The sequence below is a fragment of the Amphiura filiformis genome, chromosome 13 (genome assembly GCF_039555335.1).
Source record: "Amphiura filiformis chromosome 13, Afil_fr2py, whole genome shotgun sequence".
NCBI classification, from domain to species: domain Eukaryota; kingdom Metazoa; phylum Echinodermata; class Ophiuroidea; order Amphilepidida; family Amphiuridae; genus Amphiura; species Amphiura filiformis.
This window is the reverse complement of record NC_092640.1, coordinates 39,183,474-39,449,112: the sequence shown is the minus strand read 5'-3', so window position 1 is coordinate 39,449,112 and position 265,639 is coordinate 39,183,474. Positions and strand designations below refer to the sequence as shown.

Sequence of the window (265,639 nt, the reverse complement as noted above, 5' to 3'; positions counted from 1 at the left end):
GATCAATGTGTCAGTAAAACCTTGTACTTCTAAAGCTGCGTTTATACTCGACCGCCAAGCATTTTTAGAACGCCCATTACTGTCAATAATTATTGCTTTGAATTAATTCAGTACCGAAAATTAATAACCGAAAAAGGTAAATTAAGTAGCAAAATATTAGAGCCAGTTGATATGAAATGATTGGTTGATGCATTCAGGTGTCAGACGATATCGCTCGAAAGTTGAGATTTCTTCAACTCGCAAAAGCGATGTCGTTTTTGCTTCAGCGATTTGTATCGATTGATCGGCTTGACGCTCTGAAAACGGAAGTAAACATTGAGCGTGCGTGAGAATCGCTTGTCTGCAAAAGCGATGGAGTATAAAGTCATCTTAACTTACATAACAAATTTATGTACTTTTCCTCGCCTTACATAACATAAAGCAAACGATGCAAAAGCAATAAGGATTTATTCTGCTTAGTGCGTTACATGACAAGGACATATATTTCACCTTCATGCGTACGTCAGTTAAGTGTGCAAAATGTGTTGTCTTTGCTCAGACAAAGTCCAAATTCAGTAAAAAAAACCATAATCATTATCCTATGTGATTGGTTGGAGTACATGAAGCACATTTCCCTGGTTTAGATGACTGAAAAGAAATAATCAGCTTTACAAGTACATACTGGTTTATACTGTGCAGAAGAGCAGAGAAGGAAACAAGTTATCAAGGAAATCAAGCCCAATGTTCATTTGAAAGTCAACATGACAGCAGTAATCATCATTTCACTATTGCATAATACATGCAGATGATATGGTTTGCTGTTGAATTAATGTACTTTTCCTCGCCTTACATAACATAAAGCAAACGACGTAGAAGCAATAAGGATTTATTCGGCTTAGTATGTTACATGACAAGGACATGTATTTCACCTTTATGTGTACGTCACTTAAGTTAGTAAATGTGGTTCATACACATTGTTTTTGCTCAGGCAAAGTCCAAATTCAATAAAAAGATATTACATAATTATTGTCGTATGTGATTGGTTGGAGTGCATGAAGCACATTTCCTTGGCTTAGATGACTGAGTACATACTGGTTTATACTGTGCAGAAGAGCAGAGAAGGAAACAAGTTATCAAGGAAATCAAGCCCAATGTTCATTTGAAAGTCAACATGACAGCACTAATCATCATTTCACTATTGCATAATACATGTAGATGAAATGGTTTGCTGATGAAGCAGGTGGCTATCTCATGTTATATAAAGGTTAATGTACTTTAATCATTAATGATTTATGTATCATTTGATTTGATTATATTTTTGAAACATATTTTCGCTAAACTTATTGACCCAAATGGCTACTAGTGTACTTTTGTACACACTGATTACTTAAAGTACAATTGTCTTGTCATTTTTAACAAGTGGTCATGATATTTGCATCAGTTTGCGAAATTTCTTTGAGAAGAATTTTTGTTGAAAATGGGAGTGCAGCAAGTCAAATTTCGTCATTGTTTTGGTATGGTTTTGGGGAGGGAAAAAGACAATTTGCCCGGTGTGAATCAGTTTGACCTGGTATTATCGGTAGTGCATACGTATTTCTAAAGGGACATTTATATAGTTACAAAAATTGATGTTGATATCAGCTGAATAAAAACCACGTGAATCCAGTTTTCTTTTCTTAAAACTTGGATATGTATCAGAACAGAATACAGAACATGCCATACGAGTATAATCAATAACATTAGGAAACTCTGGATATTTTGATAACGTTCAAATCGGGACACTCTTGTGCAAAGACATTCAGCCGTATACCTGTGTGTATACATAAAGCAATTATTTTGACACGGTTGTTAAGCTTACACCGCAAGGTACCTTAAGCATTAATCTTATCAAGTTAGACACATCGTGAACAACCTAAGGCTTTTAAGCCTTAAAATATCTAATACAACAAAGTAGCATTTATAAAAAGTGCAATAACTCGACCTATTTAAACTAAAACCTTTTTTTATTAATGTCTGGGGCAAAACTGAGAAACTTAAATATGTAATGAACAATATGCCAATAAGTGAGGTACTCGAATATGAATATAGTATAACTGGTGTATTCATAGTGTATATTCTCATAGTATTTGGGGTGCAAGATCTTTGAGTCATTTTGAAAGCTGACCAGACATTAAAGTGTCATATGGGGTATAAGGGGCGAAGCTCCGGAAACTCTAAGCTTAAGGGTAGACTAGATATTGTTTGTCGAAGCAACCAAAAAAATCGATCTTCATTATCTTAATCAATATACTATTGAAAAAGAACACTTTGATGTTTTGCAAAAGTTCATTCTACAAATCATGTACTTTGAAAACTTGCTTGATTTATTGTCGTTAATGAGTTATGTACGTTTTACAAAAGTGTTGTTGTTTCAGCGCTCTTTACAACCAACATAACTCAAGAACCCACAAAAGTATGTCTGAGATATTTGAAAATTTCACTCGCTATGAAATGATAATTGCTAAAGCTCACTACTATTCGCGAGATGATGTGAACTACCAAATCACAACAGTTTAAAGGAGGATTCGTGATCCTAGCATCCTCTTTTTATGACATTTTCCAGTAGATATCCACGAAAAAAGCTTATTTCCAAAATTTCAATTGATTCCATTTTGTGTTTGCGAGTGATGCATGATTATGTGTATTACACTGCTCCATAGGCAACTGTTGTAATTTCGTTCTGGTATACCAGAACGAAATTAAAATTTGGCAATATATTTGCTAAACGAATTAATCTGCAAGAATATTTGGTACATAAACAATATGTATAGCCAGAGGTACCCAGTGGTATAAAAATCTCAACTTTTTTGGGGGAAAAGGGGGGGGGGATGAGGCTATGGATCACGAAATGCCCTTTTAAACTAGTTGTTATCCTTAAAGGAAATAAACGAAGAAGCAAATAACGCAGTTTAATTAGAAAATTTTAATAGTTAATAAACTGGGAAATGGTGGAAGGGTTATGACTGAGAATAATATACCCCATGCCATTTTTCCGTGACGCTGCCTCAGCATGGTTGTTTGGTTGTTTGATGTATACAGAATTGGCTTCATTATTAAGAAAATGCAAACTATAGATGGCGCTATTTATCATAAATCATATTTCTTAATTTGCAAGGGATAGATAATCAACACTGCCATTTAAACAGATGGAATAGGTGAAACAAGCAACAAAGAAATTTTATAAACATATTTCGTCAAAATATAAAAGGAATTATTTTTATTAAAAGCCTGAAAGAGTAATTTCCAGTATCTAAATAGCGCCACCAATCTTGTCATAAATAGATACATTTTATATCCGAAAAAGCTTTAAAAAATGCTATGAAAGTGAATAATGTTGTAAATAACGGGAAATCAAAGTTAAAAATGACTCAAAAGCATCTGTATATATTAGTATGATACCGCTTTTTAAAAGCTGTTTAAGCCTAAAAAATTGGGTTGTACACCGGGGTTGTACATGATGTTTTGTTTGAAAAACTAATAAATGGTCACATCAAACAACCGTGTCAGATGGGATGCTTGCTAGATTGCTTAAATGTAATCAACCAGTAATTCATATAAGGAACATAATGTATTACGTAGTTCTAGGCTACAAACATTATTCCTTATTGAAAGACTGAAGTATGTTGTAACCGCACGACGATGTCGACTTCAGCCATATAACGTCTTTATAAACAAATCAATTTGTGTCGTAAATAGCCCGATGTCTCCAGTTGGGCTTTCCGAGGAGTCCGTTGATCATCATGCTGCGTGACAATCCGAGACGTGTGTTAACGTAGTTATAATAATAATAAACAAATAGAATCATAATCATGCGGCATTTTTCATGATTAGAGTTATTGGTCCCGGATGGAGGATAGCCGCTTCCTAAACCTCTGAGAGCTCAAGTTCATCGAAAATGTCGATGTTCAACAAAAGTAATCGAATTGCATGTACCATTACAATCAATGGCAGACTATTGGCAGTTATATATGTGAAGTTCAACGACATGTACATTCATTAGTTTAATGACTTTCAACCCGTTCAATAATGTTTCAAATCATATCGAACCACTTTCGTAAGAAACCAGTTGTCGTTTCGCAATTTATTTATTTTTTAGATTTTTTTAAATGAAATGGTATAATTAAGGTTGGCATAGCTACAGCTAATGCATATTATGTCATACAGCATAATATTTAATGGTAGTGAAACTCGATATATTACATATTTCAACAAAGCACTTGTATATACAAACCCACATAACTTAAGCTAATCGTAGATCTAGCCCATCCTATGTTTCTACAGTAATATCCATGATGTGTACGTTTAATTTTCCTTTTGTGAAATAATATTCTAAGGGATATGGACTTTAAACTTTGGTAGTTAGGTTAAAATAAATATTTTCTTTCATATGTTGGCAGAAACTTTGATGACAATTGCATGTTCGTGAGATTTATTATATTGTACATAGTCAGCATTTCACAAATTTCGCGAGGGCGGGCTCGCATTATGACATCACTGACAGCGACATTACGTGGGGAATGTTATGTTTTGTACTAATATGTTGTTATGACTGGATAGACGAGACATTGATACCAGATAACAGTTTGTGCTTGTAAATATAACAATAATATGTGACTGTACACAACGAATGAGCCGTAAATTCCTCCCTCCGGTCAATTTTGTTTTATTTTGTGTTTATAAACTATTATGTCATAAGCTTTATAATGGTACATAATTTGACATCAAACGATGTCCAGCAGCGGAGTTATGGTTTGTTGAACTTTGCTCGTTCAACAAAATGCCGGGACAAAATGGTAGCTTTTTTCGTTTCTACATGTGTCTCTTTTTCCACATTGCTGGTAATAAATATCAAACAGTCATAATTGGCATTATCGTATCGCATAATGTCGATATTGTTGATATTTCTGTTTTTGACCTTGTGATTATTGAATGTGTTTCTAAATTGTTTATTTTAATTCTTTCATATAAAGTAAAATCATTCAGTTTAATACAAGGTGTCTCTGAAATTATAACATTTGAGTATTTTGAGTACAAAACAGGACTGAATAATGCATGCAAATTCTTTAATAAGATAATTATAATTATAATTATCCTCTTAACTTAGACCGCTTGGTCCCTGACAATATCAAAAATATACAGACAATACCGCAAATAACACATCATGCATTAAAACATTTTATTGAACATTTTAAAGCCTGATACAAGCAGAAATAAATAATTGAAGATGCGAAACTAAAATGTTATCACATATATTTTGTATATTGGATACATGTAAATATCACACAAACGTGTGTGTAATGGGTGAACACAAAGCACTAAAACGGCAATAAAGATAAAGAGGATACCTTCTTAAAAGCAGCAGAAAAGTATATAAATTTGATTTGGAGAAACAAGTAAAACACGGACATAATATAGTGGTATAAAAACGACAAAATGTAGGCACAGAATTAGTAAAGTTAGATGGCCAAAAGTTACATTTATGTTTCATTGTCGCCAGGGCCGGATTTACCTTTTTGGGTGCCCTGGACCAGGCCAAAATTTGGAGGCCCCAAACGCACCGTGCGGAAGGCATGTGCACTCATGTGGCCAAGTTTTTAGATTTTACTAGGATATTTGCGCGCGAAGCCAGTGAAAAATTTTTGCCTAAATTAAAGCTGAATTTTGCTATGTAACAGGCCTGTGCAAAATTGTGCAATTTTTGTTGGCTATTTTGGCCCAAAAATAGCGTTTTTCGGCTAAAATAGAAGATGCACATTGCACAGGGCAATTTTGAAGGCCCCCAAAATGTGGGGGCCCTGGACGTGGGCCCATCAGGCCATATGGTAAATCCGGCCCTGATTGTCGCCCTGACCATGTATCATAAATGTATAGCAACACACAAAGTATGTAATGGACTAATGGTGAGCCCAAACAGAGAAGAACATCACACAAAACAAAACCAGATGTCTCCGTTTTACTTGTGTGATATTTTTTTCTATCTCTTTGGTTTAGTTTGTGTGCTTCAATGTACACAATCTTTTTATCACTTGTTCTAGTGAACCTTTGTATTGTTTACTTGATTCCTATCGTTTTTGCAGGTTTTATACTTATGTGAACTTTGTAATTATTTGTAATTTCTGGCTTTCGAATTTTAATACTTCTTAGCCTACTTGTCCTCCTTCAGTCTTTCTGTGTTTTACTTGTTTCACCACACCAAGTTTGTATTACCTTGCTCCCAGAGGAAGCTTAAAGGAATTCCTACAAGGCACTATGATTGGGAAATTTGATCAATATAACCTAATCTTAAAGGCAAAGTCCCCATTACCATACACACAAAATGGAATTTTAAAATTGCAACCAACGAGCTAATAGTTGAGACTTCTTATAGAAAACAAGAAAACATTCTTAAAGTCCCACTGCATTAAGTTTATACATAAGTCTCAATGTTTTGAATGTTAAATAAAGGATGAAAACACCAGGTATTTGCACATAATCTCAATGCAAGGTATGATCAACTGTGCCACATGTGTACAAAAGCAATACATACCAAGGTCTGAAACCCCATTGGGTTATGGAAATGTCTTTATACATCCTCTGCCTTGCTCCTTCCTCTCAGTTTACAACATCACATTTGACGCCATTACAATCTTCTACGTTACGTTGCACTCTACAATGGTTAATTGATCAAGGAAGTACATAACTAACTGATTAAGAATTCAATAAAATGAATTATTGCCCTGATATGTGATACCTCATTTATCTCTATTATGCAGACAGGGGTTTCATAAGAGCAAAAAAAACACTTCCCATGAAAAACACTTGAATGTAACGATTAGCGTGGCAATTACTAAACCGATTTAGATATCATGATGATTATTTCCTCTGTTTTATGCTTACCTTTGGCGTAGTGTCAGTATAGAAATTGATATGCATTTGGCTAATGAATTGAATTCAACGCGGCTCCTGATTTCATTTGATAATGCTAATTAGGTGCTAAAAGTGTTCAATGCAGAACTTGTTAAGAAAACGTGTTTTTGAAATAGATACGTTCGTGATTGTTTAGGTTGAGACTTGAAGTAGCTATCAAGATATGAATATGTATAGTATAATTAACATGTGTTTGGCTTTGAAAACGGAAATACGCTGTAATGAATGCTTGTATTATATCTAAGATTCGATGGAGGTGTCATTTTAAAGGTGTTTAAGACGATTGAAAACCTCATTCCCCATCTTTATCTATAAACTGAGATTTTGGCATCTTATAATTTCATAACCGCAGTAAAGTTTTGAGCCTCGATATGCATCCTTTATGAACAAAATAGTAGCCTCATCCTCAATCACACCACGTCCCTGATAACATATTTAATCAATAATTAACAGGTAAACTATGATAATCCCTATTCAATCCTGTGTAAGGCAGGAAACTAATTGGCCCATTACTCAGAACAGCAATTTGGCAAAAAATATCAAGTATCATTTACAAAATAATCCATATCTTGAAACATATTAATGATATGTATATTTTGAAAGCTTATTGTTTGGTGATTATGTTTTTATTCAAATCATGAAATGTCAGATATTCGACTTGTTCCAAATTTGTTACGTCACTGTGTGAAACGGAAGATTTGAAAAAATCACTCTACGCAATATCAGATTATTTTGATAATCATTACGTTTTGTTACCTGGAGAGATTTATCATGTCTCACCTCCTTTTTCAACCAAATCGACGGTAATAACTCTTGTAGTGAGGGATCAACATTTAACAACAAATAGCCTCAGGTAAAACTCATTTCCTGGGAACTGAATACCACACAAGGTCATTTTTATGTAACGCATTAACCCGTTTGTGTTATATACTGCCTCTAACTATAATGACATCCTTGTGATCTGGTCAACTCAATAACAGATACCAACCTCAGGAGTGAATTCAATTTTTGATCAATTCTCTCCAGGTAGAGAAACGTAATGTGTAATACAACCGCATGAAGAAATGAGACCATCCACATTTGAATTTAAATTTGAAGGATTGCCATGTAGTAGTAAATTAGTTTCTTAACATTTGACTCAAATCGAGATATTTGCTTTAGGTATCCTGTGGACAATGCGTCGTGCATGTAAGTATGCTCGTTGTTGCACCCTTAAGTCCTGTCAAATATTAAGCATGTGGGCCATTTGTATTGATCAACTTGACATTGTACTCAGTAAAGCAGCTTTTGCCTAAAGAAGAACCTCTATCTTTAGCAAGCGTTTTTCATTTCATCTAAAAGGAGTAAAGAACCCGCGGGTTTCAATTGCGTTGAAAGCATATTCTGTCGCAATTGGGTACGGTGAAAAAAGGCAGTTTTACTTGTGTGTCCCTACATGAAAAGACTATGATTCAAGTTTTGTTTACCTGATGGAGTAAACGTAGAATCTGTCAAAATTTTACTACAGGCCGTTTTATTTATAGTTGGTGATGCGGAAAGCCGATTATTGAAACACTTAGTAATGAGGCTTCCATTAAGAGTATACGAGGTATTGTTGGTCGAAGCAGCCAAAAAGAAAAAAAAATCGATTTTCATTATCTGAATCAATATATTATTGAAAAATAACACTTTGGTGTTTTGCAAAAGTTCATTCTACAAATCATATACTTGAAAACTTGCTTAATTTATTGTTGTTAATGAGTTATGTACGTTTTACAAAAGTGGTGTTGTTTCATCCCTCTTTACAACATAACTACAGGAACCACAGGACCTACAAAAGTATATCTGTGATATTTGAATTCTTCTACACGCTCGCTATGAATTGAGCAATGCAATTTTTGCTAAAGCTCACTACCATTTGCAAGATGCTGTGAACTAATATTTTTTGCTGCTTCGACCAACAATACATCGTAATACCCTTAAAGTTCTATAGCTCTTTTGGCTAAAAAGGTCCGTCGATCAATGTGAAAATATTGAGGTTATGACGGGTATCCTATATTGTCTTTTTAGGTGTTCATTGCATAAGTGTACATTTTACGCAAAATATAATGTTATTCTCCTATCATCATGCATGATTCAGATATAATTGACAAAGATCAATATTACTATATTACACCTTGTGGCATTGCTATAAAAAATAACCCAATACTTTTTTCTTTGCAAAATGGAAAAGTACTACAACATCCCTTGTTTTACCACGATTTGGTAGTGACGTAAAGCTGCGTTATCCTAATTTCGTAGCGTATAAGGGCGTTTTATCGGCATGCTTGCAGCGGAACAGAGTAAAGGCACTGACGTTACTACCAAACTCAAGGCAAACCGAGGTAGCCCATAGGTTGTAAATAATAAACAAACTTTTCTCCTGTTTAAAAATATATCCTCTTAGCTTACATCCAAATAAGCTTCGTGCGTGTTTTGATTCAATTTCAGTTTCGATTAATTCATTCATCTTGTTTTCTTAACATCGGAATAACAAAACAAACAGAGCGTGCAGACTTCAATCACATGTATTGGTTATACATTTATTTTTAACTCCAGAAGATATTCCTGTATCATTATGATCGTGAAATGGAACACACGAACACTAGGTAGAATTTCTTTTTATTTATATGACAGCCAACCAATTATAAGGAGAACGCCCACTCCGCCCGATTTGCACGTCCCCCATGGAGGTGAATATGATGTAGCTCAAGATTGTTACATCATTATAAAAGTGTTACACTTTTATTTTTGCTGTGTGATTGTCAAAGAATTGAAATGTGCTATGTTATTGTGACATTTACAATTGACTTAACTTTTGTTTGTTTCCGTAGTAGTATCTTTTTGACAAAGTAGTAAACAACCTCTACGGATAACAGTCTAAAACAATATCCACAAACTTTTGAAATGTGTTATGCTGTCTAAAAATATCGCTCCCTCTCCGTACCTGTCGAAAAATAGATCAAAACTACTTGACAACGACAATCCAATACGGCGCAAAAGGCTATACAAAAATTCCGAAGTTGAAAATGTGCATCTTAAATTTCACCGAATAAGAATTTCAGCGCTACTATCGCGTTTTTCTGGGAAATCTTTAGTTGATTGCATTCATGTTCGTGAAACCCACACATTTAGAAACGTATTCAAAGCACTAAATGTCAAACTTGTATTCAACGGCACTTCTTCTCTGATTGTACTTCACATGCCTATGGTAAGTAACCCTGCGTACTATATATCCTTTCAAGGCAATACATTGCCTTCTACAAACCCGCAAGATATGTTTCTTTCCATACAAAACCTACTAGAGGTATTTTCTTTCCTTCAATATTCTGTGTGTTCCACTTGTTCATTCAGATATCTGTTTATAGTGAGGATGGAGATCATGTATGTAGATGGTGATGAATTATTAAGTTATACTTCTATTACATATCCCGATTCAAAGAATCGGTAGCCATGTAAAGCACTTAGAGGTTTGCATTGTTGCATTACATGCAGGAGTTGGGGGTTTCAGTTGCAGAGATACTGGTTTAAATATACATGAACAACACCTTTTTAAATTAGCTAGTCAAAAATTAACACAATTGGACGCAATGCAGTCCTTCAATTCCAAATTAGGGCAATTTGGCGAGACCTATTAACGCTATTTAAACCTGTCACCTGCGATAAAGTTTCTTTCTTATACCTGCCAAGACATTGTACTACGGTAAGATGTCCTGATTACAAACGCAAGATTAGTGGCAACAGCTCGTCTCATACTATTAAGGGTATTTGAGATTATCATTTCAAATTTGGTGGTCTCTTTTGAGATAATTATAAATACATCCCGTTATCATGTGACATCCATTTTTATTAGGTATCACATCGAAATAAAATAATTATAAATGTCCTGGTATATGAGGGTAATGCCTCTTTAAATAGTTAAAAGGAAAATTAAACTCCAGACACTTTTTCAGACATAAAGAAATTTCTTTTCTTTGATATTGCTGTAGGCATCATATTCTAAGATTAATATAGGTGTGATAGCCAACATGGCTAAGTTGATGACAAATCAATGCATAATTTACGGGTTCATTCTATAGAGTGTATGCAATAAGCCCAAGCGGAACGAGAGTTGCTAAGTAACCGCTACCCGAACCATAAACACATGCATGATCAGACAACAAGTAGTGTTCAATTTCCCCATAGCTTCCCACGTTGTACACATGTCAGTCGAATTTGGCGGTGTTGGTTTGTTTGTCCTCGAAGTTATAGCATTGTTCACTTTGTGTTGAACATTGTACGTGGGCCTCACTGTAATAACTCAAAGATAACTGTGATCATCATTTCAAGAGGTCACTCTCCCGATTAAGCTAAACAACCTATGTGGAGGAATTTTATGCATGAGCAATCACATCCATGACGTAGTAATGAATACCCTCTATACCGTCTATTGTGACCGCACACGACGAATGAGCCGTAAATTCCTCCCCCGATCAATTTTGTGTTTACAAAATATACATCATAAGCTTTAAAATGGTATACCATTTGACTTGAAACGATATCCAGAAGCGGGGTTATGGTTTGTTGAACTTTGCTCCTTCAACAAAATGGTAGCTTTTTTCGTTTCTACATGTGTTTCTTTTTCCACATTGCTGGCAATAAATATCAAACAGTCATAATTGGCGGTCATTTCAAATCATCCCCAAGTCAACGAGGTCAAGAAAGTTCTTTCATTGTTAATTGTTGGTTATACATACGTATACAAAATACAATGCCTGGTAACCCACCACTTGAACAGGATTTAGCCAAAGCAAACAAAGAGCAGAACTATTAAAAAGTATATAGCCATCTAAGGTAGAAGCTTAATATCTTCTTCAACAATAGGATTATTGATTGGTGTTTGACTATCAAATGAGATGAGATAGATGTCGCGCCAACTTGAGGTACCGATGAATACGACCTTCATGCACATTTTACACTGTAACTCAGAATACAATTTAGGACATTTACAGCTCAATCATGCTGTATGGTCACATAATTATGCACTTTAGCGTAGGGAGCATACTTTCTGGATTTATCAATTTAAATAGTTGTTCCTGCTATTAATTGCCTTCACAAAACTTGCTAGTTATTTGCTGTTATTGTCCGTATTAGGGAGAGACATAAAATTAATATATATGATTATTGTCCACTTTAATATAACACTTTTGGTTCAATATAATTAAACTGATAGAAAATTGCAACTTGTTGTTTTTCCTTTTTAATCCATGTATAAATTGAATTGCACATTCTCTCATTTTATTGTGGATTGGTTGCATGAACCAACCGAATAAAAAAATGAGATCAACTTTATGCCGTCACACAAATACGATATACCCTAGGCACAATACACATTTCTGACTTCGACCGAAGTTCTCCGAAATTACAGTCATAAATAGCGAAGTATTTTCTTTCAACTAATTTTTAAGTGGGATTTTCCCATGAGGCACTTATTGAAATAAAAGAATACCCATACAAACCCGTCTTGATGATGAGGCACATTTTAATTTTACAATAGAATAGGCAATGTGTCTGAGAATATGCACACGACGCGTTTTAAACTATACTAGAAACGGTTTAAAAGGGCATTTCGTGATCCACAGCCTCATCCCCCACTTTTCTCAAAAAAAGTTGAGATTTTTATACCACTGGAAACCTCTGGCTACATAATGTTTATGTACAACATATTTCTTGCAGATTAATTCGTTTAGCAAAGATATCGTGAAATTTAAATTTCGTTCTGGTGCACCAGAACGAGATTACAACGCATTGTCTATGGAGCAGTGTAATACACATAATCATGCATAACTCGGAAACGTAATATCGGAATCAACTGAAATTTTGGAAATAAGCTTTGTTCGTGGATATGTACTGAAAAATGTCATAAAAAGAGGATGCTAGGATCACGAAATACTCCTTTAAGGTACCATAAATATTTAAAAATTATTCTCTATGTTAATTAACTCAATAACAGTTTCGAGCCAGCCTTTTCTCACATCAAAATGGCCAATTCTCCCTCTCATCGGCACAGATGGGTCCGCATCCTACTAGCCTGTCATTTTGTAAGACAAGGTTGCTACATCGGCACGCAAAGTAAAAGTTAAAAGCAGTTTTCCAAGTAAAATGTATGTTTGACACGTGCCGTTAGACCATTAGTATAGTCTCTATACAAAATATAAATTATATAAATCATTTCTCATCTCCCAATCCGCCTCCTTCCATTTCAGGCTCTCAAACCCTTCGAGTGTATCCTGCTAGTGTCAGATTTCTCAGATTCAATAACTGGGTTGTTGCAATGGTATATCCCGCGGGAATAAGGGGGTGTTAAAAAGAGCTCATACACCATGCCACGTGGCACATTCGAGCGGAAAGATATCGTCTGATAATACTTCAAGGAGGTGAAGTTCTTTTGAGGTTGTCTGTTAGGTTGGGGCATGTATGGTTTTACGTACATCGAGACTATGGATAGGGATATGCTTAAATTTATCTCTGTAGTTATATGAAGCAGTTTAATGAGAGAGAGGGAAAATTCACTGGTATCTTTGGATGCAACTGAGCAGTATGCAATCATAGGATGAAAACTAATGTTCTTGTAAGTTTATAAAATACAGGATATAATATAATTTCAACACAATGTAGACATCTTTGGACTTAAAGCCATAATGTACGATTTATAATATGAAATTGGTTAATTTTTTTCAACCCTGATTTTTTTGCATAATTTTGTAATGTTTACACATGCCCCAACTTGCACCTAGATGGAATCGGCCAAATTTGTAGTGTGTTTGTAGGTCAACAGAGCAAAGTTCGACATATTATCATAATTTATAAATTATGATAATATGTCCTCCCATAGAACTGCATTTTAAATGGTCAAAATAACCTCTGGGGTTTCTTTCACTAATACCTTGTTATTTCAACTTAAAATAGACAGCAACCCTTCCCGGCAGTTATAACTTATTATTATTTCAACATTTTGAATAAAAAATAACAAAATTAAAATTTGACGGAAATCGTACATTAAGGCTTTAAAGGTGAATGTTTTAGATTCCATTATTTAATTAAAAACAGTGACTGATTTAATTCCTATGAGACAAGCCTTGAGACTTCATTGTCTTTGACTTGACCTGCTTTTTCGAGTAACAGACCGTATTTCTTTTATACTAAATGTCGGTTTTAATTACTTTTTAGTGTTTAATGCTCTCTCAATGGGTTGCTTATTCATATATTTGACACACTTTGATAAAAAAAGATATCAAGACAACATCTCACACTGCCATTTATTTAAAATAGAGTAAATCAATCTGACGATGTGGAATAATTGAATTTTCTACATTTTGCCTATTCTCGAGTCAATCAGAACATGAAGCACTGGAAACCTTATCAAACTCATATCCAAGTGACATAACTACAATTTCTGTTTCTAGCGCAGTTCAGTGAGCTATATGATTATGCCCCAGGATGATGTAAAGGTGTAAAGTACAAACAAATTGCGTCGGTTTCGATACGTTGGTTCACTAATTCACACAACAATACGAGCCATGAAATTTTGACATTGACACAGTGATGCGATAATCAAATTGTATGAATGTTATTTTCATGGATTACTTTATTGACATCCGTATTTTTGCTGTTATCATAAATCAGTGTCGATTTTCGTTGGGGAACCAAAGACTTAAGATATATCACGTTTAAGCATAATCAATGCGAAACAGACTGTGATCTACAACGACTCTCCGACGAAAATAACAATAATAATAAAAAATAAAATAAAATAAAAACAATAATTGAGAAATTCCAAATGTATAATATATACCTTAGAGAGAAGAAATCTTCTGCAATAAATCTATTTCTCATGAAATTGAGACAAAAGCAAAAATATTGAGTAATAAAACAATGAAATGCATAAAAAAATAGACATCACAAAACGTCATAACTTTAGAATCAAGTATACTAAACCTATGGGTTTTTCATTATATGATAACCTAATATATGTGTTAGGTAATGGATATAGTAACTCAATTTTCAAAAATGCCTCATTTGGCTTCCATGGACCAGATCGTGTCACATATTACTACTAAACCACGATGCACTCTCTTCAATAGCAAACTTCGAATACCGCAAAGCTTTAAAAAAATAAAAGAGAAATCTTTTACATTTGAGTAACGTATTAAATAAGGTATTGAATAACTAATTAAGAAGTTTGATAACTAAAGCCTTAAAATGCATGTAGGTGTTTGATTGCAAGTGTTATCGCTGTTAAATGTAGGTTAGTTGCGCTTACCTATTGATCACACGTTTTAATTGATCGAGGAATTAACACTGCTCTGCTTTTCAGACGTGTAAAGTAATCAACTAGAAGTGTGTCAAGCTAATCTTATTTTACTGTGTCTGTGTTACTGGTGCGGAAATGTCTTGCAATCAATTTGTAGGATTAAACAGCACACGGTTGCCTTCCTCGAGGATCCGCAAATCACTTTAGGTATCGAATACTGTAAAACAAACGTAGATTTATTTTTTAAATAGATAAGATAGTTATTGGGGAGCACGTGTGACCGAGTGGATAAGGCGCCCGACTCACAATCCATAGGTTGCGAGTTCGAGCCCTCTCGTGCCAACGTGTTGTGTCCTTGTGCAAGGCACTTTATCCTCATTGCCTACTGGGGGATTGGGTTAGGATGGATCGGATGTTTGTATAGTTGTTTGTTTCAATGTTGCAATATTGGCGCTGATTAAGCTGCTGCCTGCAAATTGCATTGTGTCTGTTTAGTTGCGTTTTATGTACAATATTCTAGCAATTTGACCTGCGGGTCACCATAAGAGTTTGAAATAAAACCTTTTTTTTTTTAATTGATCGTTATAGATCTATAGGGTGGTACTAGTCTAGTTTGAAGACATATCTGACCAATGTTACTTTACAATGTGGACAAAAGTATCAGATCTCGTGTCTTTACGAGCCTTACTTATTATTGGTGTTCTAGTAAGAGAGTAGCGTAGCATAGTGCTTAAGTCCCTGTATCCGGTGCAAAAGGTCCCATGTTCGATCACTAATGGAGGAAAATCATTCTCTATTCGCTTTCAATCTCTCTCTCGCTCTCTATCTCTATTTGTATTTAAATTCGATTGTTGATTGTAGATTTAGTACACTAGTGATGTGACAAAGATTATGTCATTATGCCTCCATAGAGTTTCGATCAGGGTAACGTCTTGTAGTTCATACACCCTGCCGTGGGCATCTTTCAAGGACAGTGCCTGCCACTGAACACTTCACACAGGTTAAATAAGAAATATAACAAAATATGATACCCAGTCACTTGATCTCGTGGTATCTTGTTTTGTCGCTAAAACATTTGTGTAATGGTACCTTTTAGAACCAGAAGTAGTAGACTAAGAGGATGAATATGGGAATTTGATTTGATCGATATGGTTCCATTCTAATCTAATAAAAATGGATAAGTTTACTTGTGTGATGATATTTATATCGCAAAGATCATCCTATTAATTTGTTGAATTCATATCTCTTAGCATTTCTCTGGGCATCAATATAACTTAATTACAACGTGATCTAAGTATATACATTTGTATTAATGAGAGATAAGGCTGGCATTTCCAGTTTTCCAGTCTTTAGATTACCGGGCATTCAACTACTTGCTATGTCCTTTTATAGTCCTTTACGATATGAATATGAAAGATAAGTACCCGGGGACAAATAACCACTGGAACGTGCTAAAATGGTTCGGCGCTGTTTTAACTTTTATCTTTCTTATAATGATGCAGGTGATTTGTTCTTGTCAGACGATGTCTCAATTGATCAAGGGTGATAATTTATCGCTGTTGGATTTCTGTACCAATTGCCGATATTATTTGCAATGAAAATGGACACTCATTCATTTGCATGCCTTTTAGTAAATACTCTCAATACAGTCGAGTAAAAGCACAGTAGAATTGTTTAGGAACCTGCACTGAAGAGTTATTGTAGTTGTATCTTCTTGGCTTTTATTGAATCCGTGACAATGACTGCAGCTGAGGACACTCCGGCATCAATTGAGCATTTTGACTAAAATAGCAGAAATATACTCGCAATTGAAAAAATTGGATTGTTTTAAACACATGCCCATTTCTGAAATTTAAGACACACCACTTCTCTAATCATCAAATGGTATGAAAACGCTTTAAGGAAATTCAAAAGTAATATGCAAGAACGTCGTAGGTACAGGTTTGTATTTCATCGACCGACGTTCTTGCACTTTCCAACTACAGTAAGCGAAATAGACTATGCCATAGTCAATTTTTGATAAATAAAACGTGTTATTATTCATGATGAAACCATTCAGTTGAACTCGAAATTATACTGATATTTATTAGTATAAAATTTTTATGAAATGAATAATTATATTAGTGACAGTAAAAGTAAAGTATACGTAGGCTTATATTATTGAATGCAACATCATAATGTCATTATATAAGCACTTCAATACTGAACAATTCAGATTTTAGAATCTACCAGTTTATTAATCGCATAAGTCCCAGTTAAAAATAGACTATGGACTTTCAATTTTAAATGGGATTTCGATCCCTAACACAAACACTGTCAATCATACTTGTTTATCATCCAATTTAACCGCACGCACAACGCCTGGAAATACAACCATGGTACAAGACCAGAGGATGATTTAAGGAAGCCCCATCATGCACTGTAAAAGTGTTATCACTAGAGTTTCAACTGCCACTTTACTTTTCAAATCCCAAAAGATGTTGTTTTAGAATTGCCCGTGTGTCATTATTACTTGGTCGATTTCAGATCTAAAGTGATGTATGCATGAAGGATAATTCACACCTTCTGTAGATAACATAAAATGTGAAATCGACTGGCATTTTGAATGTGTATTTATTGTAAATATATCAGTCCAAATTCAAATTTAACCATGCACGTGTGTATGCAGTGGGCGGGCAGTGGTGTCATGTTCACTCACACAGCTGTGCTAACCGCAAGACTTGCTGGGAAGTGCTTAAATCATCCTCTGGTACAAGACGCGCTCATGTTCCCGCCGACACAAAGGCCGCATGGTTATGTACCATGTAGTTATTTATGGTAATGGCAGGTGCCCAGAGTATTTAAACCATAACGAGATCTGTGCGACCAATCACAAGCCAGATCCATTTAAAGATGCATTACATCATGGCCAATTTTAGTAGGCCAGGAATCCGACAATCTCATCCATAGAAGCTCATAGACAGCCGTGTTAAGCATGTAAACTACAATCCAAAGTCAGTAGTCCACTTGGGAAGCTAACAAACAGAGGGAGTACGGTGACTGAAAAGATGATCAGTTGTGAAAATCCCCGTGAAAATCTATCAATTGTGCACACATTACTTAAATCGGAGTTTTAAGCTTAAATTCAATATCCAGAGTATGCACAATGGGCAAGTGGACTACCGGCAGCGCTCGAAATAAGGCGCGTCCTTGCGTCAAATACCCGTGAAAGTAGGCGCGGACCCGCAAATTTCCTACGGTACGGGTCCGCGTGACCCGTATAAATTGGCAAAGCAAAGAGCAGAAAATCCTAGTTTTGTTGTTCCACAGTTCCACTGGAACATTTGGTTCACATAATACGTCCAGCTCCCTGAGTTACACTTTCATTTTAGTTTTACATCAAGTTTTCAACCCGGGTTTTCAATTTTCTACAATCTACATACTGTGATCGCCGTAGTTAATTCTCTCTCTTGAAATTTCAAAGACAAGGGTCCGGGGTCGGACCCTGGAAAATTGGTGAGGACCCTTAAAATATCAAAGGTAAGGGTCCGGAGGACCCTTGGATTTGTCTTCTTATTTCGAGGCCTGACTACCGGGTAGTCTATAAGCGAAAGAATTAAGGTACCAGTTGGGTTTACCCCTGTATATCCTAAATAAAGACAGATATGTCAAAATTAAAACAAGCAGCCGATGCCTGTACTCTTTAGCTCTGCTTTAAGATCTTATTTGTTGAAATTGGTTGAGTATTAAAAAAACGGTGACCCAAAACCTAATGAAGATACGAAATAAAAAGTTGCACTTTTGTGTTTTAATCAATGAAAGCACAACGCTAGTTTTTCGTGCTAATCAATGAAAGCACGTCGCTACTTCTCTTGTTCGCGAACGCTTTGTGTACAAGTCAATAGGGCATGTAATGTGGCAAACTGCAACTTTTAAATTTGCATCTTCCTTGGGTTTGTAGATCGTCGTGTCTTTATTTCTTAAATTCGAGCTAAAAGATGCAGCTATGGGCTGTTAGTTCCTTTTTGTTTATTGCATATTACTGATCAGGCAACCCGTACATGGAAGTATGTCAAACTCATATTCAAAGGAACATCTTCTGTGATTGTACCTCACTTGCCCACGGTAACCTTACGAGCTAGATCTATTCTATAATAATGTTGTCCTTTTCGCAACCCACTATAATGTTAATGAAGACTTCCACAAAGCCGTGTGGGTTTCTTTCCATACCAAACCCACTAGAGATGTTTTCTTACCTTAAACTTTCTGAGTGCTCTACTTGTTCATTGAGATATTTGAGCCAATGTATATGATGTACAGACGCTGATGAATGATGAAGTTTTTACTTCAAACTATTTAGAGTTTCGATTGAAAGAAGAGGTAACCGTGCAAAGCACTTGCATTACATGGAGGCTGGGTGTGTCAATTGCACATATATCGGTTAAAATGTTTGTACATAAATAACATCTGTATAAATTACTTAGTAAAATATAGAGCAACTTGATTTAATTCAGTTATGAATTCTTAATTTTCCCGCGATTTATTAAAATAATCAGTAGATGTGTAGAGCACTTATAGATATATTCGCTTTGGTGCATTACACGGAGCCGTTGGTGTATCAATTGCTCGTATATCGGTCAAAATATATATAAATAAACAACACTTATTTAAATTAGCTAGTGAAATATAGCGCTACGTAATTCAGTCAGATACCATTTATGTACTAGTATATCATATCGAATTAAGCCCTATCATACTGCTATGCCGCTTGCCGCTGCGGCCAGTGGCATGGCGTATCAGCCAATGAGAAGCCTTGGGCAATGCGCGTGCGTCGCGCCGCTCAGCTGTAAGCGGCAAGGCAGTATGAAGACGTTGCTTTTTAGACAATTGTGAATACATCCTGTTATCATGTGAGATCCATATTGATTAAAAACGACATCGAAATCAAATGTTAATGTTAATGCCCGAAAGAGGTTAATACCTCTTTAAAGTTTATTGCCAGTAACATTAAACAAACAGGCACTTATTTTGTACACATAAAGTAATTTCTTTTCTTTGATATGTATTTGATATAGGCTTAACAGATGAATATAGATGTGTTAGCTAACATGGCTAAGTTGATGATAAAGCCAATATATAAAATACAGGTTTATTTTATACTGTCTAGATGCACTTAAGCGCAGTGAGCATATTTCAGGATTTGTCATTATTGTTAATAATTCCTAAAAGTTGCTGATACCATTGTTTGATTTTGCTTGTTCATTGCTGCTATTGTCCGCATTAGGGCGAAACGTAAAGACCATTGATATTTATTATTATTAAAATGGTATTCTGCATCTCATATGTTATGTGCTTAGCGATAGTTATTCAAATATTGCATTAATGCTGTTCTGTATGTCATACGGCAGCGCATTAAGGCCAATAAAAGTGACGATTTTGTTTTCTTCCATATTTTGAAAATCCTATTTGGTTTAAATATTGATTACTATTAATATCTCTTCAATACGCCTGGTGTGTTACTTTAGTTTAAACACTGACGATGTAAAATTTGAAAAAGATCCAATAACCCAGCAACATTCACATTACTACAATCTCTATCTCTAGTCCTTGAGCCATTGACATAAATACCTCAATCGTCATGCTAGAAATAGCGTTTCCGTTGCTTCTCTTCAAATATTTTGCTTTTACTTTTTAAAGTGTATAAAACTATGGCTTTTATATGAGTTGGATTAGGACACAGTGCAGAATCTACGTCGTCTCCGAGCAATTTGTTAGGGTATTGTTGTCAGGTGTTATAATCCGCTTGCGGAGCTGGGCTGATGCGCGGGTGACTGAACATGGCTTTGTATTTGGTAGACACACATTTTTTGTTATTGCATATCGCAATTATTTCTCAGTATAGTTGCATCGTCTTGGGCGGCGTGTCCTGGGTTCTGGACACGCCGACGAGTTAGTCGGCGGGATTTTGCACTAAATCCTTACTTTGCAATTAATGTGAAGTGCTATTGAAGATGGGCATTTACACATTGTTTATCTTAATGCCTTGTTAGGTTTGACATCTTAATAAACAACAAATCGAACCGTATATACAATTTAAAGACTTGCTTTATCATTGCAGTGTTTTTTATTTGCCAATAGAATATGCTGTGTTTGTTTTCTGAAATACCACTTGAATCCGCTTTCATTGAAATTGCTTTTCTACGTAATACAGCTGACACAATTCTGCTATTTATTTTATCATTTTCAACTAATAACTAAACGTAAATAAAACATATACAATTACTTAACAGATTTTTAAAACCCAAAAATGTTATTTATAATCAATCAATTTCATCAGAAATGTTGCTTTTCCTTTTTTAAAGTGTATAAAACTATGGTTTTTATATGAGTTGGATTAGGGCACAGTTCAGAATCTACGTCGTTTCGGAGCAATTTGTTAGGGCATTGTTGTCAAGTGTTATAATCCGGTTGCGGAGTTGGGCTGATGAACGGGGGACTGAACATGGCTTTGTATTGGTAGACACACAAGATTTGTTATTGCATATCGCAATACTATAATTATTTCTCAGCATAGTCGGCGGGATTTTGCAATAAATCCTTACTTTGCAATAAATGTGAAGTGCTATTGGAGACAGGAATGGACAGTGGACACACTGTTTATCTTAAGGTATTAAAATATATACTTGTTAGGAATCACTGTTTGACATCTTAAGAAACAACAAAGCGAACCATGATCATCATTATCATCGAGATACAATTTAAAGACTTGCTTTATCGTTGCAGTGTTTTTATTTGCCAATAGAATATGCTGTGTTTGTTTTCTGAAGTATCACTTGAATCAGCTGTCATTTAAATTGCTTTCCTGTGTAATACGGCTGATACAGTTCTGCCAATCACTGCTGTTTATTTTATTATTTTCAACCATTAACTATTTAAACGCAAATAAGATATACACAGATACGTAATAGCTTTTTAGATTTTAAAATTGTTATTTATAGCCAATCAATTTTAAAAGTTCACCATGTTTCAATGACCCGTTAATACGAGCGGATTTACTATTATTCAAATCAAATTCACACATAACAAGGTGCACTATGGAACCAATAATAAAAAGTATGCACAGCAGGGACAATGTTGAAAAATGGTTATGAAAGTAACCTACGTGATTAATGTGCTTCATCGTTTATGCTTCATGTCAATAGGTATATATCAATACCGACATGGTTCTAGTCTACTTCATAGCTCCTTTTGAAAATGTATACTTTAACATCAACTCATCTCACAATGATTACAAGTTCAGAACGAGGACCACTCTCATGCGAAAACCGCGACTCCCCGAGAGTGGCAAAGCGGTCACTGGTGATGTAATGTGTTAGTATGGAACAGCATAGCTTGTGTGAATTGTTTATCAAAAAAGGAACGCAGTCTATCAGGTTTCATACTAGAGGTACCGATCTTATAGTACACCATCTGTAAAAAACGTTTTATCATCAGAAAATGTCAGTACAGTGGATTTCCGTGGCCGCTGCTACTCGGGGGCGGCAGAAAAGGTCAATGTTGCCGCCCCCTTTATTAACAGATACAAATACGCGCATGCAGTCCGACACCAACATACCTCCGTCAAGCTGCAGACATCAAATAATTACTTTCATTTCATTACACTAAACTAAATAATTACTTTCATTTCATCACACTAAGCAATATTGGTGAAAACTTTAGATTGCAAAATGAGGGCGGGGCAGTCCAATAAATTGTAATGTGTTTTAGTGCATCCCGCAAGCACTAGACATTAGTCAATTACTTATGTCTAGTATGTTAGGACGTATATCAGAACCATACCCGGAGCATTCCCGTTGTTGCTAGCATGTATTCTCGCGGGTTTATGTTTTATATTCATAACCTCATTAATAAACGCGATGCGTGCGATCCAATCATATTTTATTATTTGTGAAAACGCGAACGCAAATCGAGGTCATTAATATCTCACAATTGACCGCAAAATGCGTAATTGTTCCAATGTCGCACACAATTGACTTCTGCGTGCGCCGTATTATGCGTCCAACGAACTGCGCGCGCGCTGGCTGCCATATTTGGATTGCGCGCTACCATATTTGCACAGATTCTGATACGCACTTTTGTTATTGGTCGTTTTGTTTTAGCCTAATCGATTTTGGGAAAGGGAAGATGTAAAATTGTTTATTTTACAAACCTTTGAGGAAAATTTTGTGTTATTTTGTAAAGATAAAAGATCAAAGTGACGGTTATGAATGAGGTTAATAACTTTGCATCGGTTATATGTCGGGCATTGTGAAAAATCTAAACATTTTGCTTTGGACCTCGGAATATCCTCGGGGCTGCGCCCTCGGGATATTCCTCGGTTCCAAAGGCAAAATGTTTAGATTTTTCACAATGCCCTCCAAATAACCGATGCGCAGTTATTAACCTCTAAATCACAGCCAGACAGAGTAATGAAATGGTATATTTTAGGGAGTCTACAAATACCCGAACAAATTAGAATTGGAGCAAAGGTTTATTTATAAAGTGTTTGCAATTGGACCTTGGAGAGGCATGAAGGTGGAAGAAAAATCTGTTCGAAATCGATTCAGAAATGTGTGAGTCAAGCAATACCTAACAATGTTCGCTTACTTTGAGTTCAATATTATTTAATAGGAAAATCGCAAGGAATATTTGTTATAAGACACATGAGATGGAACAGTGTAAGTTAATACTGCTCCTCTTGTTATGCTCCTTTTCTTTTTCTTTAGTGAGTTACATGGATCAAATCACAAAGTTATCAAATATATGCCGTCACCAACATAATACATACTCCGAATACTAACACATTTGTGACTTCCAGATCCACCGTAGTCCTCCGAAATTATAATGATAATTACCAAAGTAGTTTCTTTTCATGAATAATGCTTAATTTTAATCAGTGTTGTAGGTCGAATATCATTTTAGTGGAATTTCCCGTGAGGCGCTTAATGAAACCAAAGAATATCTATGTCGTACAAAACCCCCGTAATGCTGCGCCACATTTTAATTTTACGATAGAGGCAACGTATCTGAGAATAATGAAGCGTTTTACACTATACTATAATCACTTTTAATCCTCTGCTACCCAGAATGGACGACTGCAGATCCGTCGGATAACGCTTTTTCAATTGGAAATGAACTTTGCTGCTTGGATGATGTCACAACGAGGTTAGCATTTATTCCGTATTGAAAAGCGTGTTCCGACGGATCTGCACTCGACCGGCCTCTACCAGCCCCTAACGATTATCCTTTTGGTGCGCTATCACCTTATAATAGTGGGTAGGACTGACCGTTAAATTTCGAGTGTAAGGGGGTTGATGAAACGCACTGATATTTAATTTAGCTCTTACAAATCGATATTGAGTTTAAATTTGATTTCAGATTAGATTTGTTATTTCCTTTCATATCTAGCCACACGTTCGTCGGAAGTGTCACGTTTCTACGATATATTAGAAAAAAGAACAAATTAGCATAAAGACCTAATTTAAGACCGCACACTGCAAATCAGCCTTAAAGTCGGCCCGGTCAATTTTGTTTTATTTCGTGTTTAGAAAATATATATCATAAGCTTTAAAATGGTATGTCATTTGACTTCAAACGATATCCAGAAGCGGCGTTATGGTTTGATGAACCCTGCTCCTTCAACAAAATGGTACTTTTTTTCGGTTCTTCTACATGTGTCTCTGTTTCCACATTGCTAGTAATAAATATCAAGCAGTCATAATATGCGGTAATTTCAAATCATCCCCAAGTCAACGAGGTTGAAGAATGTCCTCTTATTGTTAATTGTTAGTTATACATACCTAGACAAAATACAATGCTTTGCAACCCACCACTTGAACAGCATTTAGCCAAAGCAAACAAAGACAAAGACAATTGTCCTCTTCAGCAATAGGATTATTGATTGCTTTAAGTGGTGTTTGACTCGCGCTATCAAATGAGAAACATGTCGCAACAAATTGAGATGCGACCTTCAGTCACATTTTACACTGTAACTCAGAATACAATTTGCCGACTTTACGGCTCATTCGTAGTGTACGGCCACATTTACACATAGCTAGGATTTCCCGACTATTTCCGTGCAACGTATGAGAACGTACGAAACATTCAGAGGGTTCTCTTCCTTCGATAAACGAGTTACTAAATTTTTTTTTAATAGACGAGGATTTTAAAGGTAACAAGACGCTAATTCTTGTGAATAAAATGTTACCCAACTCAATGAGAGTTTCGAGCTAATTTTTCTCACATGGCATGACCAATTCTTCCGCTCAGGCGACGAAAAAAGAAAACACTATTCTACGGGCCCGACCGACTCAGATTTTGAACAAATTGGGAAAACAATTTTCCTGTACAAATGAATGCCGACCCAAATTTTGGAAATTTCAGGAACTACATTTTTTTTTGTATTTTCTCAACAACAAAAAAGGCCGACCGACCGACCAACCCTACTTGAAAGGTCCGCCCGCCCGTAGAACATGGTTTCTTTTTTTCGACGCCTCGTCGACACCTGTTTCCTCCCTTAGCCTGTCGTTGATGGCTCTGTTTTGTTGTATGTGAGACGGTCATAGATAAGCGGTTAATAAATAGAGTCCTTCATCTCCGTTAAGTACTTTGGCATCCTAATCATACAGGTTTGGCCTTCCTGTTCTTTGTCTCTGTTTCTTTGAAATGATTTCCCGCTTGTTTATCTGCATAAAAGTCTGTCAGTAATCGCAATGTATACATTTACATGTACAATGAACATTCGGGTATATATGAATCCTCATTGGTTTCGAATTAAAACAGTCGTAATAGTACCCTAGAATATTCACTCTTTTTGGGGCCATTCCACTGCATTAAATTGCAAATCCAATTATTGTGTTGCATTATAGTACATCCCACGGGGGAAAGGTGATATTTTGGAGAAAAACTCTAGTAGATAGAATTATTCTTATATTGAATATTCGCGAATGTAGGTCTCTAAGGGACGGCGCACGGCGATGCGATGAGACACGTACCGGTGTATCTGACAGTGTAATATATTCACTACGAGGCACGATTGGAGGTTGGTATGAATTAAGAATAAAAATATAGTGCAAAATTACAGACCAGTATATGCAGTGAGAAACATTCATTTAATAAATGTTAAAGGAAAGTTAATACCAAAGGCAGTATTAATGAATAAAAATATTGACTGATATCACACTTCCATTGGTTGGTTTTATTTTGAAAGAGTTATTTTTATTTTACTCAAGCCAATAAGGAGAATAAGTCAAATAAGGAGAATATATACATTTTATGGACTGTTGTTTAACTTCCATCAAAATATATTCTTCGGTATCTTTTTATGTCGAGCATATCTAGGCATTAACAGTTGAAATCTAGGAGATAACGCTGACGAATCTTCGACCAGGCACAAGTGACCTGGTGAACGAAGAGGGTCGTCGTAGATAGCTGGTCGGGGTATTTTTTTTTACAGGACAGGCAAGTGTAGCCAACAATCGGGCTTGTTACACTGATCGGAACCGACTGTAACGATACCTTTTATCATGGGTCATCTATCCCAGATGAGCCATGGGGAGAGCGGATAAGATTTGTTTGGTCCTGCGGGGAATTGAACCCGGGACCTTTCGCACCAAAGGCAAAGACCTTAACCAGTGTGCCACGCTGCTCCCCATAACGTATACTGCAATGTGGTTGATAATTTAACTAAAAATATCTTTGGATTTGAATTTCAGTCATCCTTCTTCTAAATCATAAATTTGCCTCATCCATCTTTAGAAAGTCTATTGATAAACATTATTTTCTATTCATCCGTGTTGTATTATATACACCAAGATTGTCTCGATATAAGATATTAATATAATTTTTTTTAGTTTGAAATTTTTTTGCTCGGTAAACCTGTCGCTCGTTAACGCGCACTACCTCGCTCTCTGCATACTCCGCAAATCTTAATACCGATCTCGTTTGTATAGATATACAAAATATAAAGTACGTATTAGGCTTACGAATCATCTATGCTCCTAGCCATAGAATAGTTAAAAGAAACTGAACAAAAAGGTGTTGTTCAACGATGTTTTAATATAAAAATAATTCACTGACGTAGTAGGCCTACTTCCATTCTTTCCTTTTCTCTTTCCTTTCTTTATTTCTTTCTTCTCTTTTCTTTTTCCTTCCTTTCTTTTCCTTTCTTTCTTTCTTTCTTTCTTTCTTTCTCTTTTCTCTTTCTTTTTCATTCTTTACTTCCTTCATTTTCATCTCTCTCTCTTCCTCTTTCTTTGCATTTCATTTAATATCTAGAGTTTGTCTGTGATCGCTTATGCTCGCGCAGTCGCGCTGCTTTAATTTGCGTTTTGCGCCATTTCTAGTACGCACCTTTTAACATCGCGTTTCTCATTTTTGTTTTCCGCGCTCGCAGACATTCTCTATTTCATCACTTTGATAAAGTACTTTTGTACGAAACGTCAGTGAATTATTTTTATATTAAAACATCGTTGAACAACACCTTTTTGTTCAGTTTCTTTTAACTTTTTACCATGCGATGTAACGTGGGACTCTTAACGTTTTTTTAGCCATAGAATACATGCATTGTGTGTCAACGTAACATATAAATCATTTCTTTTTATAGCAACGTCTTGTCCTATGAAATAAAACCCACTCCGCCTCCTTCCATTTCACTCCTTCCAACCATTCATGTGTATTCTGCAAGTGTTAGATACTCAGATTCAATAACTGGGTTCTTGCAATTGTAGATCCCGCGGGAATAAGAGGTGTTAAAAAGAGCGCATACACCATCATCCCACGTGGCACAAAGAATCGTCTCATAATACAGTACCTCAAGAAGGTGAAGTTTGCCAAGTCTGGCTTAGATTGAGGTATATGGTTTACGTAAATCGGGACTATAGATAGCGATATACTTGAATTTGGTTTAGTGTTATAGCTTAGTTTAGTTTAGTTTAGTTCAAATTCTTACGTTTTTGTTTTTACTCGACAGCCATTTCTCTCATCGATAATTATTTTACTTCTTATAAGTGTATACTTTACAGAATATTGATTAGTAATATTCATCAAAATGCAGGCATCTTTGGACTAGTTTAGATTCCCTTAATCAGTCAGCTACCTGCACAACCGATTCTTTTGTTCTGCAAGGCTCACTCAGTCATTTAATGAGGCAATACAAACGATCGAAATTGGTGTTGAAATGAGCAAAATTTTTCAGTTAGCAAACTATGTTAGTTTGAGACGCTAAAACATGAATTCCGTAAAAAGCTCGCAGGCGAATTCAAGGCCTATAAAAATCAAAAATATCACACTAAAAGACACAATTTGATGCTTATTTTTAACACCAGGATTTAAAAAAAAATGTATATTCAAGCACCAAGTTTTTAACTGACATTACTGAAGAAAAAAAAAAATATTGCTTTATATTTGACCGAGAAAATTAATTTCATAGCAAAAAGGTGTATCTCTGAATTGTGCTGATTTTTACATGTATCGATCGACTTTTAGCGCGACTAAGCATTTCTAAAGAATTGGTTGTCCAGGCGGCAGACTGTAATTGGAAACAGTGACTGTGTCAATTCCTTTAAGCCTTCACAGCATTCGACTTAATGTTATTGACTTGACCTACTTTTTGACGTAAAATGATCGCATTTCTCTTATTCTAAAATGTCGTTTTTTAATTACTTTTCAGTATTTAAAGTTCTCTCAATGGGATGCTTTTTTCATATATTTTACACACTTTAATTACAAAAAGAAAATAAAGACATGCACAACATCTAAACACTCAGGCTACCATTTCTCTAAATAGAGTAAATCAATCTTACGTTGTTGAATAATTGAATTTTCTACTGTCTGCATGTTTATTCTAGATTCACTCAGAACATGTAGCACAAGACATCTGACAATACTAATGTGACAAAGATACAATTCCTGATACTTGACCCCATGAGTACTACTACTTGATTGGTTACAAGAAGACTATTGTGAACTATTAAGCCAATCAGCAGCATGGTAATAATAGTGGTAGGGCTGAAGAGGATTGAGCTTAAATATCAAGACACTGTATTGGTCACTCTGATGATCATGTATTTAACCAATCACAAATATTGTGACAAAGACTCTTGTTTTCAAAAGGTCCACATTGACATTAAAGGTGATGCGCCAATGTAATTAGAGGAATGTGATTTGCATGGGCTTTTTTATATAAACATACTAATTGAGCTTAAATATCAAGAAGCTGCATTTTAATTGGTCACTCTGAACATTATATCAAGTAATTAACCAATCACAAATACTGTGACACAGGCTCTTGTTCTCATTAAGGGTGATGCGCCAATGTAATTATAGGAATGTGATTTGTATGGGTTTTTTATATAAAAATAATAATTTATTGACCTATTTTTGCTGTAATCATTGGGGAACCTACGTCTTTGGTCAATTTGGCTTGATTATGGAAATGATCAGTGGCGGTGCCACGGGGCAGGGGGGGCATGGGGTGGGGCAAATGCCCCCAGTCAGAACTATTGCCCCCTGCTGCCCCCCCCCCCAGAAAAAATTACGAAAATGTCCACTTTTTGCGGTAATTTTGCGCAAAATGTGTTGATTTTGCTCCCCCCTGAAATTCACTTTGCCCCCTAATGCCCCCGAAAAAAATTCCTGGCGCCGCCACTGGAAATTTTGAAGTAGACTGTGAAGTATAACGACTCTCCGAAAAACTGTTCTATTATTGATAAATTCCAAGTACAATGTTTACAATAGATAGCAAAAGTCATCTGAATGAAATCTATTAGATGTTACCATTTTCAGATTCAGAGTACTCCTCCACACACACCCCCCCCACACACACCCCCACCCCGATTGGTTCGGCCAACTCATGCACCAGAAATGAATATTACAACTTTCAACCTCTCTTTAATCTCTATGCAAATTCCGTAAAGCTGCAAGAAGGAGAAGCAAACCGATAGTATTATTTGATAATTACTATTGAATAACTAGTTGAGTCGTTAAAAGGTAGGTAAGTGTTTGTTTGCATTTGCAATCGCTGCGACATGTAGGTTACCTACGAGAGTAAATTGACTACGCGTTTTAATTGATCGAGGAAATAAGCTTATTCTGCTTTGTTTTTTAAAGCGTGTAAAGTTGGTTGGTTTGAATAATTTTGAGAAGTGTGTCGAGCTTTTCTTATTTCAATTTGTCACTGGTGCAAAAAACAATCTGGCAATCAATTTGTAGAAGTTCTAAGAAACTGCGGGATAGGTTACAAGTTTTGTATAGCCAATTCAGCACACTGTTACTATGATGAACCACAAATCTATCGAAAATTGTATTAAAAAAATGTTGACTTAGAGTATTTATAAATAAACTGTGGTGATATTATTTATTTTGAAATATCTTGCTTGTGTAAGCAGAAATATCAAGTCTCGTGTCTTTAACCCTAACGCTCCTGAATACTACAAAATACTACTTGATATATGCGCTGTTCGTGCATGCATCCCACGTGGTGTGATGACGCAATCCCCTAAGTGATATATAGGCACGGTTTCGCTGGCCAGCGAAGCCCAAGACCTGTGGCAAAGTGTCGCCGACCGAGTGCTTGGCATGCGAGGGGTCTCGGGTTCGAATCCCACCCAGAGCAAACAACTTCTTTCCTTCTTTTCTCTCTTTATTCTTACCTTCTTTCCCTTCCCGTCGCCAAAAAGCCCCTAGGCGGTTAGGGTTAAGAGTATCACATATTGTTGGTATTCAAAAGAGTAGCACAGTGGTTAAATTCTCTGTTGTGCAGGAGGTCCCATGTTCGATCACAAATCGAAAGATATGTCATTATAGAAAAATTCCCCACTCTCTTTGTATTGCTGTATTTTATTTGATGGTAGATGAGGCACCTGATATGACAAAGATTGTGCCTCCATATAATTACGAGCAGGTACACGGTCATGGACATTACCCTGGGCATCATTGGAGGACTGTGTCATCCAACTGTCACTTGATTTCACTGTATCTTGTTTTCTTGTTAAAGTGTTAATGTAGTGGTACCTTTTAAAAGCAGTTGTTTGTGTGACTTAGGGGACTAAGACTTATGAAGATGGGAATTTGATTTGATCGTGATGGTTCCATTCTAATCTAATAAAAATGGATAAGTTGACCGTTGTAATGATATTTATATCATAAAGATGTTCGTATTTGTTCCATTCATATCTTTTAGCATTTCTCTAGGCATTCATATAACTTAATTACGATGTTATCTCATTAAGTATAAACTTGCAGTAATGAAAGATAAAGGCTTGCATTGCTAGTTCTCAAATTGGTGGGCATTCAACTATGTCATATGTTCTGTTATAGTCCGAATACGTTATAACCATGAAGTATAAATATCCGTGGACAAATAAGCATAATACGTGTTACAATGGTTCAGCTCTGGTTCAATTTTCATCTTTCAGAAAATGATGTTGATGTTTTCTTGTCAGTTGATGAAAAAGGATGAATTATTTTTTAGTGCTGAACCAATATAAAAATTAAGAACCTCTCGTAAACATTCTAATGTCATTTGTTGCCTGATATTTACTAGGAATAAATATATGATTTGTCTTGAAACAATACCGTATAATTCCATCTACAACAAGCATATATGTGATGCGATCAAGCAAAATCAGTCGAACTAGTAAATATTAAATTGTCAGTTTCTTATGAGATGTTAAAAAGCATTTACAAAGCTGAATTTTGCAGAAAACCCCATTGAAACTGAACAACCAGTTCCAAACATATGAGCAATTTAAGTGTTTCCAAAACAAGAGGAAACAAAAGGAAATATTTCCTTTGTTTGGCTATATCTCAAAATCAATATTTCCGAGTTCCGACTGATTTGGTTTGATCGCATCACATATGCCTCTAAATGAGATTTTTTTTGAAGAAAGAGACGAAAGGTAGACAAACTCAACAAAACATCATTTGCAGTTTGAGCAAACTGATGCAGACAGCTATACAAACATGTACTATTGTAAGACCGATATATTGTAATGTTTTTGTAGAGAGTATGTGCCTTTCGTCTCATTCGTAAAAACACACATATAGAGCCATATGATTTTAGATGGAATTCTATGATATTACAAGTAATTAGACTACATTATTATTTTATCAACTTTTGGGTCAACTTTAGCAACATTGAATAATAACTGATTTTGAAGTCAGATAAATATTTGGCCACGAGTGACTTTTCCTGTATTTTGCTCTTCACTGGTAATTATTTTGTTAATCAAAACAGATTGCTTTTTGGGCTATTCCAGTAGAAATCCACACACCCTCTATGGAAGACATGATCTTCATCTTCCACACCGGGAGTGTGAATTTCATTTCAATTAGGGTTATATGAACGAATGGCTCCATTTAATAGCTACAAAGCAAAAAGGTGATTTCAAGTGCTTGATATAAGGGGTGTCATTGCCGCCCATGTGCATGACAGTTTTCGGGAGTGGACAAATGCCCTCCCCTATTTGTTTTGACATATTATTGGCCTTGCGAATTGCCCTCCCACATCTTGTTTTGATATATTATTGACCTTGAGAAACGCCACATCTGGACCCTATCATTATTGGTGTTAATTGAGTAAATTGCTGTGAGATCAATGTATTATATAAAGAGGGGCACATCAGTTTTTTAGTTAAGACGGAAAAATGGGTCCTGCCAATCCACCAGCTTTATGAGTGTTTAATGATAATCTAGAAATGATTTGGTAGCTTCGAGGAAGTCCACAAATAGTGGATTAACAATTCGATTGACAGGAATTACTGTAGTGAAATGCATAAAAAAAATTATTGGGCTGAAATGGGATACCTCGTTTATCTCGATATGCAGACAAGAGCTTCACAAAGAAAAGCATTTTCCCTGAAAATACATTAGTGCGGAAATTAGGATGCCGATCTAGTAGCATTATGATTAATTCCTCTCTGTTTTGTGGTTTACATTTTGTTATTAGATTCTGAGCCTTTTGGCGCTTTATCATTTTCAGAAATGCATTTGGATAATGATTTTGTCTTCAACGCGGCTCCTGATCTCATTTCATTATTCTAATCTAGGTTATACAAGTGTGGAAAGTAGACTTTCTTCACAAAAAATAGTTTTGACATGGATATGTTTGGACTATTTTAGATTGAAACTTGTATTAGCAGATTATCAGCCAAACATTAGAATATCTCAGTATGATTAAAATACATATTTTGATGAATTAAGATCCGCATAAAACAAAAGAGGTTCTAAATAAACGTGGTGCCCGGTTGAGAGTTTCACATGACCACCACACCCACACATCCACACATATTGGTATCATTTGACTAATATAAGATCGACATATTTGTCAGGTATCTTGGGAAGAATGCAATTACATTGTTCTTGCACTTTTCAAATATGGCTATGCATTAAGTGCGCTCTTCCTTTTCCTCATCCTCACATTAGGTGCATACTACATCACTGACAAAGAAAAAAAAAAGAAAATTCCAAAGTTGGAAACGTGCAACCTCAATAGTCTATCAATACTGCTATCGTGTCAGCGCATTTTAGGGTCAATTTTCTGGGAAATTGTGCAATCTTGTTACCCATGCATAGAAACAATATATTCAGAGCAGTAAATGCCAAACTCGTATTCAACCACGCTTCTTCATTGTACCTTACTTTCCTATGGTGTCCTTTCAGGCAAGATAATATGTTAATGAAGACTTCTACGAATCTATGAGATATGTTTCTTTACATTGAAAACCAACGCAGTAGAGTTGTTTTCTTACCTTCTCCTTTGAGAGTGCTCTACGTTTTCATTCAGATATTTGAGCGTATGTTTAGAGTGAGAGTCAGTTGCCGTGCAAGTCACTTTTAAAACTATTTGCTTTCTTCTTGTGTCACTTGTACGCGTTGTGTGTGTCATTGCACATAACGTTAAAATGTACAGTGACTTATCAAACGCTATTTAAAACAGCCATTTGAGATAAAGATTCTTCCTTATACCTTCAAGGCATTATATTTTTGAGGCGAGTAGGAGGTGAGCATGATCTAACAGTCATCGCACTCAAATATTGAGAAAAATAAAGTAGACACGCAAGCAAAATGGTATAAGTTCTGTATGAAGATTTTCCATCCGTCATAAACAAATGCGCGTCTTTACGCCCAAACGGCTTATGCTAACCGTAGACCCATCCTTTGCGCTTATTTAAATGATACAATTTTACCCCAGCCCCGGGTAGGACCAACCATCAACGATGACTATAGAGGAGGGGTTGGTGAGGCCCACCATAAGTTTCTGGAGTAAACTCGACGATTTTCATTTCCCTCGTGTAAAATTATTTCAAGAGATATTGACTTCCTACTTGTTTATCTGTTTGACTTTTATTTATATCTAGGAGAAAATTTGGTCAAAATCGCACGTTCGTAGAATTTTGCCTATACTTTTGTACATAGCCAGGATTTCCTTATTTTGCAAGAGGGCGCTCATAATATGATATCATAGCCGGGTCATAGCGACATTATGTGGGGAATGTTTGTACTTATGTTGGTATCACTGGATAGAGGGGTCTCATACCTATAGATTAGTACCATTATAATATAATTGAAACAACCCACCCCTTCGTTTTCCATGTTACAAAATATGGCTCAGTAGTTCTAGTGTTAAAATGGCCTGATAATAGCAACACTAGTAGCAACAATCTGTCTGATAATATCAAAGGTGTTGGTTTTGAGATAATTATGAATACATCAGGTTATCATGAGAGATCCATTATTATTAAGGACGACTACGAAATCAAATGTAAATGCCCTGGTGTTTGAGGTTAATGACTCTTTATAGGTTATTGCAGGTATATTGAACAAACACCAGACACTTCATACATAAAGTAATTTATATTCTTTGATAGGTATTTGCTGTAGACTTCTTAAGATGAATATGGATGTGATCGTGATGATAGTCAAAATGGTCAAGTTGATAATAAAGCCGATATATACAATAAAGGTAAATTTTATCGACCGTCAAGATACACTTCTGCGTAGTGAGATTTCTGTTTCTGGATTTTCCGATTTAAGTAGATTTCCCTACCTTTGATTGCCTTAACAATATTTACTCATATCGTATGGATTTGCTACTTCTTCTTCTTCTTGGTAGTATTGATACCTATTCCAGAAAGATACAGCACCATTTCTTTTGGATTAAAAAAATCCAATCCTGTTTTGGCCAATGAAACATAGTTAAATCCTAATCCATTGGTTTATATAGTTTTAACTGTCAATGAAAATCCAATTTTAACATTTGGTCAATATTTTGGAATTAAGATCCAACAACGTGCGTTTTTGGCGTTTTTTCGTATGCTATGACACTCAAGCCCAAAGACTTTTGATTGAGCAACTATATTATCGATGAAGACGGCTATACAAACAATTTTGATTGCTGGAAAATACATTTTCAAATCTTTTTCAAAACCAATTATCAAAACTAACATAAAATATTATTCATAGCCTATACTCAAAATTTTAAATGCTCAGACTTGTGCCAAGTCTTGGAATCTTGTGACTACAATTGTAAGAAAACGTGCAAAAATGCATGATTTAGCCTATTTTTTTTACTTTAAAATTAGTTTTATTGCCAGTTAGAACTTACTAAAGGGTTCAGATTTTTTACCTATGTTTCATTTGGCAAAACAGGATAATAGGTTTGTAATAAAGGGCGAAACAAAAAGATGATTTTTATAATGATTTGTTTTGTGCATCTCATTATGTATTAAATGTATCTAGCAATTCAAGTATTGCATTTACAGGGTGTACATGCATCAAATTGGTAGTTGATTCTTTCATTACATTACACAAGGCCAGTTAAAATGTTAGATTGTAAACTGTTGGCGGGCGCGCAAGCGAGTCAATAAAGTGTAAATGTGTTTTTTAAATACATCCCAATCAACAATAGACATTAGTCAATTACATAATAGGCATTTGTGTTCATTTGTTGTTTCATTTTAACACTTTTGGTTGGTAAACTGTTCTTTCTTTTTATTAATTATATTTGTTTCATCTTGTGTTTATTTGTTCTTGTGCAGGATGTGTACCCCCCATTACCATCTTCATTTATATCTAGTATGTTAGGACATATAGCAGTGCCAAACGAGGAGCATTCACCTTGTGGCTAATATGTGATGCGATCAAGCAAAATCAGTCGGAACTCGGAAATATTGATTTTGAGATATAGCCAAACAAAGAATACATTTCCTTTTGTTTCCTATTGTTTTGAAAACTCTTTAATTGCTCATATCTTTGGAACTGGTTGTTCAATTTCAATGGGGCTTTCTGCAAAATCTAGCTTTGTAAATACGTTTTACTATTCTATAAGAAACTGAAAATTTAATATTTCCGAGTTCCGACTGATTTTGCTTGATCGCGTCACATATGTATAGACAGAGTAATGAAATTGTATATTCTAAGGAGTGTACAAATAGCGGCCCAAATTGTAGGCCAATGTTATTTATGTATTTATTCTGCTTGAATGAGGACGGTATGCTACTAGGTGTCTAGTTGTAGTAAAATATATAAATAATTTCCTTATTAACGCCTTTTACTATGAAATAAAATCCCATCCGCCCCTTCCAGTTTTCTCTTGCCAACCGTTAAAGTGCATCCTGGTGGTGTCAGATATTTAAATTCAATAACAGTTTATTGCAATTGTAGATCCCGCGGGAATAAAGGGTGTTTCATACAGCGCATACACCATCCCACCTGACACACATTGGAGCGGAAAAAAATCATCAAGAATACCTCAAGCAGGCGACGTTTTTAAACGTTGTATGTTATGTTGTGGCATAATGGGGTTTTTTGCAAATCCCGCATATAGGGACACACTAGAATTTAGATTTGTAGTTTGAGGAAGATATTTATTGGGAAAGAAGGACAAATCTAAATTATCTGGAATTCAAGGTTGCGCTGATTTCTGTGGATGACGGCAATAATGTATAAAGTATTATGGTATGTAGTAGAACTCGTTTCCCCAGTACAAATGTAAATGAAAACAAAACAGAAATAATCTTGGGATTATTGTACAAAATGACTTAAAATGAATGGTTACATTTGAGAACATTCCGGTTAATTTTTCTCTATACAAAATTGATCAGATAATGACATTTCTTGGCAACGATTTAACTGAAATGATTGTTCCGCCTTTTATAACATGACCAGTGCAATAATTAAGATCGCCAACGAATTCAGATTCTGCTGCCAGAGTGATCTTCCTATTACTAAGAAACATTACCACATTACTCCCAAGTTTCTGTGATTTTCATTGGCTGCCAGTTAAACTTCGTTTCATATATTCATATACAAAAGTTTCATATACACAAGTTTACTCTTGACATGGACTTGCTCTAATATACCTTCAAAAAAGTCACCTTACTCGCCAGTTCGTTCTTCCACTTAGTTTCGCTTTACCAGCGCAGTATGGTCATCGTTCATTATTTTTCTTTTCCATATCTGCTTTCTAAACGTTGGATCATCTTACCATTTGAAGAACTCCCTAATTGCTCTAATCATTTTTAAAATATCACTTAAAATGCATTTATTTTCTATTGCTTACAAATTTTGTTGTGATTGTGTGTCAATTCTTTGTTTCTTTTATCTGAATTGTTGTTCTTTGTAACCGCTTAGGGACTTCGGCGTAAAGCGCTATATAAGCATAGTTTGTTGTTGTTGTTATAGTGCTGTTATGAATAACAAGTTGAGTAATTTGATAACTAAAGCCTTAGAAAGTAGGTAGATGTTTGTTTGCATTTGCAATTGTTGTCAAATCGAGGGTTGAAATCAAGAGGCCATTACCCATATTCATAATGCACTTTGGGTGTGTCTGATGTGCTCTCAGGTCCACAAAAATATTATGCAAACGTTGCTATCAGATTCCTTAAGGGTCCTAACTATATCTGTGTTTGTGAAACGACTATAAAGAGAGCAGCGTAACACAATGGTTTTATTCTCTCATGCATCCTTTGTATGCCACCAATGGAGCCTTACGTCGTTAACAATTATTTTCCGCTCGCTCTACAACTGTATTTAATTTCGATGGCAGATGCAGTGATAAGACAAAGATTATACCTCCATGCAATTCCGATCAGGGCAACGTCTAGTAGTTCATACACCCTGCCGTGGGCATCTTTCAAGGACAGTATCTGCCACTGAACACTTCACACAGGTTAAATAAGAGGATAACCAAATATGATACCCAGTCACTTGATTTTGAGGTATCCTGTTTTGTCGCTAAAAACTTCTTGTAATGGTACCTTTTAAAAATCAGTTGTTTGTGTGAAGTATAGACTAAGAGAAATGAAGACGGGAATAAATTTGATTTGATCGTAATGGTTCCAATCTAATCTAATAAAATGGATAGGTTGGCCGTTGTAATGACATTGATATCATAAAGATGTTCGTATTTGTTCAACGTATGTCTCTTAGTGTTGCTCTTAGCATTAATATAACTTGATTTACGATGTTATCTCCTTAACTATGACTTAATGACGAAATTACATCACCAGACATCAAATTATCGGGCATTCAACTGCCTGTTATCATGGTTATGTTCTTCAAATAACCATTATAAAATGATAAAACGATTCGGCTCTGTTTCATTCATTTCTCTGTTACAAAATGGTTACTAAGCAATTATGAGCTATTAGAAAAAAAAAAAGCAACTTGTTTGCTTGCCCTCCACCGACCGACAAAAAATTGGCTAAAATAATCAGGGTTGGCCCTTTTTATTTTTTTTATTTTTTTCGTTTTTATTACTTTTTCTGTATCTACATTTCATTTCAAAGCTCAATTTGGCCAACAACATTTTTAAGAAGAAAATTATTTCTGTTTTAATTATAACATTTATGACTCTCAATTCCTGCATCAATGTTTCCAATAAACTTTGCGTATTATACTTGTAAGTATGCAGTTGTTCTAGTTGAATCCATTTCTATGGCGTATCTTGCATATTGACGGTCTGAAGTGAAGTATCAGTTTATTTTTCCGCACGACCAATGTTCATTGGCTACAGGCATATACAGTAAAACAAATTCCGACCGACCGACCCACCCAAAAATCTCACTGGAGGGCAAGCAAATAATAGTTTTTTGGCCTTATCATGATAATCAAAAACTACATGTAGCCAGGACATGTAATCTTGCATATTTTCCAATGGAGTAGCAGGTAATAGATTAGCAGTAAAGTGACCACCGTGGTTACAAAATGGACTTCGATCGATTTTCCTTCAGAGCGTGGCCATTAATATCGTTGTCCTGATTTCTTAATACATATATAATCCAGGAAACCGATTTGAAATATTAATGTTACCTGAGGCTTATCAAACTGACCTTTTTCCATACGTGTGAGGCAAAATCATTAGGAATAAGTATATAACCAAAACGTCAATGGGCTATTCCAGAAAATAGGTGCACACCCCTATAGAGGAGTAAATTTTCAATCAAAGAAATTGCCGGATTTCCAAGTCACTGGAAAAAGCTTGGAAATCCAATAAAATGAAGGGAAAATCACGGAAATGTTGAAAATGAGCTCTAAAATTGAGGATTTTTGATTTTAAACTATTTTTCTGTCGGATTTTTTTGCATTTGGGCACTTTAAAAGTCTGGATTTCCAACATTCACGACTGGACAAAAAGTCCGGATATCCGAACTCCTCTATAGGGGGTGTGCATCTATTTTCTGGAATAGCCCAATAGCACAGTGAAAGTATGTGTGACCGATGGGAAGGAATCTAATTCAAATTCAAACCCAAGCTTACTTACAAGCAACTGGAATTTCAGTTAAAGTGTTTTAAGTTTTAAGTGTTGAGCAAGTTAGGTCACCCAGACACTGTCTCTAATAATTTTAAGATGTTCCTAATTATCAAATATAAGTGTAATACTTTAAAAACTATACTTTGCTAAATAAATCTATCCACTATGAAGATGACTTTTGAGATTATACGCATCACATTTAAACATCTTCCTGACTTAGCTAGAATATGTACGTTAATTATTCTTTGCACGTGGTCAAAGGTGATATTAGACTAGCCACAGACTATCCGGTGGATACCTTAACAAGCAAGGATAAAATACAAAATGGCGAAATATAAATCTAAGGTTGAACAATGGCTTGACATGGGGTCCCGACATTGACCTTATGAACTCTCAACCTCCTGGTTCGGTGAAACAAGTCGTTCTTAAACAAGTGAATGAACACGAACAGAGTGTATCGCACGAGTATATCGTGCGGACAAAAATCGCAGGGAATGTAAAGCTTTCAAAACCTTGATTTACATTGCCAAACACGGAATGTAATCGTATGTTTATCGCACGTCATATATTTTATTTAGCGGTGTGAGTCACATTGGTTCTTTGTACCATAAACTCTGGCCACGCCTCCATACCAATTGATACCGCTGAATTATCTTCGCGATGAACTGTGCTCTTGCATTTGTGTTTTAAATATTTGATACACACATCATGACATGTGTAGTTACCTATATATTGCAAAATGCTGGGTAAATGTATTAAATTGTCAAAGTAAAGAGGTTTTATTGATATATTTAAATGTCACTGTATACTTAATCTAATAACATATACAATCATGTATGTATTCGTGTCTAATTTCGTAGGTAAAAGTGTTTTCTACATATATGATAGTTTGATAGGAAACGATGTTTGTAATCAGATCATAATGAAATTCAACCTACTTATTCCATTGCTTTGTAAACGCTCATATGAATGAATTCAAGCTAACCTAATTTGAAACTGTCTCAAATATCAGATTTGATGTCAAACAAATTGATAAGCGTACAGTTCAAATGAAATATTAGATAACGTTACCAGTCGTATTCTGTAGCTGACAACACAGCTTCCTATTCCAGAAAAATACAGCACTAACTTATTGGAATTAAAAAATATTATCTTGTTTTGCCAAATGAAACATAGCTAAATCCTAAAATAAGGGCCAAACATGTGCATTTTAGGATGTTTTCACATATTGTGACAATCAAGTCTAAAGGACTTGTACAAAGTCTAATAACCAATCATCTAATTAAAGTAACACAAAAAAGTGAAAATTAGAACAAAATTTCAGCATAAGATTTTGAATGCTTAGACTTGTTCCAAGTCTTTGATTTTTGTGACTCGATTGTCAGAAAACATGCCAAAAATGCATGTTTTTAGTAAAATAGTGATTTTTTTACCGCTAGTTAGTACTACATTAATTTAGGACTGAGTTATGTTTCATTTGGAAGAACTTGATAATATGTTTTATTCCCAAAAATTTAGTGCTGTATTTTTCTGGAATGGGGAGTACGTAGATGGTGACGACCAAGGTTTCTTTCTTATACTAGTCATCCTCTTCAAAGTCAGTAAAATGCAATTCTCAACGAAATAATAAAATAACAACGAGTATGCTGGGAGAGATGTACAAACTTGAAATGATACTAAATCAATGACCTTTTTACAAAAGAAACTACACATAAAATGGACATTTTAGATCACCTAATATTTTGCATAATTTAAGATTATAACCTGGCATTAACGTTCTCTGGTAACAATAAATGTGACCGTCCACGGCGAATGAGCCGTAAATTCCTCCCCCGGTCAATTTTGTTTTATTTCGTGTTTAAAAAATAAACATCATAAACTTAAAAATGGTATACCATTGGACTTCAAACGATATCCAGAAGCGGAGTTATGGTTAGTTAAACTTTGCTCCTTCAACAAAATTATAGCTTTTTTCGTTTCTATGTGTGTCTCTTTTTCCACATTGCTGGCAATAAATATCAAACAGTCATAATTGGCGGTCATTTTAAATCATCCCCAAGTCAACGAGGTTTAAGAAGGTTCTCTCATTGTTAATTGTTGGTTATGCATACCTATACAAATAACCCACCACTTGAAAAGGATTTAGCAAAAGCAAACAAAGACCAGAGCTATTAAAAGCTCTATAGCCACCTAAGGTAGAAGCTTATTATCCACTTCAATAATAGGATTATTGATTGGTGTTGTGACTATCAAAATAAGCCAGATGTCGCGCCAGCTTAAGTGACCGATGAATACGACCTTCGTACACATTTTACACCATAACTCAGAATACAATTTAGCGAATTTACGGCTCGTTTGTGCTGCCGGGTCACATATGCCCAGTTGAAAACAACATTGTCACTAATATATTGCAATATACGAGCAAGTATAAATGCATGAAGCCGCAAGGAAAATGTACCGAACGCGTCAGAAGGCACTGCGAGTAGTACGACGTAGAGTACGCGCACTACACGATTAAAACACTAGTATTTTCCTAGCATTTACTCTAATGGGTTGTCTTAGAGTGTATGTATGATTCATAAACGACGTTTTCATTTTTGTTAATAATTTCAGATGGAGCTCCCCGGTTATAATATTCATGGTTATTCTTCGCGGCTCAAAGGTAAGCTTTGTTGTTCCCCTTCAATATACAATTTTACCTTTATCACTACTATTATTTGGTTCATCTTAAAGGAGGATTTCGTGATCCTAGCATCCTCGTTTTATGACATTTTTCAGTAGATATCCACGAAAAGAGTTTATTTCCAAAATTTCAGTTGATTCCGATTTTGCGTTTGCGAGTTATGCATGATTATGTGTATTACACTGCTCCATAGACAATGCGTTGTAATTTCGTTCTGGTGCACCAGAACGAAATTCAAATTTAACGATATTTTTGCTAAACGAATTAATCTGCAAGAAATATTTGGTACATAAACATTATGTAGCCAGAGGTATCCAGTGGTGTAAAAATCTCAACTTTTTTGGGAAAAGTGGGGATGAGGCTGTGGATCACGAAATGCCCCTTTAAGTTCTGTAGTGACGTATGTGCGTATTTCACTGGCCGCAGTATCGAATCGCGCGCGTAAAGTTAATCTCGCAAAGCGAACATGCACGCGTACAAGGCACGCTTGCGGCGCAACCGCGAAAAAGCATTGACGTCACTATCGAACTTGAATCTAAGCAATGTATAGTTAAAATGCTAGGCTCACAAATTGTGTACAAAGGATTGAGAGTTTCCACACATGAAGTACATTGTCCAAAGTTTACTTTAATATGTGTAGGCATTTTAGATTGAACCCCATATGAAGCTTTATGACAGCTAGAGGTCACGAAAGGTCATAGAGGGGTAAAATTGTGAAAATACTTCGATCTTGTTCAAGAGATATACACAATATGTTTCCAAAAATATACAGTCTGTGCTATTTGGGACCTATTGTTATTATAGAAAACTCCCTTTTTGGGGTCAAAACAGCACATTTTTGGTTGTACAGAGGACAACATGTTCAACTTGCTTCAAATTTGACAAAAATGATGGCAAATTGTTTGTGTTGACATTTGTAAGAATGTAAGTTTTAGGGAAATTTCCTGGGTTTGTTTTGGTTTGGTTCTTTTTCGGGGCATTTTCATGCATTTCACATGTCGTGTGTCTTTTTCCACCACCAGTTCCAAGTACAGGGAATAATATAAAAAACAATAGTACATGTCATCTAAAACAATGCTCTTTATCGGCAATGAAAATCAAAGATCCAAAGTGGATCTATGGAAAGCCAACGACCTTTATCTCAAATTCCATCCACATAAATTTTACCACCACAATTTACCACCATTTTCGCCGTTACAACTGTACAACCAAATTATGTGTCATTTTGACAGGGGTCAAATTAAAAATGCCTCCACATCTAAATAAACTTTAGATCATGTGTTTCTTATGTGGAAACTCTCATGCTTCTATCAGAAAGTGTACATTCGGCTTAGCAGATCAAATGACAATGGAATGTTCGACATCTTTTTTTACAAATAGCAAAAACTTTGCGTATGTTATGCAATGAAACTCTGTATTATCATTTGCTAGATTCTTGTCTATGTATGTGACATGATCGGGTTATACTTAAATGTGTATATCCATTTTCAGAATTGCCTAGTTCACCAAATTTACAGATCTATACTCAACTGTAGTTTTTCCGCTTTTACCTATATATACCGATCCTAAATGCTATTGCCACAACTCTAATCTAACCCTACCATTTAATACATCATAAACTTTAATGGGAATCGCAAACCCCTTTGTAAAATGTGCCACAAGGTGTCACTGAAAGAACTGTGCCGTCTGAAAATTATTTTTTGTTAGTATTTTAATGCGACAATTTAACGAAGCACAACGGAATAGCGTATGTTATTGCGTTATGCGCTACTACCTATATAAATGGGGTTTTTTTGTTGAAATTATGTTCTCAAAATATTTCAAAATCACGCCTCACTGAACTATCATGACTATTTTAATAATACCATGCTTGATACTTCAGGAACAGCTCATGTACTGCTGTATTGAATCCATGGACAGGATTCACAATATATTGGCAGAATTAACAAACAGAGGGAACAAAATAGCCAATTTTTAAAATTCAAAAAGTGAAGTCTTTTTTACAGTTGCAATTTTCAATCTTGTTTAATTGATTCAGGAATCAAAATACTAAACAAATATCGGAAGATACAGTTCTTTCATAGACACCCGAAATATCCTCACATATGGACAAAATGACAAGGTACAAAAGGATGACTGGTGTTTGGCTTGGTTGCTCGGTTTATCAGTTACAGACAGTCTATATAGCTCAGTGGTTAGAGCAATGGATTGCACTATCCAAAAATCTGGGCTTCAAGTCCCGCACAGACAGGCTGTCCGGAGTTTTTCTCTGACTTATCTGCATATGCATAATATATATATTTCCAATGTAATTTCATGTTAAAATGTGCTAGTGTGTGAGGCGTGCTTTTTCTTTTCCCTGGATAGTACCTGTCGGGCAAGGTACGTTTAACGTAACATTTAAGACTTATCGATATCAAAACCAATATAGCTGCAGCAATAAGTCTTCCTCTTTTTTTTAAGTGATTCACTTCAAAAGGTTTTATATTGAGAACCAGAGAGCCTTAACTCACAATGGTTTTCATTGTGAGTTAAGTTAAGGCTCTCTGGTTTTCAACCCTCGATATTTTCTGTCACTATTGCACAGATATTTAACTTCCCCAGATATTTGCACTTCTTGATAAGCTTAATGTGTATTGCAACTAAAACACAAACGCACGAGAGAAATTAATGATGCTTACCCGCCATCGTAATATCATACAAACAAGAGAAGAGGCTTACCCATCGTACATTGTAGTCATATTAATGGTCGTTTTATGTCCATTATATTATACCGGGGCATTATACAAATCCGTTGATTGGGCTTATGCTTTCTAGAACACGTAGGCCAAATATAATAATTGACCTAATTACGTGTATACATTATGTGACTGTCTGCACATACAGATTAGCAATAATTATTCTCAGCTGTACTGCGAAAACAAATGTTTTATATTTGAATACGATGGTGTGTATTTAGACAACCTGGTTTTCTAACTAATCTGCCGTATTAAGTCATATTTACATATGGCTCTTAAAGTGGCATTTCGTGATCCACAGCCTCGTCCCCCCACTTTTCCCAAAAAAAGTTGAGATTTTTACACCACTGGATACCTCTGGCTACATAATGTTTATGTACCAAATATTTCTTGCAGATTAATTCGTTTAGCAAAAATATCGCCAAATTTAAATTTCGTTCTGGTGCACCAGAACGAAATTACAACACATTGTCTATGGAGCAGTGTAATACACATAATCATGCATAACTCGCAAACGCAAAATCGGAATCAACTGAAATTTTGGAAATAAGCTTTTTCGTGGATATCTACTGAAAAATGTCATAAAAAGAGGATGCTAGGATCACGAAATCCTCCTTTAACTGACTATAAATAACTAAAATGATAGAGCAGTTTAGGATGACTACAGTAAGCCAAAAAATAAAGGTACCAGTTGTGTTCACCCCTGTATATCCTAAATAAAGAAAAATGTGTCAAAATTAAAACAAGCAGCTAATACCTACACTCTTTAGCTCTGATTGAAGACCTCATTTGTTGAAATTGGTTGAAAGTTAAAGTAACAGTGGTCTAAAACCTAATAAAGAAACGAAATCAAAAGTTGCACTTTTGTGTTCTATAATCAATGAAAGCACAACACTAATTTTAAGGTAAGCAATGGAAGTACGGCACTGGTTCTCTTGTTCGTGAACGCATTGTGTGCAAATCAATGGAGCACGCAATGGAGCGAACTGCAACTTTTAAATTGGCATCTTCCTTGGCTTTTTGGTTCGTCATATCTTTATTTCTTAAACAATTTCAACAAATGAGGTCTTAAATTCGAGCTAAAAGATGCAGCTATTGGCTGCTGGTTCCCATTATGACATAGCTGTCTTTATTTAGGATATACAAGGGGTGAACATCTCTGTTGATTAACGTTACATTGTTTTGAACCTTAATTAGTTACACGTCCATCCTATCCGGCCTCAGTCCTGCCGGGCTTGCGGCCTTGATGTTTTTTAAGCCGTGACAGGCTGGGACCACAGTTCCAGGATCAGTGCTGGTGCCCAGTATCAACAAATAACAAGCCTGGTAGGGCTGAGACCGGGACAAACTTGAACAATATTGTTTTTGAACGTTACTGGTTTTTAAGGTCCCATTTATTTATTGGTTTACAACGCCTTATACTTCCCGCAACATCATATGGCTAAAAATAAAGCGGTGTCAAGGGTTAAATTTCCCGCCAAAAATTATTACAAGTCAACGGAGTCATGAAATCGTCTCAAAAAAGTTTGTAAATAAACACACACTTCAACCATTTTGGTAGATTTTGCAAACATGACGTACTTTAAATACTTATTGCATGTCTGGTGATTTAATTTTACATAAAAATGTTGATTCTGTTTACGATTTTTATTTATATAATTTTGTAGCTCAAAACGATAACAGGTTTATTTCCTGTTGTTATGTTGAGATAACGTTTATGAGTATGATGTTTTTAGAATTATACATCATATTACCTTTCTCTGGATTCTTATTGACAAACGAGTTCTCTCAACAAAAAGGATAAAGCATGTATATTATTGTTTATATGGCCCTCCTATGTGCCTCTGATATAGAAAGATAATTTAAAGTCAACACTGTAACTCTGCAATGTGTCAATTCCAATATATGGTTTGGCATCTTTCACGAGACAGTTGAGGCCATCTGTTATAAGCAAAATACTGCACATTAAAGTCGTAAAGTAGTTTAAAAGTTAAAACTTTTGACAATTTAAAAAACCTTGAAAAAATGTTGGTCATGAAAGTTTTTTTGGCCCCATTGTTTTCGTTTTCGTTAAGGTACTTACTATTAAATAGAATAGTAATGTGTTGACATTGTCTTTAAAATACTAGTTTTTATATGTTGTTATTAGTTTGCCTTGTCTTGAAATGAACAAATAAACTGCAAGTACGTGTTTTGAAAGTGCTGATTATCCGTTTCTAAATAAAGGTAATCGACAACAAGCGTAAACACCCGTTTAGCCCTCGTTACTTACACGAGATGCTATCCCCGTTTAGCCCCTGGTCTACAAACACCTTATCTTCTTCGCTGCTCATCAGACCTCCGCTGAATTTATGCGCAATCACTGAGCGATGGGCGACTGATTTGTTACCAATGAGGTGGTGCGCTTTCTGTTGCGTTGGTACATTAATAACGCCCTATTTTATTGGTCAAAAGTCAATGGTTTGTCGCTCATCCAGCGACTGAGCCGGTAAATTCCTATGACCGGTAAATAGTGTAAATGTAGTCATCCGTCCTAGAATACTTGAGGTTGTAATTGAAGAATAATGAAGTCAATATAAAATGAAGTCGTGAGGTGCATCACACGGTCACTTTGTTGAAATGGAAACACACATTAGAATTCTTCGTTCAATTCTTTCGTAACGTCGTGATTACGTTTAATATTAAAGTGTTTGTTTATGTGTGACTTAAATTTAAAACTCAATTGCTATTAGTATTTGAATATTTTGAAGAGGTTTGTTTACAGGGTCCGGCACAATTCGTTTGCACATGCCAGACGGAACCGGCCTGATTATCGCGAAAACATTTTCGACATCATTCGCTAAAGGTTAGACAAGGTTGTCAGAAAACGTTTTATGTGGGGTTATATAAAGGATATATGTTTTCATAACATTCAAAAACGTTTTGTGATAACTTACTGAAAATATTCTAACATACTGTTATTTAAGTGTTGACAAAATAATTTGGCAAAAAATGTTTGCAAAAAATGTTTTACAATAACATTTTGAAAACATTAAAAAAATATTTGTTTGTGTGTGTTTTCATACAAAACGTTTTAAAAATTTTATATAACCCGACAAAATATTACCTGTTAAAAACATTTTAAAAACGTTTTGTGTTTGCTGGGAATCTGCTGAGATTCAAATAGAACATTGTCTGATCAACAGCCTCCTTCCACATCATTCCCACTCTTTCCCCCATTAAATTGGAGATTTAGATATCTGTAGATTCCTGACAATGAGTAATATTAGGTCGGACAAATGTTTTAAATGGTTTTTGTAAGCCAAAATGAGCCTGAAATTATAACCTCATGTATTGTTCACACAGTATCCTAATGGATTCAAATGAGACATGAATATTTTGGGATGGCTGGTCATCAAAATCATTAACCGAAGCTGGAGATAGCATAAAGTGCTGGAATCGGACCATCCTGTATTAATGGTCAAAACAGCCCATTATCTTTCAGAAGACAGTATAGACTGCTAGAATCTGACCGCTGTCCGGAGAGTGATGGTGTATGCATATTCGTCCTGCTATTAGTGAAAAAAAAAGCGCAGTGCTTTATATTGCCCTACGCACAGGCACAATGCCTCGATGTTGATCCATGAGCCTCAGCACACTTTACAGGTTGTCGCTGAGCACTACGGCCCCACACCATTCCATAAACCATTTAACAACAACTCAGTGACTTTGCAGCTTCAAGATCGCACATCCTAGACATTCCAGAAATAAATTTCGCAAACAGGGTCAGCTCCCCGAGTTTCGTATGGGTTACAACGAGACAATTAGCAGTAAGTTACTTGTTCAGGGGAATTTCAAGCTTTTTTTTTTCAAGAGAGCGTACTAGGCACCTTCGGGTTTCGAACCTTAACCCGTAACCTCTCGCACCATAGTCGAACATCTTATCGATTGAGCTAACTTGACTACTATTGTAATATAACTGATTTTTATTTATTTTTTAAATACGAGAGAACTGTCGTTCTGATAAGCACACTACGGTTAGTGAAGGCTATCATTAGAAAATATAAAGAGAAAGTATATAATGAAAAAGTAGTTTTTAATATAATTAAGCAGCCTATTGACAAACTCCGTAATATCAGATACTTTGAACTTGTATAATTACAATCCGTAAACACATCCTACTTCCGCTAATGTTTATTATAAACTAAATTTAATGAAACCAAAACAACGAAGGTCACGATTTGCTCCACTTTCACGGACGTTAAATCGTGTGGAATAAAGGTGGGCGTTTGGTATATAGTTCTGTTTGTTTGTGCTTTAAAGAGAATAAATCACGAAGTAAGATAGGTAACTTGAAACCAAAACATGTCAAAATATTCCTCCTTTACATCCCCGATGGTATCGGACGCAACGTAGCAAAGTGAGTTGCAAATAACAGTTCCCATTTAGATTATGTAGTGTTTTAAACTACTGTATTAATAAATAATATACACCAACACATGTTTGTTTATCAAAACTTTTTATTTGACTCTATAGTCAGTTCACGGTCATGTCCTAGAATATATCAGCTTCCTGAACACTTTAGGCAGTCCTCATATTTACTGGAGTAGCCTTACTTTTGGCTTCCATTAATGTCAATATGTAGAAGGACAAGCCTACCCGTGGGACATAGGCTAGTGCCAGACAATATCTGTTCGATAAAAGGGGATAACCTCACAGATGATGCTGTGGCTTTTTGAAAGTATTAAAATTAATTAAAGCGTAATAGTAGGATGATGTTATTCAATGAAACTTTTCAAAGCATAAAGATATCCACGCTTTAAACTTGGTACGATACAGAAAACTGCGTTAGAGATCAAATCAAAACTCGACCGGTGGTTGACCACCGGTTCCGGGCGGTTCCGACAAGTTGTCAGAGATCATCGCTATATGAATATTCACAGAATGGTTGACTGCAGATCCGTCGGATAACGCTTTTTCAATGGGAAATGAACTTTGCTGCTGATGTCACGATGAGGTTAGCACTTATTCCGTATTGAAAAGCGTGTTCCGACGGATCTGCACTCGACCGGCCTCTTCAAGAATGCATGAGTTTCCAGAATGATAGCTACGGACATACATACCTCTGCGGAGACTTGAACCCCAGACCTTTCAACTATGCGGCGAACGCTCTAACTACTGAGCTGTACAGACTGTTCCTGATAAATAGGACTCAAGTCTGGTACTTTTGGATACGAGCAATCATCGAAGAAGAGGCACACAATCTTTCGCACACTGGGAGGGAAAAAAGTAATTTTTAGCACACCAGAAGGGGACAAGCAAGATTTGCCAAACCATAGCTAACAACCATGTTTATCAAAACTGTTATATATGACTCTATTAAATTATATCTAGACTTTCTCATGGTCATGTCCTAGAATATCAGCTGAGGATATGACATAGAGTTCTATAAGTATTCCTGAACACTTTAAGCAGTGTTCATCTTAACTGGAATAACCTTACTATAGGCTCCAATTAATGTCAATATGTAAGACGTACAAGACTTACCCGTGGGACATAAGCTAGCGCCAGACAATATGTGTTTGGTAAAAGAGGAATATTTCCCTCTAGTGACGATAATCTCACAGATGATCCTGTGGCTTTTTGAAAGTATTACAAAAATAACTTTTGAAGAAGTGAAATCAATATGTTGACTTTTAAGATACTAATGTTGTTGTTGTTATTACTGACTCAGGTAATAAAAACACAATATGACAACATATTGTCAAATGGAACATTGCAAAGCATAAAACTATCGAAGACTTTACCTTGGTGCTAGACAGAAAAAATATCGTTAAGGTGGTACTACACCCCCTGATAAATTTTGTGACTAATTTTGCATTTTTCTCACAAAATAACTACATACTGGTAACAAAAGTTATGTATATTATAGGGCAAGGAATCCAATTACTTCACTGAAATTTCAGTGATTCAAGACAAGTGGTTCATTATATATGTTAAGAAATTAGGCACATTCTAATGGTACCTCTTTTCTTATCATAAATAACGTACCGCTTGAGATACTGAAATTCCAGTGTAGTAACTGGATTCCTTACCCCTATAATATCCATAACTTACCAGTGTTTTATTATTTTTTTGAGAAAAATGCCAAAATAGTCAAAATGTATCAAGGGGTGTTGTACCACCTTAAGCAAAAAGTTTATGATAGTTTTGATTCAATTTAAAGGAGTGTGGAAACCAATGGTTTAAGTTTCAGTAAAATTAATAGTTTTTTAATTGATGCTTTACTGATATTAAACACAGAATGTTAAAGATGATTAGCACACTATTTAGGACAAAAGTTTAATTAAAAAAGCACTGAAAAGTTATACGAGTGGATATTCATACGTAGTGGTAGATAAAATGATTAAAGAGTTTAACTTCAACACTACACTATTTTTCGCTCACCTGGAAGGTTTTCACTAGTTCGACTAGCGTCTTCAGCAGATAAGACATAGACAAGATATCATCACAGCATCACCATCTGCTGAAGACGCTAGTCGAACTAGTGAAAACCTTCCAGGTGAGCGAAAAATAGTGTAGTGTTGAAGTTAAACTTTTTAATCACTGAAAAGATGCTGAGATTAAACTATATGTCTTCCTAGCTGAGTTTGCATCACATAATACAAATAGGACCACCTCTAGGGTGGAAAATTTAGTTCACATTTGCCATGTGCAAGGTAGAGCCAATGATGTATTTGCATCTGGAAAGCGGAGCAAGCAATTTTAGCATAACAAGAGAAAATTTTACTCCCACTGCACATAAGTAATAACCCCACAACCCCATTGTATTTGAACAATGAATCAAGGCTAATACGTGATGGAAAATGTGTTATTTATGACTCTGTTAAATCAGATTTAGATTACCCACGGTCAAGTCCTAGAATATCAGCGGAAAACGTGGCACATTGTTGTATTAGTCTTTCTGAACACTTTAGGCAGTGTTCATCTTCACTGGATTAGCCTTACTATAGGCTTCAATTAACGTCAAAATATGCGAAAGGACAAGACTTACCCGTGGGACATAGACTACTGCAGCCAGGCAATAATGTGTTTCTTAAAGAAAGAAGTTTCACCTTGTCAAGAATACATCAAGAACATCCTATCTGCAAAAGCTGCCTTATGGACAATTCACAATATTTACATTCTATATTGTACTCATATGACACCTGGCAGCTATTGCATATTGGACTTTCTTGACCTGAACCCCCGATGTCTCAGACGACACTGCGGTTTATTAGAAGTGTTAAAACATAGCCTCTGAAGACGTGAAATAAATATGTTAGTTTTGAAGGTGCTATTTTTATTTTTATTATTGACTCAGCTAAACCGTAATGCGATAACATTTGGTGCAGTGGCACATTTAATATTAAATCACATGAATGTGCTTTTAAATTTTAAAATTGAATATGAATATAATAGCAAATCTAATGATTTTATCTCTTATCTAGTGCGAGTCCGAGACTGAAAAGGTGACAAATCTTACTCAATATATTATGCCTTAAAAGAGAATGAGAAGAAAAATTGGGTTATTTATTATTTCATTTGAATTAATATTTTTGTTTTTATTGATTGTTTTATAGCAAACATATAGCAGAGATTCTGGATCTTCCTTTTTCTCTTACATTTGAAATCAGGTCACAGAGAGTGATTTTCAAAAGATCAATTAGGGAATGGCGTGAAGCGTAAAACATCGCTAAAATGAGTTATGAATCATTTACTTCTTGAGCTGGATAGAGATTACTTGACAGCATAACTGCTAAGGTTTGTTCGTCTTATATAAGGCGGAAAAAATGAGACTCATAAAACAATGTATGTATGTAAAAGCGTACACGCATTTGGGCGCAGTGCTTGCGCTAATCGTGCATTGCGTGATACGTGACTGGCGAACGATTATGCGAATTTACGCGAGGGTGCGTTGGGACTTTATTTACGCGCGCAGCAACAAAATCAGAATAATGTTCGCTTATTTTAAACCGAACAAACTTTAATGGGGCACGATGGCGCAGAGATCCTAGATTTCAACTATCGCGAGGTAGCCTGAGGTTGTGGGCTTGAGTGCCTGAGGCGTCAAAGTGTTATGCACTAATGCATGGTTCTTCATCCCTATTGGCTCTCTCCACCGAGGTGTACGAATGGGTGCCGAAGTCTAGGATCTCTGCGCCATCATGTCCCATTAAAGTTTGTTCGACTTACAATACACAATATTTAATCTAAATTATACATAGATACATTGGGTGATTTGTTAACCAAAATTCAAAAAATAACTATTAACATACGGAGGTTAAATATGCGTGCTTTAAAATATACAAAATTTAAAAACCATTCTTAATAGTCAGGTGTTTATAATGTGCATTTGCAAGAGGTTGTGAAGGTATTTTAATACCTTCGCAACTTCTTGTCAATGCACATAAATAAATATAAATATCAATGACGTCTAAGTAAAAAAAACCATTCCAGATCACTGTCTGTAATTCTTCATCTATTTTCTGATTATTTCTCATTGTACGTACTTTTGAACATCTGATTATGCGTTTTGAATAGTTTGCATTAACTGGTAACTAAAAAGCAAATTGAACGCTTTAGTCCCATATTTCTCCAAACGTATGCTCTCTTGTATTTTAGAAATTATTATTATAGAACTTATCAATGGATTCAAAGTCGCGAAAACATTCCAGATCACTCTACTTCTTCATCAATATGTTTAGATGAATACACACCTTTGGCCATGGATACCATGTATGTCCCAAGGCTTTCCAAATCAAAGCACTCACGAGGCTTCAACAAACCACTTTTCACTTTCTCTCCGCGTAAATCCACCACATCCCGGAGTGGAGGATGCAATTATCGCGTTCTGGTATACCTCATTCCTTCGGGACATAGACAAGAACAGGAGAAAACTTACAAATGGTTAAGATATCACGGCATAAGGGTACGTTTTAATGTTAGCTCAGGATGTATCATTACCTACCTAATATATTTGAGGTATTTGCATACGAAGGCATTGAACTTGAAATCATTATAAGGTTATAACGTCACTACTGATCCTGCAAATGTTGCATATCACGTATCTTTAACATATCTTGGATGGACTCTCACCGTGATGAAGTTGCCTTCGTTATTTGAAGAGTTCGTTTCCAAAAGGCTTCAAATCCAATAGCTGCCTTGTGTCACACTTTTTAGTTTAAGGGGGTACTACACCCTGCCCAATTTTGTGTCTATTTTTACGTTTTTCTCACAAATTAAGAGCACATTGGTGACAAGTAAGATATGTATATTATAGGGGCAAGGACTACAACTAATGCACTGGAAATTTTATTTCAGCACAGACAACAGTTGTGGAGTTACAGTCAAAAATGAGGGAAAACCAATATTTGATAAATAAACCAATAACTACTTGCCTCGAGTTGATGAATTTTCAGTGCAGTAGTTTTAGTCCTTGCCCCTATAATATACCTATCTTACTTGTCACCAATGCGCTATTATTTTTGAGAAAAATGCAAAAATAGGCACAAAATTGGCCAGGGGTGTAGTACCCCCTTAAATGACATTTGACGATTGGAATGGATATGTTTGTAGCTCTAGCTTATTTTCAACATCATTTCGTACCCTATAAACTCTCCAATGTAAAATTTTAAAAATGGCTTCCATTGGATTTAGCTCCTTTTGGAACAAAAATAATAATTTTCTTTTATATTATTATTTTCTTCTTCACACATGGGAGGTTGAAGAGATTTCCAATTATTTTTTAAAGATAATAACAAATTGTCATAAATTAGTCCAATGTTAGATTGGCACGGTTACTGCTACTCTTAAGAATAGCTTCAAATGAATCTTACACAAAGCAGCCTTTGGAGTTATCATTTATCTCATATATCTGACATGTGTTTTGAGTAGAGTATTAGGGATCTGGAATGAGCGTTTTGAGCGTTTCGATAGTATTTTTGTGGGACATGAGAGCACATCAGACATATCGAATTGCATTCTGAATACGAAGAATGTCTTTCTGATATCAAATAATTTTCATTTTTGAAATTCACGATATAATACAAATTTTATGACAAATTATTAAAATTTGAAATTTTTCACATTTTTTATATATAACAGTCCTCGAAGTAAATTTTATAAATCTAATGACATATACTTAAAGTGTATGTAGCTGGGAGGAAAAGCCGACGATCAATTGAAAATTTTGACGTTTCATATTGAAGATATGGATTTTTACCCAAAAAGACCTAATTTTTTGTTGGTGTTTTGGGAAAAAATCCATATCTTCAACACGAAAGGTCAAAATTTTCAATTGATCGTCGGCTTTTTATCCCACCTACATACACTTTAAGTATAAATCATCAGATTTATAAAGTTTACTTCGAGTACTGTTAAATATCAAAAATATCAATTTTAATGATTTGCCATAAAATGTGTATTACATTGCGAATTTCAAAAATCAAAATTATTTGATATCAGAAGGACATTCTTCGTATTCAGAATGTAATTCGATATGTCTGATGTGCTCCAATGTCCCACAATAAATACTGTCCAAACGTTCATACCCCACCCCTTAAGGTAATCCTGTGTGTAATTTTGGTTCATTTTGATTGACAGTATTTTAAGATATGACCTTGTGATTCACAAGTTGTAAAAAATTTTCTTTTTGAGCTCAGTGTAGCATTTCACAATAGCAAGGTGAAGAACTGTTTTTGTTATTATGAGATAATCTAGCAAAGTCATTATTGATTTTGATCTTAATATTCGACTGTTTAGTCTTAAGTAGATACTATTATGACGTTAAACGCCAAAAGAGGAAACCGAGATCTAACACAAAATAACTAGCTGAAACCAATAATTTAATTTCTTTGCAATATATTTAATTCTTATTTCAAGTTACTACAAATCAAATTGATTCTGAATAAAATGTACTCACTAAATAAAGACGTGATGTCGACCAGCCAGCTCGCAATCAACTGACTCAACAAGGGCGGGGCAGTCTTTGCCAAGCTGGCTTAGTCGTCAATGCGCCGACTCATAAATAGTTAAAAAGGTTAGGTTAACGAGGTCATGGTGTCTCCATCCGATTATAATGAAATCGGGAACGGGGCTCCATAACATCCGCCTCCCTTTTTTGAATCGTCTCATACGATTTGATTTTTTAAATTAATCAACACATTATTTTACACTACACTTACTTTTTAATTGACATCATTTATGAAACTTACTTAATTTAATAATTCCTATTGAGTTTGAATTGCCAAGACCTTATATTCCTACCAGCGGTACTCTTGCTTCCGGAGTACGGGCCTCTAGTAATTTTGATAACAAAATGCGCGCAACCAGAGTCGCCGTTCTCCTTCCACAGAGTCATTTAACTAAGAAGCATATGCATCCCGCGCGGATATGCATACTCCGCTAATCGAACAAGTAGCTGTCGTCAAGTCCAGTAAGATGAAAGAACTAGAAGATCCTAAGGTCATGGGGAGGGTACCTCTGAATTCCATTCTGTATAAAACTCAATAAAGAACAAAACAAACAATTGATTAGCAAGCTTGCAATAACATGATTTACAATACATAATACAATATAACATACATTTCAGAAACATACATTTTCTTGAGTCAAATATTTTCTTGATCTCATAATTTGTTTCTCCATTACTTTTATCTTCATAATGTCAACTTATTCTGAAATACTGACATAATTCAATCAACTTATCTGCGTATTTTGCCAATTTTATACTGAAAGTTGACATCACAAATTATTCTTAAATGTTCACACAAAATGCCTGAATAACATGTCCGATTCCGGTACCTCTTGCAGGCAATCATTTCATTTCATTAAATTTTCACGACATTACCAATACATATATACACACAATAAACATATTTTGGCATTTTTTAAATTATTTCACTTTTCCTGCTATCCTGACAGGATTTGTCTTCAAAAAGTCCAGAGTGGCATCAGTAAGATGGTCTTCAGGTTCCCATGAATTAGACTTGCTTGAAAAGTTCTGCCACTTAATCAGGTAATGCAGTTTACCGTTGACGAATTTTCCTCTGATGACTTTTTTTTTTTCTACTGCATACAGTTTGTCAGTTTGTTTCTTATGTGCAGGTAATCCCGGCACAGGTAAAATAACTGAATCTTTGACAGTTTGTTTAGCCAGTAAGGGCTCAAATGAGTCTTTTGGAAGATCTGTGTCATCCAATACTGCTACAGGTGCTTGAGCTTGAAGGTCTACAGGAAGTTCATTATTTGCAGGGCGAACATACCGGTTATATGCAAATTTCATTCTATTTGCATGTATAGGCGCCTTCAAGAGTTTATTGTTCTCAAGATTTCTAACCATGAAATTCACCGGACTTGATTGTTTTATAATCAAGTATGGGCCGCACCAATGTTTGCACAGTTTCTTGGACAATCCTGGTTGTGTTACTGGGAAATATATGAATACACTGTCTCCTACCTGATATTGGACATCAGTGGCGTGTTGATCATACCGCTTTTTCATGGTCTGTTGATTTTGCTGTAGATGATGCTTGGAGATTTCCCTAGTCGTTTCCAGCTGAGTTACCAGTTGCTTGATGTGTTCTCTCACGGTTCTATCTGTTAAACGTTCTGGCTCCAGTAAGGCAACATCCATTGGTAAGATTGCTTCTCTTCCGTAGAGTAAGAAAAACGGGCTGAATCCTACGCTGTTGTCAGTAGAACTGGTTCTGTACGCAAACTGGATTGATGGCAGGTAGTCATCCCAATCTGTTTGAAACTTATTGACATAATGAGAAATAGTGTCTAGTATAACAGCATTAAAACGTTCTTGTACTGCGTTACACTGAGGATGATATGAACTGGTGTTGAGTTTATTTGTTGTCATGATACGACAAACTTCGAGCATCAGCTTTGACAGGAAATTTGTGCCTCTGTCACTTAGAAGAAACCTTGGACAACCATGATTACATATCACCTCTTTGTAAAAACAGTGAGCTACAGTACTAGCATCCATATTTTTTATTGGGACCAAAATTGGCCACCTTGTGCAGTGATCCGTGAAACACAAGACGTATCTACTGCCTGAAGTAGATATAGGAAGTGGACCTAAAATATCGACACTTACTCTCTCAAATGGTCCAGGAACTTCCATGGTCATTAACGGAGCAATTACTTTATGCTTAGGTGTTTTTCTACTAGCACATGAAACGCATGATCTAATTCAATTATCAATATCTTTGTACATACCTCTCCAAAAATATCTTTTCCGAATACTGGCATAAGTTTTGTGAAATCCAAAATGAGCAGCAAGGGCTTGATCATGATGAGCATTCAAAATTGTATCAGTGTAACTATACGGTACATACAATTGTACAGTGGTCCTTTCAGGAAAATGACGTTTTGCTGGAGTGGACCAGATATGAAATAACCCACCTTCATGTAAGAAATAATGTTCAGACTCTAGCAGTATATTACGAGCTTCTTTGTTGTCATCTGGGAGGTCGCCTATCTCAAGGTATCTGATCATCTTGGCTGCAAAGGAGTCTTTTCTTTGTTCCTGCTTAAAATCAGACAAATTAACACTATCATGAATGTGGGGTATATAAGTTTCAAACTTGTCCTCATTTCTGTCACTTAACCTTTTACCTTGTTGAAACCTAAGATTACGAATTGTACTGACATTTGGTTTTGTATGGCAAGGAAAAATATCATCATCTAGTGAACCAAACCCAAATGGAATCCAATTTAAAGGAATCCAATCCTTACTTTGACCTGACTTGACATCTACTTTGCTATGATTACTTGGCAATTCAATAGGAATTTGGCTAGAACTTAATGATACATTTTGATGTATTCTACTTAAAGCATCGGCATTTTGAATAGTACTACCTGGCCTATGAATTATTTCAAAGTCATACGATTGCAGTAGCAAAGCCCAACGTGCTAACCGACCTGTGACAGGTTTTCTTCCAAATATCCAACACAAAGCTTGATGATCCGTGACAATTTTGAACTTTGGACCATGCAGAAGGTAAGAAGAGTACTTTTTAACACCTTCAACAACCGCTAATGCTTCTAATTCCGTGATGGAATAATTTTTTTCAGCACTAGTTAAGGATCTTCCACCATAAGCTATAACTTTCTCACTACCATCTTGAACTTGGGAAAGAATGAATGCTAAGCCTGTAATACTCGCATCCGTTTGGAGGATAAATTGAGAATCATCAAACCTAGGATAAACCAGGATGGGCGGTTCAAGGAGTTTCTGTTTGAGTGTTTCAAACGCGTTTTGACACTCACATGACCAAACAAATGGAACATCTTTCTTTGTTAGACAGATCAGTGGATATGCAATTTGACTAAATTTTGGAACAAAACGTCTATAATATCCTGTAAAACCGAGAAACGATTTAACCTCTGAGACTTTCTTTGGAACAGGATATTTCTGAACAATTTTGGTCTTTTCTGGATCTGTGGATACGCCTTCTTGTGATATAATGTGGCCAAGATACCGAACTTTGTTATGACCAAAACTCCACTTTTTTGGCTTAAGTTTTAGTCCAGCTGTTCTAAAACGATCTAAAACTTGAGACAAATGACTGAGATGTTCCTCAAAAGACTTTGAAAAGATGATGACGTCATCTAGATATATTAAGGCAATTTTCCACTGTAGGCCTCTAAGAATTTCCTGCATTGTGCGCTGAAACGTGCTTGGCGCATTTTGGAGGCCGAATGGCATGACATTAAATTCATATAGACCGTCCTGAGTTATGAAAGCAGTCTTACATTTGCTACTTTCCTCTAGGCCTATCTGCCAATACCCTGATGCCATATCTAAAGTTGAGAAAAATGCTGGATTTGCAGCACCTAAACTGTCTAACGAGTCCAGAATGTTCGGAATAAGAGAATTGGTACTAAAAGAACACAGATTCAAGGGCCTGAAATCCAAACAAAATCTCAAGTCTTTTGAGTCTTTCTTTTAATTAAGACTACATTGCTAGACCAACATGAAGTAGAAGGAGATATGACGCCGTCTTTTAACATTTGATCAACTTGCTCTCTAATAACTTTCTGTAAGTGAGGAGGATGTCTGTATGGACGAGCCCTCACAGGAGGATGATCACCAGTGTTGATGACATGCTTAATTTTGGAATAATGACCCAAAGGACTACCTGAAGTTTGAAACACATCAACATAATCAGCCAACAATGATTGAAGTTCATGTTGCTGAGACGAAGTCAAGTTGTCATTTGCTAAATCAACTTGACTAAGAACTTCATCAATTTTAGATTGCGCATCTGATTTCTCTTGCACAATTTCAGGTTTAACTTCTGAAAACATCACAACGGGATCATCCTCAATAGCAGAAAAAAATGGACTTCGCTATCGTTTACTACAGAAAATGTTCCCAACTTAGTCCGAGGGTAAATAACAGCAGTACTGTTTGAAGGATTTAACAACAGCACTGGCACCTCAGAATAATTACCATGCGATTTTGCTCTACACACAGTATGGGCTAATTGTAAACCCAAATTGTTTAACGCTCTACCAGGAGTACAAACTCCTGAAGTTCCACCAAACACTTGGTTTTTTATTCTTGCGGAAAACACAGATTGAGAACGTGGTGGAATTTCAATACGCGAAGAAGTTCTGAGGTGAACTTTAGAATTTAGTCTGAGTGTTTTAGACTTAAAATTCAAATTTGCATCCTGAGAATTCAGAAATTTTGCACCAAGTATGAGCTCACGGTCCAAATTGGAAGTAATATGCATAGGAACCGAAAATTTTGTGCCAGAAATTATCAAAGGAATGTACGCAAGACCTACTATATTCAAACAAGAACCATTTGCTGTAACTGCACGACTATAACGAGGATTGAATACGCGCAAGCTTTTGCATACAGAAGAGTTTTGATAGCAAGTTTCATTGATCAAATTAATGTCTGCGCCAGTATCAATTAAACATGACATTTGGTCACATCCCAAATTGACTTTAATACAACAATTGTGAAAGGAAGTGTCAATATAAGCTGTGTCCCCTTCACCTACATTCTGATATTTGACACCAGAATTACTATCTACAGATGATGCATGATAGGAAGTAGGCGGGGTTGTCAGTTTAAAGGATAACCTTCGACGTGAAATTTTGAATAACAATCGAACTTTTTGTGTCCAAGTTTTCCACAACGAAAGCACGTGGGTCTATTGAAACTTGGTCTCCTTTAGTCATGTTGGGATTTTGACCTATTGTTAGATTGATGATTCCCTCTAAATGACCCATATTGTTTGAATGAGGGTCTATTGGAGCTTGGCTTAGGCCTGGACGCTATTTCATGAACTTGCACTTTGATTTGCTCCACTTGTTCTGATAAGTTTTCAATAGCGGATACTGATGCAATTTTCTGATCCTGCATAGCATTGGGATTTTCACTTACCAAGTTCACTGATGGGGTGGATGGAAGATTCGTAACTGTCTGGGCAAGGCGTGCAAAATGCACTGCTTTGTCTATAGATTCAGGTTCCTTTGAAATAACAAAAGCACGTAAGTTAGGTTTTAAACCACATATGAAATGAGTCAACTTTTCTTGTTCAGATTTACCTAGTCTGTGACAAAGCGTCAAGATATCTGAGAAATAGTCATCCAGAGACTCAGCCTCGGTTTGAATACGGCTTGATAATTTCGATTCGTTAACCCATTTCATGTCATTACCCTGAAAATGCTCAATTAATGCTGCCTTTAAATGCTCATATGTGTCTTTCTGACCGTCTGGCAGAGTTGAAACCCAAATTGATGCATTTCCTTTTAATCTAAGATTAAGGGCCAAGTGTTTCTTTGCATCTGCGAAATCACGCAACTGAGAATTTAATTCAAATCGTGCCAAAAACAATTCTAAATTCTCTTCTGGTTTGCCAGAATACGATTCTTTAAAATGCCCTTCATATTTAGACATGGTGACTATCGGTGGTGACTCTTGTTCTGGCATTGGTTCAACAAGCGTAGCGTTATCCAAAATATCTGAACAAAAGACTGGGAAAGCGGCTAAAATAGCAATGAATACACTGCAATGAATTATTATTTCCATCTATATTTCATTTACGTGTGGCAACAGACGATGGAAATAATTATAACCAACATTCTTGTGGGCTATACTCATACCCAGTATAATAATTTCGATAAACAAGGCCTACAAGATAATGCCACGCCCGTATAACACAATATTTAAAATAAATAAAATTACATACCCAAATATGCCGAAATATGCTGAGTAGACTGCGAGCTGGCCGGTACTACACGACAAACATAGCCCATATTAATAATACTTCCAAGCAATGAATGAATAGTGCAGTTAACTGAATTGAATAATAATACTGAATGGATAGTACACGGAACAAAGCTCACTGCAAAAACGCGCGAAATTTAAACAAGCGGACAGGTGGTACTGTCGATTAAGAATTAATGAAAAGAAAACCACGGATAACTCCACCAATTTATTATGACGTTAAACGCCAAAAGAGGAAACCGAGATCTAACACAAAATAACTAGCTGAAACCAATAATTTAATTTCTTTGCAATATATTTAATTCTTATTTCAAGTTACTACAAATCAAATTGATTGTGAATAAAATGTACTCACTAAATTCAGTATCGAAGTTACGTAATGTTACTATGTCAACGGGATCACGCGCTAGAGTAATGAACCACGATCGAAATGATCACCACATAAAGTATATGGCACTCGAAGGCATACCAAAGTAGCGTGATCCGGTAACCAAGAGAATTACGTAACCACTTCGATGCTGAATAAAGACGTGATGTCGACCAGCCAGCTCGCAATCAACTGACTCAACAAGGGCGGGGCAGTCTTTGCCAAGCTGGCTTAGTCGTCAATGCGCCGACTCATAAATAGTTAAAAAGGTTAGGTTAACGAGGTCATGGTGTCTCCATCCGATTATAATGAAATCGGGAACGGGGCTCCATAACAATACTATAAATCTCATAAGCCACATAAACTCAAATCCCTATTGCTTACTCACCATTTTCGTCAGAAATGGTGATTTATTTAACAAGATGATTTGTTTTAAAAGCATGCACGTTATTGAATTATTAGTAAATGGTATTCCTGGAACACAACAAAATATTTTGATCATTTGAGTACTCCCAAATTTATGAGATTACTGCGTTCTTTACAAAATTTAAAAACCATTCTTAATGGTCAGGTGTTTATAATGTGCATTTGCAAGAGGTTGCAAAGGTATTAATACTATTATATCAGTGACGTCTAAGTAAAAAAAAAAACATTCCAGAGCACTGTCTGTAATTCTTAAATTTCTCATTTTCGTACTTTTGAACATCTGATTATGCGTTTTGAATAGTTTGCATTAACTGCTAACTAAAAAAACAAATTGAACGTTTTAGTCTCATATTTCTCCAAACGTATGCTCTCTTCTATTTTAGAAATGAACTTATCAATGGATTCAAAGTCGCAAAAATATTCCAGATCACTATACTTCTTCATCTATATGTTTAGATGAAAACCCACCTTTGGCCATGGATACTATGTATTTCCCAAGACTTTCCAAATCAAAGCACTCACTACACTCATAGAAATGACTTGTTCGACTTGTTGGCGCAATTCAAAAGGAGTAAGTTTTGACAACTCAAAAATAGTGTAAAAGTTGCCAAAACAAAATTCATTTTAGTTATCCGAACTTAAAAAATGCTGAAAAAGTTAAAAAAAATTCCGTCAACTAATCAACTTTGTTGGCATTACTTAAAAAGTTGATGTAAGTCGTTGCGTCAACTTTTTAAGTAATGCCAACTTCTGAATTCAAGTTCAGGGAACTTAGAAAAATAAACAAGGTTCAAAGAACCAATAAGTTGAGTTATTGTAACTCAACATGTAAGTTGATGTAACTCGTTCATATTAAGTTACTGGTACTTATTGTTTTGAGTTATTCCAATTTGGTACTTTGTTACTTAATTCACGTAATTGGATCATTTTCTGCACAATTAGCAGTATTCAAATATTTATTTTTGTAATCAGTGCAAAATTTTGTATACTATAGCACACCTCTAGAAAATTATGCTAACCTAGTTTCATTTTCTGAGTTGTAACAACTCAATAAAGTAAGTGCAAATGAGTGCGACGAACATAATGATATCGAGTCAGCGTTACTCAAAATTGTACGCGTTGGCATTACTCGGAAAGTTGACGCAACGACTTACATCAACTTACTGAGTAATGCCAGCGAACGATTTCGAGTAACGAACGAGTATAGGCTTCAACAAACCACATATAAACTCAAATCCCTATTGTTACTGTAAACTCACCATTTTCGTCAGAAATGGTGATTTGTTTAACAAGATGATTTGTTTTAAAAGCATGCACGTTATTGAATTACTAGTAAATGGTATTCCTGGAACACAACAAAATATTTTGATCATTTGAGCACTCTCAAATTGATAAGATTCATGCGTTCTTTTTATTTTATTACAATGGTAAAGCAGTAAACGTTTTATAATCTTAGTATTCTGAGTAGATCACGCAATCTTGTTATAAAATACCGTCGTTGATTTTTCTATTGCTTTAAAGCTAAACCCAGTCTCCTTTAAGTGGATTATTTAAATTTAGGATACAACCTCCAAAGAGCTTGTTTGTCTCATGCAGTTTGTTTACTATCGGATCCTCTGTAAAGATCTACGTCTCTGTTTCTTAATTTTAAAACCAGACTTAAATTCCCAAAGAATAGTAATGAGTACAGGAATACAAGAACTGTTTCTGTATTGGACAATACTTTGTTGCATTATTAAACTCAATTTAAATCGCCACTTGTCCTGTTGACTTTCATTTTATTTTCAACAATTTGTGCTTGCATATGCACCTATGAAAATGTATGGGATCTAGAGAATTACAAAATTTCGGTTAAATAAAAAAAGACGTAATGCAACTAAGAAGTATCGTAATTGTATCAAAAGCAAATATTGATTACGTATACTATTGGCTATGGTGCCTGTAAATTATATTCAAAAGGAGTATTTATTCATATTTTTCTTTTTATATTCGGTGTCAAAATTCTTGCTTTACTTTACAAGTGAAGACCTGAGCGCAAGAAGACCGTAAGTCCACTTGGCCCCTCAACATGTATACACTAAAGTTACGTATATTTTCTTAGGGTTTTATAATGTTTAATACAGGTTCCAGGGTGAAAACATCATGAAAGTTGTGAAAGATTTGTTTTGGCCCCTGAACATGTATTTCCAAACTATACGAAACTATACGCAACTTGAGTGTATACATGTTGAGGGGCCAAGTGGACTTACGGTCTTCGGTCTTCTTGCGCTCAGGTCTTCAAGTATCTTTCTCCCTTCAATGGCCATGCCTTGCTTTGGGAATAATTGCTCGATTACAGAACATGTATAGAGTGCGATCACAAAATAAAGGTTATTTAAAAAGTCCAAATGTTATGAAACTCAGCCGAGTTAATCAAACTCACGAATGCAAGTTTTGCCGCGAAATGCTACTCGTTTAAACACATTGTAACCATGCAAGTATGGAGAATAATGCGCCTTCATGCGCCTTCAAAATAAGCGAAGAAACTTGTCTTTGACTACAAAATACACCATAAGATGAATACGTTTTCTCAGACCCGTTCGGTAATAACTGTATTTTAACCTGTTTGAAGTAGTTTGTTCCAGTATATTTCGAGATCAGCAGAAGTATGTAAGTAGGTGGAAAGAAAGGATTGGATATTAAAAGTCTGAAATATTTATTGAAAGTCTACGTGTAGCCAACAATAATTTCCTACAAGATTAACTTTTTCGTGAATAAATTGGTAAAAGTTAACTTTACCATCATGTCACTGACGCACAATGTGGTTACAAGTGTCAGTAAGAATAAAAGAGCCAATTTAACAAAATATTTTGCGGTTTTGGGTCGTAGCATCTTTCTTAAAGTGACCGCGTTTTGAGTGTCTCCGGCAGTTCAGTAGTAACAAATAGGATTAGTTGCGACAAGTGAGGAGAAACTCTGTAACAATGAAGTCGATTTTTATTGCACAGAACGGCATACACAGACATACTTCCTGTACCATTTATATGCGAAAGGCATTCACAGACACGAGTTTAAATTACTGCATAAGTAGTTTTTAAAAAGTGATGTGAGGAAAATATTCAAAGTTTAATCGTTGCCTTTCTGGACCTTGACCATATACGGTAGTTGGCATTTGAACGAATTTGATTGGGGATCAAGCCATTGTAAAGCAAACATTCGAGAAGTCAAAATTTAGGTATATAATCTGTATGATTTACTTTGTGACAATATTAGTGGATAAAAACATAAGACTTGATGATTGCTTTGGACATACTGCGATATGTCCAAATATTAGCCTTCACCATTAGTTCACATACATCCTGCATTTAAATAAGTCATTATTTACAATTTTTTTTAAAGTTGGCTTTGATCAGAATTTTTCAGAAGTTCAGGGTTACGTTACATACTTTAAATTGTTACCAATTCGCAAAGATTTAGCAGACCGGCTCCTAAGCATACTATATCTTGAAATGCTACGACATGTTGCCCTAGGTACAACAAGATGCTCTACAAAATATGATCATGTAACAAAGTTAATCAAATTCTCACACGCATAAAAATGCTATTTCATGAGTGCTAAGTAACCATAAACGTGCACATGGGGATTAAAAACATTCTCTTATAAAGAGATTAACCAGATAAAGCTGTTTTGAAGATATTCGCGACGTAATCGCTCTTTACCTGAAGTAGGATAATGTATTGTGTTTATCATGTAGATTGGGAGGAAACTAAATCAAAGTCCTTCACTAACCAATTTTAACTTTCTCCCCGCGTAAATCCCGGAACAAAATGCTAAAATAGACAAGAGAGACAGAAAAACAACTACATACAAATGCTTACTAATCGCCGCTAAAGGATACGGCTTATTTTATTTTAGCTTAGGATGTTCATTACTTACATAGTAGTCTAGTATATTGGCCGCATTGCGGAGCGAGTGTTCTATTTTCTTGTTGTCCTATCATGTTTGTCCACAACAACGATGGCAAAGTACTGTTATCGTGAACCATATGATCAAAGTGGAGCTAGTGCCCTGCTTATATTGTTTTTGCCTCATGATGAATTTCCGATAGAATCATGCAAGTGAAGACCTGAGCGCAAGAAGACCGTAAGTCCACCACTTGGCCTCTCAACATGTATACACTAAAGTTGCGTATAGTTTCGTATAGTTTGGTAATGTTTTATACAAGTTCAGGGTCCAAAACAATCCTTTCACAACCTTTCATGATGTTTTCACCCTGGAACATGTATTAAACATTATAAAACCCTAAGAAACTATACGTAACATTAATGTATACATGTTGAGGGACCAAGTGGACTTACGGGCTTCTTGCGCTCAGGTTTTCAAGTATGGCCTATATATAGTGAGATATGAAGATACTTCCTGAGATAAAAATTGATACCGTGGAAAGATTTAGAAATACACTATTTCTTCTTGCCAATTTAGTTATCATTAAGCTCTCCTCAAATATATATACCTTATGCTGCATTTATTAAAATTCGTTTTAAGCAATACAAGATTGGGAAAGTTTGAAAGGTTGACTTTTACCATAGCACCTCATATATAGAGTAATGCATTTAGTTGTAATTCGACATATTAAAAATATAGCACGTAACGGGTTAGTATGACTGCCTCTTAAAGAATACAGTATCCTAAAATATGACGTGTTTATTATCAAAGGTAACATTATTAAAAGAAATGTCACAAACATGACCATGAACGAAGATCCACTACCACGAGTATTTCACGAGTTTAAGAAAATGACATAATATTTAAGGGACACTAATTTTGTAAAAGTTTATGACCGATACCCGTGGAAATATGATACGGAATTTTACACATGAAACAAAATGATAACAACTTAACCATCAAGTCACGGACGCAAAATGTGGTTACACGCGTCAGGAAGAAGTCAATTTGACATAAAATCTTGCGGTTTAGGGTCACATCATTTTGAAAGTGACCGCGTTTTAGTTGATCCAACAATTCAGAAGTTACAAACAAGATTAGTTTCGACAAGTGACGAACAATTCTGATACGATCTTATGATTGGCGCTAAGACTTTGATTGCATAATATTGGCATACACAGACGCACTTCCTTTTCCCTTTACGTGCGTAAAGCATTCACGCAAAAAAGTATCTTAAATATGGCAATCTTTTAACGATTGATGATAGGAATCAATCTAAATAGATTGAAAAATAGATTGAAATGTTTTTTGTTTTCACTCTAACTCTCTTTGTAGACTGATTTCACTACTTAATCAAATGTTACTCCCAATGTACTGCCAAATGACATGTGTTGCATATGATTGGAGTGATATTTCAAACTGTTTTAGAGTGAATATTTTCAATCTTTTTTTTTCAACTGAAAAGGACTTGTCCCTAATTTGGGACGGCAAAATATTAAAAACAATGAAAATCAATCCCTTCTACTAAAAATTCAATCGAAAAAGATTTTCCCCTAAATTTAATCGCTTAAAGATTGTAAAAGATTGAGAATAACTCATTTTGATTGAAAAAAGAAAGTTTGAAAATTCAAATCACCCGACTGAATATACAGTCGAAACAGTTTGTCCCTAAATCGGGATGGCGAGATTGGAAATTCAATCTTTTTTATTGAATATTCAACCGTGCAATTTAAGAGAGAAGGTCAAATTACTAGTAGTATCGAAATTTTAAGTAGTTTTTTTTTTTTTTTTTTTTTTTGCATTCCTGGAATTTACCCGGTTCAGGCTTTTATATTTTGTATTTTACGAATTTGATCGGGAATCAGGCCGCTATAGGAATAAATCAAAATTTCAGAATAAATCAATATTTGTATAATCTCTGTGATGTACTTTGTTACAAAATTAGACAGCAACATTATAAGATTTGATGATTGCTTTAGATATACCTTGAAAATGTTAGTGTTAGGCTTAACATTACTGTATTTAAATAAATTTACAAAATTGCTCATAAATTTGTTTGAAATTGACTTGTTCAGAAGCTAAGTTCACAATATTTCGTACTCAAAAGTAGAATTTAACCATGCATGGAAGCACCTTTAAGATTTAACTTACACACTACAACCAAATACAAAGATAATAATACTAAGTGTTTGAATGTACTTGATTCATGATAATACTGCGAGCTTGAAATAAAGACTAAAGCTATAGGCGTATTTATAACAGCTGCGTTATTTTTTGTGCAGTCTTTAGTCGACTTGATATTGACAAACGGTCGTCAACAAGAAAGAAAGAAAGAAAGAAAGAAAGAAAGAAAGAAAGAAACAAACAAAACCATCCACCCGACAGTGTACAAATGGTATACCGTATGTTTAAATAAATATGGTGGAAATGTTCCTCTATATATGAATCAATTTTTAACTGGAGCAATCTATCATATCAGCTAGTAAAAAATAAATATTAGTAAAACAGGCAAACCCCCTTTCATTATATTAAAACGGGTCAAACATTATAGAAACAAATGTCACAAACATTATCATGTGACAACGATGAGGAACCACTACCACGAGTATTTCACGAGTTTAAGACGATCGAGTTTAAGAAAATAACATAATATTAAAAGGATACTCACTCTGTAAAAGTTTATGTGCCCGTGGAAATATGATACGGGATTTTATACATGAAACAAAATGATAACAACTTAACCATCAAGTCACGGACGCAAAATGTGGATACACGCGTCAGCAAGAAGTCAATTTGCCACAAAGTCTTGCGGTTTGGGCTCATAACATTCTTCTGAAAGTGACCGCGTTTTGAGTTGATCCAACAATTCAGAAGTTACAAACAAGATTAGTTTCGACAAGTGACGAGAAATTCTGATACGATCTTATGATTGGCGCTAAGACTTTGATTGCATAATATTGGCATACACAGACGCACTTCCTGTTCCCTTTACGTGCGTAAAGCATTCACGGTCAAAAGGTCAAATTACTAGTAGTATCGAAATAATTAAGTAGGTTAAACAAAGATGGTGCATTTAGATGGTGTAAATCAGTTAAGTGATTACTCAATATAAAATTTTAGCGTCGTGTGTTTGCTTGAATTGTTGCATTCCTGGAATTGGCCATTATATTTTACATTTCACGAATTTGATTGGGAATCAGTCCGCTATATGAATAAATCAAAATTTCGAGAAGTCAATATTGAGTATAATCTCTCTGATAAACTTTGTTACAAAATTAGACGGCAACATTATAAGATTTGATGATTGCTTTAGATACACCTTGAAAATGTTAATATTAGCCTTAATCTTTGTTAAAATAAAGTTTACATACCTGCTGCATTTAAAGAACTTTACAAAATTGAATATATGAATACAAAAGCCACCTAAGTCCATACTTTGGCCAAATTGAGTTAAGCATGGGAAATTGTTGCTATACATAGGCCTGTCATATGCATGAAAGAACAACTCAAATTCATCCTTTGTGTCTATTGGGCATGTGAAAAATAGCATGTATGAAAGAATCACCCAATTCCATGATTTGAGTCTTGTAACACATTGATTGAAATCCAGTATGTATAAAAGTCCACTTGTAACACATTCATTGCTAGAGAATGACTTTTGAACAAAAAATGGGTTTAATAAAGGAAAGTGTGTGGTTTATATTACATGGCAGAATGCTTATCAACATTATACATACCTGTGTGCTTTATTTTGTATTATCTTACTAGTGGTAATCTCATTCTAACATTGTTGTCTTTGTATATGATTAAAAAAACCACCTAAGTCCAAAATTTAAAATGAACCCCACGAAGTCCCTGAAATGCTAATCGTCATACCTATATACAGGTTAATCCACTCATTTGCACGTAAAGCTTACCATATTGACCAGGTAAATCTAACTGAAGGAATTAAAATGATACACAGGTTTTTCTCTCAAAATAACTTCGCATGGACTTAGGTGGCTTTTGTATTCATGTATTCAATTGCTCATAGAACATTTTGAGATTGACTTGTGCAGAAGCTAAGTTCACAATATTTCGTACTTTAAAAGTAGAATTTAACCATGCATGGAAGTACCTCTATGATTTAACATACACACTACAACCAAAGATTTATAGTATGATGGAATCCTAAGTACATTATCCTGAAATGCTACGATTTTGTTGCCCTAGGTTAAATAAGAACCCACAAATATGACCATGTGGCAAAGGTAATCAAATACGTACACGAATTGAAATGTTATTTCACGATTTTTGAGAAAACATGAGATGCTACGTGAGGATAGAAAGCATTTTCTTATTAAGGGATTAAACCCCGACACTACACATTATTTTGATTGAAGGGGGATACGTTTCGTTAGCAACGTAAGATGTTTTGATGCTCGCATATTCGTGACGTATAGCTTTCTTTACCTCAAGGAAATTAATGTATTGCGTCGATTCAGAGGAGTAAAGGATGCTTTTCTGCCTTGCCTCAACATTTACATTCATTGACCGAAATACTAATGTGATCTATAGGTTTAGCACTTGTCTTGATTGGAATTCATCAACTGTTTGCTCCGATTCCTTTACATTCTTATATAGTACGTCTTTTTATGTTTTAAGAGTAATTCCATGTATTTTTGGCAAAGGTCGAAAAACAAATTCCGCTTATAGCTTGAGAGGTTGAAGCACTTTGGCACAGCGTGTTAGAATACCGAGCATTGTCGTCCATTTTTTGCTAGTTGCCATGGTAAGAGCCAATTCTTAGTATGGTGTAGATTTTAGTCAATTTTAAGGTAAAAATCGCAATACACGACGCAAATTTTCAAACCAATTAGCTATACTATATGCTATTTTACCCCATCTTTGCATTGAAAAATTATACATTCCAGCGCACTCAGGAAAAAGCTATTAATATCTGAGGAAATAGACGACGCAAATTTTCAAACCAATTAGCCATACTATATGATTTTGTGTCTTTTTGAACTGTCAAAATGAAACTTTACCCTATATTTACATAGAAAAATTCTACTTTCCAGGGCACTCAGGATATAGCTATTAATATCTGAGGAAATAGCTTGAGATTATTGTATGCATTAGAAGCAGCGTTTCCATAAAACGATGCATCTTGGCATATTACAAAAAAAAAAAAATAATAATAAAATGTTTTACATACTATGATATTGTTACACTGAACCAGGTTAATTATATTATACAAACGGTATCAAAAAACACAAGTGAATTTTTAATACTTGTCATTAAAAGTGTACATTATTCAATGTTAATATTTTATTAAAGATTTCAATATGATAGTCTTTATATGGCGAGCTTTACAGTTCTTTGAAACATTTCAAAGTTTTCAGAAAGGATATAACTTTTGCATTATACAAGAATAGATCAAAAAGTTGTTTTCGCATAGCTGAGATTGATTGATTTGTCTACATCTTGTTAGCAATTAATCAACATCACAGTTTATATCTGCGTTTTATTTACAATCTATGAATGAATGCATAGTTCTGTCACAACTTTTAAGTATTGCTTTTTGACCAATGAACTACGTTGTACTTTCCGACTGTAACAGTAACGACCCATGTGATTTGTCGGTGACCAGTGGTCATTATTAGCGATTGGTCCATAAATCTAGCTGGAAAGTAGGGCTGAGGTCACTTGTGTTGTGCAAGGTAAATAAGACTTTAATCTTAGCGAGAAGCAATAATGAATATTTTAATATCGGTAACAGAATTCTCCTATAACTGATCTCTTTTCATCAAAGCGATAACGATAGGGGATGTGGCGAGGAAAAAAAGATTATGGCTACACGACTTGACCTGTTTTGATATATTGAAAGGGGGTTTGCCTGTTTTACAAATACCTGTCAAAGAGATTTTGTAGTAGCTGATATGATAGATTGCTTCAATTAAAAATTGATTCATATATAGAGGAAACTTTCCAGCATCTTTATTTAAACAAATACCATTTGTACACGGTCGGGTCGATGGTTTTGTTTGTTTCTTTTTTGTTGACGACCGCTTGTCGATATCAAGTCGTCTAAAGACTGCACAAAAAATAACGCAGCTGTTATAAATACGCCTGTAGCTTCAGTCTTTATTTCAAGTTCGCAGCATTATTATGATTAAAGTATGTTCAAACACTTAGTATTATTATCTTTGTATTCAAATGAGATCAAAAGTTCTTCTAGAAAATGGTCAAGAATAAGCATGATGCAATCAATACCTTCGTTATTGCCCTTTGTTTTGAACACCAAGACTGACATGACATTGTTTGCATGTTTCTGATTATGGAAACTGAATACACAACATAATTCTCTTGCATAAATCAAGCATAATTATGAATAAAGGTAGGATTTAAGCTAATGCATGAATACAATAAACAATCCTGCTCACTCGTAAGCGTCTTGTATATTTTAATATTGCCGACGGCTATTGTCAATATCTGATATAAGTGCGTTCGTGCATTTTAAAATACACCAGAAAAACATTTGTCCTGTAGGACAATGATAGTTTTCAGATATCAGTCTAAGGACCCACACACGAAGGCTCTCCAGGATTATAAAAATTAATATAAAAGCAGTTTACTTTCTATTGTGGGTCAGTTACGGCGTGTTCAGCTCTGTAAACGAGATTTCTTGTAAAATAAAGTAATCACAATGACCTTTTCAAAGTCAGACAAAGATGCAGCCCACTACAAGTCAACCTTTGCAAAAAGATCAAAGCACCAAGGACATTAAAAAGCAAAACATGCATCTCACATCCTTTTGAGACGGATTGTCTCAGGAATTGCAACGAATCCTAAATTTTCCACCTCTTTCAAACCCATAATATCTTGCGCAAAATCCTTGTATCAGAAAAGGATCCTGCGCTATTGAAAAAAAAAGGTTGTCTATGAGATCCCTGTTAATAGTTTTCTGAGATTAATTGGACATATGTGACCGTACAGCACGAATGAGCCGTAAATGTCCTCAATTGTATTCCGAGTTACAGTGTATAATGGGCATGAAGGTCATATTCATAGGTATTTCAATTTGGTGCTACGTGTATCTCATTAAATGAGGTACACGTAGCACCAAATTGAGGTACCAATGAATACGACCTTCATGCCCATTTTACACTGTAACTCGGAATACAATTGAGGACATTTACGGCTCATTCGTGCTGTACGGTCACATATAGGAAGACAACTGGGTGAGCGGATAAAAGAACACAAATTCTCAGCTCCAAGCCGCAAACCATCACCACCTCATTGTCTGAGAGTAGACAAGAGTGTTGATACAAGAGAACGTATTCCCAGACTGATATGGGAGGCCATATCAGGACGGATGCTCCACAATTGAACCGTGATCAAGATATTATTAAATTGCCTAATTTGTATAAATCTCTTACCAGATCAAAGTTCAACAAAAGAGGATTTTATTAAAATTCCACCATTCCATCACAACACCAATGGAATCTTTCTGAGGTGGACATGGGTGCACTACCAACATTTCAAGGTAGTCAAAGTTCTTGTAAAAGCTTGCTTAAACCTAATCTTGGAGAAGTATATTGATAAATTTATGATTAGTTTTATTAAAAATATCGCTGAATGTGCCTTTAAATAAACACACGTTTACATAGCTAATGCAAGACATTTTCTTCATTTCTTCTATATTTTGTAGTGTTATTGAAAAATGAATAAACATTGTTTGCTTCATTTTGCAATGTAAAATGTAAGACCTTGATAAGTACACATTTCAAAGTCATAGAAACTCCTTTACATTATCATCCTAAAGGTGACACGCTAGCGATTCATATGAAACACGATATCAATCATTTAGTGTCTATGTTGTTTACTAATGTTTATACAAGAGTTGAGCACACACTTCCTGAGAATACCAGGGTTCATGTGCTGTAATGTATTTTAATTTTTAGGTATGATTAGTATGTGCTTCAATACAGGTACTTGTTCCACGAAAAGCATCCGTACATAATCCCACTTAATAATGCGTATGGTAATTTGAGCTTTGTGGACCAATTCAATCAAAATATATGTGTGTTTCACTGTTTGTTTATACTTGAATGCCCAAATTGCAAAGAAAGGAAGCTAATATTTTTTAATCTGTAGCATATATAGGAAGTTCCATGCCCATTTTTGAAAATATCTTACCGAAATTGACGAAAAAAATAAACTTTTTCAGTGACAATTAATGTAATAACAATGATGCATTCAGCAGAAAGAATTTGCCATTAACACATGGATGTAATAAACTATAGAAAATGAAAATTATTCATGTGGATAAAGCCATTAATTCATCATACCATGAATCATTGCTTTATAGCATTCGTGTTAGGATGTATATGATTATAGTCGACTCTAAACGATCTCAGTCCCATAATAACACCAAATATTGAATGTACGACCTTTAACCTTTGCTGCACAGCAGTATGTGGTGATATAATGGGAAAATGTACACATCAAGAGATCCTATTTTTTATCAGAAAGGCAACGGCCAATATATCCACATAAATGACTAGAATTTGTTCTTGTCTTGGATTAGGATAAACTTTTTTGAAATTTGAAATTAAACGAGCCAGAGGATATTATTATCTCCCGCAGTAAAGGATAGGGCCCATATATTGGCTTCATGTACATACCTTGGCTGACCTTGTGGATTTTCTGATCCATCCATGAGGAGGTAATCAGATTAAACATTAATCCAATGTGGCTATTGTCCTATGAGAGTATTACTATTATGCAATAATGCTAATCCATATTTGGTAATCTCCTGATCTTAAAATTGTGGTTAAAGGAAAGGCATTATACCTCGACTATTGGCTGCTATATTCAGTAGTGATGTAACGTGATTCATTACCTTAACAATTTTTTGAATGTATTACCCTGCACTAGACGTAAGATGTAACTCTGTATCGCATCAATGATTAACTCTATGGAAATTTCACATTATACCAAGTCCTTGTACGTTTCACTCACACCTGTAAGATTAGTGTATTTGAAAAGCGAGCACATTGTATTTAATTTATGATTGCACACATACACAGATATGACAGGTGATGAGTGCAGCCTACTTATAGTGCAGGGCAATACATATAAAAATTGGTTCCCCCTATCGCTATGGTAAAGTGATCCTGCGAATTGCCAGAAATAGGGTACAGAGATAAAGGGAGTCTCCGGCAATCATAACATTATGCCTTATATATTAGAAAAATAATTGTCAAGCACGAATCACAGGATTTTATTTAAAACAAACTCATATTGACCATAAAAACGAATAAAAACAGTCGGCTCTCAACACGCGATATTCAAAATGCCCGCGCCGAAATTGTCTAAGTTCAATGATGTAATGGTTATTTGTGCTCAATTGTCATCATCCTTCATTGCATTATCTGGACGTCATTGCACTCGACAATCTCGGCGCCCGGGAATTTTGAATATCGCGTGTTGAGAGACGGATGTTTTTATTCGTGTTGAGAGACGGATGATTTTATTCGTTTATATAGTCACTATGAGTTTGTTTTAAATAAAACCACGTGCCTCGTGCTTGATAATTATTTTTCTTACATATAAAGCACAATGTTGTGATTGCTGGAGACTTCCTTTAAGGACATTGTAATTGATATCTTTCAATCGAGATGGAATGTCTTTCCTTTGTCACTGTTTGCGACGGTGTGCTACTTCTGTACTGTATCTGACCACAGAAACTTGATTTATCAGCAGCGGCAAATCTTAAAATTTATCACTGCAGAAAGAAAGGTCATAAACGACGGAAAGTATTAACTAATGTCGTCGTTGTTCCAATAGCTGCCATGTGTTAAGAATGAACAATACAATTTCTTATATTGTACATATTTAACATCTAACAGCTATTGGAGCGACGATGGTTTTTGTGTAAAATCATTTGGAACTATTATAGAATGTTTTTATTCAAATTAGTTTGTTCGTTTTAATGTTGTCTGGTACAAAGGAAGGGAGCAAAGTAATAAATGTTTTTTACCTAGTAGCTGACTCGTGTTGTTACCATCTGTCAAAATTATCAATATAAATACGAACGTACTAGGTAGAATATTTTCCAAAAGTAACATATAAGTAGTATATTAAGCTCTGCAATCGGAATCCCTACTTTACCATTTTAATTAATTATCTGTGTCGAAAACTGGGATTGCGTACATCCTCCTGAACTGACCGGTCAATCAGTGTAATCAAATGTGCAATACTATTCCAATCGCACTCTTTCGCTCCCTACACTCGCTCATCATTTTAGACTCCAGTGACGTCTGCACAAACCGTGTTACGTTGATTACGATAAGGCAGTATACATGGTTTATTACGCTAGGTCCACGTGAACTGTGAATCTATTGCTCAATATAAGCTGGTGATGTGAGGACAGCACAATGTTTGTGGAGTTATCTGCAAAGCTAAGCAGATAGATACTCAAGTCAACTGCTGGTGTGTGTTTTCGTGGATAAATATATTGTGTTTAGCTTATAACGATATGGATTATTAATTGGAATATGTTACAAGTGGGGACATGGTATTTACTGTAAGTATTACAAAATAATACTCTGTATATTATATTTTTGAAAATTTAAGTACAACATGTGTATCGATAATTTATTTTTTTTTTAAATCGAAATTACGCACCATTGACGTAGAAGTGAGCTTGTAATACTGATAAGTATGATAATCTGGAAAATTAAATAGTTACTCAAGAGCATTAAACCTGATAAATTAAGTTAGGTTTCTAAATTGTCAAAAGAATATAGATTTCTGTCTGTCTGGTACATGGCGTAATTACTTTAATTCTGAAAAATGAACAAATTGGCATGTCCTTGTAAATAAATTCTAATCAAACGTTTACTACCTTAAACACAATCTGAGTTATGTAAATTTTGAGTCCTTCGAAAATACTATGAACTTGCTCGTTTGCAAACATAATGTAAAAAAAGCGAATACCGGGTATTCACAATATAGGAAAAGAACTTCGCATGAAATCTATCCCAGTGACTCGTCCCGATACAAAATGGGTTATATCTGCAAGATATTATTATACATGTCTATGTTTACCAACGCCCATGCCTCTACATGAACACATACCCTTGAGTAGAAACTGATATTATTGACGAATTAGATTGAATCCACCCGCATAGTCAAGATAGGAAGCTATATGCGCCTCGCATTGATGAAATCGTTCGGCTTTAAAAGAGGTTAGGAGGAAACTCAATCGATGTTGTATCTGTAGATTCTTGAAAAGTTTTTATTTAAATATCACATATCAAGACATTGCAATGTTAGTTGAATATATATATTAAAAAAATAGTACAAAAATACTTTCATCAATAAAAAAAATCTATGCCAAGGGGAGATAAGATCTTATTTGTTTTAGGAAGAAACACATTTTATCATTGAAATGTAATGTGGTTATCGAGTCAGACAATTAGATTGAATGATTTTTAGGAAAACGTTCAATGCTCTTTTCAAATCTAATTGAAGTTAATATAATCAGACATTTGATCATGGTGATTTGATATCAACGATATAAACGCCGGGGGATTCATTGCATGACATACAAATAAAAAAAAAAACCGGCAAATTATCTTTCAACATAATTGACGCTTCATAAGTACCAAGCCTAGTCTAGCCAAATCTATTCTTTTAAAGGTCAGATTATCGCCTTTCTGGTAGATTTATATGCATGATAATATATACATTCATATGCATCCTTGAATGTTACATCAAACAACCTAATGTCATCCCGAGTTCAAATTTAAGACTTTCATTTATTCAAATTCAATACACGTAACTTAAATACATGTTTAAAATGCGTACATAACTCCATGTATAATATATATCTAACTTAATGTCATTTTAAGGTCAACACCCTCCATATCCACAATTTATGTATATAGTTCTTGATGAATTTATTTTCTTAGTTCCCTCCCTGTAAGTGAAGAATATGTTATTGCATCGACGAGACCATTAAGATAAGATTTATAGTCTTTCGCTGTATTTAGTATTAATCAGTTTGTGACCAATAAATGTGCTTCTACAATCTGTAAAAAGATGTAACCATCCATATGATTGGTCGGCTATAATGGTTCGATTGAACTATGAATTGAGCTTCAGTTTGCCTATTAGTCAGGGCAATCATCTTCTTCTTGGCATTATCATCACATCTTACACGTTTTCCATAAATCTCCAACAGGGCTATCTATTTTTCTACCCTTTTTGTGACAACAAGGCTCACACGCTTACTCCCTAACCCACTATGAGTAATTTTGTAATCGACCATTGTGTGCGCGAGTAAGTAAGTCGAAGTAAGTAATTAACGTACGTTACTTATTTTCATGGAATGACACTTCGTGATTCTTATTTCTCGTGTCGTTACGCGCGTTTAACTTACACATTTTAAGCACATAATTACTGCGTTTGCGTGCTTAGGAATAATTTATAAAATAATTTATAGGGTACTGTATAATACTCGCGTTTAACTTTCTAAATGGTGAGTATATTATGGTTTTATGCTCTTTGCGTGCTTAGAATAATTTATAGTGTATTGCATAATTTATAAAGAGTAAACGTCTAATATGCCATGCACCATAATTATGTTTCATTTAACAAAACGTATTCGTAAATGTTAGTTTTTCATTTATTCTTTAAAATCAAAGGAATAAAATATGTACGAAATTAATTGGCAGCAGTTGACAACTGTGGTAGAATATTTATTTATGACATTCGACAAATATAAACTATTATGAAATCTATAAAGGTCATTTGACATCTCTATAAAATGTACTTTACTACAAAACACATAAAATATGTGACCATCCAGCACAACTGAGCCCTGAAGTCGCCAATCATCATTTTTGAGATATTCAACCAAAATTGTCTGCTTGAGATTAGCTTTAAAATGATGTATATCATGTCTATAGTACTTGACATTTAAGTCGTGAAAAATCAATAAAACAGTCAATAAATCCTTTGTTTTCAATTGTTTATTGTTAAGTTCAATGGAGCATATCTCAATAGTGGCACTGGAGACATCCGGGCTCAGTTGTGGTGGATGGTCACATATAGGAAATAAGTCATATCACATCACTGCCACCAATTTCCTCAGCAATGCAATGACATAGTAATTTAAGTAACATAACGGGTCAAATTTCGGGCAAACTATGAGGCAACATTAAACCAACATAACCAAGTATGTCCAATTAATTTTAAGGTGTATCGTAATATATGTGATGCGATCAAGCAAAATCAGTCGGAACTTGGAAATATTGATTTTGAGCCAAGCAGAGGAAATGTTTCCTGTTGTTTAAGAAAAACTTTAATTGCTTATATCTTTGGAACTGATGGTTCAATTATTTCAATGGGGTTTTCTTCAAAATGCTTTGTAAATGCATTTTACTATCCTATAAAAAAACTGAAAATATATATTACCACCATTATTTATAAACATGCACAGGTTACTATCTATATAACTGCTCAACCAAGTCCTAAATCGATGCTATGAATCTGCCTTGAAAGATATTGTCAATTATAATGTTATCCATGTCGCTTTCATATATATGCTCAGCGTGGACGATGCTTCCGCCCAGACATACTTCTCACCTCACGAGGAAGATTATTATTGTTAATTAACAATAGGTTACTATCTTTTGCCAAGTAAATAGCTACAGCATCATGAAGTCCAAAATCCATGCTATGAATCTGCATTGAAAATAAATTACTTGTCAATTATGATGTTATAAATAGCCATGTTCTTTTCATTTAACAATCAACCTGGACGAAGTTTCCGTCCAGACACGTACTTAAACCACATATAAATGACAAGCCGCCCGGCACTGTGTTTCATTTACCCCTCTCTCTGCTGACTGGCATAAAATGGGCATTTAAAAAAATCTTGGTATCTACACCGACTTATTTTTCCGGTACATTCTCTTCCACTGATTATCAAATTGTCTCAGAAAATAATATATTACAGTGTGTGTGTCTGAGCGAGCTTTACCGTTGAAATTGCAATTTTGTAGCATTTTAGTTCCTGAATCTAGTATGGAATATTAAATAAAATTGATTGTATAATAACACAGCTTTCATACAAATTTGGGAAATTGACTGCTTTGTTCAAGAAATAAAGGACTGTTTAATACCATTATAGTCACTTTGAATCTTCTTCACGGCGGAGTCGGCAGTGTGCTACGCATTCATACTAAATTGAATTTCCTCCCTGATGTTTACTTTTGATATTTGTGTTATGAATGATATCAGTGGGAAGCCAATCTTTTACTTGGATGGATCCGGTAATTCTGAAATTATCGCCCTTCATGATCAAAAATTGAATCAATCAATCAAAATTGCTTCAACCAATCACACAGAATATATATACTACCATGACTTATCAGGTCTAATAAAGCAGAAACTTCATTTACATGACGGGGTTTGTATTTTAACTACTTTAATATCATTATGTCCCTGGCATTTACCATTATTATTAGTCGACTGAGGAGCAGGCGACCACAAGTTTCCATCAACTGGTGCGGCCTTGGCCCCCTTGGCAATTGAAATGCCTCACTCACGTGTTTACTGATAAATGGCCCTGGACGTTTGAGTTGATTGGCCCTTATTAGGGTGACTATATGAGTATAGTGTTGAGCAGCTTGTAGAGATGGCGTTATTTGGGATATGGTTCACCTGCTTGATATTAAGGGACCGTTCACAAACACTTGTTCGGGGGGCCTGATGCCAAAAAAAATTATCGCGAAAATTGTTCGGTCCCCCCTTTGAGATCTCAAAATTTCAGCCCCCCCCTTTTTTTGACATGAAAATTATGGGTCAACCTCAGAGAAAAGCATATAAACTCAATTTTTTCAGCTCCCCCCCCTTAGGATGGTCAACAATTTTCATGGCCCCCTTTTTGCATCACCTAACAAGTATTTGTGAACGGTCCCTAAGCATGATCCTATAGCAAAATGCAGCAAAGGCATTGAATTTCCTTTTCATATCGTTGGTGACGTTCCATGATTCAGTTATAAAGGACAACTGTTAGTCAAGTAGTCGTAAGGAGCGTCACTTGATAGTGGTTATTAGTAGGAATGGACTGCATTATGTTACTGATTCTCTAATGTTAGATGGTGTTATTTTTGTTATCATATTTTTGTTATCAAAAATAAGGCAAAATATCTTAGCTAGCAAGTTAGGATCATGGAATTTCAAACAAAGGGAGCTTGTCTTTCTTGTTAAAAACATGAATATCGGTCAGATCATTCTTACGGTACTGAGAGACACAACAACTATTGTTAAAATGTACCGTATAGATTTTGCAAGTACCCCTTTTACGCTTACAGTATTGTTACCGGGATTGGTACTTGAATAGTATATAAAACCACTAACTGATGACCTGAGCGCAAGAAGACCGTAAATCCACTTGGCCCCTCAACATGTATATGCCGTATATGAGGGGCCAAGTGGACTTACGGTCCTCTTGCGCTCAGGTCTTCAACTATAGTTACTGGTGATCTGAATAAAATATCGGCCTGATTTTTCACAGGTACCGGTCTTCTAAAACTGCTGCTTTAAAATCACGAGTGTTCCACTGAAGATCCTACTGCTATTTCCACTTTTTGGTTATTCGGAATCTAGATTTAATTCGTATTGATATTTTTTTTTTTAAATTCTATGGGAGCTTGATTATGAACCCGAGAATATGATCAAATCTACTGATTTTCCCATTGCAAACTGTGTGCTACATGTACGGAATTGTGTAACGTGAATGTAATAAAGTTGGCCTTGGTACCTCCAAGCGTGTTCGATGTAGCATCTAATATATCTCTATTATCCATGATTATCACCTATCACATTCCAGCATGAGACACCTAATCATATCACTTAAGACATTCAATCAAATTGTGCATGCTGAGAATAGTAAACGGCTCAGGTTATCTTACTTGTCGCTCTTATGCAAATTATGCAGCTGTAACTGATGCTAGTCTTTCAGTTATCAATGGGGTGAAGGATGTGCCAGTTATCACTCACTATAGATTGACCTTACAGGATCTAAGAAAGAGGCCCGATTCTGTTTTTGTTCCTTGGGAACCTAGACCAGATCTGCTTTAAGAATCACTGAACCATAAACTACTATATTATTTCGAATGCATGCATACGTAGATCATGTTCATATTTTAAAGATTTTTGAAGGTTACATTTAAAAACAAAACTGGCAAGTAAGTGGTAAATGAATGTTATCTGTTTATAGCCTTGCAGTATCTTTGTTCAGCCTATTACCTGGGGAGATACTTCGACTTGGAATGATCAATATTTCTATGATGAAAAGCTGAAAAGAATTGGAAGAGAATTCCCATGAGAAGGCTCCCGTGAGAGGATATGTAGTAGCAATACTGTTGTTTTCAAAGCTTGGAAGTGAAATAATAAAGATATATCACAGTTGTTAATTGCTAAATGACTATTTTAAAGGCGGATGGTTCGATCTTTTTTATATTGTGTTTTACATCTTATGAGGCCTATCAGAAAAGCAATCTGTTACCACATTTTGAGCTGTAGTGGACATCAAAAGCAAAACCATGTATAATGGTTTCCTGTTCACACCGTATAACAGAAACACGGTTTGGTTCACACCGTATAACAGAAACATATTTCAGACATAAAATTTCACCAAGGTTATGAGAAAAGTATGAGCTTCCATCTGATACCACAATTAGCATTTTGGTAGGGTAAAGAGGGGAGATAATATACTGTCAATGTTTAAGACGCAAAGAATCTCGCACGACTACTTTCCAGGCACCACTGCTGACTGGAGCACCCTGACAGAAGACATCACATCAGCACCATCACTGCACAGCTTCAGAAGGTGTCTCATGAATTAATATTTCGCACACCTTCGCATAATACGCGCGCACATCTAACCAAGACCTTAATTATACCCACGTTGGCCATTGTACGACTGTAACCATATCCAGATCCAGATCCAGATCCAAATGAAAGGTATTAGTTTCAATGACCAATCTAGGTAGTAGAACATGTGGTGACATCCCGCTATCTCTAAGGTCCGCTATCTCTAAGGTTCGCTATCTCTAAGGTTCGCTATCACTAACGTGTAAAGTCTATGGAGATCAGAATCCCGCTATCTCTAATTGAGAAAAAGGTTCGCTATAAAAAAAAAAGGTCCGCTACTTCTAAGGTTCAATATCACTAATTTAGAATAAGGTTCGCTAGTTCTAAGGTTCGATATCACTAATTTAAAATAGGGTTCGCTATCACTAATTTAAAATAAGGTTCGCTATCACTAATTTTGAATAAGGTCCGCTATCACTAATTTTGAATAAGGTCCGCTATCACTAAATTATTGAAGGTTCGCTATCTCTAAGGTTCGTTATCACTAATTCCAATAAAGGTCCGCTATACCTAAGGTTCGCTATCACTAATTTTGTTTAAGGTTCGCTATCCCTAATTAATTAAGGTTCGCTATCTCTAAGGTTCGTTATCACTAATTTCGATTAAGGTTCGCTATACCTAAGGTTCGTTATCACTAATCTTAAATAAGGTCCACTATCTCAAATTTTAAATAAGGTCCGCTATCTCTAATTTCAAATAAGGTCCGCTATCTCTAATTTTAAATAAGGACTGCTATAGCGAACCTTATTTGAAATTAGAGATAGCGAACCTTATTTAAAATTAGAGATAGCGAACCTTATTTAAAATTAGAGATAGCGAACCTTATTTGAAATTAGTGATAGCGAACCTTAGAGATAGCGAACCATAGAGATAGCGAACCTTAGAGATAGCGGACCTTATTTGAAATTAGAGATAGCGAACCTTAGGGATACCGGGATTGTTAAAATTAGAGATAGCGGACCTTATTTTAAATTAGTGATAGCGAACCTTAGAGATAGCGAACCTTCAATAAATTAGTGATAGCGGACCTTATTTAAAATTAGAGATAGCGAACCTTATTTAAAATTAGTGATATCGAACCTTAGAAATACCGAACCTTTTTCAAAATTAGTGATATCGAACCTTAGGTATAGCGGACCTTTTTCGTAATTAGTGATAACGAACCTTAGAGATAGCGAACCTTAGAGATAGCGAACCTTAGAGATAGCGAACCGTAACCGAACATGTTACAGATGGCCGTATTTTACAATACAGTAAGCCAAATAATTAAGGTACCAGTTATGCTCACCTCTTGTATATCCTAAACAAAGACAGGTATGTCATTATTGGAACCAGCAGCCAATATCTACATCTACATCTTTTAACTCGAATGTAAGACCTCATTTGTTGAAATTGTTCAAGAAATAAACACACGACGATCCCAAAACCCAAGGAAGATGTCAATTTAAAAGTTGCAGTTTGCTCCATATAATGCCCTATTGTTCGCGAACAATCGAACTAGCGAGGTGCTTCCATTGATTAACACGTTAAAACTGCTTCATTGATTAGAACACAAAAGTGCAACTTTTGATTTCGTTTCTTCATTAGGTTTTATTCTCAACCAATTTCAACAAATAAGGTCTTAAATCAGCGCTAAAGAATACAAGTATTGGCCGCTTGTTTTAATCTTACATATTTACCCGCCCGTTGTTTCTTCGTTTTTAAAGCAAAACTTTTCTGTAAAAAACCCCAAAGTCTTTCTGGAAATCTGGAAAAAAACAGAAACATTGTGTATAAAATATAATCTGATTCTTATTGGTAACCTTTATTATTCCAAATTCCCTTTACAACTGCGCTTGGGTTATTCTGAACAGAATGGTACCAGGTGTTGTTTATTGCTACGTATGTGTCAAAATAATAATAATAATATCTTTCTTAATTAATGCTGTTGTGTCTAGTCTAGTTGGAACCTCGTTTTGATAGCACATATTTATTGGCAGTGGAAGCTCATTGCGTAAGTTAACACAATATGTTTCGTTCCATGGGTTCTTGTGACGAGTGAACACTTCCTAGAAAATATAGACAATAATAATTGTCGGCCTCTTTGAAGAGAGTATAAAGTGACATCACTACTGACAAGCAGGTGCTTTGTAAAACTTAAATGTCATTAATTACATCCTTTTGTTTTAATATAAGAGACATATTCCTGGTCAAAAACCCTTTCGTGGTCAATCATGTAAGATTAGTCATAGATTAATGACAGGGTAGATTGGAGATATAAATGAGATGACAACTTTGAATTTGGTAGTTTAAGTTAAGATTTAATGGTCTCGCCATTCAATAAATTACAACCTAATGGTCAACAACCTTTTAAGAGAATGTACATGCTTAGTGTGACGGCTGTTGTCTAGTCTGTGTATTAGACAGTACGTTGAACTTTAGAGTGTTCCAAGAGAAAAAAATTAGACGAAACCTATTTACTGTTATAATAATGATAATAATGGACAATACAGCATCACATAACGTACTCCCAATTTGAAAGAAACTGTGGCCAAAAAACCAAAAAAAAACCCTCAAAACAACATGCGACAGAATATCCTACGCGTCCTGTTTGTCCTGCGTTTTAGGAATAGATTAGTTTAAGTTTTGTTTAGGGTTAGGATTAGAGTTTAGATTTCAAGTTTGAATTTGGGGTTATGACTACGATTAATGCTTTTTGCTAGGATACAATGGGAATGCTTATATATAGTTATTACTCTTAATGTTAATTTTTTTCTATACCACAGGGTTTTGTTCAATGAAAAGAGATGTAGATCCGAAAATAGGTCTCCAAACAGTTGTAAAGTTTTGAGTTCTTATACATCAATTTTAATTTTGTCATGTTTCAAATTGGTTTGTTGACATATAAACATATTTATTTACCATCATGAGAGCCATTTTTGTCGCAGTGAAACTAATGAGGTATTTTTTCAACAAAAATTGAGGTGAGGTGAGTTGGGTGAGTTGTACTTGTATTCTTAAGGAGTTAGAGAAGAAAGGGACGCGTATCGATTCTATGCGTATTGGTGAGTACCACCATGCATCAGAACAAGTCAATTATCTTCCGGGCGGAAGTTTTCTGCATCATAAAGTAACTAAATCTTGTCTTTGTAATTGTCAAAAAATTATAATAGTTGCTGTATTTACACCGTATTCGTGGTATTGGTATTAGGTGACTCATAATGAGTTCAGATACCATCAACTGATATGCAGTGTTTATAGAATATACCAAGTTAAACTATATACTTATGATGAGCCACGTGTACTATTTATTCATCAATTTGCCCTGCTGACATAAATCTCAGTCAATTCCTGGATCAGAAGTTGCTATAGCAGGAACAGTGTGCTTTAGATTGCTATTTTCTTACGTCTTATTCATCATTGATACGACAGATGGGTGCAATGTTACAATGATGCTGCTGTTAAAACTGTATGTTAAATGTTTCCCAAAGAAACTTGAGGAAGAGACGTGTCGTCTTGGTGACGGTTATTAAACTTAAAATACGAGATAGTCACATTTGACATGTAATTAGGAAGGACCCTACACCCAAATTTAGAGTCACGTGATATTTAGGCACCACATTCAATTTGGTCCTATAGAACTATCGGTGTCCGGTTAGGTACCGATGACTCTTAACATCGCTCCCTGGGGATAATAAATTGTACCAAGCATAATAAAAAATTAACAGTTGCATAGTGTCATTGTTTTTCATTTAAATAAAAAACGAATACACTATACAAATATTCAGGGTACGATAAAAAGTGCCATCGGTACATCTTCGGGCACCGATAGCTCGCGCTATAGGACCAAAAAAAAGTTGTGCCTTAGCTTGAGTTTATACCTTTCAATAGATCATGAATCCCCCCTCCCCGACTTATTAAATGTAGAGTTAGTCAACGTCTCAATTGAAAATAACGCATGTATTATACACCACATATGATTAATAATTGGTGAGCACTGTCTGAATTGCTCTGTAGGCGTTCTTGATTCTCATGCATCCCGGCGTTCCCATCTCTTTAGTCTAAACGCAATCACTATAATGTCATGACTGCTCATCACAATATGATTAAGTCTACTTTTCTAAAGGTCAATCCCTTTATTTCAATCTTTAGAGGTGGTTTAGGAAATAAATTGGAAGAACGTATAGCTTTTTGGCTTTGTTACGTTTGAATTTAAGTAGTAGGATATTCTAAACTATAACCTTTTATTTTCTAAATTCAGTATTTCACTATAATTATACATGTACGGTTTCTTGTATAAATTTCAATGCGCCATTGTCAATACATGTAAGATTAACGACAAAAGTATCCATAATGACAGCATTTTTTAAGTGAAAAATCGAATTGTCACCCACATTCTTATTCATACATGTAGATATATATGGATACCAATTTACAGGACATACCAGTGCGCATATAAATAGGGTAGCACTCAATGCCATATGATATCAGTTGACAGCGATAACCATTTTAATGACCTTTGTTATGATATAGAATACTTATCTATATAAATACGGCATCTGCACTTTCCCTGCCCTAGATAAAGGTTTGTTCGTGACCCTGTTGATATAACTGTAGCTATATAAGTTGTTATTCATTCACTTTCAGTGGATCTAGTGGGAACAAATTCGCTGTATAGACAGGATGAAATACCATAGTAATAATAGTGAAAACAATGTTGATGTATTGCCCTCCACTATAAGTAGGCTGCATGCACTCATCACGTGTCATATATGTGTATGTGTGCAATCATAGATTCAATACAATACCGCTCTTTTCCAAGACACATATCGTACAGGTGCGAGTGAAACGTACATGTACATAATGTGAATTTTCAACGATAGAATTTAATACGACCAATGCCTATATTCTTTGATATTATAATCAATGGTACGATGCAAAGTTACAGCGTACGTGTAGTGTAGGGCAACATGTTTTTTTCTTTTTTTATGTATCACTGGTTAGAGGACACCTATAATTACCATGATTACACATTGGTACCAAATATAATTATGACATTTATTACAGAAAATTGGGGTTGCATGCCCCTTTGTAGTCCGTGTTACAAAATATGGCTCAGTGTAGGACGAGTGATAATACTGATAGATATCCCAATATTGTCACATGTAAGTTTGTTTAAACCTATGAGAACTACCTGCCTGTTGGTCAAAAAGAAGTTTTCATTATCAATTGTTCTAATCAGCAACAGTGTCAGAATAATTTCTCCACGCAAAAAAATTGGGGTGAATTATTTGCCAAGCTCCATTCTGATTGGTGATTAAAGTGAAGATATCACGTAATTGACCAACCAGAGGCAATGTTAGATCGGCATGTAGTGTGCAGGGAGTTAAGTAACAAGTTTAAATTCTGATAAGGCTAACAAAAAACATTGTTTCCCAGGCTGCGAGCATTTTGTTTTTGCAACAATATTACCGCATTTCGATTTTGTTCGGTTGTTTGTTGTTGTAGGATAGCACGTTTTATAAAGATTTTTAAATGATTCTTTCTCGTATATACATTTTTGTTATACAAGCAATATAAAACCAATCTATAATTATATTCAGACTTTTCGTTTAAGTATCTAACCGGCTCTGCATTTGACAATTAATATTTGAGGCAATCTGTTACCATATATCCTGACTCTAAACTGTAATTTAATAAGAAAAATAAGGTTATAATTATGATTGAGTAGTTTGGTTGGTTACAACGGAAAATAAATAAATTGATAATATTGATCCACAGAGCAAAAGATGTATTTAAAGGTCAGATGAATTGATTTATAGCAGCAAATTACACACATCTACCAATAATAATAAACCAATTTTCTTTGGTGAACTAATATTTTGACACCGTAATATTTTTGACGCTAAAGAATGCATGTTTATTATAGCAGAACATTGTTAAATTTTGTTTCCTACATGATGTTATTCACGTGTCGGAATACTTTGGTATCGACATAAAGTGGTTTATATTTAATGCTCTGTATGCTAGCCACGCGCTTCAACGGAAAATATTCAAGTTTTGAAATATTTTCTCAAAATATCAAGAGGTATCATAAGAACTATTGAATCAATACTAGGCTTGTTTGTACTCATTTTAATGAATTTTTCATGCTGATTCCAAATATGGTCATGAAAATTCACATTTCTGAAATTTTTAAATCTTTTAAAATTTGAAACTTGTCGTCTGCAGTCAACACCCGCGTGAAGAGTGTTAATAATGCAGATTTCGTACGTGGCAAAACTGTTGCTACAACAGAGAGCAGATCTAGGGCACGTCCAGTGAACAGGATGGATAGATGTGTCTTTATCTTATGAACGAAAAAGTCGATATTGGCTTGCGGAGAAGCATAATGCCATTGTTAAAAACACTGCGTAATTATTACCGGAAGCTATACCAACTAGTTCAACAGCAATCGAAATCTCATTAAATTAATGCAATCAAACAAGTGATCATGATGTTTTGTATCAACGTGTTACAACGCCGAGAGACACACACGGGGATATGCATCATGGAATGCTTTTTGTAATCAAGTGGGTTGGAATCGCAGCCGAAACAATAGTGAATGGAACAAAACCTGAGTGCTGCGAAAGCTTAGGAGGCTAAAGCTATATTTGACGAACACCCATGCGTTTAGTAATATGTATGTTAAACTTGGGTGACCCGATAGACAGCATCATCATCCACTTTACCCCCATCAAATGCTGATTTTGATATCGAATGAAAAACCAATTTTCTCATGAAATTTGGCTTTCCAATAACGGTTGAATTAGTCACCACGTTCGAGACTATTTCGACAGTTGCTTGATGATATCTTCGGAAAAACATTGTATATTACTATCAGACTGGTTAGGAAGTAATTCAACTGGTATTTGTTGGAATTGAAATGATTAAAAGCAATGACACATTTTAATTATTTCCTTTGGCAATTGAAACCTTGACCTTAGTGTGATGTTCATTTTATGATGTTAACAGCAGATATTCCCTGGATTTCATATAACAAAATAAAATCAGAATGGTGATTTTCATCACATACTCTCACTTCTCTTTTTAGATTAACCTCCTATATAGACGAATCCAACGAGCCAAGTCATGGTCAGGATTTGGTCGGCCATCTTTGGGTCCCCGTAACACCAAAAAGCCGCTTAAAAATCGATGTTAGATTCATTTGTGTTGTAAACTGTCATCATTCTTTTGTCTACGTGTAACACGGGTGATAAAATGTAGTTTAAAATACCCTCCAAGGCCGCAATTTTTCACATTTTAGGTGAGATTGAGCCGACGGGGACCCAACTTTGGCAGCCATTAAGGTATAGGAATGCATGAAATTGGATTCGTCTATATGAGAATCCACACCACTCTTCGCCATACATACATTCTCCCAGCCACATTTCCCTAACATAATATGAAATTTAAAAAAAGAACGAAATTTAATTTGGCAGAGGCGGGCTCGAACCCACGCTGTACTGCGCCGCTATCACGTATACCATATGACCAGCGCCTTAGACCGCTCGACCACGAATAGACCCTCCCTCGGGTCCATGGAGAACGACTGGTAATGTAGATTACATAGCATTAAAAATCAACCCAATACATGGACCCTCCCAGTCTGTAAGCAATTTGACTTCCAGTTCCCACAAAATGCTGGGAGTTCACTTTTACGGATTTGGAGTCACGCAATCTTTCTATATACCACGTCCATGTTTTCACTACATTAACGTTTGTGTAAGCGACTAAACAACGATATTGTATCCGACCAATCAACGCAGCTTGGCAGCGCGGGGATATTTGAAAAGGCTTCCCTAGCTAAATAATGTGCAAACATTTGCAAACCGCACGCGATAATATACGCAATATGGACAATAGGCCTAAGTCCGAGTCGAGTGGTTGCCTTTTATTATTGCGCGTACCATGGGTCTATCAGACGCGTGCCACTTGAGCTCAATACCTCTCAGTTGTTGACAAGTGTCCCATCCGATCTTGCGTCACATCCCGCGGCATAGCTTTGTGCTACCATATTTGAATTGAAACTGGGGCGGGGCTTTCGTAATTGACATCGGAATCACCGTGCTTCGTTGAACGAATATTTGGAAGTGAGATCTCTAACAGATTGGACCAGTCTCGGAATCAGCGCTCAATGGACTTTCGCGTTCACTTATAATACGAGTATATTTCTATATTGCTGCATGGTTGACTGTGGTGGGTGTAATTAGTGGCGTCGATTTGTGGATGAAGAGGAATGGGTTTTGGCATTGAAGAAAATAAGGGGGGGAGTTGGCATTTTTTTTCATAGGGCATTACGTAATTATTTATTGTTACATTATCCAGAGATGGAACCGAACCGAGACTGGGGGCCAGTCTAGACCACGAAGGACTTGATAGTGTCATCGTGAAAATTTAAACATATAATATTAATAAATCGCAACTTCATTACTACATCATATTTTGGAATTTTATCTGCTTAAAACATTAATGTGTATTATAATAAAGATACCATTATTTATATTGTTGAATTCTCAAGCGCATAGAGACAATTAATACGAGGGTCCTATGAATAGGCCTACATACACAATACATAAAATCGATTTTGATATCGGCCACGTGCTCTGCTGTGCATGTGGTTTCCCGCAGTGGCGGAAGTTGTATTACGAAGTGCATCCGAACTCCATTTTGAAGCAAATGCTTTTGACAAGGCATTGGATTGTTCCAGTTTGCATCCTAAATTCACATTAGACCCATAATTTTATTTACGAAATCAAAAGATTAGATTATCATAACAACAAAACGGTAATCTTTTCTCGGGTCTAATGTGAAAATTACATGAAAAAATTGCAGTTTTTACAGAATTAATTTTCACTTAATTCCAAAAAAAAATGGCGTATATAAGATTGAAATAAATTCTCTACCTTTTATACTAGATCAATTGTGACGCAAGTTGTTTTCAAAAATTGTTGTGATAGATGTACAGTTAATATTCATATATTCCATTACCTATTTGATGGTGCAGTTTTTACACAGAAAATATTTATTTGAAAAACCTGCCACTCGGCTTTTTCCGGAAAGGTCAGAGGGTCGCCGTGACCTGTGCAATAATTACAATTAAAATTTGTCTTATTCTAACAGCAAGCGTTTCTAAAATGCAGTATGGCGAAATGTGGTGTAATGAGAATCTATGAGATCTGTTTCACACCACATAAGTTTAAAGAATCAATATATTAGCATTTAAACTAGTACCCAACACAAATTACCATTTAAATGAGATCCTTTCATCACACCAGATAAGTTCACAGAATCAATATATTAACATTTAAACTAGAAACCAACACACATTGCCTTTAAGAATTACAAATACAATTTGGATTGGTAACCAATACACTTTTACTACAAGACCTTTAATTATTTTGTCGATTTAATTAATAGACACGTCGTCAGATTCATTTCTAACCAGATCTTTTGGTCATTATAGAAATTGTGTATTACTCGTATATAAATTAACGCATTATTCTAGTGAAATATTATGTAAAATGATTATGTAACTGTGTGCTAAAAAGTTTAGAAAATCATGTAAAACTTGCGTCATATATTAGCCTGCAGCAGTAATAAAGATGTTGTAAAAGTACCGAACTTGTGCTTGAATTAAAATTTGTGGTTTTATTCTTTAATATAGACGAATTCAATGAGCCAAGTGATGGTCAGAATTCAGCCGGCCATTACTGGGTCCCGTCTGCACCAAATTGGTGTTGTTACTGTCCAATTGGGTGGATTTAATCCGCTTAAAAATCGATGTTGAATTGTATTGTGTTGTAAACTTACATCATTCTTGTATCTACGTGTAACACGAGTGATGGAATGCAGTTTAATCATTTCACATTTTAGGTGAAATAGACCTAAGGGGGACCCAGTAATGGCTGCCATTGAGGTGTAGGAATACGTGAAAATAGATTCGTCTATACTATGCTTAATTATACCCTACATGTATTTCACAATAGTAAGTATGCCGTTGGGATTAAGTACTTTTGGAATTATTTCATGTGTTCCTTAAGGTTGTCTAGTATCAACTTACAAATACTATAGGACGCAACCTGACCTATATAATGTGTTATGTCTATCACTAGAAGACTTCATTCTTTGATAACCTTAAATACATCACCAGCAAGGAAGTCTGCGTGTTCCTTTCAAGTGCTTTATAAATAGCACGATCTCGATATTTCTTTTCACTTAATATATAAGAGTGTATCATTTTGGGTTTAGGTTGTCATTCTCGATTAGTGTCAATTATTTATCACATATATCGAGCACTCCTGCCGGATTGACCGATTTCCCTATCACTCACTGATAATATGCCTAATTGAAAAACATATTATCAACACTTTCCTGAAGTGGTTTGTACTTAATAATGCACATGTGTTACGTGACAAAACTGTTGCTACAACAGACAGCAGATCTAGCTAGGCACGTCCATTGATCAGGTTGGATAAGCGTGTCTTTATCTTATGAACGTAAATATGGATATTGGTTTGCGGAGAATCAGGTAGTACCTTTGTTAAGACACTGAGTAATTTTTACCGGAAGTTATACCAAGTAGTTCAACAGCAATTGAATTCTCAGACTTGGTGATTTATATCAACGTGCTACACTGATGTACGGGGCGATGCATCATGGACTGTATTTTTCAATCCATAGGGTTAGAATCGCAGCTAAAATATACCATCGTTTAGTCGTCTGACGATAAAGCAAGACATTCACGACCTTGGGCGTGATGAGCTAAATTTGGTCAACAGCAGACTACTTTACAAAGTACCCTTTTTGTTGAAGATTTTTTCATTGCAAGGATATGGTTGTTCTGAACATGTCGTCCTTTTATAGACGAATCCAACGAGCCAAGTGATGGTCAGAATTTAGTCGGCCATTACTGGGTCCCGTCTGCACCAAACTGGTGTTGTTACTGCCCAATTGGGTGGATTAAATCTGGTTAAAAATCAATGTTGAATTGTATTGTGTTGTAAACTTTCATCATTCTTTTGTCTATGTGTAACACGGGGAATGGAATGCAGTTTAATATCCCCGCCAAGGCCACATCATTTCACATTTTAGGTGGGATCGACCTAAGGCGGGACCCAGCTATGGCTGCCATTGATGTGTAGGAATGCGTGAAATTGGATTCGTCTATAGGATCAACCTATAAAATTGATGGGGTTTTATTAACAACTAGAGCACTGTGCAATTAATGCTGATCAAAGAAAAAACGTTTCTAAATGATGTCATTATTATAGCAGCTCATATTTATTTACAATTTTATTCAAGCCCGTGATTATCACCTATCACATTTCACTCTAAAACACATATCGTATTTAAACTGGCGTGTTCTAGATACGAGCAAATCTTTCTCAAAATATCCATTTCCCCGCTGAAGCTTTACCTAGTAAGGAACTGGTGGTGTGTAACGTAAATGTAATAGAGTTGGCCTTGGTATCTCTATGCGTGTTCGATCTAGCATCTTATATATCTTTATCACCTATCACATTCCAGTAAGAGATACTTAATCTTATCACTTAAGACATTCAACCAAATTATACATGCTGAGAATAGTAAATGTCTCAGGTTATGCTCTATTTGTCTCTCTTATGCAGCTGTAACAAATTAATGCTGCCATTACAAGGGTGAAGGATGCATCACCAGTTATCACTCACTAGCCGTTTTACGAAAAAGAGACCTTAATCTGTTTCTTCTTTTTTTATAACAAGACCGGACATATCTTGAGAATTGAACCAATATGTTGTAAATCTCTTTCGAATGAACAAATTATATAGATATTTTTCAAAATTAAAAAGTTAAAAATAAAGATTTTCAAAAGCTGACAAAACTGGCAAGTAAGTGGTAAATGAATGTTGTCTATTCACAGCCTCATCGTATCTTTGCTCAGCCTATTTACCTTAGGAGATGCTTCGACATGAAAAGATCAATATTTCTATGATGAAAAGTATTACGAGAGAAATCCCATGAGAAGGCTCATGTGAGAGGTTATATAGTTTTCAAAGCTTGCCAAGTGAAATGAAAAAATGACCAAGTCATGAATTGCTACATATTTTAAAGGCTGGTGGTCCGAGTTTTTCATGTTGTGTTTTCTGTCTTATATTGAGGTTAATCATTAAAACAATCTGTTTTTAAATTAAGAGTTGTACTGCTCCAACTTTTCACCTCAATAGAACAGTACGTACGTACGTACGTACGTACGTATGTACGTACGTACCTACGTACCTACGTAAGTATGTGATGACGGGGCATGTTTTTTCATCCAAATGGATGTTAAATACTAATTATCGTGTAAACAACCTGTCACATTGCATTGAATAAAAATATTAAACCAGATAATTAATAAACATCCTCCGATCCGTCCCACGGGTTTGAAGCCTTCGTAGAAATGAAAACAATGTCAATTCTCATCATTTTGTTCAATTTTTTCATCGCTTAAGATTTTGAAAGAATTCTCATTTTAAATTTCCAGTGATCAGGTGAATTTTAAAAAACAACATGAGAACCGAAAAATGCCGTACTAATAAATGATATCCTTCTTAATTAATGTTGTTCTAGTCAGGAACCTCATAAAGGAAACAGATTTTGAAATTCCTTGGTAGTCAGTGTTCATCGCGTATAAACCCAGCAAAGAAAACGTTCTTAAAGCATTTATTCAAAGCGTTTTAATCACATATAAATGTCGGGTTATATTAAGATCATGAATACATTTTGAAAACGTTATTGTAAAATATCTTGGGCAAACATTTTTGCTAAATACTTTATTAAAAGGTAAATAACATTCTGTTAGAATGTTTTGCGTCACGTTTTCAAAATGTTTTACCACCCTTTTAATATATAACCCGACATTTAAACCTTTTATGCAAAACGTTGTGTGTGTGCTGGGAAGTTAACACTGTATGTTTTGTTTCCATGGTTCTTTTAATGGGTGAATGTTCCCTAGACAATGTAGACAATAATGATGGGCAGCCTCATTGAAGAGAGTACCTATATGTATTGACAACGCAACTGACAAGCAGGTGCTTTGACTAACTTAAAATGTCATTAATTACATCCTTTGTTTATAAGAGACATATTCCTGGCCAAAAACCTTTCAAGAGAATGTATATGCTTAGTGTGACGGCTGTTGTCTAGTCGGTATAATAGACAGTACATTGAACCTCAGAGTATTCATTCCTAGTCTAGTGTTCCAAGAGATCAATTGGGACGAAATCTATAGAGTTCACAGTTAAATGAAGAGAATAAAGCATCAATCACACTAAATTCGACCCATTTCTCAAAGAAATTGTAGCAGAAAAAACACAGCTGCAGAATTCTCGACATCCTGCGTTTTTGGGAATATTTTAAAAGGTTTGAGGTTGTGGTTTGGTTTAGGATTAGAGTTAGAGTTAGGGTTTGTATTTGAGGCTATGAATATGGTTTGAGCTTATAGTACTGGGGTGCGAAGGGTATCTATCGGCCCTGATTTGGTAAAATGATCTAACTTGAAATTAAAATCGCTGTTTCGAGAAAAAGAGCTTTAAAGTTTGAACACTTGACGTTTTTCTTTTTGAATAAAATAAATTATTAAACAGATCTCATGTCTTAGAAAATATATAAATCTCATTATTTGGTGGCATGGTGGTGATTTGAGGATGTCACCAATGGAAAGAGCGCCCTCACATTACCCATGATATGGATTTAACTCAAAATGTCCAAATTTCAAGTTAGATCGTTTTACCAAATCAGGGCCGCTATAGTTATTACTCTTAATAATAATATAATATCTATAGTTATTACTCTTAATAATCATTACGTTTCACTACCTGGAAAGAACTGATCAAAAATTGAATTCCCTCCTGAGGTTCGTATCTGTCAATTAGTTGGCCAGATCACAAGGATGTCATTGTAGCTAGAGGCAGTATTTAACACAAATGGGTCAATGAGTTACATAGAAATGACCTTGTGTGGTATTTAGTTCCTAGTAAGTGAGTTTTGCCTGAGGCAATTTGTGGTTAAATGTTAATCCCTCACTACCAGAGTTATTACCGTCGATTTGGTTGAAAAAGGAGGTGAGACATGATCAAATCTCTCCCGTTAACAAAACGTAATGTGGTAATTTTTTCTATTCCACCAATTCTGATGGTAAAGATAGGTCATTGAAAAGAGAGGCAGATCTCAAATTAGTACTGCAAACAGTTGTGAAGGTTGGAATTCGTGTACATGTACATCAAGTAATACTATTCATGCAGTGAAAAGTTATGTTTAAAATTAGCTGACCTTGATGACATCTACATATTTGTTTACCATTTTGGCCATATTTTTTGGCTCATTGAAACAAATGAAGTTTCAATACTTACAAACATTTCAGATGCGCTTTTTTCTACTCAATGTGGGTCAGTTGTGGTATTCTAAAAGAATTCCTTTAGAGAAGAAGCGACGCGCACCGATACAAATTTTTACCTATTGATGAGTACCGTAATGCATCAGAGCAGGTCAATTGTCTTCCGGTAGGAAGTATTCCGCTTAACTAGACCACTAAACATTGTCGTCGCACTTGACATGAATTAGAATTGTTCCTGTATTTACACCGTATTCGTGGTATTGGTATTAGGTGACTCAAAATGAGTTCAAATACCATCAAATGATATGCAGTGTTAATATAGAATACCAAGTCAAACTAGCGACGCGGTATTAAACCAGATCAGCCTAACTACGAAGAGCCTCGTGCACTAACTATTTATCAATAGACAATTTGGCCTGAAATAAATCTCAGTCAATTCCTGGATCAGAAACTGCTGAAGCTTGAGCAGTGTGCTTTTAATTGCTATTACCTTACGTCTTATTCACCATTGATACGACAGATGGGTGCAATGTTACAATGATGGTGCTGTTATAACTGCATGTACAAGGTAAGAGAGAACTTGAGGAAGAGAAGCGTGGTCGTGGTGAGGGTACGAAAATGATGATATTTGTAAATGTATAGCGGGTGCAACAATAATTTTGTGAGGTTGAGTCTATGTTTATACTTTTCACTGGATCTGAAATCTCCGACACGTCCCTGATTAGGTGAAATGATCTAACTTGAAAATCGCTGTTTTGAGAAAAGGAGCTTTAAAGTTTGAACACTTAACGTTTTTTATATTTTCATCAAATAAGTTAATTGTTTATTAGTAAAAATGTTACTATATGTATTTGCCAAAAAAAAGAAGGTTAATTTTGTTGAGTCATTTTGAAAGAACATTTTTAGGAAGTTAAATTGAATGAATTTGAAATAGATTATAAAACAGTTTGCAACCACATACATATGGGACCTGCTACCATGATAGTTTCGATACATCCTGGCTGACTGTGTTGATGTTCTTTGTTTGCCGGGCACCTGCGTACACGCCAAGACTACGTATTTCGGGAATGGCCCACTGTACCCTAATTCATACATACATACATACTACTGACTTGAAGGTGGGGGGGGGTGTGTGAAGCAAAGAGCACCAACATCTCGAAACTACCAACTTGCGACTTTATGCTCATTTCATGGTAGCAGGTCACATATGATAAATGATCTGCGTGCACTCCATCCCCAGAAATACCCTGTATGTGTTCTTGATTGGGATCCCGGCGTTCCCAACTCTGCAGTCTAAAATGTAAAGTATTCATACAACGTAAACACAATTTTAATGTCATGTCTGCTCCTGGGGACTGCTCATCACGCTAAATGATTTTAATCACTATTTATTCTAAAGGTCAATCCATTTTATTTTAATCCTTGAAGGTGGTTTTTGCAAAGATATTGAAAGAACGTATAAATGCCATACACTTAGTAGCTTTTTGGCTTTGTTACGGTTCAATTATAATGGTAGGATATTCTAAAAATATATCTTTTTATTTTCTAAATGCAGTATTTCATCATAATTTTGTACGATTTTGAATTCGTGTTTAGCTTTTCAAGGAAAATTATGAGTTATTGTCAGTACAGGTAAGATTAGCAACAAAGTCAGCGGTTGTTTAATACAATTACAATTACCAGACATACTACATTTAGTATACATTTAAATAATATTACCGTACACGACGAATGTGCCGTAAATTCTTCCCCCGGTCAATTTAGTTTTATTTCATGTTTAGAAATATGTGACCGTACAGCACGAATGAGCCGTAAATGTCCTCAATTGTATTCTGAGTTACAGTGTAAAATGGGCATGAAGGTCGTATTCATAGGTACCTCAATTTGGTGCTACGTGTACCTCATTTAATGAGATACACGTAGCACCAAATTGAAATACCTATGAATATGACCTTCATGCCCATTTTACACTGTAACTCAGAATACAATTGAGGACATTTACGGCTCATTCGTGCTGTACGGTCACATATATACCATAAGCTTTAAAATGGTATACTATTTGACTTCAAATAGAACTTTGCTCCTTCAACAAAATAATTTTCCACATTGCTGGTAATAATCAATAATAATTTGCGGTCATTTCAAATCATCCCCAAGTCAACGAGGTCCTCTCTTGTTAATTGTTGGTTGTACATACCTAGACAAAATACAATGCTTTGAAATCCACCACTTGAACAGGACTTAGGCAAAGCAAACAAAGACCAGAGCTATTTGAAAATGCTATAGAAATAGGTAGAATCTTCAGCAATAGGATTATTGATTGGTTTAAAAGATTTTTGACTGGCGCTATTTTAATTTAAAAATTCATATACTTGTCGCACCAACTTGAGGTACCTATGAATACGACCTTCATGCACATTTCACGCTATAACAATTTAGGACATTTACGGCTCATTCGTCGTGTACATTCACATATGTGCCAAAATTTGCTAGGGGATTTTTGGTCCAGGAGAATATATGATATGAGTTGGTCAAATGTAGACGTAACTTAGGTAAAAATTTCATGTTAAACATGTTGTTAGTATTCGTGTGATATACCCGATTGAAATCAAATTCGACTTGTTGGTAGTTTTGAGACGTCCTGGCTGCTACGTTAGTGTTCTTTATTCCACACGCACCTGTTCAATGCAAAAGTACGTCTGCATGTCTTCTGGTTTGTTCATGTGCGCGGCAAGTAAAGAACATCAACTCAACAGCCAGGTTGTCTCGAAACTACCAACTTGCGACTTTATTTTCATTTCGTGGTAGCAGGTCACAATTATATATGAGGCTAGGGGACTGAGTGAATAATCTGTTTGGGAAACAAGAAGTTAATCTCATTATACAAACCTGAATCAATCATCTTTCTTCGTAATCGTGGGCACCATCGAAGTATTTCTATAAATAAACATAAAAATGAAAATGAAAGGATGCTTATCTCATTTTCCTGATCAATCCCGAATCCGTTAACGTAATCATTGCCCTATACTGAAACATATCTACCACATATCAAAATGGATGGCAGAAAATGTATTCAAACAAAATACATGTATAAAGAATCACAACAGTCTAGTTGACAACCAATCTGTTTCCAAAACAAAATATAGTTATCTCATTACTATCAGCATTCTTCCTAATCGGGGTCACTCTCGAGTTATGCGAACTTGTACTATAATATGAAGAGGATCCAATCGAAGCCATTTCATTATCTTGTCACGATAAGCTTCTGAAATTTGACATCAGGGATGTCACTTAATATTATCTTATACAAGAAAAAGTACCAAACACGCATTAAGTTTAAAATTACCATTTCAAGTTGGATTGGTAACCAATGCACATTAGATGACCTTTAATTTGTTCCAATAGATTTGATTAATAGACACTTCGTCGGGATAGATTGAATTATTATCAAATCTTCCACCATAATAGGCACTACCTCTTTTGTAACAAATATCTAATAATATTGTCCAATACAATAATAATGTTACCGATAAGAGTACAATTTAAAGTTGGATTGTAGGTAACCAATACTGATTGTACATGTATGACGTTTAATTATTTGTTCCAGTAGATTTGATTGATAGACACCTTGTCAGTTCACACAGAATGATTTGTCAACAACTGGTAATTTAGATAAACTGAATAGGCAGTGAGACGAGGAATTTGTATGACGCATCTTCATCATCAGCTCATCATGTGTATTGCAATTATTAATGATATTAATCAGTAAAAGTGATTGCAGAACGTATTCCCAATTCCCACCTGTTTTTATAATCTCTGCTCAGGTGTCTGGTTGAAAAGACATTGTTATGATGGTTGGAAAGGTTGTGGTCACTGAATCCCTTCAGTAGAGTACAAAAGAGCTTTTAGACTCTTTTATACACTAATTTAAGGATGACGTTGGTCTTGTGATATTAGTAATAATATATCTATTCTCTTAGGAGGAACAAGTTGCGGTACACAGAATTCCTTCAATAGAGTACAAACCTACTTTTATATATCTTTTAGTCGTTATAAAGTAAGACTTCGAAAATGAACGCGGTAATTTTAGTCAAATAATGTGCAAAATGATCACTGTAAATGTGTGGTTTTTAAAACTTGCGTCATGTATTAGCCGGCAGCAATAAAGAGGTTGTAAAGCAATCAAACTTATCCTTGGTTTAAAACTGTTTCTTTATTCTTTATACTGCATTCCGCAACTAGTAAGTATGTCGGTGCGATTAAATCAAGTGTTCCTTGGCATTAATGTAAAACTATCACAGATGATCAACATGTCCCACATATTATAATCATCCACTCTCATTTAGATACGTTTCACAAGACGTCACGTGTATATGGCGATCACAAGGTATCAAAGGATGCCTAATGTATTAAATATCAATAGGCCCTTCATCACTACTTGTAAATACTATAGAATGCTACCTGACCTATATAATGGGTTATGTTTTGTCACTTGAGGGACTTCATTCACTAATACCTTCAAATATTAATACTCTACATCACCAGGACGTCTGCAAGCTGCATTCAAGTGCTTTATAAATAGCACAAGGATGTTACTTTTCTTCATTCAAAAGAGGGTATCATTTTTGGTTCAGGTTGCCATTCTTGATTTTAAAAAAGTGTACAACTATTTTATAGAATACAACTGCACCTGTTGGATGGACAGGTTTCTTTTTTAAAATATTAAATCCTTATCTCTCACTAATAATAAGTCTAACGTAAAATAATATTACAAATACTTTCATGCAGTACAGTGGTTTGTATTGAATAATGCACATGGGTTACGTGACAAATTTGTTGCTACAACAGAAAGCAAAACTAGGGTATATCCTTTGAACAGGTTGGATAGATATCTCGTTACCTTATAAATGATAAGATGGATACATTGGCTTGAGGAGAAACAAGTGATACCATTATACACTGTTAAAACACTGCGTAATTTATACCGAAAGTTGGGTCAAGTATGAACCATTCAACTGGTTTGATAAATTCTGTTTATGTTCTTTTCAATGGAATATTTTGTACGTTTGGGTAAAAGATACCCACAGGTTTGTCATTGTATAAAGTGAAATCAGCAGTAATTTAACATTGTATGCGTAAAGAAAATTACTCATTGTTATTGTTCCTTATATTCGCTACTTGCATTGAAATAGTGTATTCAATGTCAGTTGCTTGTATAGATATGGTGTCTTTTATGTCAATATCAGAGCAAAAGGTGGATAATCATGATAATGGGTCCCGTTGAATCGTTTTGTTCAAAGTAATGCAATGAATCACACAATAGGTTTTTGTGAATCCTGCAGTGTATTGGCTTCTTAATGAGCAAATTGTCAAGTTTAATTTACAGACATCAACTGGCGAGGATAACATTACAACAGTGTAGTGACGTGACAACGCTCACGTATGAGACCCGATTAAATAGGTGATGGTGTTGAGTCAGTAACCTGACTGTGTCACACAGTATATCTTCCTTGACATGTATATTCCTTTCTTTATTTTCGTTCATGTCTGACTCTTGCTTAGATACTCGTGGGCGTCACCAATGATAACTGATAAATATATGTCCAGGCATGTACTTGTTCTACTTTCTTGATAAAGTTGCTTGGTAAAGATCCTTCTGCTTCATTGTCGTTCACTTCACTCATGGATAAAAGTTGTACTTCATATGCTTACCGCAACTTGTTCCCCTTACGCGAACAAATCCAGCAATACTTCCCGTAATGCCAAGGTCATCCTTGAATTAGTATGTAAAAGAGCTTAAAAGCAAGTGCGTGTGCATTTTTTGCGCGTTTTACCCACTTTGTTTGTTTAAGAACTGGCCTTTTGAAAGTTGCCAGTAAAATCCTTTAACTTTATATGAAGTTGAACTGTAATCCAGATATCAAAGGGTTTCTTTCAAGTCATTGACAAGCACATCACAGAATGTGTTTTAAGACCACAACCAAAATACGGCCAGAAAACGGGAAAGTTCAACCAAGTGCATACACATCAGTTCATACCTGACAAGCGCAATGGACACAGATGCCTGCAGTTAAAGTATGTCAAAACCTTAAGTGCCCTTCAAAACACACCGACAGGTACTGCAGGCATTCTTGTACATTGCAGCATGAATGAATACTTTTACTACTATACATAGACTAACAATGTGCTTGCGTACGAGGACATTTGCTTTGGGGTGTTTTTTTTCAAGACAAGCATATCCGAAACATTTTTACGTAGCATATGTTATATCTCTAATTTACGATCGGCTGGTAATAATAAGTGTTGTTATATTAACGGAAATCTTATCAAATAAAGAAAAAAACACACATTTCTAATTAAACTTTCATTCTGCGTATCTTAAACATAGAAAGTTGCTGTCAAACAAAACCGTGTGTAATACATGTACTCATCGACTAATGGAAGAAAAAATTGGTGTATCTAAGAATGATTTGATTTTGACAAAAAAAAATACTTGAAGAGATCGATGGTAACATCTGCCCTTCCAAGTAAAATCAGAGTATCGGTTAATAAATAACAAAACAAATACTATCTTTTCGCTTGTAAGACGCTAATAATTAATTTAACGCTCTTCCACATTTTTTAGAAAATTGTAATTATCAGAACTGTACATTTTTATAACCATATTTGGAATCAACACGAAAAATGCATTAAAATGAGTACAAACAAGGCTAATATTTTTTCAGCGGTTCTTGAGATAGCTCCTGATATTGAGCAAAATCTCACAACTTGACATTTTTATGTTGACGCTTATGGCTTAGGGGCTGTGCAATAATTATGAACCCCCCGGGTAATATTTCGGAACGGCCCGCCAAAAATCGCCCCCCCTCTCGGCCTGCAAAAATCGCTTGCCCCCCCTCTTCTCGGCCCGCAAAAAAATCTTTGCCTCCCCCTCTTTACACATGCCCAATTTTTGGGATCCCAATTTTACCCCCATGGGCTCATAATTATTGCACAGCCCTTTAGCACGCAAAGCATTAATCAGTTTGGCCCAAAGTCAAAAGGGTGTCTTCAAGTACACTACAAAGCAGGTACGATGTTCTTATTTAAAACTGTTGGGAGAAAATGTCTTGAATATTTGTGAACGAAAATACGGTATTCAGATACTGCTTTTTTATTTGTGGGTTGGGATTTCTGTTTGTCTAATTGTCTGTCAACCTCACACAATCTGCAACTGTTATTAGATAAAGGCGTCATAGAAATTAAATGGTCTATTTTCTCTGTAATGTGTAGTCTACCCATGAACGTAGCTCTCAAAATACTAGACTTCAAACTTGTAAACGTAAATGACAAGAATGCAGAATGCGTTATGACGTGATCTGACTGGAAATGAGTTACATGTCGGATATTCTGCTGTTCTAAAATACTTGATAATAGTCAAACCTGTGTTTAGTGTGGTGTTGCAATGACTGTTAATTGTGAAACAATCATATTCTTATTATGTTATATAAATGCCTTACTGGTAGAGCTCCTGACTATCTTTGTTCCAAATTTTCATTTACCAAATCCACTCATGATCATGACACAAGAGGTACTTCCTCCAATTCACTTGTTGTTACTCAATTTAACAATAACTCTGCAAATCTGTGGAATAGTTCTGTTGCTCTTGACACTCGCACTAATCATATTTCTTTGAGCCTAAGTGAATTCAAATCAAGAGCTGCCACAAACCCCACTGTTCATTGATTTTCACCTTTATATAATTTTTCATGATTGTTGTAATTTCTTGATAATGGTATTGTATACATGTATTTTCTTGTAATATTGTGATTATTTAAGTTAATTACACCCTGTATGTCACAGGGCCTCCAGGAATAACAGTGCTCTTACACTGAAGGAGCTACCCTGTATAAAGAACTTTCAAATAAATAAATAAATAAATAAACGTGGTCAAATACCCATATACTTAATTCCCATGATAGTGAAAGATAAGATACTGGTTATTGCGGCTTTTGGAGTACATCATGTATTGTTCCCAAAAGACTACTAGACGATACATTTCTGAACATGCTGAAAAAATGACGTACCCAGCAAACACAAAACGTTTTTGATATCATTTACAAAAGGTTAGAAAAGTTGCAATAAAACGTTTAAATGTCGGGTTATGTAAAGGGTATATAAAGGGTATAACATTCAAACATTCTAACATAATGTTATTTAAGTGTTGACAAAATATTTGGCAAAAAATGTTTGCAAAAAATGTGTTACAATAACATTTTAAAAACATTTTGCAAATATTTTTGTAGTGTTTTCATACAAAACGTTTTATAACGTTTTCATAACCTTTATATAACCCGACATTTAAACGTTTTTACCAAAACCAAAAACCCAAAATATAACATTGTGCCGAATTATCTAGTTAATTTAAAATGGTATTATCTGTATGGAAAGAGTAGAAGAGGCATTAAAGTCGAGTTTCGGCATTTTAAGCTGACGATTAAAAGAGCAAAATTGAATTGCTTTGGCGACATGTTTCTTATGTTCACACATCTGATGGCAGATTATCGCAAGTTTGCCTCCGCAGTTCAAAAAACATTCACAAACAAAAGGGTTTCCTGCGTAATTTTACGAATCAATCAGACCCAATTTAGAGTGCCATGCATCACAGATGTAAACACTAGATACCTTCAAGCGAACGTCTCATTTCACAAATGTCACAATCGAGCATATATCTTATGTTTCCTTTATAAATAAGACAGAAATCTTTCCTGCAAATTAATCAGCAGGTTCTATCATATTTTGGTTACATGCAAGAATTGAATTAACTTTCCTGGTTTTGATCACTCCGCCAGGCCCGTATGCAGGACGTGTTTTTACCATGTTTACAGGATGTGCTCATTTTTCTCAAGGACAATATTGTTCAAGGTTGCGCCGCAGGCTTACAAAGAGACAATATTGTTCAAGGTTGCGCCGCAGGCTTACAAACAAACAATAGCAATCAAGCTTAAACTTTAAATTAGCATCCGATAGAGGGCAGGGCCTGAAAAGAGGGAAATCATGGGGTAAATATTTAACGGAATAAACTTCCTAATCATATTATTTAGATTTATTCCGTTTAAAATCTTATTTTAACTTATCAAATTACTAGTTTTTATATTCTATGGTGTCAAATATTTATTCACAACGTTGTAAATACGCATTAAATACGATTAATAACAACAGAGGGCGCTTTTTCTCATTCACTACCCAGAGTACAAGGGTATACTCTCACATGATACTTAATATGTGATCCAAATACAGTATCTCATATTAGTTTTCATGTTCTCCTACCCACTATGGGTGGCTCAGCCTAGGCGAAACTAAATGTCTGCTTACATTAATGATCATAATCTTGTCATGACATTTTTCTTCCAGATAGTAAAAATAGGACATCATTTAAAGTGTTATTTTGCCTTTCTATTAAAATACATTAAACAACATTATGTAGCTAAAATTTATATAGTTTTAATCTATTTACATAGATTGATATTTGCACTGATAGACAAGACAGGTGCAGAGAGTACGTATGTGTTACATTTTGATAACACATGCATTTAATATCTCAGAGACTCACTTCTGTGATTCAACATACTCTATATTTGTAATGTTATCGTCTGTAAGGCGAGTGCGATTGCAGGAGCTATATTTTTTTTCCAGTTTTAGGCATTTGCAAAAAATAATTCGAGTGTACTTCTAAATATTAATACGTGGATGTTATAGGAAATGAATCAAATAAGTCGTACGTGTTACTTAGCTTTATTTGTCCAATATTCAAGTGCAAACACCGCAAAGTGTATGGCCCCCTCCCACCCGCATTTAGTTGAAATTGTATAAATTTTGATGAAAGTATTGACACATTCCTGAATAATGTTACGTCATATAAAACATTGTGACAATTCACTAACCTTAAAGGCCCATTCAGTGAGTTGCTCATCCGGACGATGGTAAAAATCATCAAAATTCAGATTTTGGTACCTTTGTCGTAGTCATAGATGTGCTAACATAGCCTGCGAGTGGTTCAGCCGAAAGCCGTGTATTTAAGACAAAATAAGACATTTTACATGAATCTGTAATTTATACTGACAGTATCTAAATTAGCTACATGTATTTGAATGGGGCTTCAACTTTGTCAGTACTGCTGTTTTCTTCGTTTTTTTGCCAAATTTGTAATTTCAAAAATACCAAATGACAATTTGAATGACTTCACTTTTAAGCAATTTATAAACAATTTTATTTTTTTCAAACTTGCGCTGGTATCACTGAATGGGTCTTTAATTCCCACACCCCCTCCTTTTACACACGGGCTGACGGAGTGATCAAAACTCCGTACGAAAAGTTTATTTAATTATTGCAGCTCAGCCAAATGTGAAATCTGCTGATTAATTTGCTAGAAAGATTGTTGTCTATTTATAAAGGAAACATAAGATCCTATGCTCGATTGTGACATTTGTGAAATGAAACGGTACCGAGTGTTTACATCTGTGACGCATGGCACTCTAAATTAAGTCTGATTGATCTGTAAAATACGCAATTTTAAGGGCTCGGTCACCCACCTCTGCACAATATTTTTTGTGGGACATGAGAGCACATCAGACATATGATAGTCGGATTTTCCTCCCAACTAAATATCATTATTAGGAACAAATACAAATTAGTTCGATATTTCGATCGACCTTGGTCGATCCGATTTATTTATGAAATCAATTAAATAACTATTCTTGTTTGTGATAACATATGAATCTTTGTCTATATTGAAATTAAGCAATATAAATTCGCCGTTCTGATTAATTACTTGACTTAACAAATTTGGTGCTGGTGCCTTAGATTTGTAAAGTTTACTTCAAGAATTGCTGAATGTAAATTGTTAATAATTTGCCATCATATTTTTACTATATCACGACTTTGTTTTTCAAAATCAATATTATTTGAACTTTGACAATTGACCACGCCGTTCTTGAAATACAAAAATATTACGAAACTCCCTCATTTTCAAACCTTTCCACGGATTCATAATTATATTAATCGATTCGGAGTGCTAATCACTGCGCATCATCGGCGCATGAGGCGTTATTGTCATTGGTAGATGACTCCGTGGAACGGATTGAAAATGAGTTAGTTTCGTAAAACTCTTTTCTTTCAAAAACGGTGCGATCAATTGTCAAAATTAAAAATTATTTATTTACTATTTTTATTTCTTATTTTTTGTGGATCTAAATACTTACTTATGAAGGCTAAGATAACATCAAAAGTAGCAATATCCAAATATATTTCACTTAAAATTTACAAAACCTATGACTTAATATCAAAATGTGTTCAATCAAGCCTACTACGTTTTCTTTTCTTTTTTTCTCAAAATAGTTAATCTTCAGATCTGTGCACTTTGAAACTAGCGATGTTGCCCGAGGCTTTAATAATGCAAATATGTATCGTGTCATCATATTTATAACCATACGCTATAAAATACGCATAATCCACACCACTAGTGATGCATGTAACACAGACCTTATAATAGTGTGCATTTCAATGTAAATACGCTGCAAATATTTTTATCACTGTATAATTCTTTGAATTGTACCCGAGAGAACGTGGGGTGTGTCATTAGCTACAGCTGCTTTAATGCAAGATTATGATACTGACACATCTGACATTACTGGAATATTTTGAAGAAGTACAATGTAATGTATATATGATTTTATTAGGATAGGGCTTACTTGGATTCAGTATGGTCGATATTGATGTTACCGATCAACGCTAATGAGACAAGTCATATGGGCTCAATTTGCTACGTAATGCGTCAGTTACCCAAGAGGGTCTCCTCTAACATGCTTTCTCAGCCCAATCGACGATAATGTCATTTTATAATGTGCCACATTGATTCCGCTCAAATTGAAAGAGCATTCTTGAAATGGTACATTCATCTAATATAACATGATACAATGTTCTGATATCGATGTTACTGATCAACGCTAACGAGATAAGTCATGGGCTCAATTGGGTAAGTGATGGGTTGGATACCCAAGAGGGTAGCCTCTAATGTGCTTTCATTCATTTCTGTTCAGTCGACGAGGAAGTGGCATTATGATGTGCCACATTAATTCCGCTAAAATTGGAAGAGCATGCTTCGGATGTTACATTAATCTAAGATGACATGATCCCACGTTCTTGGAACGTTGGATAAAAATATTCAACCTACCACGACTTTGAATCTCTTGAGACCTTTGTGCATATTTGAAGTACAGTTTTAGTTTATATCTTTTGACACTGATACGAAGTGTCGAGCAGTGATTCATGAATCTGCTTCATATAATAGATTTATGTTTTGTGTATCATGAGAAATTGTCTTCATGTCAGTGCGGACATGATTTAGCGATGAGGATATAATAGTTCTACCAAAGCTTTTTAATGGTGTCTATATAATGTCGCTGCTTACATGATGATGGCCAATAGTTTGATCTTTTTGGAACGAAATATCGTTGTCATGTTAAATCTATGTGAGGTATATAAACTGACCTCAAAAAGAAATTTATAATTTTGTACATATCAAAAATATTAAGTAAAAATACGAGTATAAGGTAGTAGGTTATCAACAAAAAATTGTTTATACCCTATGCGAATGATGTCGATATGCTCTAGCAAAATACTATTCTATTTATTTTGCCTCGATAGCCTACAATGTAAAAGTTACTGTTGCCAGCATTCTAGGGTACAAACGACGATTTTACAAGTATTTCACCGTATAGTTAGCATATATATATATATACGATAAATTGCTGTAAAGTACGGTAGAATGTCCATAATCCTGTATAAAATACGGTAGAAAGCAAGTATGTTTAACCGTAAAATACCTAAAATTACAGTTGTTGCCGTAACTATACTATGCATAGTATGCATACACCGTACATTATAGGAAATAACATTTTTTCAGGACAATACGGCTATTTATTATTTAACAAATTGGAAGATGTAACACTTTACACACAAAAATGAACAAATACAGTTTAACGGTACTAACATGCCTATTTATAGTGAAATAGTAATTCAATTTTCGGTAAATAACCGTAAATTTTACGGCAAAGTGCCGTAAAATAACGGTGATATTTTACAGTGTAAAATATACATTTTCAGGAAAGAAATGATGCCAGAAATCCAACAACCACAGCAGATAAGACGTGATATATCCAATACAGAACTTCTGTTAGGCACCAGAAACAGATTTGTTCGATCTTTGGATCGACCATCGATGCTGCTTCGATGCTTGTTGTTAATGAACTATCAACTAATTAATCAGAATTACCGCTAAATTTATATTCGTCAATATCACTTCAGGCACAAATTACTATTGTATCACAATTAACAATGGTAAATTAATTGATTTCATAAATAATAAGGAAGATCAAAAGATCGAACTAATTTGTTTTTATTGCCTTTGCAGCCTATTTTCTGATAAACGTATCTGTCGCGTATAGCACTGCTTTTATACACCTACTGTGCCTTTTTAATGTTAACTTCCCGGTGAAGTTACTACCAAACAGCCGAATATGTTATACTGTCGCAATGGGTAACGTCTGTAACGTAGGAACAAACGCGCCACTTTTATTTGTCTAAACCAGACGGTTATTTAGTACTATCCACTGCTACTCCATCACAGATGACTTATTCTGGAATGCTTTAATGTTGCTCGGAGATCTAAAGATGTCATGAGAGGGAGGCTACATATTTACCTCGGGTTTCGAATTGTGTGCTTATTTGAATTTTAGTGGTATAAGCTGCCGGTTGTACAATAATTTCACATGTACCTTAAAGATTCATCTTATCGCGATTTTCGGTAATTATTCGGTAATTCTATCGTGTCCGCTGTTGTGTCATGCACTATAAAAGATGTTATAGTGAAACTATTACATTACTGGAATATTTTGAAGAGGTAATACCAATTTTAAGTGATACTTAGATTTGTATGGTTGATATGATCGATGCGACCGATCAACGCTAACGAGATATGTCATGAGCTCAATTAGCTAAGTGATGGGATAGTTACCCAAGAGAGTCTCCTCTAATATATGCTATCATTTTCCTCAGCCCAATCCACGAGGATGTTGCGGTATGGTGTGCCACATTAATTCTGCTAAATTTAGAGGAGCATGCTTGAGATATTATATCTAAATGACATGGATTATATTTCCTTGGAACGATTATGAAGAGGAAATATTCTACCAATTTCAAAGAATATTATTTTGGATTTATTATGTTTGATATTGATGTTACCGATCCACCCTAACGAGATACGTCATGGGCTCAAGTGATGTTTTTTGCCCAAGAGGGTAACCGCTAATATTCAATAAAATTGGAAGGCATGCTTGAGGTGTTACATTAATATACAAGGACATGATTCATTGAACGATGGATAAACGTATTCTACCACAACAATTTAGCGATACCTTGAATCTTTCGAGACCATTTAAAGCACATTTCAAGCACAACAGTTTAAATCTATCTTTTGACATTGGTCCTTGGATTGCAACAGATGAGTATTAGGCTTTTTGTACAAAGTGTGAACAGTGATTTAAGAATGTACTTCACGTACAGATTAATGTTTTGTATAACATAAAAAAGTTTTCTTTAACCATAGAATATATTTTAGTGATGAGGATGTAGTTCTTCAAACGCTTTTTAATGGTGTCGTCACCTACATAATTTGGGATAAGAGCTTGGTATATTTTTCTTCCTCGAGGCAGTAATTTAGATATTGTTTTTATTGTATCTCAAAACATAGTGATGATATATAATATAAAAAAATTTCATAAAAGAAATGATGTAAGGAATCGAACATAACAGATTCCTGAAAATGAGCAATTTTGAGAAAATCACAAAATTCGATTTTACCTTACTGCCTCGAGGGATACATAATGTGTAATGTTCTTGGCGAAAGAAGGCACTACCCAACACAGATGGTCCTGATACGTCGCTCCATACAGTTTGTTTAATAGAAAGCGACAGTTTTTAATTATGTGATATTCGTCATTTTGTGAAAACTACAATGGATTATAAATCGGTGTTTTCGAAGAATGGGTGACAGATTTGCACCAAATAGGGTAATGGTACTTTGTCTGTAAAATATGAGTTAACCATCAGTTTGATATCGACAGCAATGAAATGGTGCACATATAATTATGATGTTGTATACATAACCAATCATCGATACACATATCGTTTTCAAAAGCGCTCGATAGTAAGCACATATGCTAACTATCGAGTTTTTACGGTATGCTTGCATGTGCTTGGGTAAATATGGTTCAAGCATATATGGATTTTTAGTGTGTAGTATTATGTGAAGACAGGATAAAATATTTCTACCAAAACATTTTAATGCTACCTAGTTAATAGAATGTTACATATTCATTGATAGTATGATCTATTTCAAATATTGACAACAATAATGTTGAAACATAGTATCTATAACGCATTCTAATATCTTACAAAGCCATGTCGTTTTAAGTGTATACGATTGTGCATCAGGCAGAATCAATTTCATATTATAAGCTAATTGCTACGGTCTAGTTTTTTGGCGCTATTTATTATTAGCACATGCTACAGACAACTCAATTTCCTATCCTAATATCTGCCTCGTGGTATTTAACTACCTGCCGATTGGCCAAAAAAAGTTTTCATTATCAATTGGACCAATCAGCAACATTGTTAGAATATGCAAAAAAACTGGGGTGAATTATTTGCAAAGCTCCATTCTGATTGGTGATTAAAGTGAAGATATCATGTAATTGACCAATCAGAGGCAAAGTTAGATCGGCAGGTAGTGCTCAGTGGGTTAATGTTATGCCAATCCAATATGTATGACTGGTTGGTAGGTTTATTTATATTGTAGTTTATATTAATATACTTATACCTTCTGTATTGTCATCTCGATATGATATAAAATACAAAAAAGATCGCCGTTTGTTCGTGTCATGTTCAAAAATAGTGACTACTTTATGGTTGAACGCAATTTTAGGAAGTTTAGTCAGAAATTACCAAAAACAAGACCAATTTTATAAATCAAGCGTATATGTAGTTTATATATTGGAGCTTATACCCTCAGCTATATATGGGCACTTGTTCAGACGACCTACATCTCATTTAAGCTCTCTACGGTACTGTAGATAAACGCGTAGGAACAACTTGGTTTACTTAGTGTCTGGCTCTATGTGTTTAAGAAGAATTAAATATTTAAAGGTTGAAAGTTTTCTTCGGTTACGTCGATGTTCACAAAGCATCGCGCCTTTAGTTTACATAGTGTCTGCCTCTCATATGTGTAAAGAAGAACACTTAAAAAGGATGAACGTTTTACTGAATAATACGCCTATTCTTCATCGAAATATTCACAAAGCATCGTGATTGTGTGTTATTTGAATGTCCGGCTAACACGTGTACCATTACCTACTGGAAGCTCATGTACTGAATGTGATACTGAAATCGTGATGTCTTGATGCTGTGGCGAACCTCTGTCGTCTGCAACGTGGAAAAATAATACGTGTCACTTTTATTTGCCTATAACACGGCTCTTTAATGCTCCATCACAGATGACTTCTTTTGGAATTCTTTAAATGTTGACGATTTGAAATGTATAAAATTCAGTTCACTACACTTTTGGCTATGAACGTATGCTCCTTCGATGTTCAAGCTGTCCGTTGTACAATAATTTCACATCTATTTCTGAATAGATAAGTGGTTATCATCAAGCCGATTTTAAATCTTCAGCTTATCGTGATAGATGTAGACAATAACACCCAGAATAAACACTGATTTGTTTAATGGTTTGTAGATGAATAAAGGTGTGACAAAGTCGTTCTAATAATATATGATATTCATGAGAGGGCGGGGTAGTGTATTGGTCTTCTCACACGCTTCTCACCGCTGCGCCCGCGTTCAATTCCCCGCGTTGCCGCATGTGAGTTTGGTTGCTTCTAAATTTGGACCTCTTCCCATATCCCTGCCCCGTCATATTTTATTTTGTCATTCCTTTATTTTAGTAGCCCCTGGGCATTATTGGGCTTTGTCTGGCTTCGGCTGAATGTTACAACAAATTCTAATAGTCTTTATGTTATGCAATACAAGATGATTAGCAATATTAATAAATTTTCCCCTTTGTTTTTTTCTTTTCTACAGATAACAATGGTAGCTTATCCACTGCAGCGTTAATTGTGATCATCTCCGCCAGTAATTATCATCTCGGAATAAATATTTTGCCGGTTTCCGGCTCAAGACACCTATCACCATGTATGGTCTACTTATAGAAAACGTCATTGAATTCATTAAATTCAAATATGGCGACTCTGCGTGGCTGCGAATTCGCGACAGATCCCAAATTACCGAATATACATTTGTCACGCATAAAATGTACAGTGAGAAGGTGATTCCCAGATTAGCAAGAGCAGTTCACGATGTCACTGGGGACAGTGAAGAAGAATTCATGAGGAGACCGGTTTTGATTTTGTACTCTTTCTTGGGAAATATGGGTACGACAAAATGCTGCGTGTCTTGGGCAGAAGCATGAGGATTTCTTAATGGCCTGGATAACCTTCACGAGTACCTTCGATTTAGTTATCCAAAATGAAGCCACCGAGCTTCTTTTGCACAGATGAAACTGCTGATGGGTTGACGCTCCATTACAGGACCAAACGGAAAGGATATACATATTATGTACAGGGACAACTCATGAGGGTTGGGAAGATGTTTTATAATCTCAATATCCAGGTACAAATAGTTGAGGAAAAGAGCACTGGTGACGGCAATTACATGGTGGTTTTCAGATTGCGGTTTGATAATCGAGAGTTTAGGGAAGCGCAAAACCATAAAGCACTAAATGACAATAAAAAGAACACCACAATGCCGTCTCAAATTGTCTTTGAGTTGTTTCCATTCCATATCCGATTTGATGCGACTATGCTTATAACAGGAATGGGTAAGTACAATATAAGCAGATTCAATTAATATTTACTGAGTATCATTACAGCAGTAAGATAACAATTGCCTCGATCAGGTGAAAGTCACTTTCTGGAAAACTGAACTTAACAAGATCATATGATGTAAGAAATTCTCCATCAGGATGATATACTCTAGGCACAAAAAGAAACGTGTTAGTTATAGTCATCCTTGCTGTTCAACAGCCTGCTACTTTTGGATTATTCTGATATATACATTTTGTTAATTGGACATTGCTGTCTCATTTGACATACTGTTCGTGAGAATCGAGCAAGAATTGGCCAAGATATGCGCCTCCAAACTGTCAAATCCCAAAATCAAAAGTTGCGATTTCAACTATTTTCAATCGGAACGCATCATTGTATTGCACACAATCACCACGGGCCAATCAATAAACCTTGCAATGTAACAGGCACAATTGAATGTTAAAATTGCAACTTTTAATTTCGGGGTTTGTGGGTTTGAAGGCGCATATCTTAGTCAATTCTTGCTTGATTTCACGAACAGGATGTCAAATGAGAAAACAAAGTCCAATTAACAAAATGTAGATTTATCAGGTTGTTGAACAGTGAGGATGATTATACCTGACGAGTTTCTTTTTTTGCATGGTGTATTGCCCTAATGCCTTTGGCTCTACGGCAAACTGGTAACTTATATTTACAACAACTTTGGAATCCTTTCGTACACTAATGCTGTCAAGAAATGTAGCGTATAATCCTTGGGATTTACAAACACAATATTTGCCTGAATTTCATACTAATATCAAGAGAGCATACCTCATGCAACATGGTCCATACAAATTCTTACGTCCTAGCATTAAAGGAGTATTTCGCGATTCTCGTAGTCTCTTCTTATGGTATAATATCCACGAAAAAAGTTTGCATTATGCTCACTACATAGGCTCCATAGACCAATGTGTTCTAATTTTGTTCTGATACACGGTTGTTTGATATGATCATTTATTAATGTTTCTAACAAAACATTTCATAAATTTCAATTCTAGACCTTTACAATACCAATCGCTATCACAATAATATACACATATATGTTTTGGCTATTTTAACTTAGATTTTCTTTTCCTTGTCAAATTTTATATCTTTTTCTGTCTTTTGTGCCATTTTTTATTCTATTAACTGTATATTTGTCAGCAAGTTGAGGGCGCTATTTACAAATATTTTAAATTTAATTTAGCGCAATAATGTGAGTTATTAATTTAATTTCACGATAAAAATTATTTGAAAATTTCTTTGCTATATGATACTCATTGTTATGCAGTTTTAATGCCATTGTACAAGCAAATATGCAAACAATATTTAAACAATAGCGCCATCAGTGTTCAACTTTGCTTTAAAATAACCGTGGATAACAGAAAACAAATACCAACTTCTGCAAGAAATGTAGCCGGAGGTTTCCAATATGGTATGAAAATCTCAACATTTTTAGAAAAGTATGGGTCGTTTAATATATTTACTTTATTGTTTGGTTAATATACCCGTCGTTGATAAAGCTCAATATCATAATCAAAATTCTGGTTTTTGTTACTTTCTGGTTTATGTTGCCGGGCATATGTTGTTTACATTTATAGTCCATAAACTCATTCATATTTATTTACTCTAATTTGTATTGAAATCAGTTTGTAGTAATATTGAATCCAATCATCCCATATTTACTATTTAGTTATGTCTTCATATGGCCCCTCAACATGTATACACTAAAGTTAAGTATCGTTTCTTAGGGTTTTATAATGTTTAATACATGTTCCAGGGTGAAAACATCATGACAGTTTGTGAAAGATTTGTTTTGGCCCCTGAACATGTATAAAATATTACCAAACTATACGAAACAATACGCAACTTGAGTGAATACATGTTAAGGGCCAAGTGGACTTACGGTCTTCTTGCGCTCAGGTCTTCATATTATATGCTTATTTTACTAACCCGTATTTGTCCTCTTTGCTTAACTTTTTTTCAATTCTCGTCGTTTATTATTATTATTCTCGTCGCCATTTTATTTCCATGAAAATTTCCGTCGATTTTATTTATACTTTATACAGACGTAAGATATAAATCCTGGTTTAAAATCATAAAGGTACTTTAAAACAACTTCATATCGGTGCCCAAAATCGTAAAAAGTAGTTTAAACCAACTTTATATCGGTGTTCGCCAAATAAATAAATATATCCTCTATTTGTATTACATATTGCTTCAATTGCATCAACCCATATAAAATAGCAAGCAACCTCTAAAGCATAGTCTAGGAGCAGAGGATTATTTTCATCAAAGAATTGGAATAGAGGCAGTATTCAGTGATTTTATATATGGCATCACAAATAATTTCAATTATTTAATGCTATTGTCTGGGTACCATATGTGTACAGGTGATTTTGTCAGAAAACATCTCATGTGTTCTGGTATCCCAGTAAGTTATGGAAAACAAAATTATATGGAAAGAGCAAATGGCAACTGCCCAGAAAGCTACAAAACAACCGATAAAATTAAATTTGTTACCGTCAATAATATTGATTTGTCCAGAGGAGGTAAAGAACCGCAGAGATACAGTTACAATTCGACTTGCTTCTTGTCCTATAGGACGATCTTCATACAGCTGCACCGAGACCAACATCAAAAATATTTATGGAAAACTAACAATCAAATGCATGTGGTACCAGAGCAGAGCCAGAACAGAGCTTTCAAGTTTTTTGTTTGTTTTTGTTTTTTGTTTTGAAAAAGTTAACCCAAATTTAAATTGAACCAATCCATGGATTAAAAGTACATAATCGTTTCGAAACTTTTCAAAATGTTTGAAACAAATTCTTTAATAACGTATCTGAATTTAAAACAAGACTAGACTATTGAATCAAGGCTATAGCAATAGCTTTTTGAACGATCTGAACCCAAAAAGGGACAGAGATTAGGTTTATGTTTTAGGGTCAAATTGGGCTTTGTCAAATCCTAGCTAAGACCCTGCCAACACCCTGCCAACTGGTTTAATGTAGCATTGATACATTTCTATATAACGCGAGGATAATTTGACGAGAAATTGGGTTACTAGGGTAGAAGAAATTATATCAATCGATACTTTAAACACGATCACAATAGCTGTCTGTCTAGACTATAACTTTTAACCACTTTTATTATTTTGAAACAAATTGGCCTATATTTTCTAACTGGTTCAGTTAATTTAATGTAAAGTTATGGCACCCAAAGGCCAAAGTATTTTTGAATTAATCAAACCTTATTTTTCTTATTTCAAAGAAATGTAAAAGAGATTTTGTTTGGGGCAGGTGGGATGAGAAAAATAAAATATCAAAATATGACATTTGTGACATTATTGATTTCTCACACCTGCGATATTATTGATTTGTTTTGGAGGCAACTTCTTTTGCATCCATTCAATAATTTGCCAATAGAGAAATATAAAAAACATTGAAGCCTACCGAATAATGGATGTTTGAAGTATTAGAAGTGTTATCATTAGTTTTATTATGAGTTTTATATTACTTTTAATTATTTGTATTGTTACTACTTAAATTATTAATATTATGTTGCAATTATTATTATTATTATTATTATTATTATTATTATTATTATTATTATTATTATTATTATTATTATTATTATTATTATTATTAATGCTGTTGTTGTTGCTGTTATTAAATGAATGAGTAATATGACATACCGATAGTAAATAATTATACCTTGACACACCAATAACAACAAGCGAAACTAAAATGATCTTTTCCGTCATCAAAACATTGACCATAATCAGCCACATTCTGTCAAACATGCGAGGGCTGAGCAGCATCATTTTAGGTTTACTTATAATCTTATACATGTACACGTGAAAAGTGGCCGATTGGAAAATCAGATTTCCATATCTTTTAAATAAGATTATTATGAATTGTTATATAGCTTGTTTTCTGGGATTTGGAATATCGTATTACATCATCTGCAGCTGTCTCATAAGCCAATCAAATCACAGCAAACTCAAACATGTTTTTAAGCGTTTAAAACGTGTTTTCTGTTTTGGTTAAAAGGTTTTAATAACATAAAAACTAAGATCAAAGGTCGTGAAAAACCGTTTGTATGGGGGAAAAACTACTACATTTTTAAAGCTGCTGTCAAAATTCATTATTTAACAAACGTTTAAAAATGTCAGCACTTAAAATAACATTTTATGTATGTTACAATATTTAGCAGCAACTTTAAAACTTTATTGTTAACTAGTAGTATACCCTTTATATATCCCGAAAAACGTTTTGTGTTGGATACTACTTATAGTAAAATCAAAATACCAGACAATTCTGTACGCTAATTGTAAGGGCTATACAGATTAAGACTGAATAGCCCATCTCTTCAGGTGTTGCATTATATAAATAAATAATGACCTTCTTCTCACCTCATTTTGTAAATTATGTACATTGTAATTTGGAAGTAAAGTTGAGTTGATTTGATTTTACAGGTGCGAGTTTGAAAGCGGTCATGCCTGATCTACTGGGAAAGAACTTGACAGAGGCATTTGAATTAAAGCGACCACTCATAGCTTTCAAATGGGAAACTGTAAGTGCACATCGTAAATATAGATGAAGCTGTGATGATGATTGCAGTTAATAGAACTTAACACGTTGTTTCATTCATTTGCTTGAATTAACACGTAAATCGGTGACGAGATACCTTCTGAAATTGGATTTTTAGTTCGTAGTTAATGTTACTAATGTGCCATTGTGAAGATCAAAATCGTCAATAATCACATTTATTTGCTTTTAATAAAGCTGTTGATACAAATGCTCTTTATAATTCACAACTGTATCATCCTCACCATGCTGTCACTATTGTGGCGAATTTGATTATATTTATTCAGTAAATTAAAGCCAGAATTTGTTGTCTTGATAACTTTTAGTTTTCGTGTTTATTTGATTTACGTTCTCAAGACAAGACCTTAAGATGAATGCAGATAAGCGAATTGCTCACATGTTCAGAGTGCAAAAGCGATGTCTTTTATTTCACACCGAGGACTCTTGCGATTCGGTTTAGATATTTTTCACAATGCCCTCCAAATAATCGATGCGCAGTTTATAACCTCAGTCTAAATATGAGCTCAATGTTGTTACTCAATTATTTACTCAATTTGAGTATTTTTTTACTTAATTTGTTGAGTTATGACCTTTTTACTCAATTTGAATAAAATATTTTTAAGAGTGGAACAAATAACAATCTAAGCCAAAATACGATAAAATATCAATTTTTGATGGTTAAACTATTAATTCAGCTAAAAAGTAAGTTTTAATTAACAAAAACACTTAATTAACAATGTAACTCATTGTTTTAGATACGTCATCACGAGAACTGCGTATTTGAAATGCAATCATCAGATCTGGTAATCCGCAATCTGCAAACATTCATTGGAATGAGTGAAGGCAAAACACCAGGAGAAACTAACGATGTTGTAAACGGCCAAACGGATGAAACACTTGACGTTGAGCACAAAACAGAAGGAGGTAAGAAATGTTGCATGGTTTGATGTAATGTTTCTAGTAAATAACATTGATTGTGTAGGTCTTTTGTGACACGTCCATAAAGTAGTTATAAATTTAGCTAAGATATGGAGCGGATGTCATGCGCAGAGCTCAGTTGTCGTAACGGTTAAATACGACAACTGCGCTTTACACATCGATTGACCCTTTCGGTAAATCCCATAAGCCTTTGCGAGTACACCCGAGAACTCGTTATTTGACGTCACGCCGATCTGCGCCGATGCGCACATCGTTTATCGAAAATCGTTACTGCGCATTGCAAGTCGGCGTGACGTTAAATGACGAGTTCTCATGTGTACTCGCAAAGGCTTATGGGATTACCAAAAAGGTCAATTACTTGGAGCACAAAAAAGGTCAACTGCATGTGCTGCTTTGTACACAAAAGAGTTAACTGTTAAACAAAAAATCTTTTGTAGTCCAGGCAGCTAATGCAATTAGCATTTTCGTGCTCCAAGTAGTCAAAACGACAGTCTCATAGAGTACCCACTCCAACCATGTGATGGTTGGTCATGCGCATTACAATTTGACCTTATTATCTAAATAATAAAATAGACATGTGTTGGATAAATTAATAATATATCATAAAACCATAGTTTTCTTAATCTTTTTGACGAGAGTTGTGGTTGCCAGTGTTAGCCAATTTCAAAAGCATTTATTTTGTTTAAAAGATTTTAATTTTTGTAAGGCCCTGATTGATCTCATTATTTGAGATCGTATTCTTGGAATTTCACACAGACTTACACCAGAGAAAGATCATTCCTTTACGACGGAACTGCACATGTAATGGTGAGAGAGACTACCCTTATCCCTTAAGAACAAAACACAAGAATTCCATGACGCTTAAGTTTGGTAGTGCGCAATGCTTGTGTGTTTTATTGATACAAATGACCTGCTTGGAAAGACGCATATATTTTATCTTGCCGCCAAACAGGATATTAACTTGAGGGCGTAGTCATAGAATAAGGTTCGCCATGCAATTACTTTTTAGTTGGATCCCCGTGTCTGCTACTCTGTCCCTGTCTATCAATTTGTTAATTGGTTGTACTTAGATAGAAGCAAGGGGAGGCGTGCCTTGTTCTAAAACTCGTCTTGAAATGAGTGATTATTATCTTTGTTTAACGTTCATTCTAATTCTGTTAATATGTAAAAATGGACTCAGAATTATAAGAATATATTATAAGTTTCGATCTTTTGCGAATCAATTTTAACAAAACAGATATTGCAGACAAGCCCCGTAAAATGTTAAGACAAAATTGTTTTATGTTTTATAATTGATGTTTTATAATTTAACTATTCATTTAAAACAATGAAATGTAACAAATTTCCCAAATTATCAAGGTGAACAGCATTTCATCCCTGAAATTATCCTTACTCATCATAAATAACATGATAGTATTGGTACACCGCTACCTGACTTAGTTAATAAATAATACGTAACATATTAATACCTACCCGATTCAGCGCGCATTTTCTGCAAGATGCGACTACTAAAAAGTATCTGAAAGGATATTGATATTACTTTCAATTTTCGGATATTAATTTGGAACATAATTATGCAATACGGTATAGCTATAGTATTTATGTTCCTTCTTGTAAATCACCTGTTAATTCTGGGTTCATAAGAAACTTGTCTGAACGTTTCAGCAGAGTCAAGAAGGTGGCTGCAGGACATAATATTGTGTTCAAACCAAATCATTAGATTAGAAATACAATAATAAGGGATAGTGACAAAACGTGAGAAATTATATAACAATTGAGTCATTGTGAACTGTGAGTTACGCTTCACACTTTTGCAAGCGTTGCTAACCGCTCCCTTAAGACATTCAGAGCAAATTAATGTTCCTAATAGCTTCATTTTGTTGACTGCTCTTAATAACAAAAACTCCACTAATATATGCCCACGTGTTGTCACTATTTCTTACCCCATATTAACCAATGCTATCATCTCAGGCATAATTCAAAGGTATAATTGTATACCTTTTTTAATTCGCCGCTTACATTCTGTCGAAACATTCTAATCACTACTCTAACTCATTCAGATTGTTGTGGCTAATACTAATCTGCTTAATCCATCCGGCTATTCCATTGAAATCCGCACTACCCCTGTGGAAGATGTTAGAAACATGTTCCACAGAGGGAGTATGACATTTAAATGGAATTATCACATTAGGCGCTCCATTTGAATTTTATACACCCTCTGAGAAAGCTTCAACCTGAATCTTTCACAGATGGAGCGTGAGTTTCAAAAGGGAGCCGAATAATGTGCTAATTCTGTTTGAAAGTCATACTCCCTCTGTGGAACATATTTCCAAAATCTTCCACAGGAGTAGTGTGGATTTTAAATGGAATAGCCCATTATGCCAAACATGTACTAACTCATTTACACGTTTTGTCTTTGTTTTGTCACTCACAAGTCAGTTGTATCGTATTTCAGCAGAATAATACTAAATATGAGTATACAAAATGAACATAGACACAAAGTATCTTCCTCCAATAAAGAAATATCCAATCTGGGTGATTCTTAGGACCGGTATTCGCTAACACTCATTAAACACGGTAACTTTGGTCATTCCCTGACACTTAGACAATGAAGAGGAGTTGAATCGATTTCAAGAAAGACAGAAAATGTTTTACGATGATCTATCTTGCTTCGTTATAAATATGTTTTCCTTTATGGTCAAAATTCGTGGTACTAAAATAATGCGCATTTTTAAATGCGCAATCAACAAATCCACGGGCTTGCTCGCGGTGATTACGCAGGCTTGTTTGCTTGTCAAAAAACAGATAACGCGCAGTTATTTTTTAGAAATAAAGGATGATGCATTGTCCTTTATTCCCAAATAATGTGTCCAAGGCAGTTAAAACGTAAATTAACCAAAGCGCAAGTGCCTGCGAGTATTATTATGTGAGAAGAACATAAAGTTCGTTGCCCTGGCCACTTTATTGTCAATTAAAGGTCTTGCACGTGATGCGTTCCAACAATTCAAAGTGCGCGATTTTGAATAATGGATCGTAGAGGTAATAGTCTAATAATTACCTCCATTTGCGTTCTAGGTTTTACTATTTTTTTTTAAATAAAACCTTCAAATCAGTCCTTCTCTCCATAATTTAAGTTTCAGGAAAATAACACCATTGTTGTATAATAATAAGGTTCATCTGGATTGTAAAAGAAAAGAAACAGAAACAGAAACCAGCATAACCAGTTTTCAAAAATTATTTGACCTTTTCGGTAAATCCCGTAAACCTTTGCGGTTGGAACCCTGATGACGTATTATATATAGGTAACGGAATACCTGAGATATGGTAAAATATTCTTTGTTTAAAATGTTATTAAAAAACATTTTTTCCTTTACTCCTGTGGACAATGGTGGAGACCGAAATTGAACATTTGACTTTTATCTCCTATAATTCAATAACTGTACTGTACATCGAATATTATAATCTTTCTGACTCGTAATAATGAGAGGAATAGAGTTAGATGGTTTTGATCCATATTCGCCCAATTTTGAAAATTGAGCTCTGCATTAGCGGCCATTTTGGATATATGCAAATAACCATTTCCCCCTATTTCATTTTCCTCCTTTTTGGATATGTTGTTCAGGAGTTGTTACTAGCATGCAAAAACATCGGTGTTCTATCTTTGCTTATGTGCACCCATGTTGGTACTTAAAATGATAAGTCTATAATACGAGTAGGGTCCAATCAAAAACGATTTTGGAATTTACCGAAAACCGAAAAGGTCAATTCCAAGAAATTTTAATTGTGTTTATTTCTTCCTTTTCTTTCTGTTTGCATTACCTAATAAGATGTTAAAACTCATTGGATTGAAACAGGTATACCTGACTTCCGAATTTATTTTTGTTGACATGGATAGGTGAAGACAGCAAGGGTTGAGATTGATTTTCAAATTAAAATTTAAAAATTAAACAAAAAATGAGACTAAAATGAGACAAACCAGGAAAAATTATGTGAATAATTAATACTGCAGTGTATAAGATTTCTGCTTTCTTCAAATATCTATGAGCATTTTTAACCGTTTTCCATCTACATTAAAAAGATTCGTTTAACCCTATGAGAACTACCTGCCGATTGGCCAAAATAAATATTGTGTCCAATTTTGAACCAATCAAGGAGGGTATTAATAATGCAAGTCTGACTATTAATAGTTATAAAACCCTAGTCATAATTGGCAATTGAAATGAGCATTTCCAGTTATCAACCAATCAGAAATGCTGTTAGATGACCAGTTGTATCCAGGGGTTAAGTAGATTCCAACCGATACTGTAACAGATAATAGTAAATATGTAAAAGAGTTTTTAAGTATTATAACCGATGTAAACCGTAAAAAGCGTAAAATCATCACTCTCGCACCGATTACCATAGGCTAAAGCTAAAAAGGGTAATGCGATGTATCCCCAAATTCATTTGCAGTGAAAAAAGGTGAGTTTCAAATCTCATGAAGATGAAAGGCGAAGTTTTGAACATGACGATCCGACAGGTGTTCCGTGAGTAAAAAAGGCCTAAAATGTGTTTACTCAAACTTCATTTTAAATTGATAAAGTTTGACAGGCTAAAATTATCGTAACCTTTTATTTAATTTTAAACTTATCAGCAAGCAATTTTACTTTGTCGTTTTGTCCTTTGGAGGCAATTTAAACATGCTAAGTGCGAAATGTTTGTCTAGAAAAGCCATCAAAATATTGGTTGTTCCAGTTAAATGAATGCATGTATCTATAATAAAGAAACGCTGGCAGGATCGTCATCGATCACTTATGGTTCCAATTATTTTTATGAGGGATGATACGCACAAGAGTTTTTGAGAGAATTGTAAGAGTAAATAAGAAACCGTCAATTTGGTAATTTACCTTATTAAATATTCAATATTTCTGATTTAAACCAGCGTCACCTTAAGTAACTTACTAATGTGCACATGATCGGTCAATCGTGTGATTCTGTCTTTGTCCTTCAGCTCTGGTATCGGGTGGAATCAAATCTTATTTCCTCTTTCTTCATTTAAAACGAACATTAACAGTTTTCTTTTACAATAGGTGTTTTGATACCTGAACTGAACACGTGACTTATTGCAGTTCCATTTTGACTTGGAAAATATTTAGCACGTTGAGAAATTCACACACAGATTCTTAGCTTACGTCATCTCGTCTGATAGCTTGATCACATATGGTGCGGACCACTGCTCTTCCTGCGAAACTTGACAGCTGTCGTATCATTGTTTCCCGGGACGAATGTGTTTTATTTATGTGATCCACTGCTAAAACCTACATAACTTCTGGGAAACAAGGATACGTCGGCTTTAATGATTCGCGGGAAGATAAGTGGATGTTACCATCTATCATCAAGCCATCAGACGAGATAGCGAAAGCTAAGAATTTGTGAGTAAATTATATATTGGATTGGCTTAACATAATCAAAAAATTATTTTCATACAATCAATCCTACAAAATAATGCATCACTTCACGGTATTTAACACGCTATTTTGGGGATTTCATCTGTGATAATCATTGGCTTCCATTTCTTTCACTGCACGCGCCAAGTCGTGTTTCTGAAGAAAAAACAAATCTTTTTCAATATTATTTTTCTGTTTTGGGTAATGCTTGTTTTTATTTTATTTCTATGTCTATTTTGTCTTTTAGTTTACGTGTTTTTGTTTGGCAATTATATTACATCAATGAAGAATTTATATTTTTATTATTTAACTTATTTATGTTTCTTTTCATTCATTTTGTTTTCTTTTTATTCAGTTATTTTCTTTTGCTTTATATTTTAAAGTGATATATTTTGCATAAAGAACTTCGTAAGTTAATTGACTTCTTTGCTCTATACACTGCAGATTATAACAGTCAATAGCCTTATTAATTATTCACGATCAAGTTCATTTGTATGTCCCAATTTTAGTCACAGTTTGCTGTTGATATAATCATCAATTTTGATCAAAAATTTTAAAGCAGATTGGTCAACTATGGATATTTTATACAACAGCATTAGTACACATACTGAATGGTACGATGAAAAATGAACAAACACAAGAAGACGTCGTCACATTTTAAAAGTCAATCATCCAGCAGCTATTGACGTTTCTGCTTTGGGCAATCAGCGATAAAGTTTTGAAGCCACTCTTTTTCGCAGCTAATTCCTCCTATCTTGTGTATTTCTGCTGAGAGCAATGCTATTAATTGCATCCGTATCCTATAGTTCTGTATTAGTCCTTACGAATCCCTGAATTTATGTACTTGAGATTGAAGTAGTAGCTTGTTCTCTTTCATCTATTTTCTGCTTTCGCGTTGTGTTGTTGCAAATTACAACATGATGTTACTCTCATGCGACGTGACGTCACCAAGTGTCACACATAAAACTATCGAGCCAGCGAGAGGCGCGTCATATTGTGGATAGCAGCATGACGTTCAATAAAAAAAAGAAAGGTAACCATTAAGTGAAAAGCACAATTACGCCACAGTCTGCCCCTGCCGTACCTTGAGCCTCGATCTTATTTATTAATATATTTTTTTTGGTGTTAGTAGAATACTTGAACCTTGTCTGTGAAACAAACTGAAACTTCTTCTGGATTATACGCTTTTTGCACAATTTATGCCATTCCATTCGTCATCATTCATCATCATGCACTAATCAATCACTCAACTGCCTTGATAATCACACAGATACATGTTTTGTTTTTGTGTCCATTCACCTAAAGGTCTTGAGGGTTTGGCTGTAGAAAGTAGTTTCACACGTCAAAGCACTTAATCTCATTATTCTAATTAATAGTAAATTTATCAGACATACCTTTAGTAAGATTTCTAGTTATTCAAAGACATTCATCGACTCGGTTCTTCTTCGGATCGAGAATTTCAGTCTTTAATAGGTCTAATAAATTCGATGAATTATTTCTATAGTAGGCTACTTCAATTACCTTCATTAGCGACTAATTTCGCTTGATACGATTAATTGTTTCTCCTTTTTAGTCTCGCTGAGAATTCGGTAAACATTGACTCGGAATGTTGGGTCCTTTGTTCACGGTTGTTTGATGTGATCAGTTATTAATTTTTCTAACAAAACATGTTAATGTTCAATTCTAGACCTGAATAATGCCAACAACTATCACACTAATAAACTGTGTGTACACATATATTTTGTAGCAATTCTTAACATTATTTTTTCGTTTCTATATCAAATTATTCATCTTTTTCTGCTTTTTTGTGATAATGTGGTAATTTTTATTCTATAAACTGTATATTTGTGTGCAAATTGAGGGCGCTATTTACATATATTTTACATTTATATTAGCCAAATAATACGGGTTATACCTTACATTTCACCCCATTTCATAATAAAAATTCATGATGAAAATTCCCTTGTGATTTGTTGGTCTGTTTGCTGATGTTCTAATACCATTTTACAAGTGTCTACACCTTAAGATGCAAACAAGATTTTAGATAAATAGCGTCATCATTGTTCAAATTTTCTTTTAAAATGACTCAGTTTTACATGCCATCAAACAACCGTGTGTTTACTGGGTCATTTCAAGCTGTCCGCCTTCGTACGTTCTTTACCGGTTTGTATTGACAATAAATAGTTGGAATATTTAATTTGGTTTGCTGAGAGGAGCGGGAACTACAGGAGAAAGAAAGCTTTTAATAACCTCTGATTTCGGCAATTATATTAGAAGTCTTTATAACTAGCATCACATAATAAACATGCGTATTTGGTAGACGATGAAGGATTAAGCCTACCCGCATTAACCAAATGTTACCGATACTATGTTCACATATGTTGTCTGTTTTGAACAGTGGCGTTTTCTCTCCACAAAATCTTTATATTTGTACATTACAAGCAAAAAAGAACCAAAACACTTTTTATTTCGTAATAACAAAGACGTGAGACGTGATTATGACAATACAACCACTAACATAGGACAATGGGACAAGAAGTGAATACAATTAACTTGAAATGTTAACCTATTCTGAAGTTATAACGCCCCGATATATCTCTCTACTAACTTGCATGTAAGGTTTATATGCTTATTGGTTTAATACCAATCACAAAGGTTTTTTCATTCATTGTCAATCCAAGAACAAAATTAAGACAGAGAAAATTAATAGTCTTCACGCTGCAGTCAAAGCATCAAAAGACATTTGTGTGGGATTTCAGCTATTTCTTACGTTTTTGAACTTATTATAGTTTCTCCAATATTTTAACTAAAGTGTAAAGTGTATTGTTTAACTTCGCTACGAAGTTTATATTATTTTAGAGTTTAAAACTTTTTAGAATACGTCCAACTTTTATATGTATTTCAGCAGAGTCTTCAGATGCAAATGCTACTTATAAGGAAGGTACAGAATTATTTCATTCAAAACAGCATCGTGCATTCTCCTTAAAGAAATAAAATTAATAAAGGACTAATTCTTGTTTTGCATTGAACAATTAGAATGCTAAAACTAACAACATATTAAACAGGATAGGAAGCACATATTTTCATCTTTGTTTCAGCACATGTATATGGGTGAATGATTGATCACCTGTTCGGCTTTGCCATTCCATTGCACCACAAACAATTGCTTTTGTTTTTGTTGACCACATTTGCACAATGTTACAATCCAGTACATGGGGCATGCACTATTAACGTAAACTTTAATGGTGTTTGACCAGCTTAACCCCCCCGTTTTACCTCATCCATATCTGAAGGAAGCTTCTCATTGCCCCAGTAACATATAATGCCCCAGATATGCTTCGTTTAGACGGTGTGAACAAAACCGTGATAAAAGTGGTAACCACCGGAAGTACGTATTATACTATGGGGCATTGTTATACACGTTTTTGTTTAGTTATATCATCCCAGTAACTAGAGCTGAAAATATCTTTCTTAAACTTGGGAAATGCTATTCCTTTATTCAATAAATGATATATGTTTTCAAGCTGCAAACAAAAGAGCGCGAGTGGGTGGATAATATATGTTATTGCTTTCCATTGCTTCTCACTCGTTTTCATAGAACCATGCTTGTTTCTTTATGAAAAGCAAAATAGAATGGTTATTCTCTATGTGAATGACAAATAAAGTATTAATCAGGTGCATATTCTAACATGTAGAATCCGCTTTTTTTTATTTATTTACATGACTTTTTAAAAATCATTTAATCATTCTTTTATTTGTCATATTTTCATCACTAATTTTGAAAGTTTTGAGTTCATTATGTCAATCCATTCGGTGATCCTTCAAACAACAAATCCATCAATTCATCTTAATGGATGTATCATTAAGTCTTAATTAAGTAGATAAGATTTAAGACTGTTTGCGGATCGTTGCAGTCGGCTTCTCATTTCTTGATAATTTCTTATTTGCTTTCTTTTGCCTAACTCTTGGCTGCAAATCATCGAATGATCTCACCGAAATTGCATTACGCATTCATTATTATCATAATCATCACGCTTGTTTAAATGTATTTTAAACCATACATACATACATAAAAAGCATGTGTACTTTTACTTTAAAATCTCACCCATTAAGTTAGCAACATCTTAAATTTTATACTTTTTTATCCCTTGATATCCCCAATAACTTATTCGATCAAACTTTTCCCCGGCATCATTATATTTCATTAGAAAACATACAGATGGGCATTTACTTCATACAGATGGGATTCACCATTACCCACTTATACAGATGGGCGTTTACTTCTCCTATGATACTAAAATAGGTACTGCCACCGACTTCTTCATTTGATTATAACAGATTATCATGGTTATACAAATATAAGAGGCTTGTTTAAAAAAATCCAAAATATCCCTTTTCCTTCAAAACTTGACATTTTGATATACCATAATCCATATACTGATAACCATTATCCGATTACTTAGGCCTTTATGTCTGTAGGTCTCAACTAGTGAAACAAGACTACACCATGAAGAGGATGAAATCTATACTTACCTTTCCAATAAGAAATGTTGATACTGTATATGATTGCATGCTTTGTTATTAGTTTGATGAACATCAATAAATCATGTGAATGAAAAAGTGTCATAATTCCATTTTCATCAAATGAGACAATGGCTAGCTGCTATCATTGCATTTGCGACTGTGCAGAGGCTCTAATGTTACGGTTTCTTGTTATTCAAACACTTTCCTTGAGAGCGTTAATTTGTGATATAAAGAGCTTTTCAAACACCCATTGTTTGTGATGCCCACTTTTTAAATGCTTGACTAATATATTAGCACAAAGCACGTCACAAACAACTGGTTGTAGGGACACTCCCTGTTAGTTAATGAGCATGCTTGAATTGAAAACTATATGCAAATCAGAAGTCTGAATCTGCATCTGATTGGATGGCATCTTGGTGACGTCACAAGTTTTGCATGTAATCTGTTTCTACACTTGTAACCATGACTAAGTCTGTTTGCAAGTTGCAAGTAAAATGCCTGACCTAATGGTGTAGAATTTTAGACGTAAAACATCCATGTTATGCTAATACTTGACCCTAAAAGGCACTCCCTCGTACAACTAACTACTGCGCATGCGTCTCGTATTGCATTATGGTAAAGTAAATTAACAAAATGAGTGTATCTCAGTTAAGGAAACACGGAATTGTTATGCTAGTCTGAAATTGTGGATTTTAGATAAGGCTTGAAGTTTATCGTACTTTCGGATGAAATAAAACGTGAGCACGAGGTTGTTTACTTAAAATCTATATTTGACAATAGGGGGCGTATTGTCGAAGTTCACGAATTGGTCTACGCGATATTTAAAAGCATCCTGCATGTAAGATTATGTTCAAAATAATAGAATACTAAGGATTAGTTTATTGTAAAGTCAAGGAATATTTAGCTCATAGTGATTTAAAAACTAATGTAAAAGTAAACAGTGCACAAACAAACACACAAAAGCAATGCACAAATCAAGGCATACATGTGCACTGCTTTTTGGTGAAAAACAATTACACGCACAAATTGTTTGTTCCACGACAGTGTCAATCATGGCCAGTAAAATATGATGTATTCTAAAGTATGGTATAATTTGTAATATCGGTTATATGAACCTTTTGTCGTTATAATGTTGTTGTATTGTTTGCATACAAAACCCACATAATTGGTGTGTCATTCTTAACTTACATATTTAGATGGTAATGCTAGAAATTTGGTTATTTGGAAATATGAAGCATACTTCACCAAAGTGCCTTGAAAAGTTTACTGGGTATAGACCAAAAAGCATGGTGACGAGTGTCTACGCATGTACGCATGTTTTAATAACGTTGTTAGTATATAAAGGTTGTTTGACTAGTACATATTTCTCTATTAAAACATTGTATATTGAAACACTAATATTCGATCTTTGCATTGTGACATAAATGTCCTATTTTTTAAATTTTTTTAAATATGGATGCATGTCAAGTCTTTCTTCTGCCCATCTTATGTTTGCAAATTAATTTGACAAATATATAGGATGAAAAAAAAAACATTTAAATTAGAATAATTTACGTTTTAAGCATTTTAATGCTTTAATTTGCTTTAATGCTTTACTATACTTTACTTTACTTTATTATTATTAATTTATCTTTTCATCACAATCAAAATAATATGCTTCCAAGAGTCAAACAAAAGCTATGTGCGCATGAAATTACATCCAAAACCTTTTTTGTTCGTTTGTAATACACTAAACAGATCAAACAGGCAATGTGGAAAAATTAATAAAAAGAATGACACGCTTTTCCTACGTCCCCCTGTTTATATTGTTCTGTCTTGGTTAACTCATGACATGAGAGGCTGTGCCCCATTGGTAAGTTTTCTTGTGTCCTACTACTTTTGACCAATTGTTGTGATCCTTATATGCTGTAATTTGTTGAAATATTGTTCCAATACCCCATTTACACGTCACGCATTGCGAATAAGTGTTTATTTTGTCCGAACATGTTAAACAGTGAGTATTTTGTGGCTCGTAAAAAGTACTGGAATTTTTTGCGTGCCGATTGCGAAATGTTTATATTGATAAATCATGTGTTTGCTAGATGGGCTTCTTCTTGTAATTGAAAATAAATGACAATGTAAAATTTGCGAATGTATTTTGAAACGCATGAAAAGTGTTTTCAACTTTTTACTTTATACATGCACGATTCTAGATCATAAAAAATGGGAAACTAAAGCTCATTTTTCAAAAACTTACGGGGTCGATATTTTTATTTACAGAAGAAATACTGTTTTCACTATGCACAACACTAAGCAAATCAATTTATTTCTGAATGATCATACTAGATAATAATAGATGCGCAACAATTTAATTCAGTAATCAAATCACACTAAACGACTCAAAGATCTACATATAATGGTTGCAAACTTATTTTGAGGTAATATAATAAGGGCACTTTTGTCTCTGATATAATTGTGCGTGCATGTTGGGAAGCTTTGCCAGTTGCAGTCGCTCATTAATGTCTCTGCGGGAAGGCTTAAAAACGTTGGCTCGGGTATCTTAATTATAACTTGGTAATCAAGTTAGTTCAATTAGTAAGCCACTCGAGTCTGGTGCGTCATGGCACACCAGTTCGAGCCCCGGCAATGTCAATTTTTTTCTCGTGAAAAATTGAGCTAGCTTGAAATTCCCCTGGATAAGAAACCTACTGCTTTTTGTCCCAGTATATACCCTCTCAAAACTAGGGCATCCTGGCTGCGATGGTATTTGTAGGTAGATTACGGCTAATGCTAATCTCAAACTGCGCATGCCCGGAATGGTTAATGGACTGTTATTAACTACTTTGATCAGCGACTCCAAATATTGTTGTTCTTTTGCATGTTTTCAAAGTATTTACCCATTTGATATGCAATATCCTACCCTGACTTTCTAATATGTTTACTCAACATACCAATCTGGTTTGATATAATCGAATTCTTTGTTCCTACCTGGGCATATCACCACAGACATCTTAGAAGATGTATTCCAACCACGACGGATGCGTCTAAAGGGACAGATGAGATATGTAGACTCGTGGGATTCATACATGTTTCTTGCCACGCCCACGTAAGTATTGGTGTGTTTTTTGTTTGGTTAAAGGTCCATTCAGTGATTTGCTCATCCGGACGACCATCCCAATTCAGATATTGGTACCTTTGTCGTTGTCATAGATGTGCTAACATAGCCTGCGAGTGGTTCAGCCGAAAACCGTGTATTTAGGGCAAAATAGGACATTTTACACGAATCTGTAATTTGGATACTGACAGTATCTAAATTAGCTGCATGTATATGAATGGGGCTTCAACTTCGTCTCAACTTCGTCAGTACTGCTGTTTTCTTCGCTTTTTGCCAAATTTGTCATTTCAAAAATATCAAATTTGAATAACTTGTCCTTCACTTTTAAGCAATTTATAAACGATATTAATTTTTTTTTTACACTTGCGCTGGGATCACTGAATGGGTCTTTAAAATACATTAACGTTTTGACTAGGGCCTGATTTAATTGGATTTACCAATTCGGAGGGCCTCGGAACTCACCTTGAGGAAGGCATATGTGCACTCAAGAGGCCAAGTTTTGGTTTACAAATAGGGGCCCACTCCCGGGGCCCACTACTATAAGATTTACCGTTTCTGCAGAAGCATTGCATTATTTAGAGGGAGACGATGTTGTTCCGATTTTAATAATGCATTTGCACGCGAAGCGCAAAATTTCAATTTAAAACTATTTTAAATGTAAAGGGTCAGTGCGATTTTGCAATTTTACCATATTTTGGTCCAAAGCATGGTGTTTACTGGCTAAAAAGGAACACGCACGGGGCGATTTCGGAGGCCCTGCGCTAGGGTATTGCTGGGCCAATGGTAAATGCGGCCATTGTTTTGAGGTTTGCTTCAAATGTTAACATTGTCGTGTACGTGATTGGTCATCGAAATGTTGAGAAAACTGATGATCGTGCAAAGCACGACATGCTATATATTGATATTTTGAGCATCAGAAAGTAATTATTGCACCATTAATCTAACGGGGTTTCCTGTTGCCATGTTTGTATTCCAACCTATTCTCTCTACTAATACAAAGCACTTTACAATTCTGTATTAAAGGTGCTAATATTTAGCACTTTAAAGAGAGCACCCTCTATTGTTATGTGGTTAATGCTCTAATCCAGAATGTCCAAAATAAGCGGGCCCAGCAAATGCATTGCTATCGCGATATCATAAAATATGTTTTTAACCAATCATAAAGTGTTTTTATCACGTAAATGTCACATCTTTTAGCTATCGTTTTGCAAAAAGAAAAGAAACCAGAAAATCTACATGGACACCACATTGTTATAATAATAAATAAATACCAGTAATAGCAATAACTGGGAGTTCATTTGATAAAACCGTTAAGATTGATATGATTACTATTACCTAAGATTTTTTTCTTTATACAATTGTAAACAGGCTCCCAAACTTGGATTCCATGTTTGAAACAGGTTTATTCATCAACGATCTAAGTATGCACGATTCAAGTCGAGATCTAGTACTTGCTGGAACACAACAATCGGCAGAACTCAAAATTGCTCTTGATCAGGTAAGTTTCGACAGGCACATCGAAGCTATAGACGGATCATAAACTGAAATATTCTTTTTCTACCAACTATTAATAACATTAAATGTCGGGTTATATAAAGGTGATGAATACGTTTTAAAACGTTTTGTCAATACACAACAATATTTGGGGAAAAAAATGTTATAAATATTTTACAATAACATTTTAAATATTTTACAACAACATTGTTTGCCAAATATCTTGTCAAAACTATATTAGAATATTTGCAGTAAGTTATCATAAAATGTTTTTGGATGTTATGAAAACGTTTTATACCCTTTATATACCCTTTATATAACCCGATATTTAAACGCATTCTGTCAACCTTTTCTAACCTGTTGCGAATGATGTTTGAAAACGTTTTGTGTTTGCTGGGATGATACAAATTTTATTGCAAATTATTACAAGTTTTTGATATTTAACGGTCCTCGATGTAAACTATGTAGACTATTTAAATCTAATGATATTACTTAAAATGTGTGTAGCTGGGATGAAAAGCCGACCATCATATAAAAATATTCCGTATTGCAGATAAACATAAAGTTTACCAAAACCCCTAAAATTGTTAGGTCTTTTTGGAAACTTCATGTATATCTTCAATACGAAAGGTGAAATTCTCATATGATGGTCGGTTTTCCTCCGTTTAAGTACATATAATTAGATTTAAAAAGTTTACTTCGAGGATTGTTAAAATGTAAATTTTTAATAATTTGCCATAAATGTTGTATTATATCGCGAATTAAAAAAAATAAAATGTATTTGATATCAGAAGGACATTCTATGTATTCAGAATGCAATTTGGTGTGTCTGATGTGCTCTTAGGTCCCACCAAAAAACACTGTGTAAAGGTTGGTGATCGAGCTCTTAACATGAAAGTATTATCCGACCCTTTTGATGTGACACTTGTTGAACTACAATTGATTTCTTCTTATACAGGAAATGCAAAAAAGTAAGCAATTGGAAACAAGTATGCGACAATTAGATTTGGAGATGAGGCGAACTGATTCCTTACTATACCAGATGATTCCGAGACAGGTTGCCGACAAGCTACGGCGAGGAGAACCTGCCACAAGCACGTGCGAGGTAAAATCAAAGCTAAATATTATAGATGAGTTGACTTATGACGTCATTACCTGGCAGTTTGTCGGCAATTCCCATTGTCCCTTGCCCGAAAGTATGCGCGCGCATCATAATTTTTCAGGACATGTGCTTTTAAAACTCCCGCCACATTACAATAAGGCTATTGAGTATTGTAATGGTTGAATGCAGTTTGCTCAAGCATATCGATATACCAGTCCCTTGCCTTTGTTGATAAACATTGAGGTTAGTAATTGTGCGTATTTTTGCGCAATTTTGCAAAGTCTGTTGCCAGTAAGCCCCTGTGGGCATTGGTAAGTTTTAAATCAAAATTATTTTATCATTAATTTTTTTGTTATTCTGCAGGTATTTCAGAACGTTACTGTTTTGTTCAGTGATGTAGTCGGCTTCACTAGTATATGTTCACGGATCACTCCAATGGCCGTTGTCTCCATGCTCAATGCCATGTACACACTATTCGACAGATTAAGTGAACAGTATGAAGTATACAAGGTAATGGACTATTCCAGTTGAAATCCCTACACCTCCTTTGGAAGACATGACATTGATCTCCAACATGAGGGTTGTAACTTTCAAATGGAGTCACCGATTTAGGTAACACCATTTGAAATTCATACTCCATGTGTGGAAGATTAAGGTCATGTCTTCTATTGTTGAATTTCAGTTGGAATAGTCAAATCTTCAATAAAATTCCAGGAATTTAATTAGCCTGGTCTGACAATTATTCTTTAGTTACTACATTATGTTTGTGAACTTGTGTATTGGACTTCATACATTCTATGTTTATAATAGATACGCAGCATCATTTCCCATCATTTCAGTTCCAATGTATAACTTGAACAACTAAAAAGCCGTAACTCACTATGATCAGCCAATAGCTCCTTGCCTTGATCTTCAAAAATCAATATTTCTTCCACCTGACCCCAACAACCACACCCCACCCTGTTCTAGATATATATTTATTATATTATTATTACAGTATTTCCCATCATTTCAGTTCCAATGTATAGCTTGAACAATATGTCAGTTTGCTTGTATTGGCAGCAACTGTATCGGTAAGAAGCGGCTGATATATCGAGGATTCAGAACTAGAAAGCCGTAACTCACTATGATAAGCCAATAGCTCCTTGCCTTGATCTTCAAAAATCAATATTTCTTCCACCTGACCCCAACAACCACACCCCACCCTGTTCTAGATATATATTCATTATATTATTATAAAAGTATTTGAAAAACTATCAACAAATAATAAATTGAACTGATAGAATATTGTTGTACTATTTGATCTGCCAAAATATTGTTCAAACTTTAAATTGTTTGGGAAAAATATTTTCTACATGATTTTTTTTACTATGTAATAAAGTCTTGCTGTAAATGAATATTTGTAAGTTTATTTATATTTTATTTGCATTGTGTATTTTGGTTTCGACATGTGATTTGAAGTTTCATTTGCATTTTATTCCGCTTAATATTATTCTTCAAACCATAAATTAACCTTGACCTAATGGCCTTTAACAATAGTTTAAACCTGATTTCAACAAGTCCGAAAACCCTAATGTACCCTTACACACCCGTAAGTTATTCATGCATGATTTCTATTTAAGCGGTAAACACAATTGGTGATACCCAAATGGAAAACGGTTGTTTGAGGGCATGTAAAACTGAGCAATTTAAAAACAAGTTGAACAAGGATGGCGCTATTTATCTAAAATCTTGTGTGCATCTTTATAAGGGGTAGACACTTGTAAAATGGTATTAGAACATCAGCAAACAGACTGACAAATGACAAGGGAATTTAAAAAAAATATCATAAAATGTAAGGTATAACTCTTATTATTTGGATAATTTAAATTTAAAATATATGTAAATAGCGTCCTCAATTTGCACACAAATGTACAGTTTATAGAATTTAAATTACCACAAAAAAGCAGAAAAAAGATGAAAAATTTGATATAGAAACGAAAAGCTATGCTAAAAATTGCTACAAAATACATGTGCATACACAGTTTATTAGTGTGATAGCTGTTGGTACTATTCAGGTCTAGATTTGAACATTATAATAATGTTTTGTTAGAAAAATTAATAAATGATCACATCAAACAACCGTGGGGACGATATGTCTTAAACTTTTCTGCTGACTGTATTCAACTACACTATTTTTATCCCTTTAGGTTGAGACCATAGGAGATGCCTATATGGTTGTAGGCGGTGCACCCGACAAGACCAAACTACATGCTGTCAGGGTCGCGGAAATGGCTCTGTCTATGGTCCAGAACATTGTAGAATTAACAGATCCGTCGTCAGGAGAAGCTTTGGCAATACGAGCTGGTAAACATAAGCAAACACAAAAAAATGGGTTATATAAAAGTCATATTTAAAATGTTTTATATGAAAAAACACTATAAAAATATTATTAAATGTGGTCAAAATGTTGTAAAAATGTTATCGCAAAATGTTTTTTGGCAAACAGCGCATTTTTTTTATTTTTTTAAAACACTTTCTGTTAAACGTTTTGTGTTTGTTGGGATATTATATAAAGAATAGCAATAATTAAAGTATGTAAATATTAATTCAGGGTGGATAACCCGTGGACCGCAGTGACCTCCAATACCGGCCTCCAATGCAGCCTGCGAAGCCCTTCCTAACATTGTTTTAAAGTAACCAGTATACTTCGATTATATTTATGAATACGTATTTATAAATACGCACGAGACCGCTGCCATAACAGCTTGTAGACAGTAAGTCTCGAGGTGACCTTCTACAGAGCGGGTGGTCTTCCTGTACATTTGAGTGCACAAGCGGTAAACAATATGTGCAACAAAATTGTCTATTTCAGGGTGGATAACCCGCGGACCGCAGTGACTCCAATATTTTGTCCTTATACTTCCATTTCGTTCCCGTCGATAAATATTTTATCCGTCGGTAAATACTTAAAATGTTGTTCTTGATAACATTACAAATTCGGAATAATATAATCATTTTGCTATTCAATAAATACTTAAATATTGGACTAATACCACAGCTATATAGATATCATCAAATTAAAAAAAATTGATGATAGCTGTGGTATTAGTCCAATATGTTTGGAAAATATTTTTGGTGATGACCCCATATTGATACTGGCTACTGTGTGCCAATCCACCCCCCCCCCCTCCTTGTGTGGTGTGTCCGGCGATAAGTGGAATTGCACATACAATCAGGGTTACAATCACAGAGGCTTTTGGGATTTTGCGAAAAGGTATATTGCTATGGACGATAACTTGATTTTCAATAATTGTTTTCAATAACTGTTTGTCCCAGGTATACATTCCGGAGTAGTAGTGGCAGGGGTGGTCGGCTTGAAGATGCCTCGATACTGCCTCTTTGGAGATACTGTCAACACAGCCTCGAGAATGGAATCTACAGGCAAAGCTCAAAAAATCCACATGAGCGAAGCGACCAAAGATTACCTTGACCCTTATGAGGGGTATATCTTGGAACAAAGAACTCAAATAGATGTTAAGGTAAATAGTATGTACATCTAAATGTACATTTCAAACGCCAGTGCATCTATTCAAAATCACTCTCATGTGACGTGATTCTGAATAGGATGTTAGAAACGTTGGTTTCGAAATCGCAAGCTCTTGTGTATAAATGTATACGCTGGCGAAGTAATAATCCATAGAAATAGGTGAAAACAATATTTGAATATACCGCGCTGCACTGGTACGTTCAAGCTGTACCTCTGCATTGAACAATATCATGCTGATCACTCGCACCTGTAACATTAGTATCTTTGAAAAAGACCGGTATTGTATTCAATCTATAATTGCAGACATACACAGGTGATGAGTGCAACCTGCTTGTGGTGCAGCGCGATATATTCAAAAGCGTAATATACTAACAATAACGATTTTGCTTCTCTTAATCTTACAGGGCAAAGGCAGTATGAAGACTTACTGGCTGAAAGGCAAGGAGCACGGTGCTCCAGATCATCTAGGGGCAGATGACAGATCCAATGAATCCTTTACTTTATCACGCTGTGATTCCTCAGATACGAACCTCACTAGAAGGTATGTTGAGAAAGACCATCATATATATATATATATATATATATAATTATTGAGCTAATTGCGTTTAACTTGCATTCTATAACGCCAACCGATGCAAAGGTAAAAACTTCTCTGATTCAGTTTTTTTTCTAATATTGAGTAAGAATACTGCATTCGTGTTTTAGTACACAGTTCACGACTTCCCCTATATTATTTATACCATGCATCTGTTATACCTACTCTCATTAAACTCGCGTTGGAGCTGTGCAATAATTATGAGTCCTCCAAATTGCTTGCCCCCTCCTCGGCCAAATTTGTTCGTCGAACTTTAAATGGTCTAGAAAGATTATATAGTGTGCAATGTTGCACATTTAAACGTTTCTGTACTGTTTTCCCCAAGATTTTAAGAGCGTTTTATTTTAAAGGTGACCATAAATGTGTGGAAAATTGCTTCCCCCTTCGGCTTGCCCATAAAATCCCCCCTCCCCCACCAAAGTTTACTCTCCCCAAGGGTCATAATTATTGTACAATCCCTAATAAGATTCAGCTCCGGCATTTTGAAAAATATAAAATGTTTACGCTCTATATGTCAACTGTGTATCGTTTACCTTCTATAATCATTATTGTTAAAGACAGGCATCAGTATAATGGCCGGACTCTGTGTTTAGCTCCGATGTTACATAATTATATAAGAGGTTGACAGCGTGACGTCATACATCGGCACCTGCTGCATCTGTACAACATTCCGTACATACCTGATCAATTTTAAACATGTGTACGAGGTGTATGGATTAGGATACTCATATTGCTTTGATGTCAACATCGGGACTAGAGTAGTGATGGTGATATAGACGACACAAACAAGAGAAATTATTCGCAGACGACGCAAACATTGAGTGTAGTATCTCATAAATATTGCATTATGGAGGGAAAATTAGCAAAATCAATTATGTAATTTTACTGTGAGGTGATTTCAGATGTCATAAAAGACTTGGATGCTATAGAGATCCTCCCGAAAAAAGTGCTAATTGTCCAAGCTTTGTAAAGGCCTACCTTGGAAAGTCTTAGAATTTTAATCACCAATCGGGACCTTTAATTAATAACGTACTATTTTTTATTATTTTTGCAATGATTTCATGCAATTTTACAGTTACCGTTCCTTGCGCGAGGCGCTCAGTTCGGCCGCTTCAGGCAAGTGTTTTTAAACATTTTTTGCGTTGTCCTTTTACTTCCATTTCGTTATATATTTTTCTCCTTTTTCCTTTCTTGATGGTTTTGTCTTAAGTCGGTTATTATAGTGGTGTTGGTTAAAGAGATTTAGTTATGGCTATTGGTTTTAATTCTATATAATTGTCTTCTCTAAAACATTGCATAAAAAGCTTCTAAATCAAATGAAATATGTTCTCATCGGATATTTGAAGCGTATGACAATTTTACTTTTTTACAACAATTATTTTAGTTACTGGATACAATTTGTTCAAACATTGCAAGCATTCTATTTTGATCTCTATCACATTTCGTAGTAGTTTGTGTTGTGGCTAAATAGGGTTTGTAGTTCATTCTAAATCATTTAGTATTTTGTCCATATGCCTAAACTTTATCAACCATTTTTTATTTGAATAATTCATAGTGTATTTTTCCTCCACAGTTAATCCACAGTGTAGGTCGTGTTTTTGTATTCCACTTAGGAAACGTGTAGGTTGTTTTTTTAAAAGGTACGGTATATCTTGGGACTGGATTATTGAAAAGACAGACAGCGAAATAAATAGGTACCAGTTGATGTCAGTGTGTTCCTTTATAGCAAATTGAAACTCATTGCTGCCTACATATTGGGCGCAATTGTAACATAGATATTTGTAAATTAATAGAAAAAAATGAACACTTTAAACAGACTTCCCTAAAAATTGCGGTTCTTGCCCGAGCAACTATTTAATAGGCACATATGCTTGTTATCGGCTTTTTACGGTATTGCTTATAACTGACGTTGTACGTTAATTAACAGTTATTCAATCAATGGACATTATTTCCCTACCCCAACTTTATAATCAGTATGGTACATATATCATTAGGAGTCTCGTGATCTAATGTTTATAGAGTCTATCCCCCAGACAAACAAGTACCTAGACAACCGACTTTGCTTCGCGTAGTGAAGTCAACACTGTATAGCAACAATTTTGACAAGGACGCAACCCGGACGCAAACTAGCAGACATGTTCGCGTCTACGGAACACGTTGCATTAACGCGTGCGATAAAGGCGCTGTATTCACGCAAACGAGCGCGTCAGACATGTGTGCGAAATTTTTCCTCGCCTAGTAAACCCGTCAATCCGTCAATATCACCGTGGCTTTACCTCCCGCTGTGGTACGGGATGGGCAGTCATAGGTCTAGGTGGTATGTCTATGGTCTATCCCATAACTACGATATCACCGTAGCAAAGGAACTCATCGAGACCACGTGTTTTCAAAATAGGAGGAGTGTAACTTTAGACTTTACTGACGTAAAACAGTATTTTACAAATCATTATAATAAAGTTGTCCTTTGTGTTTTTGCGACGCTTTTTATTTAACGCTTTTAAGGTTACTTACTGTATGATTCCCTGTGATTCAGTGCAAAGTGCATGCTTTAACGAGTACATGACTATGTGTAAAATCTCTTGCATATGACGCAAGTAATCACATCCTCAGAAGGCATCAAAATGACAGCTTATGGCAGAAACACAAAAGGACAAGTTTAGTAGCTGAGATGATGTCAGTAACGTCTAACGTTCTGGGTCAAAGACTAGAAAAACTTTCCCGGTTGCATCATTTTAACTTTAAACAAAGGGCTTTATTAGGACAATTAGTTCGCGTAGCGCGCAAACAGTTTGGTATTTTACACTATTTTGGCCAATGATCGGGGTGAATTTTGGTGGGAAATGGGTTCTAGTTTTCCTCTTCCTTCTCAATATTTTTTTGTCAGAGGGGCACTTTTCTCTTTCAATTTTTTTTCAGATAAGAAATATTTTTAATCTGTCTGTCTATAAAGTAAAACAGAGAATCTGCTGTTGACTTACAAAGCATATACAACGTTTCTTGTTATAGATGGCAGAGCAACACAACTGGTATCTTATTTATTATGCTCCATTATATTCTTTGGTGGAAGGTTTCTGAATGGTTGACTACTCAAGAGCAAAACCTTTGAGTGGAGGTATTTTCACCTTGCAATCTTTCTGATAAAAGGCTGTCACTCTATACTTTGTTTCCTCGAGTTTGTTAGTGACTGACGTAGGTGCATCGAATCGCACGCGCTAACCTAATGCCGATTTGTCTAACATCACTACCAAACTACCTTCATAAGGTACATGGTACATGTCATCAACACGAATCCAGGCCCGGGGTAATCCGGTCTTATGTCTCAACTCTCAGTCCACTATTCTCTCCCAAGTTTTAGATTGGTTACAGGTTTGAAAATTTGTGGTAATTCCTTTGTCTTTGTCATGTCCAATCACCTTAAATTAACTATTACCATGGGTAAAAAAGCGGGAAATATCTAGGGCTAATGGTTACACATCTTATTCCTCCTTTCAGTGACAAAATAAGGTGTCCGTATAGTGCAGTTTCTGCATGATTACATAGTAAGACGAGTAAGTTTTGACAATTATTCAACTGCGTGGCATGATCAGAATTAACATTGGTTTTAACTTGTTTACATTAATCATTCATCTAAGAAACATTGAAACTGGTAAATTCAATTATTCTTATCAACCACGTGTGCCTTTTATTGGACTGGTCGTTGCACTTTAAATCTGCTGACTGTTGACGGTTTCAGTCGCAACATTGGTTTCGTCAATAAAAAGGTACATCTTGGTCCAATTTTACAAAGACGTACGATCGAGCTCACTTTTGATTTACCACACGTAAAATCTTCAAGCAATATTGTAACATTGCCATAATATAATTGTATTTCTTTTCTACAAAATGTTAGTTTTCACATAATGTTCCCTTGTAATTTTGACAAGAACAGATGGGGCAAAACAAAGAAATAAAAACTATTAAATTTCAGCAAAAATGTCACCACTGCATATAAATATGTTGATCGTGACTATGGTCGGTCATTTTTATGTATTATGACCTTACCGCACACGCACTGTGTACGCTTTCTGCTAATATTTCGATGATAATAATTAAACGACGTACTCTGTCGTTTTATTCAAAATCTCAGATTTTGTCAAAACTATAACACCTAAAGTCTTGACTTTTGCAGGGTATATTAGTTGACTAAAGTACATTACAATTGTGTAAAATCCGATTGTAAAAAAAATATTAAGGTCGTCCCCCTCAGCCAATGTTACAATATGGCTTTAAGATAAATTGCAGATGAGGTCAATTTGGGCTTGTGAAATAATTGAGTTTATTAGTTTTAACATTGGGTTGATTTGGCAGTAGTAGACTAATGGATCAATAGGAACAGGTAGAGAGACGTATGTCCTTAAACTGCTGTTGGAATACTTCTGATATATATGAAATACACACACTGTACAAGGCATGTATCATGCATACCACAGTTAATCTAATATGGACATACGTCTTTGTGCCGCTGAGCTGTCGATATAATAATATAATTATGAAAAGCTTTGTTTCAAAACCCCTTACATCCACGTGCCCAATTTTGAGAACACGTCAAAAAATCATAAAAATTGTCACTGATATATAGTTGTTTGCAAAAAAGCAGTTTTTGGCGGGATGCTTGGGTAGGATGAGCATCCCGCCAAAAACTGCTTTTGTTGAAAACCCCCTTATATCAGTGACTTTTTTAATGTTTTTTTGATGTGTTCTCAAAATTGGCCAAGTGGATATAAGGGATTTTGAAACAAACCTCTTCATATACTGCACACAAAAAGTTGAACACTTAAAACAAAAGCAATTTCTTAACGACACAAAATCTGAACGACACTAAATCATTTGTTTTGAGTGTTCGGATACTTTTTGTGCGCGTATTGTTTACGTGTGCATGTTCAAGCTGAAATTGTAAAGCTTTCCCAAGAAAATGTGATTTATACCAATGGGATTTCACATTATGTACCTCAATGTTGGTAAAATTTCATTGGTATAAATGTTTCATCTTCGGCATGCTTCACACAATTTTATTTTCATAGACAAATCACCAAAAGTAACTACTCCTTTTTAGAAGGCTACAACTTAAATCTTTGCATGAAATTTTTGAGCTAAATAGCAAACAGAAGACCAATCATAATATTGACAGTGGAATGTTGGACGCGTTGGTCGCCTCTTCGAATGACATGCAGATTCCAAAGTTTCATTGAAATGCTACACCAATCTGTGCAAAATGACATATAGTGAGTGCGCAAAATAATAAAGGTACCAGTTATGTTAACCCCTCTATATCCTAAACAAAGACAAATATGTCAAAATCAATACAAGCATGCAATACATGTACTCTTTAGGTCTGATTTAAGACCTCATTTGCTGAAATTGTTTGAGAATCGGTGATCTAAAACTTAAGAAAGGAACGAATTCAAATTGCACCTTTATACGTTCTAATCAATGAATGCACGACGCTAGTTTTAATGTGCTAATCAATGGAAAGCACTGCGCTAGTTCTGTTGTTCGAAACGCGTTGTGTACAAAACAATAGGGCATGCAATAGAGCAAACTGCAACTATTGATGTTGCATTTTCTTCATTTTGGATCATTGTGTCTTTATCTCTTGAACGATTTCAAAGGATGAGGTCTTAAATACGAGCTAAAAGATGTAGCTATTTGGCTGCTGGTTCAACTTATAACAAATGTTAAGGAACATAACTAGTATCTTTATTCTTAAGCGCACTGTATTCTCTATATGACTTGTTTTAATATGGATGATTTAAATGGTATTCTTTTGGCACAAATGATGTATCAAAATGTGCCGCATACTGTGGACTTTCTTTTTGCTATTTCAGATTGAAATTAAATTAACTAAAGTTTTTTAGTTGTACTCTTCATAAAAGGCATATTGTACAGTAATTACTTTTGTGGTAGATTTAGAATAGGAATTGGAGTTTTTCGCTGCCACAAATCACGACATCTTGTATAAGTCAATTTCGTATGAAACGGGCCCGGGCTGGTCTAGGCTGGTTTTATAGCGCCACCATGGGTAAGTTGAGGGGATGGAACCCTCGGATTTATTACTGACACGCAAAGACGATTTATTTGACACAATTTTGATCAGTTATTCTTCTTTCTCTATATCAGGTTTATTTTTGACACACACTTGACACATATATAATCATAATCATTATTTTTGTCACACACTTGACACATATATAATCATAATCATTATTTTTGACACACACTTGACACATATGAGCCCGGAAATAAGCGAACGAGCGAACCAGCTCAGAGCTCAGAAATCAAATGAATCAGAGCGAGAGCTCAGAACTAGGAACTCAGAGCAGTCGAAAACTCTGCAATATAAACAAACCAAAAAAATAAACCTAATTAGCATGACTATTTTTAAGGAAACGGAGTCCCACTAGCAATTTAATTTAGATCAATAAAATTGTGACAGGACCTAACAAATTTTTGTACTGTACCAACAAGTATATTCTTAATACTTAGCTATCATTAGCAATTCGGTTCAGTTCAATTCAGTACAACATAGGCTTTTCATCATAACATTACGGTATTTCATCTCACACGCACGGTATACCAACTGTAGGCCTACGAATATCTTTTGCACACTTTAACAGTATTATTTTATCTTCTTACTCAGTTCTCTGCTGGTCAAATTGCACTATAACTTATCACCAATAATCACTTTGTCATCAACTCATCATTCACATGATCAGTTCACATGACTAACGAAGCATCAGGCTTCCTCTCTTTTCTGCACTATACCGTATACGGTAACACGTGCATACACAATGCACTCTTTATCCATTTCCATCCTTCTTCTTAGTACCATTTTCCACAATCACTTAGTGCAATTTCCACTTATCACTTGTTTCAACACATCAATAGCCACACAGGCTGTCTGTATCATCTCATTATATTCTCAGCAGAGAACATTAATTCATAACATATAGCGCCTATGACTCTCCTCATAAAAATAAGTTCTCATATCAATGTCACAAGTTAGGCCCATCACAAACATGCGATCACATAGAGCAAATAAAATAAAAGATTGTCACCTCCACAAAAGAAGTTAACAATCAAAAGTATAGTCATGCTAGTGAGTTACCGTATAATAAAACATAATAAAATACACAGATAAATACAAAAAAACAAGGTGATATTTTAGCATGGTTAAGCTGAATACTGTCATGGACGACATTTGTTTGAACACAAGTAGCACCTGATTAATTAGTGTTCAGTATAAAACAAATGCTTAAGTATAAAAATCATTATGTACACAAAATGCAAGTATCATGAGCGCTTTTCTTTCTGACAAAAACTTTATAAACGGATGGAAGTATTTTTTTCCCACTTGAAACAAGATTTTAATGAAATTGACCAGGCCAAAAGCATCTATTTCAACACGAAGATATGTTTGATCAACTTCCATCATTTTAGTATGAAACTCATTCAGGCTAAGATTTGGTTAACAAAACATAATTGTACATGGCCAAAATATTAAAAGGTAATATATGACGACGTTCATACAAATCAAAAATATCCTGAGTTTCACATAATTACTGAGTTGTAAAAGGTAAACAAGTTCCTGAATCGAACGTAAACGAAATCATGCAAAATAGTAAACAACCAAAAATGCGGGTGATTTTGGCATATAATCAATGAAACAACAATAGCACCCATCAACTAGAAAATCGATACGTAATGAGAGGTAGTTAACATGATCTTTGGCTCACAATAAACTTAGCACCCATGATTAATAAGTACTGAAATACTACTACTTCTTGTTCATCCAGATAAGCAAAGGAACTTAATGTTTACATTTTTAAGTCACTATACACATAAACATATTAAATATAAAACACTGTATATGGAACACCTTGGCATACTTCCCCATTAATTAACCTAACTTTAACGCGAAAGAACTAAGATAAATCCATCCCAACTAATTTTGGAAAAGCACTAAATTTCATCCCTCCCGTACAATCCCAAAACAAAAGTTAACAAAACAATAAAGCATATATGCCAAGATGTTTAAGCAAACCAAACGTTAGCGCAACCTATCATGACAATAAAAAAATTAATGAAAAGGGGACTCGTAAATTTTGATCAAAACAAAAAGATGCCGAATATTTACGAAAGTAATGGACAAAAGAATGCATTAAAGTTTACACTAGCCAAGATTATTAACGTGCAAACTCAGAATGGGCATAAAAAATCTATAAATGAAGACAACCGAAAACTATTTAACAATTCCTCAAAAGAAAACAAGATAAATTTTGTTTGACCGCACCGTCATCAAACCTCCCAGTTCCATCATCAACAAAGAGATCACGCGCCCATCACGCCAACATCCATCTTTCCCGGATGCGACGATCTTAATATGCAAATTTTATGCAAATTTGGTTACCCCCAGCGATGAAGAAGATCTAAACATGGCCATTGCCGTATCATCGTGCATTGAGCAATTAACAGGCCTGTGCACAACGCTTACGTAACAATCGAAACGACAACAACCTAATTTGCAAAACTTGAAAATGAATAACACGCTAAATTTCGGCCAATTTTCATCGCACGAGTGCCGGAATTGCATAAAACAAAAGCAAATATACTAAAGAACAACATAGAAACATTGAATTTTTGATAACGATGCGATCAAAAGAGGAATTATGAAGAAATATTTTTGGACCTTCACGGTGCAAAGTTCGCCTATACAAAAGCACAGTGAAAAGCCGACCTCCGGCCAAAAGTTTTGCAAAAACTTTCCAAAGTATTTTAAAACGGAATTTCGCAAAATAATGACAAAATTTTTACATAAAAAGATTCAGTAACTCACCAACTGCTCAATGGTACTATTTCCACAAGAAAAATCTAATCAATTCCGCAAAAAAATGTGCACAAATATCTCCAAAAATTGAGGCTCGCCTTTACCCCTTAAACAACGGCTGGATACTGGTGACGTAGGCCAGTCGTTGGTGGCGATCTGACAGGTTGCGCATGCGCGGTGATCCGAGGACCGTGACACAGCCCCCCTCCCAGAGTGTGACGTCCTCGGCACACAGACACACAACTGAGAGGTGACTCACAGGAATCGAATCACGCGCCGCCTGGTTTGCTTACTTAAACTACTTTTTTTTTTTAACTATTATTTTTATACTGTCCAATGTTCATTTATTGTGGTAGGGGTGCTCTGCTGCCAAACTCCCAAAGGACACCAGCGTGTTCTACCACATGTCCTGGCTTTACAAGTCTTGGTCGCATGTAGGTGTTCTCAATTCTTAACTGTTCATGTTCTACAGACGTCGTCGCTGGAGGCTTGATGGTTGTCTTGATCTTGTCTGCTCTTCGTTTCTTTACTCTCTCCGCTAATCCTTCATTCTCATTCCGATCTTCCATCATATTACGAACTCTCTGCAGTTGATTGTCGACGTCGCTGTCGTCATCCGATGATTCAATAATACGTTTCCATTTTCTCTTCTTTGGAGCTGCCTTCTCTTTATCTTCCTGCTGATCAGTTGTCACCTTTTCATCATATTGCTTACTCAGTCTCTCCAATAACTCCTCTTCAGTTTCTTCGGGTTGCTTACGTTCATATTGTTTACATGTATTCACTCTATTGTCCTGGACATCTACACGTGGCAGTTTCCTGTTTCTACCACTCCCAGAAAAACTACTGGGGCATGCCGCAGCCATATGTCCCTTGCCTTGACAATTGTAACATCTCACTCCAAACGGCCACGCCCCTCGACCTCCTCTTTGTCCACCTCTATGTCCATTTCCATGATAACTGACTCTGCCCCATGGCTCGTATCTGCCCCTATTGCTCATGTTTCTGAAAATAGATCAAAACACAGTAGACACATATTAAAAATCTGTAGGCCACGTCAATATATACATTCATAATTAAGGTACACTTCACATAAATACTAATAACATCTCATCTACAAATCGTACCTAATTGGCCTACGCCTGTCACGTGCAGGGTTACGCCTATTAAGAGGAGAGCTCAACTGTGGTGCTTCACTCACACCTTTAGTATCACTTGCACTTTGACACTCCTCCTCCCCTTCACCCTTGGGTACTTCACTTTCTCTGTCACCATTTTCACCCTTTGTCCCCTTTTCACCCTCAACACTTTCCGACTCCTGTTCTTTCATGTCAAACTCCTGTTCCTGTACATTATTCTTATTCTTGGGATTATTCTCATCTACTACACTACTCTTATCTACCACATTGGTGTCCAAGTCAGTTTCATCCACACTTTCTACCGCTACTGGGGCATCGTACTTCCATGGTTTTAACTTGGGACCTTCGTAAGGCTTTAACCGGTCCGCATGTACGATCTGGGGCTTACTTCTTATTGTCTTCTGAATGCGATATGTGACATCTGACATCACCTTCACTACCAAGAAAGGGCCTTCCCACGGGAGCATCAACTTTTTGGACAAACTTGCCCTCCTGCTCTTTCTATATAGCCATACAAATTGACCTTCCTTATACACCGGTCCATACGCTTTTCGATCATAGTACCGCTTTTGCCTTCGAGCACTTACATGCAATGCGTGTCTCGCTCTTTCGTGCATATCTCTGATCTTGTCTCTTAATTCTTCAGCGTAATCAGTCTCACACTCTACCTCTCTAGGGGGTGCCGAAAACATAAGATCTACTGGTGTCTTTACATCCCTTCCCATCATCATCATATTTGGGGTTTCGCCCGTTGAAGCTTGCACACTAGACCTGTAAGCCATGCCCACAAAGGGTACATAGTCATCCCAATCTTTCTGATTCTGATGGGGATGGATCATCAGGGAGACTGCATTTGCAATGGTACGATTATACCTCTCTACGAGACCGTCTGACTTTGGGTTGTAGGCAGTGGTGCGGGTTTTCCGGATATCAAGAATCTTGCACATTTCTTGGAATACAGCCGATTCAAAATTTCTACCCTGATCTGAATGTAACTCAGTGGGCACCCCAAACCTACATACAAACTCTTCGACTAACTTGGACGCAACAGTCTCTGCCTGCTGATCGGGAATGGGATAGGCTTCCATCCACTTCGTCCAATAATCGCCCACTACCAAAATGTACACATTACCTCTATGGGTTTCAGTCAAAGGACCTAAAACATCAATGGCTATCCTTTCAAGGGGGCCGCCAACACGACATTGTTGCAACGGTGCCCGATGCTTCTTTGGGGTACCTTTCTTTTGCGCACAACCCACACACTGTCTCAAATACGATCTTACATCGGCGCTCATTCCTACCCAGTAATACCTCTCTCTAACCTTAGGTAGAGTTTTCTCCCTCCCAAGATGACCTGCTGATTTGGATGAGTGTAACATATCCAAAACTTGTTTCCTGAGGGAACATGGAAGTAATATCAACCATTTATACTCTTTACCATCCTCACTCTCCCACCTTTTCACCAAAACACCCTCCTGCACAGCTAACATGGCCCACTGACTCCAATAAGTTTTCAGAGTTGGGGACTTATCGGATACTGTTTCCCAATCAGGACGACTTCCCTCCTCTTTCCAACGTAATACAGGGGCCATAGTTTCATCACCTAATTGAGCTTCTCGTAATGACTCTAATGAAACTTCAGGTATACATTGCACTCTCAGTGTCAAAATCTCGGCGTCAGAGTTTTCATCACTTAACTCACACTCATTCTCATTATTCAATAGCTCATTTGGATCAACCTGTACAGACTCGGTATCTATGGCCTCTACAGTTACTATTACAGGCGATTCAAGAGTTTGTACACCCATCTCTTTAGTCTCCCTCTTAGGCAACAAGGTGAACTCAGGCCCACTTTCAGCTTCCCTCAATTCTGCTTCTTCCTTAGCCTTCCATTCTTTCCACCGCCCACACTGTTTACATGGCCTTCTTGACAAACCGTCAGCATTTTGATGCCGTAAGCCCGGTCTGTGTTCTATCGTGAGGTCAAAGCTTGCACAAACTTCCAGCCACCTCGCAAGTTGCTGTTCAGGGTTCTTGAAGTTAAAGAGCCATCTCAATGAACCATGATCTGTACGCACGGTAACTGGACGACCCCCTAAATAATGTCTATACTTCTTGAGAAAGAATACTACAGCCAATAACTCACGCCGTGTTACACAATAATTCCTCTCCTCTTTACTCAGAGCTTTACTACCGTAAGCTATAACTTTCTCATCATCATTCTGAACTTGCGATAGTACACAACCTATAGCAAAATTGCTGGCGTCGGTGTCTAGCACGTACTGACCGTCGTCTATAGGGTACGCTAGGATTGGAGCAGATATGAGGGCCGCTTTAAGCCTATCAAATGCTTCTTGACATTCTAACGTCCATTCAAAATTTCCACTCTTCTCAGTTAACCTTGTCAATGGGTTAGCTACTTTGGCATAATCACGCACGAACCGCCTGTAATACCCTGTTGTGCCTAGAAAGCTTCGCACCTGGGTCTTAGTTACTGGCTCAGGCCAGTCTCTTATCGCTTCAATTTTGTTGGGATCCGTATGGATCCCATCCTCAGACACCACGTGACCCAAATAGTGAACCTTTTTCTGAAACAAATTGCACTTGGATGGCTTCAACTTCAAACCTGCACCCCTAAATCGTGACAAGACTTCCCTCAGACGATCAAGTGATTCTTGCACTGTTCGCCCAAAAACAATGACGTCATCTAAATAGACTAACAAAGTTTCCCACCTTAATCCTGCCAACACATAATCCATCAATCTTTCAAACGTAGAGGGCGCATTACATAATCCAAAAGGAAGGACATTCCATTCATACAACCCACTCGTTGTTACAAATGCGGACTTAGCTCTAGCATCGTCATCCATCTCAACTTGCCAGTAACCTGCGGCAAGATCTAAAGTTGAAAAGTACTTTGCACCACCTAACGCATCTAATGAATCATCTATACGAGGAAGCGGATACGCGTCCTTCACACTTACTTCATTTAAACGGCGGAAGTCAAGACATAATCTCTGAGTACCATCTTTCTTACCAACCAACACAACTGGACTTGCCCAGGCACTATCTGATGGACGGATTAAATTTCTCTCTAACAATTCATTCACTTGTCTTTCAACTTCCTTTCTTTGTTCAGAGGAAGAGCGTCGCAAAGGTTGTCTAACGGGGCGTGCACCTGGAGTATCGATTCTATGTTTAATTAGATTTGTACGCCCAATATCAAACTCCCCCTTTGAGAAAACATCCTCATACTCAGTCAATAATTTGACAACCTCCGTCACATCATCGTCCCCTAATCCCTCTGAACATCTCTCCATCACATCACACAAATGTTCCGGTAGTTCATTCTCCTCAACTTCTGATTGAGCAGAGAGTTTCGCAGCATTCATGACTTGAACATCGTCTGTACATACGGGAAACATCTTTGCTAATACAGTACCTCTCTTAATCAACCTCTCTTCTTCTTGCACATTCATTAATTTGACAGGGATAGTTGCATTTTCAGCATCTACCAGTCCACGTGCAACAAGAATACCACTTTGTATCAACATACCCTGTTCTAAAGGCTCCAATACACCCAGTTTTGAACTTCTCCAATCACCCGCTAAGTTACAAGGCACTATCATTTCATGATCACCAGGAACTGTAATATCACATCCTGTAACTATCCTAGCATACAAGGGCCTATCATCATGGGTCCGACAGTCTATTCTCTGATCTCTTATCACAAGTTGAAGTTTATCTAGATCAATTAGGGCACCAGCCTTTCGCAGGAAACTAAGTCCTAACAGATTATCACTTACAGGCGCTACATACACTTGTATGTGCAATTTACAATCACCAACTTGCACATTCATAAAAGCTACTCCATCTATTCTCACTTTCGTACCATCCGCCTGTTTTAACACAACATTCTTGGCTTTCAGTTTGGGTCGTCTATTCTCCGGGATGAGCCAATAATGTTCAGACTTCATCACTACTTTAGAAGCACCACTATCCAAACAGAACATTACTGGTTCCCCCTGGACTTTGGTTGGAACCCACAACTCATCAATCTCACCAAGATCATCATCGTCACTTCCCACTTCAAAATACTCGTGCCCAATTAACCTACTAAACTCAACATAATCACTATTAATCTCCGAATCTTTACTCTCATACTCATTTACTGACTCTGATTCACGGATTGTCCCTGTATTCCCTGACCCCTCACTGCATACTGTGGCCTCGCCTGGGGCCCCTGGCTTGGCCTCTCCCCGTTTCCCTGTGCATTCAGAGGACAATTCCTAGACATGTGATTGTCTTGATGGCACACAAAGCAAAGTGAGGGCAATGGACAATCTCGCCACTCGTGTCCGGGTTGAAGGCAGTTCAGGCAGTACCCCCTGTTGAAACTTCTACCTGGAGATGCTGAACTTCTACCAGGAGATACTGAACTCCTTTGTGTGGGTGGTCCTTGCAATTTGTGTGGACAATCAGGTCTTACATGACCAGGCTCACCACAGGCATAACACACAATATGGGTTGCACTCCTAAGCCTCGGGGGTGGGGTACCAGAATCATATGGTCGTCTCTGCACATTAGATATACTTTCACGCAGGTCACGCGTAATATCAACTAGCGTACGCACACTATATTCCAACTCATTATCATGGGACTGTGGTGACGCTTGTTCCACTGGCTTAAACTTTTGTACCAGCCTCTCGTACAACCTTTCTTCCATCTCACTTTCAGAGTCTGAAATTGGTTTTACACTCTTTTCTTCAGCAAGTTTCCTACTGAAAGCAACATGCTTATCTCGCTTCCTGTCACCGTCCCTACTAAGCTCATCGTCCCTTTTGTGATAAGACTCAAGATACTCAGCCTTATCAATCGCCTGCTTCAGGGTACCGAACTCCGCACCAAACACCGCGTCACGCACATCTTTTCTGCGAAGGGCTAAGGTGAAACAGTTAAGGGCCATTTCCTCCCTTGTAGCCCTGGTCCTCTCGTCTTTACCCCTAAATGCAAGTGCCGTCAGCCTCTTAATTCTATTCCCAAGATCACGGGCACTCTCCCCCTGATGCTGTCGCACTTGATTCAGTTCTAGAATGTAACTTGACTTGCATTCCCTGGGACCAAATTCTCTCTCTAAAACCTCTACCATATCCTCGTATGAGGATACCTTTGGAGTCAAACCATCATTGGTCAAACTACTCAGGGCATCGCCGTCACATAGGGAAAATAGTTGGAATGCTGCTTCTTTAGCCGACCAACCATTATAGTCTCTGCAAGCTTCAAACTGTGAAAGGAAGTCAGCAAACACAGTTTTCCCACTAAAACGCTGTGCTTTCATCTTCGACTTCCCAAAGCTAGGTTTCCCACCATTTTCACTTTCCGAACTACTCCCTGATCGTGATGTCACCCGATCTTTGGGTCGCCTACTACTCTTTTTCGGCTTAGTCAACCGTGACAATCGTTTAGGCCTACTAGTACTACGGGTTTGACTATGTCCTCTAAGACTTTTACCCGGATCACAGATATCGCTATCATCCTGTTCACTCACAGATCGTTCAGACTGAAATTTACGATATCTAAGTTTAGCCTTTTCCTGTAGACTTACTTCCCACTCTTGAGCAATTCTCTCTTCTTCTCTCTCATATTCCTCCCGCATTTTCTTTGCTTCTCCAATTCTCTCGCGACATTCTACCAATTCACTTTCTGCTCTTGTTCTGAAATTGACTGCCTCGTGAATTTCATGGTCTAATTTAGTGATAGATTCCACGATCTCTCTATTCTGTTCATCTTTAACTCTCCTCACACTCAAAAGTTCTTGACGCTCTTTTTCGCGTTGCTGCACGACTGTTTCAGCCTGCAAGCGCTCCCCTTCTATAGTGTCAGCCGCAACCCTCAATTCTTGAACCACATCTATCACTTGCTCTAATATTCCCCGTTTACGTTCTGCCTCATCCTTTTTGGAACTTATTTCCCTGGTTAATTGGGCAAGTTGCACATCTAACATTTCATTTCTCTTTCTTAAGATTCCTATTCTCCCCTCCAAATCCTCATTATAGCTCTCCAGAATTTTACTCTCTGTTTCCTCAGATTTACTCCTCTCGTACGTTACACCACTAGCTCCTCTTGCAACACGTGTATCCTTCCATTCATATTCCTCTGTTTCGGAACTCTCTTGGGTCTCTTTTTGGACACTTTTATCACTTTTTCCACGCTTTGCACTGACCCGACTTCTCGATCTCAAACTATATGTTCTTTTAGGCTCATCAATCTCAGCCCCTGACTCTTTCGCAGACTCATCATACCTCGGCCTTGCCGGACTACCACTCTCCTCTTTACTCATTGCGAATTAAATTCTATAATTATCTATTCTTTATATCAAAAAAAGTAATCAATTCTTTTTCAAACTATTCAATATTTCAGTGTCCAACTATCAATCCACATTCATGCGTTAATATCTATTAAAAACGTGTGTCAAATAACTGGTGTATCAACATAATCACTCTTTTGTGTCAAAATTATCACTCTTTTGTGTCAAAACAAATCCCTCTTATCCTTCCTTTGTGTCCAAAATAATCCCACCTTTGTGTCAAAACAAATCCCACCGCTGCCACCACTTGAAACGGGCCCGGGCTGGTCTAGGCTGGTTTTATAGCGCCACCATGGGTAAGTTGAGGGGATGGAACCCTCGGATTTATTACTGACACGCAAAGACGATTTATTTGACACAATTTTGATCAGTTATTCTTCTTTCTCTATATCAGGTTTATTTTTGACACACACTTGACACATATATAATCATAATCATTATTTTTGTCACACACTTGACACATATATAATCATAATCATTATTTTTGACACACACTTGACACATATGAGCCCGGAAATAAGCGAACGAGCGAACCAGCTCAGAGCTCAGAAATCAAATGAATCAGAGCGAGAGCTCAGAACTAGGAACTCAGAGCAGTCGAAAACTCTGCAATATAAACAAACCAAAAAAATAAACCTAATTAGCATGACTATTTTTAAGGAAACGGAGTCCCACTAGCAATTTAATTTAGATCAATAAAATTGTGACAGGACCTAACAAATTTTTGTACTGTACCAACAAGTATATTCTTAATACTTAGCTATCATTAGCAATTCGGTTCAGTTCAATTCAGTACAACATAGGCTTTTCATCATAACATTACGGTATTTCATCTCACACGCACGGTATACCAACTGTAGGCCTACGAATATCTTTGCACACTTTAACAGTATTATTTTATCTTCTTACTCAGTTCTCTGCTGGTCAAATTGCACTATAACTTATCACCAATAATCACTTTGTCATCAACTCATCATTCACATGATCAGTTCACATGACTAACGAAGCATCAGGCTTCCTCTCTTTTCTGCACTATACCGTATACGGTAACACGTGCATACACAATGCACTCTTTATCCATTTCCATCCTTCTTCTTAGTACCATTTTCCACAATCACTTAGTGCAATTTCCACTTATCACTTGTTTCAACACATCAATAGCCACACAGGCTGTCTGTATCATCTCATTATATTCTCAGCAGAGAACATTAATTCATAACATATAGCGCCTATGACTCTCCTCATAAAAATAAGTTCTCATATCAATGTCACAAGTTAGGCCCATCACAAACATGCGATCACATAGAGCAAATAAAATAAAAGATTGTCACCTCCACAAAAGAAGTTAACAATCAAAAGTATAGTCATGCTAGTGAGTTACCGTATAATAAAACATAATAAAATACACAGATAAATACAAAAAAACAAGGTGATATTTTAGCATGGTTAAGCTGAATACTGTCATGGACGACATTTGTTTGAACACAAGTAGCACCTGATTAATTAGTGTTCAGTATAAAACAAATGCTTAAGTATAAAATCATTATGTACACAAAATGCAAGTATCATGAGCGCTTTTCTTTCTGACAAAAACTTTATAAACGGATGGAAGTATTTTTTTCCCACTTGAAACAAGATTTTAATGAAATTGACCAGGCCAAAAGCATCTATTTCAACACGAAGATATGTTTGATCAACTTCCATCATTTTAGTATGAAACTCATTCAGGCTAAGATTTGGTTAACAAAACATAATTGTACATGGCCAAAATATTAAAAGGTAATATATGACGACGTTCATACAAATCAAAAATATCCTGAGTTTCACATAATTACTGAGTTGTAAAAGGTAAACAAGTTCCTGAATCGAACGTAAACGAAATCATGCAAAATAGTAAACAACCAAAATGCGGGTGATTTTGGCATATAATCAATGAAACAACAATAGCACCCATCAACTAGAAAATCGATACGTAATGAGAGGTAGTTAACATGATCTTTGGCTCACAATAAACTTAGCACCCATGATTAATAAGTACTGAAATACTACTACTTCTTGTTCATCCAGATAAGCAAAGGAACTTAATGTTTACATTTTAAGTCACTATACACATAAACATATTAAATATAAAACACTGTATATGGAACACCTTGGCATACTTCCCCATTAATTAACCTAACTTTAACGCGAAAGAACTAAGATAAATCCATCCCAACTAATTTTGGAAAAGCACTAAATTTCATCCCTCCCGTACAATCCCAAAACAAAAGTTAACAAAACAATAAAGCATATATGCCAAGATGTTTAAGCAAACCAAACGTTAGCGCAACCTATCATGACAATAAAAAAAATTAATGAAAAGGGGACTCGTAAATTTTGATCAAAACAAAAAGATGCCGAATATTTACGAAAGTAATGGACAAAAAGAATGCATTAAAGTTTACACTAGCCAAAATTATTAACGTGCAAACTCAGAATGGGCATAAAAAATCTATAAATGAAGACAACCGAAAACTATTTAACAATTCCTCAAAAGAAAACAAGATAAATTTTGTTTGACCGCACCGTCATCAAACCTCCCAGTTCCATCATCAACAAAGAGATCACGCGCCCATCACGCCAACATCCATCTTTCCCGGATGCGACGATCTTAATATGCAAATTTTATGCAAATTTGGTTACCCCCAGCGATGAAGAAGATCTAAACATGGCCATTGCCGTATCATCGTGCATTGAGCAATTAACAGGCCTGTGCACAACGCTTACGTAACAATCGAAACGACAACAACCTAATTTGCAAAACTTGAAAATGAATAACACGCTAAATTTCGGCCAATTTTCATCGCACGAGTGCCGGAATTGCATAAAACAAAAGCAAATATACTAAAGAACAACATAGAAACATTGAATTTTTGATAACGATGCGATCAAAAGAGGAATTATGAAGAAATATTTTTGTACCTTCACGGTGCAAAGTTCGCCTATACAAAAGCACAGTGAAAAGCCGACCTCCGGCCAAAAGTTTTGCAAAAACTTTCCAAAGTATTTTAAAACGGAATTTCGCAAAATAATGACAAAATTTTTACATAAAAAGATTCAGTAACTCACCAACTGCTCAATGGTACTATTTCCACAAGAAAAATCTAATCAATTCCGCAAAAAATGTGCACAAATATCTCCAAAATTGAGGCTCGCCTTTACCCTTAAACAACGGCTGGATACTGGTGACGTAGGCCAGTCGTTGGTGGCGATCTGACAGGTTGCGCATGCGCGGTGATCCGAGGACCGTGACACGTACATAGTTTTGAAATTTGTCTCATAAAAACTTTACCTATTTGATGCACATGGATAACTTGACTACGAACGCAATATATTTTGATGAGTGCGTTAGAGTTTTGCGATCTCATTTTAAGTTGAAATAACATGGTAAAGTGAAAGAAACCCCACTGGTTATTTTGGCCATTTAACATGCAGTTCTATGGAAGGACATATTATCATAATTTTTAAATTATGATAATATGTCGAACTTTGCTCTGTTGACCTACAAAGACAATAAATTTGGCCGATTCCATTTAGGTGCAAGTTGGGACATGTGTAAACATTAACAAATAAAAAAAAATCAAGTTTGAAGAAAAAAAATAACCAATTTCATATTATAAGATCGTACATTATGGCTTTAAGAGAGCAATTTATTTTCTTGCATATTCTGTTTAAAATTAATCAAATGAAATGGCAAATTAAACTCGTTTTGATTACTAATATTTTTGCCGTGCTAACATTCTAGTTTCGTGCCACAATAACACATTTATACATAGCCAATCAACAAGAAGTCCACCATCTTCTAATGGCCTTGACTTTCATTAACGAACTAATTATAGAGATTCTTCATGTTTATTATGTAGAGGGGATAATGGGGACAAATTCTACCAACTAGAACATCCTGCTTTAGGATAGCGTCGACTAACTCTTATTTTTAACCAACATTACTTAGAGAATTAACGATAAGATTTTTTTGTTTTTACTAACCTCTACCGTGTAATGGAGGACAAGAAGGTCTAATATTTTGAGTAGTGGATTCCGGCGCACTTACGATAAAACAATCTTGAACCTACCTGTCGTCTATCACACCGTAGAGGATAGTAATAACACAAAATCACATCGTTTGTCGTTTATTCTCTTTCTTTACTTTTAAAACCATCAGCTATTTTGTTTTGTTTTAAATAATTATGCTACCGTCATAAAAAAAACTCCCCTTATTCTAAAATGAAGGAAACTTGTTTACAACTTCACGTCTTCAAATTCGCGTATACAAGTGCGTGCGAGTATTGCGCACTTGGTCTACGCATACATACACGAAACTTTACATGCGTGTTAAACGCGTAACATGATGCCATCGTCTACGGCCTCAGGTAACACCCAGAATCATGCGATTGTCCAATCAGATTATGCCCAATCAGATATACGAGCTATCACTCTCACTGGTTGATAATGTACATTAGCGTTCACACCCTTACGCGCTGTAAGACACCTTATACGTGGGTCCCTCAGAAGCACTCAAACTTTGAATAAGTAGTCGAGTAGGATTTTTTTTGTACCCGAGACATCCAACGATCATTCTGTGAATGTGCAAGCGTATTGGTTTTAAGACATTTGTCGTGATAGATTGATATTTAATATTCTAGTGTTTCAACTCCTGATTCCAGAGAGAAACATCACTAATTATTTGGAATTAACTTGTTTTGCCAAATGAAACATAATTAGTTCTAACTGCCAATAAAAGTAAATTTAAATATTTAGCTAAAAGCATGCAAATGTGGAGTCACTAGTTTCTAAGACTTCGGACGAGTCTAAGCATTCAAAATCTTGAGTATAGGCTAAAGTTGGCTCAAAGTTTTAATATTTTGATAATTGTTTATAGAAAAGATTAGAAAACGTGTATTCCAAAAATTACAAATTAAAATTTGTCTATATAAAAGTCTTTGGGCTTGATTGTCACAGCATACAAAAAACGCGCGTTTTAGCCCTTATTTCCAATAATTGACCAAACATTAAAATTTGACTTTCGTTGCCGGTTAGAGCTAAATAAAGGATTAGGATTTACCTATGTTTCATATGACAAAGCATGATATAGTTCTTTTTAAAGTCAAAATAACTAGCGCTGTATTTTTTCTGGAATAGGGAGTAGGCAGTTGACTCTCATTGAATCATTGGACAACATTCAGTTATTAACATAGAAAGTAGTGTTCACTTAAATCATATTGCTGCTGTGACATCAGAGACATTGCAATCATTTAACACATGCCATAAGAATGACATCAAATGTTTTAATCGGAAGACAAATAATTAACGTCGCCGCTGATATAATTCCTTGTTTATCGCATCATGTTCAGTTACTAGCAAGACGATAGTGGTCTTAATAAAGCTCCTTAATTCTAGTTACATTTGACTATTTACCATAATTATTATTGGTCCATTTCCCTGTTGTTAATATCAATCGTTACCTACCAACTACAACTCTAAAACGAAACGCACCTGCAAGAAAGGAACCACTCGTATTAACACCCAATCTAACCAGGTCACTTTTTTGTTTTCTTTTTGCATTATAGGGGTGGGAGTTCAATGAGACACATAGACTCACGACGTGGTTCCCTGATCTCATCTGTCTACACACCAGTAAGCTTCGAGGAAATGTCTCGTGCTGGAACACCAGCTCTACAAGACGATGATAAACCACCAGGGTGCCCATTGAGTCCAATAAGAATGGCATTGGACAAGATAAAGAATGAAGAAAAACATATCGGGACACATCGCGATTCACGAGATGAACAACGACCTTCAACACCGCGGAATTCACCAGCAAATAACAACAACGCATCCAACGACTCAAGCAAGACAGGCACATTAAATTTTGGTCAAGTCAATTACAGTCACGGCAACATGCAGTCTTTTATGGACCCCGGGTATGCTCATGGAAAGTTAGAGGGTGCTATAACACCGCCATATCAAATGGAAAAGAAGCAACTGCACCGTTTGCAGCAACAAAATAATGTGGAAAACTCATCACCTCCTAGTCCCCCTCTCTATGACTCTCCTACAACCTCCCCTGTTCCTCCACCTCCGCCCCAACAGCCTCGCCCACACGATTTAGGGAGTAACGGATCGATACCAAAACGCCCTCAAAGTCCTCCAAACCAGCTCTCTCCAGTCCGCGAGGCACCACGTGAAAAACGGATCATACATGACCATAGGTCGCCTCCAAGAAGAGTTCAGACGACAGATAGCAGTACCAATACATCAAACGATCACGTACCACATAGCTCTGCATGTCAAATTTTGTAGCATTAACATATATTTGACTACCGAGTGCCTGTTAATGCAATATCATCACACAAAATGTGTGAAACAAATGAAAACTGATTACTGTATTGAGGCTGCTGCTAAATTAATTGCATTATGCTGATGATTTTTTATTACTTGGCGATCGCCTGCATACGCATAAAACGTTTACTTTGTTAGCATCCAACCGTCATCTGTACAAATAAATTATAGTTAGCATGGGAAAGAGGTTGCTTTTATTCTATAGCTATACATCCTGCCCGCATTTTTATGAACTATATGTACTCAGGATCCTTCCCCACCAAGCATTAATGCCCATAGGAAGTAGTATATAGAACTATTTTTCTTTACTAACTGTCGATTAACTTGGTTATTTATTATGAGTACGGTACCTGTTTCTTGAGTTGTGTTGGCACTAGATTATAATAGGGTAAAAGCACATCGAATACTTCAGAATTTAAATGATAAGTTAGATATTTTGAACTTCATAACTGTTTTGCTACATTTAAAGATTACAAATATTTTAAAATATGTAGTACAACCCCGGCGAAGTACGAGTTTTATCATTTCAGTAACAAGTCTCTCGGATAAAAGTAATGATTGGAACCAATATGTTGGTTTGGCTCGCATGCATGTTCCCAGTGTGTCGACATCAATGGATTTCCGACTTTGTTTATAGTTTTGGATTAGCAGGAATCTCACTCCTTTGTTACTCACCTACAGTCAGTCGTTACGACATTATGCAGACATGAACTTGTTAGTGAGGATCGAGTCTATACACGATCATGGGCTATAATATAATTATTTAAACACATTATAGGACAGCATAGAAAAAATCATTGTTTTCATAAAGTAATTTTGTAAGCGATCAATAATTCTGTTGGTGAGAACAAATTAAAGCAATATTATAACATTTGCTAAGGAAGACGCCCTGAATGTTTTTCAAAAATCTGATTGTTACAATATTATGCAATGTACTCAAGGCTTCAGGTGCTCAAAACGATTGAGTGTATTTCGTTTAATTATTACGATCAGAATGAGCCGAACGCGATGCTCATTACACTGTACGTACATTGCGTGCACATCAAAAGGACCACTCTCAGTCACGATCGATATAGTGACAACCGTTGACGACAGATGCGAATGCGGAATGAAGTAGCGATTTTCTTTATTTTGCCTCATCTGTTCGGGTCAAAATTAAAAGGGCACATACCTGACAGCCTAAAAACCAACATTTTGAGGAAAATATATACAATTCTATTTCTTTAAATGTTAAAATATTGCTGTAAGTATACCGGGTGAGTATTATGTTGCAACATTTGACGCATCCTTGAGAAAATTCAAGTTTTCACAACGATAGGGGAAGGGACATGCCCCCCCCCCTTTTTTTTCCCCAGTGGCACAAGTGGACAGGTTCATAATTATCAAGTATCTGGATAAACAGATTTATTGTGTTTGAATTATTACACTATTCGACAAGGTCCTTCAACAGTGTCTCGCTGCTCTTACTGATTATTGCGTAAAAGGCAAATGGGTGTCAATGCGATGATAACATTGATTCAATTAGCCAATCAGAACCCCACTTCCGTATTTACGTTGTAAACAGCGCCAAATTGGCAGACCGCTGAAGAACCTTGCTGAAAACTGTAAGTATAATATTGAGAAGTATAGGGCAGATTGTTTTCATTAAAGCCTCCTAGCAGAGTTGGTATATTTTCAGCCGTTTTGTGTGTACATGAAAGGTTCATGTCTCGCGCCTCCAGGAGATAAGCTTTACCTCCCACGTGACTTACTTTTGTAAAAAAAAATAAACACAACTATTTTAAGAGAGAGAGAGAGGTAATCAGTCCTAGTTTGAGACTGCGAACAAAATGGCCGCTGACTGTTGAGCATTAAGGCAATGATTTATGCAGCGTACCTTTTTACCAGCATGATATGTATTTGCATCTCATTAATTCGAGAAACATACAAATAGTCCATTATTTGGAATGTCACAAAAGTTATCAGCCCTGTTGTAATAAACTTGAAGGTATATATCAAAATTGATTATTAAAATCTAGTCAACTGGACTTACTATTTTTGACTGGCGACGTTTCACATTATATCCTGGATGCTTCTAGAATGAAACGTCGCCAGTCAAAAATAGTAAGTCCAGTTGACTAAATTTTAATTATCAATTTTGATATTTTATATACCTGGATGACTGAGAATATACACAAATATATTGAATTGAAGCTATATATAAAGTTGCGTTTTTAGATTGGTGTAAGCTGATTTTCCCAGAAACTTGATTTTTAAAGGTTAGTAACATTTGAGACATCCATCAAATGGGCCATTCCAATTGAAATACACAGCGGACTATATTTCAACTAGAATACCATGACGGTAGCCCAATGTGTCGGACTGAATTGATGAAGGTAGGCTTATACGAGTTGATTTTGGCAGACAGTAGATCGCATCAAAACGGCTGACTTTATATGATAGAATTTACCAGATGCATCTAGGCGCTGACTGAGCGCCCATTACGGCAGGAAATTTCCGACTGGAAATATTCATAGTCTATGCATAAGTATTTTCGGCATTATCAAGCCATAGTAATATCATTATATCTTTAAGGGTTATTATAAAAAAAAACTGAAAATCGATTTTATATAAAATATTTGAAGATAAGTTGTTTGTTTTAAGAATTAAGAATATTTCTTTAGCTCTCTTCCCAATAATATTCTTATTGGATGTGTTATACACATTGCTTTCTAGTTACAAATTCAAGCAATGACTTGATATATTAATCGGTCCTGAATTATGTTTTTGTACAAAAAATAAAAGTTACAAATAGAAGATGTTGCATCATTCATGTTTTGTATAGAATTTGGAATTACCATATAACGTTAATACAACAGCCTCATAATAGTCCATTGCTGTATGCAATTACACTCTCGTATAATTATCTTTAAAGTTGGTGTCAATTTGGTATGCTAAATAATCCACATCTTTGAGCGTTTTTGAAAGAGCAGACATAATTAACAGAGTTGGGTAGTAAAATGTACCTTTTTGTGTGGTTATCAAACTTTGGAATGTCCGAATTCAGTCCGATCTACTGGATCTTTTGTGTGTGTTATTGGAGTGGCTATATTCAGTCCAAGAGAACGCCAAATATGGATCAGGAGTATTACATAATAATACCCTGCTATGACAATAGCTGCACTAGGTTAATCGTATAATCTCCTTATGTGGTTAGCATGGCTGGGCCAGGAAATCCACAAGGTCAGCCAATGTATGTACATGTATTCGGTACATGTGTCATATCTTTTACAATGGGTGATAAATTTCTGGTTTGTTTTATTTCAAAACGCAACATTCGATATTCTAAAGCTTGGTCCAAATCCAAGAGAAGAACCAACTCTAGTAATTTATGTGGTTTCAAATTATATCAGACGTTGCCTTTTTGATAGAAATGGTGTTTGTTGATGTGCACAGTTTCCAATTAGATCATAACATGCTGTTGTACATCCAAGGTCAAAGGTCTTTTAATCCATATTTGGCGTTGTTCTGGGACTGATATTAGATTTGTATCCTGTCCCGCGTAATTATTTTCTGCAACCATAACGGGACGCAAAATTTTATTAAGCCCTAACCCTAACCCTAACCCTGACACTTACCCTAAACCTAACACTTACCCTAACCCTAACCCTAACCCTAACACTTACCCTAACCCTAACCCTAATCCTATGTGTTCCTATGGGTTATAAAAATTTTGCGTGCCGTTATGGTTGCAGAAAAAAATAAACATCCCGGATGCGTGATCAGGCTGACTGATCTTCTAGCGTAGCGTCAAATTGTTACGTTAAAAGAAGTTCAGGTATTGCAGGTCAAAGTTCTGTAAAAATGTTGAATACTCTTCATTTTTGGGGTTTTTCCCAATCTTTACCAACGTTTAACAAATCTCAATAACACAGTTGATACGACACATGCTTCAAAACACTGATTGTTACGTCGTGTTATGCTATTGCTATTCTTCCTCAACTGTTTGCCATAATTTTTTTCTGACAAGGGGGAGGAGCCGAACCTACAGATAACAAATCACATTTCGATAGTCAATTCCCTAGTGATTTATACTCGCTTCGTCAGAACGTTTATAAAGTATAAAGAAATTATGGCACTCTCTTTAATTCACCTCTTCGGAAAATCCAGAAACTATTGGACCCCTGACGACGTTTTATCGATGCGTATATTTTCACTGCGCGCACGTCAAATTTTGCGGAGTGAATATTTGCGATCGGTGTCCAATTGCAAAGGTTTTTTGGGATTTTCAAAAACGGTCAAGGTTCATCGCTAGCCTTCCAACACCTGATAATGTAATAAAGAAATAAAAAGACTAGTATGCGTCTGACGTCAACTGTCAATCAAACTTAGGGACGATTTATTGTCTTGAAAGTTGAGTTTCTTAACGCGGCGGTAAAACAGCGTGCCTTATGGTTAATTTTGCACATTCAAACATACACGCCGTCTCAAAAGTTAGATCTTAGTAATATGAATTTTCTTTCCTGAAGGCATCATCTCAACAATGCCTAGAAACGTTGCTTTTTGCCTTATTGCCTTATAAAAGTACTGTAATTTTCCGAGAAAGGCACCAGATGAATCAAGATTCCTTTTACGCTCTACTAGCCAATCAAGGGTCGTAGGAAGTTTGATTGACAGTGATATCAGACGCAAACTATTCTTTATATTCTGTCTCAGATTATGAAGTACAACTTGTAAGTTGTAAATAGGAATGCTGGTGGTTAAAAAATGTATCTACGTATTAATCTCTTTAATATGGGTCAACTCTGATGTAATCGTATTTTTAAAATATGATGAAAAATAAGATATATAAATTGAATGTGTTTTTATTTTTATAATAATACGAATTATCTATTGTTATCATGTCAATATTGTAATCTGTAGTAAAGTAGAAAATATTCCCAAAGAATAATTATATTAGTTGATATAAAGCGCTGAGAAGCTTAGTTTGCAATGATTCTGTCTACTTCAGGTTGTTTTATAATAAGAACAAATTCCATATTTCAACTTTCTCGAATTATTATATAAGTATACTTTAGCCTTATATTCAAGCACTGATAATCCAATTGTCAAAATTAAATTAAATTTGATATTGTTGTCAAAAAGGCCATAGAATACTTTTAAAATTTAGAAATGTCAGATATATTGCAACCAAAAATCAATTTGTCATTTGGAGCTGTGATCAAACTTGTAATTTTTGTTATAGTGCACTCTTGTTTGAACGTCCTTTGTTTACCTTCCGAATTTTCAAAGCAATAATAATGGTCTTTGTAATATTTGAAAAAGCGACACTGCGACTTTTTGAATAATTTGTTCTTAGTCATAAAATATTAAGTTTTTGGCGATTGCAGAAGTTATTTAGAATATAAATAGATCATTTCGGTAAATTGCGAAAGTAATCCTAAGTAGGTCACTGCGATGTGCAGCATCGTTTATAATAGGTCATCATTAGTACTGCGGTTGTGATTGCTATAAGCGATACTACGCATGTCAGTTCTCAGTGACGATTACTAAAGGATTCTGGGATTGATTTACCGAAAGGTTTATTCCGAGCGTTTATTCATTGGTCTTCCTTTATTGCTGACAAAATCTGTAACATCGTCGCTGGACGGGAAAAACCTCATATTTATGTGCATTTCATTATTACCTATTTAGCAAATAGGTAAAACTGACAAATCGTACAAACGTCAATGTCAACTTGCAGGGCTCACAAAAACATTTTTTTTTATCAATTAAGAGTGTTTTATGACCTGTGCAAAATAACAATTTCATCAAATTTGATATTGTGTTACTCTTATGGGTAACAGTAAAAATGCAAAAAAAGTGGGTAATGGTGAATCCAACGGACGAGGACACAAAACACATCAAGGATCAATAAATGATACAAGAGGATACCTTGAATATGAACAACAGAAAAGAAAACGAGCAAGGTACACCAACTTGATGTGGGGAAACATGTTAAATACAGACTAGACAATATGCAGGGGGGGGCAAAACCAGCAAATGTAGGCATAGGAAGTAGGCAAAGTTCGATAGCCAAAAATTGCCAATTTCAGAGCCCACAGAAGTGTCAGCAAAACAGTACAAAATAACCTGGAGCAGACAAACAAAACCAAACAGACAAAAAACAACCGACGTTTCGAGCAGATAAACTGCTCTTCTTCAGCTTTTATATTTTGTTGTCTGTCCCTGAAGAAGAGCAGTTTATATCATTGATCCTTGTTGTTTTTGCAGGTTTAGCACTTTTGTGAGCATTGGAACTAGCCATTTTTGGCTATCGAACTTTGCCTACTTCCTATGCCTACATTTGCTGGTTTTGCCCCCCGCACATTGTCTAGTCTGTATTTTACATGTTTCCCCACATCAAGTTGGTGTACCTTGCTCGTTTTCTTTTCAGTAAAAATGCACATTATGAGTTTTTTCTGCCCATCGAAAACATGAAAATAAAGATTGAAAGTCACTATGTCCATTGGCACAAACTATAAATTCAGATTGTTTATAACGGAGAAGAAGGTTTTTAAAAAATAAAAATATTTAGTCTATAAGTCGGTAAAGGTAAAGTTATACATTTCACGTATATGTATTCTACTATTGTTATTGTACTGCTTCATTGGGTAAACATCCGGGACAGATGGGGTCAGCCAGGGGTTAACATCCGTTTTTTCTTGAACTGACTGGGATTCCCGGATTTCATGTATATGTATGGCTCTCAATACACGGAACCAACGGAGTGTTCTCATGATTTTTTTTTTCTATACGTACCATAGGATAAGTGGAAGTCCGAGTTTAAGTATGCCAAGTACGTGGACTAGGTGAATATAGTTACCATTTAGTTACCAAGAGTTCGAGATGTTATCAGTTAACTTCGGATTATCTTCAAGCCAATACACCTGCAACTTTCCGCCACCAGGGACCGAACCTGGGACCTCGTGCGTAAGATGCGAGTACCTTAACTGCAGGTAATCCCAACCTAGAAGCTTTGATAATCTAGTATCCTGAATATAGCCCCTGATAAGGTCTTTTTAATTGCAGAGCTTACATTAGCTCTTTTATGTCCAGCTCTTAATAGCTAAGTGGTCTGGTGGTCTAATCTAGTCCACGAACCAATCTGTGGAGAGGAAATCCCTTGCTACTTACTACGACTAAATACAAAAGAAATCAGAAGCTCTTGACTGCTAAATCACCCAACATGCATCACTTATATGGTTGGAAAAATAATTTTGTATTGTGATAGTGATATTTCTTCCGGGTTTTTAACAATTCCTACTTTGACCATTTCAAATATTGACTTGTTATATAGTTTTGGTAAGCTGACAAAAATGTTGGATTTGCTCACCTTTCCAATTCCATCGTGAGCAATTTTTCATTTATACAATTGAATCAAGCACTACTTAACTTTGTAAGGTCATTTTATTTTGAAAAGTTATTGATGCTGTTCTGCATAAAAAGAACTGATTAAATAAAATTACTATTTAATAATGAAACCGATGACTAGAATGGGTAATATGCAACCCCGCCAATACGATGATTACCTCTTCGGTAATGCTAGACAAAAACCAAAACTATGACATAACTACGTAATCGTTTTTTTCGAAAAGGCTTTTGGGAATAAGCCAAATCGGCATTGAAATCGCCAATGCACCGTCGGACAGTTTTTGCAGTTTTGAGACACCTTGCATTCTGACCTATCCGTAATTGAGCAAAAAAGCAAACTAAAACAGTACCAACTGACCAGCAGGGAAACTTTTAATGGATCTTAAAAAGATTCTTCAACTATCCGTAATTGTTTTACTAGAATAAAAACGTGGTTATTTCACATATTAATTATTCAAAATGTTCTTAATATTATTGCAATAACAAATTAATGAATAATAATTAATTAGCAATAGTAATTTCCCCGATAGGTCATAGTTCAATGTGTTCCAAAACTGCCAATACCGTCCCACATTGCTTTAGGAATTTGTAATGCCGATGTCGATATTAACGAAATGTTTCGTTACAAAACCAATACCAATGGTGTAACAGAGTTTCCGATCCCTTTTGCTTATTGGTCCCAGTAATATTAATTCTTCTCGAATAAAAATAAAAATCCGACATATCTATCTATATCGATGTATCAATACATGAAATCTAGAATAGTTTTACTTTCTGTGAATCAATGACGCTTGCTAGCGTACACACGCATTTGTAGGCGAGAAACAGCTGAGTCAACGCGTTGACGTCACGGACTCGCCGCGAGTTACAGGGGTGCATATGGTAATTATTATGTTTTATTTGTACTATAGAAAGATTTAGTACTTTGACCAAAATATCATGTAATAATATATGAAATAATTATTGTGTTGACCCCCAACTGATTTATTATAACCTTTTGTAAAGGTGTTTTTAATTTACTTTTGTTATTATTCTTTTATGGAAACAACAAGATTGTTAATAATTTTGTCATGTGCATTTCTATTTAAATGTTATTTGTATCAACTATTTTGTCAGTTTATTTGCACTCAATGATTAAATAAATATCACATTTTTGTAAAACATTGGAATGAATGTTATTATTATTTTGATGTCGTTGTCTTAATTCAAAATAATCAAAGAGACTGTCAGAGATCAATTTCATCTTTGCTTGAATTGGTTTATATCACGGATCACCAGGCATTTTTTTAAAAATCAGTCCGGTCCTGCTGCCTTGCCACAAAACATTGCCCGAGCAAGCAACATGTTTCCTGCGCAGGCAACATAGGTCTTGGAAACGCTTCCGAATTCCGAAATTATTCATGGTCACTTTATAACTAATCAGGGGAAATTTTAATTTGTACTCTTGAGTTATATCTAATTTGAATTTTTTTAAGAAGGCGAAAAATATTCACCTGAAGGATTTTTTTAAATAAAAAAAATTTCCTAACGGTATGAGAAAGGTTTTTAACACAAGTCTCCACATACATAAATGTTCCTAACGGTGTTTTGAATATTATTAGATTAAATAAGCAAATTTCGATTTAATTAAAATTAATGGAAAATACCACGGATTGTATATCCATTGATAATAGTGATCTTACTTCTTCTTTACTGTAAACCAAGAAAGAACATTTATTTCATTTCAATTAGAGCATTTCATTGTGGGATACCATGTTGCTTGGGCAGGAAATATCCCTTTTCCTGGGCATGAAACCTGCTGCCTGGTTAGGTAGCGTTGCCTGGCCAGGCAGTTGGACCGGACTGGTAATGTAACCCATTCATGAAAGTCCGAACCAACAAGAATAGCAGCAAGACCAATTGTTTGTGAACCCATGTCATTCATACCATCAATTCTTTATCTTCTTCATTTCATTTATCATTCATCATTATAAAATAAAACGCTTTGATCATTATAGCATTATGACGTCTTTCTTAAAAAATGTCGTAAATAGAGTCGTCCGACGGAAGAAAAGGAGGAACAAGTCAAATATTTTTTACTACTTAATATTCATTATTTACAAGGTTCTTAAACAAATCAAATAGAGTAGGTGGTGTTGACATACCTCAATGACGTTTCGTCAGCACTTTCTCAAATTGAATGCATGACCAGATTTGACCTTTCTCGTCTGTTGCTTTCTGTTGGCAGCTGACGTAGATGGCGCTGTTAGTAACTAACAGAGCCATCAACGTCAGCTACCTACAGGAAGCAACAGACGAAGAAGGTAAAATCTGGTCGTTCAATTTGAGAAAGTGCTGTGTTACAGTACGAAACGTCATTGAGGTATGTCAACATCACCTACTCTATTGTATTTTTTAAGAACCTTGTAAATAATGTTAATTGGACAATCCTGATTAACCTATTTGCGTACTTAATATTCACATCGAGTAATTTTATATTGTTTGTATTACATAACAATGTGATATTCCAGTTGAAATCCATACACCACCATGGAGACATGATCTTGATCTTCCATGTCATCCACACAGGGAGTGTAGATTTTAAATGTAGCCAGTCATTCATGATTATGATGATACCCCATTTAAAATTCATACTCCCTGTGTAGGAGAATAAGATCATGTCTTCCATAAAGGTTGTGCATGTTGTGTGGAATTCAACTGGAATAGTCTTAAACTTAGCCCGGTCTTTATATCATTATCTTTTGATGAATCCAAGTGTGTGAAAATATTGGATCCAAAACATGATAATGATAAAATTTATATATTGGTCTCGCACTGAATTTTAAGAAAATATATATTTTAAAGCTAATAGCTCGACTAATAAATATGGGCTCAATTGATCCCATTTTGGCAAAAGATTTTAATGAGTAGATGGGAAAAAGAGAATACGACCCATTGAGCATTTTCAAGTTTCTGTTTTTGGTTTCACTATTGTAAGTTCCAAAATATGATGGATAGGGTGTTGCCCGATAAAGGTGCCACAACCTAATGGGCATTAGGAAACAACAAATCATAGGTGTTATTCAAAACGTAATAACAACATTTAATTGTCGGGTTAAAAGGTCTTGAAAACGTTTTTAAAACGTTATTTTAAAATATTTTGTCAACACTTAAATAACAATGTGTTTAGAATATTTTGCACCAAGTTTTCAAAAATGTATCTTGAGTGTTATTAAAACGTTTTATACCCTTTATATAAACCGACATTTAAACTTTTACTCTCTAACGTTTGGTGTTTGCTGGGCTAAGCTATTTAATAAATTTAATAGAATTATTGAAATTCTTACGAGATTATTGGATCTTTTTGACGTTTTTATCTTCTTGTTAAATCTCAGAGTTGATTGACATGTCCAACGAATGGGTCGAAGAAGTCGATAAGATTGACTCATCCCCCCCCTAAATAAAGAAGAAAAAGGCCATTGCTAGTTACAATATCTATGAAAAAATTATAACATATTCTCTACATACAAGCAATACCAATGAACTAGAATCCTCACAAAATGTTAGGTGCTGACTGTGCAATGAGCCCGGGGAAAATTTCCAAACGGCCCGCCAATTTAAAACTTTAATTTATAATACCTGACGCAGTAACAGAGTCTTTTTACGGTCAGGAATGTCTCCAATCTGTACAAGAATTAGTACATCAGCATTGTCCATTACCATTCGCATTCGTGCAAAATGTAGCTGGAAATGACACCATCCATCATCGATAAAATTCTCTGATAAAACTGCGATTGTTTTGCGGCTTTGCTTAATACCGTGACATAGGCCAATTGCATTGAGAATAATATTATGTCCAGCTGGAATGTCACGTCTTTCTTTAAGACATAGTCGGAATTGTTCTGGTCCATCTTCAATGTTTGGAATGAGTTGATCATTTATCCATTGTCTTTGTGATAGACATTAAGGATGATATCGACGTCGCATGATTGGTGCTTCCCTGATATCAACATTTTCTTTATTCATTATCACGGTCGGCATATCCCTAATATCTTCTCTGATAAAATCAAATCCATACTTATTTGTAATATATGCGCCATCTATATCTAAAGTCTGCATAAAAAGAAACTCAGCTGTTATAAATACACCTATAGCTTCAGAACTAATAATTGTTTTCACAATATTTCAACATAGAGAGAATGATGGGTTATTTACGCGCATTTTGATACCCCATTTGTCCAATGCCGTTCAATATTGACAACACAGCAGAGCTTTTAAAGAAAAATACCCGAATTTAAAAGTTGCAGTTTTCAGCCATCAGTGGTTATTACACAAGCATTGTGGCACGTAAAACCCACCATTTACTTCGCGCTGACTTCAAATCAATACAAATAGCTGCAACCTTTAAATTCGGGTATTTTTCTTTCAAAACACTACTGTGTTGTTAATATTGAACCAAATTGAACAAATGGGGTATCAAAATGCGCGTAAATAAATCCTCCTCTTTTTATGTTGAAATATTGTGAAAACAATTATTAGTTCTGAAGCTATAGGCGTATTTATAACAGCTGAGTTTCTTTTTGTGCAGACTTTATAAATGATACACACTGTTAAGGTGGTGCTACACCCCTTGATAAATTTGTGACTATTTTTGCATTTTTCTCAAAAACTAATAAAACAGTGGTAACAAAAGTTGTGTATATTTTATAGGGGCAAGGAATCCAGTTACTACACTGGAATTTCAGTGAATCAAGACAAGTAGTTATTGATTTATTGATCAAATATTGGGTTTCCCTCATTTTTGACTATAACTTCGCAACTGTGCTGAAATAAAATTTTCAGTGCAGTAGTGAGAAAACTGCAAAAAAAGGGGTGTAGTACCACCTTAAAGAAATAAAAAGCAGACTTGAAAAGCTCGAAGTATTGTAGACTTCAAGTTTAAACTAAATTCTGTGATACTAAGATTATCTCTTTATGCAGGAAACTTGGATATTCCTTCTCAGATTTAGATATTGTACTATGGCTCTCAAGAAGAATATTTTTAATTGATGGTCATTTGTTAAAGATAGCTTTTCAATGCGAGGAAATGTGTCAACCCCTACCGTTTGAGGGGTACTACACCCCTGTGGTAAATTTGTGACTATTTTTGCATTTTTCTCAAAAAATAATAACACACTGGGAACAAAAGTTATGTATATTATTGGGTCAAGGAATCCAATTACTCTACTAAAATTTCAGTGACTCAAGGCAAGCGGTTCAGTATATATGATTGGAAATAAGGTAGATCTTAGCGGTACCTCTTTTCTTATCATAAATAATGAACCGCTTGTCATGGGTCACTGAAATTCAGTGTAGTAATTGGATTCCTTGCCCCTATAATATACGTAACTTTTGTTACCGCTGTGTTATTAGTTTTTGAGAAAAATGCAAAAATAGACACAAATTATCGATGGGTGTAGTACCCCCTTTAATAAGTACCATTGACTCCTTCAGAGTCAGATATGGATAGTGATTTGAGACGTGAGCAGTTACCCCCAAATGACACATCTGTACTTCCCCATTCTAGAAATATACAGCATTAATTTTTTTTTTGATTAAAAATATTATCCTGTTTTGCCAAATGAAACATAGCTAAATACTAATCCTTTAATTTGGCAGCAAACGTCAAATTTTAATATGTTTGCAATTTGAGGGAAAATTGTCCAAAAACATGCCATCTTGTATGTTTTGTTACCATTTTAATCGCAAAATTGTAAGACTTGGCACAAGTCTAAGCATTCAAAATCTTGAGTATAGGGTAAGCCCATAATGTTAATATTATTTTTGCTAATTGGTTATGAAAAAGATTGGAAAATGTATTTTCCAAAAAATTAGAATGCATAGCTTGAAATTAGCCTTTCTTTAGGCTTGATTGTCACAGAATACGAAAAAGGTCGAAAACGCCCTAAAAATGTATATTGTTGGCCCTTATTTCCAAATATTGACCACATATTAAAATTTTACTTCCATTGCCAGTTAGGACTATTTAGCTATGTTTCCTTTGGCAAAACAGGATCATATTTTTTGAATCCAAAAAATTAGTGCTGTATTTTTCTGGAATGGGGAGTAGTGAATATACGAAAGGTAATTGTCTCACATACCGGGGAAAAGAAACACAATGAAAACTTTAATAAAAAGAAGCAGGAACAAAAATTACAACATCAATAACATGTTCAGCTGAAATGTAAATAGATCTCAGAAGGGGCAAATAGGTGATAAACTGGATCGTAATGGTCACGTGTAAGTAATGATCAGTCTAATGCGTCAGATTCGTTATCTTCAAAATACAAATATCTGATGGGATTAAATGAGGTATTTATGGATTTCAAATTCAATCCAAACTAATAGTCCCAAAGTAATATTTGCTCATCAGGACAGTATCCCCGGTATACTATTATTTCTCAAATCCAAGTGTTCCAGCGAGTATGCAAATCCTGGGGGGAGCACTCAACTTTGGAAGTGACGGTATGACCCCTTTTTTTAAAGTCATACCCGATGACCCCCCCTTTTTTTAGTTGCGGCTACCCAATGACCCCCTTTTTTTTTGTTGCGGCTACCCAATGACCCCCTTTTTTCTAGATTTTCTAGAAGAGCATCATCAAAATGCAACAAAATAATGCCGAAACTTTCAAATTTTGCTCCATTTTTTCAAAATTATGCCGAAACTTTCAAAATGTTGCTCCATTTTTTCAAAATTTTCTACCCGATGACCCTTTTTTGAAATCTTATACTCTGACCCCCTTTTTCAAAATCTTATACCCAATGACCCCCTTTTTTATTTTGTTTGTACCCAATGACCCCCTTTTTTAAAATAACGCTTTGTTACCGATAGGCCCCTCCTTCGCGACACCAGTAGGCACATACCCGTCACTTCTAAAGTTGAGTGCCCCCCCCCGATGCAAATACTCCCACTGCTTGATACGGAACTTCACTGAGACTAGTTTCAACAAGACTCAGTGTCTTCAGGTTGGATAAACCACGCAAGGCATATTGGGATAGATGTGTGGACTTTGTACTACGAGGGTCGATCAGTATGTATTAAGAGTTGACTTGTGACGTCATATGTGGATTGTTTTCATGGCATTTCTCAATGATTACATTAACACTGTACCTTTGTCTTTCAAACAACACATGTAAAAAAAATATATATCACACATATGATTACGTAACAGCATTAGCATAAAATCAATGGCTAATATTCACCTGCTGAAAATGAGTCGTTTTTGTTAAGGGAAATAAGAGGCTGAAATGAGGTATTGTTGTATATTTTATATTTTCTCGGAAATTAAACTATGGAGAATGCTGCCTTTGGGAACAGTCATAGAACACAAACTTCTAAACTCTTCAAAAAAAGTTTGGAAACTTTCCAAAACGGTTTTATATCAGAAATTTTTGAAATCTATATCCATATTGTTTCATATCAATACAAACATTGTTCTTTCTTGTCAAAAATGACACCAAATTTGTGACGATAACTTTAATAGTTGAGTAATTGTCTTTGAAAGACAAGGAGGTCTCAAACAAAATGTGCCAAATCTGCCATTGTCTGCGCCATTTGCATCAGTAAACATGAATGAGGAATATCACACTGTTACATTAAAAACGGTTTTAAAGTGCTGCCAATCTGATGTACCGATCTTCCGCAGCCGTTGTTTTTCTTGGGCGGCCACTTGTGGGTCTGTCTTTGACATCTCCGCAGGCTGATCTCCGGTCTGACGAAACTTTGCTTTTAGCTTGGAGATCATACTGCTGGAAACTCAAAAAGTTGTCTCACTTTGATTCTGAGGTATGCCAGCGTCAAGCTGACCAAAAGCTCGAGCCTTATCCAGATCTGATAATCGAATCATGGTTGATTAGAATTTTCTTGCAAATGACCACTATGAAGAAGTGACCATCAAGAGAGATTGACGTGCGTTGATCCATGTGTATCCACATGTAGAACCATCCTAGCACTTTTTTATTCATCGTGATGTACGGCAAACAACTTTTCATTCAGTCTTTTATTCAAAGCAATAAGATGAGCGCAGACAATAGTCAGTTTGGCACATTTTCGTTGAGACCTCTCTGTCTTTCAAAGAAAGTTACTCAGCCGTGGAATAAGTTATCGTCACAAAGGAGGTGTCATTGTTGACAGGAAAGAACAATGGTTTCATTGATATGCAACAATGTGGAGATAGATTTCAACAATTTCTGATATACAGCCGTTTTTGAAACTTTTTTGAGGAATTTAGTTCATTAAACCATGTTTGTTGGGCTGTAAAGGTTTTTGTTTATTTAAAATGCGTGGTCAAATATTTTTTTATTTTTGACAGAAACAGGGCTTTTCTTTCTATAAACATTTTGAAGCTAAACTGATGAAATATGGTGTAAAAATAGATTAAATGCGCGCGAGGAGCGCGAAAATTTGCACTTTTGGGGCTAAAATGGGCAAATATGAGGTTAATTTGGTCAGAAACCCATTATCAGGGGTCAACATTGGGGGATCCCCCCGACAAAATATTGGGGGGGATAAATCCCCCCCAGCCCCCCCCCCCCGGATCTACGCCTATGACTACAGGGGTTAATTTAAGCAGAAACAAAGCTTGTAATCACTGTTAAAGTCAATCTTGAGAAGTGGACTGATCATGGAAATCATCTCCTCTGAGCTCTTGGTGCATTTTTGTGTCATCCTAAAGATGTTTATTTTGAACTATATCATTTGTTCATTTTATACGATAGGGTTTTGGCCGAATTTTTTACACTTTTCACATCCAGGGGTGAGTTTAACAAACTTTCATTCACTTTCTTAGAAAACCATTACATAACATTACTCAAAATCAAAAACTTCATTCACAAAAAATAGATCCTTACACAACTTAATCTTTGCCTTTGGGACATTGCTTATAGTCTTAGCTTTTCTGTGATACCCTATTTGTTAGGAATTATCTTCAAATTCTCTTAGAAAATTCAAAATAAGTGAGGCTACATGAGCTTGGTTGTTACGCATTACAGGCCAATATGAGTGCCTCGTTAAGAAATTAAGTGCTAATTAAGCAGTTAATGAAGAAATTTATTTTTATTTTTTGGCTGAAATATATACCTTAATATCTTATTCAAAAAAAGAATCAATTAGATTGATGTTAATAATAGTTTAGACTGAATTCTACCAATGCAATTGGTAGGTCTAATCTTGCTTATGACCGGGAGTCTCCCTAGGAAATATTTGAATCCATGATTAAAATATAACTGTTATTCTACTATTGTTACATTTATACAAAATGTAGTGGTACAGAGAGAGAAGCCATCGTTTGAATGAGAAATTTATTTTTTAAACTTTTCTGTTCATTTGAGTTTGAGATCATTCATAAAAATTCATATGAATGTTAAAACAAAATTTTTTGTAGCATTTTGTAGTATTTTAGGACCTATTTACATGGAATTTACAATTTTGTGCATTTCCAGCATGTTGTATCGGTCATCCCACCTACGCATGCGCAGATTGTTATTTGATTTGCACCAGTTATCATAGTACTGAGTACCAGCTCTTACACGTGACCAATCATTAGATTTTAATCTGTTTCATTTTGGAGATACGCAATGTCATTTGTAATAACTGCTTTTTCATTTTTCGTCATTGCTTCCATTCAAGCCCTAAAGTTGTTAAAGTTCCCAGACGTCCCATTTCCACCCAAGTTGAATGGCAAGGCTCATATTTTTTTTACCAAAAGCAAACTGAAGACCTAGTGTTTATTCCTGCCTAAAACTAGCCGTATGCATCTCGGACATTTTAAACACGTGCCTTTGCTGTAATTTAAAAGGCCCGCCTTTTTGCGTGATTTGGCAGTGTCCATAGTCTATTGACTTTATGCTAATGATGTTACGTAATCATGTGTGTGATGTAATTTTTACATGTGTTGTTTAAAAGACAAAGGTATAGTGTTCACGTGAGAGAAATGCCATGAAAACAATCCATATATGGCGTCACAAGTCAACTCTTATTACATACTGACCAACCCTCGTACATTTGTTGACTATACTCAGATTGGTCAGATATTGGACCATTCTAAATGCACCATCTGTATTAAATGAGAATCAGAGGTACAATACATGTTTACAGTTGTCAAGAAAGATATTTTCAACACTATCAACCATCACATCTCAATAATAATTATATTTTATTTACAAAATACAATATTTCTCATTGCTAATTAGTAACTCGCCTATAGCAACAGTTTAAATTTCTACCACTTCAGTTCTTCTTTAGATTACACCTTTCGTATCCTCACCCAGTCTATGGTGCAAAATACATTATTCCAAATAGGTCAAGAATTCTAATTGAAACTTGACAGCACGTACATATCATTACAAAAGTTTTGATTTAATTGAATTTAATTCAAATATTCAAAAGTCATTAAATATTTAGTGACCCCGCTATTTTGGTTCCAAAATCGTGACTCCCATATATGCATGTGAAGCAAATTACAGCCTCCAAGTTTTTCAATTTGATCAAAAATGGACTACAAAGTAAATGTAGTCTTTTACAAGATATTTATTCGCATAATCACAAGTTTATGATTCATGTTTGCATAGTACGAGCGCACCCTGATGATGTTCATACATGTGACTTAGATGCAAACATCTTTGATTACTTTATAGTAAGTATGTTGATAATGTCACAAGTAAATGTATTTACTCGTGCATTACCGTATATCATTTGCATGGATTAGCAATTGTTTACATCAGTGATGTAACTTGTTAATCATTTGGTTAACTATTAACTCGGTTAATGTGCATATTTGAGTTGTCGTCAACGCATCGCGCTCCAAGAACACGAGTATAATGTTGATATCATATCGAGGGCTTAGAGCCAGAAGCAGCTATGTCCATTTGTTTTCTCAATAACATGTTACTCATTTCGAGTTTCCAGTGGTATAAAAATCTCAACTTTTTTTGAGAAAAGTGGGGGAGAGGCTGTGGATCACGAAATGCCCTTTTAAACAATGCAGCTTTATTGCAACCGACACAGAACCGAGCTAGCGGGCAACGGCAATGTATTTATTTTGTTTTTATATAGAGGTGCTAGCCTGTGATACTACTTGTTGTAGTGTTGATGTTCTCGAAATAAATGTAATATATTGTAGAATGAATAAAAATTCATCTTACAATACCATTTCCACACGATGATGGCCTACGTCATTTCAATTAGGCAACAGCCAATATCGCAAGCAAAATCATGAAAACATATAATGAGACGACAACACTGCCTGGACGTTGAACGCAAAATTATTTCTCCGAGAGTATGTTTTTGGCTGTTACCGTTCTAGAAACAAATGGCACAAATATATATTTTCCACAGTAATTCATATACATTTTCATGTAGAAAAAAAAAGATTCCCCTACTAGGATTCAAACCCGAAATTCCCGCATGGCAGGCGGAGACCTTAACCACTAAACCATCGCCCAACGATACATGGTACTGAAATTTTAAGTCTATATCTGACCCAGATTTGATCCAATCAGGCAAAAGTCGGCAATAATGAAACTGAGATATAGTCAAAACTGAGGAGAAAAAAAAACAATTAAAAAAAAAGAGAGATAAAAGGTTCATAACTTTGCAACTAAGAGACCCGAGGATTCAACATCAGTAAGTGTAGATACTGAGCATGTTTAATGATAGTAACTCAATTTTTAAAATTTCGACTTTAACCTGAGTGGATCAGATCGGGTCAAGTATCATAAAATATAGTTTGCGCGCGCGAAAAAGAGTTACAACTACACTTTAACTTGGTGTACTATCAGGGAACAATACCAAACCACAACGGATATAATAATGTACGATTTGATAACATAAAATATGTAGGCCCTACTGCTGGAATTATTTGTCGTAAGTTTGTGCTCACCTGCTAAACCAATGACGACGTCAAAATTCAGTCAATCTTGGCCGCCTCCCTGAACATTTCGTAATGAATATCACAAACACGCTCCTTATATGGGCTCCAAGAACGCTTGGTGTTGACGATATCGCAAATATGCTTATCAATTATACAGATAAGGTGCAGCTTTATTTTGATTACCTGCCGCGGCCACCATGGCCACAAGTGATTATTCATAGCAACAAGTGACTATGCTTCTCATATATGCTGATGTTGGCCCGGCTTCTATGATCTGAGCAAGGTAATTACTATTTCATTATATTTTAATAATATTAGATACGTTACGTTGAGAAACAGAAACGACAAATTCATCATTTTGGTGTGATCGTGTGAAACTGATTATTGTTATTCACAGTATTGAATGTGTCGATCTCGTGGTATATAAATGGACACATCAACATGATGGGTGTGTTCGCATTGCATTTGTATTGTAGCAAAATTATCGTTTGTTGATATCTAATTTCAAGTATTAACATACTTAAAAGTGGCAACTTTGGGGAAAATTTCTGACGGAGCAAGACTAATATTAACGGACTCCATGTATGAAGGCAAATTTGGGTGAATTGTTTCCGATAATGGAGGCTATCCTAATACAGGGTGTCCCAGAAAAAATTACCGAGTGAATTGGACGTAAGTCGAGAAATAGACATCAGAATCAAACAATTTAAAATGTAGCGCATTGCCTATTTTATTGTGCATCACATACGAAAATTTTATTTTATTCGGTTGACTGGTTGCAAAGAAATTAAAGGAAATCTGTACCATAAACTAATCATCTGTACCATAAACTAATCAATGGCTAATATAGTTATATTCGCCACTTGCAATTCCGCCATTATGCACTATGTGCGGGAGAGCCTCGAACTGGCAGCATACATGAATGGGAATTGAACCAGTCATATAACATTCTGTGTAAGGTTACGTAATTCTTCCTTTCATGTATGCTGCCAGTTCGAGGCTCTCCCGCATATAGTGCATAATGGCGGAACTGTGTAAGTGGCGAATACCCTAAATTAAACATACCAGACGGTCTATATGAATTTCGGAATATTCCTAACAAAGAAAAAGCACTTTTAATCCTTCGTTTCTGCGATTCATGGAAGCCGCCATGATAGCTGCTTGCGAATCCTTTCTGCCACAAGCGGTAGTGTATCCTTTCACACAGACCCTCGGCTACCTTCGGCGAGCGTGTGTTGCAGTATGGCATTCGCGACCCTCACAGCGAATTTTGGTTTTAGTGCTGTTTTTACACTTTTCGTTCTCAAAAGACATTGTTGATCATAAATATTACTTAAAATACATTTTTTTATGTTCTTCTGTAGTTTTATGGGTAAAAATTGTCGCGTTTTCTTTTGAACGAATGTTGAATCTGAACTTTGGTAGTATTCGCTTCGTGTCACCAAAGTTCACGAGGGACGAGGCTTGTGGCACGGATTTCGCTGGTTTCAAAATCGGGGTGCCGTTACAGCGTAATAAAAATATCGGGTATCAATATGGCAGCCACCATGGATTGCAAACTTACCGCTGATCGTCGTAAGCAATTTAGAATTTCTCCTTTATTTGGACGTATATAAGCTTGGGACTTTTACTGTTTGTTGTTTTTATTATTATTGCAACTACACTACGCAAAAAAAGTTTCTTTATGGTTAGGAAATTTAACCACTATTAAAATCTAGCAACTAATTGTGTATGTTTGCTAAATAATCGCATGCGGGTGATTGTCCTGCGCATTTTGACACCTCAATCACTACCCTACGACACTCCTGTGAAAAGATATGAATGTTTAAGTAACACGAGGTCGAAAAATAGAAATTGCAGAAAGGCCTATTCAAGTTTTTAGCATAAAAGAACACACACAAAAAAAACCATGCATATAACTTTTTTGTTTACTTGCTGAGCACATTTCAGGCATCATACTGCCGCTTTCAACATCACTTGAGATTAATCTCTTTTTCTTTCAGTACTTTGTGTGTCCACCGTTGTCTTCCCTTACAGCAGCCACGCGGCGTCTCATGCTCCTAATGAGGCGTCGAATGTTAACTTGCTCAACCCCGTTCCACTCATTGATCACGATGCGACGCAATCCCACCAGAGTTGTATCTGCCTTTATCTTCTTGTTGACTCGTCTCTTGAGCTGATCCCAAAGGTTCTCCAAGGGGTTAAGATCAGGGCTTCTGGAGGGCCACTCAAGTGTCGCAATTCCTTCTGTTTTGGTAACATATTGAACATACAGTATCTTCCAAACTGCTGTAATCATGACCTGTATTGAATCCCTTTTCCAAACCCATCTCTCAAAACGTAAATGTCTTAGTACCCACTCACCTTTTTTTGATCATTCATCTGCACAATAAGCAAAGGGATTATCCAACATGCATCAAGGAAAATGCTTTAAATTCAAATTGAAAAGGCGGGAATAATGAAACCGTCTTCGATCAGTGAATCAGCTCTAAAACCATTGAATAGGTTTCTTTGCAATTTTATTTTCGACCTCGTGTTACTTAAACATTCATATCTTTTCTCAGGAGTGTCGTAGGGTAGTGATTGAGGTGTCAAAATGCGCAGGACAAACCCCGCATGCGATTATTTAGCAAACGTACAAAATTAGTTGCTAGATTTTAATAGTGGGTAAAGTTCCTAACCATAAAGAAACTTTTTTTGCGTAGTTTATATAGCCATTGATTAGTTTATGGTACAGATTTCACGATTACATAATGCGCACATCAATCCAGTTCATTCCAAGTTTGATCAACAGGCGCTTTTTTCATACTCGCTCACCGCTTCCATGCATCTCGTTAAATTTAGTCCACATTATCTATTTCATAATCCGACGGTGTTATGTTATTCATGGTTTCACTCGAGATGAATAACAGTTTGTCCGAGAAAAATTTGATTTCTGCAATTAGAAGCTTTCCAACTTTAATTTAGGTTGGGCAAATATGCTATATTTTAACTTTCCAAGGAACATTTGAGCCAAGAATGACAATGATCAAGTGCTTACAGCTTTACGTGTGACTTTTGATTCCATTCAACATTAATGTTGAAGTTTTAACAGATTTAAACTTTCCATTTAATACAAATTTTTGGAAATATTCCAAAAACATTAATGTGTGTGAGAAATGTTTTAAGCCAGCTAGAATTATTTATCCAATAATTATTCATGCAACATTTATATCAACATTAACGAAAAACGATATTTACAAGTAACGAGCATCATCTTACTTCCAAGCTTTCAGTTTCAATATCGTGCCGGTTTTCAAATTTGAACAAAACCTAATCAAATGTTTTGCAAGAAACAGATCGTTTAAAACGAACGAAAAGGATTTCACAGAACAAAATATGAAGCCCATAAACAGTTAACCACTAGTGCGCATTGTGTTGAATGATCTTTCTTTCAAACTTGGAATGAAGTAAATTGACGCATGCGTTATGTAATTGCTCATTTCTTCGCAATCAGTCAACCGATTCCAGTAAAATTAACGTACGCCGATGTTTAGAATATTGGTTTCTGATGTATATTTCTCTACTTATGTCCCAATTCATTCGCACGGTAATTTTTTCTGGGACACCCTGTATATGTAGCCGGTTACGCAATGAATATCGTGAGTACATACACTGTATTATGAAAACCGTTGAAATAATGCACGAGGTATTCAATTTCTAGTTCGATCCAACAATGATGTGGATCTAGAACTGGCTCGGCTCCTTAAATTCATTCCGGAGTTCGAAGTTCCCTAGTGATGAGTGCAACCTGCTTGTTGTGCAGGGCGATATATTCAAAAAAATTGAACCAATTGCTCTTGTAGATCCTGTTACATCATCAATTCTACGGCGAATCGTAGCTGCTATATAAAATATTATATAAAAAGTATTTGTCGCTTACTTAAGATATAGAAACACCACCGAAATGATTATGAACATGATCAAAACTCACTCACTCTGCTCAGTCAGTTTGACACCAGTGCAAACTTTCCACGTTCAGCATGTCCAATAATAAAAGTATCATAATAGGTCAATCTTCAAAATAATGTGATGATTTATGTTCGTTCTTAATAGGCATAACTATAATTAAAGACAGAGAATTGATCGCGTCTGACGTCATCTGTTAATCAAATTCGAGCACGGTTTGTTTACAAGTGTCGTGATGATGACTTGCTGAGCGCGGCCCATGACCGGTCGCCTTATTATTTATTTTGCACTTTCAAACATGCAAACCATCTCAAAAGTTAGGTCTTTATAGTAGGAAACTTTCTTTGGCGAAGGCACCATGTCAACAATGCCTAGAAAAGCTGCTTTTTGCCTTGTAAAAGTACGTAATTTTCGCCATTTGCTGCTGTTCCTTTTCTCCGATCAGCACCAGATAGATCGGTCTTCCTTTTACGCGCTATTAACCAGTGTTAACCAATCAAGGATCGTAATTGACAGTGACATCAGACGCGATAAATTCGTTTTATCTCTGTCTTTAATTATATTCATGCATTTTTTTTTGCGTTACAGGCAATTACATTGGCACAAGGAAAAGAAATAACAAGCATGGTAAGAAAGTATTCCTTCTCTTTTGCTATAAAAATCTAAAAAAATTAACACGATTGTATTTTCATAAAACGTGAAGACGACTACACTCTAAATTTTGCAACGGATAATGTAGTTGTGACAAATGGATGAACCGATTGTTGCACTGTCTTGATGCTATGTACTTTGAATAAACCTGTGTACATATAGTGCCTATACTGTAAAACCTCGTCTACAAGCATATAGAGTGCTTATGATGAAAGCTGAATTAATCCAGGCGGCATTTTGGAATTTGAGCAAATAAATTACAGATCCATGCATATTCAACCAGGTATTATTGTAAGACCAATCTATTGTCTTGGCATATTTACGCATGTATCGTATTAATTTAGCTTTCATCAAAAACACTATATATGCTTGTAGACGAGGTTTTACGGTATTACAATATAAACATAAAGCAGCCATAGGTGTCAATTGTCTTTTGAAAAAAGACTCGGTTATTGGTAAAAGTAATTTCTTGGCTATTTATACTGCACTAACACATACTTGTCCCGAAAATATAAACGCATACTTTCGGGACAACTATATGTATTAGTGCACTTTGTCCCGAAAATACATGATATAATTTGTATAAATTGTCTTCTAACAATCACGAGCCCTTTACCAAAAGACTAATTTTGACACATGTGGCCATTTAATGGTAATTATATCATAAGCACTGCATGTACACATGTTTATTCAAAGTACGCAGCATCAAGAGAGTGCCACAAATTGTTCAACTATTTGTTCACAGATACATTAACCGTTGCAAAATTTAGAGTGTAGCTAATTGAACAGTTTCAATGAAAATATGAAAAAATGAAAACATAACTTTTTCATCAATTCACAATGTCAAAATGTATTGTGCCCGATCTTTTCCACACATGTAATTGTTTAACCTGTTATTCAGCAAAAAAAACACTTAGGTCTTGATGGGACCACACTTTTAAAAGCAAAGATGTGCCAAAGTTACATTTTTATTAAGTACTGTACTGTTTTACTAATCTTTGTTATTAACATCGTTATTTAAGGCGGAATATCAGGAAACGGAACTTAAGATGCCCAAACCGACAGGGGTACAAAATTGTCCTCCTGGCTTAGAATACCTCACTCAACTGGACCAGTTATTAGTACACCAACAGGTGGAACTTATGGAAGGTACGTAAAATTCAACCACATGAACGCTACATGCTGATTAACTTGACACTCTGCTTTTCCTCATAATCAATATTTCTTTTTGGTACTTAAGGGTGCCCACTCTTTTTAATTATACAAGAAGCAAATTTTTTGACAAAATAAAAGGCCCGTCTTTCAATGAAAATAGATCAGCAGGCCACATAGCCAAAAGTGCTCTATTTAACGATTTCGTAGGACAGATGTTTCAAATGGACAACTTATATATCAAAATGTTCAGAAGAGTCTGAAGAATCTTTTCTGTCATGTTGCAAATTGCAAAATCGGTAATCCGCGCGTTCTATTCCGTTTCCATGGCAACGGTCATGCTATTTAAGGATTTATATTAAATTTTACCTAAAAATGGCATATTTAAACCAGCTATTTCTTAGAAAAAGTAGAAACTTCATATTTTGTTTGCAGAACACAATCATGTTACAAGGATATTTAAAATATGTGAACAAAATCGTCGCTTAGTTCAATACATTTAATTTCAGTGTGGGTAAAAATGCCATTGTTTTTGGTGATTTTTGTTCAGTTTTGGCCAAAAAATGTAATTTTTACATGGGAAATTTTATTTTAATAAACAAGGTTTTTCGATCTAAAAACCAGGTTTATCGATTTGAAAAGTAAAGTTTTTGATAAATTCCTCATCGCTCGAAAAAACAGGGTTTTCAGCCAGTTGTTCTGTTCTATAGTGTCTTATACCTGCCATACATACATCATCACTTAATACAGTTACTGTTTTATAATCAAAGAAAAAGGTACAATTAGACGTCAAATTTTGTATTTTCCCCATTAATTTTGTTGTTTTGTTTTGTTATACAGTACTCACAGGATTAGATTTTCAAAACCGTTATGTCATAAAGAACTCGATGGGACAGCAGGTTTACTTTGCTGGAGAACGTAAGTTGAAGGTTTTGTTTATAATCATTTTCATCATTAAACTTTGACATTGTTATTATGTCCCCCCCTTTGACAAAAAAGCTATTATAGTTGAGAGATATATATATATACCACTTATATATGGTAGACTTGATCTTAATCTCCCACACAGGGTGTGTATATTTCAAATGGAGTCATCCATTCAGGTAACCCCTTTTGAAATTAACACTCCCTGTGTGGAAGATTAAGTTAAGGTCATGTCTTCCATAGGATTCCATGAATTTCAACTGTAATAGCCTATTTCATGAAAACAAATAGTCGTAAGTAGTCAAGGTTTAAGATAATAATAATAATAATAATAATAATAATAATAATAATGATAATAATAATAATATTATTATTATTATTATTATTATTACTATTATTATTATTATTATTAGTGTTATTATTACTATTTTTTTTATTATTAGTGTTATTATTATTATTATTATTATTATTATCATTATTATTATCATTATTATTAACAAACGAACTTGCTTTTATTGTTTGACAGAATCAACGTTTTGCATGCGCTGTTTTTGTCAATCACAACGGACATTCAATATGACAATAACGGATAACAATGGGCAGGTAAACTACTTCTTCTGGTATAAATAATAACTTAATTTAACACGCCTTAAATCATTCTATTCCAGCAGTGACGGCACCTGCATTCCGGGTGGCAAAGGGAGAGAAAAAAACTGTTTTACGGGTATAAATAAACAAAATTAACTCAAATTGTGCAATCGTGGCATAAAATTTAAATTGTTCACATTTTAAATTTTAACGGGGGAAAGGGGAGCAAAGCTCAAGATGACAGGGAAATGAATGCCCTCACGCCTTCCTAGGCCTTGGCGCCGCCACTGACCTCTGGGCATCAGTCATCCTCGGGATAATTGACCACTTTCTGTTAATTTGTAAAACCTGTAATGTCTGACAGATTTATCTGAAGCTATACTCTCTTAGAAAAAGCTTTATTGGTTATATATTCAGGACAGCTAAAGCGAAAATGATCTAAAGTAAATTGCAATAATCCAAAATGGACCTATTTGGTCTTTACAGAAACATTTTCTTGTTTAAAATACACTGTTATTTGATGGCATGTAAAACTACATTTTTAAGTAAAGGTCAACAATGAAGGCGCTATTTATCCTAATCGAGAGCATATTAGGCACCACCAGGGTTCGAACCCGCAACCTCTCGCACCATAGTCGAACGCCTTATCGATTGAGCTAACTTGACTGCAATGTATTCTATTTCATTTTGCCGACTTGTCGGGCTATGCTATTTTATTTTATTTTTTACGAATTCCTGCTTCAGGAAGTGATGAAACTATATAGACCATGGAAGTGTTGTTCGGGATGTGGGAGCTGCTGGTGTGCCGGTACTTGTGATTGTTGTACTGATGAAATTACTGTGGAATGTCCCCCTGGAGAAGTCATTGGAAAAATAAAACACTCGTAAGAAATGGAAGGGGACATGGGAGGTGTATACTTTGGTAAAGATTGGTCAGCACGTAATCGGCGGGTGTTATAACATCGCGAATTGATATAAACATATTCTATTTCGATCATTGTACTTGTGACACTTCGCCAAAAAATATCACAAATTATTAATTCAAGACTATACTTAGTCTACTTTATTTAACACGCACAACATAGACCAGAGAGGTCAACTATATCCCTTAACGTGTGTCTACTTTCGGCGTAGTGGTAAAAGCCTAACAATTCCCACCGATTGTAAGCTGGTCAAACTACTGTTAACATGCACTAATTCGGATAAACAAAACCCGTACCATATACTTGCACAACAGTCTCCCTATTAAAGAGCTTAAAACTGTAATAATGTAACGACGCCCTCAATTTTCCTCCAATTTCTACTTTTTGCACGATTGTAATGCCATTTGGGGTACTGAAATACCATTTCAATGACTAAATCTGAAGTACTTTCCTTACAGTAACATTTCAGAGTTTCACTGTGTTCACCGATCAATAATGACTGAAATATATCTTGCATGCGTCAGTCACTGACGTATTAACTGTACGTATATCGTTGTTCGTTTTTAATTATACGTCTTAATTATACGTCACTGCGCGAAGCTCCACTCAATAAGGATCTGCGAGCTAATAATAGTACTTTAGTAGAGGGGACTAGGTTGCCTTGCACGACACACAGTATGATTCATCCAGTATAAATCAAAAACCACACTGATATAATGTATGTTTTATTTTTGCATTGTTTGTAATTTCAGAGGGAGCAAATGGTATCCTCATTTAGCAGTGAAAGATACAGACGACAATACTATGTTTGATATCTGGGGTCCGTGTTGTCTATGTCAGTGCATTTGCTATCATCCCGATCTCAATTTTAAGGTATATTAATTATTTAATGATCAGTGGATCGATCAGTGGCTTAATCAATGATCGATTGACTAACTGAGTAGCCAGTTCGATACCCTAGAATTTAATATGGAAATTTTTGGGCCTCATAACTGCTAATTTGTTGGTCTAAAGTATATAAAAGTATACATATTGAGAATGGGAAAGACTTGTTAAATTCATCGATGAGGTCAAATGTTGGGAAATTGGCACCAAAAATGCTGAATTAAAAAAAATCATAAAAAGCCTGATTCTTGCCCAAATTTAGGCAAAATCAGGCTTTTAATTTCAAATATTTTTCTTGAAGTTGGTCAAAATTCAAACAAAAAAAAAATGTTTTCTTGATCATGAATAAATATTGGCATTTATATATCGTGTATCAAAGCGTTTTACATTTATTCCACTGGCGTTAGAATAATGTCAGCTACCATATAATGCACAAGTCATGCTGATACCTTTTGGCGGCGTTCAATGGACAATATTCATAAACAGCTCCCCATTTCACCACTAGGTTGAGCGGTAAAGCGCCTTGCCTAATTATTGCACAACTTTTACTTAAGTTAAATTTATACTTCAAATCGTGCGGATACTGAGTATGCAAAAATAATGCTTAAAGTGTGCAAGCTGCGCATCGTTTTTGCATACTGAGCATTCGTGCCATTCGCTTTTCTGCAAAATGCGATCGAGTATAAATTCAGCTTTAAATTAAGTGTAGTGACATTGCAATTATCATTATGTGAATACGTAGACAAGTGAGAGTTTTGTTGGTTAGTTTCACTTTTTTTAAACATAGGTATACCATGGTGATAACGAGATCGCTAGCATCGGTAAACAGTGGGCCGGAGCAGTCAAAGAATGTTTCACGAAAGTCTCCAACTTTGGAATTCAATGTGAGTTTTTTAAAAATCGCAAGTAACTAAATAAATAAAAAAAATATTTTGTAAAACAATGGATTTTTTTATCGCCGTGCTTAGATTAACCTCAGAGCGAAGATCTTTATAATGTTTTTTTTTAAATCTTGTTTTTATATTTATTTATTTATTTATTTATTTATGAGCATATAGCTCGATTTGAGCTATTTATTCGTGTGTGTAGTAAATAAATTAAACTTGTTTGTTTGTATGACAGTTCCTATAGATTTGGAGGTGAGAATGAAGGCCATGCTCATTGCTGCGACAATGCTTATTGTAAGTAATATACTATAATACCGTAAAACCTCGTCTACAAGCATATAGAGTGCTTCTGATGAAAGCAAAACTAATCCCGGTGCCATTATGGAGTTTGAGCAAATAAATGACAGATCCAAGCATATACGAACAAGTATTATTGTACATGTAAGACCAATATTTTATATTGGCATATTTACGCTAGTTTCGTATGAACTTAGCTTTCATCAATAACACTATATATGCTTGTAGACGAGGTTTTACGGTAGTCCTACTACTCCCAATTCCAGAAAAATACAGCGTCATTTTTGGATAAAAAAATGTTATACACTTTTGCCAAATCATAGCTTAATCATAATCCTTTAGTTTGAATTACCTAGTAATACAGGTCTTGAGATATAGGCATAAAGGTCAAATGTCAAATCCTGGTCTCCATAATTGTCCACAGAGGTAAAAAAAAAATAAAAGAAAATGCTCCGATTTTATCAAAGTAGTCTCAAATTGTTCCAATTGGAAAATTTTAACCAAAGAATAGGTTGCCATATATCATTATGTTTCGTTACCTGGGTAACAGGGCAAAAAGGTAAAAGCCCATTGAACCATGTTAACCTTGACCTATTTGTGATTTTACCCAGGTAACAAAACATCTAAGATATAGCAAACTATTCTTGATTTTAGATTTTGTTCCAAGCGGAACAATTTAAGACCACGTTGATCAAAGTCAGAGCATTTTTTTATTTCTACCCCAGCGGACAGTGTAGACCAAAATTGTACATTTTACGCTTTTATGCTTTTATGCTTATAACTCAAGAACTGTACATCGAAAATGGGTCAAACCAAACTGTGCTTCTTCTGAATCCTAATAATGAGAGAAATACAATTAGATGTTTTGTTTTTTTTTGGGTTTTTTTGGGGGGGTTTTGTTATCCAAATTCGGCCAATTTTAGAATTTGAGCCCAGCATTACCGACTATTTTGGATAATTATATGCAAATAACCATTTCCCCTGTGTCCCTTTTTGTCCTCATTTGATATGTTGTTCATGAGGGTGTTTAGAGTCACTACCAAGCAAAAACATTGGTTTTCCAATTTTGTCCACCTTAAACGCTAAATTAACTCATCTATTAATCAATGCCGTTTAACATAGAATATTTCGTGTTAAGCTCCGTGGTAAGGGACATGGTGAGCAGAAGTTGTTTAAAAATAGTTCAGCAGGTTGTTTAACGTTTCTTAAACAACTGGTTTAAATATTTTAAGCAACTGCTTGTTCTGTATGCCATTGTTTAAAATTTTAAACAGCGTTTTAACAATTCATATCCTCGCTTTATTATTTCCTACAAATTAAAATGCTTTCATAATTTTTCAATTTCTCTTCTTTGTTCATCAGGAATATTTGTATATTGAATCTCAAAAAGATGGCGGTGGTGGTGGTGGCGGCGGCGGCGGTGGCTGAGACTAGTAGATGGGGCTTTATTCGGGTGCATTAAGTGATATAGTTTAGACTCGGGTGTATTTTGAGCCATTTTTGTTTATTAATTGTCCTCAATTTCATAAAATTGTTGTTTAAAAAAGGGTAATTTTTCACAAATTCTTCAAAAGTACAAATGTTTTATCGTTTTTTTAGCAAAATTTGTACAAAAATATTGGTATAATTTAGAGTCTGCTTTTCGCAACGTTGAGGCCCCCTCCCGTAGCTTCTCTCTTTCATGATTTCTAATTTGAAAAGGGCTTCCAAATCTTCATTTAATGGTATATAATAATCCGATACACACACAAGAAATATATAGTACTTAGTATGATTAGCAAAGTAATGTGTAATGAATGTGATTAGGCAACGAAAATATTTTCCCTGTTCCATGGGCTCGACCGATTATTATTATTATTACTGGTTTTGACCAAAGGAACACGAGCGAAGTGATTTTTTCTTACAAATTGTTATGATTTGCCCAACCGACCGCCCTACTTCAAAGGTCCGTAAACCCGTAAAACAGGTGTTTATTTTCGTCGCCGCATTGATTGATCTTGGCACATAAATTTGGAGTCGTTTTGCCACTTAAATTAGTTTCTGATTGTATACGCCGTAGAAGAGACGTAGTTAATCGGATTAACTACCATAGCAATAGATGAATACAATTTTGACTATTTCGCCTTGCGCTACAACGTTTACGGCCACTGGACAAGCGGTACCGATGCATTGAACCATAGATATCAAAGAAAGGCTGATCACTCGCACCTATAAGATAAGTATCTTTCAAAAGAGCGGTATTGTATTCAATCTATGTTTGCTGACATACACATGTGATTAGTGCAATCTGCTTGTAGTGCAGGGCGGTCTATTAAAAAATGAATTCATCTTTTGCTATGGTAGTTAATCCGATTATGACGTCACTTCTACGGCGTATAGGGAGATGTATTTTCGTAATTCGTAGAGCAGATTAGTCTATAAAAGTTAACATCCTGTGATAATAAAAACATTTGTTTACTTGCTCTGTTGCTCTGTTGGGTACTATAGACCACAAAACTGCCTGGTGAAATTTTCAGATGTAAGCGTGACTCCAAATATGGTCAAATTAAAAATGGCCGCCATTCCAGTAGTATCAGAACTACTTTGATAAATAATCAAGTCATGTATGATCATATAACTTTGTACGCCCATTTGAAAATAATTATTAGTTTTTGTGTTTCCTGTGGGGGCCGGATTTGCACCATTACTCGTGGTTTTACAGATCTGTTAAATATTATAGAAAGGGGCCAGTGTTCGTAACAATATTTATAACAAAAAATATATTCGCTGCATGCAATAGCAAATAAACTAGAATCTTTATAAAATAAAAGCGTTTCAAATAAACTTGCTCCTTTATGTATGTTTCAAATTTGAAATCTACGACCAACCCTTTCTGGTTGACGTAGTTCCATCTTTAATTGATTCCAGACAAATCATGTCCAACTGGATCTCCAGGCCAATTCAAAACGTCCTTGCAACATAATACCTGACGAAGCAACAGCGTCTTTTTACGATCAGGAATGTATCCAATCTGTACAAGAATGAGTACATCATAAGCATTTGCGTTCGTGCCAAATGTAGCTGATAATGACACTCTCCATCATCCATGAAATCCTCTGATAAAACTGCGATAGTTTTACGACTTTGTTTAATACCGTGACATATGGCATTGGGAATATTCCGGGGGTCACTCCCATTGTGGCCTGTACACCATCCGCGATGATAACAACGCGTAAAAAGGGTAGTTTTTCGTAGGTAGGCGCGATACGGGGTGTTTAAGGTGTCAAAAACATGAAAAATTGGAAAAAAGGGTAGCAAAATTGCATTATTGCTAATGGCGCGGAAATTTGATACAAGGAATAAAATCCCTGTTTAGTGTGGGAAAAGGGTACCGTTTTAGCCAAGGGTTAAATCCTTGTTTAGGGTGCTTTTCAAAAGTTGATTATCGCGGATGGTGTACAGGCCACAATGGGAGTGACCCCAGGGAATATTATGTCCAGCTGGAATGTAAAACTGTGTTCTTTCCTGTCAACAATGACACCTCATGATATTTATTCCACGGCTGAATAACTGTCTTTGAAAGACAGAGAGGTTTCAACGAAATTGAGCCAAATTGACCATTGTCTGCGCTCATCTCTTGCTTTGAATGAATGAATGAATGAATGAATGAATGAATGAATGAATGAATGAATGAATGAATGAATGAATGAGTGAATGAATGAATGGGTTAATGCATGAATAAAAGAATGAATGAAAAGTTGCTTGCAGTATCAAGCTTGCAGTATTTTGAATGAAAAGTGCTAGGATGGGATTAACAGTTCTACAGGTGGATCGAAATGGATCAACGTAAGTCAATCTGTCTTGCTGGTCACTTCTTCATATCAGATTTGGATAAGGTTCGAGCTATATGTTAGATGGAGGCTGGCATACCTCAGAATGGGTTACGGCAACTTTTGGAGTTTCCCGCAGTATGATCTCCAAGCTAAAAGCCAAGTTTCGTCAGACCGAACATGTCAAAGCCAGACCCAGAAGTGGCCGCACAAGAAATAAAACGGCTGCTGAAGACCAGTACATTGGGCTAGCAGCACTTCGAAACCGTAGACTAAGTGCCAAAACTTTGCAAGTGTGATATTCCTTACTCATGTTTACTGATGCAAATTGCGCAGACAATGGCAGATTTGGCACATTTTGTTTGAGACCTTTTTGTCTTTCAAAGACAGTTACTCAACCACGGAATAAGTTATGGTCACAAATTTGGTGTCATTTTTGACAGGAAAGAGCAATGTTGTTTGTATTGATATGAAAAACTTTGGAAATAGATTTCAAATATTTCTGATTATAGTCGTTTTGGAAAGTTTCCAAACTTTTTTTGAGGAGTTTAGTTAGTTCATTGCTAGATACAGTCAGTATTTATGGGAACTTTCAAATAATTCAAATTGTCTATTATAGTATGACTTAAATCCAGGTACTTGAGGTTTACTAGAGAAGAAAAGTAATCTCCTTTTATTTGTTTGATGTTGTTCTTAGGTTTTACTCAAAGTTGTCGATTGAAACAAGATTTTTCCAAAACACGAGTTTTTGGAACAATCTCGTTCCAATCGGCAACTTTGCGTAAAAGCTGGCACAAGTCTGCCAAGCAGTATTTAGAGACCGTAACCCTCAAAAGACCCCCTACAACCCAACCCCAATTATATAACAACAGACAAACAAAAACATAAACAAACCAATTGCCGAACAAGAAATTATAGGGGGAAAATTAATTTTATATCCAACACTTTCAAATTATGTCAAATTATTCGTCTGGGTCTACGGATCCCAAAAATGTGAAGTAACATGGGTATCACAGCAAAGAGTTAAAAAATCTGTAGGCTTCAATGGGATTCAATGACCTTTGTATTTATTTATCTTTTATCTTCTGAATTTCACAATCTCAGATAGTGTTTGGAGGATGTTATTTTGCACTTGAAGCAAATCCGGTTATTATAATGAGCCAAATAATTTCAGACGTTATTTTTTTCCAAGCCAATACCCCCGCCAGGATTTGAACCAGGAACCTCATGCACTATAGGTGAGCTTTCTATTATGCTCTGCCTAACTAATACAAGGCCACACGCGCCATTCAATTATTATGGCTGATCAAGGGAAATTCGCTCAATCCTCTTCCTGAAATAACCGATGTTGAAAATCGGTATGAAGCCTACATTCATATGTAGTAAGTGTAGTAAGCCGGCCCAGATAGTTACATCGTCGCCGTCGGTTTTTTTCAGCCGATGAGACACTGTGGCATATTTGAGACTTATTGGAAGCCATTACGACACCGGTTCACAATGATAGTCCGTAAAGACAGAAGCTCAACCGTATTTCTTGTAAAATCGATATGGGACATGGATCATGACGCCATAAGATGATGTTGCATTTGGTATTGCTTTCAGCAAACAGTTAATTCTAGCTCAACCAAAAATGTTTACAAGTTTATAAGTAGCCTATATACATAACGTGTGCAACGAGTCTTTTAAATATACCGGTGTCTTATTTTTGAGTACTGTGATCCAGACATGAGAAATGGCATGGGTTGTACTACGTCTGGGTCAAAGTTTGTTATAGATAGTTAAATAACATTTTTTGATCCCACTGAAAGCTATCTCTTTCAAGGTCATCGGATTCGGGGGCGATTTTCATTTCGTAATCTTTTAAACTGTTAAATATATTGAAGAAGTCGTCACCAAATGCCCCCATGATCACCTCATCAGCTTTGAAAGCTTTCATTGCTTCCGATAAAGTCGGTAAGCTGTTTTGAGCATACGCTTTGTTTCTCATCCTGAAGGGGTCGCCGGTCTCTTCTTCCGGAAGAGGCAGTTTTTCTCTATTCCATCAATACCAGCAGCTACTACGGCAGCGAGAGTGAGGTAAGGATTGCTTCCACCTCCGCTGCTTCTGTTCTCTATGTAAGTACCTTCCATACCGTTGATCTTTAGTCGGAGCATGCAGCTACGGTTGTCTATACCCCAGTTGGGGATCGAGCTTACATGTGATTGTACCCCGAAGCGTTTGTAGCAGTTTACAGTAGGCGCCATTAGCATGGTGGTCGCTTGCGAGTGCTTCAAAAGTCCCGCCATCCAGTATCCACATAATTCGGAAAGCTTGTTAGGAGCATTGACGTCATAGAGTAAATTCGTTTTTCCGTCTTTGTCCCAAAGAGAATGATTGATGTGCGCAGAGCATCCTCTGTGATCAGCGGATGGCTTGGACATAAAGCTCGCAATGTAACCATTTTGTTGAGCTATCTCCTTCACCGAAGTCTTGAACACGTGCGCGTTGTCCGCAGCTTGAATTCCAAAGGCTGGCTTATACGTGATTTCCAATGACCTTGACCAGCTTCCATTTCACAATCTTCGACATCTATACCAACCTTATACAAATTCGTCATGAGCTGATCCAACAGATTTGGATCCGTGTAGGTTCCGACGGTTGAGCGAAGACGCTTATCCGATGTTAACGGTTTCTGCGTTTGACGGTCGACAACATGAAATTCGTGTTCATGCGCCGCTAAAAGAGAAATCCCCAACTTCTCGAGACGTTCGAGTTGTTTCCTTGCGATGTATCGAGGATAGCATGACACTGGTTCACCCATGTAGTATTTTGGCTCCAGCAGGATAGAAGCAGTTTTGCGATACCAAGGTAGAATACGAAATGTGTTAAACTCAGGGAACCATTTTCCGTCCCCGATCATGCCCACTTCAACATTACTGTATGGTGTATCCAAATGAAGTTCTGCTCCGTCGATCGAAATGGAAAGGTGACAAAATGGGATGGCGATACCATTTGATGCTTTATCAATGAAATGCCGAGCTGGGATGATCTTACATCTCGATATGCCATAAAAATCTGAGAATTCAAATCGAACAAATTCTATCTCTTCTTCCTCTATTGTACTTGTAACGCTTTCTATCGACATCTTTTACACGCGATCTCACTCTGCCTGGGGAAATAGAACAAATTGAGACCTCTGTTAAATTAACAATTCCATTTGAATAGAGTTGTAACATTTTTCTTTAAAATCACAACCTTTAAATTCGGTCAGCGACCAATATCAATAAAATGTAACAATTGTTTTTTTAAAGCAATAGCAATGATTTGAAATCCGAGCATTTTGCGACTCTACCCTTGTGTGGTAAAATAAACTTCGGCCTTGACCTTTTTGTATGTCACAGATAAGTCAAACTATACTAATCGGGGTGTTTTTTAAATATTTTTACACGTTTTCCTGTGTGGCAAAACAAAACAAAACTTAACACTATATTGAAATTATTGCTTGCATCTCAAGAACGGTAGGCCGATATATTGCAGGTTGGTCTTGACTTGTTGAGACGATGAGATGAGAAAAATGCTTGGCGCAAATTTGTTTTGACCTTTACATGACCCTTACCCGGCTTCGATTGAGCCACTTTTTAATTTTGGGAGCTAATTACTTGAAATCATGCTTAGCACTTCAAACAATAGTTGTCATTAATTCCCGGAAAGGGGTGTGTGTGGGGGGAGGGGGTAAATTAGGCCCTCTAAGATCCCCAACTAGTGGCTGCGTTTTCTGCTATGCGTGTCACAGTTGATCACTTTGTATGAGCGTATTATAACGCGCGTATACGCAGCTGGTACACGTTGCCTGGTTTTCCAAACATTTCCGATGTCGATTTGAAAAGGTCAAATTGGTGCTGTGTAATAATTATCTGTTCTGGGTGTGCAAAAAGAAGGTGCAATCAATTAGCAGTTTTGGCGGCTGCGGGGTAGTTTTCGGAAAGCAAAAAGCTTAAAGGGAATGAGAGTTTAGATTTATGTGTGGACACTATTTAAATAAATTAATGTCCAAAAGGCTTCGGAAAACAGTTATGTTCAAAGTATACAAAATTTCCTGTTTGCTACATATATACGCACACATTATACAGGGCATCTAATTTTAAGGTTTGCAAATTGGGTTTCAAATATTTGGCCTATATAAGAATTTAACTTAAATGACAGATCGAGACGGGATGAGCCAATTTTGGTAGGCCGAGAATTGAAGAGGAGGATTTCCGACAGGGGGCCAAGCATTTTGGCAGGCAATTTTGTCCGCCCCACGGAAGCAGACTAATTACTGCATAGGTGCACAAACCAGATAGAGCAATGTACATTTTACATTTGCATCCCAGGTTTGTATTCAGTGTCGTACTTTGGTAGTCGCTTTTCGAGACCGGAGGCAAATGTGCTGACGACACAACCCGGACGGCATATAAAGATTGAGACACTCTTTGAAAGGGAGGCGTGTCCTCCAAAAATTCCAAGCGGTCGCTCCTATTTTACGTTACCACCGGTAAATTATATAGTTATATTAGTCCAATTTAAATATAATTGTGCAATTTAAATGCTTAAGGGGGTACTACACCCCTCGATAAATTTGTGACTATTTTGCATTTTCTCAAAAATAATAACACACTGGTAACAAAAGTTATGTATATTATTGGGGCAAGGAATCCAATTACTACACTGGAATTTCAGTGACCCAAGACAAGCGGTTTGTTATTTATAATAAGAAATAAGGTACCGCTAGGATGTACCTCGTTTCTATCATACATACTGAACCGCTTGTCTTGAGTCACTGAAATTTCAGTGTAGTAATTGGATTCCTTGCCCCAATAATATACATAACTTTTGTTACCAGTGTGTTATTATTTTTGAGAAAAATGCAAAAATAGTCACAATTTACTACAGGGTGTAGTACCCCTTAAGGAAGACAAATTTAAGGCTAAGTTTGTTATAAGCAAGCATTTTGTTTAATGTTGGTAGAATAACATTGTTACAAATAACTGAGATTGTCAACTTACCTTGAAAATGTCCGTGAAAACGTAACAAGCTCAGTTTGTTTTTCAGCTTTAATAATAACACGTCTTTGGTAGTAGTAGAACCCTACAGTATATATTATTATCAGGCCTATATCATGATATCGAAGTAAAAGATAGTTGGCAAAATATAACAAAGGGCTCTGGCTGACCAAATACAATACCATTGACTCCGACCCACAAAGTCGTCCAACCGTGAGTGGATGCCTTTCAAATATACTGATCCCGAGTTTTTCAGGTACAATTTTAGTATCTCACAACAGTTTTATGACCAACTTTGTTCAAAATCAAACAAAGCAAAACAGGCCCTTTGGAAATGATGCGCACTGGATAATGGAAGAAAACAATTTGTATATTTTTTTCGCCCAATTAAAATTTCATGTTTTGTGTTTGCTAGGTCGGAGTTGGGTTTCGATACCAATCTCCTTCTTAAAATAAAAAAGTCAATTTGTGAAACAACTTTTATATAGGCCTATACCGGTACTTATTATATCGTCGGCCGTATCACATACTGACCATGCTGACGTATTCGACATTTTTAACATTTTTGAGAAAATTAGTATATGAATTTGTTATGTTCTGCTCTATAATATTCACCAAAAACCATGCCTCAAAGTGGCTTAATTAGTAAGATATTAATTAATTTAATTATGTCGTTTTTACAAAACCTTGAAATGTCTGCATCACATAACGACGTATTTGCCGATCACCCATACTGCGCAAGCCCAGTATATCGTATCTGCAATTTGACACATTTGTCGTTTCACATACTGTATTTGCGCTACGTATTTGCGCGACTCTGTCATTGCACGGCAAAATTGCTGTTTTGTCCTTTTCACATACTGACGTATTTGCGCAACTGTTTCACATACTGACGTATTTGCGCGACGTATTTGTCATTTGAACGGCGAAATTGACATTAGTCCTTTTCACATAGTGACGTATTTTATTTAATATTGATTTTTTGCAGAATAAGTTATGCTCTGATAGTGATAAGTGAATTATAATGAAAAAATGGTATATTTGCATTACTGTTAACCTAGTTTTAATCGACAATAATATTTTAATCAAGATTATGCAGCAAATGAAACCGCTACATTTTCAAGTTCGATTTTCTCGAAATGCGTACTTTGCAAATACGTCAGTATGTGATACGGCCGACGATATGTTGCATGTATACGTAGCTATTACCATTATACAGTACTATAGACATGCGGATATGGCAGCCTTAATACATTCTGATGTGTATCGATCAGCAAGCGCATTCAATTTATTTAAATGAAGCACCTAAATCCAGTGGGTGACAACGAACTGTGCATCTGCGGCTAATGTGTGACTTTTGTGCTTACGGCTACTCAATCACACCCTTGGGTTGTTTGGTAACAAAGGGTACTTTTCGTTCCAGTAGGCGCTTTCACGCGACTTTCGTTTGATCACTTATTGACAGTGGCCTGCTAGGTAAAGCGTTAATACACTGTCAGGTCAGCTTACCGATTTAATGACGGAAGCCCTTTGTCCCGAACAATAGGTACCTTTCGATGAATAGCTTGTCGGAAATCAAATCGGCACAAGGGAACAATGCGTTACATAATATATTGCTTCTCCATCTTTAATAGCTCCATGGGTACGAGTGATTTCTTTGACATCTCTGGTTCAATTTATCGGTACCGCATGAACGTTGTAGTGTGGGGCGATATAGACAGAATTGTATTCAACCACTGCTATGGTAGATAATCCGATTAACTATATTCGTCACTTCTACGGCGTATAGGCCGAATAAGTATACAGCTAGCTTTGAAAGATCTGGACATCATGCAGTTATTGTTACCTACATGTATGCACACAACACAGGGACACTCACAATAGGCAATTGACCCCTACTGGTAGCGCTGTGTACAGTAAGATAGGAATCGTTAAAAATGATGGAGATCACAGTACGAGTATTTCGCTTCCGCTGGTTATGAGCATTGTAGCTCTTGTAGTGGCTGTTATTGGACTTATTCTTGCTGTTGCTAGCTTTGCTCAGAATGCAAACAATATTTTTTTCATTGGTGAGTTGATTAAGTTTTAACGCCTATCGGTCTTGATACTACATCCCTAAATCATGATAAATGTTAAATGGGCGTCCAAGATAATCTTAGGTGTCTAAATCTCAGGTGCCTAAGACTAGTAAAATTTCATTGGTTAAGAACTGATCGACAGTTTGTAATTCTGGCCTTATGATTCGTCGATTTAATTCTACCACTATATTCTTGGACGTCCAAGATTTCATCTTCAACGTTGAATTATTTAGGATAATGATAATTAGGCTCAAAAGCTAAATGCAATAACCCCAGCAAACACAAAAATGTTTTTAAACCGTTTTAAACATGTTATATTTTTGGGGTTTGGTTCAGATAAAAACGTTTTACATTAAAATGTCGGGTTATCTAAAGGTTATGGAAACGTTTTTAAAAAAAACACTTAAATGATATTATGTAAGAATATTTGCATTAGGATATCAACAAACGTTTTATACCCTTTGTATGTCCTTTATATAACCCGACATTTAAACGTTTTCTGGCAACCTTTTCTAACCTTTTGCGAATGATGTCGAAAACGTTTTGTGTTTGCTGGGAACCCAACAGTCATGTGCGATTATCTTGACGGATGCACAATCTGCGAAGCTATTATCCGCCATAAACTTACCGAGTGCATCAGATATAATGACACAATAGGTAATTAATTGCTGCATTAATATTTTAGTTTGAAAATCTAGGAAATGAATATCCTGAACAAATAATAATTGTCTAGGCAAACATATCAAGTGACAATTCGGTCTTAAATAGACTCTCGCTTAAATTATAGTGAACGAGCCAGAAAATTTCAATTTGTACAATATTTTGATCATCGTGACAACGAGTAATTTTGTTCTTAAAGCTCGATGGTCCGATTTCGTCACATTTCCATGCTACTTCCACATTGAATAAATGACATTCCCTCATTTCAAATATATAGTTTTGGTTTCTCTTTTGTTCAGAAACCAAAAATCAAGGGATTAAAAAGTAGAGCTGATCTGATCTGCAATCATAACACTATTATGCTGGGAGGACACAGTATAGGGTATATAACCAGAAGTATACAATAGCCTATTGTGCTAACATAATTATTATCATGATTGATATCGGAAATCTATCCGCGGACGACAGTTGATGCTCTCTGTCGAAGGTATAGGTGGCATATTACACTCACGAGTTCTAGGCCTAGAAATCATATACATGCGCGTATACTGAAGGATGGGGTGGGGTGGGGAATTTGTTTGTTTGTATGAAACATAAACGATGCATGGAGATGATTTGATTATGAATTAGTTTATTATCCCAGGAAGCACAACCCATACCTCTTTAAGAGGGGGCTCCCTCCCTATATAACCACCTCTTTCCTAAATTACCCCTTTCCCCTCCTCCTCCCCTACATTCGATATCTTCATCTCGAGCTCTCCTCCCCTTCTCTTTCACTTCCAATGCTCTCTCTCATATGTTTCTCTCTCCCGGCCCATATCCCCTTGCCATCCAACCCCCCCCCTCACACACACACACACACACACCCCAATCTTCTCCCTCTATCTTCTACTTTTGCAGTAAAATTGCTTCAGTAAAGTCATTAGGTTATTAGAGGTCATATAATGGCCTTCCATCGATTCTGGTACATGGGATTAAGGACATGAATCGATTTTGTTTATAGCACCTATACAATTACAGTAGTGGCCCCTTTTGTAATGTCGAATGCAAATATTTCGATGGTCTATATATTTTCACAGTGAAATCAGCTTAGGCTATTTCGTAGTCTCAAGCCAATGCTTTCAAACTAAATCAATGCTTTCAAATGTAGACTGTTTTGTTCGACTTCTCTGCTCGTGAATATTGCACTGCGAAATTTAAACATTTCTTTTGTATACTTAGATCAGGTAACTCGAAAATCCTGTAATTTTATTCGTCACACCACTTATAAGAAACTGAAACCAAAACCGAAACTACCTGTCACAAATGTTTAGTTTTAAACAAAAGGTAGAAACAAAGAGTTCGATATCTTGTGATTCAAGTGGTTAGGCAGGACAATAGGAAACCACGTGACCAAAACCAAAACCAAAACTAAAACTATATATTTGAAATGAGGCATTGAATCACTCTCCCAATAAATGACCTTGAATCCCTCTCGCAGCATAATACCATTATTTCGATCATTTTGAGACATGTACATCATGGCCCCAAAGAGTTGCAAGTTGTCTAGTCAATGGCTACTAGAGTTGAAAGAATTTTACTTTATTTTTCGGATCAAATTAAACATGGAAAGGTTAGATCGGAGAATTTAAGAATATATTACTATTAGTCAGCAAAGTGTATTATTAACAAATCTAACCAGGCACATAAATTACGTTACCCTGGATGAAATTTGCTTGCATGTATTACAAAGGAATAAGTGGCCTGTGACTTTCAACATTGGTATGACCCGACTATAGGTTTAGTTATCTAACTTGTACATGCAATAGAAGTGTGTTAAAAAGGTGTTCGGCTCGGAACTAATTTTCTTCATACGCTGCGCACGAAACAGACTCAAAATGTCTAATGGCAGTTTACCGACGATTGTAAGCGTCTTGGCGTTAGTGATTGGGATAATTGCCGTTATTCTGGGTATAGTTAGCTTGTCACAGAAGGGAACCAACAACTATATTATTGGGGGTGAAGATGGAGGTAGGTTTGCTGATTTTATCATTGTACATGCACACATACATACTGTAGTTGTTTTAAATGGATATAAATTGAAATAATCACATTGTGCTTTTGTGGCAAGAAGGTATAACAATGCGCTGAACAAAATCCATCTATAAAATGTAATATATAGTTTTTAGTAAGTGTTAATTTACTTACAAAAATGCCTTCTAAAGTGTAGCGAAACTTTACGTTCGCGCGCATTGAATAATTGCATCTGTAGGATAGGTTTGGTTATGAGAAAATTATTAAGTAGACAAATCCAGAATATTACTCGCATCTTTTTCGCCATCTTGGATGATAGCTTTCTCAAAAGTGACTTGGTTCACTACTTCTCCCGCAGAAACTGACTGTGACCTCATTCACTTCTCCTGATCTGATCAATATGACCTTCCTAACATTTCTTTACGACTGGAATGGTTTGCTTCCTTGACTAGAATGATAGCTCCATCGCAATCTATGACATGGTTTTCTGTGGCGACATGCATGGTCCGTAATTGCTGAATAATATTATTGATATTATTCTGTAGTAGATTCGATTCGTCTTGTACTTCTTGGTTTTTGCTTTCTCGGTATCTTTCTGGTGTTCTTTCAGCAGCGTGCCAAGCTCTCTCCCTGTCTCACTTAGGGTGTTTTTTTACCACCTTTACAATCGGTGTTGTAGACCATCTCGCACATCTGGTTTGTTCCTTTTTTTGTCTTAAAGATGCACTAACAAACTTTGAATAGTATTGTGAGGTTTCATGGCTGTTGCGATTTATGTTTTCAAAATATACGCTTTTAAGCGTATATTTTGAAAACATAAAAGCTTCTCGGAGGGTCCTGCAAAGTACGGTAAGACAATTATATATACTATTTTAAGGGTTGTCATCATTACTATTCTTTAACTGTTGCTCTTGCTCTGATTTGCTGACATTTATTGTGTTACGCGGTCCATTGTTCACTTTGGATAGCCACCGTTTTTAAGAGTGGTTCTGATCTTCTCTTCTTTTTCCCTCTTATCTTCCTCCTCCGTCACTATACTATTCATTCTGTCAAACAATGTTGTGGTGTAGGGGATGTTGCGAGTCAAATATTGATCCGTGTGGGGTTTTTTTTCTGTAGATAAGGAGCTTTATGCTGCCATTTTGCTTACGAACCACTAGGATATCAAGGAAAGGTATGCTACCATCTTTCTCCCAGTAGCGTAGCGAGGGGGGTAGAGGGGCACGTGCCCTGGGCGCCACTCTTGAATTGACCGATTCAGCATCGATTCTGGTTTCAAAAATTGAGGAGAGGCGCCATTATGTATCCTTATTCCTTAGCCCTGGGCGCCACATCCCCTAGCTACGCCAAGGCAGTTTCTCCTTCTCGTGTGTGAAGTTGATGTTCCCCTTTTCGTCCACCTGGTTGAGATGTTACGTTAGTGTTTCTGTGGTGTCCTTTTTGATGACCGCCATCTACATATCGGCGTATTTTGTTGCACAATCTAGCGGTGCCGTAGTAATGGTTTTCCGTTCTAGCCATTTTCATGTATAAATTCGCCACAATAGCACTGACTGGGTAGGCCATGGATGCTCCAAACTTTTGGCGGTAGATATTACCTCTGAAGGAGAAGTATAAAATGCATTCACACAAATTTCTATGAGACATGTCGGGTGACCCCTATTCATGCTATTGACAAAATGTCCAACTTAGTAAAATTTTGTTAATCAGGCTGCTGATTGTGGCTACTTTGGGCTAAAAGTGGGCATTTTTAAAGACTACATCTGATCATGATGTAGATAATATATAATATGTTAATTTGACGTAACTTTCAAATTTCTGGTGAACTGTCCACGTGGTCAATCAGTCATGGATAGGAGGCGCTATTTTACGACCAGAAGTCTGTGGGTCCAACTTTGTAATTAGAGCATGCCGTGACCCTTTCGTTTTGAAAATATGTGACCTTGACAATTGGAAAACGTCCTGACGTGTGGCACAGATTGAAGATTCTGAAAATATGGGGAAAAGCTACACAGAATACTAATTGTGAACCTAGTATCTGCTTGCATTTAGAAAATATCAGTCTTAAATTCAAAAATGTAAAAATCACTGACGCGAGTCACGCGACGCACGACAGCGAAGGATGGGGTCTTGACATATCTTTAGAGGGCCATATCTTGAAAACGATTTGTAGTACTAGGCTCAAATTTTCTGGGTGTTCATTCTACTTCTATATGAACATTTCTAAGCAGTTTCATCACAATCTGAGGGGGTCACTTGACCACCCTTGGGACAGTTGGCATGGAATTACTCCTTTCTCTCCTCTTTGGTGATGTTAGATGCAGGGATTTATGTTGTTTAAAGTGATCCCGCAACTGACATACGGAGGTTTTGTGCCTCATCCGGTGGTAGCTTGGCGCATGCTGACTCACAAGCGACAATAAATTCATCATGTGGAATTTTGTTGACAGATACAACAAAACCTAACCCACGCGCGAGTAAGCTTTCTTGGGGATCAGTAAGGTATATTTCTGACACGTTTTCTCCCACCTTACACGCCATTTCTTCAAGTTAGTCCCACTGAGGTCAAGCTCTGTGTTCTTTTGTCTACAAACATAGCTTGTTGTTTCTTTTAAGCCTATCCAAATTAGCAATGTGTCTTTCTTTCGTCTTCTTTTCTTCATTGCCTTTTACTTACGATATAATTTTCAATATGAAGGCGCACGCTCATGAATCGTTTGTTTGTGCAGTTTATCAAAATGTATTTTTTTTAATTAACAAAATATTATCAAGTTCTGTCAAATGAAACATGGCTCAATCCTAATCATTCATTTAGTACTAACTGGAGATAAAAGAAAAAAGTTCATTATTTTAATAATTTCTTGAAAAAAAGACAAAAACATGCATTTTCGTTATTTTTTCTGACAACTGAGTCACAAAAATCAAAGACTTTGAACAAGTCTAAGCATTCAAAATCTTGAGTATATTCCAAATTTTTTCCTCTAATTTTCAATTTTTTGTGTTACTTAAATTAATGATTGATTATAAGAATGAAACATGTGTTTCCAAAAATTAGAATGCATAAATTGAAATTAGACTTATTACAAGTCTTTAGACTTGATTGTCATGTAAAAACACCCTAAAAATGCACGTTTTTTGGCCTTTATTCATGATAAATTTGGCCAAGTAGCGAAATTTAACTTTTATTGCCAATTAGAATTAACCAAATGATGAGGATTTAGATAAGTTTCAATTGGTAAAACAGGGTAATATTTTTATAATCTCAAAAAATTAATGCTGTATTTTTCTGGAATAGGAAATAGTAGAGTACAATTAACTAAGAAGCTCAGAAAAAGTTAATCACTATTAAATTATGAATTATACATGAGTAGGACTATGTGCACCATGTAGACATGCCAAACATGTATACGGACGTGTTGATTTTTTTATTGCTTAGAAACAGCCATGACTTCGTGCATGTATTAAGGTTAGCAACTATTTTAAACTGTTGTGATTTTGTAGTTCACAGTATCTTGCGAATGGTAGTGAGCTTTGGCAAAAATTGCACTAATCATTTCATAGCGAGTGTGTAGAAGAATTCAAATATCACAGATATATTCTTGTAGGTCATGTGGTTCTTGAGTTATGTTGTAAAGAGGGCTGAAACAACACCACTTTTGTAAAACGTACATAACTTATTCACAACAATAAATCAAGCAAGTTTTAAAAGTATATGATTTGTAGAATGAACTTTTGCAAAACATCAAAGTGTTATTTTTAAATAATATATTGATTTTAATAATGTATTTCTTTACCTACATTACTAGTATGACTACTTCTCTCGTCCATGTAAACATGGTGTATATACTATATATAGCAGGCCTATCTGATAAAAATTAATAGTACGCAACCCTGGCATTAATAACAATACCCTGGATTTGAACTTTGACAATATTATTGTATGATTTTAATATGAATAGAAATCATACCACGCAAAATCACTTTGTATGAGTCTTTCATAGTTATGTGAAATCAACCATGGTTTACTTTTCACCAGATATGTTTGAGCTGTATTGGCTCATAATAATGATAGACTGATTCTATTTGGGAAATATGTGCTTATTTAAGGATACGATACATGATTTACCGACAAGTGACTCATTTTGGAATGCGATCATGAATTTTCCACAGGCTTCGTTGGGATTCGAACCAGCGATTCGGAACTTCCTTTGATTTCGCGTCTAGCGCTTTACTGCTCAGCCACGGTGGCAGTTGAGCAGAGGAGTGTAATGATAAATGATAAATCTCATAATGCCATCTTTAGCCTTTTGTTTACTAAAAAGACGCGTTTTGTAAAGATAGATTAGCCGTTTTATGCATAAAGAGCACGAACGTTTGGGAAAGGTTTCAAACAAATAATAAAGACACTGATGTGATGATGAAATTGTCGGGAAATATCTGCGTCGCAATGTTTTGTTTTGATTTTAGGAATTTGACCTTAAAATTTACGACTTCATGACATTATCATTCGAAATCAACAAAAGATATTTCAACAGTATATGACCTCATTCTTTCTCTAGAATGTTTTGTACATGTATGTGAAATAGCTTCAACAATGGTTCGCTGCATAATGGTAAAAACAGCCTTGACCTAAAAAAGGGCGAGAGGTACCATATTTACAGATTCAGGCTAACTTTAAAATTGATATAAAACGTTTGTTTTTTGATCGATTACAACAATTGATTTTGTCATATAAAGAAATTGTGTCTGGCGTGAATTACACTACAGTTTTTTATTCTTAGGGCTCTTTAACTTCTTCAAATAATTTTTAAATGATAGAGTGAATCCCTGGCCCTTTATAATTACGCACAAAAGATCGAGTCCCCTTAAGCGTGAAGCAGGGCCGTAGGAAAGGGTTGGACAGGGTGGATGAAGTAAGAAAGTAAGAAAGAAAGAAAGAAAGAAAGAAAGAAAGAAAGAAAGAAAGAAAGAAAGAAAAAAAGAAAGAAAGAAAGAAAGAAAGAAAGAAAGAAAGAAAGAAAGAAAGAAAGAAAGAAAGAAAGAAAGAAAGAAAGAAAGAAAGAAAGAAAGAAAGAAAGAAAGAAAGAAAGAAAGAAAGAAAGAAAGAAAGAAAGAAAGAAAGAAAGAAAGAAAGAAAGAAAGAAAGAAAGAAAGAAAGAAGAAAGAAAGAAAGAAAGAAAGAAAAATGAGTGAATTGAGCTCAATGTTAAAAATGTAATCAATATTGAGTACCATTTGACTCATTCTCAGGCGGCGAATGGCATGATAGCGCCGGCAACTTGTGAAACCGCCCGGCCGTATGACATTTTTCGTATACACGGTTAGTTTTGTGGGGTTCTTTATCGAACCCCAACGGTTTTAGCATATATTTATATTATTTATTAACATAGGCCTATTTGTTTGTGATATTTCAAGCGTTTTAAAATTTCAAAATAATCCCATTCAATTACACGGTTGACGATGAACATTTACTGAATTTAGAGAATGCAATGCGACCACCACCTGCTCATTCTGATGCTACATTTCCTTTTGAGTAATGTTTACTATTTTTTTAAATTTAGAGTGTAGTACAAGATCTTGATGGGGCTCCTATTAGTTACGAAAATAAAAATATGGAATTACTTCCTCCTCAGTCATAAATGTTTCAAAATTCACAACCATAGATTTGGGCCAAGGATTATAGACCTAATTAGGAAACATGCAAACATATCAATTAATTTACACAGTTTATAAAATTAATTCAGAAAAAAAAAGTAGAAAATTAAATTATGTTTACTTCAAAATCGTCTGTAAATGCTTTTAATTGTGCACTCTGAAAATAAAAATGTGCAGCCCGTACATTTTTATTGGTTATTTCTAGCTCGGCGAGTTAGGTTGCATACTCTTGCTTTATATTGATGAGGATGACACTCTCATCATGGATGACATTAATATTTTGACATAGAAATAGGGATGGTTTATTTGCGCACATTTTGATACCCCATTGTCCAATGTCGTTCGGTAAAAGTGTTTTTCAAGAAAAATACCTCAATTTAAAAGTAAAAGTTTACAGCGATCAATGATATCTTACACAAGCATTGTTGCATGTAAACCCGCTATTATCTTCGTGCTTAATAATTCAAATTAAAACAATACAAACAATAACTGCATCTTGAAATTCGTGGTTTCTCTTCAAAAATACTGATGTGTTGTTAATATTGAACGTGGTTACAAATTCTGCGTAAATAAGCCACCCATTTTACTACATGTATGCAGAGTTCTGAGGCTAAAGGTGATTTATGAGGGCTGCGGTACTTTTTGTGAAGTCTTAATATCAATCCACGATGTTCAGATGTTATGAGTCCAGACTGATCCAGGGAGCTGATCAGAGTATATATTGGGTGCAAAAAGCTCCTTAGCGACGGCCCTAGAAATACTGCAATTTTCGATATTTCACAGTTACGTTGGGAGACGAGTTCAGCCTCCTAACGAAAGGACTTTATTGAACTTTAAGGTTGCTTCCTAGGGTCCCGTAAAAGGGCCTCGTACTGCTCCTTGTCCATGGGCTCAGGGGGTTCTTGCTACGCCCCTGGTCAAGTGACAAGTTCGCGTAAAAGCTGAATTCAAATATTTTGTCTGCCAAACTGTATTTAAACCACATGACCCTAAAAGGACACCCAATAACCCAATAAATTAAACATGCTCCAAATTCACGGGAAAAAAACTCAAATCATGTATACCAGTACTATGTGCTTAATCAAGGATAAATAAATCAGGATATGACACTGGCTCATTGCCGATTCATATGTAAATAGCGTATTGTTATTAAGATGATGGTCTGGCCTTGCTAGAGGGCGCTAAATCCGCTAATAATGTCTACAGGCAGAGCTTGACTTGATTCTATGTTGGGTTAAAACACAGATATATCTGTGGTTAAGGTGGTACTACACCCCGTGATAAATGTGTGACTATTTTTGCATTTTTCTCCAAAACTAATAAAACACTGGTAACAAAAGTTATGTATAATTATTATAGTGGCGAGGAATCCAGTTACTACACTGGAATTTCAGTGACTCAAGACAATTAGTTATTGATATATTGATCAAATATTGGTTTTCCCTCATTTTTGACTGTAACTCCACAACTGTTGTCTGTGCTGAAATAATATTTTCAATGCAGTAGTTGTAGTCCTTGCCCCTATAATATACATATCTCTTACTTGTCACCAATGCGCTATAATTTTTGTTTTGAGAAAAGTGCAAAAAATAGGCACAGAATTTGCCAGGGGTGTAGTACCACCTTAAAGTACCTTTTCTGATTCGTTAATTGCGCATTTACATACCTGTTGTAAAAACTGGTTAAAATCAATGTAACCATTCAATTTATTGTGTGTAAACTTCAAGTTTGTACGACAAACTCGGGTGGAATCTAGCTAAATCTAGTAGCATCAAATTCTGCTGCATCACTCCGTCTAAATGATAGAATTCTATTAACAGATAGATGTACAGTATAACATTTATCAGCATTTAGATATGTAATTGACCAAGATAAACAATCGAGTATACAAATGGCAATTAACTACATACATGTAAACCAACCGCCAATCTTAAAATCATCAGACTGCCCACGTGATTGTCCGGGAATCCTAGCCACGTCACTCAACCTTAGCAGAATAGTCGACTGCAGATCCGTCGGATAACGCTTTTTCATTGGGAATTGAACTTTGCTGCTTGGATGATGTCACGATGAGGTTAGCATTTATTCCGTATTGAAAAGCTTGTTCCGACGGATCTGCACTCGACCGGCCTCTTATTGTGACCTTATTCAGACTTTTTGGTTTATTGGCGCTGTATTCACGACGATTGTGTGATTTTCTTTATCTACTTATAAAATCAATAATTGATGCTGAGAGCCAAATACCATTATATATGATTAGTGAAGATTGAAATTCTTTTCTTACGAGGAAATGAAATACAAACACACAGACAAATACAGCGCCATAATGCAAGATCACGTGAGATTTCACATGTTTTATGACTTCAAATACTCACTTAATTGTATTTCATATCATATACATGTCATGCATTTCGTTCGTATTGTTAACAGTAAGTCCTAATTTCGACATTACTTTAGCAAAAGGATATTCCTATATCAAACAACCTTGTAATGAAATGTATATATCATATCTATATTCTGTGGTGTCAAAATATTTCATTTGTAAACTGACCATATAGGCCTACGGTAGTTTAATTGGGAGACCAGGTTGAATATTTAAAAGAGCATTTTTAACAAAGTTCTGACGAATTACATACTGTGGAGGTTGCCGCTATGCCGACAATAATATTTTGTGTAGTTAACTTTCCTACTTATTGCGAAGCGAATGTCCCATGGTACTAAGGTATATTCTTGAGTAGTTGCGCGTCACTTCATACATTTAACATTTTACTATTCGATTCTGCTTCTGTGCCCGGGGATGGGCAATGATGTATAAAGCGACAATAATTTTCTTAACGTCTAGTAATAATTATGCATGATTACATATTCAAGTGAACATTTTCTCTCTGCTAAATAGACTCAAGTACTGGTGCTCAAAGCAGCAGTGATGGAATGAATGACGATGACAAAATTTGGGTTCTGGCGATTGGACATTTAGCGTCAAGCACGGAATATATGTGAGTAATATTTTTTTAATATTTTTAATATATAAATATATTGTAGACCTATATGGTCACGAATTAAACTTATATAATCATAATAGCAAGGCAAGAAACAGTACTTTAACCAAAAGGATGAAAACCATACTACGGGACCTTGGTGTCTCCAAAATCTACTTGTTAAGCTGTTAAGCAGTGAAGCATCAACGGTTTTGGGAGCCACGTTTTCACTGATTTTGATATATCGATGATCGATTTTTTTTGTTTATTCTTAGATCATTTTGGGTGAAATAACATTAGCAAAATTTGGCTCCCACATCCCTGTGCAATTTTAATTTAAGAACATAGGTTATACTCCTCCTCTTCAGTGCCATGGCCGTTATACCGTCATTGGCACTTTTTTTAGGGTAGACAAGGCATTGTTGTTCGAAGCAGCCAAAAATCAGTTTTCATTATCTAAATCAATATTGAAAAATAACACTTTGATATTTTGCAAAAGTTCATTCTACAAATCATATACTTTGAAAACTTGCTTGATTTATTGTTGTGAATGAGTTATGCTCGTTTTACAAAAGTGTTGTTGTTTCAGCCCTCTTTACAATATAACTCAAGAACCACAGGATCTACAAAAGGTATATCTGTGATATATTCTTCTACACTCTCGCTATGAAATGATCAATGCAATTTTTGCCAAAGCTCACTGCCATTCGCAAGATGCTGTGAACTTTAAAATTGTTGCTAACCTTAATACCGTTTGACTTCTCCATTTCTAGTGATGAAATCAGCGGACAGATTATGGGATTTGATGTTGACATAGCGAATGCAGGTAAGCATGTGTACTTGACTAATGCTATGATACCGGTCCATGAAAGGTTTTATTATAGGATGTTCAGTAATTATGGTAATTAGAGGTCAAAGGCAATGTCCTGTTATGCATATTGATCATATACTAGGTCAGTGACAGTCGTGTGATATGGTGTTGATAAAAGTGTCACTTGGCAAGAGCTTGTAACCTAATTTTCTTTTTCCAAATTTGCTCCCCCAGATACACTGACAGTTTATAATCAGTGATGTCTGTGGATATGGTTCCGATTTTATTTCACAGAAAAGAAGCTTACACCAGCAATACAATATCTAGTGCTCATTTTGAGAGAAATAACTTCCGTAAGCTTAAAATCAAAATGACGACACTTATTAAGATAATTTAATGGATTATCTTTACATAATTATGACCCAATTTAGAATTTACGGCTCATTCGCCGTGTACGGTCACATATTACCTGTTTGCATAGTTTTCCACCTTCAAGTTTGTCGCTGCACAACTGCTACTCGGTCAGTCGTCTGCTAGCAAGTGTGGTCGAGTGCAGAAAAACGTGTTGTCACATGATCGAAACAGCAGGAATGTTTAAAACATAGTCAAACCACCAGAGCTGTGTAAAACCAAATGGTACAACGTGTTCGTAAACGCCGCGATGACAGCTTTTACGAACTATCGATGCTGTACTAAAAAGTACAAGTATTATTCCTTCATTTACGCTCAAGCAGTTTATTTGACTAATTTAAATTAGTAGAACACAACGAAAAACAAGCTATCGTCTGTCAATCAAGTTTGTTGTCCAGCATCGGTAAACAATACGGGGTGATAGAAGGTGACAAAATAAGCTAAAATCACACGATTGGTATGCATGTTTTCTTACGTGTAAGATGATAAATATATTTTTGCAGCTGACAAAGACATTGTTTAACCTTAATAACATATTTTTATTTATCTAAAATCGACTATGACATTGTCTAAAACACATTGAATCAATACAGTGCTTGTTTATTCTCATTGTAATGCATTTTTCATGCCGGTTCCAAAGTGGTTATGGAAATGTATAAATCTGAAAATATTTTCACAATTTTCACAATTGTCTTTAAAAATTAAAATTGTTAACGAAAATTGTGAACTTGTCGTCTGCAGTCGTGTGGCGACGGTCTGTATTTGCCACTGGAGGTTTGTGAAAGGATTTGAGGTACTAATAGTGAGTGCGAATCCAATCTGAAAAGTTAGGCCTGTTTGGTTTTTTGTCACAGTGTGCAGGATAGCAGGCAAGAACTGCCGCTGGTCTGTCGATGTTTTCACGCGATGCTGGGATTCCGAGCTTGGTGAAGCACAACGAGGAGGCGTGGGGCTTTATTCGGGATTTTATGATGCATGCACTGGTGAGTATGATATTTCATGGCAAAAATTTAAACCTGCCTCTATCTCTAAATGTGTTTTTTGCCCTGAAGAGTCGTGGCTCTGAAGACTCTTTATGTGGAAATAAAATACCTTTCAGAGTCATGATCTTCTTCATTGAGCAGCTCACGGCAACTAAGACATCAATGTTGAGCAAACAAATTATCATCCTGACCACTCAGTTTCTCCTTACCTCAGGCTGGATAAATAAGTACGAACGGAGTCGGACCTTCAGATTCAGTGATGCATTCAGCACTCCCGATGAGGCTGCTTTTTTCGTCAAACCTGGCAATCCTCTGGCTTTTGATTATCGAGATATCAGCAACAAGAAGATAGGATTCATCGACGGATTTGCGTTTGATGAATTTTGCGTTGCCCGACAAGATATACAAGTAAGAAAACAAGAGCGGTTATTGCACCGCAAACTGGTGGACCGAGCTAAGCATATCCCGTTGACCCCGTATGACCTTTGACCTCGGTTGACCTCTATCTGCTGACCTTTGACCTCTGATGACATTAATTAATTTATTAATTCAATAATTGAATTATTTATGTTTTAATTATTCATTGACTATAGGCCTACTCGCTCTTTCATTCTTCATTTAAAGGGTTAATATAATGTACCCCATTGCACAAAAAACAACCACAACTTCCAATGGTACTCAAGAAGTCATAACAATGATATTAAGAGACTGTGTACAATTTTAACTATTTTAGTCTAAAATTTATCATTTATTTATTTGTTGATAGAAAAGCTCTCTAGTGTGTAGTAATGAGTCTTATTGTTACAAAGTGAATTGTTGTGTTTTCCTTAGTGGCGTATTGACCATACGCCACATTTTTACACACATTTTATAATAGTGAATAAACTAAGAAATATCGTTCAAAATGAAAAAAAAACGAAGCCGACGAAAAGTAATGCCTTATGGATTACACGGCTACCGAGGTTGGCGTTAGAGTATTGCGTTTTGCGTGTTTCCATACTAGTACTTATTGCTTTCAATTTACTAGTAATAATGTGTCTCTATTTCTTTTGAAAGTTATATAAAGATAAAATCTATTTATTTTACTACAGACATTTCTCATCAATAACAAAATATAATGAAAGTCTGATTGTCACAACTCGATTTTGTATTCGCATTTCTTCAAACCTGATTTTACACCACAATGGAATACAGCCGACGAATTACCGGCACTATAAGAATTTTAATCAGAATACACGTACTGATGTGACAGTGAATTTACACAACACGCACATTTTGTTTTCTGTATTTTTAGGGTGTACCGATACTACCAGAGAACTCGATGCACTATGCGACTCGTGATGACCTTCTAGCCGGCATTGAAAACGAAGAAGTTAGTTTCAGTATGTTGTATGTACCCTGTCCTCCTGAACTAAACAGAAGTGTGCCAAAACGGCCACAAATCGCCCACAATTGGTATATAATTGCCCAAATGTGGTAAATGTGGTCACAGCTTTCAAATGTCTAAAATCATTTCTTTAATGTCTCTCTATTTGGACTGTGAATGTTTATGGTCCTGTGTCACAAACTGGGGTACCTTTGTGTTACATAGTAACATGGTACACAATGTTTCAAACATTTTACCTACACGTCTCATTCAGTGAAGTGGTTCATCCTCTTGAGCATTTTGACACCTTTTTTTTATGGAAATCGGTTAAAAAATGAGAGAGTGCGGGCAAAAACAATCACAAAGTAGGTGGGATTTAATCCCAGCACCTCTTTTTGTTCCACATTTACAATCATTCTGAGCAAGTATTAGTCTTTTAATTAGTCATTTCTTATTTATTTACTTGGTTTAGATGTCTGGGAGTTCATTTAGACATTTTTTTACTAGATTCAATTTTTAATGGGGGTTTTAGATCAAATTTACGATATGAATCCCTCCCCCTAATCCATCTCTCCCTAATCCACAACCACCCTTGGCACATTTCATGCCAAACGTCATAAGAATATAATTAAAAATTATTTTAAAACAGGATAAAAACACGAGTAATATAGAATAAATTAGACTCAATTTTAGACCTAATTGAATCTTCTAAGTGAAGGAATACTCAAGAGACAGAGATTTGAAATCCAAGCTGCACGTCAAAATGTAACAAAACTACCTTTTGTGGTACCCCAGCATATGACACAGGATCTTATACATGTAGATAATATAAACAAATGATCTAGGGTTCCCAAATAGATTAGACCAAATATATTGAAAAAAGGGTATAGTCATGTTTGTCTTCCAGGAGTGACCGAGCATATTTACAAGCTTGCTTCCAAAAGCAATCACTTGACGGGGGTATACCATTGTTAGTACTGCAGTAGGTGATAGGTGATAGATGTTTCGTACTGGCAAAACTCAAAATACATTATACATTGGTTAACTTACAAAAGTGTTCAGACTGTGTTAAAAATACGGAAACAAGTAATCTGAACATTCGTTCTGCAGAAATATGTCATAGAGCCTTATACAATAGCTTGTGTTCATCAGGTCATAAGGATTCAGAAAAGTATATAATTTGTCCTATCTGCGATGTGCCGTTTTCGAGTAAAAAGGTCAAATGTCAAGTTTTGACCTCTATATGGGTCAAATTTGAAAAATTGCTCCAATCAAAATGGTCCCAATTTGCTCCTCTTACTTTTGCTTATAACTCGAAAACAATACATCGCAGATAGGTCAAAGTATACTACTTAATAGGTGTCGGTTTTACACAGTTTGTAATTTGACTCCTGTATAAGGCTCCATGGCCTTTCCCTTTCAACGAATGGTCAGATTACTAGTTTCCGTAGGTTTACCTTAAAGACCCCATGTACAAATTCGTATGACATCTCACTTAATCTGTGTAACATATCTGCCTCACTGATTGGCTAGTTAACGTCACTGTGTAGAAATAACCGGCCTATATTGTTTGTACTCTCTGAAATTCTAGAAAATATAGTTTTGTAACATGTCCTAAATTTTTAGCTAATTTAGATGTTTGGAAATATTCGCACTTTGGTGTTTTAGTAAGGAAGGGCACGCATGGCCTGCAAAATTCCCTGTGTAAATCGAATGCAACTTTTAGTGACTATCACTCACATGTGGACCGCTTTCTTCCGAAGGGCATTAAAGCTAAACCCAGTAGACGGATATTTTGTACTTGCTGTCAATCAAGAATAATGTATATATTACATGTAGGCTAAAAACTGAGTAGGTGGGACATCTGCAAATGCTCGTACCTCCCTGATATGTAAGTAAGTAAGCAAAAACAACTCCCATATCTGTACATAACTTTGGTCAGTGGAGCGAACAGGGCTGGGCTAGACTTTATCGATTGATTTTGCTGGAGTAATTTCCTGTTAAGGTTATTAATTATTTTAAACTGTTATGATTTGGTAGTTCACAGCATCTTACGAATAGTAGTGAGCTTTGGCAAAAACTGCATTGCTCAATTCATAGCGATCAGCGTGTAGAAGAATTAAAATATCACAGATATACCTTTATAGGTGCTGCGGTTCTTGAGTTACGTTGTAAAGAGGGCTGAAACAACACAATAACTCATTAACAACAATAAATTTTGAAATGTATACAATTTGTAGAATGGACTTTTGCAAAACATCAAGGTGTTAATTTTCAATAATATATTGAACTAGATAATGAAAATCGATTTTTAGGTTGCTTCGACCAACAATACCTCGTCTACCCTTAACCAGGTTTAAGTACTGCTAAGGTCGAATCATGTTTGCTGTGCACAGTGTGCAGTATTTCTGCACTATGTATGACGCTAGGCCACTGAGAGTTATGGTTCTTCAGTACGACCCTACCTTTCCATAACGATTATTTTGTATGAATTTTGATGAATACCCAACTATACTCCAAATAAAGGTATAATTGCACACCACTATCCCGGACATGTTGGTCTGATGAGTGTGCATGAATTTGAATCTTAGAGTCTCGGACAATCTCCAGAGCTCTCCTTCCAAACACCGAGTTACCGGTTAAGGTTCACCTTAAGAATTTTATTTTTAAACAAATGTATGTGTTGTTCTAGCATTCGATTGTTTTCAACTACAGGTAGATGCCGGGTTCGATAACGTTCTGGTCTGGTCGAAAGTTGATAAGGTGGATGTTATCCCAGACTTCAGAGCTCAATGCGGGATTGCTGGCCGGTCTATGATGATGCGTCAAGACAATACTTTGTGGCAATGGTGGAACCCAGCTTTTGCTAAACTAAGAAATTCTACGGAGTACCATCGTATTTGCGGAGATTTGTTGTTTAAACACGGTATGTCTCAGCTCGCAGGGGTTGGGGAACTAGAGATTGAGGACATCACTTATCATGCTACACATAATACTTTCAGAGCGCTTTTGGGATGAAAGATTTTGCCAGAATGTGGCACTATAAGCTCTGTGCACGGTCTAATCAGAACGCGCGTAACTTCATTATAATTATTTAATGTGCTAAATTTCTTTGAATGAATGTACGTATGAATAAAACTTCTTTGGGCAAAAACAGATTGCTTGTTATTTGGGTTTGCACGAGCGATATCTGAGGGGGAGTTGTACTATAATGACTTTACTTTCATTACACAAATCACTCGTTCATGGTGTTAAGGTTGGTCTTAACCCTGGAATTATTTAAACTTTTAGGCTCATAATTTCTAAGTAATTGGTCTATATCGACCAGGTTAAAACTGAGCTAAGTACCACTTGGAGAACAAGAAATTCTCATATGGTTTATCTGGACCAGTTTTGCATGGGGAACAAGAATTTGTTGGGTAAAAAGCCCGTAACCTGAGAACTTTTCCGTGAGGCCCTTTTTTTTCAAAATGGCCGCCAAAATCCAATATATATATGGTTGAAGTAGTCACTTTAGGGCATATTTAACCAGATTTTGGATTTTTATTGATAGCAATAATGTACTACTAAGTCAGGTTATTAATATGAAGGTTACAAGAGGTCACAGCTGAGGGCGATTTTTTCAAAATGGCCGCCAAAATCAATGAAAAACATATATATGGTTAAATTGTTCACTTAGTGGCATATATAACCAGATTTTGGATTATTATTGATAGCAATAATGTACTACTAAGTCAGGTTATTAATATGGAGGTAACAGGAGGTCACAGCTGAGGGCGCTTTTTTCAAAATGGCCTCCAAAATCAATGAAAACCATATATGTTGTTAAATTAGTCACTTAAGTTGTATACTTCATCAGATTTTGGATGTTGTTATTGATAGTAGTAAATAATTACTAGGTCAGATTATTAATACGAAGGTAATAGGATGTCACAGGCGAGAGTGCTTTTTTCAAAATGGCCGATAAAATTGAAGGAAAGTATGATATCAACAAAAATGCGTCAGGATTGTTACTTTAGTTATAATGAAATACTTCAGGGTGGTAAAGGTAGATTCTGATTTAAAATGGTGACCACCAGAGTTGCCTCTATATATTAAAGAAGACTCCAATAGCAACTTGTAAACTAGAATACCGCAAAAATTTTGTTATAAATTGTCCGTTTTTGCATGGTTTCAATGATGCATTTCTCTTTGTTTTACTTCTCAGGATCACTCAAATCGCTATTTTCTGAAAAATCTTCATACTCATTCTCTACCAATAGTTCTTGGACGTCCTCATGCATTACTGTTTCAACCAAGGATATATCTGCAATCTTTTTATCTTTTGAAAACTTTCGATCAAAGATATCGTATCTTGCTTCGCTGACATCTGTGCCCTTCACTCCGCACGCATAGAAGTGAAACATACTCTTCTAGCTCTGTGCATAAACTTTCTATTGGAAAATCTAATACTCCAATGCCTTCCTGTATTCGCCAAAATTACTCATCATGAATGAACTGGGATAAAGCAATGACTGCAATGTCTATGTCTCCCGAATGTGAACGGATGATTGCTATATCCTCGTTGTTATTCCTCACTGCATGAGATCGGGAATCACTGGCAATGATTACAACTCAGCGTTTTTATCGCAAGGGGAAACGTCAGTGCCGGAAGCTTCTGGAGTCAAAGCAAAAGTTTGTGGACACATTCTGCAACATTGGAGTATTAGATTTTTCGTTAGAACGTTTATTCAAAGAGTTAGAGGAGTACGTTTCACTTCTATATGGAGTGAAGGGCAAAGATGTCAACGAAGCAAGATACGATATCTTTGATCGAAAGTTTTCAAAAGATAAAAATATTGCAGATTACTGCCACCATGTAAGCAGGCGCTGGTGCTTCATATCCTTCACGCAAGTTTACTTCATTGCAAGAGAGTGGAGAGCAACAGATATCACTGTATACGATGGTGGAAACATTGTTGACAATGGGTGGAACGAAAACATGGAACCTAAATGGGTTGAAACGGTAATGCCTGAAGACGTCCAAGAACTATTGGTAGAGAATGACTGTGAAGATTTTTCAGAAAATAGCGATTTGAGTGATCCTGAAGATTAAAACAAAGAGAAATGCATCAGTGAAACCATGCACAAACGGACAATTTATAACACTGTAAGCAACACTTTTGTGGCATTCTAGTTTACAAGTTGCTTTAGGGGTCTTCTTTAATACATAAAGGCAACTCTGGTAGTCATCATTGCCACCATTTTAAATCAGAATCTACCTTCACTACCCTCAAGTACTTCATTACAAGTTCAAAAAGTCAAAGACAACTACTACTTTTTTCAACTTAAGAGCCTCTCCAAAGTCCTGGATGAGCTCACACCATACTATGAGGAAAACTACCTCCGTGCCAATCTATCCAAGACACAGGTGTGTGCTTTCTACATCCGCAACCGTGAAGCTAAACGTCAACTGAAGGTGACCTGGTCTGGAACCACACTAGAGCACTGTGAAACACCCGTATATCTGGGAGTCACTCTCGACCGCACACTCTCATACAAGACCCACATTGAGAAGACAAGGAGCAACATTTTGAACAAGCTCACTGGATCCAGATGGGGAGCTCGACCAGAAACTCTCAGATCAACAGCCTTGGCCTTGTGCTACTCTAGTGCTGAATATGCCTGCCCAGTGTGGGGAAGATCAACTCATGCCAAGAACATGAAGAAGGTGGACCCAGCACTCAACTCATGCTGTCAACTTATCACTGGATGCCTCCAATCAACACCAACGGAAAGTCTTTACACCTTAGCTGCTATAGCCCCTCCAGATGTACGTCGACAAGTGACCAGCATGCACGAGCGTGAGCGTCAGACCACTGATATGAAGCACCCCATGTTCAACCAGACTGCTGCACCCAAACGCCTTAGATCCAGAGGAAGCTTCCTAAGCAAAGTTAATCCTCTTGGGACAGTCTCCCAGGAAGCGAAAAGACTCACCCTGTGGAAAGAGACTCTCAACTATGGGACTGCAACCCAGTGAGCAGCTACCACCTGGAGCTGATTCCATGTGGCCTGAGTGGCGGTGTCTCAACAGACTAAGATCAGGGGTCAGAAGGTGCAAGGTCGCTTTGCAGAAATGGGGCTACCTACCAAAAGGACAAAACACTACACAGATGGGGCAACATTGCACACATGAGGAGTTAGCTGAAGTCAACGATTCTGCTCGTCACTGCGTCAGCTATTGGATCGGATGCATTTGACCCTGCGCTTGGACACGCTAAGAAGAAGAACTTAAGTATCAATTCCTGACGCTTTTTTGTTGATATCATACTTTCCTTCAATTTTGTCGGCAAATTTGAAAAAAGAACCCTCGCCTGTGACATCCTATTACCTTCGCATTAATAATCTGACCAAGTAAATAAATGCTTTACCGCTATCAATAACAACATCCAAAATCTAATTAAGTATACCACTTTTAAGTGACTAATTTAACAATAATTATATGCTTTTCATTGATTTTGGCGGCCATTTTGAAAAAAAAAGCTCCCTCAGCCGTGACCTCCTGTTACCTCCATATTAATAACCTGACTTAGTAGTACATCAATAAAAATCCAAAATCTGGTTAAATATGCCCTAAAGTGACTATATTTAACCATATATATTGGATTTTGGCGGCCATTTTGAAAAAAACGCCCTCACGGAAAAGTTCTCAGGTTACGGGCTTTTTACCCAAAAAATTCTTGTTCCCCAGTTTTAAATAAAAGTATACAAACGTCGTATTTAGAATGGCTAAGACTTGATGAATCCATTTATGAGGTCAAACTGGGGGTTTTTTTGCCCAAATGTTTTCAGGCAACTTAACAAATAAAATTCAACTATTTCTGGTGAAAATTTCTCAAATTTGGTCAAAATTCAAAAATATTAAAAGCAAACAGGTCCTTAATATTTATATAATTATTTAGTTTTTGACCCCTAGAACTACTGAGCCCTATTTTGTAACACGGACTACGAAGGGGGATGGTGCAATGTCGCTATGACGTCAAAAAGTAAAATTTGGAAATTCTGGCTATGTACAGTAAGTATAGGCAAAAATTTCTCCTAAATATAAAAGGAAATGACTATTTCAAACTAACCAAGAAGTAAATTTACTGTAGAAACCTATGGTGGGCCTCACCAACCTCTTCTATGGTCATTTTTGGTGGCCGGTCCTACCCCCGGGTAAGGTGTTGGGATAAAAATCTTATCACTAAAGTAAGAGCAAATGATGGATCTATTCGTTTAGGCATAAAGACGCCGTAGATTTATGGTTACAAATTAATAAAAAATTTCTGTGTGAAATTTGACCTCACAGATGGATTTATAAAGTCTTTGCCATTCATAATATATACAAACAATTTATGAGACCCAACGGTTGCCATGAATCCAGCCTGAAGATTTATTGGATTCGCAAGGCATACTGTATAGAAAGAGGCACATATTCAATCGATAGAGGAGTTTTAAAAAGAAATGCGAGAGAGCATCTCCGTTTATGAGTTAATATCCAAAACGCTAATAGTTACATTCCATCCTGATTTTTTTCTGCAGGCCATATCCCCGGACCCAACCCAGAAGATGTCTGCTTTGATTATGAATGAACAGATGGACAGCCGAAGTTTCATGTTGGAATCTATTCAAAATCACTCTCCTGTGACGGGATTTTGAATAGATTCCACGTACGTTCGATGCTACGTTTGGAAATCGCAATCTCTCTATTAATAATAAGTTAACGTTTATGGTTCGGATAGATTGGAGTAACTGGGGCATTTAATCTTATATATATTACAAGATCAAACACAAACAAGGGATGTTTTTCAGGAAATCATTTTGATATAAACTACACTTATCTTTTTGGGGCGCCCTCTATAAATGGCCCCAGTAATACTTCGCATCTGTTTTGCTTAAAAGTAGACCCCCTTGCGTGCTTAGAATAAATAACACAACTAACTTTTATTAAACTGTATACAGCCTGTCTCAAAAAAAATTGTGCAAGTGAAAAGCGCCCTCTTTGGCAATTAGAAAATACCGTTGTGACCGGATGCTTACATCAACGTCAAGGGGGAAGTCTTAGCTCTCAAATGCCGTTTGTTCTGTTCAATTTACTTGTTTTAATCTCGAGATATGCTTAGTTAACGACGAAAGGGTAAAATCACATTTGTGCCACTTTTACTAGGGAAGAGGGCTTTACATGTAAATCAGTTTATCAAGGGTTCCTTCGTGAAATCAAAAGAATGCATCAATTACACAATACAATTTTTTTTACTGTTTTTACTATTTTATCATGATGCAGGAATAATGATTCTCTTTTTCCACAGATTAAAAGAATAAATATTTCACATTCTGCTGTAAATTTAAATACATGTGTACGTCAATGATTTTATCATGGTAAATACTGTTCTCTTAGTCACTCAAGACATGTTAAAAGACAAACAAATATTGCACACTAAGGTCCGTATGCACAAAAGAGTTAGACAGGGTCTAAAGTTAGACCTGGTCTAACTGGAATTAAGTAAAGGAATGGTCCTTTACTCTTATTTCCTTCCTAGAGTAGTTAGCACATTGTAAAGTTCAAAAATAATACAAAATAACTTAAACAAATGTAAAGAAAAATCAAAATGTCCTTTCTCATGGTACTAAATTCCACTTAAACCAGGTCTAACTTTAGACCCGGTCTAACTCTTTTGTGCATACGGACTTTAAGGTTTATATTACTTGATGGGAGAGAACTTAGACAAAATAATGCACGCGCGCTGATGTTGATGAGAATGATGCGTCTAATGCACGAGCCCCGAAGGGGGAGTGCATTAGACGCATCAACTTCAGTATCATTGATCATGTTGATGTAAAGCTCTCTTCCTTAGTAAAAGTGGCACAAGTGTGATTTTTCCCTTTCGCTCTTAAATAAACATATCTCAAGATTAAAACAAGCAAATTGAACAGAACAAACGGCATTTTAGAGCTAAGATTGCGCCCTTGACGTTGATGTAAGCATCATGTCACAATGGTATTTTCTAACTGCCAGAGAAGGCGCTTTTCACTTGCACAATTTTTTTTGAGACAGGCTGTATATGCACTGGACGCTAGAAAAGTAGATCTAAATACAACAGGAATCAACGCTTGAAATACTGAATTAATGGTAACCCCTTTTAAGCTTACCATATGGTTGAATCATGCAAGACGCCATTTTGTTTTGCCATTTTCGCACGTTTCTAGAATTGGTCCTAAATCGTAAATCCATGATTATAATGGTCTAATGCTAGGAGATTTGAAATTCGTTGTTATTTATCGCATATTGACTTTAAGAAGTAAAATCTTGTGCGTATAATATATGCCCGTTATCTTTTGTTTGAAAATTAATGGGTTGCTTAAACCAATTTGCCGATCGCCTCTTAAAACCCAATATGCGGTGACCTTTGTTTACTAACTACCATGAAATCAATAACCGGACACGTAAGAGGCTGTGCAATAATTATGAGCCCAAGGGAAGGGTAAAATTGGGGGGCAAGCAATTTTTGGCCAGCCCAGAGGGTGGCAAGCGAAAACAATACGGAAACGCTTTAATATGTAAATTTTCCTGCTCGCTGCGCTCGCAACATATATCTAGACCATTTGGCATGTGCAGGGGGGGCAAAGATTTTTGGCGGGCCGAGGGGGGGGGGCAAGCAATTTTTGCCGGACCGAGAGGGGGGTAAGCGATTTTTGGCGAGCCGTTCGGAAATTTTACCCCCCCCCCGGGGGGGCTGATAATTATTGCACAGCCCCTAAACGCCTCCTTACCCGATATATGGTGACCTTTGTTTGTTAGTTACCATTAGATCCAAAACCAGGCGCGTGTTATTGCCACGTAATGGCACAATTGGACGAAAACTAAATGCACAGAAAACGACATATCAATACATTACACAGCACAATGCAGCCATATGTGGCCGTACACTACAAACCAGCCGTAGAGTCGGTCCCGGTCAAATTTGTTTTATTTCGTGTTTAGAAAATAAATATCATAAGCTTTAAAATGGTATATCATTTGACTTCAAACGATATCCAGAAGCGGGGTTTTGATTTGTTGAACTCTGCTCCTTTAACAAAATGGTACCTTTTTCGGTTCTACATTGCTGGTAATAAATATTAAACAGTCATAATTGGCGGTCATTTCACATCATCCCCAAGTCAACGAGGTTCAGGAATGTCCTCTCATTGTTAATTGTTGGTTATACATACCTAGACAAAATACCATGCTTTGTAACCCACTACTTGAACAGGATTTAGCCAAAGCAAACAAATACTATATAGAGCTATTTAAGGATTCTATAGAAATAGGTAGAATACTATTATCCTCTTCAGCAACAGGATTATTGATTGGTTTAAACGATCTTTGACTCGCGCTATCAAATGAGAAACACGTCGCTTCAAATTGAGGTACCTATGAATAAAACCTTCACGCACATTTTACACTGTAACTCAGAATACAATTTGCCGACTTTACGGCTCATTCGTAGTGTACGGCCACATATGTGCTAGCACAGAGCAAACATTACACCATGCATAATCTGGACAGTCATATTTGTACTATAATACAATATCAATATGCTGGTGGATTTCAAGCTTTTCTACAGAAGGTGTGAAATATCCTTAATAAACACATCAATTTTTCTTCCATGCATCTGATATCTAGAAAAAAAGTCATATCGTCTTCGTTGTGTAAAGAGAAGTAAAAAGAAGTTCTGGAATGAGCGTTTTAAGCGTTTCGACCAAGGCAGTTAAGCGAATGCCCTGGTGCCGTGTGTCATTACCGCTCATGCACTGATCAACCACACGATAAAAAGATTCGGGAAGCACCGTAAGAAAACATGGCAATTGGTGGCAAGAAAGTTTCGCACCACGGACGTCGAAGTTCACTTTTCAAAGGGCAAACTGTTGTTACGAAAATCAAAACGACTGGTAAACATTTCTACTAAATGACCTCAAAAGGTCAAATCTTCTCATTTCGTCTGTGAAAAATAAAATGACGAAATTGCAACAGTGACTGTCACCCTTACGAGTGAAAATACAGCTTATTTAGCCAGTGTCAACATGGGGTCCTCGGTTTGAATATTTTCCTAACATATTGGACTAACTCCACAGCTATATGGTTTTTCACAATATAACAGTAATGAAAAAAAACTGAAATTGTTCGCCATTTCTGGGCACAAAAATTTTTGGCAAAAAATGACGTCACGGACATAAACAACAATCTCCTAATTAGCATAATGGTCGCCATTCCGCCAGCTAGCTCGTCTTGTGATTGGTCCTTTAGTTATCTAGTTTTTATTCTATATCGATGGTTTCGACAGTATTTTTTGTGGGTCATGAGAGCATATCAGACATATTGAATTGCATTCTGAATACGCAGAATGTGTTTCTGATATCAAATAATTTTCATTTTTGAAATTCACGATATAATACAAATTTTATGACAAATTATTAAAATTTGATATTTTTCACATTTTGATATATAACAGTTTGAAATTCACGATATAATACAAATTTTATGACAAATTATTAAAATTTGATATCTTTCACATTTTGGATATATAACAGTCCTCGAAGTAAATTTTATAAATCTAATGATATATTCTTAAAGTGTATGTAGCTGGGAGGAAAAGCCAACGATCAATTGAAAATTTTGACCTTTCATATTGAAGATATGGATTTTTTCCCAAAAGACCTAATTTTTTTTGGTGTTTTGGGAAAAATCCATATCTTCAATACGAAAGGTCAAAATTTTCAATTGACCGTCGGCTTTTCATCCCACTTCACTTCAAGTATAAATCATCAGATTTATAAAGTTTACTTTGAGTACTGTTAAATATCAAAAATATCAATTTTTAATCATTTGCCATAAAATGTGTATTACATTGCGCATTTCAAAAAATCAAAATTATTTGATATCAGAAGGACATTCTTCGTATTCAGAATGCAATTCGATATTATCTACTGACCAGGTGCTAAACAGCTCAGTAAAGTGGATGCTTTTACTGTACCCAATCAAATCTACATATCAAGGTCATAGTAGGGCATTTACAAAGAATGGTCAAAGGTCAACGTTTCCAAAGAAGTATAGTATAGATGTTGACGCAAGCTTTCGTGCGGGAAACATAAAAATATACTCGCCAGCCGTGACCTTTTATGAGATTTGATACGGCGCTGAAGTCTATGGCTGTCCCAAAATCAGTTCCAGATCCGGTTTCCAGACGCAAATTTGTATGTTGTTACAATGAATTCAAACTAATTTTATCATCAAGTGACCCACATAGAGGAATACGACATCTATCGTGAGCCAATCTGCATTCTGTTGCCTGCAAAAGCCGACGATCAGGTAAGAATTTTAAAAGCAGCGTGACTATATATTCGCGTTAATTTCATTATAAGCTTAAAACGCATTGAAAACGCCAAATTGCAGTCGCAAAATATATAATATTAGTAAATCAATAAAGAAAATGATAACGTAGGTATGTGGAAAAGAACTGCAATAACTATAACAAACTATGTGCCCAAAGAGTTGTCTTTGGCATGGCGCTTTTTTGAAATATCACCAAAAATACCAAATTTTAGAAAAACGCCCCAAAATTTAAAACAAACACCAACCTTCCAAAATAAATAGATATTCGCACTCGGCGGCCCAGCGGCCCTGATTTGGTAAAATGATCTACTTGAAAATTGCTGTTTCGAGAAAAAGAGCTTTTAAGTTTGAACACTTGAAGTTTTTCTTTTTGAATAAAATAAATTATCAAACACATCTAATATCTTAGAAAATATAAAAATGTTTTTATTTGCAAACATTTGGCTAATTTGGTTGAGTAATTTTGAAATAACAACCATTTTTAGGAAGTTAGATTGTTTTACATTGTTTTACATTGTTTTACCCGTCGTAACAAAAATAAACATAGCGAGACTCATTAATTTGCTTTTGCCGTATTATCATCAATGTGTTAGGGTTTACCTGACGCTCTCTAGAGGGTACTGGCTAATGTGGTAAAATGATCTAACTTTGAGAAAGCTCATTTTACCACATTAAATACACAAAAAGTGACACAAATGTTACAAGATAGGTTCTGCTATCTTTAAAATGAAGCACGGTGGTGATTTGAGGATGTCACCAATGGAAAGAGTGCCCTCACATTACCCAAGATATGGATCGTTTTACCAAATCAGGGCTGCCAGTGACTACCTGCCGCTGTGATTTGGGGTAACTCGTTGCTTCCACTCTCCAGATACCTGTACTTCAAGTTCGCCCATACCCCACGCCTTAAGTTAGACAACTAAGTTATAAGTAATTAGCGTTTTGTTTAAACAGTAGTAGAAAAACATGGTTGCAAATCTTCTACTTTGTTTGAAAACGTCCGTGAAAACGTAACAAGCTCAGTTTGTCGTAGTAGTAGAACCCATCCGTATATTATTATTATCCCTGTAGAAGTACAATATAGATGGTAAAATATAACATATAATCAAATACAACAATACCATTGACCCCGACCCAAAACTCGTCCAACCGTGAGTGGATGCCATTCAACTATACTATTCAACCGACGCCATTAACAAAGTTTGTTCGGCTTATAGACTGGTTTTATTTTGAAAAAATTGTGTTCCAACCAGCAAGTTTGCCTAAAAGTTCGCAACCAGCTTATTTTTTGTTAATTTTGGGTGATGCTGAATTTGAAAACCGTGACCCTTAAAAAGACCACCAAAATGACCAAATAGGATCGTACAGGGGACAAATTAATTTGATTCTAATAAAATTTTCAAAAATGTCAAATTATTCGTCTGCCCCACGGATCCAAGAAATGTAATGTTTTTGCGTGTAAAATGACCCATGCTTCCGAGTTCACGCAACAGCAAACACGCAAACACACTGTTTATTACATAGAACAACGTATAATTATTTATTAATTAGTGCAGTGTGGCTATCAATAGGCTATTACAGAAATTGACGGCACCTACCCTAAAGAAGACATGCGAATCCCAAAAAAGTTTGAGTTTTCCCATGTCTTCTTTAAGGGTAAAAAGTCGTCCTCAGCAATTGCGAGCACCAACATGATATATACACCCCCACACACACACCCCCACCCACCCCCACACCCCAATCATACCCACACCTTAATTGTGTGACCACCCTCTAATACACAGCACAAACACACAAATCATACCCACACCTTAATTGTGGGAGCACCCTCTAATACACAGCAGAAACACACACAAATCATACCCACACCTTAATTGTGTGACCACCCTCTAATACACAGCACAAACACACAAATCATACCCACACCTTAATTGTGGGAGCACCCTCTAATACACAGCAGAAACACACACAAATCATACCCACACCTTAATTGTGTGACCACCCTCTAATACACAGCACAAACACACAAATCATACCCACACCTTAATTGTGGGAGCACCCTCTAATACACAGCAGAAACACACAAATCATAACCACACCTTAATTGTGGGACCACTCTCTAATACACAGCACAAACACACCCCAATCATACCCACACCTTAATTGTGGAACCACCCTCTAATACACAGCACAAACACACAACCCCGACACCCCCCCACACTTTTGAACATGAGAGTCCGTGATCATCATTCTTAGAATCCACTTAAATATTCATAGCTGATTGATCATTGATTATCGGTTATCGATTAACACCATCTCAAACGCTGCTTACCAGCGTGCTAAGGTAAGACTGTGATGAAATCTTATTTCATTTGTCTTATGATTTACGAGGTCAGATGTGTCAAGTTTGTGTACCCTAAAGAAGACATGGGAATCCTAAAATTGTTTGAGTTTTCCCAATAAAGTTTGAGTTTTCCCAATCCCATGTCTTCTTTAGGGGTAGGGCCAAAAATATCTGGAAGCGCCCAATCAAATCCTTATGCAATATTACAACAATTACTTCGGATTACTATTAGAATTTCTTTAGCTATATTTACTTACCTAAGTCTGGAAATCTTGATTGGTTGACTTTCTGATGAGATTCCGTTGATGATCTCAGTTCTTTATCCAAGATCCGGCAATGTCCAAGATCCTCAGTCTCAGTCCATGACTATATTTTCACTATCCTAGCTGATATGATAATGTTCTGCAAATGGTCTTCTATGTTGGCCCGTAAGCTCCTCTCACGGAGATCTCTTGAGCAAGCTTTCTGCTCTACTTGACAGACAGATAACATGCTATGTTAGTCCAGCAAAATGTCACCGTTCGTTGATGGATATACTACAGTCTGCCGCTTCTTTGAATCGGCAAAAATAGAACACTATTGGTTCCCCAGCAAACACAAAAACGTTTTAAAAACGTTTTAAATATGTTATATTTTGGCTTTTGGTTTAGGTAAAAAAGTTTTAATAGCATTAAAATGTCGGGTTATATAAATGCCATGAAAATATTTTAAAACGTTTTGAATCAAAACACACTGCCTTAATATTTTTAAAATGTATTCAAAATGTTATTGTAAACTAGTTTTGCAAATATTTACTTTAATAACATTATGTTAAAATATTTGCACCCAGCAAACAAAGAAATGTTCTTAAAGTGTTTTTTGTTTTTTCAAAACATTTCAATAACATTTAAATGTCGGGTGTTATAAAGGTCGTGAAAACGTTTTTAAAACGTTATTACAAATATTTGGGGCAAACATATTTCGCAAAATATTTTTTCATCCTCAAAATAACATTCTGTTTAGAAAGTTTTGTAATAAGTTTAAAAAATGTTTTTTGGAATGTTATTGAAACATTTTATACCCTTTATATAACCCCACATTCAAACGTTTTCTGTAAAATATTTTGTGTTTGCTGGGCAGTAGATTATCCTAAAATGTTTTTTAAACGTTGTAAAAACGTTTTATACCCTTAATATACCATTTATATAACCCGACATTTAAATGTTTTCTGACAACCTTTTCTAACCATTGGCGAATGATGTCGAAAACGTTTTGTGTTTGCAGGGTCTACTACCGCCTTTGGCGTATTTGATTTCTCCAACACTCACAAGAACCGTGAACCGAAGTTTGAAGACTTCACACAATAATGGTAACTTTATATAATAATGGCTATAAACATAAGTTTCACAGAGTTCCCTCTTACAACTCAAGTCTGCTGTCTCAATCATTCCCAATCCAGGCTTTATACATGTTCCCCATTCCAGAACAATCTTAACTATTTATGGCATATATACAACATTTTTCGACATCATTCGCCAAAGGTTATAAAAGGTTGTCCGAAAACGTTTAAATGTCGGGTTATATAAAGGGTATATTGAGGGTATAAACGAGAGTAAATAAAACTTACGTGCCTTCAAATAACTTTTACCTTATACCATTTGGGGGAGGGGCGGGCATATTTGTGCCGGTTTTACTGAAACATTTCGAGCCCGGCAAATATTAAATTTCAGACAAGAAAACACACAAAATCGAAACTGTACGAGATTCACCAAATTTTAATACGTTTAACAAAAATCTGAAAAGTGGTTTGAACCACTTAAAAATCATGGAAACCAGTAAATCATATTTGCAATAGGAATGTTTCGATTTTAATGAAATGTATGATGCAACATTGAATGCAAAACAAGCAGGCACATAAATTATGTTAAGGCTGGTTCAAAGTGAATATTCGAAGGCGAATATTCGGCTTCGAATACGTTTTGGGCGTCAAAATATATGCGGCTTCGAATATAAAACTATGAACCGGAGAAAGATATATTTCTACAATTCACAGCATTGCCCGACTGTTAACAAGTATTGCCCGTTGACCAAGGTGAGCCAAAGTTAGAGAATTTCTTTAACGAAGTTAATAAAATCATAATAGGTAAACTCCATTGAACTATTGTCCCGATTTACTGTCTGTATCAATGGGTCTAAATATGAGCAGTGGCGTAACCAGTGGGGGGGCCTGGGGTGCAAGCTGCCCCCGGACACAAAAAAAATTGGGAAGGGAAAAGAGGGAAGAAAAAGAGGGAAGAGAAAGGGGAAAGAAGAGAAAAAAAGGGAAGGGAGAAGAGAAAAAGGGAAAGAAAGAGGGAAGAGAAAGGGAAAGAAAAGAAAAAGAGGGAAGAAAAGGAGGAAGGGAGAAGAGAAAAGGGGAAGGGACTCAAGGGAGAAGAGAAAAGGGAAAGAAAAAGAGAAGAAGATCTATAGGCCTACTACTTTCATTGTGAAATTTGTACTCTGAAACACTGATATTTTCTAATATGCCAAAAACCAGGAGCGGAGGTTGACCCATACCTTCTTGTAGGTTTCAACTGCAAAGCAAATCAAGAAATGAATGAGTCAATAGATAAATAAATTAATAAATAAAAAATAGATAAATAAATTAATAAATAAAAAATAAATAAGTCAATAAATAAGTCAATAAATACATAAATAATTAAATAAATAAATAAATAAATTATAAATAAGTAAATAAATAAATAAATAAATAAATAAATAAATAAATAAATAAATAAATAAATAAATAAATAAATAAATAAATAAATAAAAATAAATAAATAAATAAATAAATAAATAAGTAAATAAATAAATAAATAAATAAATATATAAATATCATAAGATATGATTGAAGCGACGACAAATATGACAGCCCTCACAAGTGTTATATATGAGACCACCAACGGTGACCCACCAAATATATATCTGTCGAGTTCAACAATATTCAACTCCCACAAATATATTTCCGGTGAATACTTTTTTCATTGGCTGATATCCACTTGAGTTCGGTATCATCAAAGTAGTATTGCTCTCATTTCATGATTCATTGAGCAATCAATTTTGGCATTTGACCGAAATACGCGTCAAAAGATAAAAAGTCTCGTTCCAAACTTGTGTAGGCCTACATTGCTAGGGCCTAAGTGTGTTTTAATGCCTGATTCACAAATTATAGAAATAAACAAGAATTTATTTTAAAAGAGCACGCAATGATAGGGTACCAACGCTCGTGGTTTTGGTTGTTCTGCATAGTTTATGAAGATATTCATTGCAAAGCGCTATATATCCATTCCTACATATTACTTATTTTGCCCTCTTAATTATTAATTATAATTATGAATTTGACTGATAACAACGCATTACATCTTTATTCCGCCCAAAATAACATCGTTTAGGCCTATAGGTGCCAAAAACGTCAAGAATTCCGCTAGTGCGGAAAAGATGACAAAAATGGGTGAACCTCCATGGCAAACGCATTTGTATATCAATAACCAATGATTTACCACCCCAGACCCTCCCCTCACACATCCTCTGCCAGGGGCAGATGCATATGGGGACCTAGAACTGGGGCCAAACATTATTTATGTAAAACCGGGGTGGAGGCATAAATCTGAATTTGGAGTTACACTTTTTTTCTGCATCAGTCGATTTAAATAGAGCCACGTTAATATGGAAACATTAACTTGTACATTAAGGTTATGTTTGTAAGCCTAAATATCATATTATTTGCATAAAACATTACTTACCATTACTACAGCATTGGAATGCTATTGCCTGCCAGGCATTTTCCTTTACTTTCATATCATATAAAAATGGGTACGCTTGTACCGCACTAATAAGGGGCACACGACTAAATGAATGCGCGATTTGTGTAACCCTAATGAGTTCCGGTAAAATACAGAAACTATTTGAGGTATTTTGGGCTGGTCTTTAGACTTATTAATCAGAAAGAGTGGCGAATTATAGCTTAAATAAAAGTGGAAAGCCTATACATAAATTTGAAAAGTCACCAAAAAAGTCGCATTTTTATAATTATTGAGAAAATAGGTCCGCGAATTAAAAAATGGCAGAATCGGGTTTGCAGTCTTGAGAGCATATCAAAAACATTGAGGGCGCTGTTCGCGGCCTCATAGCGGGAAAACGAGGTGGAAGGACAATAAGGACCCCTATACATTTAAACATATTATGTTAAACTTTCATCGATTTACAATCGACTGGTCATCATAAAAAATTTTTAAACGAGCCCAAAAGGCCTCAAAATGAGCAAAGAAAACCGGTGTTTTTACACGTATTTCAATGGGAAGATTATTTAGTGGTGTGCGCCCATAGCATTTTCTTTCAGTTCGTTATCAGCCATTTTGGAACTATCCAGGCGTATTTGACAACTGGGCAGGTTAAGGGATGGGGTATGAACGTTTGGACAGTAGGCCTATTTATTGTGGGACATTAGAGCACATCAGACATATCGAATGGTATTCTGAATACGAAGAATGTCCTTCCGATATCAAATAATTTAGATTTTTTGAAATTCGCAATGAAATACACATTTTATGGCAAATGATTAAAAATTGATATTTTTGATATTTAACAGTTCTCAAATTAAACGTTATAAATCTGATGATTTATACTTATAGTGTATGTATGTGGGATGAAAAGCCGACAATCAATTGACAATTTTGACCTTTCGTATTAAAGATATGGATTTTTCCCAAAACACCAAAAAAATTAGGTCTTTTGGAAAAAAAATCCATATCTTCAATATGAAAGGGCAAAATTTTCAATTGATCGTCGGCTTTTCCTCCCAGCTACATACACTTTAAGAAAATATCATTAGATTTATAATATTTACTTCGAGGACTGTTATATATCAATATGTGAAAAATATCAAATTTTAATAATTTGTCATAAAATTTGTATTATATCATGAATTTCAAAAAATGAAAATTATTTGATATCAGAAAGACATTCTTCGAATTTATAATGTAATTCGATATGTCTGATGTGCTCTCATGTCCCACAAAAATACTGTCGAAACGCTCAAAACGCTCATTCCAGATCCCTTAATTTTCATTGGGGATTTTTGAAATCATCGTTCATCGAACGATATTCAGGTGACCTCGAGCATTTCATATAAATCAATAGTATCTCGCTATCAGTTGCGCGATATTTAATCCGGTTCAACTCATATTTTATTCGTTGCCGTATATATTTTGACGTCACAAAAAGTATTCGAAGCCGAATATTCGACTTCGAATATTCACTATGAACCGACCCTTACCCTGGATTGAATTTGCTTGCACGTATTACAAAGGAATAAGTGGACTGTGACTCTCAACATTGGCAATTGTATAACACGACTATATAGGTTTAGTTATCTACCTTGTACATGCGATAGAAGTGAGTTAATACGACTCAAAAGGTGTTCGGCTCGGAACTAATTTTGTTCATAAGGTGCAAGAAACAGATTCAATATGGGTGATTCTGGGTCTAATGGCAGTCTGCCGACGATTGTAAGCGTCTTGGCGTTAGTGACTGGGATAATTGCCGTTATTATGGGTATAGTTAGCTTGTCACAGAAGGAAACCAACAACTATATTATAGGGGGTGAAGATGGAGGTAGGTTTGCTGATTTTATCATTGTACATGTACACACAGTTGTTGGATATAAATTAAAATAATCACATTGCGCTTTTGTGACACTTTTGTATCTGTAGGATTGCATCTGTAAGATTGGTTTGGTTATCAGAAAATTATTAGGTAGATAAATCCAGAATATTACTCACATCTTTAGTTTTCGCCATCTTGGATAATAGCTTTCTCAAAAGTGCCTTGGTTTACTGCTTCTTCCGCAGAAGATGACTGTAGCCTCATTCCCAGCGTGCGATGGTGCAATCAGTGAATCATACTACCTACGTCCCGGTTCAAGGTGTCGTCCCCTTTCTCCTGATCTGATCAATATGACCTCCCTGACTTTTCTTTTCAACTGGTTTGCGTCCTTGACAAGAATGATAGCTCCTTCCCAATCTATGACATGTTTATATGTGGCGTCCGTAATTGCTAATTTAATGAATTCTGTAGTAGATTCGTTTCGTCTTGCACGGGTGTATTTCTTGGTTTCTGCTTTCTCGGTATCTTTCTGGTGTTAAATGTTCTATCAGACTTGTGCCAAGCTCTCTCCCTGTCTCACCTATGTAGGATTTTTTGACCTGCGATATCTTCTGCGAGTTGTTTTGAATTGGTGACATGAGTTAGGTTATCCCTACTAACGGCGAGAAAATTTCTGCAAGTGCCTTTGGTGTTTGGTACCCAATACTACCTATATAATCCACGATGGGACGGATCGATTTGAATAACTCTGTAACGATAGGTCATAGATAGCATAAACTATACAGTTTTTGAAATCCTTGTGATTAGACGAATCTTTACCGAATAGGGTGCAACTTGCTAGACTTGTAGAGTTGCACCCTATTCGGCAATCGCTCCATAATTTGGTGTATTTGTTGACAAGATTGGTGCATTTTCACATTTTTACCTCTGTGTGACCTTTCGTGACCTCTGGAGGTCACTAGCGGTCAAATCTGAAATGGTTCTACATCTTATAAGCTTTGGGCCCTATACTTCATGTTTGGATTTCTCATGCAGTACTTTTATTACAAAGTGCACAATTGTACCAAATTTGGGAGCTTAGCAGCTAAACTATAAATGATAAGGATTTAGCTATGTTTTCATCTGGCAAAACAGGGTAATATTTTTTAACCTAAAAAAAAGTGCTGTATTTTTCTGAAATATGGAGTAGTAGAATATAGTTAACTAAGAAGCTCAGAAAAAGTTAATTATCATTAAATTATGAATTATACATGAGTATCAAACATTGATTGTCTGTTCTTTTATGGACATGATGATTTTAAGAAGTAGACATGACTTCGTACATATGTATTAATGTATTTCTTACATACACTACTAGTATGTTTACTTCCCTCGTCCATGTAAACATGGTGTATAGAATATATAGATAAACATAAAAGGCCTATCTGATAAAAATTAATAACGATAAATACGCAACCACCCTGTAATTAATAATGATACCCAGGATTTGAACTTTGACAGTATTATTGTATGACTTTAGCATGAATAGATATCATACCATGCAAAATATCATGCCATACCATGAACCCGCAACCCGGAAGGTTGCGGGTTCGAGCCCCGGCGATGCCATCGTGTTGTGCCCTTGAGTAAGGCACTTTATCTCGATTACTCCTCTCCACCCAGGTGAGGTGTTTAAATGGGTACCGGCATTCTTAAATGCTGGGAAGGTAACAGACTCGCTGTAGAGGAGGTGTAGCGATCCCCCTATAGCAACATTACATGGAGGAGTCTGTCCCAATCGCCAATGAAAAAGAGATGGGCACTCCGATCACTGTTTATACAGGATCGTCTCCTTTACCTTTACCTTAACCTACCATGCAAAATTATATAATTTGTATGAGTCTTTCATAGTCATGTGAAACCCGGGATTTGAACTTTGACAGTATTATTGTTTGACTTTAACATGAATAGAAATCATACCACGCAAAATTATATGATTTGTATGAGTCTTTTATAGTATGTGAAATCAACCATACTTGCCACCAGAAGCTGTATTGGTTCATAATATAGACTGGTTCGGTATTTTAAGGGTAGACGAGGTGTTGTTGGTCGATTTTCAGTCTCTAGATCAATAAATTATTGGCAAATAACACATTGATGTTTTGCAAAAGTTCATTCTACAAACTATATAATTTGAAAACTGGCTTAATTTATTGTTGTTAATGAGTTATGTACATTTTACAAAAGTGTTGTTGTTTCAGCCCTCTTTACAACATAACTCAAGAACCACAGGACCTACAAAATTATTTATGTGATATTTGAATTCTTCTACACGCTCGCAAGGAAATGAGCAATGTAATTTTTGCCAAAGCTCATTACCATTCGCAAGATGTTGTGAACTACCAAATCGCAACACTTTAAAATAGTGTATTACCTTAAGCGTCAAGCGTCAAGCGGCAAGTTAGCGTAGAAATTGGTAAATCAATTATTTGTGTTCATTCGGGTATGCTGAATTCAAATAATATTTTGTCTGCCAAACTGTATTTGAACCACTTGACCCTAAAAGGACACAAAAACCTCGGCAGGTTCACATAAGAAGCAGAAATTAAACATGCTCCAAATTAACTTCTAAGAAGCTTATTTAGGTGTTTCATGTTTTAAATAGTTGTAATATATATATTTTCATTGTTTATTGTATATTTTAAGGACCCCTTTGGAAATAAGTCTTTGACTTTAAGGGAAATCCTTGGCATATTGTCATGTCAATATTTTATGTTTTATTTTGTATTTTATAAAATTGTGTATGTTCTGTGCAATATGTTTTTTGACTCTCGATGATATGCTAAATAAACTCAAATCAAATCAAATTCACGAAAAAAAATCATATTATTTGTCTGTGGTTAAGATACGAATCACAGAAATAAGACTTAGATTTACCACGGACGAGGCTCAACAGGTCAAAGGTCAATTTCCATGTTGTACCTGGGTGAAAAAAATTAAGTTGCTCAGCTTATTGTAAAAATCGAAGCAAACTGTTCCTCAAGTTCAATGAAAAGAATTGTTTCTACTATCTGCTATGTGTAGTTCAGAAGACAAATGATAACGTAAATAATACAAATGCTATTGAATAGTGGCACTTCCCTGATTGAACCCAACCCCACATATATTTTAACCCTTTGCTGTGTATGCCGCTTAGCAGACAACATATTCGACTTCAATTTAACAAAAATTAGCTGCTTGCCAATTTCATAGTCAGCTGTGCGATACGGGTATATGACCTTTTCCTCTTGACAATGTCCTTTTTTTGTCCTTTTGAAAGGTGTTTCTAGAAGAAAGTGTATTTTGGTTATTACTAGAGTTCTCATAACAAATCCAGGTACTCACAATTAGTAGTGACGTTTCGCAATCTTACTGGCTGGTTGCTTCTTCTTGACTGAGCTGTATCCAATACTAGCACTTGCTGTCTTAGCTGTAGTGTTGCCAGTTGATTTTTTCTTGGATAAGCTGATTGTATGCATGACTGAGAAAAGTCATGCTAAATGCAGACAGATAAAGAAACTAGAGAGGTTGGCAGAAAAATCCCAATTAAGTGCCACTACTACTTCCCATCACAACACAGCTGAAGATGTGGACTTGGGTGGATCGCAACTCAAGAAATGGGTCATCAACCTATCCAAGTACAAACTTAGTACAGCTCAAACCAGTATTCTGGCAAAGGAGCTGAATTTTGCTCCTAATCCATCGCATATCCCTGTGGATGATTTTATCGACGCTACAGAGAGGGCATGCACACGCTTACCTAAACCAGAAGCTGCCCAACTCCGAGTTGAAGTTGTAGGCAGTCTCAAGTCCTCTAAGCTACCCAAAAGTAACCTCAGCAAAGATGAGCAACAGGCACCCGAGACCTCAAAGCTGAGAAGTCAATACTCATCCTTCCTAGTGACAAAGGCAGATGCAGTACACACCGTCATCGTCCCTATATCTTCGTGTCAAAAATTGCCGTGATAGTACGATGAATCCTCACGTTTTTCAACAGCTACGCATGGTGATTTTATTCGAGATAGGCCGAGCGACTTAGGCTAAGCATACAATTTGAGATTTTGAGAGCCTGCCACACTGTTTCTATTCTATGTTTTTTCGATTTTCGCATGATCAGTATATGGCTGGCCGTAACCGCCACAACGTGGAGCTGCTACGCGTAGCTTACTTTTCGCTTCGCGGAGCTAAATTGACCAATCATGTTAGATCTTTTCATTACGCGGAGCCAGTGGATGCATCCTCGTTCCAGAGAGAGAAAACTCTTGCCAAAATTAATGTTTACTATGGGGATTTTAAATGAATCGATTGTAAATAAACCACGACCAGTTGTACAGGATCAATACCATTGTTTGATTAGTGTATAATCAATGTTACCTTGCATGCATGTGTCATGTGTGTGGCGTGTTTGTTTGTTTGTTTGTTTGTCTACTGTGTCAGGCCAGGATCACTGACACCCACGGTACTGATACTGTCATACTATCACGGTGATCATATTGTTGAATGTTGTTGACTTTAAAATAATCATGATGCAGTCATGTCTACAGTAGAATTCACCACGACCTTTGAAGGACTTAAACCCCATTAAAAGCTATTAAACCAAGATAACACTCAATGAAAACAGCTCAACTATGTTACATCAGATCTTCTCTGGTTAAATACACACTGCACTCTGTTGTGAGCTGGTATTAGAGTTTCAGTTGGGTGAACGATTATAAAGCGAACGCAAGGTAACAATACTGTGGGCTTTTGTTTACGAAATGAGACAATAGTCTGCTTATTGTTAACCAGCGTTCTTGAAAATGAGAAGCTTAATGACTTAACACGGGTTAGAAATAATTTCTTCATATTTTTTGGTGTTATCTGTCGTTTACATATCCTTCCTAAAACACTAAAGTACCAATATTTCCAAACACCTAAATTAGCTAAAAATTTAGGACATGTTACAAAACTATATTTTCTAGAATTTCAGAGAATACTTTAAATATATGCCGGTTATTTTTTACACAGTGACGTCAACTAGGCAATGGCCTATACATCTAACATACACTATTTGTAGAGGTCACGCGTCAATGGTGAGCGCACTAAGTATTGTGTATAGGAAAACGGACAGTAACTACAATATGTATGGCCTACTACTAGTATATAAAGTAAATCCGAACTGGTTTGCAGTTTGCTGAAGGTCGAATTCCGCAGGGACACCGCGCAAGTTATACAAATTAGCTCCCGGCGATACACTGCAGATCGCAGAACTGTGTGCATAGTTTACCACCACTCTGCCTAGCTATATAGTTATGTACAATACTGTATGAGTTTCTTATGAGTGCATGTCCATCTTAATAATAAGTCAGTTCGTACTTTTCATAAACTACTTTTTGAATCATAACTTTCGTGACCGAGGATATCTTGCAACTACGTGACGCTCGTCTGGCAAATTCTTAATGAATAAATTCGCTTCACGTAATGAGTAAGTCGTACTTAATTGGTCAGTTTTACCTCCGAGTAATGAAAAACTCTAACATGATAATGATTGGTCAATTTGGCTCCACGGAGCAAAAAGTCAGCTACGCGTAGCAGCTCCACGTTGTGGCGGTTGCGGCCTACCATATCAGTATCCCATATGATATTTCTATTGCAAGAAAATTTTATTTGTTGTCAGGTTTTATCTTAAATACACTAACTGGAAATTAAATACACTAATTAGTGAGGACCGGTATTTTGCTGTGGATATGTTTAACTGCAATTTGCGGGTAAAAAATTTGAAATCCTGGGTAAAAATTGTGATCATATTCAACTCTTTGAGAAAATAATAATATAAAGGAATGCATGTAAAATCCAGCTGCAATACAATGTACATTATTGACACACTATCACTCTCTTTATCTACGGCAATAATAGAATATCGATTTCAATCGAATTGAACACATTGCTCAGTTTTGAGTTTGTAGTTGACTACTAAGCGACCTAAGCGATCGATTGCTAGCCCATCAGATAGAACTCCTTTTCTTGCGTTCGGTGAAATACCACTCGCCCGTCGCTCACCAACGGAGTATTAAATTTATATTTATCGTATAGGACGTCGACACTGTGCAGTGTGGTCATGGATAAATCTGACTATGAAAGTAAAGTGCACGCAATGTTGGATCATGATAAGACCTATGCAAAACTAAAGAAAGATCCCACTGCTAAATACAAATCTGAACTTGTGCGTATCCTCACCAGACTTAAACAAGAAAACAAGATCACGCAGACAGACTATCAGTACCTTTATCCGACTTCTGAAAGTATTCCACGGATTTATTGTACCCCAAAAATCCACAAGGCAGGAACTCCCTTAAGACCCATTGTGGACTATACCCGTCCGGGTCCATAGGGTATGCCACATCTAGATCATTAGCAGATATTTTAGGACCACTGATAGGAAACACTGAACATCATGTGAACAATTCTGCTCAGCTGGTGGAAGATCTGTCAGAAGTCATGATTGAGGAAGACAACATGTTCATCTCGCACGATGTAGTTTCATTATTTACAAACACGCCCATAGACAAAGCACTCGAAGTCATCAAAGATCGACTTGCAGTTGACAAGACTTTAAAAAAGCGGACACTTCTCAGCGTAGATGACATCATGGAACTCTTGAAATTCATTTTAACAACGACGTATTTCACTTTCAAAGGACAAATATACAAACAAATTTTTGGAGCAGCGATGGGAAGCCCAGTGTCTCCAATAGTGCCCATTTTTCTTTATGGAATTTCTTGAACAATCTGCCATTGCCACCGCTCCCATTGAATGCCAGCCTAGCCTTTGGAAACGATACGTAGATGACATTTTGGAGATCATCCATAAAGGAAGTGCAGACAAGCTCACTGACCATCTAAATCAGGTTGATAGCACAGGAAATATAAAGTTCACTTATGAAACAGAGGAAGAGGGAAGATTCCATTTTAGATACTCTTATCATAAGAAAAGCAGATGGATCGGTCAAACTGTTGGTGTACAGAAAGAAAACACACACCGATCAATACCTCAATTTTCAATCCCATCACCCACTTCATCATAAGCTAGGAGTCATCAGAACCCTTCTGGACAGAGCAGATCGCATTGTTACCGAGCAAGAAGACAGAGATAAAGAGGAGGAACACATCAAGCAGGCACTCAGCAAATGTGGTTATCCAGACTGGTCGTTTGAGAGAGTCAAACAACGCACCAACAAAACCGTTAAGTCCAAACCTCAGAAGAACTCGGACGATACAAAATCTCGGGGTATGGTAGTTATACCATATGTGCAGGGTGTCTCAGAGAAAGTTCAGCGGATTCTGAAGAAACACAGTGTCTCTGCAGCAGTGAAGCCACACACCACACTGAGGAACATGTTAGTTCACCCTAAAGATAAAAGGGACATAAGTGAAACATCAGGGTGTGTGTATGAAATTCCTTGTCGCAACTGCACCCACACTTATGTTGGGGAAACAGGAAGACAGTTTGGAACAAGAATGAAAGAACATCAGAAAGAATCAGATAAAATCAGCCAAAGGACGTGTACCAGAGCCGCTCGGTTATCATCGGTTTCAGAACAACACAAGTCTGCCATTTCAGATCACGTCGCAGAGCACAACTACGTCATAGACTTGGAGGGGGCCAAAATTCTTCATCGAGAAAGTGATAAGTTCCCAAGATGGATAAGAGAGTCAATCTGGATCAGGAGGCGCAACGAGCAAGCTATGAACAATGAGGGGGGCGCAGCTTATTTTCTCAGTCATGCATACTCAACTGGCAACAGCTAAGACAGCAAGTGCTAGTATTGGATACAGCTCAGTCAAGAAGAAGTAACCAGCCAGTAAGGTTGCGAAACGTCACTACTAATTGTGAGTACCTGGATTTGTTATGAGAACTCTAGTAATAATTTATATAGACAATCCTGATGAATCTCTTCAATGAAAAAGTGTATTTTGGTATTTAATGTACGGCCCTCCATATTAAAGGTAGGGCTGATCTTGCCTGTCACTCTTCTTGGGAACAGCTTTTCTTCTGTGTAGAGTACTTCGACATTTTGTCAGTGTCAGCATCGCACTCAGAACGCAGGACAACCGATTCTTTTGTTCTGCTTAGTCGCGCTAAAAGTCGATCGATACATGTTAAAATCAGCACAATTCAGTGATACACCTTTTTGCTATGAAATTAATTTTCTCGGTCAAATATAAAGCAATATTTTTTTTTTTCTTCAGTAATGTCAGTTAAAAACATAGTACTTGGATATGCATTTTTTTTTAATCCTAGTGTTAAAATTAGGCATGAAATTGTGTCTTTTAGTGTGACATTTTTGATTTTTATAGGCCTTAAGTTCGCCCGCGAGCTTTTTACGGAATTCATTTGTTAGCGTCTCAAACTAATATAGTTTGCTAAAGAAAGCTATTTCCCACCTCTGTAAGGCACATCGTGTGGGTCTATATTATTATAGATTTGTCAGAATTTCCGTTTTTATTTTACCCTTTTTCCCTTCATGCTCCGAAAATGTCAAACTCAGTACTTTTATCTCGAGAGCAACCAGCAGAAATAATCCGTATTTCCATTGTTGTCATCCAAATCCCTTTTCCATTGGATTGCCCGACTAGCAATTTGGTAGCCCAAATCCCCAATTTTGAGGTGAATTTTGGAAATTTGCTCCCGTGATAGCCTGCAATTTCAATTTATATGGATTCCATGATTATGAAAACCATTTTGTGTGTTTGTTTGTTTGTTTATTTACCTAGGTTAGTCCGTATTAAGAGACGCACGCTTGAGGTCCATGGGAAAATCCACGGTCCAAATCTAGAAAAATTAGCGTTTTATTATTGGGGATTTTAATTTTATGTCCCTCCTATCTCCAGTTTAATTTTGTATGACCCCCCCTTGGGCAAAGTTGGAGAAGCAAATTTCAACACATTGGACCGATCACGGTGATGATGAAATCAAAATAATTAATCACTCACGTGATGAAAGATCCTTATCGGAACATGATCAGTGTCATAGCAAAGATGTATTGAGTATCTTTGGTCATAGGAGCGCTAGGCCTGGGAATTTCTTTGCTCAGTATATTGAAGTTCTGGCAACACTGTAGCCATGCCGGTCTTATCGATCCACAATGCTACAGATTTCACGCGTTGATTTTGAAAAATTTCAGCTGGCATTAAAAATTGGTGAAATCAAAACGGAAATTCTGGTCCGGGACCCGAACGGTTCCAAAAAACTAAGCCCCCCTAAGATATTTTGGTATAATCCAAAACCTATTTGATCAATTCTTTTGTTTTAAAGTTTTGAACATAGACTGATTAGGTATACATCAAGTGAGCGGGTTTTTGTTGCTATTATTTATCATCTTCATTGAGAAATACAACCATTTTAAAATGAAAATATTCGTCCAAAAAAAGTTGCATTTATCTACATATCCCTATGCTTTTTATGCTTCGATTTGGTATGGGAATAAATTATAATTCCCCGCTCACCTGCTATGCCGCCCATATACGATCAAAATACTGATCAATATTGGGGACACTAGATGAAGGAGTGGATACAAAATCATTGTGCGTGTTCAATGGTAGATTTCGTATCCACTCTTGTATCTAGGGTCTTTGATATTGACCAATAAGATTGAACGCAAATGAGCCGCATTAGACAGTCCTGTACAATGATTTTATAAAGTCGATAATATATTATCGACTTACACATGGGCGCAGCCATTTGCAGTTGGCGCCAGGATGTCTGGCATATGGCTTGAAGCTCTGCGGGTGGTCTTCCTGTAGTTTTCAATGGCAAGATAGGAACTCGGGCCATTTTTCTGCTTAGAAAATTGTATTTTGTGCTAAATTAAAACAATATTACAGAAAATTCTCTCGATAACTTTTTAAATCTCTCGACAAAGATTTTTAAAATATTGTTTTGTGCATTATATGTGAAATTTAGAATCCCCCAATGCTCAGAATTTTTGCCGTAAGCGGTTTATCAAAAAGTCATGATTCATTTTCAAAATTCTCCTATTCATTTGTGTGTGCAGCTGAAAATCATCCAACCATCTGACAATGGGTGGTCTGCTAATGGCTGCCTCCATGAGCTCTACTCGATATTATATTATCGACTATATAAAATCATTGTACAGGACTGTTAGACATTTAGGCCATGTTATATCGTTGTTGCTTATTGTTCATTTTAAGTGAAAACTGTTGTGACTTATGATTAAACATAAAATTATGTAAACTAATATGGAGTTCTGGTGTTTTCTCTTGGTGTGAAGTTTTCCAAACGCCGGACCTTCTCGCAAGAGATGCATAAGTTCATATTAAAGCCATGTTATAGCATTTCCATTAAAAAAAAAGATTATTATTTCCATAAAATGTAAGCTTTTACTGTCAGATATGATCCCTTTTAATTTTGAGCCGGACAACCGAGTTAAAGCAAAGAAAATTGAAATTTACTACCAGCGCAGATGTCGCCAATGCATGTCACTCCTTCGGGTGTGCTACTACATGGGCCTATGATGTGTGCACCACCCCGCACGCCGTGTACGTACTGTGATGTGAACATCGTATACGCGTTCGACTAATATTTCCATCGTAATAATAAAACGACGGTTCCTGCGTCTTATTCAAAATCGTGAATTTTGACAAGACTACAGCACCTAAAGTCTTGATTTTGCAGGACATGTTAGTTTAATATAGTATATTAAAATCAAGTAAAAAAATTAAAGAATTGTGACAAATATTGAGGGCGTCCACCTCATCAAATGTTATATTATGGCTTTAAGTTAACATTTTCTCTTTGCTAAAATAGGCGGTGCTCAAAGTGATGAATGACGATGACAAAATTTGGGTTATGGCGATTGGACATTCAGCGGACAACTTAGAATATATGTAAGTAATATATTTAATGTACAAATATATGTTTACGAAATCATTTTATAACCAAAAAACCGTGCAAATGTTTTTGTTTCAACCAAAAAGGAAGGAAACTCCGAATGCGTCATCGATTTTGAGAGCCACATTTTCACTGATTTTTACCTATCAATGTAAACTTCGGCACATACAACCCTGTGCAATTTAGCGCTACCGCCAATGTGCCTTACATTGCTCATGTAATAATACATTTTACTTCTTTATTTATAGTGATGAAATTAGCGGTCAGATCAAGGGATTCGATGTGGACATAGTAAATGCAGGTAAACATGTCGACGTGATACAGTGGACTTTAAGCGGTCCATGGTGGTTTCAATAGGGTGTTCGGCAACTAGAGCTCAAAGGAAGGCATGTTATAATGGTCAGTAGTACGCATGGTACATGACACATGTAAAACATCCCCTCCTCCTGGGCCCTCGATTACGAAATGTCTGTTTTCGCCAATGGGGCTTAGATGCCAGGATTCATATTAAAGCAAATCCAAAAGAGTATTTTGGTACATGACACATGTAAAACATCCCCTCCTTTTTGGCCCTCGATTACGAAATGTCTGTTTTCGACAATGGGGCTTAGATGCCATGATTCAGATTAAAGCAAATCCAAAAGAGTATTTGGTGGAAACTAGGCCTGTTTATTTTCATTTTATTATATTTATATCACAGTATGCAAGATAGCTGGCAAGAATTGCCGCTTTTCTGCCGATGTTTACACACGGTGCTGGAATTCTGAGATTGGTGAAACACCACGGGGAGGCGTGGGTCTTTATTCGGGATTTTATGATGCATGCACTGGTGAGTATGATATTCTATCAGAGCAACTAATCTGAAGGCTGACATAGTGGTTGGAGACAGATGGGGCCTTTGGGTTTCATCGGTTCTTTAGAAGAATTTCAGACGCATTGTCACGTCTATGGAAAGCTCAATGTCCAATAATTCGAAAATCCAAGTTTTTTGTCGATAAAGAAAGTTTTTCAATAGAATCCAAAAAACATTTAATCTGTATCGATAAACCAAGTTTTTGATTATGGGCTGCATATCTCAGCTGTTTTCCTTGTACTGCTAGGAGGGAGCAAGTTCCTTATGCCCTAAAGCTAAGAGTCTCTAAAGACATTGTAACGGTAGAACAACCAAATTGATTGGGAATAAAATGCCTTAATAACGATCTTCTTCATTGAGCAGCTCTTTCGTGATAAAGACATCAATTTGGAGAAACAACCCCTCGGAAAATCACCTTAACCTCACATTTTTCTCTTTACTTCAGGTTGGTTTCATACCCATGTTCGGGATCGGACATTCCAATTCAGTGATCCATTCTCCACTATCCAAGCAGATGAATTTGGATTTTTTGTCAAATCTGGCAACCCTCGGAATTTTGCTTACCGAGATATAAGCGGCAAGAAGATAGGATTCCTTGACGGATTTATAGCTGATGAATTTTGCGTTGCACGCCAAGATAATGTACAAGTAAGAAAAAAACGTAAATACGAGGGGCGGTCAGTATGTAATGAAAGTTGTCTTGTGACCTCACATATGGATTATTTTCAAGGCATTTCTCTATGATAGAATAAACATTGCACCTTTGTCTTTCAAACAACATGTAAAAATTATATCGCACACTTAATTATCGAGGGCGCTGTTCCAGCTGTTGCCAATATGTTGTATCCTGTCTCTGTTTTTGTCCAAATATTTTGTCTTTTGGTCATCATTAACTTTATATCTACATACCATGGAGTCAGTGAGTATCAAAATAATGTTGCTATCCAGTCAGAAAATGCTGCCTCTGAACCAACAACTGCAATTTGTGAAGCTTATCATGGACAAGAAATCCACCATATTAAGTGCAGAATTTGGAACCCTGGTGATTGTTTACCTTGCATACCAGACTGCAGAATTTTGAACCCGAGTTCCACAAACTGTTGGACTTCAGCATCTTCTGTTAGCACAACAACCCAACACAATAGCCCTCATAATGACAATAAACAGGCTCTCATTAGCTATACTCGCAATGAACTTTGGCGACTTTATTCTGTAGCAGTAACCTCTTGTGTGAAATGTACACTTAAAGAACTTGGCATACAGAAACGCAGTAGAGGTCGCAGAGCAGGTTCCCATATTCATCGTAAGATTCCTGTTCATGTTTCACATCACAGACCTATAACTGCATACCAGTTTGAAGATTACGTTTCTGACAGTAACATTGTCTTAGACCCCAATGCCAGTGTTGATTCCGGGGTTCATTCTGATTTGACTACCGTTTGTAGACCAAGAATTTTAACACCTATTGCATGTGTTGCTAAACAGTCAACCCTCCGCAAATATGACTTTCCTGCTGTACTGCTGACCGTTAATATCCGATTTAACAGTAGTATCAAGAAATCTCAAATTTGGGTGTGGACGAGTGTGTCTCTCCTTATTCAGCCTCAACAGCATTTTATTCAATAAGAACTACACACTCACTACACCATAAGAAGTTCATAAATGTAGGGGAGACCGGGGATGGAAGCTACACGGGGAAGTTGTTACACCTCTCAGTGTGCCAAGCTGGAATAAGAGAGGGCAGGCTAACTGACATCCATATTTTGCCTACACATCTCTTGGGTATACTGCCAATCGCGAGCTTTCTCCATTGTTCTACTAAAATGTTAAGTCAAAAAAACTTGTTTTGTCCTTTCCTAGTAACTTTCTGACAAAACTGTAATATTGTAATAGCTCTAACAACTGAAGGTGCATTATGCTAGCTTGTTATGGTAAATATAGTACGTGTAGGTCACCTGAGTCATGTTACACTGTAACAACCTACCCCATGTAACAACCTACCCCAATTACATTTTACATGTGTTCAACTAAATTTTGTTTCAATTTTCAGGTTTAAATATTTCATATGTCTACTGTGTATTTTGCTTTACCTAAAGCTGTAATTTTTCTACTGTTAATGATGCCAAGAACCTGGAAAAGGAAGACAGAGAGGGGAAAATACCTCTTAATGTAACTTGGAAGCTGCTGCCCAACGTGTGTTGGAATATGATGATTCTTTGCGAGTTGCAGCGGCTGACCATAACATAAGAGCATCATAGTTCAATATAAATGAACTTATTATAGAATAAAAATGATCTAAATGCTTCTAAATGCCTATAAAAGGTCCATAAAATTTGGTAACATTGTAACAACTTACCCCGCATGGTGTAACAACTTACCCGGTATGCGGGGTAAGTTGTTACAAAAAATTACCATCATTAGTTAATTAGTAGTTAATTAGTTGTTTGATGTTTTCATGTTTTGTATGCCCCAAGTTTTAGTAAACATAATGTGCTAACCACAGACCCAAGATGGAGTGTTCCAGTTCTTTCATAGGAATTATATGGGGCAAAAGGTCAATTTTGTAACGTCCATCCCCGGTCTCCCCTAAATTTCATCGGAAAACGTGTGACAACGATTTCACACAACACACATAAACACAGCCAAAAAAGAAAGTCTCCAGTAGTTCCATCCCCATTTAATCAGATTCTGATGAGTTTATGGCAAAATAATTTATATAATAATTTTCTATATACTTTCCTTCGAAGATTGATACCAAATTTGATATCATGAGCAAAGGAACCGTTGTTTGGAAATTCGTGCAATTTTAAAAATGACAAATTACGAATTGACCACGCAAAAGTCAATGCATGGTATCAGCGTATTATGTGGCCCGAAGCAACCCGTACAGGAATCATTATACACTTGCCATGCTTGCCTGCGCACAATAAAAAGAGCGGGGTATTTGATTTGCATTTTGACATGCATGGGTAAACCTTTAATGACAATGAATTTAGACCTCTCAGATGCGTGTAGATGTGTAGATGTAAAAAATACTTTTTTTATAATGTCGTAAAAGAAGCCATTGCAGATAATGTTGTATGAATGCTGATAATTTTATATTTTATGTTGATGATGCTTACAAGAAAACGTAAAAAAAAAATCTGTCTCATTACTTATTTTGAAGTCTGCGCAAACTGTTTAGAACTTGAACTCAATAAATCTCCCGGTAAAGAACTTTACAACAACGCCGAAATGTGTGTAACAGCTGCACATACAACCCGACATGTTATACCCCATTTGAAATTCCCGCAGTCACAAACAGTCACGCTTTATCGATTAACCTGGCGGCCTATTCAGGCGACGTAATTCTTGACACACACGCTAGCTCCGCCGCGTGATACAACTCCCTATGTCATTTTAAAAATTGCACGAATTTCCAAAAAACGGTTCCCATGCTCACGATGATTAAACTTTTGATATCAAATTTGGTATGAATCTTCGAAGGAGAGTGTATAGAAAATTATTATATAAATCATTTTGCCATAAACTCATCAGAATCTGATTAAATGGGGATGGAACTACTGGAGACTTTCTTTTTTGGCTGTGTTTATTTTGTTTTCTGTATTTTTTAGGGTGTACCGATACCACCAGAAAACGTGATGTACTATTCGAGTCATGATCAACTTCTTGCTGGTATACAAAATGAAGAAGTGAGTTTCACCATGTTGCATGTACCCTGTCCACTTGAACTAAACAGAAGTAAGCCAAAACGTTCATATAGATTAGTGGTTAACCCCATCTCAACCGAGTCTACGAATTATCTTGATCTCGTCAGTATGATCCCCGCGACCATTACGGGGATTTCCTTGTAATTATGTATACCTTCAAACCCAAATCATTATCAATGAAAGGCACATTCAGAGATTTTATGGAGATGGTCGACGAATTTATGAATTTTTACACCAATCGAGTTTCTAATTAGATTATCTCCACGATTATCAACCCTAAACTAGCAAAAGTATACATTTTTGGCACAAGCAATTCACATATATACACATTTCAACTCATTATACAGGATGACCTTCAAGTTATACAGGGTGGAATAAAAAAGATTCGGATAAAAAATGGGTTACTTAATGCATTGCTTATTAAATAAGCAATTGCATTTATTTTATACAGGCGAATACTGCAAAAGATACATTTAAAGCACCATTTTTATGACTCATGGAGACAATTAAATTCCTGGTTGAGACTACATTGTCTTGTCTCACGTTAAGAGTAAGGCCATCTTGGATTTCGCAGTGGCAGATGGAAATCCAACTTGCAGTAATAAACTGGAAGTAAACAACATTCATTTGGTTAGAAGATAGGGGGCGCCCACTGACTTTGGAAGCAACCAAAATTACAGCTGTTTGGTAATCTCGGAAACCAGGGTGTTCCAAAGTATGTTAGATTTTTTTACAATTCAACATATTTCGAACTGAAACATTTTGCCCCTAACCCATACAGAAATTACCAAAAAAATAGATCCCGATCTAATTTTTTGTCAGTTCTTATCATCACTACTCAAACCTCTAGATATATCGGGATATAGTTTGGGCTACTTTATTTGAATGCGATACTGTTGCAAGCGTATTCTGTCTCTCAATTAATATACAGACCGTAGAACAAAAACGAAGACATGTTTATATGTCATAATTTGAACATGCAGCCAATAGCTACATATTTGATCTCGAATTTAAGACCTTATACGTTAAAATCGTTCTAGAAATAAAGACACGATGATCCAAAATCCACGGAAGATGCAAATTCACAAATTTGCTGTGTGTATGTCCGATTGATTTGTACGCAAAGCTTTCTCGAACAAGAAAACTAGTGCCGTTCTTCCATTGATTAGCACATTAAAACTAGCGCCATGTATTAGAACATCCGTTACTTCCTTGGGTTTTAGATCACAGTTTGTTTAGTTCTCAACCAATTTAAAAAACCGAATTCTTAAATCAGAGCTAAAATGTACAGGTACTGGCTGCTTGTTTTAACTTTGACATATTAGTCTTTGTTTTGTTTAGGATATACAGGGGTGAACATAACTGGCACCTTAATTCTTTTTGAGATCTGTATAGCTACAGTGTCAATCAAAGGTATATAATAACAATGTAAACCATTATCACCACAGACTGTTCAGGACATGTTGGTCTAAGTGTGAATTTAGACATTACCTTTAAAACATTGATTTACCGATTAGGGTGTACCTTAAGAATGTTTCTTTTTAAATAACTTATTGGTCGCTCTTCCATTTCATCATCTTCAACTACAGGTAGATGGGTTTGATGCAGTTGTAATCTTGATGAATACCGATATGGTGGAGGTCATTCCGGGCTTCATAGCTCAATGCTCTATTGCTGGCCAGTCTATGATGATGCGTGTAGACAGTACTTTGTGGAAATGGTGGAACCCAGCTTTTGCTGAGCTTCGAGCCTCTCCCGAATACAAACGTATTTGCAGAGATATGCTGGAGCAACACGGTAGGTTTCAACCGGGAACAAAATAGACTTCCCCACTCACTAACAAAACAAGTCCCACATAACTGTATATACAATAATGCATAAAAACAACACACACCCGGGCAATACCTAGCGTATAGAATAAAATTTAAAAGATTTGACAGCCCCTCTGCTTAATGCTTAATATCCAATACCCTACTAATTATTACATTCCATTTTTTTCTGCAGGACATTTCCCTGGACCAAGACCGGAAGATCACTGCTTTGATTATAAATGAACATATTGGAAACCAGGAGTTTTATGACATTAAATAAATGTTTAAAGATTGAAATTAATGATTAGTGTACATTGGAATAACTGGGGCACGTAAAGCACAAGAGTACATATCGTCGGCAGAGTGCTAAACTATCGTAAGTGCAGTTTGAACCAGAATTTACACAGGTCAAAGTTTACGAACACTATCTTTAGCCTAAACCCTAAATATCTTAATAATAACCCTAATTATAACCATATCCCTGATAGCAGGATGGTATTAGGCTAATGTGACGAGTGGAGATATAACGCAGTAAGAGAATTTACACAGGTCAAAGTTGACGAACACTCTCTTAAGCCTAAACCCGAATATCTTAATAATAACCCTGATTATAACCATATCCCTGAGAGCAGGATCGTATTAGGCTAATGTGACGAGTGGAGATATAACGCAGTAAGAGAATTTACACAGGTCAAAGTTTACGAACACTCTCTTAAGCCTAAACCCTAACAGGAGGAGCATATTTGTATTTTGCATAGCCATAAAATGACATGGAAATGTAAAGAAACTATATAAATGGTGTTAAAGTTGAATAAATGAATTATGAATCCGATATATTGATTATAAATGAACATATTGGTAAGTAGGCGTTTTATGACATTAAATAAATGTTTAAAGATTGAAATTAATGATTCGTGTACTTTGGGATAACTGGGGCACGTGAAGCACAAGAGTACATATCGTCGGCAGAGTGCTAAACTATCGTAAGTGCAGTTTGAACCAGAATTTACACAGGTCAGAGTTTACGAACACTATCTTTAGCCTAAACCCTAATATCTTAATAATAACCCTAATTATAACCATATCCCTGATAGCAGGATGGTATTAGGCCAATGTGACGAGTGGAGATATAACGCAGTAAGAGAATTTACACCGGTCAAAGTTTACGAACACTCTCTTAAGCCTAAACCCTAACAGGAGGAGCATATTTATATTTTGCGTAGCCATAAAATGACATGGAAATGTAAATCAATTTAATTTTAATAATATAAACTATATAAATGGTGTTAAAGTTGAATAGATGAATTATTTACTGATTTAGCTTTCGTAAGTGCCGCATCCGATAGTGTTGCACTCAAATAGAAATGAGTGTAGAGTGCAACACTATCATATGTGCTACATACGATAGTGTAGCATCCACTGCTAAAATAGCATACGAGTAATACTGTCGGCTTAAATGTCCAATATTTGTCATTTTATGTTGTTGTCTGTTTGGTCTGCTTATATGTGCACAGTGATTTTCATGACGCTATTTTCCTGACACTTCTGTGGGCTAATTGGCAATTTTTGGCCATCAAACTTTGCCTATACCTACATTGGTTGTTTCTCTATGTCTGTCTATGTGCATAGTGATTTTCATCCCTTGTTCCTTGATCCCTGTTGTTTTTGCAGGTTTAACACTTCTGTGGGCCTTGGAATTGGTAATTGTTGGCTATCGAACTTTATCTACTTTTATTTGTTTGTTTGTTTGTTTGTTTACCCAGGTTGGTCCGTGAGAGACACATGCTAATCCATTTTATGCCTACATTTGTTGTTTTTGTCCCCTCTGCATACTATCTAGTCTGTATTTTGTTTCCCCACATCAAGTTAGTATACCTTGCTCTCTCTCTCTTTTCATTTTATGTTACTTAACTGTTAATTTATTTTGGCACATAACATTTACAATAGCAAGACACCTTGTGCCCTAATTATGTTATCTCTCAAGATTTATTACTGAATTTAAAATTAAAAACACCATATTTATTGTCTCTATTACCAGTCATGGGAGCTAGGAACTTTTAATAGTCAGCTTGGTGACAAGTCTACAGTGTCACATTCAGTGATGTGTTGGAGACTGTTGTGCACTTAAGATGGTGTAGCATTCCGTGATTTTGTTGTTTATGTCCAAAGAACTTAGCGTATGTGGCACATACAATGGTCTTGAAGGCACTTACGATATTTTATTTTATTAATTACAAAATTAATTAAGCAATTGAAACTTAAAATCTTGTTTAAAATGCGTGTTTTTATATGGCCTTCCATAATCATGATAATTGGTTAATATCTCAAATTGGCCAAAACTGTCACTTACAATAGTATAACACTTTACCGACGAAATTGGCTGCGCTCCAGCAGGGCCCTCCTGATCTGGCAGCGTTCTAATCGGAGCTAAGCCAGCCCGGGAAGCCTAATAATTTGGATCTAAGGCCCAAAAGGTTTATTGTACAATTAGTAAATAGCCTAGAGATACCACAAATCCTTATTACTACAAAGTGGACAATTATAGGAATAATACTTAGTATTGTACAGCAATTATGCATTCCACAGTATATACTCAAGCAGGTACCCCATCCTCTAGGCTGTTAAATTCTTCCCCGCGATCAGAAAGCTGAAAAGCAACATAGCATGCGATCTCATTTCATTTCATTTAGGATTCAAACCAAGGATAAAAAACAGAAAAGCACACTTATTTTCGGTCCTTGTTGAGCCTAAGACATATTGGTACAGAATGAAAGAAATATTTCGATTGTACTTTACATATTATACATTTAGTGGTCTGAAATACCATGCTCCTATCCCTTAAAACTGTTCAGTTGGATGAAAAACTTATCCTGAACAACATTCACTGACAGCTCAAGAACCCTCAACATGGACGTGATCGACCAGCATTGGCCATCGGATACTTTGTAGCATGAAAGTGATGATCTGGATAAAATAATCTTGAAAACCCGGTGGTATACCAATGAGGCAAAAAACGTAGATCATAAATAAACCTACAGAACACATTTGAATCAGGGGATATTGTCAAAGGATTGGAATACCGATCGTATCACATTCTATGTTCATGGAGGATGATAAGACGCAGCCAATTACAGAACCATCCCATTGCTGTCCATCCCAGGCAGACACATGTTCTGTTGGACGATCCTTCAAGTGAATACAGAATGCCATATTAGATTATATGACTGAGGCCCAGTGTTTATTCAGACGCATTTTTATTGCCGGCATTCAACTGGGCATTGCCTCATTAAATGACTGAGTGAGCCTTGTACAACAAAAGAATCGGTTGACCAGCGTTCAGAGTGTCTAGTCACAAACATCTGACTAGAGCAGGGTCACAAGATAACCTGGTCATCCCACCTTGTAAGAGCGAGTCGGCTAAGCGAAAATTCACATCCAGAGGCGTGGTCTCTTTCAATTCATTGCCAACCCAGGTTAAAGTTCCATTACCTCCTACAAAGCGATGTGCAATTTAATTATTTAAATATTCAGGTTGTTGCATTGGTGATGGTCGGCTGCAGTGCGGACTTTGTCTGCGGGCTGTCTTAGAAGCCTGTTGACATAGCCGCACTGCAGCCGGCCAGCGCAGATGTGTTTTCTTGGTGTGTTCATATATGATGTTATTTATTGTTTGACTCCTGGGCCAGACTGGAAATCAGTGTGGACCCAGGCAAAATAAGATCTAATAAAATAAAATAATAAAATAAAATAAATGCTGCCAGTCTGATGTACCGGTCTTCTGCAGCCGTTGTTTTTCTTGGGGGTCACTTTTGGGTCTGTCTTTGACATCTCCGGTTTGACGAAACTGGGCTTTTAGCTTGGAGATGATACTACAGGAAACTCCAAAAGTTGCCGCACTTTGATTCTAAGGTATGCCACCCTCAAGCTGACTAATTGAGCCTTATCCAGATTTGATAATCAAACTATGGTTGATTAGAATTTTCTTGCAAATGGCCACTATGAAGAAGTGACCAGCAAGAGAGATTGACTTGCGTTGATCCATTTAAAACCACATGTAGAACCATCCTAGCACTTTTTATTTAACATGATGTACGGCAAACAACTTTTCATTCATTCATTTATTCACTCGTTCATTCATTCACAGCAATAAGATGAGCGCAGACAATGGTCAATTTGGCACATTTTTGAGACCTCTCTATCTTTCAAAGAAAGTTACTCAGCCGTGGAATAAGTTATAATTGAAGCAAAGTCGCGATGTGATTAGTTGCTCACCTGCGCAGTACGGCATTATTAATCTAGTTGACAGGACGTCATACGCAAACTAGTATTTTTAATTCGGTCTTCAATTATACCGTCAGGTGTCATTGTTGACAGGAAAGAACAATGGTTTCACTGATATGAAACAATGTGGAGATAGATTTCTAAAATTTCTGATATACAGCCGTTTTTGATAGTTTCCAAACTTTTTTGAGGAGTTTATAATACATGTACTCTACTACTCTTTATGAACACTTATTATAATAAAACATAAACCTTCAAATGCTTTTGATAATACATAGCCTACGTCATATTACACGTTATTACGACTTTACTAAATGGGACCAAGTTTTAAAAAGGGTGAAAAGCCACACAGGAAAGATTTTTTAAACTTTGGCTCCGTTTTTACGTTTTGAAACGTTCTTTTGGTATATACATTATGGCCCCTAAAAGTTGTAAGTTAACTATTAGAGTTAAAAGAATTTTACTTTATTTTTCTGATCAAATTGGAACAGTTGAGTCTAAATCGCTTTACAAGTAGTAAACATGAAAAAGTTCGATCGGGGAACATAGAATTTATTCGTCAACAAAAGTGCATTATTCTTAAATCTAACCAGCATAATTTAAAATGTTACCCTGGATAGAATTTACATGACTTGTATGTACTACAATGTACTACAAAAGATTAAGTGGCGTGTGACTTTCAACATAATATTCGAAATCAAGTAAAGAAAATGACCCGACTAAATGTTTAGTAATCTACCTTGTACCAGGCGTGCGACACTCGCTCATTTGCATGGCAAAATGACCCCTCAATTGTGTCTGCTCATTATACTAGAAATACCTTTTAAAAGCATTAAAATAGTATCATCTTGGCGGCCCCGTGCACTGGAAAACCAGAATTTGTTATTTAAAAAGAAACGAAAATACAAACAAACCCAGATCCGCCTGCGTACATATAAATGGGTTGCAAAATTGGTCCTGAATATTAATGAATTAAAAGAAACATACGCAATATAATGGACCATTGACCTGACGCCATAATGGCAGAATATATTAGTCGTTTTATTCCATGTTTTTACCGTATATCAAAATCCCGTTTGTTATCTAAATTATAATGACTTAAATTTTGCATCTTCAATATGCAGTCCATATGCACAAACGAATACTGCTACTAGTCTTTTCAATATTGAGCTTTTTGTACAACTCAAGCAGGTCATATGTGCTGACCTTCTTCTATTGTATAAGGTTGTATTTGTTCACATGATGCAGTCATTTCTACAATAGAATTCACCACGAACTTTGCAGGACTTAAACCCCATTAAAAGCTATTAAACCAAGATAACACTCATTGAAAACAGCTCAACTGATTAAATCAGATCTTCTCTGGTTGTGCATATGTGTCTGTTTTATATGTGCGGTATCGCAATGAGCTGGTATTATAGCTTCAGTTGGGGAACCGATTATAGAGGAAACAATGGTATGTGGACCTTTGTTCACGAAATGAGACAATGGTCTGCTTTTTGTTAACCAGCATTCTTGAAAATGAGCAACATAATCGGTTTGGAAATAATTTCTTCATATTTTTTGGTGTTATCTGTCGTTTACATATCCTTCCTAAAACACCAAAATACGCACATTTCCAAACATCTTAATTAGCTAAAAATTTAGGACATGTTACAAAACTATATTTTCTAGAATTTTAGATGAGTACTTTTAATATTGGCCGGTTATTTTTCACACAGCGACGTTAACTAGGCAATGTACTATTACCTATAACATACACTAAAACACCAAAGTACGAATATTTCCAAACATCTCAATTAGCTTAAATTTAGGACATGTTACAAAACTATATTTTCTAGAATTTTAGAAGAGTACTTTTAATATTGGCCGGTTATTTTTCACACAGCGACGTTAACTACTGTCTGTTCAATTAGCTTAGATTCTTGAATTTTTAAGATATTTGACAAAATACACAATTGTGGCCAAAGTCATCAAAGAAATGTGTTAGCACAGCCTTAGACCCAACGTAATTTATCCTTTTCAAATTCCCAAGTTCAATTTAAAACCCCATTTCTTTTCAATTGTGCCTCATTTTAGGCAGTTACCAAAAGGGTTCGCGACCTTTTCACAAATTGAGTGGGACGGTCCATTCTCAATTTAGGGCATGGACCATATCCAATTTAGCAAAACAATCTGTCCACCAATCTGTCCTGCCATTTCAATTGTTATACCGTTCCGGTTATTGGATAGGTTCTATGATGGTCTACCGGTTTTTGTTACACGAAATTATATGGCGCGATTACGTTTTATGCATAACATTATTCTGAGCATTATTTTTTTCCTAAACAATGACATTAAAATTATGGCTTTCGTTCTTATTTCAACTGGTTTACAATGTAAATTGAGTTTTGTTTAATACCATCATTCCTTCCGAAGAATATCAGCATTCGCTTGACATTTTCAGATACAGTGACTTTACAAGAATTGTTTTCTGTAACCTGAGTGTTTTAAATAATATTTTCTTGTACAAAAGTTCTTTTGTTTCCAAATGTCCTTCTCATAGTTTGTATATAATTCAACAAACAAAACAAATTGAAAATAAATGTGTAGTTTTATAATAGGCTATAGGCCTACACCTTCTCATACCCATTCGCAAAATAAATAAATAAATAAATAAATAAATAAATAAATAAATAAATAAATAAATAAATAAATAAATAAATAAATAAATAAATAAATAAATAAATAAATAAATTAATTAATTAATTAATTAATTAATAAATAAATTAATAAATATGGAAATAAATACGCAAGGAATGTATTTATATAAGCTGGGCCTATTTTAGAAAACTTAGTTCATAAATAATTTCAACACAAATAGGCCTACTGGCAAATATAGCTATTTTGCTGGACAATACTTCTTGATGCGGATGGTCGAATAAATACTATCTCAGCGCATTATGACATTCGTCCCCATTGCTCTAAATGGATTGATTCAAAAAAGTTTATGGTACACGACGTTTTACGGCTTCTTATAAAAATCTCGCGGGAAAAGACCAAAATTGAAAAGAAATGGGGTTTTAAATTGAACTTTAGAATTTGAAAAGCATAAATCACGTTAGGTCTAAGGCTGTGCTAACAATTTTCTTTGATGACTTTGATCACAATTTTGTATTTTTTCAAATATCTTAAAAATTCAAGAATCTAAGCTAATTGAACAGACAGTAGGCAAATCCCCATACTTCTAACGTACGCTATTTGTAGAGGTCACGCGTCAATGGTAAGAGCACTGTGTATTGTGTATAGGAAAACGGACAGTAACTGCAGTATGATCTGTGTAATGGAGAGAAGAACGCAACTCCATCGGTATTAGGGCGTAGTTCATTGAACTCACCGGATTGCTGTTCCAAGTACTTTGATAATACAAATAATATGTACTAATGGGTCGAGTTGATTGCATTGAAAAAACAATTAATTATTCATAACAGTTACGTAATCAGTCGATAGTGTGGACACTCTTCACTTGCAAACCATCAAAATTCGTAATCTTTTTGCGTTGGAAAAGAAACCACGTGAATAGAGTGCCCTCTCAAGGATGTCTTCTCTCTGCTTAGAAGTGTGTTGTTAAGGGCGCATGACACCAAATCAGTGCGC

The 265,639-nt window shown here is 35.8% G+C and overlaps 7 protein-coding genes across 8 annotated transcripts; 4 read left to right on the top strand and 3 right to left on the bottom strand.

The window, feature by feature from the left end:
* The first annotated feature begins 42,618 nt into the window (after nucleotides 1–42,618).
* Nucleotides 42,619–170,060, top strand: LOC140168330 (soluble guanylate cyclase gcy-31-like). Its single transcript, XM_072191697.1, is given in 16 exon segments — nucleotides 42,619–42,669; nucleotides 115,915–116,222; nucleotides 116,225–116,303; nucleotides 116,305–116,354; nucleotides 116,357–116,710; nucleotides 121,192–121,289; nucleotides 122,059–122,227; nucleotides 126,070–126,096; nucleotides 135,178–135,277; nucleotides 136,655–136,784; nucleotides 137,739–137,885; nucleotides 138,246–138,392; nucleotides 140,072–140,228; nucleotides 141,201–141,403; nucleotides 141,816–141,952; nucleotides 163,982–170,060. Coding segments are annotated over 15 exon segments (2,730 nt in total). The 5' UTR covers nucleotides 42,619–42,669; nucleotides 115,915–116,023; the 3' UTR covers nucleotides 164,715–170,060.
* On the bottom strand, nucleotides 150,829–161,559 carry LOC140168329 (uncharacterized). Its single transcript, XM_072191696.1, has 2 exons — nucleotides 161,484–161,559; nucleotides 150,829–151,874 (listed from the first exon to the last, which is right to left on the bottom strand). Exon 2 carries the CDS (start codon nucleotides 151,868–151,870, stop codon nucleotides 151,214–151,216), a length of 657 nt encoding a protein of 218 aa, XP_072047797.1. The 5' UTR covers nucleotides 151,871–151,874; nucleotides 161,484–161,559; the 3' UTR covers nucleotides 150,829–151,213.
* Nucleotides 170,061–189,659: 19,599 nt separating the features above from the next.
* LOC140167284 (phospholipid scramblase 2-like) lies at nucleotides 189,660–196,399 on the top strand. Its single transcript, XM_072190617.1, has 8 exons — nucleotides 189,660–189,781; nucleotides 190,625–190,702; nucleotides 191,235–191,311; nucleotides 192,041–192,180; nucleotides 192,972–193,092; nucleotides 193,892–193,988; nucleotides 194,227–194,285; nucleotides 195,651–196,399. Exons 1-8 carry the CDS (start codon nucleotides 189,682–189,684, stop codon nucleotides 195,714–195,716), a joined length of 738 nt encoding a protein of 245 aa, XP_072046718.1. The 5' UTR covers nucleotides 189,660–189,681; the 3' UTR covers nucleotides 195,717–196,399.
* A 3,681-nt stretch (nucleotides 196,400–200,080) lies between these two features.
* Nucleotides 200,081–200,518, bottom strand: LOC140167651 (lengsin-like). Its single transcript, XM_072190948.1, has one exon. The coding sequence runs from the start codon at nucleotides 200,516–200,518 to the stop codon at nucleotides 200,081–200,083; it is 438 nt and encodes a 145-aa protein (XP_072047049.1).
* A 38-nt stretch (nucleotides 200,519–200,556) lies between these two features.
* On the bottom strand, nucleotides 200,557–201,222 carry LOC140167650 (lengsin-like). Its single transcript, XM_072190947.1, has one exon. The coding sequence runs from the start codon at nucleotides 201,220–201,222 to the stop codon at nucleotides 200,557–200,559; it is 666 nt and encodes a 221-aa protein (XP_072047048.1).
* Nucleotides 201,223–205,033: 3,811 nt separating this feature from the next.
* Nucleotides 205,034–227,717, top strand: LOC140168327 (arginine-binding periplasmic protein-like). Of its 2 annotated transcripts, none has more exons than XM_072191695.1 (8): nucleotides 205,034–205,188; nucleotides 216,422–216,521; nucleotides 217,277–217,329; nucleotides 218,580–218,708; nucleotides 218,923–219,116; nucleotides 220,003–220,080; nucleotides 222,790–223,000; nucleotides 227,641–227,717. In XM_072191695.1, the coding sequence occupies exons 1-8, from the start codon at nucleotides 205,098–205,100 to the stop codon at nucleotides 227,688–227,690; spliced, it is 906 nt and encodes a 301-aa protein (XP_072047796.1). In that variant the 5' UTR covers nucleotides 205,034–205,097; the 3' UTR covers nucleotides 227,691–227,717. The 2 variants fall into 2 exon arrangements, with proteins under 2 accessions (XP_072047796.1, XP_072047795.1); XM_072191694.1 differs by lacking the exon at nucleotides 205,034–205,188 and adding an exon at nucleotides 207,635–207,867.
* Nucleotides 227,718–251,183: 23,466 nt separating this feature from the next.
* Nucleotides 251,184–258,017, top strand: LOC140167649 (arginine-binding extracellular protein ArtP-like). The gene is made up of 7 exons (XM_072190945.1): nucleotides 251,184–251,344; nucleotides 251,597–251,649; nucleotides 252,049–252,177; nucleotides 252,647–252,849; nucleotides 255,816–255,893; nucleotides 257,501–257,708; nucleotides 257,916–258,017. Exons 1-7 carry the CDS (start codon nucleotides 251,280–251,282, stop codon nucleotides 257,963–257,965), a joined length of 786 nt encoding a protein of 261 aa, XP_072047046.1. The 5' UTR covers nucleotides 251,184–251,279; the 3' UTR covers nucleotides 257,966–258,017.
* The last annotated feature ends 7,622 nt before the right edge of the window (nucleotides 258,018–265,639 follow it).

Excerpts from the sequence above, each read along its gene's own strand:
- LOC140168329 (XM_072191696.1), bottom strand. The coding sequence starts at position 151,870 with ATGAGCAATAGGGGCAGATACGAGCCATGGGGCAGAGTCAGTTATCAT.
- LOC140167284 (XM_072190617.1), top strand. The coding sequence starts at position 189,682 with ATGCCCAAACCGACAGGGGTACAAAATTGTCCTCCTGGCTTAGAATAC. Across the intron at positions 190,703-191,234 it reads GGTTTACTTTGCTGGAGAAC|AATCAACGTTTTGCATGCGC; the intron begins GTAAGTTGAAGG and ends ATTGTTTGACAG. Across the intron at positions 193,093-193,891 it reads ATCCCGATCTCAATTTTAAG|GTATACCATGGTGATAACGA; the intron begins GTATATTAATTA and ends TTTTAAACATAG.
- LOC140167651 (XM_072190948.1), bottom strand. The coding sequence starts at position 200,518 with ATGTCCAAGCCATCCGCTGATCACAGAGGATGCTCTGCGCACATCAAT.
- LOC140167650 (XM_072190947.1), bottom strand. The coding sequence starts at position 201,222 with ATGTCGATAGAAAGCGTTACAAGTACAATAGAGGAAGAAGAGATAGAA.
- LOC140168327 (XM_072191694.1), top strand. The coding sequence starts at position 207,735 with ATGTCTAATGGCAGTTTACCGACGATTGTAAGCGTCTTGGCGTTAGTG. Across the intron at positions 219,117-220,002 it reads TTGCCCGACAAGATATACAA|GGTGTACCGATACTACCAGA; the intron begins GTAAGAAAACAA and ends CTGTATTTTTAG. Across the intron at positions 220,081-222,789 it reads CCGGCATTGAAAACGAAGAA|GTAGATGCCGGGTTCGATAA; the intron begins GTTAGTTTCAGT and ends TTTCAACTACAG.
- LOC140167649 (XM_072190945.1), top strand. The coding sequence starts at position 251,280 with ATGAATGACGATGACAAAATTTGGGTTATGGCGATTGGACATTCAGCG. Across the intron at positions 251,345-251,596 it reads GCGGACAACTTAGAATATAT|TGATGAAATTAGCGGTCAGA; the intron begins GTAAGTAATATA and ends CTTTATTTATAG. Across the intron at positions 252,178-252,646 it reads ATTTTATGATGCATGCACTG|GTTGGTTTCATACCCATGTT; the intron begins GTGAGTATGATA and ends TCTTTACTTCAG.